This window comes from Bicyclus anynana, chromosome 6 (assembly GCF_947172395.1).
Source record: "Bicyclus anynana chromosome 6, ilBicAnyn1.1, whole genome shotgun sequence".
In the NCBI taxonomy this organism is placed as follows: domain Eukaryota; kingdom Metazoa; phylum Arthropoda; class Insecta; order Lepidoptera; family Nymphalidae; genus Bicyclus; species Bicyclus anynana.
The window spans coordinates 14,745,010-15,033,367 of record NC_069088.1 but is presented as its reverse complement, the minus strand read 5'-3'; the positions used below and the strand labels follow the sequence as shown (position 1 = coordinate 15,033,367).

Below are 288,358 nucleotides of genomic sequence, written 5' to 3'. Positions count from 1 at the left end.
TAGATATAGATTATTATGAACTATGTATTATGCTTATATGCAAATTTGGCAGGCTGCAACGGAAAACCAAGCTAAACAGAAACTTCTGCAAATGGCTGCGCAGCCAAACTCAATAATTAATGGCCATATCTGATATCCGTTCTATAAATTACCTGCAAGTCTATTCCAACCTATTATTACATGCCAAATATAACACGAATGTTTACCGGTTCATTAATTTTTACGTGTAAAGTATTTTTTACGTGTAAACCTTTTTAATCAGTTATTTTTATATACCACGTGTGTTTACTTTGGTCACATTCCCTTAGGAATACAGGGATAAAATATAGCCTGTGACACACAACTAACGTGCCTTCCTATTAGTAATATAATTTTCAAAAATAGTTCACTAGATCCAGAGATTACCTCCTTCAACCTCAGAAAATGATAAACTTTAAGTCTTTCGAAAATAGAATATCTGTACGGGTATGATGGAGTACAAATAATAATTATAACAATATAATGATTTATGAAGACACGTCCATTATAAAGAGACTAAAACTTTAAGTTAACAAAGGAGAAATTGAAGGAACCAAGTTACAGTGTAATCAAGTTTCTATCAAAGAACCAAAACAAATAACCGATAGAGCCGCAGTACTGTGAAACACGTAAAATTGTAAAAGTTAGCTTCGGGTCCTATGATATACTAAAATAAGTATAGGTAATTATATATTATATATAATATAATATATGATATCTGGCCTATATTTAGGTCAGAGAGTATTGCCATACAACGTGGCAATACTGCCAGCCTTTTGAGCACTTTACCAATGAACATCAATTCGGACAAATTCTACGACGAAATTATAAGTCTTTAGTATGTAGCATATATTTAGTATATAGTTTAAATTTAGTATATATTTCCTTTTTTATTTTTATAATATTATGTAGTTAATAACTGTAGGTAGTTAATATATAACAGCAGTTTTCAATTATTGTAAAATTATAATAAAAGTATAAGTAAATATTTATATCTATTTCAGTTACATAAAAATATGCGTTAAAATGCTTAAGTGAGCGAAACTTTTTCATGTTAATTTGTGTTAACATCTTCATTTTCACTTGTTAACTGAAATGTTTAATGTTTGAATAATTTTAATAATAAAAAAAAACTATATGGCTTAAGTAAAACATGCAAATGTTTTTCTTTATCTATTATAATATATATATAGAAGAAAAGAAATGTTATAAATATTGTTACATTTTGAAGATAATGTTTTGTGCGTAGTGTTTTTTTACTACAAATAGATACTTTTTGCACCAATAATTTTCTGTTTCCTTTTACTCTTTCCTCTGGAATTGCTTTAAATCATAAAATCTCATCTTTAAAAATAATATTACTATTGTAATATTATTTTTAAAGATGATTGTAACGTAACTTTGTATAAAGTCAAGAAAATAGCTACAGATACATACTAACAATACTTTCTATATAATTGGTTACAATGATGACAAAAAATATTGATTATCAACAATGAAGGTTTTTATAATAAGTGAATAATAATAATAGTATATAGTAAATTATTTTTACTACAAAAAAAAATATAAATACACGTTAACAGAATATTACAAAGCATTTATCTTTGACGTGTTATATCAATGATGAGGTTTTCGAAGAAGCTTAGTTGAATGTAGGTAAACATTTAAACATTTCAAAGTTTCTAATGAAACCCGTAAATCCTTTTGGAGGGAGTCAATATTGTTAGAATGAGCTAGACATTTAAATTATTTATAAGAACTTAAAATCCTGATGGCCTTCACAGTAAGGTCACGAATATAAATCTTGAGAAGTAAACACTTGAATACCTTAATACTAATTAATTAATTGATTTAAAGAATTTCTCTGTCTTAACGCTCTAAAAAATATCATCATATCATTACCACGAAAAATGATGGTGATCATTATAAAATCGGATACCATCACCCTAAACCTGCAAAAACCCCATTGAAACAGCATGATGAGTCTCCATAAGCTCCATACCTCTCGCCTGGGCCGCTATAGGGCTATAAACATAGGCTAATAGTGGTGATCTCGGAAACAGTACTTCTTTAGACAAAAAGTAACCCTTCATTTAACCTACCTAAAACATAAACAATGAACAAAAAAAACTTACATTCGTAAAATTGACAATGTCGCGAGCGTTATCATCATCATTATCAGCTGATGGACGTCCACTGCTGGACATAGGCCTCATGCATGGACTTCCAAACACAACGGTCTCGAGCCGCCAGCATCCAGCGGTTCCCTGCAACCCACTTGATGTCCTCGGTCCACCCAGTGAGGGGAGACCAACAATGCAGTTTCCGCGAGCGCTAGCTATACTATTATTATAAAAGAAGTAAATTGAGCATTAGGAGTAATCTCTGAATCTACTGAACCAATTTTGCAGATTCTTCATCTAGAAAGCAGCGTTATTTGTGACATAGGCTATTTCCGGGAACTACGCGACTGAAACCGCGGGCGTCTGCTGGTAGGCTATATTTTATTCCTTGCATATCTACGACGTGAAACCGCAGGGAGTGCTAGTTAAAAGTATTTTAAAGCAATTTCTAAATTTACAACTGGTTCTCTGCGGTCTCGATAAAAAATTTGGAAGCGTTTACGTTTGCTAAGCTCCTTTAAAGGGCGGTAAGGAAACTTCGGCAATTTTACGGGTTTGTATAGCTTTGCGGTGCTATTTATTTGTTTTGGTTTTGTTTGGTGGAAACTTGATTTGACTGTGTTTTTAGGGCCCCGTTTTTGGTTTTTGTAGAGCACGTTACACAATTTTCTAATACGTCATCATCACCATTACCTTATCAGCTGATGGACATCCACTACAGGACTTACCTAGGCCTCTTGTACCTAGCCTACGTACCTAGGACTTCTAAACATCACGATCGAGACGCCTACATCAGCCTGAATACCGGTAACTCGTTTGATAGTCCAGTCATCTGTGTAAAAATTCCTAGTAATCTGAATTTTTGTATACACCTTTAATACGATGTTATTATAAAGATATGAAAAATCGACATCGATAACGTGCCGGCTGAAAAAGTTACAAAGGTCACGTAAATCAGTTTTTTGCAAATATTTCGCGACCTATTTATTGCTCGTAGGTCAATAAAGGTCAATATAAAAATTATTCCTCATAAAATTGTCTACAAAAAATGTATATTACAGTTTTTCAGTAAAATTAGCGGTTTTCAGATTAAAGCCCCGAGAAAGCGACTATAATAAGACGATGTACTCGTTTCCTCCCCACCTTCGAGGTAGAATGTGAGGTGCGTTTTTACATGTTTTCTAGTGCGGGAACGTCATTCCAGCGCCTTGGGACCCCAACGTCCATTTTTTTTTATTCTTTACAAGTTAGCCCTTGACTACAATCTCACCTGATGGTAAGTGATGATGCAGTCTAAGATGGAAGCGGGCTAACTTGTTAGGAGGAGGATAAAATCCACATCCCTTTCGGTTTCTACACGGCATCGTTCCGGGCCGCTAAATCGCTTGGCGGTACGTCTTTGCCGGTAGGGTGGTAACTAGCCACGGCCGAAGCCTCCCACCAGCCAGACCTGGACAAATTAAGAAAATCTCAATCTGCCCAGCCGGGGATCGAACCCAGGACCTCCGTCTTGAAAATCCACCGCGCATACCACTGCGCCACGGAGGCCGTCAAAAGGTCGTCCATCGAGCTATATTTTCAGAGTTAAGGGGTTATTGATTGAAATGTTTTTTTAATAATGTCACACGTTTTGCGTCAGCTGATAATGCTTAAATCCTTTTATTTATTATATTAGCCAATCATTAAATTAGATATAAGCACTGATAAAGGCTATACAGATAGAAGTGATTCCCCCATGTATTTGCATATATTTATAAATAGGTATTAATGTTATTACATTTTAAGAAACTAAATATTACGTGTCTCAAACGGTGAAGGGTCAATATCGTAAGGAAACCTGCATACCTAAGAATTTTTAGATTCCCTGCGGGTCTGAAGTCTGCCAATCCGCATTGGGCCAGCGTGGTGGACTAAGCCCTAACCCCTCTCATCCTAAGAAGAGACTTGTGCTCAACAGTGAGCCAAATATGGGTAGTTTATAAAATAATGAAAATTAATATTACTTGTAAATATAAAAAAATAACTAGCGGACGTTCGAAATTTTATCCGCATAAAACTCATGGGCCATGACTTTTTTTCATTTTTTTTGTATTTTATTGTTCAAAAAACAAAAAGTGTTCCATAATTAGGTACATAAACAGTCATCCTCATAAACTTGAAGTTTTTGAGAGGACGGCGAGTACACCATTATTTTAAGCTATAATATAAAATAAAATTACCTATACACACACACACACACATTTAGGCACCATATGTTATATTGCCTCTAGCTTTCTCTCGAAATACACACACAGAACAACGTTTCCGTTCTTTATGAGATCTAATAATACAGACACGAGGAAGCGTCTTTGTTTTACAATACATTATCATAATTTGGTGAAAAGAATTAACACAATTTGAAAAAAAAAAGTAAGAAGACTAAATACAATTCTTAAATACAATTTCATAAAAAGTACAACGTGGCCTTAAAATTATTTAAAGCCTCAGATCTGAAAATACGCAGTAGTTCCGCCAACACAGAATAAGCAAAGCATGTCTGTTGCAAGGATGAGCCAATTTTATATTTGCAGCTTTAGAGCATTTTCTTGTGAAAGAAATCGCTCGCGGCAAAGAATAAAATAAATAACCCGCAATATCCTTGGAAGTTGAGAAATGCATTGTGCAGTGTTGTGCACAAACTACGTCACAATGGGACTGTATCCGGACTTATGAAGAGCAATATCGAGGGCTAGCTAAGTAAGCCGCTACCAACTTATTATTATAACTCTATGACCTCCCTCCCTGGATTCATACTTATGTCTACATTGTTTTTCTTTTTCAGTTTATTTTTTTTTTATTGAGAATGAATACAATAAGGAACTTAAGCTAACTTATCCTAATAACTATAGTTATTAGGATAAATTGTCCTAGTTTAAATTAAATTAGCTCTTGACTGCTATTTCACCTGATACAATAAGAGAGTATCTTACAATATGTACAACAAATGTGAGCTACAGTCCTTTTTAGGGTTCCGTAGTCTACAAAGAAACCCTTATAGTTTTATTCATCGTGTCTTTTTGATGAAACTTGACCTCCTCCTTTTTACGAATGCAGGAAGGTTTATGTTTCGTTTCTATAGTCTGGCAAGGTCGTTGATAACACTCCCATGATATGCAGGCGACAGGGGGAAAGACTGTGCAAGTGTGAAATCGTGCGTGCGGGGAAGTGCATCAGTCGTGGGTTTTTCATTCATCGCTACACGCCCCCCGACCCGCTCGTGAGTGTTACGAACGAAGTTGCCAAGCTATAGTATTTATGTATGTATGACCTAATATTCTTCATTACCTTATATCTTTCAAACCGCTGAAAGGATTTACGTAACTAATATACCGTTAGATTCCTCTTGATAACCCAAATCTTATTATTAGATAGTTAAAAAAAATATTATAGTAAAATGAAAAAAAAATCAACACGACTGTAAGACGCTTTAGACTCGAGGTGAAAATAATTGCAAAATAAGAGTACAAGTAATAGAGAAAACAGGTCTAATAGGAAACTAGTCTATACCGGCGTTCAGTTACAGCGCACCGCGGTTCGAGAGGTAGATAAATAGAGAATTGCTAAGTTATTTTAGACTCCGCATGTGATACTTGGAACTGATGGAATTTACTTTTTATGAATTCCCGATAAATTAAGTGTATCGATGTGTGTGGAGGTTTTTATTGAATAGCAACTAGACACATTTTTAATTAAATACATACAAATGTCCACTTCTCTTACTCAAAAAGTTAGTTAGTATTTCTGACCAAAACGGGGATGATATTGCGTTTAAAGCTCTAGGGTAAAGCATTTTTTTTTGCTTTATTATGTATTCTGTGCTATTACCAAAAAACAAATGAAACGAAAATAAAATTACTTTACTTCGACTTTTTAAAATTAAAATCTTCCCCACTCTGGAAAGCATGTTGGGATCGGACGAGGATCGAACCAGGACCTCTAGATCTTGATTCCGGTCCCTTAATCATGTAGTTATCGAGGTTTTTGTATCATCGGTTCTAACTTTCAGTCTTAGCTGTGGCCTTTATTAAGTTTATCCTGAAGTTGAGAGTAGTTTTAACTGCAGGTAATTTTTTTTTTTTATCAAATTTGTATCATCGCTTCTAACTTTTAGTCTTTATTATGGACTTTATTAAGAATATCCTAAAAATGAGAGTTGTTTTAACTGTAGGTAAAGGTTTTTTATCGAATTTGTATCATCGCTTCTAACTTTCAGTCTTAATTGTGGGCTTTATTAAGTTTAACCTGAAGATGAAAGTTGTTTTAACTGCAGGTAAAGGTTTTTTATCTTTGTATCATCGCTTTTAACTTTCAGTCTTAATTGTGGACTTTATTAAGTTTATCCTGAAGATGAGAGTTGTTTTAACTGCAGGTAAAGGTTTTTTTATCCTATTTGTATCATCGCTTCTAACTTTCAGTCTTAATTGAGGACTTTATTAAGTTTAACCTGAAGATGAGCGTTGATTTAACTGCAGGTAAAAGTTAATTAGGCCAGGAACGCGATGCGGGCCATAAATCACAATCCATCCCCGTCAGGCGGGCAATTTCGGCAGTGGGAGAGACAACACGGCTTATCTATTGCATTTATCGTAACTCGCTTTTTAAATTAAAGGGGCGATGCGTCAAACTTTAATGGTATTGCTTGGGTTTATTGCCATTTTGTTTAAACGTAAGCCCTGACGATAAAGTACCACAGTATTATTTCCTTAAGGGCAACCTATAGATATATTGTCGATAGTGACAATATGTTGTTAGGTTGCCAATAACTCAAGGTACATATTGGCCAATACGGTGGTCAATTCGTTGGTAAGAAATAGTAAAATTTGTTATCATTCCAAATCTCAGCCAAATCACTTCAGTAGTCGCAACGCCAAAGTCGGACAAATATACACACTTACACTAACTCACACAAACATTCGCCTATAAAATATTAGTGTGATTATAATTATAACTGCCTCGACGTTCTACTGGTTAGCCTATGTGGCTTTGGATCATTAGGTCCTGGGTTTCGAATCCTGGATCGAGTCATGGAATACGTACTGAGCTTTTTTTTGCTTCTGCCTTCGATTATGGAGTGTGTGTGTTCGAATCCGGTCCGGGGCATGTGCCAACTTTTCAGTTGTGTGCATTTTAAAAAACTAAATATCACGTGTCTCAAACGGTGAAGGAAAACATCGTGAGGAAACCTGCATACCATAGAATTTTCTTAATTCTCTGCATGTGTGAAGTCTACCAATCCGCATTGGGCCAGCGTGGTGGACTATTGGCCTAACCCCTCTCATTGTGAGAGGAGACTCGAGCTCAGCAGTGAGCCGAATATGGGTTGATAACGAGTATCTATAATACTCAACAACTTTTACGTTAGAAAGTTGTTATCTTAAAGAACGTGCAACTTTATCAATGGATTACAAATCAGTTTGCACGTAATAATCACAATTAGACACCTATGCAATAAACTCGGACAGTGAACCAAACCCCTTCATTCAATTACAACTGAACGTAAGTGGTATCTAATTTTGAAATTCCAATACCGATGGATTCGATGTGTGGAACAATATGGTAATTTCCCTGAAAGTGGTGAAATAGCGAGTAATATTCAAACAACAGTAAACTGATCTATCAACTTTGCATCAAGCTCAATATGCGCTAAATTATGGGAGAAATATCGGTCAGTTATGAGTAAATACAATTTTCATTTTCATGGTATACCAGTGATTACTGGCGACTTCGTCTGCGTTGATTTAGAGGATGGAACCCAAGGTGATATATTTATTGGCTTCGGATATAGGTAACAGGAAACAAAGAAGCTCACTTTCACATCTACGAGTATCATCAACATAGCATTTTCTAGTGCGATGTAGCCATTCCAGCACCTTGGGACCAAAACGGCCTCGACTCTTTGAGTTATGTGACTTTGGTTCTTCTTCGGATCTCCTAATTTCTGATTGGATCACAAGAGGTACTCCAATACACATAAAAAATGAAGATTTTTTGTTTTTTTGTAATTTTAACGATATATATTGAAAAAATGTCAAGTCAGAAGTCACGGACTAGTCTATAAATCGTATAGACTAGTCCGTGACTTCTGACTTGACTTCTGAATCGTACAATATTATTGCAAAAAACTTCGACCAACACCTTAAGTAAGTAGCTTTCGCTTGGCTTTTGGATCAAGGGTCGGATACGATAATCCATGATACGGCGCGTATTGTGAGGACCTCCTCGCTATAAAAGACTACTTACTATGTTTTTGTTATTTTTGAATGTTTAAGCGTGTGCTGTGCTTGTGTGCTTAAAACAATTTAAAAAAAAATTAAGTTAAATTCATAAAAGATTTAGTCTAATGAAATAATTGTGTATTAGTTTGCGTCCAATTTTATCAGCATCAAGATATCACGGAATATAGCGGAAATCAAATAGATAAACAAATACAAATACACACAATCTTCAACACAAAACAACAAAAATACAAATAAAATGCGCAAGGCGGTCTGTACTATTTTGCGGAAATGAAAATCTTCTAAGATAATCAAATTATTACTGTTCTACTTTTTCGTCAACCATTTCTATGCTAGAGATTTTTGTATTCCAAACTAGCATTGGAATTAATATTATTCGAATATTTTTTAGTAGTAGGTATACATGTAGATTGTAGTTGCTAAGAGAAAATCAAATCAAATCATTATTTTTGCTAGAATGTAGCGCATGTAAAGTATTGTATACTCTCCCAAAAAAAAAATTTGAAAAATTTGGCTTGTTTTTACTATGTGTAATATTAAAACAAGATTACCAATACCATAAACGTAATAATTATTAAGCCATGAATAAAATGAAAATTATTGAAACTCTGATCAGAAATTATAAATTCTCAAAGGACAATGGTCTGGTGTTTGTTGATAGAATTCATAAGCGTCTACTAATGTAAACTATTATAGTTTGTAGAAAATAATTTATATAATTTTTTGAAACAGAGAAAAAGGTCCAATTAAGTCCAAAAACTAAAATATATTCACATCAATTACATTTAAATAATTGAGTATGGCAACCATACTATTTATACGAATATTGCATATATCGGACAACTAAGGACGCGCACGATACCGAAAAGCCAGTATCGAATCGAATAAAATATCGTCATTAAACTACACGTATTCAATGACATCAGTTTACTTTCAGTATGTTCTACTGAAATTAAACTGATGTGAACATATAAACTATGTTTATGACGAATTAATATAATTATTTTGAAATATATATAATATATATTGATTTTCAAACAAGTAATAGTAATTAATTTAAATGCAATAGGTACACCTATTTAATTTAAATTACTTATTTCTAATCATGAGAAAATACTGCTAAAGTTCACTCTTACTTGGCGGCATTTTACATTTAAGTAATAAAATAAACAAAATATAATAGTCAAACATGTTAATAACAATTATTACAAACAGTAAGCCATATGATATATTTTAATAATCAAAGGAAAGGAACAAGTGTTTACAAACGTATTTATTGTTTAAGTATGTTCGACATGATTTTAAATAAAGGTAAAACGTAAGTAAAAATAGTAAGTAATTTCCTGAAGATTACTTATTGATTACAAAAATAACAGTATCGAAAGGAGATCGATAATCATTAATCGATACTCTAAAGTATCGATACTTTTACGTGTTCCTATGACAAGTCATGCACTAACAATTCAACTGTGAACTGTCAGTCAGTTGTCACATCGCGTCGTAATTTCGTTGTTTGCGTACTTAAGCGTCTTGTAAATCTTGTTGCATTTTTCCGATACTTATCAAATGATTTTCTGTACCTACATTCTTTTTTAACGACCGCTTATGTTTATGGACACCGATTCTCCCGCTAAACTACTGACTTAAAACACTATTGTAGTAAATTCCACGTTGGTTTTTAGATTTAATTAGGAAGGTTCATTTTTATAAAGTATGTATATTATCCATGTCTAAGAGAAAAATGGGGATCAAACCTACTTTTTATGTTCTTCGATCGAACCCAAATACCCGGCTTCATAATCATGGAATACTTAAGACTTCAATTTAAAAAGTAGGTCTCTATTCGTTGTTGACAAAACATAACCTCTAAAACTTCAAACATAAATATCTCGAATTCCAGACTTCACATAATATTAAGCCATAAGAATAAATTGTTAAGAAAATAATTATCTATCATTTTATATTTTTTTCATTCATAGACGCTTGAAAAAAATGTCAGCAAAAATTTGTTTGGAAATAGACCATTGTCCTTTATCTCTTTAAATCAACATTACTGGTAATAAAAATGTTTTTTTCAACAAAGATAACGGCGAAAGTATTATCATTAAAAAAGTACCTGTTATCTCGTACGATGTTTTTCTCTATTATTTTATGGTACTCTTATTCATTCATGTTATAAATTTTGATAATAACGATTTAAGCAATAACTGTATTTCCCCTGTCATAGTTGTCGCTTCGTAAGGAGGACTGATTAATGTTTTTGGTAAAAAAAAAACCTTACAAAAATATCAAGTCTTTGAATGAATACCAGCAATATCCAAATATTTTTATTTGTGCACGTAGTATTTTAATATCGAACGAATATTAAAATACTACGTACACAAATAAAAATATTCAGTCGCTTCAAAAAATATTCACTAGTGGTTTTTCATATAACTTTTTTAATTATTTTTTTAATAAATATCAAAAAAATCTCCCGAGCGTTTTCGTGGTCTTTCATATTTTTAACACATAATCGCAATTTTAAGACATCTTGATTTTATATTTGTTTTTCTAAAATCAATCACACCAATAAATCTTTTAGAATTTGACCAACCAATAGAATCATTCTGAAATGGCATCTGTATTGGAATTGAATTCATGTGATTCATTTTTGATAATATCTTGAGGTAAACATATTTTATTGGCGATTTAGTTATTACCGATTTTTCAGATTATCATAAAATCGATCTTATCATAAGTACCCATATCCGCAAATTAATAATGCAATTGCTTAGAAATAATGATATATTGTTCTTTACACATATTATGTTGATCGTAAAGGTGTTGATAAAAAATTTGTAAAATAAAAATAGTACCTTTTTCCTTATGAAATTAATAAATTCTAATAACAAATTACGTAGTTTGCAATGCGTACGTTGCACGATCAAGCTTATTATTGAAATTCTTTGATCCTAATATATTCAAACGAAATTTAATATTCACAGAAATATAGAAATTAAACCGTTGATATGTTTTATTGTAATGGCAACTACAATTATTTAAGTTTTTTTTCTTTTAATATATTTTCAATGCGGTAAAGTTAGGTTTCTGTAATCAATTACAAGCAAAATAGGCTATCAAGTGTTTGTAATTTTATTTGAATTTTGCATTAGGTACAACGTGCCAAGTTTAATGACGAAGAAATATTTAAGATCAGAGAGAAATGAAATAAAAAATTGTTACACCTTCTCACACTGATATATCAAATGTGATAAAGGTGAAAGTTTGTGTGTAAGTGTGTATGTTTGTTCCTCCTATATGCTGCGGCTAGTGAAGCGATTTGGCTGTAATTTAAAAAAGAGATAGATTTTGCTTTAGATTAATACATAGTTTACTTTCATCCCAAAAAAATCAATGATATCCGCGGGATTTGTGAAAACTGAATTCCACACAGACGTCCGCTGATTTCTACATATTTTTATGCATAATACTCCTAACGATTAATTGGAAAGTTAACAATAATTTCGGAGCAGACCGGGGAGGATGCATAACTCTTCTAGCATGCAAATAAAGAACAAAGGTTAAATATATAGGCGGAGCATTGAGCTTTCGCCGGGAATACTTGGAGCGTAAATAAATTAGTAGCCGCCGTTCGCAGCTACCTTACCTAATACACGATTACCTATGTAACTATTCACTATGCAGTAAATTTTCTCTTCTACGTGGTACATAAATAAAAAATACGTTTCTCTGTTTAATAGTAGTTCCAAGACTTATTTGTTAACTATGGGCCGCATATGGAGGCGTAGTAACTCAGCAGGCGATGGAACGAGATATGCTCGGCGTTCCTCTGCGTGATCGAATCTCTCTGCGTGTCGTGATCCTCATTACTGAGGGTCGTAATCTCACATTTAAGACTTTTTCCACACGATGTCGCGCCATGCGGCTCGGCTTTTCGCGACTTGTAGAGCTTCGTGTACTTTCCGAGAGTGGTACGGATTTGATCTAACTAACGCATCGGGCTACGACCTCAGAATACGACGTGATCGAGTATCAAGTCAAGAAAACCGCAGATGAACTTAATTGCTCAATGAGTCATTAAACTTGTGTGGGTTCGAAAAGCCGCTGGACGTTGGGTGTTGGTCGATTCCCCACCAGGTGGACTGACGACACCAAGCAACGAGTATTTTTAAGACCCTACAAACGGCCTATGTCCTGCAGTGGACGTCTATCGACTGATGTTACGTGACTATGGTGAAAGCTACTTGCTATCGAGGTAGTGCGGACAGTACAACTGCTATGCTTATTTCTGAAGCTAAGCAGCATTGCTGAATTCCCAAGTGAAGAGTAAGTTTGCCGGAATACGGGCACACGAGGCCCGGGCCTCGGCCTATACCTCAGGTTGGCTTAAGTGTTGGTAGTTAAGGCAGTCGAATGTGATTTCATAGATTCTGGTTTTTCCTTAATACTATTGTGCCAAATATAGAGCCGTGATAGCTCAGTGGATATGACCTCTTCCTTTGATTCGGGGGCGTAGGTTCGAATCCAGTCTGGAGCATGCACCACTAACTTTTCAGTTATGTCCATTATAAGAAATTAAATATCATATGTCTCAAATGGTAAAGGAAAAACATCGTGAAGAAACCTGCATACCTAAGAATTTTCTTAATTATCTAATGTTAATGATAATAATGATGATGATTGTACCAAAAAGATATAGGTGACAAAATTATAACTATAAGCCCCAAACTGAAATTCAGTTATTTACTAATCCTGCGGGAATTATTTATTTTTCCGGCTTAAAATTAGCTAATTTTTTAATCCATCAATCTCCATTCCAAATTTCAGTAATTTTTGGATAAAAAACATCCCTACAAACTTTCGCGTTTATAGTATTCGTAGGAAATTCTAGTAGCAGATAACGTTAACTCAAACAAGCATTATCTCCGGGATGTCCGGATAAAAAATTTATGACTCTATAAAATTGTAAATTTTTACAGCCCTTATCATAGTTAAGTTTCATATAAATACAATACAATTATATCGAAGGATCACAGTTGAGAAGTATCTCAAGCATCAAGCAAGTTTAACGAAAAGTTCAAACTCAAACCTAACCATGAACAGCAAATTGTTCGTTGTCTTCGCCACTCTTTTTGCAGTTCTGTTCATTCAACAGGCTGCTTGTGAAGAAGTTGAAGAAGTTCATCAACCTGGTGAGAAATATTTCTAGCATTCTTTATTGCCTTAAAAAACAGACTCTCCTATGCTGGAATTTGCTATAGACCTTTTGACATAATTATTATCTTTTAATATAAAGCTTTTATATAGAGCCGTGATAGCCTAGTGGATATGCCGCCAATTCCGGGGGGTGTGGGTTCGAATCCGGTCCCGGGCATGCACCTCCAACTTTTCAGTTGTGTGCATTTTAAGAAATTAAATATCACGTGTCTCAATCGGTGAAGGAAAACATCGTGAGGAATTATATACGGTCGAATTGAGAAACCTCCTCCTTTTTTTTGAAGTCGGTTAAAAATAAAGATCGTTCTTTCTTTTCAATATAATAACATAATACTATTGAAATTAAATTAATTTCTTCTTAGATTAACTTTACTGACAGTAATTATGAATGGAGACATAGCTGCGTATATTCTCTGTCTCGTTGATTCAGAGGAAGCCCTATACGGCTTCGTGTCGTGAGGTCCTGGGGTCAAATCCTGAGTCGAACTATATACATTGGGCTTCTCTTTCTTCCGAGAAGTATTCAGTAGGAGCTCCTGACATGTTCGGATAACATTATTATCATTAAATCATACATAGTTAAATAGAGTCAAACATTGTCAGTCAACGCTGTAGGTCCAAGCTCCAAATTTCCTCCCCTGTAAGAAAGCAGGCCTGGCCTGGCCTATAGATAAAATCATGCTTTGTTACTGAAAATGAGATGGAAACAAAATTAGCTTTATACTTAAGCTGCCTCATTGGATCTTCGGTTAGCCTATGTGACTTCGGATCAGGAGGTTGTGAGTGCAAGTCCAGGGTTGAGCTGTGAAAAGCTTTTCTTTCTTCTCAGAGATTTTCCACCTCAAAGTCAGGAAGCTATTGAAGGACCTCCGAGCCTCGGAACGAAACTTAATTCTTTTATTAATTCTCAGATGAGCTGTACATTGTGAACCCGGGCTCAGCGTTCCCCTACATCGTGACTGACCCAAACAGCCCCGTCCTCAGCCTGGATCGGCGCCAGGTCATCCTCATCTGCATCGCCAGCCAGTGCCAGTCCGTCTGCAGATCCTGGGGCTACAGGATCGGTCGCTGCAACGTTCAGGCCATATGCGTTTGCTCGCGTTAATCCCATAAGGAACATTGTCCTGCAAGATTTTTTACAGTATACGCCTACATACATTATAAGACGACAATACAGAAAACCCTTTAGGACCGATGATATGTTTAGATGTATACGTTAAAAAACGTGCAGAACAATGCCTTGTGAAAGGGGTCTTACACACGCGTTTCATTATGATGAAATTCATTTATGCATTTTTGAATAAACATTAATATTTACATTATTAATTTTGTTTTAATATCATCTTGTTATTATCCTGTTTCCTGATAAAACAAAGTGGTGACTGTCACTTTTTAAAAACATCCGTAATTTCAGAATAATTTTATCGGTTGGTCAAATTCTAAAATATTTATTACTGTGATCGATTGTAAAAAAACTAATAAATCAAGATGTCATAAAATTGCGCTAAATTCCTATAACGGTAAAATATTCTGAAATTGTCTTTTGACTATGAATACGCAAAATCTTTTTTACAGAGATTTATTAATAACATTAATCATAAGTTCACCCAGCAAAAGCATACATAGAATATAATTTCAGTAAAAATAAGTGAATTATGTACCTACTCATAAAGTTACACACTCAAAACAAATTTTTGAAGGAAGATGGAAAATACTACTTACAAAAATTACCCCTAAAGGAATAGTACCCCTAAAGGAAAATTACCCCTAAAGGAATAGTACCCTTAAAGGAATAGTAACCTTAAAATAAATAGTATTCCTAATGGAATAGTACCCCTAAAGGAATAGTAGCAGCGACACTTATTGTATATCGACGGCGTGTGTATCAGTATTATAGCTAGGGATAGCAATTGCAGACACGATTTTGATTGCAGCGACCAATCCTATAGTTAAGGAGTCTACATATCCTCTGACAGTTAGTATTTGTGCAGAATTTTTCATTCTCCATTGACGATGAACTTCGGTGTGCTACTCTATGGTGGTCGACTGCAAACAAATAATATTTTGTTTTCAAAAAAGGGCCTTAGGTAATCGGTCCGTATTATTTTTGTATGTCTGCGTTTTCATGGTTTCCTCAAATATTTTAAGTTTCAGAATCTCTTTATTTTTAAATATTTAAGAATAATTATAATGAGAGAAAGTAATTATTTAATACGAGACAATAATTATACTTAAAGAAAATTAAGTAGAAGTTTGAGTATAAAAAAAGTCAAAAGCATATATAGGTACTTTTAAAAAACTGCTGAAACGATTTCTTATTGACAGACAGTTCGAATTCCAAGATCATGTGGCGGAGTTTTCAATTTTGTAATTCTAATTTTTTTTTTATATATTATTGAAAGTATGCGGCAAAATGCTCAGTTGGGGCCTTTTTCTAGGTTATGCCACATATTACAGGGCATTCTTTAGTGCTCCACTGTGTGAGTGGACAGTTAAGTCATAATATGTTATAATTTAGATTTATTGTGATATGTGGCATTACTTAAAAATAAAGATCTTTTCTAATAATTACAATTATTTTTATTAGAGAACAATGTTTTCATTAAAAAATTGTGGTTAAAAATATTATTTATTATTTTGCTCCACACTAGGTAGATATATAGATTAACTTTTAAATAAATACTTAATATCAAAAAAATTAAGTTACTTAATTTTCAGTGGATATGACCTCTGCCTCCGATTCCGGAGGGTGTAGGTTCAAATCCAGTCCGGGGCATGCAACTTCAACTTTTCAGTGCATTTTAAGAAATTAATTATCAAGTGTCTTAAACGGTGAAGGAAACACATCGTGAGGAAACCTGCATACCAGAGAATTTTCTTAATTCTCTGCGTGTGTGAAGTCTGCTTATCCTCATTGGGCCAGCGTGGTGGACTAGGCCTAACCCCTCTGATTTTGAGAGGAGTCTTGAGCTCAGCAGTGAGCCGAATTTTGGTTGATAATTAATGAAGTAATGAAGTACACAATTTAATAACATCCAATATATAAAAAAACATTAACTGTGTGTCCGCGTGTTTTTGAAAGTGTTTAACAAATATGAAACTCACCAGAACCTTCTACTTCTGCACCTGATACATTTTGAATTAATAAAATAAATGCACAAAATATGGAAAACAGGAAAAGTATGTTCATATTCATATTTTATATATATGTAACCAGGTACAAACTTGACTCAGTAGCCAGCTCTTTACAGTTAAATAGGAAAGTAACGTAGGTATTTATTTATAACAGTGCATATTTTTAAGCTATTTTCCTACCGTGACGTTGTTTGTGTTGTATTTATTATTATTATTTTTTTTTTTTTTTATTAATTATAAGTTAGCTCTTGACTACAATCTCACCGGATGGTAAGTGATGATGCAATCTAAGATGGAAGTGGGCTAACTTGTTAGGAGGAGGATGAAAATCCACACTCCTTTCGGTTTCTACACGGCATCGTACCGGAACGCTAAATCGCTTGGCGGCACGTCTTTGCCGGTAGGGTGGTAACTAACCACGGCCGAAGCCTCCCACCAGACAGACCTGGACCAATTAAGAAAACCTCAATCGGCCCAGCCGGGGATCGAACCCAGGACCTCCGTCTTGTAAATCCACCGCGCATACCACTGCGCCACGGAGGCCGTTAAATAATTATTATTTTTTGTGAATTGTTTATTTATTGAAATTTCGTCCCACCTATAAGATTTTTAATATTTATTTAAAGACATTTCTAAGCTAAAAATCTTCTCCTTAAATACGATTGTCCCAATAGAAAATTATTATGATACTAAGATATAGAAATATTGAACTAGTTTTAAGCATAATATAGATTTATTTTTTACCCACAGTACCAACATTCTTACACGTATTACGAACGTAGAAAAAAATATACACACAGTCGAATATAAATCCATCTCTATTTTGGAATACATACAGCCGAATATAGACCCATCTCTATTTTGGAATGCATACATCCGAGTATTGACCCATCTCTATTTTGAAATACATACAGCCGAATATAGACCCATTTCTATTTTGGAATGCATACAACCGAGTATTGACCCATCTCTAGTTTGGAACACATACAGCCGAATATAGCCCTACATACCCATCTCTATTTTGGAAGTCGTTTAATATGTTATTTTACCTTTAGCACGTAGTGATGTCCTTTGATAAACATTCCGACGTCATATTAATCTTGTCAGCTTCACTGCACTAAATCTAAATCACTTTGATGTCGCGTTGCACAGGACCACTTTTGTAAAAGGGGACGACCCTATAGGTGCCATGGGGAGTCCGGACATTGGCAGTGAAAATAATTTCGGGAAAACGGAACTTATACTTATAACGGTAGGAATAACGGTAACGGTATAAACGGTAGAAACGGTACTTATAACAGAAGGAATTACCGTATTTTCTAGAAAAATCAATATAACTTGAAAACTCTAAATTTTCGGCTAACATACAATTCGTTATTTTGGTAGACCTTGATGTCAACTATTTTCCTGTAGAGTATGAGTATGTCGTGCTGTATAGGGGACATCCTGTATATTTAACATTCTCTACATTCAGGTATATATATACGAAATGGAACAGATATCATATTATGTATTATGGAATGGAATTATGGAATTACGGTTACTTTTTAGTTAATAATTATTCAATATTATTTTTAAAAATTTAAAGTGATATAATTAATTATTATTATTAATTCTATTTTCCTTGTTTCAATGGTAAAATTACCCTGTTTTTTTGAGCCACTTCAGATAAATGATCGATTTAGATATCAGCAACTAAACATCCATTTACCGTAATAGTTTATATGTATATAGTTCATACTTAATTGAGTTTATTTTATTGCATTGAAAATTAGACTCAGTGGATTTGATACACCGCTGTAATTATCAATATCGACCACCAGTATCAAGTAATACAGTTAATTAACTACTTAACTAATAAATAACAGAATATGATTTTAGTCGATCGTACTAACAGAAAATCGAAAATACAAGACTCAATTCATTTAACTGTCCGTGGATCCAATCTCAGACCAATTATTGTACATGCCTCGATAGACGTTACTTTTCTGTCAAAGTATATGATCAACGAACTAATGCGATTATAAAAACTGTCTCTATAGAATCGATGCTAAATAGTTGTAATCGTGTTAAGTTAATCGTGTGTCGTCGGTTAAAGAGTTCCACCTAAAAATACCCTTTTGTGTAATTGAATTGTGTAAAAAACGGGCAAAAACTTCTAGTTTAGTATAACATATATACAAAATCTAAGCTCGTTTTCCTCAGAAAATGACAATCAATTTTGTTCGTAACTATGAGTGCGATACCTGTCTTTCTATAATTGGTCTGAGGATCCAATGCACTCTGTAGGGTTTATTATTGCGTCGGTGTACAATTCAAATAATGAGTAACTACATCGTTTAACTTTTGGCCTTTCTATGAATTAGACAGTTCAGAGGAATTATAGAACAAATTACTTTGTGTATAAATTTTCATCCATCAAATTAAAAAAAAATTGACTGAAATTCACTCGTACGAAACCGAGTGCAAAATCTAGCTACATTTCCCAACGTCTATTATATCTGCTGTCTCGGACATGATGAGATTTTTTCATCTGGTTCCTTTTCTTCTGAGAAAGAAATGAAAAAATCGCTAATTTCTCAAGGGACGCACGAATCAAATTTTATTCCTTACACAGTGGATGCTCGTAAATTGCGTGCTCTCGGAGGGTGTGACAGCATTACTGTGGTAAACTGTGTAATACTACACCAAAATAAAATACGCTTTGGTAACACAAATGAATTACGTATTTTTTATTTATTTAATAACCAGAAAAATACAAGATTTACAATTCGATTTAAACACACTTCTACAATCAGTAGGTAATATAGTATAGATAGGCTAGTGAAGATTACTTTTTTTGAACAGAAATCTTTATTACAGGTCATTACAAGTAATTACAAAGCTTGGAGGTCTTTGAATCAGGTACAACTAAAGCTTAATTTTTAAGGCAGCTAATCCCTTTAGATTTAAAATATAAAGATAGATAAATGAGAAGAGAACTATGATACCAAAGTACAAAAAATATGGTTTATCACACTCGTAAAGAGGTACATCAAAAATTACTCTTTCGTGTTACAAAGTCCTAAAGATAGATAAAGTTAATATTAATATTAAACATTTCTCTTTGTACCAACTTAACGTGAGCAAACGCAAATGGCTTGTTTGTTGCAGACTCCAATCCTGAATCCCCGAGACCTGCAGAAGGCATGGCACTGCTTGTGGATACAAATACGGATGTTCTGACGGTTCTCCGCATTGAGGAGTGGGCTGTTCGGATCAGTCACGATCATGGGGAACGCTGAGCCAGGATTTAAGACGTACACCTCATCTGTAAACAATTATAAGAATGATTATTTTTATACAGCCCGGAATATAGAAGTTGGTAGTGTAACACACCCTCAGACCAATTATTGTATAGGACCTGCCTCGCTAGACGTTACTTTTCTGTCAAAGTATATGATCAACGATCTAATGCGATTATAAAAATTGTCTCTATAGAATCAGTGTTAAATAGTTGTAATCTTGTTCGTCGGTTAAAGAGCTCCGAAAAATACCTTTTTGTGTAATTGAATTGTGTAAAAAACGGGCAAAAACTTTTAGTTTAGTATAAGTTAAATACCAAATCTAAGCTCGTTTTTCTCAGAAAATGACAGACAATTTTGTTGGTGACTATGAGTGCGATACAGGTCCTTCTATAGTTGGTCTGAGAACACACCCGAATAGAACGTTAAACCGTCGGTACCGGTCAATTAACACCATTGATGATTGAAGAAGTTAACATCAACCGCCTTATGCAGAGTGCTCGGGAGTATTTTCTCATATCTCTAGAATTATATTCTTTATCAAAAATGTATTCAAGGAACATGTGTTCTAAAACTAATGTTTTCGGAGTAAATATTATTTATTTTGTTAATAGATCTTAAAATGTGGCCGCAACCTTATAATGATGACGTAACCAAACTTATTAATTGATTAAAATACAACCACATACAACGATAAAGGCATGTGTTACATGGATAGTCGAAATTATTTGAAATAATTTGTATGAAAACATAAAAACTTTTTTTTTTTTTGAGTTAATAACCTATTTTTATTTTGTTTCTCAATTTTGTGGTACTTATTTGTAGATTGTCAACTAGGGAATGCACTAGTAAGGAAATTAACCATAGTGGTAAAATCTGCATTCGATAAACATTTTCAAAACATTTATTACGGTATGTAGAATAAGTGCACGCCACTGCTGAGCTGCTACCTTTTTCAAGATTCTGTTAGCACAAAACACCACTACATCATGTTTTAACATGACATGGTGGTGTTCTGATCCCTTAACTACTTTTAGTTTTTAACTTGTGTAAGTGGTCGATGTTTCAAACACTACAAATAGTGATATGGTGAATTTTTGAAAATAAATGTTTTTTTTTCTTTGTAAGCAAACCCGCATTGAAGCATTAAGACCATAATACCCTCTTTCCTTTATGGATTGAGGTCTGGCCCTGTGAGCCGTTAAAATAGCCAAGCAATAATGAACCAGAAAAATGTTAAACTATTGTGTCTTCTTACCTGGTTGGACCTCTTCACAGAAAGCAGACTGTGTTGCAAGCAGGACTGCAAAAACTACGAACAATTTGCTGTCCATGATGATTTAGTCCTTCAACTGTGCTGTAAGGGTTTAACTTCCGATATATATACAGAAAAGGGTAACGTAATTTTATGCTTTAGTAATTAATCGTATAGAAAAAGTCCCTAAGATAAGATATATTTCTTTATTTTCTAGCAATAGATAAATGTATTAATACGCAATCTTTATATCCTTATTTTTCAAAGATTGCATTAGTCATTTATATTAGCTAAATACCTACTAGCAGACGCCCCCGGTTTCACCCGCGTACGCCCCGTTGCCTTGGGAATATGGAACTAAAATATATATACCGTTTGTATGTGTTAGTCAACGAAAATTGCATTATTTAATGGTGGCTGAACGATTTAAAGTTGAAAACTATAATTACCACCATTAAATCATTAAACCGAGAATAATCCACAACAAACTCAACAAAAGTATGTTTTTCTTGTTTACAAACTTATCCAGAACTAAGTACACAAACGTATAATTTATTTATTTATTTATTTATTCATTTAAGTTACATTTCCACATGTCATAAATAAAATTTCATAATTATTACAAATGGAACCCTGTGAGGGTGTTGTAACTACAAAGTAAAACTTAACTTAACTTAACATAACATAAGATAAGATAAGTAGAGAGGCGGATTTATCGTTTTTCGGTCAAAAAATCATTGATTTTATAATATACTTTTTCAAGCAAAAAGTTTTTTAATGTTAATAAAAACTCATTAATGTTTTCCTTTTTCTTAATGTTTTGCGGTAATTTATTATATATTTTTATGCACATTTTGTGCGGGCCGGTACTGTGCATCTTTAAATTTGATTTTGGCTGTACCAAGTTAAAATTACGCGCGCTCCGTAATTTATTTTTTCGTGGCAATTCATTTAATTTTTGAAAAAATTCTGGATTTTTCCTTACGAATTTGCATGTTTCTAAGATATATAGACTTGGTAGGGTAAGAACTTTTAATGATTTAAAGTGGGGTACACAACTTTCAGTTTTTTTAACGTTTTTTATAATGCGAATACATTTCTTTTGTAGGGTGAATAGTTGTTGTGCATCTGTGCTATTGCCCCATAGAATGACACCGTAAGTCAGGTAGGCATTTGCATACGCGAAGTAGGCTAATAATGTCGATTCCATGTCAGTCGATTCAGTTCAACACCAAGCTTATACATATTCCGAGCATCCGACATTTGAAATATGGCAGGGGGGTATTTAATAGTTAGTAGACGTCCTCTAAAGACGGATTAAAGGAGTCTTAAGTTCGGACAAAGACGCGGGCATCCGCTAGTTGTTTTATATATACACGTATTTTTTATATATTTTTACTTATCTACTTTCTATTTCTAAGCAACATGATTAATACTCGTAACATCACCAGAGAACGCCCAAGTTTTCAACCGCATGAATTTCAGTTTAGAAGTTCAGTTTTTCACTAATCCTGCGGGAACCATTGATTTTCCCGGCATAAAATTAGCTTATTTTTTAATTCATCAATCTCCATCATTGGATGAAGAAGAAACAAACATCTATACAAACTTCCGCGTTTATAATATTCGTAGGAAATTGTAGTAGCAGATAACGTAAACTCAAGCAAGCATTATCTCCAGGACATCCGGATAAAAAATTTATGACTCTAATAAAATTGCAAATTTTTACAGCCCTTATCATAGTTAAGTTTCATATAAATACAATACAATTATATCGAAGAATCACAGTTGAGAAGTATCTCAAGCATCAAGCAAGTTTAACGAAAAGTTCAAACTCAAACCTAACCATGAACAGCAAATTGTTCGTTGTCTTCGCCACTCTTTTTGCAGTTCTGTTCATTCAACAGGCTGCTTGTGAAGAAGTTGAAGAAGTTCATCAACCTGGTGAGAAATATTTCTAGAATTCTCTATCTAACATAACGGACAATGCCATGCTCAAATTTTAATGAACCCATTGGTTAATGTAAACATTTTCTTAATTTTCACAGCCTCTTTAAAAGTAATAGCAACAGGTATATTATTTTTGAAATTAAATTAATCTCTCATTAGATTAATTTCACTGACAATCAATTTTGAATGGGGAACATACTTAGTGCATCGCTATCAACCCATATTCGGCTTACTGCTGAGCTCGAGTATCCTCTCAGAATGAGAAGCCAACAGTCCACCACGCTGGCCAATACGGATTGGCAGACAATAATGTCTCAAAATGCACACAACTGAAAAGTTGGAGGTGCATGCCCCGGACCGGATTCGAACCCACACCCTCCGGAATCTGAAGCAAGGGTCATATCCACTGGGCTATCAAGGCTCTCAACATAGTGCATGCTACGTGTATATTTTCTGTCTCGTTGATTTAGAGAAAGCCCTATACGACTTCGAGTCATGAGGTCCTGGGGTCAAATCCGCATTGGACTTCTCTTTCTTCCGAGAAATTCTCAGTAGGAGCTGCCAGAGCTATTGGGAATTGTGGTGACGTGGTCGGAGAGCATTATTATCATAAAATCTTACACAGTTATGGAGTCACATTGTCAGTCAACGCTGTCGGTCTAAGCTCCAAACTCCCTCCCCTGTAAGGAGCAAGACCTGGCCATACCTTTTTTTTTTATTCTTGACTACAATCTCAGCTGATGGTACTGGTAAGTCATGATGCAATCTAAGATGGAAGCGAGCTAACTTCTTAAAAAGAGGATGAAAATCCACACTCCTTTAGGTTTCCACATCATCATCATCATCATCATATCAGCCGATGGACGTCCACTGCAGGACATAGGCCTTTTGTAGGGACTTCCAAACATCACGATACTGAGCCGCCTGCATCCAGCGAATCCCTGCGACTCGCTTGATGTCGTCAGTCCACCTGGTGGGGGGTCGGCCAACACTGCGCTTACTAGTGCGGGGTCGCCATTCCAGCACTTTGGGACCCCAACGTCCATCGGCTCTTCGAACTATGTGCCCCGCCCATTGCCACTTCAGCTTCGCAACTCGTTGAGCTATGTCGGTGACTTTGGTTCTTCTGCGGATCTCCTCATTTCTGATTCGATCACGCAGAGATACTCCTAACATAGCTCGTTCCATCGCCCGCTGTGTGACTCTAAGCCTTCTTATGAGGCCCATAGTTAGCGACCAAGTCTCGGAACCATAGGTCATCACTGGCAACACGCACTGTTCGAAGACTTTTGTCTTCAGGCACTGAGGAATTTCGGACGAAAAGATGTCGCGAAGCTTCCCGAATGCAGCCCAGCCGAGTTGGATTCGACGGTTCACCTCTTTCTCGAAATTGGACCTACCTAACTGGATCATATGTCCTAGGTATATGTATTCGTCTACAATTTCGAGTGCAGCGTTCTCAACTATAACTGGGTGGAGCGATACATGAGCATTACACATTATTTTTGTTTTGCCCATGTTCATTTTCAGGCCCACCTGTTGAGAAACGCTGCTGAGGTCATTGAGCATGGTACTAAGGTCATCCAGAGTCTGTGCCATGATGACTACATCATCCAACCGACGAATGACCGACGAATGGCGGTATATCCATTCCCACAGGCTAGATTACGAAATGCCTCAGGCCGGTGTCGGGCAGCAGCGACACCGGCGCGAGTGATCTAGCACTGCGCTGACCAACCCGCATGCCCAGCGTGGTCAGTACTGGGCAAAACTTTGTATGGACGGCAAAAACAAAACACAGCCCCTAGTCCCCGGCAGCCCCGCTATTCCTGGCTCTGGCAGCGGTTTTGGTAACGGCGGGGCAAGGGGTGTTAAGAATCTCCGGCAGAGATTCCGCTGCCAACCCCGACGACTAGACCTGGCAACATACAACGCACGCACTTTGAGGTCCGACGAAAAGGTCATCGAGCTGGAAGAAGTTATGAGCAAGTTGCACTGGGATATCATAGGATTGTCTGAAGTCCGAAGAGAGGGGGAGGGCTCGATAATCCTTGAATCCGGCAACATGCTCTACTACCGGGAGGGCGACCAACAGTCCCAGGGTGGTGTCGGATTTATCGTTCACAAGTCCCTCGTGAACAATGTTGTAAAAGTCGAGAGTGTGTCGAGCAGGGTAGCGTTCCTGGTCCTCCGAATTACCAAACGGTATTCGTTGAAGGTTATACAGGTTTACGCACCGACCTCGACACATCCCGACGAGGAGGTAGAGGTATTGTATGAGGATATTTCTAAAGCCATACATGCCTCAAACTCTTATTACAATGTTGTGATGGGGGATTTTAATGCAAAGCTGGGCGAACGTAGCGGTTCAGAGTTGAAAGTGGGACGATTTGGATATGGGCAACGGAACGATAGGGGCCAAATGTTGGCTGACTTCATGGAGAAGGAGGGCCTCTTTATGATGAACTCCTTCTTCAAGAAGCCACCACACAGGAAATGGACCTGGATGAGCCCCGATGGTTCCACGAAAAACGAGATCGACTTCATCTTGTCTACCAGACGGCAAATATTCAACGATGTTTCTGTGATCCATAGGGTGAAAACCGGTAGCGATCACCGAATGGTTAGAGGCACGTTGAATATCAACATTCAGCTGGAACGGTATCGACTGGTGAAGTCTACGCTCCGACCTACTCGTGCCCATATTCAAAACCCCGAGTCCTTTCAACTAGAACTGCAGAACCGCTTTGATTGCCTAGCAAATTGCGAAACTGTGGACGATCTGAACAACAGGTTCGTGGAAACTGTCCATTCCGTTGGGTCTAAGTTCTATAAGACCCACCGAGCGAAAAGAACCAAAAAGTTCTCGGACCAAACACTTAAACTCATGGAAGAGAGGCAAGAAATGAGATTACAGTCTTCAGCAGATGCGTCAAAATACCGACAAATCAGTAGACAGATCTCTAAGTCGCAAACCAGCGACTTGCGAAATTTCAATACCGAGCGTATTAAAAATGCGATTGAAAATAATCGAGGCTCGAAAGTTTTCGCTAGAGATCTGTCTATTGGACAGAGGCAGCTGACGCGTTTGAAGACCGAACACGGTAATCTAATTTCTTCCAAGCCCGAGTTATTAAGTGAGGTCGAGAAGTTCTATGGACAGCTATACACGACTACTCAGCAGCCTGTTGCCAATTTGGCTAAAGACCCCAGAGCCAAGTTGACCCGACACTATACCGAAGATATCCCGGACGTCAGCCTATACGAGATTAGTGTGGCTCTCAAACACCTGAAGAACAATAAGGCGCCAGGTGAGGACGGAATCACAGCAGAACTCCTGAAAGCGGGTGGAAAACCGATACTTAAAGTCCTTCAGCGATTGTTCAATTCCGTCATTCACGAGGGCACGACGCCTGAGGCGTGGCATAGGAGCGTGGTGGTTCTGTTCTTCAAAAAAGGTGACAACACCTTGCTGAAGAATTACAGACCCATCTCGCTGCTAAGCCATGTTTACAAATTGTTCTCGAGAGTCATCACGAATCGTCTCGCTAATAGGTTTGACGACTTCCAGCCTCCCGAACAAGCCGGTTTCCGAAAAGGCTTTAGTACCATAGACCACATCCATACGCTGCGGCAGGTTATACAGAAGACTCACGAGTATAACCAGCCACTTTGCTTAGCGTTTGTGGACTATGAGAAAGCCTTCGATTCGGTGGAAACTTGGGCTGTGCTAAGGTCATTGCAGAGATGCCGAATTGATTACAGGTATATCCAAGCGTTGAAGTGCTTGTACGAAAACGCCACTATGTCAGTCCGTATTCAGGATCAGACTACGAGGCCAATCCAGTTGCAGCGAGGAGTGCGTCAGGGAGATGTGATCTCTCCGAAGCTATTTACCGCCGCACTGGAAGACGTCTTTAAGCTTCTGGACTGGAGCGGACTTGGCATCAACATCAATGGCGAGTACATCACTCAACTGCGGTTCGCGGATGATGTAGGTTTCCACACGACATCTTATCTATCCACCTATCTATAGATAGAATATTTGTTACTGAAAAAGAGATAGAAACAAAATTAGCTATATACTTAAGCTGCCTCATTAGCTCTTCGGCCAAGTCCTGGATCGAGCTGTGAATAGCTTTTCTATCATGAGTTTTTCAGTAAACACTTTCAGCTTCAGAGTCAGGAAGCTATTGATGTTACACCTCCGAGCTTTGGAACGAAACCACGTTAATTCGTCGGTCCCAATATCATGAACATCTGACAGAGTTAGTAAAAATGTTTAACACTATCACTCTAAACCCATTTCCATTATCCTGTAAGGAGAGAGGCCTGGCCATGTTGATAGGCTGATAATGATGATCATATTTATAAGAACACTTAGAAATACAATATTTTTATTAATTCTCAGATGAGCTGTACATTGTGAACCCGGGCTCAGCGTTCCCCTACATCGTGAGTGACCCGGACAGCCCCGTCCTCAGCCTAGACCGGCGCCAGGTCATCCGCGTCTGCATCGCCAGCCAGTGCCAGTCCGTCTGCAGATCCTGGGGCTACAGGATCGGTCGCTGCAATGTTCAGGCCATTTGCGTTTGCTCGCGTTAATCCCACAAGGACCATTGTGCTGCAAGATTTTTTACAGTATACGTCTTTAATTTTTTTTTTAAGGATATTTTCCATATCTTTTAAATATGACCAATGTTTCCGTTCCCTCACACTAGTCCGGAAAAACTGTATTAGGAGTGGGTACGACAATAGACGAACGAGGCAGGGATTAAACCTTTCTTCGGTGATGAGTCCGACCACTTTTACCGTTGAGCTATGAGGCTCTACATAAATAATTTACAGCCGTTCACACGATGATTATTACAGAACATGAAATAAATAATCGGTCATATACGGGATATGACCGATTATTTGTTTAGACGTATATAACGTATACATTAAAAAACTTGCAGGACAATGCCATTAAAACGGAGGTTTACACAAGCGTTTTTTGATAATAAAGTTTTTCATTTATGTAATTTTTGTAAATAAACATTAATTATTCACATTAATCAATTCGTTTTAGATTCCTTATTATTTTTCCTAATATTTTACGATTTTAAATACTTAATCCTAGGAAATATTTATAAGAAGTAGGGTTTTCAATAAATTTTAGTTTGCTGAAATTTAATCAACAAAAACGTTTGCTCATTATACTAATAATTCTGATATACATTATAAAACAGGTAATTTTCTCAGAACATATAAGTATACCTTCAGTCCACAAATCATTATAGCATGAAATGTCAGGCGTTATTTCGATTTCCACGGTAACGAGAACTATGCAAGTGAAACCGCGGGGCGTCTGATTTTGTTTATGAAAAGTAAGAATGGCAGTAGATAAAAGGTGTGAAAAAGATATTATATGTGGATAACATAAATATCGTCGTTCGTTTCAAAACATACTGTACCAAAGTATTAAATTTTAAAAATTCAACCTTAAATACTAAAATCATATCTACCAACCTTAGTCTAGTCTGGGTTCCCTAAAGCCTTGAATGCAATAGACTGGTACTGGACAAAACATGTCCAACCAAATTATAATACAAAGAAAACTTAGTCATAAATTCAACGTTTCTCCATATAAAACCTGTGCCTGAGATAGAATTTCATTACTTTAGTTTAGATTAATATTACAATTGTAGTGGACGTAACATTTCCATACAAAGGGAATTATTTAAACGTGGCGGGCGACTAAAATAATGGACAAGTTCCTGCGGTAGCCAGACATACTTTTTTAATAAACAGACATTTTTTTATTCATGTGTACGTACAATGAGGCGACAGAGGGGGAACTAATCTTACTGCGTACCGGTCAAGGATGTTGTCTATGTTTCAGACTATTGAGCCAGCAGTGACCGTGACTGCGCAGCGGCTATCGAATCTATTACTGTTCCACATGACGATAATCTGGTTAAAGCTGAAAAGGAAAAAGTATCAAAATACTCGGACCTCGCTCACGAGATTACCTCCATGTGGAATTTTGAGTCAACTACTATTATTCCGATAGTTGTTTCAGTCAATGGTCTTATAGCGAAAAGCTTCAACCAACACCATAAGAAGCTTTCGCTTAAGTTCTGGATTGATTCTTGAGACTTCGCGTATTATGAGGTTCCTCACTCCTGACTACCGGTTGCTTGGGCACTCAAATGTCTCGCAGCAAAAGGGTTAAGTTTTTTTAATAAGTTTTTTATAGTGTTTTGTACACTTTGTATGCATAATATTGTTAAAAATTAAATGAGAGTATCTATCTATAACAATACTTGTAGGAGCACGGGCTGACAAACTACATAAAATGGGGTAAGTCAAGCTCTCGCAGGCACTGGTTCTATAAGTAGCTCAGCGCTAATGTCCTCGGGAAACACGTCTGGAAAATAACATTATTATGAATGTTTTCAGCTGTTTTACTTAAGCATTTTAGTGTCGCTTTATTTTACTCCCTCCGCTCACTTGAGTTATTAGAATTCCGTACAAAGGGTAGTAAAAACCCTTTGAGGCCAATCTTGTTACTTCAATACCTGAATTGTTCACAGTTTTGATAAAATCTGAGAGGTATAGGTAAAATTATATCAGGAAGACAGTTTGAATAAAATCAGCTCATCATTGACAACCCATATCCGGTTCACTGTTAAGCACGAGTCTCCTCACCTCCTCGTTCTCCTCTTACTCTTCCCCACACAGATATTTAAGAGATTTCTCAGGTATGCAGATTTGCTCACGATGTTTTTCCTTCACCGTTTGAGACACGTTAATTTATTAAAATGCACACAACTGAAAGCAGTGAACAGAATATGGGTTGATGATGATGATAATGATGAAAGTATTTTAAGTTAAATTTTCCAAAATAAACGCGAATGTCTGTATTCACGTCTGTAATCGGTTTACTATTAATCTCTGTTAAATCATTGCAATTTGCAAAACACTGCAAATGTCCGAATTAATTCGTTCATATAAACTTAATTAACAACTCACAAACCAGCCGCTTAACATTACCAGTGTTCGATTACTGATCTGTTTCGGCCTTCAAATTAAACTTCAAAGTTAAATTGAGTTCTACAAATACAAACAAATAAAAAAACAATTTAAAAAACTAAACCTACCAATTAACTTTATTATTTTTATTTAATTTTATTTGATGATCTCTTACACAACACTTGTCTCGACAGACAACTCTATTGCAGGAGCCTTAGCCATTTGGCATGTCGATTCTCTCTTTACAAACGCTAACGCTTCGAAAACCAACAAAATTTATGGGAATGACAGATCCGATCTATAACTTAATCTCGTGACATGCGGTGGCCAGGTGGCAGCACCTATTTAAAAAAAAACTACTCGTATCTAAAGTACTAAAAAGAAAAAAAACTACAGAACTAATTAAAACTAAATATATGAAGAACTGTGAGGTTTAAACTAAGAGCAATTTAAACTAACATAAGAATAGGAGGAACAGAAATAGGAGATTACGTCTTGTACTGTATCTTGCCACGGACGAGTGGGTGCTATATTTGAACAACAGATTTGAACATTAAATTCTCAGTTCAGTTGTCCCAGCGTTTAATAGAATTAGTGCATGGAATAAAAGCCTGAAAAGGCTACAACTTCTGCATTTTATACAAGCTCAAAGTTGGGTCACCTTGTACTCGTACTGTAGATAAGAACAGTATCAACATCATCTGTTTTTTCTTATCCTACTTATGTGGGGTCGGCGAAATATGTCAATCTTCTCCATTCGTCATTATTTTGTCATTTCAAGTAGAGTATGCAATTATGAATTTTGGACCATGACTTAATTTATTGATGGTTTTTACAGCATAATTATCACAAAAAATCATCTACCCTGCCGCCAAACACATCTCTTATATAATATCATTATATTATATCTTGTATAATTGACTATCGTACTTACCTATTAAAATCATGGGCTAACAAACTTTCAGTCTTTATAAATTGAAGAAGATGTGGCCATGACAGGCTCTCTTTCTAGCATAGTCTAAGCGCACTAACATGTCAAGTACGTCCGAGCGGAACAAACTGAGTCCATACAATCCTCTTAGTGGCCTCTAAAATGAAACTGTGATGGAAAAATCTCAGTTTAATAAATGGTAACTTGACTATATACGGATAAGCTACATCTTAGAACTCCATGAGTGAATCGTAGAGGCAGATCAAGATGGTGTCTGTTATATTTGTTACTTTTTAGTTTAATTGATTTAATTATCATTTACAGGACCGGACGAAACGTGGTCTAACACCACGTTTTGTAACTAAATATAGACTTTTTTTCGAGTAAGAAACTTTTAGGAAGGAAACTCATTTTATACATATACTTAGATGCGAGACTTAATTAATTAATTATATTAAAAACATTTGGTATTTCAAGTACCGCCATGGCATAGCATAAACTAACAATTCAACTCTGACAGTATAAAGGCGATGCCTCATTAGTGCATTCCGTTGCGTTGTCAAAACGGAACAACGCTATGTACGCCTCACCTACGGTGCGATGACGCGCGATGTCACAGCGCAGCGGAGAACAATCCATGTCAGTCAGTTTCAACAATAAACACAACAAAAATGTTCATGGACCCCGGGTCATTTGTTGATGGTCAGTCCCGGACCGGAGCTCCGATATCGCAGCACATCAACCATCAAACCATCAACAAATGACATAATGCTATATTGTGACATGTAACAAAAAAAAACCAATATTATGAAAAGTTATAATAATATTTTAAAGTTTGTGGTGTTGTAGGGGGTAATTTCTTGAAGTGAACCGATTTTATAAATTCTTTAACTACTAGATAGCCACCCATCTTGTGAGTGGTATCTAACAATCTGTTTTATACTCGTATTCTCACGGGATCGGGAACTATGTAAACGAAACCACGGCGCGTCGGCTAGTCAAAAATATATGAAAAACGACGCAGAGTCAACGCTGCGGAGACGCAAACGTAAGCAATGCACTGACGGGGCAGAAGCCTTACATGCATACGGGCCAAATTAATAATCTACTATTTTGAAGGCGGCTACAAACTGAAACATGCTAATCAGGAGTTCAAGTGCCAACAATAATACGATTTATTAAAATAGAACCTAGGCGTAATGCGAAACTGGTTCTCCGCCTTTCCACGCGGAATAATGCCCACAGCGAGTGGTGACAAATTACATCGCACGCGAATCCGACGGCTGATGTGTCAAAGGCACTTAAATTCTGCACGTTTGTAATTTTTGCTCGCAACGCTCACACAATTTATTATTTATTCATTCGCATTCATTTCTACAATTTTACAATATGAAATCAGATGAATAATAAATACAGTGAGTTATTACATTTTCAATTTATTTTTAAAATAGCTGTTGGGCGGAATGTTTTAAGCAGACTTTTTTGTAACAGTAAAGTGTTTTTTTTTTTATGTCATGAGAAGTACATCCTATTGACATTTAGGCCAATTTTCAGGCCTATATTCGACTAATCAGCTAAATTATTTGTTATAGGTGGGCAATAACTCGTATCCCTTTGACATATAATTCGTTGCATTAGCAATGTCAAACTGACAGGCGACAGTTTTAATAAAATCTATTAAAATATACAAGATTTTTAGTACATTTTGCAATTCTGTATAGTTCTGAAAAGTGGGCCCAATTTCGGATATCTCCTTTTGTAGCATTTGTCGATGTTTGCAGCGAAGCAGAAGAAGATAGAAGAAGAGTAGTATAAAAAATAATAGGAATTTGGTCAGCATGATATTCAAGTAACGGGTGTGAATTACCAGCTGAACATCTGAACTCCAGGACACTACTGAGATTTTTTTGAAAATTGAATTAACCCGACTTGAGCTCCGCACCACATGATCAATACAGACCGACTACTGAACAATCGATAGAGATTGCATATTAAAATGCCCTTATTTAATATCCCACGCGCTCGTTGTCATTAAGAGTAAAACAACAACAAAAAATGTAGGAAAAACCTCTTAAACACATTTTATACTGTGATTTTTCATGCGCAAATATTGCTCATAAAAGCTGGTTTATATTATGCAAATGATAAAAGTATCGTTTCAGGCCAAAGAAGTGGATTTTAAATGTGTAACGCGGTGGATGTCACTTTTGCATACAACGACAATGTTTTTATAACAAAGCGTAAATAATATAGTTAATTGTTGGAGTAACGTTACAAGAGTGCTTACGGCTCTAGTACAAGTGTTCCATAAGATGTTGTAACTACGAGTAATAGTGGCATTGTCAGGCCAGGACGAAGCGGGCCTCCGGTCACGGCCTCGGACTAAAAAGGCCTCCAGCCTCGCACGGCCTCGCAGTCTTGAAAATTGCCAAATTTAACAATAGCCACATTAAATTGAAGGTGACTGAATTCGCGCAATTTTCGTGACTTGATCCGAAAAAATTTCGGAAACAGTTATTTGTTGACAGCAAATAAATCGTACAAACGGGTAGATTTGGATTACATAGTCATTGAATTATTTCTGGGCTTCGCTGATTTCATTAACATCTTGATAAAGTCCGCGCTACGCCGCTGACAGAGTAAAGATATATATAGAGTATTCCAACTCGGCCGTATCTTTGAAATAAATACCTACTGCCGGGCGGTACGTAAACATGTGATACTCGTCATAATTAATACATCCAATACACCGTGCGTTCTTCACTGTGCCACAGTCTCGACTGTCTGCACCGCAAGCGCGCCGCGAGATCGAGTTACATAGGTATAACTCGCGTTTCATCCTCTAGTATGAAGTTGAACTACTGTATTTACTGTACCGCTGATGTGAGTACAAGGTTTTAAAAAACATAATATATACTTTTTATTGACATGACTAATATTTCATCCGAGCGAAAAGCCAGCATTTAATGTAACGTCACAATCATAGAACAGACTAAAATAGAACCTAGATCCTTTCTGAATACGACAGAACAAAGTTGCTGGTGCCCATAGATTAAATAAAGCCTAGAGCTTACTTATCCTATTGAAATTTTTTAACATACCATTGAATACTTAACAAAAGTCTAAAAGTATAAACAGCCCCTGTCAGGTCGGGTGATTTGATTTGCTGCTTCTTCCTCCGTCGGAGTTTCTACGCCAATCTTTTAAAACCTAAATCCGTTTCACTTAAGAGAACGAGATACTATAAGTGTCTCATAAAGTTCAGCGCACTCTGGTACGGTTTTTACTGTTACCCTACCCGTATCTTCGTGATATTAGTTGGTTTCAGAACTATTTTCCTTATTATGATATGACGTGCATTATAAATTTTCTATTGTTAATTTCATACAATTCATATATTATTTTTGGAATGACTATTAACAATGTAATCTATACTTCTATACTCTATGCTAATATATAAAGCTGAAGAGTTGTTTGTTTGTTTGATTGAACGAACGAATTGAAAAATTCTTTCAGTGTTAGATAGCCCATTTATCGAGGAAGGTTATAGGCTATATAATATCTCCGTTTTCCTACGGGAACGGGAACCACGCGAGTAAAACCGCGCGGCGTCAGCTAGTCCGAGATACAACGTAAGTCCCTTTACCCCTTGACTGATTTAACCTCAACATGGTTTTACAACAAATTATTAATATTCTGAGCTACATTTTTCATCCAAAGTGGTTATTTTTGCCTCTTCTATAATAATTGATTATTTTTTGACACAACCATGGGCAAGTGGCAAGTTGCTAATATTTTACCAATACATACGACAAATAGAAGGAAAAACTATTAAACAAATAACGCAAATTCATTAACATTATATTGTTTGTAAACATAAGTAAAGAAAGGATTCCCCGTTTCATAATATTGCAATCGTACATATAAAAGCAGAGTGAGTAATAGACAATTAATATATTATTGTATTCCTTTGATGTATAGATACTTAATCATGAGGTTATTTTTACTGTTCGTCCTCGCTCTCATCTGTGTGGTCGGTGCTAATGCATTTACTGTACCTGGTAAGTAATTTTCTCTTGTTTTTTGATTTTGAGTCAGACTTTTTATCAATTTATTTACATTATTTTGAAATATAGTAACTGCAACAAAGTGATAACCTGGATATCGTTGCATCATTATTTCAAGATAACTACGGGTAGTTGACCTTATAACATGAATAAATTGCGGTGAATGGGTGTGTAATCATTTTGTGTGTGTATTTAGAGCCGTAATAGCCCAGTGGATATGACCTCTGGCTCCGATTTCAGAGGGTGTGGGTTCGAATCCGGACCCCGGGGCATGCACCTCCAACTTTTCAGTTGTGTGCATTTTAAGAAATTAAATATCACGTGTCTCAAACGGTGAAGGAAAACATCGTGAGGAAACCTGCGTACCAGAGAATTTTCTTAATTCTCTGCGTGTGTGAAGTCTGCCAATCCGCATTGGGCCAGCGTGGTGGACTATTGGCCTAACCCCTCTCATTCTAAGAGGAGACTCGAGCTCAGCAATGAGCCGAATATGGGTTGATATGGTGGTGGTGTGTATGTGAACTCTTACAGATTTCATTCTGGGTTGTCATGTTTCTATTTCTTTCGCTACCAATTACAGCTATTGGTACTTTAACTGCAAGACATCTAAAAAATACGCAGATGTTTCGATTGAAATAAAATTTGTTTCAGATAAAGAAATCGTCGACCAACCTATAAAGGCTAAAGATGAACACATAGAAGTCAACTATAGAGTGAAACGGGACAGGCTTTTTTGCAAAACGCATAAGGAGTGTAACAGTTTCTGCAGAGACGTCGTTGGACATAGGAAGGGGACATGCCATCTCATTTGCTTTTGTTATTAACCAAATATAATCGATATTCAACAATAAAGGCAGAAAACGGAACGTTTGTAGTGACAACTGACAGCAAATGTCAGCTTTGACAACTTTATAAATATACCCGGCTTTTGCGGCTTTTTCCGATAACCGCAAAATAGACACTACGTTTTCACAATTAGCAGTTTTTAAAAAGTAAAACCTGTGTTTTTCATTGAGCCTGGCCTTTACAATGATACTCTTTTTACTACACTGTTGATTGGAATTTTCTGAATAAATGTATACTTAAACTAATTAGGTAGGTACTTTCAGTCTTTTCATGGCTTATCATTTAGGGATAAGATTATAGCTAATTCGTTTTGCTAGTAGTTCTGTCCATATCTGGGCAACTGATCGAAGTATAAAGTAAGTACAAATATAATCGACACCCCGTAGTTTCATCCGCGTAGTTCTGGTTTCCATGTAAATTTCTAGTAATAAAAAAAAAATCGGCGCAGTAGATCCAAATATTACACCCTATAATACCACAAACTTTACTGCTTTTAATATTAGTATAGATAAAAGCGAAAGGACAATCTCGAAAACCGCACAAAGTTGAAATTTGTCAGGGAAGTAGTTAGTATGCGTCCGCTATGAACAGATTTTGCCAGAGGGCCAGATTCAGGAAGTCTAAGGGCAGACAAAGTCACGGTTATCCACTAGTAAATAGATTAAGCATAGCCGTTTCATTTCCCGTTTACGGGTGTAACCTTAGTGAAAGTGATGTAAGCGAGTGAACAGGTGTAAGGTGATAATGACTAAACAGCGTTTGCATTAGTAATGAGGCTGAGTGGAGGGATGAAGGGGTGGTGACGTCACACGGCTTAACATATCCTTCTACTAGTGTTTCTCCGCGGCTTGGTTTGCGTCTATTGTCTTTGTGCCCCTTTGGAATGGTATTCTTATTATTTTTAGTACCATAGGTGCTTATGTTTATGTACCTAGACATTGTATTGTCGCTTCTATTTCGCTTCTATCACGTGTTATGGTCGTTTGTTTAAGAGCGAACATTTTACAACTGTATATAACACTTAATACACAATGACCAGTATATAATTCTAGTTTTATGTTATATCTAGCGGACGCCCGCGACTTCGTCCGCGTTGAATTTAGTTTTTCACAAATCCCTCGGGAACCATATAATGTATCTCAATACCAAATTTCAGCAAATTCAGTTCAATAGTCGAGGCGTGAGAGTAACAAACATTCATATCATCAAAATCATCGGTTTTCGCAAATCACGAGACACCATGGTCTTTTTCATGATAAAAAGTAGCCTATGTGTTAATCGAGAGTAAAATCTATCTCCATTTCCAATTTCAGCCAAATCGCTTCAATAGTAGCGACGTTAAAGAGTAACAAACATCCATACAAACATTAACGTCTATAATATTAGTAAATAAAAATGAAGCATCTTAAATTGATCCTATAGCTGAGAATTGGACCCAGAACCTCCTTTGAAAACTGCACCCGAAAAGTCGTCAAAAAAGGTTAGTTAATATCACTCAAATTATCGATATAAATCGTTAGAAGGGCCCCTCCATGCTGAAGAACCCACAATTTTATATCATTACCCAAAGACGCACATCTTATCTTAGTACGTAACAAGCGCATGCTGTGAGTGGACGTGGACTTAAAAAAATATTTACTGTTTTTTTTTTTATTTTAATCTCTTAATTATACCTTCGTGTTCATTTTGGAAGTGTAAAAACACAAGCCACAATATGAATAAAGAGAAATAGATAGATATACTTTATTTGCACACTACAAAGACAAATACAAGTGAAATAAAAACAAATTAGGAAGAGATCAGCATACAAAAGGCGACCTTATCGCTAAGTAGCGATTTCTTCCAGGCAACCTTCGGTTTAGAAATGTGTTACGAGTGATGACGTACTCAATGTGAGAAACCATTAACAAATCCGTGACGCTTTGAGGCCCATCTAACGATTTACGATCGATGACCCAAAAGCTATTTTTAAGAGATTTGAAGGCTTATTCTACCAGCGCTCTTTCAACCGATGTACATACAAAACTTTTTCCCATCCGCAGCAAATGCGTCTGGTAACGGCAGTTGGGAATGTCTGCGGCTGACTTTTTTCATATAACAACCCGCCTACAGCTGCCGTAATGCGGAAAACTGCCTCAAATATGGCATTAAAGAAAACATCATCAAAACTCGTATGAGAATCAAATTTTAGAGTGTTTTCCATTAGTGGTATATTAAATTTCCTTTCGGAATATGGTTGGGCTTTGGATGTACTCGTAGTAATCATTAGTGTGGTACTGGATAAGACGAATCCGGTCCGGGACATGTATCTCCAATATTTTTATTCATGTGCATTTTAAAAAAATATCTCAAACGGTAAAGGAAAAACATCGTGAGGAGACTTGCATACCTGAGAATTTCTTCAATTTTCTACGTGTTTGAAGTCTGCCAATCCGCATTAAGCCAACGTGGTAGACTATTAGCCTAACCGCTTTCATTCTGAGAGGAGACTTGTGCTTAACAGTGAGACGTATATTGTTATTTTTTTTTATTCTTTACAAGTTAGTCCTTGACTACAATCTCACCTGATAGTAAGTGATGATGCAATCTAAGATGGAAGCGGGCTAACTTGTTAGGAGGAGGATGAAAATCCACACTCCCTTCGGTTTCTACACGACATCGTACCGGAACGTTTAACCGCTTGGCGATACGTCTTTGCCGGTAGGGTGGTAACTAGCCACGGCCGAAGCCTCCCACCAGCCAGACCTGGACCAATTAAGAAAACCTCAATCGGCCCAGTCGGGGATCGAACCCAGGACCTTCGTCTTGTAAATCCACAGGCATTCCACTGCGCCACGAAGGCCGGCTTAGAGTGGAATTCATAGACATTGCAGGGGCACCCCCAGGGGACCATTCACCCGTTGAGTGTCGAATTCTCAAATGCATAGAGTTTAAATTCGACACTCAGCGGATGAACAATCCCCTGGGGTTGCCCCCACAACGTCTGTGACTGGGTTGCTGTATTAACACAGAAAAAGATTAACAAAGACTTGAAACTATGGCTCGTTAGATGAATAAAAAACCATTACAATATCAAGCTGCAGTTTCCCGACAGTTGTGCCGCGGGTGAGAATACTTTTACTCTGCACTAACAAGGGAGGCACTAAGAATGTGTTATAAAGGAAAACACTGTTTTAAAAGTCTATTTATATTTTAAAATATACGTTGAAGGATTTTTTTATAAAGCAAACACGGTACTGTGTACACGTTAGTGAATTATATAAAAACTTTTTATAAAATTTTGAAGTGTTTGGTTTTTAATTACAGTTAATTAGATATGAGATATTATGAATATTATTTAAACGGGTACATACCAGGATAAATCGACGAGATTTTTAATGTCGATATTTCGACCCAGTTGCATGGATCGTGGTCACGACGGGACTGAAGCTTACCTCATACTAACCAATTTTGAAAATTATTTTTTGTTTGAAAGAGTATACTCTATATTCGTACTTCCAGATTGGTCCAATTTCAATTTCATGAAAATCGGTTTAGTAATTTTGTGTTAAAATTAAAATAACTATAGCAAGAAGTCAAGCATTAATCTTTTATCTATTGACATATCTTACTTATGAATTGTTAATATACGTTTTTAAATCTATTTATTTATTTTAGTTTAGTTTTAAGAACAGAATTAATCATCATTATACGTCATGGTACCTACGTATATTGACATCACTACAGTTATAATAAAGTTGTTTGGAACATCTAATGTATATCCGTTAATAAAAATGCCTTCTTAATTAATTTTCTAACATAAGAAAGCGAAAGAAGAGATGTTGCGCCGACATTAAATGCATGGCATAAGGACAAAGAAATTATGAACTACAAAGTAAAAAAAGGATGCAAAGTCAACTAACAAGGTCTAAAGTTATCTAGAGAGCTTTCTGATGTTCATTACGTAGAATGGGATTATATTATTCAGAGGTTTGGAGCCGAGATAGTCCAATTTTAGTGCAAGAACTTATTCGTTACATAACTTTTCCTTATTCAATAAATTGTATCCTTAAAATAATATATTATTTCGTAAATAGACGTTTACTTTACTATTTTATACGGACGAATATTACATTATAAAGAGATGTTTTATTAATTATTTGACGCAGACGAATGCGAGATGGATTTACAAAATGGAGGTCCTGGGTTCGATCCTCGGCTGGGCCGATTGAGATTGTCTTAATTGATCCAGGTCTGGCTGGTGGCTTTAGCCGTGGCTAGTTACTACCCTACAGGCAAAGACGTACCGCCAATCGATTTAGCGTTCCGGTACGATATCGTGTAGAAACCGAAAGGTGTGTGGATTTTCATTCACTTCCTAACAAATTAGCCCGCTTTTATCTTAGACTGCATCATTACTTACCACCAGGTGAGATTCTACAATTAACAATGTCACCTGGTGGTAACAAATGATGAAGTCAAGTTGTAAATATTTAAATATATATATATATATAGGTTTTGTGTTAAACATATAAAATAATACATCATCATTAGAATACAAAAATGCAAAATTGTAATTAAAAAAATTTAACCGACTTCAGAAACATAAAACGTACCGACTAAACTAAAAAGCGAAAAAAAACACTGTATTATGTAATACAACCTACTAATCAGTTTGAAGGCAACATACATATAAAAAAACATACACCCGAATTAAGAACCTCCTCCTTTTTTGATGTCGGTTAAAAATTAGTTTGTATGTATCTTTCAAGCAGAAAACAATTATTTTAGAACATTAAACAAATGGATAGACTCGTCATACTAGCATACTAACTCCCTCTTCACTCATTAACTTGTCTATGTTACACCTGAAAACATCCTAGTGGGGGGGTTTTTGTAAGGATCATCCTTACTTTTTGTTATTTCACTAAAGCCGCTAAAATGAAGCAAGTTGCAATGAGAGAGTTCTCAAGCAGTGGGCAAATGAACTCTTTTCCGTATTTTCGCGGTAATAACGCCTTGAAACTTAGATATTAAAAATCTGGGATTAAGCTTCGTTTAAGGTATACTTTCGCTAGTTGGAGGATTTCCTTTTAATAAAAATAACATTTGTATTTATTAATTTGTCTTTTTTTTTTATTGAGAAAGAATACAATAAAGAACTTAAGCTAACTTATCCTAATAACTATACAAATCATGCCCACGTGGAATGGTGGCAAGAATACTGGCTGCATTTCCGCGCTGGACAGCCAAGCTGATCCTTTGCGCAAAAAATGAGCCAGCCCTTCTGTCACCAGTCGAGGCAACAAGCCGCGGTGAAATGATACGGAAAAATTTTTTGGCACTGCGACTCCATGGCCCAAGGGTCTCCACGGCAAAAGGTACAAATATGTAACTTTCTGTCAGAGAGGCATACTTGAGCCACTTACCGGTTTGAGTTTTTCTGCTGCGGCTCCCGGTCTTGATTCTGTCTCCCTGATATGACACGGTGCTAGCATGTAGCGTCCCACATTAGGACCCGCCCCATTTCCCAGGGAACCAGCGTCAATCCATCAGGTCTCTTACCATCAATCCGACTGATTCCTAACGGCTCGATTAGCGCAGGAATATTTATGGTGGCAAGAGCCCTTTTTATTATGTCATTAAGAGAGCCATGCCGAAATAGCCTACCGCCACTCCTTTGGCATGAAAGCCCGTGGATTCCAAATTTACTCACCTCTTTCCCACATGGACATTTGTGCTCTAAGCACAATGGTGTACCCAATCTGAGTCCTAGAGCCACACGAAAACTTTCATTGTCTAATAAAGTGCCAAGATTTTTCGATGGCAAGGCATGGAGCCAATACCCAGATTCCTTTTCGGATAATGCTAGAAGCCTGGCTCTATCTACAGCACTTGTAAGATTTTGAACTAAATGTTCATGTGTCAGCTGAACCAATGGAGCATCCCAAAGTTTTTGTGTAGTACGTTCCTTTGGGATGTCAACGTTGGGATATCTGACCTTCCAACTCTCTAGAGCCTCTGTGGCATAGGTTATGCAAACTGAATTGGAATTAAGAATACGAGAACTGAGCTCTTTTATACTATGCACAGAGGAAAGAAAAGCCGGAAGAGCAACACAACAAATTTTTCGCACGCCGATGCCACCGTATTTGACCGGTAAAGTAGCTTGGTTCCAAGACTGATCATCAAAATGCAAATTTAGAATTTTTTCAAGTGTGATTAATTTGTCTTGAAAATTGATAAAATTAAATTCAAAATTCATTTATTTTAACAATCCTAGTTACAAGCAATTTTAAAACGTCAAGTTTGATTATTTGTAAAAACTCTATCACCGGTTCGGAAGGCAGGTAATATAAATATTAAATACAACTAAACAAAATATAATAACAAGACCTAATATGCTAAATAAGTAAATAACAATACTACTCGTACATCACGAAAAATTGAACTACAGTATCCCCACGGTAAAGAAAATGAACATAATACGAAAAAGTCATGTGATCGATCCTTCTGGACTAATCGTAGGTAGGACTCACTCTTAACACAAACGTTTCATATAATTATTAAAGAGGAATGGCAATATTGGTCACATTTCAGACGTAGTCTCATATAAGACGTCATTAACTGGGGCGTTCAAATAAACTGACGACTTACATTGTCGGTACCGATTTTTTTTATTCTCTACAAGTTAGCCTTTGACTACAATCTCACCTGATGGTAAGTGATGATGCAATCTAAGAAGGAAGCGGGCTAGCTTGTTAGCAGTCCACACCCCCTTTTAGTTTCTACACGACATAGTATCGGAATCCCATGGCAGTAGAGTGGTAACTAGCCATGGCCGAAACCTCAATCGACCCAGCCGGGGATCGAACCTGTCTTGTAAATCCACTGCGGACACCACTGCGCTACAGAGGCCGTCAAACTGGTAGTCGTAATTGCTAACAAAGCCATACTGCAGCATCATCCAAAAAAAAGTGTATATAATTTAAGCTATGTTGTGATATACACGAACTTGTTTACAGCTTTAAATAGGTATCTCTCAAAATAGCTCACGCTCTCTCGCTCTCTTGAAATATAATATTTTGACTGAGATTTATTGCTACCCAACCTCGACCGCCGTATATCACGGATTACACCATAACTTATGCGCGATAGTTTGTTCCTTCCGGTATATTTTCCGAAAGTATTGATGCTCGGGCTGCGCGGTAGAAATGGGACCCACGGTGTCCGCAATTTATTTTACGGCTAACCGAGAGCAACTCCGATAAGTGGAAGGGTACGTGACGTGACTGGCCGATGTCGGAGATGTGACAAAGGATTGCTTTTGATTGTCTTGTTGCCAACTAAAGTTGATCGCCGACTGACAGCAGAACCGCTGGGCGGTACGGCCATACGAGAGTTCAACGCAAAACTATCATAAGTGTTTTATTGTTTACTAGCGGACCCACGTGGCTTTGTTCGCGTGCGTACGTAGTTATACTCGTAATACGTAGTTTCTCTGCGTGATCGAATGAGGAGATCCGCAGTCTGATGACGGACGAATGACGAACCAAAGTCACTGACATAGCTCAGCGAGTCGCGAAGCTGAAGTGACAATGGGCAGGCCACATACGAAGAGCCGATGGACGTTGGGGTCCCAAGGTTCTAGAGTGGCGACCCCGCATCGGAAAGCGCAGTGTTGGTTGACCCCCCACTAGGTTGACCGAGGACATCAAGCGGATCACAGGAAACCGCTGGATGTTGGCGGCTCGAGATCGTTATGCTTGGATGGCCATGCAAGAGGCCTATGTCCAGCAGTGGACGTTCATCGGCTGATAATGATGATGATGATGATGACTTGTACATCAGTGAAATCCCCAGCCAAAGCCTAGGCAGGTGAAGTCACGGCTGGAGAACAGTTTCGAGGGCCGAGCATATTATATAGGTACTTAGGTAAAATGCCCGGCCAAAGTCACGGGCAGAGGTCAGACTCCAAACCCACGCCGAAGGCCAAGACACAGCTGCGCGTGTAAGCCACGGCAGGAGAGCAGGTATACACGTCTTTCATATGTTTTAACAAAATGTTTTTAAAATCCGTGAGCCTAGCAATTGGCATAAAGTCTACATGGTCACTGTCAATTGCTTAGACATGGACTGTAGGTACAATAATAATATAAAAATAAAAAGGATTTATTGCTAAGTTTGTGTACAGTGTTTACAGTACATTTTAAAATGAGCCAAATTAGTTATTAAATATACAATTTTAAAATAAAATACCTTTGTTTTTTAAATAAAATAATAATAACATTTACTATCGGCAAACGGTCGTTAGTCTGCAGCTTGTCTTCCGACGAAGGCCTCCTCTAAAGATTTCCATTATATTCTATTTCTTGATATACGAGACCATATTGGCCGCGCTATGCTCCTAATATCATCTTCCCACCTTTTAGTCTGTCTGCCTATGTTTAAGGTACAATATATTATGTCATTATTTTGAACATCTAGTCATGAGTTAATTGTATTGCATGAACTATCTCATGACTGTATGGAGCGAAGTACTCGTAGTATCCACATTTCCATATAGACTGCATCGTCACTAACCATCAGGTGCGATCGCAGGGAAAGGCTTTAATGTCAATGCATAAAATAAACTAGTAAAAAACGAATGCGACGTTTCGCGTCGATAACGCGTGTCTGTAGTTTCATGAGCCACAAACTAAACGGATTTTATATCTACTCTTAGTTAGTGGCCTTAAAGTTTAAGATACCGACCGACTAGTTAAGCCTGCCTGTTTTATCGTGAGCCGTACCATCTCCTGTTAAACACCATGTAGAAACTGAATACCCAGTTATTCGTACCTGCGCTTGCAATCTTCACACACTAAAGACTTCGCTGATTTTATTCCTAATGTTATGCATTTCATCATTAACGGCCCACTGCTGGGCCAGACCTTCCTTCTTATAGGAGAGAGGATTTCGAATCCTGATCCACCACTTTATTTATTTATTTATTTATTTATATACATGACATGTGCCCAGAGAAACATTACAGTTTCCCAATTCGTTTCTCGAGCAATCAGGAATAATAATAACGACAATAAATCTTAAATTACAAAATGAATATTAAGCAAACAAAATAAATTAAAAATAATAAATTCAAAATCAAACAAATTAAAAATTAAAAATAATAAATTCAAATTCAATCAAATTAAAAATTAAGAATAAATTAATATTAACCAATTCAAATACATTAAAATTAAACAATTCAACAATTTATGATATGATGACTAAGAAAAATTAAATATCCCGTATCTCAAACGATCGTGAGGTAAACTGCATATCTTAACTCTCCACACGTGTGAAGTCTGCCAAACCGCATTGGTGTGAGAGTGGTGGGCTGATCTCGACGCCTAGTCTCTTTCATTCTGAGAGGAGATTCGTGCTCAAAATTGAGCCAAATATGGGTTGTTAATGATAATGATGATGATAACACTATGATAATATCCGGGATCGACGGCTTAACATGCTCTCCGAAGTAAGTGGCTGTAACACCACCAACTTCCTAACTCCCAGCTGAGATTGGTTGAATAATTAAATCTTAATATCAGATAGAACCATAGGCATGATTTCTATAGTTATTAGGATAAGTTAGCTTAAGTTCCTTAGAGTATTCTTTCTCAATAAAAAAAAAAGATAGAACCTACATTTGTACATTATGTGTACAAGATTTTCAATAACTAGCTCTTTTAACAAGGCGGAGAATATTAATTTATCCATCTCCATCTAAATGCTACAACGCACTCCAATTCGATTGTCAGATAAAAGTTTCAGAGTGTAAAATACGTTGTAAAAATACGACTCTCCTTCCCAGCCAACAAAGTTGCGAGCCGTCAATATACGAGTAATATAACTTAAGAAGGTAAAATGTTCACTCCGGGCTGCATATCAAATCTTTTCACGCGAGCGCGCCCTACACTTCACTGGCTCAACGTATAATAAACCGTTATAAATTTATCAAATCCTCCAGGATAAAGTGCTCTTGCGATGAAAAATTCCCGCTTGTTAGTTCGTAGCCATTTGTTTAGACACTAACGAGATAACTCCAGTAATGGCGTCGAACGTAGACTCTTGCTGTTTATGAGCTCCTGGTCCTGATACAGATTGCCGTTGAAATACTAAACAAGTGTGGTGGGCTTTATACACACGCGAGTATTAAAACCAAGTTATATGCAGATTTTCAACTCAACTTATTTAAATTTAATTTATTTAAAGTTATACAACTGTACTTTAAGATGTAGGTACGTTATGTAAACTCATGCTATATTTGGTATATTTATTATCGATAATGTAAAAGTCTAAAAACCATATAGGTTCCGTATCGTATTAATCTTTCACTTAAATCACTCATGAAATATAGCAAGAAATAGAAACTTCACTTAAAAACTGACCAATTATGCTTCTACAGTTTTAGAATTATTGGTAAAGAAAATTATACCTAAAGGCCTTTAAATATAGTCCAATATTAAATAAAATTCCGAATTCAGAGCATAGTAACCTTAAGGATTGAGTTTAAGGTTGAATTTGTAAATGCGACTACTTGAGTTGAATTGAGTGCCAAGAAATTGTGTTTGGCACTCATTGAGTGGGGACGTTTTTTGGTCGCTGATTGTGTATTCACTTTTTAATAGGAGATCAGTGTTTAAACAAGAAAAAGCTTTAGATAGGTAAGAACAGTTAAGGTTTGGATAGAAATTCCATCTTGCCCTCGTCTTTTATACATACCTATTATGTATAGTAGGTATAGGTATATCGAACTGTTTTGTTATGCAGTTTGACGCACGGCAGATAATACAGATCATCTCCCCACAAAGGGTGCAGAAGGAAAGTCAACTCAAAATATTCATACTTAAAATACAAAAAAAAAGCGAGAACAATGTCGTCTTTTCCATAACAGTAATATCAAACGCCCGCGCGATAGCAAACTGATATTGCTTATCTCAACGCGGCCCTTAGGAAATCAGTATTTCTTGCAAGTTGACGCTTTTAAAAAGGTCTACGCAATTTTATAGTGCTACGAAATATTCGAGAATCACCCTTTATAAAAACGTTTTCAGAAACAAAGCAAAATTACTCTCAGTTATTATCATGTTTTGTTATTTTCTTACTCGTATTATAGTAAATAGTAAACTACTTGTCTATTTGTTTGTACAGGCTAATCGTCGAAAGCACTAACTGAGTGTGTTACTTAAGGTTATATCATTATCCGGGTGGTAGAAGACGTTCTTAGGACAATTTATTTTATGAGGGAAGGTGTGACTTAAAATACTGAACTTTTCTTTAGGGTTTTTATTCAGACCTTTAATGACAAAGATTCATGACAGAAATAGTCTTCTGCACACAAGACAGGATAACGTGAACAGGGGCTTTAGCCATGTGGCACGTTGATTCTCTTTCTACAAACGATGCTTCGAAAACTTCAAACTCTTTCTACAAAATGTATGAATCAGATCCTATCGACAACTTGATCACGTGACCTTTCGATAGTGAATGTAACTCCGGATACGTTTTTTTAATTTTCAAAGCGATAACGTTTGTAGAAAGAGAATCGACGTGCAACAAGGCTACAGGCCCTGGTAAACATGTTGAAACATTTGTCCTAATAAGAGCACCAGCTTAGTTTCTTGCCGGTCTTCTTGGCAGATTCTGCTTTCCAAACCTTAACTTAACGTATCAGAAATACTCGTAACCCATATTAGGGGCTCACGGCTGAACTCGAGTTTCCTCTCTGAATTAAAGGGGTTAGGCCAATAGTCTAACACGCTGGCCCAATGCGAATTGACAGACTCCACACACGCAGAGAATTAAGAAAATTCTCTGGTATGCAGGTTTCCTCACGATGTTTTTCCTTCACCGTTTAAGACACCGTTTAAGTTGGAGGTATTATATGCCCTGGACCGAATTCGAGCCCACACCCTTCGGAATCGAAGGCAGATGTCATATAAACTGGGCTATCACGGCTGTTAAAAAAGTTTGATGAAACAAATTCAATGGCATTTAAAAAAAAAGTCGATTCCAGGATTTTTCGGTGACAAAGCAAATTCACAACTGCGCCATAAAGGTCGGCAATTTTCATTGCAACAATCCTTGCAGAGAGATCAGAGAATGTCTTACGTAGTAGTAAGTTTACGTAGCGTACTCTGTGTATGATCCAGCTTTGCTCTCTGAACCGGCGCGTCTTCCGTTTGAGAACTCGGAAAGGCTTGTTTGCTTTCATAAAGTATTAGCTACCTGTTTGTATTGAAAACTTTCATCCGTATATTATTTTCTGATAACATAATTATAACAGTATTTTATTTTTTTTATTCTCTACAAGTTAGACCTTGACTACAATCTCACCTGATATTAAATGATGATGCAATCCAAGATAGAAGCGGGCTAACTTGTTAGGAGTAAGATGAAATCCACACTCCTTTCGGTTTCTACACGACATCGTACCGGAAAGCTAAATTGCTTGGCGGTACGTCTTTGTCTGTAGGGTGGTAACGAGCCACGGTCGAAGTCTCCCAGCAGCCAGACCTGAATCAATTAAGAAAACCTCAATCGGCCCAGCCGTTGAATCAGACCCAGGACTTCCGTCTTGTAAATCCACCGCGCATACCACTGCGCCACGGAGGCCGTCAAAACCTACCAGTAACAATGTTGCGAGGACCTACGGATCCGAAACTTGGTCGCTAACTATGGGCCTTATTAGAAAATTGGCTCAAAGTCACTCAGCTGGCGATGGAGCGAGCTCTGCTTGAAGTTCCTCTGCGTGATCGAATCAGAAATGAGGAGATCCACAAGCGAACAAAGTATAGCTCAACTGACATAGCTCAACGAGTCGGGAACTTGAAGTGGCAATGGGCAGGCCACATAGTTCGAATAGCCGATGGACGTTAGGGTCCCAAGGTACTAGAATGGCACCGCACCGGTGGACCGAGGGTATCAAGCAGGTTGCAGGGAGCCGCTGGATGCTGGCGGCTCAAGACCTTTGTGCTTGGAGGTCCATGCAAGAGGCCGATGTCCAGCTGTGGACGTCTATCGGCTGATGATGATGATGTAACATTCTACGTAGTAAGTCTATTGTAAGAGATATATTATTATAGCTTTAAGTTAACACTACGTTAACTAGTTAATTAAAGTTTAGTTTATTTCAAGTAGAGTTTGTTTATGTACCTTTACTAAATAGTTTATTTAATCACTTTAGAATACTTTTTTTATAGCGGCTAGTAATGACTGAACTACCGGTTACATACGAGAGGCTGTAATCTGTCTTTACAATTACAAAACAGTAAAAACCTAGTGCCTGTGAGCTGCTAGAATTTGAGAAATAAAAAAGTGAGTAAAGAAAACATAAAATTACTTTTGTTTCTGTCTTTTCCTGTTAATCTCTACCCACAGTTCAACTAGCGTAAATATAGTATATGTACTTAATATTCTATATTATAATCTCGGAATAACTAACAGAGAATAGATTATAAGACTTACTCCAAAACTCCCCACGCTGGAGCTTTAACAGAATAACAAAAGATGCTTACTCCCGACAGTTAATCACTCCTGAACTAAATAATAGCGACTGAAAACTTCACCTAATACTTTTAACTTCTCTCCAGTGCTGGATAAAGCTTGTTTTTTACTCACACAATAAGCACACTTTTTTCCTTATCTCTAACTTGTAAAGTGAGTAAAGAAAACATAAAATTACTTTTGTTTCTGTCTTTTCCTGTTAATCTCTACCCACAGTTCAACTAGCGTAAATATAGTATATGTACTTAATATTCTATATTATAATCTCGGAATAACTAACAGAGAATAGATTATAAGACTTACTCCAAAACTCCCCACGCTGGAGCTTTAACAGAATAACAAAAGATGCTTACTCCCGACAGTTAATCACTCCTGAACTAAATAATAGCGACTGAAAACTTCACCTAATACTTTTAACTTCTCTCCAGTGCTGGATAAAGCTTATTTTTTACTCACACAATAAGCACACTTTTTTCCTTATCTGTAACTTGAGCAAAAACTTAAATTACGCCGGACGAGCAAACTTCTCGTAAAGAAATTCGGTAGTATAATTGAAGTAAACGGCGGTGATTCCGCAAATGGCGCCTATTCACAGCAACGTCTGCGCGGAAGTTCCGCGGAGATCTGCAGCTAACATCCACGCTACTGTAGGAAAACTAAAAACTCCGATTAACGCCATTAAAACTAAGGGCAATCGTACAGGGCTGTCATTCGCACGAGAGTTTTTTTTACCGGACGTTAAAAAAGCGTTCAAATATAGTATGAAGTTAAATGTAGGTACGCCCAAAATTGAAAATGCAACACTGCTCGAAAAAAAAGCATCGTGTTTTAAGAACGCTGTCGTATGAACATGTACTGGGGAATGCTTTTATTACGCTTTTTAACGTCCGCTAAAAAAAACTCTCGTGTGAATAAGGGCTAAATTTTTATGTAGATATGTAAACACAAAACAACCCAAAAGTCTACCCATATGACTTATAAACTACTGAACCGGGTTTTTTTAGTATAAGTACTTTAATGAAAACTACTAAGCGAGTCGTAGGGATTCGCTGGATGCAGGTGGCTCAGTATCGTGATGTTTGGAAGTACTTACAAAGGGCCTATGTCCTGCAGTGGACGTCCATCGGCTGATATGATAGTTTAATAAAAAACTGTGACTAGGTAAAATCTTTAAAATAAAAAACCTATACCGCTATAGATAAAAGGATTAATCCCTTGTACAATTGAGTTTAAATAATTAATAACTATACAAATCATGCCCACGTGGAATGGTGGCATGAATACTGGATGCATTTTCGCGCTGGACAGCCAGGCTGATCTTTTGCGCCAAAAATGAGCCAGCCCTTGTCACCAGTTGAGGCAACTAGTCGCGGTGAAATGATTTGAATAAATTTGGCACTGCGACTCCATGTCCAAAGAGTTTCTACGGCAAAAGGAACAAATATGTAACTCTCAGTCAGAGAGGCATACTTGTGCCACTTTTCTGTTTAAATTCATTTCTATCAATGTTTCAATATCTGTAATAAAAACTGGAGCATCGCTACCAATTAAGCAACTACACAAAGAGTACAATGTCCCTTTCAGTGTAATCGATTTCCTGCAGCGAACTAATCAGGCCGAGGTTGGTTCCGACGTGAGTAATTGACGGCTCTGATAGGCTAATAACGATTGCTGAGCCCGAGATAGATAGCATCTAGTCTGCAGACTAAGGACTTGCACGATGATTCTGGGAATCCTGCATGCACTGCAGTTGCAACTCGTGTAAAACCTACGCCGTCTTCTAGTCCATCAGTGGATAGCACATAGCGATACACATTTTTGTGTTAAGTCAATGCTAGTGAACTTTTGACTTAATAATAGTTATGGTGCAAACAAATTAATCCATTTATGATAAACAATATTTTGATCATCTAATTTTGTAAGTAAACCAAAGTCGGTTTGAGTTATAAATAGTGTAACTAACAATATTTATGACTCAAGAACTGTTGAAACGATTTTTTATGACCTTTGAATTGTTAGATTTTCTTCGTCCCGAATAGCAGAATGACTAATTAAAACATTGGGAAAATTGAAGTAAAAAAACATATGAAGAAAAATCATTTTCTCATGTATTTTTTACTAAAATACTTTTGACAACCTTCATCGCTACCATCAAGTCATTAGCTCCCATAGATATATTCTGTACCGACTCTTTATTTAATCTATGTTAGCTCCAACACAAAAAGCTCTAATAAGTGATTTTTTTTTTTCTTTATTCAGTTCCAACTTCCAAAATTCTCTGGTATGCAGTTTTCCTCACGATGTTTTTCCTTCACCGTTTGAGACACGTGATATTTAATTTCTTAAAATACACACAACTGAAAAGTTGGAGTTACACCCTCCTATATTGGAAGCAGAGGTCATATCCACTGCGCTATCACGGCTGTTAGTGACACTATGGGAACGAAAGTTTATTACTATTTTCTGGCGGACAAATTCATGGGCGTCTGGACAATTAGTAGTAGAAACTCGTCAGAAAATCTAATATATAGTTTAGAGTACTTTCAGTTAACCCCATATAACCCCGGTTGTAAATAAAGCAGAAGTCAATACTATCCCTCGAGGAACTGCATTCTTCACTACATAATATATCACAGCAGTCACCGTATCGTAAAATTCTAAAACGGTGCACTCCTTAGCACAGTTTGTACTCTACAGCGGAGAAACGTCGTTTAGCTTTTGTAAAAGATCCTCCAGTTTTAGCAGCGTTGATAAAATTTAGAAAAGCTAAGATACTACACTGAGAGAAGATAGGTGTACCTGTATTTTATTATAATTGAATTGTATTCTCTCTGCCTCGCGGCGCCTCTCTTTGTATGTTTGCGTCTCTCTTTGTAAGTAAAATGTTGTTAAAGAAGGTATGTGGATAACATTTTTAAGTAGTTCCTTACACAGTGCTTTGTTTTTAACAGACTTCTTTGTTATCACAGATATGAAACATATTTTCACGCTATTATTTTAAATGCGAATATTTAATTTGTTATTTTTCACGCCTTAACCACTAAACCGTAACCGTTTAGGCGCGTAACACTCACTGTTGACTTTTTTATGTTATTTAACCTATTAGAAAACCAACAGATTACAATTGTCATATTATATCCACAAGATCTAAAATCTACCTGTAGCATTTTATATTTTTTTTAAAGAATATTTGCCATATCTTTTTATAATATGACTACCCCTCCAACTAGTCAAGAAAAACTGTGCTAGGAGTGGGTACGACAATAGACCAACGGGGCGGGGATCGAACCACCAACCCTCGGTGATAAGTCCGACCGCTCTTACCGTTGAGCTATTGAGGCTTAGGCCCATAAAAGGCATTCCGTATTTATGCAATGCGTATCCATCTTTGTAATGAGAAACCAAACAATATGTGTAACACAAAGTCGTGTTACATGTAGACAATAGCAAGTGGTTGCTATTGTTAATTAGTGGTGGTATTAACATGCCCAGGGGATTCAGAATACAGAAATCTAATGACAGAACGCTTTACAAACACCCGCGAGTACCTAGTTACGAAAAAAACCTGTTTAAAAATTAATGTAATCCAATTTTTCTGGGACTCGAGGTCTCACAATTTGTACATTCAATATGAATCGCATGCATTCGCACGAGAGTTTTTTTAACGGACGCCTTTTTTCGAGCAGTTTTGCAATTTTGGACATTGGAAATAGATCTACATTTAACATCATACTATATTTTAACGCTTTTATAATGTCCATGAAAAAAACTCTCGTGCGAATGAGGGCTTAACTAAGCATTTTAAATTATGACGTCAAATGTTTAACCGAGCTAGATCAACTTCCATTAATAACTCAAACACTGAGCGAGCTGCACAGCACAGCACATTAAGCTTAGGAAATTGACGTGCAATATCCCGAAACTAACTAGCTCCCATCTCAGCCGTAACAGTCGTTATTAGACTATCGGGGACGGTTCAATTAACAGCCTCTTCGCACTGAGGACTTCGCTCAACCGAGGAGTTCGAAGAACGTATGACTCTAAGACAAAGTAATCTGACGACAGTAGGTAAGATCGCAGTTAAGGGCTGACTTGTCATTGATTAAAAAATACAATTAATTTCCAAAAATAAAACGGCGCTAAATTCGATCTTTTTTTTTAGAAGCTAGCCCTTTAATACAATCTTACCTGATGGTAAATGATGATGCAATCTAAGGTGGAAGCGGGCTAACTTGTTAGGAGGAGGATAATGCAGACCGCTTTCAGTTTCTTCAGGACATCTTACCGGGACGCTAATCAGACCAATTAAGAAAATCTCAATCGGCCCAGCCGAGGATCGAATCCTCGAAAAATCCATCGCGCACAGCACTACGCCGCGGAGGCCGTCTTTTGTATGTATTCTCCGATTTCTCCGTGATTATCAGCAATCACAAAAAGTGTTTTCTTTCATTTGAAAATGGGTTCAGACGTATTTTCTTATTGAAGTTACCCAAGCATACCTACACGAATTTCGAGCAGGTATTAACGTTATTAAAGGTAAAGATATTACAAACTAGCCGGTAACACGAAACTTATCAAAGCAAAGTTACATTAAAGACAACATAATATTATTAATTCAAAATCATACTCAATCCTGAACTCTTTGAAACTAGATCCGTCTCAAAGACGAACGTTCTCAAAGACGAGTCTTGTCAGTTTACCAATTCGAATAAATAAGAAAAGTAAATTAAAAATAGCCAAAAACATCTAACAACAAGAATTGAAAGAATTCATTGAAGTGTAACGAAGATTTATTTTCACGTTAATTAGCCAAATGGTTGACTTTCACGGTCTGTAAACAAGACATTGGCAGATATTTATTGCTAGATGTTTATAGCGAAAGCCTGACCTTCGTCATTTTATAAAAACTCTTAACAGGGCTGCGAACTTTTTTGTATGGAAGTCAAGTGTAATATGTCATAATTGCCCGCCGCCATGTTGATTTTTTTTTTCAAAATTGCGACACACGGTAAGTCTGTGTTATTCCAGAGTAAAATCTATTTCCATTCCCAATTTCAGCCAAATCGCTTCAGTAAAGTCAGTCCAGTAAAGTAAAAAGTTGCAGCGTAAATAATGAACAAACATACTTTTGACGGCCTCCGTGGCGCAGTGGTATGCGCGGTGGATTTACAAAACGGAGGTCCTGGGTTCGATCCCCAGCTGGGCAGATTGAGATTTTCTTAATTGGTCCAGGTCTGGCTGGTGGGAGGCTTCGGCCGTGGCTAGTTACCACCCTACCGGCAAAGACGTACCGCCAAGCGATTTAGCATTCCGGTACGATGTCGTGTAGAAATCGAAAGGAGTGTGGATTTTCATCCTCCTCCTAACAAGTTAGCCCGCTTCCATCTTAGACTGTATCATCACTTACCACCAGGTGAGATTGTAGTCAAGGGCTAACTTGTAAAGAATAAAAAAAAACACACACACATACACACACACAAAAACTTTCGGCTTTATAATTAAGGATCAAACGAACTTACCTGGAAGTGAAGTTCGATCATAATTATATGATCAGCTTCACTCGACCCGATTTTATATTAACATATTGTAGTATACTCCTATGCTACAGCCAATGACACAGTTTTTTAAAGTTAATAGGAATTTTTCAAAATATCACCATGGCAACCCAAACACCACCCCCGCGCGGCCATAGGTCGCCATCTTCATTCTGTGTTTCTGTGTTCAAAGCCTAGACACGCTAATTCAAATAAAAATAATTTTAATCGTGGAAATCTTAGAATTTATAAAATTTAAATAAAATTATTTAGTTAGTCATGCCAAAAGGCAAACGTAAACGTAAAAGTAATGAAAAATATGCAGATATTAGGAAAAAATTACGGAAAATCGAGGCAAGACTCGATAGGTCAACGCGGCGTCGAACCGTATCTTCAGGGCCGATGATGTTAGAAGAAAAACATCATTATTCAGGGAGTAAGTCGTCAGGTAACTTTCGGCTTTATAATATCAGTGTGATTAACCGGTACCGGCTTAACGTCCTCAACGGGGCACGGGGCACTACACCAACTTCTTCCTAACTCTGGGTAGAGATTTTCTCAGAAGAATGAAAAGCTCAGTAGAAATATCATTGCCCGATCCAGAACTCAAATCCAGGACGTGTCGATCCAAAATCCATAGACTAACAAATGAATCAATGAAGCAATTCGACCAAAGAAGTATTTAAGAACAATAACTACCACTAAATAAAACATATTTGCTAAACCTTATTGACTTGAAATTCTTTACGTTCAAAGGCTCTTACTGAAGTCAGAACATCGCTGTATCTTTATGCTGAGTGGGAAACATTTATTTGTGTAAGTTTTATAATTTACTTACAAGTATGTACGTCTTGTCTTTTAAATGTCCTTTCTATGTAACAACTTATAAAATAAAAATGTGTTTAGGTACTATATTCTTATATTGAAGGAATTTTGTTAATCTCTCAAGCGTAGTACAAAAGATGATAAAGGAACCCCAGATTTAGTTTATTTTCGCCCAAATAGTTCCTGAAGACGAATGTCTACGAACACTACATGTTGCCAATTTCGAGACTTGGTCATCTATGGGACTCATAATCGTGATATTTGGAAGTCCTTGCAAAGGCCTACTGCAGCGGAATTCCGTCGACTGGTGTATGTTGATGATTATGATGGTAGGAAAGAACAGTGTTGTTCGATCTCCAACTAGGTGGGCCGATGCTATAAAGCGAATTATCATGCATGCTGCTCAAGACTGTAGTTTTGGGAGTCCTTACAAGAGGCCTAAGTTCTGCAGTGGTCTTCAGTCGACTAAAAATTATTATGATGATAAACCTTATAATCATCATAATCATTTTTAATTCAAATAGTATCAAGAGCCGTGATAGCCCAGTGGATATGACCTCTGCCTCCGATTCCGGAGAGTGTGGGTTCGAATCCGGTCCGGGGCATGCCTCCAACTTTTCAGTTGTGTGCATTTTAAGAAATTAAATATCACGTGTCTCAATCGGTGAAGGAAAACATCGTGAGGAAACCTGCATACCAGATAATTATCTTAATTCTCTGCGTGTGTGAAGTCTGCTAATCCGCATTGGGCCAGCGTGGTGGACTATTGGCCTAACCCCTCTCATTCTGAGAGAAGACTCGAACTCAGCAGTGAGCCGAATATGGGTTGATGATGAATGAAAAATTTTTTTTACCCATATTCGGCTCACTGCTGAGCTCGAGTCTCCTCCCAGAATGAGATGAATTATTATATTATTTAATTTTGTATGAAAATTTTAGGTAGGTATAATTGGAGATTTCACTAATTATATACAGTCAGTTAACAAAATCACATGTAAATAAGTATGTACTCGTAGTTACAGATCCGTTAGTTGCAGTGGCATAGTGTAGTAAATTCGGCTAAGTAAACAACCCTCGTTTAGCAGAACTCTATCTAACCGAGTGCTGACGAAGTTAAATTGTATTTTACTAACAGTTTGTCTTGCACTTCAAGATTTCGTTTATTACATGATATTCATTAAAAGTTGTATGCGATATTGCAATTTGCTACTATACTAATGCAACGGCTTTATTTAATTGAAACTATTACTACATTCGATGTACCAAAAATAAAAACTAAATTTTTATAAACTATCAAGTATTTTTTGGAAAGAAAAGAAAAAAATAGTACTTTTTGCATGTAACGAATAAACTAAAAACTACTTGACCGATTTGAAATATTCTTATACCAATAGAAAGCTAAATTATTAAGGAGTAATATAGGCTTTAGTTTTTCCCAGTATGCCTACGCAAATGAGAGCTACATTACTGAAACTGCGGAGTTCTACTAGTCCAAGAATAAAATAGATCGGCTGGGTCTATTTTATTATCGGACTAGTACCATACATACAGACATAGTAAAGTACTTAAAAAAAACCTTGGCTGAGTTTATTGTGGGCTCTTCTCGGACCAAGGCACGTTTGGAACCCTCGTAACTTTAGTTTTAAGGTTTTTACTGTACCTACCCCCATTAATTTAAATTAAATTATTACATAACTTGACCTTTCAAAAATTCTTGTAAACTACGAGTAAGCCTAATTGAAATAAATGAATTTTGATTTTTGATTTTTACCAAAAAGGTTTGCAACTTGCAGCCACAAAGGGTAAAATACAATTAATATGTTAAGGGCTTTCTCTAAAAGCTTTATAACGACTTTATAGAACAGTAATAAAATTTTTATAAAAAAAATACAACCGACTTCAAAACCTAAAAACGTACCCACTAAACTAAACAGCGAATTATAACATCATAGTATTATTATGTTCTACCTGCTGATCACTTTGAAGACGGTGCTAAGCCGGTATGCATTAATTGCCAGAAGCCATGAATATTGAAATGTGGTTCTTTCAGAAACGGCTAAAATTAATACGATACCATACATATAATTTTTGAAAGTTTCCCTCAATTTCTCCAGGTTTCCATCATCAGATCCTGACTTGGTGAATATGGGACTACATGGGGGTATACAAATATACCTTTAAAACAAGAAAGAATTTTTCAAATCTGTTTAGGCGTCTACGAGTAATCGATGTACTTACATAAAAAAAAATACCGGTCAAATTGAGAACCTCCTCCTTTTCGAAGTAGGTTAAAAACTATTTCGTGCAAAATCAAGGATCAATCGCCTGGTGCCGGCTCGCAGATTGACTGCGCATAATAAACTAAATGAAGTGCACTTCCATGTCGGGCTCGTCGACTTGCGAACAAAAGTTTATTCTCTCTCCACTCTCCGTCATTAATATTGACCCATACAGCGAAATCTACTATAATATACCTAACCGTGATAATTTGGAATTAATGAACGCTCGAACTTCTGGTCTTGTTAGTTGATAATGATCCGATGAAGCCAAATTATTTTAACAGTCTTTGTACGTTCTACTATATATACGATAGCCCTGTAGTGTTTGTGTATACTAAATAGATACCTACAAAACTACATACACTATCTCATGTACATTGATAGTGGGGGCAATGAGTCAGTCTGTCATCGGCGTTCGACCTGAGTGGTCGTGCGCGATCTGCTTGCTTTACCAGTGTAGAGATGAGCCAGTGTTTAGCTTCTCTTATAGAAAAGACAAGGATCCTTACGGCCCCTAAATTACAGAGCTGGTTTTGAATAACAGCATATAACAATTTATTTTTACTATCAAGTATTATCACCTCGGAAAATTATTAAAAAAAATCACATAAAGGAATAAATCTATCTTCTTACATCTTACAGAGCGATCAATAGAATTCAACAACACAGTTTGTATAATGGGTACTGTAGTGTTTGTGTCTACTATACTAATAGATATCTACAATTCTACATACACTATCTCATGTACTTTGATAGTGGGGGGGCAATGGGACAGTCTGTCACCGGCGCTTGACCGGGGTGGTCGTGTGCGGTCTGCTTGTCATACCAGTGTAGGAATGAGCAGGTGATTTGCTTATAATAAGTACGAGGTCCTTACAGGTACAGTTGGTTAAGGTTACACCAATTTAATTTACTGGTAATCCTATTAACCTTCTCCATTGCAGACTGGACTAGAAGCAAAATATGATGATATCGTTAAAGTCTTTAGTGCTTTTTCTATCACTTTCAACTCACATAAATAAAATTGCAGTGATTCATAGTAAACACTTCATTAAACATCAAAAGGAAATGATTGTTAAAAAAAACAATGATTATTACACTGGACGATAAAACAATTAGGAGAATTTTTCCTTATTCCACGACGGGAACGCAAATTGTTAATTTAAAGAGGAAGTGAAATTAATTGTCTTCAAAAAGGAACGGAAAAGTAATAATTTGCTTTGAACTTCTCATCTTTAATTGGAGTACTTAATAAGATTCAACGGAAATTACAATATTTTTCAGACACGGATACTGGCAGTTGGCCTAATTTGTTATAACTTGTACACATATAAATCTAGCGGACGCCCGCGACTTCGTGCGGACACCTAATATGAGTGAAAATGATTATCATCATGATCACCCATTTTCGGCTCACTGTTGAGCACGAGTTTCCTCTCAGAATGAGAGTGTTTTTGCTAAAAGTCCACCACGCAGGCCCAATGCGGATTAGCATACTTTACACACGTAGAGAATTAAGAAAATTCTCATGTATGCAGGTTTCCTCACGATGTTTTTCCTTCACCGTTTGAGACACGTGATTTAATTTCTGAAAATGCACATAACTGAAAAGTTGGAAGTTCATGCCCCGGACCGAATTCGAACCTACGCCCTTCGAATTGAAGGCAGACGTCATAACCGCCCTGTGGATATGACCTTCGATTATTATCTTTAACGGCTCTGACAATGGTAATGATTTTAATATCTACTCCATTTAATCAAATAAATAACAACTCAACTCTCGTAAAGTCTCAACCAACTAGTTTCTGTATTCCAAGTGTTCTTAATCATAACTTGTTCTAGCAATGCGACAGCAAATTGCGAGGGGCCCGAGTGACACGTGGCATTGAGGAGACAGAACATTTCGTATAATCATTAGTTTCCGATTTGCAGTCTACATGCCATAAAATCTTGCTTCACCTTGCCTTACCTGCCTTGTCTAGATAACTGTCAATTTATGTAAACAAAAGCCTAAAGTCTAGTTTGCAGTTGTGGGCAAGTGTTTTCCTGGCACAGCACTAACCAGTAGTATCAACATGCGCGTCCAGACACATCTCGAGAAAGACATATCGACCTGTCATATTGACATATTGGCCTGTTGTGTATTGGTCAAGCCTCCTAGCTGCCTATATAGCAAAAAATCTTCTTGATTTTGATATTTTTGACTTGACTTAAGTCAAAAATATCACTGTCTCTTTTTTCGTTGGGGCGAAAGAGATGAAATAGGCTATTTTAATGCAATACTAAAACAAGAAGATTTTTTGCTATATAGGCAGCTAGGAGGCTTATAGAAAATCAATTTACATTTTCATTAATAAAAATAATCTCGTAATTGTTATATTTTAAAATGAAATTGTATTTTTATCACGTCACCGCAAACGCCCATCAAACTGTGACGTCATTTGCTTAAAGGCATCTTACAGACAACTCCCCGGCTATCGGTCGACAATAAAGTAACTCTGTTATATTAGGGTCAATAGATTTACATGTTCCCGACAAGTATGTAAGTTGCCAACGTCGCCAGTTGTTTGCGGTGCCGTGTGGCAGAACTAAAGTGAGCCAGCATGCGCCGCTGGCTCAAGCGCTGCGCCTGCTCAATCAATCTCACTAGTAGAAATTTAGAATTAGACATTTTTCACACACCTGTTTATCAGCTTGTAAATAAAATTAAATTGTTACTAGAATAGATTTTATGTTTAGGATATTTTTAATTTTGTTTTTTGACTAGTTAATTTTTATTTTTATTTTTTTTGTGTATTCTATTTCTTTATTATTGTTATTAATTTATTTGATTTGTTTATTTTAATTTATTTGACTTGGTTAATGTTAATTTATTCTTAATTTTTAATTTGAATTGAATTTATTATTTTTAAATTATTTTGATTGTTTAATATTCATTTTGTAATTATAGATTTATTGTTGTAATTATTATTTCTGATTGCTCGAGAAACGAATTGGGAAACTGTAATGTTTCTCTGGGCATATTTCATGTGTATAAATAAATAAATAAATAAATAAATAAAATATCTTTGTCTATCGCTATTGATATTAATCGCTACAAATCCAACATGACTTTCTTGCTTCCACGTAGCATGATGATTCCTACGCCTTAAGAAAAGGGAAAATGCTCTAGACCTTTTAATTTGTATCAAAAAATCTTCACCGTAAAAACATTGCTGTTTCAATTTTTGGCGTACGTAGTCCGCAGGGCTTTCGATTACTTGGGGAAGAAAGTGGAAAAACAAATTTTATAATCATACATTTTTTATGATCCTCGCCCTCTGTGTTTCCAAACCGGAATTACAGTGACAAATTACGGTGGGCTCGGAAACGACGTCTGATGTGTCAAAAGCACTTAAATTTTCATCGATTGTAATTTCCGTTCGCCCGCGCTTTGTTATTCATATACATTTATCTTTTACAAAGGCGCAATTTAAATTAGGCTTTCGCCTATTCAGACATTCTGTTGTGATGGACAGTATGCCATCACTGTTACAACTACGTACCGTATCTGGTATGATCTATGGCTCAGTTGGAATTCTCTTGCCACATTTTCCTGTACATTTGAATCATATCACTCTACTGTCTATAGACTAAAAGCCCTTGAACAAAAATTACCTGTGAAATGAACCAACGTAAATAACGCTTAGAAGGCTGTTACTATATAAGAAAATAACTCTGAGCACTATGCCGTCATTTCTGAGCGGTACAGTACAGTACGAACGTTATTTCCTAATATAGTAACAGCCTTCTAAGCGTTATTCATGTTGGTTCAGTTTACAATGTTATAGACAAGTTCTTATGTTAAGTTGTGATAATTATACAGTTTTTTTTATTGTGGCCACAATAATGAGATTGAAGGCTTTGTTTGGTTTGGTTAGAACTGTGTAGTCTTCTGGTTTATTTGTTCCATTGCTTTACAACCTGCAGGTAACGAGAACAATACTACTCAGTCTAACTCGATCAATTTAGAAGAAAAAGTATATTTTTATATCTCTAAATTCTAAATAAATTCTTTAAGGTCTGATGACTGGGGTCGTAATTATCCATCACTGTACAGACCACAGAACATAAAGCGTATAGACATAGTCGTACCGTCAAGCGATTTACCAAAATGGCGCGATGCATTGTTAAAACTGATCAGCTCCTGCATTCTGTAAAGTTACAGCGATGTATCATCGCTCATTTCCATGTCAACTTCGTTGTTAGTGACATTTTATTTTTGGTATCCCTTACAAATAAAGTTTGTATTCTAATAAAACTTATTAGAGGCGCATGATATCGACGAATATAAAATAGAGTAATCACACCCCAAGTATATACGAGTAGATTGAACAAGCTGCAAAAATCCAGTACGATACACGATACCCATATATTTTAGACGTAACTGTACCTATTTGACAGCATTTTAATCAGTCAAATTAAAGTGCTTTTTAGATAGCATGGCTACGGTGACTCCGAGTCCTACTCCGACTCCGAGAGTCCTCTGTATGACGTTCATAAAACGTACCTACTATTATCGTGAATCGCTGCAAACTTTCAAGAGAAAAACGAACTGTCTCCCGCACCATCCTACATGTAACGAACTGTAGTAAAGATTGACAGGCCAGCCAACCCACGACAATATAAAACTAAATAAAAATGACCTTGACAAAATGAACAAGGTTGTAATTTCCTTAGGGCGTTAATTATGTTTTGGTAAATGATCACCGGATCAGTGTGCACCATTTACCTCACATTGTTTCCGTTAACAAAGGACTGGTGTCGGACGTAATTGATCACGTAGCCTGCCACCCTCGGCCCTCGCCACTCGCCCTAATGGCGAAAACTTACAGACGGAGAGGCGATACTGAAAAAAGTCATTCTTTCAGGTAGATATACATTTTTTTTTATTCTTTACAAGTTGGCCCTTGACTACAATCTCACCTGATGGTAAGTGATGATGCAATCTAAAATGGAATCGGGCTAACTTGTTCGAACGAGGAAACACACCTTTCTACACGACGTCGTACGTCTTTGTCGGTAGGGTGGTAACTAGCCACGGCCAAAGCCTCCCACCAGCCAGACCTAGACCAATTAAGAAAACCTCAAACGGTCCAGCCGGGTATCGAACCCAGGACCTCCGTCTTGTAAGTCCACTGCGCCACGGAGGCCGTCAAAAATTCATACCAATTCACTTACCTATAAATTAGGGATAACATTAAGAAGTCGATTAGGTTCAGACAAACCTTGTTTATGACGTAACTATAGTATCTAGCACAAAGTGCATAAGGCAATAGTACCTACAAAGCCTAAGGAGACTGCTTCTAATGGACCAGGGAATTTCACCGGAAACTCAATTTGGGAACCTTAGCTGGTAGTCCTTGTTTGTAACGTTACATTTTCTAGATACCACAAACTAATTTTAATATCATAAATAACATTCGACGTATATATTTTGTCGTTAGTTCTAAGATTTTGTATGTTTATATATCATAAGTTTGTTGCAATAAAGTTATTTAAATAAAAAATAATAAATAAATAAATTTAAATTTAACAAATGGCTTAAGACTTTAATTTTGAGACATGTCCATATTTTTTATTCTACGCGCTACAAGTACTATGTTACTTACTTTGTTAAAAAAATTACATAATCCTTACGATTACAAATTCTTTAAAACATAAAGGTTAACTAACATAACTATTAGACATATATTTTGATTCTTATTTTAAATAACTGACAAATTATAAACATAAAAGCAACACTAATAAAAATAATAAAAGAAAATCATATAATTTTACCCAAAAACACGCTAAAAACATTCATTCCACCTTTCGCATCGTATTAATAAATCATAATACTGCATAGCTCTGTAAAAGCATTTGTTTCCCTTCCCTGATGTACCAACTGTAACTTTGACAGGGTTTATTTATGGCTCCACGAATGGAAACCGGACATTTGATTAATCCATAGGAATAAAGGAAGGCTTCAGCGTAATTGATAAACGATTTGTCAGTCTGATTTCGTTTTATTTTAAGTGGACGGGATTATAATTTCCTGATTTATGTGATAGCATAAGTATGACTTCCGTAGTTTATGCCATGGTTATTAATAATATTAATTGCTCTTCTAACTGAATTTTGGATTAGACGTTAAATTATAAATCAACTAACTACTAACTTCGGTTTGATTCACGCCGAACAAACTCATGCATTGTTTGATCTCTATTTTTACTGCCTTTATTTTTTTTAATTACGTAAAAAAAGCAAAAAAGGCTTTTTTAAAAAAAACATGATTTATTTATCCTGTCAACCAAACGCGCATTTACACTTCTATACTAATATTATAAAACTGAAGAGTTTGTTTGTTTGTTTGAAAGCGCTAACCTCAGGAATTACTAGTCCGATTTATTTAAAAAATTCTTTGAGTGTTTATCCTCGTATTCCTACGGGAAAGGGAACCACGCCGGTGAAATCACGTGGCGTCCACTAGTTTATAATATACTGTCGAAGATGGGTTGACGTCAAAAGCGAATAAGGTCTGACGATACCAACCAAGAATGTTACCAATAAACCCTCAAGTGGCAGAGAATACCTTAAGAGAAGTCGCGGACTTGTGGCCGATGGATGTGAGATGGTGGGAGGGTTGATTTTTTTATAAAAAAATATATAAAAATCAACCCTCCCACTGCGGGACAGTTGAGTGCCCAAGCAACTGGTGGTCAGGGCTCCTGAGTTAGGAACCTCCTCACAATACGCGCCGTCTCAATAATCACTGCCTTCTGTATCTGACTCTTGATCCAACAGTTAAGTGAAAGCTTCTTAAGATGTTGGTCGAAGCTTTTCGCTATAAGACCATTGACTGAAACAACTATCGGGACAATAATAGTTGACTCCACATTCCACATGACGGTAGTCTCGTGAGCAAGGTCCAAGTATTTTGATACTTTTTCTTTTTCGGCTTTAACCAGATTATCGTCATGTGGAATAGTAATATCAACAATTATTGCACGGCGTACTGACCGATCGACTACCATATCAGGTCAATTGGTAACAATATACCTGTCAGTGATAATCGTTCGGTCCCAGTAGAGCAATGCACTGCTATTTTCAAGAACTGACGCTGGGTCGTACCTACAGTAAGGCATCTCAGAATCAATAAGGCCATACTGAAGAGCATGCTGTTGGTGGATTATCTTGGCTACTTGATTATGTCTGTGCAAGTGTTCGCCGTTAGCAAAGTGAGAACACCCGGACACAATATGCCTGAGGGATTCCCCAAGACGATGACACGCTCGACAGATGTCTAGAGTTTAGGTAAATTATTGTTATCAACAAGCATTTGTTATACCTAATTATCGCTTTCATCGTTCCACAATAAACTGCGTACATAAAAAGCTCTGTTTAAATCACTAGTAATATTTGTTTAGTCTTCACAACGCTATCTGTCTTTGCAAATTACTCCACAGCTCTGACAAATTACATCTCATCCGAAAGCGACTGTTTCTAGATCAGAACCACTTAAACTCCCATTGTGCTCTCTTGATGCTCATGTATTATTACTAATAGCTTAGTTTGTAATTTTTTTTCCGTATTTTCATTCATTCTTAATGCTCGTAGTACCAATTCTTTTTCACTCAGCGCCTTTATAAAACACTCTGAAATTGTGCTTTATATTTTTATACCAACTTGAAAAAGACGAAGATTGTGATCGACTAATTGTATATAATTTTAATATATGTATAAATGCGAAAAATCATTAATCTCGATAACCGTACAAAGTTTAAATTTGACAGGGAGGTAGTTCGTAGGTAGTAGACGTCCGCTATGAAGGAATTTTGCGATAGGGCCGGATTAAAGAGGTCTAAGGGCGTCCGCTAGTACGAGTATATCCATAAATTATTGTGTCGGTTCCGCTTGGAGTTATACATTTTTTCGTAAGATGTAGTACAGACATGTTGCAATCCTTTCCGTTGGAGGACATGAGAAATGAGACCTTTCCTGACGCCCTGGCTCCGTATTTAATATCCATGTCCAGATTTGGTAAGAAATCATTATGAATGCAATAATATTATCCACTTCTAGGATTATCACACCTAGCAGTGGTTACTCGACCGATCATTATAAAATTTTGAGTACACCCTCTTCGTTTTCCTTACTACATGATGACTTTCCAAAGCAATACAACGAACGTTCTGCTTTTCAAAAACAACTTCTAATTCCAAGGACAGACATTGCCATTCCAAGTGCCAGGCCCTCCAGACTGCTCGCTGATCCATAGCCACGAGCAGAAAGTTTTTCTCCTTTAGATAATTAATTTTGATATTTTTTTTTATTTTTGCTGAAGTTTTTGTTGTGATATATGTATGTATGTACGGGTGTATATGTATACCTACCTAGTTATGGATTTGTCTGTTCTAATAAATAGATAGTGCTCGAGAAAAGTATGAAACCTTAAGAAAAAAGTTCTCAAGAGTTAGACAAAATAATTAAAGCCACAGAATGCATAGCACCACATAAATGTTTTCGATATAGCGCCGAACTCTATAGAAAAAATATTTCACGATATCAGATAGTAGTTTTTCAGTAACAACGCTGTTAGTTAGATACATAAGTCTCCGAAATTTACGATCTCTGTTCCAACATCCATTCTACATACTCCCATAACCAACGCGACGCGATAAATCATAATACATTTATCCCGAAAAACCATTTGTTATTGTTTCAACTCTATAATGGAATTTCGGAAGTATTTATTTACAGCTTATTTTATGTGTGTTCTTCTAATATAAGCTTCCGATTAACCGAAAAATCTACTAATAAGAAAGTACGATTGTGATAACTATTGTGTGATATATTTTCACGGCCTCCGTGGCGTGACTACAATCTCACCTGATGGTAAGTGATGATGTAATCTAAGATGGAAACGGGCTAACTTGTTAGGAGGAGGATGAAAATCCACACTCCTTTCGGTTTCTACACGACATCGTACCGAAACGCTAAATCGCTTGGCGGTACGTCTTTGTCGGTAGGGTGGTAACTAGCCACGGCCAAAGCCTCCCACCAGCTAGACCTGGCCCAATTAAGAAAACCTCAATCGGCCCAGCCGGGGATCGAACCCAGGACCTCCGTCGTTAAATCCACTGCGCCACGGAGGCCGTCAAAACGTCCGACTACAGTTGAGATTAGGTAGGTTCTCGTTGCATCTACTTGAATACGACGCAGAGGCGTGGTTGCCTGCCATAGTAGAAGATTGTAATAGTATTCCGAATTGAAGTGCAAATGAGAATTTGAGTCAACCATCACCGAAGTTGCCTGCGTGCACAGCAGTTTTGCCACCAAGTTCGTTGATATTTAAATAATATTTTGTGTATTTTTTTTAATTGCTTTCAGTGTGACATATCAAAATTAGTTAATTTAGTTACCCATAGCCATACCTTTTGAGCCTCATTAAGTTAAGAAATCAAACTTAAATCCATCCTGACTCTGACCGCCCTTTGGACGATTGCCATGTTGAAAGAAAAATATTGATTATTCTCAAGAAAATTGTTGTTTATTTATTGTTGTTTAAAAAATATAGCTAGTTTTGTTGTGCCTGAATAATTTTTTGGTAAGGAATTGTGTACATTATCACACATTTTTAATTTGTTACTATTTTTCTTAATTAGCAACTACGAGTAATAATACATGGAATACTTTCCATCAACCGACCTACTTTAAATATTTCTATTAAAATATGTTTTAAGTTAATACAGTTCTGAATCGAAAATACAATTTTCCTGTTGGAACTTGGCTACATTTTTAGTCTCGAGTTGCAGAATGTATGCTCGAGCGAGCGGCCTTGCGTAAATCTGATAGGCGCACTCGGGTAGATAAACCAACTACGTCTGAAAGCTGCACAGTTCCTTTGCTGTCTATCCATACTCGTGTGCTGACTAACGCCTCACCACACTGATGCGTCTATGAATAAATAAATGAATGAAGGAACGATTGAATTAACGGTTACTTTATAAAACGAATTGAATAGAATTTCACAAGTAATATTCGGTTTTATACATTTTACCGTTTATTGTGTATTATGTCTTGTTGTGTGCAATGATTTTATATTACAGTTTTAGCAGAATCATAGTGGATTACAAAAAATAAGAAAACCAATATCGTACAAAAGTTTTTTCACAATATTAGTCAGAACAACTTAATCAACAAATCATACTGTAACCAAAACAAACCCTAGAATAAAAGAGAATGACCTTGAGTGGAGTCACGAACTTGTGACCGTTGTATGTAGGGTTAAGCGATCCCTTGACAGCTAATTACTACTCCTCTTTACTACTCAAGTCACTCTCCCTCCTATCCCAAGTAAACCATAAAGAATTGCACAACAATAAATGTGGACGGCTCGAACGCCACGAGCATACTGAAGCCGACCGTAAGTAGTTCCCGCCAATCCTATCGCTACCACTCTCTAAGTCCCTACTCTTTACGGAAACAAGTCGCGCCAACTAGTGTCCCACGACCCATCACGAGTGATGTCATATCCGTCTCAGACTACTATATCCTACAATAGATATGTGTATGTAGTTCTATCGCGTCGTAACTTAGGTGAACAAAGTCACCCGATTGGCGTGTTTTCATTGAATCGCAAATATTATTAGGTTACCATTTTATTGTCATGAAAGGCTTTAAGCGCATCTTTCGAAAAACTTCTTTGATATAGCTGCTGGCACTCCAACCATCAAGTGAATCTTATACCTTGGCAAGTTCGATGATAACACGCCCATGATAAGCGGGCGACGGAGGGGTATTGCGTAGGAGTGAAGTCGTGCGTGCGGGGCAGAGGGAAGGATTGTGCGGGTATGAAGTCGTGTGCGCGGAGCATACATCCCAACGCTTTCGACAGAAAGATACTCCCGAAAATGTTCTTTACAAATCGATGGATGACATTACCACAGCAATGCCCTCTATCGCACAGACCAGCCGAGGTCGACTGTGTTGCCAAGTCAATATCTGGTATTCGTCGATTCCTCGCCAACAAAGACGAGGTCCCCGACTCCTCATGTCACCCTAAAGGAGCTTCCCACCACTGTCACGGAAACATCTGTACATATGTCACTTAGTTCACAAACCCTGTGAAATGTGAGCCCAGTGGATGCGACCTCTGCCTCCGATTCCGGAGGGCATTGGTTCAAATCCGAATCAGGACATGCACTTGGTTATGTGCATTTTAAGAAATTAAATATCACGTATCTCAAACGGTGAAGGAAAAACATTGAGGAAACATACCTGAGAATTTTCTTAATTGTGTGTGAAGTCTGCCAATCCGCATTGGGCCAGTATGGTGGACTATTGGCCTAACCCCTCTCATTCTGAGAGGAGACTCATGCTTAGCAATGAGCTGAATATGGGTTGATGTCTACTACAAACTAGTAACTCAAAGTAAGTAACTCTAAACCGACGTTCGAAGCTCAAAGCACTCAAAGGATTATAGAATTTTGTAATTTGAGAAAAAAAACTAACACACAGTCGAACATAGTACCACCTTTTTGTAAGTGGCGAAAAAAAGCAAGAAATAACTTCTTACCTATGTGCTACCTTCTGATCAGTTTGAAGGCGGTGCCAAGCCAGTGATGTTTTAATTCAAGCCGTTTAAATTACAAAATTTCTGTGGTTCTTTCAGAAACGGCTTTAATTAAAACATGACACTGGATTGGCGTCGCCTTCAAACTGATCAGAAGGTAGCACATAGGTAAGAAGTTATTTCTTGCTTTTTAGTTTAAGATAATTTTCGAGTTGGAAGTCGGTATAATTTTTTTATTAAAATTTTTATTTTTTCATTTTTAGTGTTAGCATAGAATATCCAGAAAAACGTAAGAGGTATCATAACTAGTGAGAAGTGGTCTTAACCCCTATGCAGTCACAATCCTTATGGATGGAAAGTTCTTATCAATACAAAATTATCAAGTCAAAACGCAAGGTAGCTACTGTGAACCGTCGAGGAGTTCCCTTAACTGTCCTTTGTCCTCATCACCAGACCCCTAATACAGTCACAACCCATCTAGGTGGAAAGTTCTCATCAATACAAATTTATCAAGTCCAAACACAAGGTATGTACTGTGAACCGTCGAGGAGTTCCCTTAACTGTCGTTCGTCTCCATCACCAGACCCTTAATACAGTCACAAACCATTTAGATGGTAAGTTCTCATCAATACAAATTAATCAAGCCCAAACAAAAGGTAACTGCTGTAAATCGTTGACGAGTTCCATCGTCTGTGTTTCGGCTGCATCATCAGACCAACTCCAGACCTTCATAAAATTGTAGTGGTTTAAAATACCTTATGGAAACACTAACAAACGCACTAGCCTTCACAAAAATTTTTGAAAGTTTCCCTCAATTTCTCCAGGATGCCATCATCAGACCCTGACGTGAAAAAAATGGGACCACCCTGGAATCACCCCTTCAAAACAAAAAAAGATTTTTTAAAATTGGTCTATAAATGACTGAATTATCGCTGGACATACATAAAAAAACAAAAAAAAAAAAACATACATACAGCCGAACGTAGAACCTCCTCCTTTTTGGAAGTCGGTTAAAAAGTAAAACGGGTAGTTTAAATCTTTAGTTCAGTAAACCCGGGGCATGTAAGTACAATTTACGTACAATTTGGTACATCCATTTTATATTACCCAACACAGCGATAAATCACACGTTTGCATACAGCGCCAGCCAGTTGTGCTCGCCCATACACTAGCACTTTGGATTTCGGAAGGATTTATTTGTTCACGACTGTTTAACATAATACAACGTTTGATAGACAGAAATGAGACACGAATCATAACAGTAGCACGCTATTCTGTATACGTACTGTACGGGAGCGTGAACCGCTTCGTAACGTAACGCGTTACGGCGCCTCTCTGTCTGGTTTCCCTTTCTCTCACGCATAGGTACGCCATACGGCAGCGGGTTTAAGCTATCTCTTATGTCGAGCGTTTCGAGACGCACACGATTATTTTGTTTTTATAACTCGACAATTTGAGTCTCGAGATCGCCTTTATCTCTCTCTATTTAACACGAGACAAGCATAGACAGAGAGATATAGACGCAATCGAAACTCACACTGTCGCGTCAAATATTTACTCATGAAATTAAATATCATTTGTCTCAAACGGCTTTTGAGAAAAACTCAGAATTATCTCTTTCTCTAGTATGCAGGTCGTGTGTGAAGTCTGTCAATTGGGCCAGCGTGGTGGACTATTGGCCTAACCCCTCTCATTCTGAGAGGCAACCCGAGCTCAGCAGTGAGCCGATTAAGGGTTGATAATGATGATGATGAAATAAAAGATTAATAAAAATATTGTTTAAAATTAAAAAAAAAAAATTTGCAAAGTCCCAACTAGTTCGCCACAAAACCTGGTAAAATTGCTGTCGCTCATTGGCTCATTGGCACGTGTGGTGGCTTTGCTAACACAATTTTGAGACTATTCGATCACTTTTGTATCTGTCTGTTAATTATGCCATTCTTAACTATAGGTATACGAGGTTTGTTTAAAAATTACAGTCTACGATGGAACGCGCTTTAGTTTGCACTTGACCAGCACCTTGTACACCACCAACTTCCCAAACGAGCCAAGAATATCAGCTAAGAATTTCTTGAAAGAAAAATTAGCTCAATATTTTTCATCACCAACCCTGAACTTGAACGCACGACCTCGTGATTCGAACCTGCTAAGGTGAACTGGACCAACGAAGTAGTTTCTATTAAAACAGAACACTAATATTTTCATAGCCCCTCACAGTATTCGAATCCAAGGTCTGCTTAGCTGAATATTTTAACCACTGTACCAACGAGTCTAGTAATAAGGATAATATACGATTAATGAACTAATCACTAATAAACAATTACTAGTAACTGGAACAACTTTATCGGTATAATGGAATGTGTACATTAACCAGTGATGCAAAAAATATGCTGATTTGAAAAGGGGATTCCCTGACTACATGTCGAATCGAAGTAGAACCGAATCGAATTAGCGATTAGAATTGCGAGAAAGGAAGGTAATGACCTCATTTTCTTAATAAATGACTTCTAAAAAAGAGGTGGTTCTTAATTTGACGTATATTGTCTTTTAATGTCCTCATAGTCATAACTTTGTCATTTATTAACCTATTTTGTTTGAATGGAGAAATTAAGCAAAAAAGAAAATTTTACTTCAAGAGCTATTTACTACCGCATTCAAACTTTGACGGCCTCCGTGGCGCAGTGGTAAGCGCAGTAGACTTACAAGTCGGAGGTCCTGGGTTCGATCCCCGGCTGGACCGATTGAGGTTTTCTTAATTAAGTACAGGTCTGGCTGGTGAGAGGCTTTGGCCGTGGCTAGTTACAATGTCGTGTAGAAACCGAAAGGGATGTGGATTTTCATCCTCCTCCTAACAAATCAGCCCGCTTCCATCTTAGATTGCATCATCACTTACCATCAGGTGAGATTGCAGTCAAGGGCTAACTTGTAAAGAATAAAAACTAAAAAAAAACTGATGAGTCGATAGGACATATGATGATATTTTATTATTTTTAATGTACCTAATGCATTATAATTATTTATTTTGTAGATTATTTTAAATTAATTGATTATTATTTATAAGATACTAGAGGACACCCGCAACTTCATTCGCGTAGAATCTTTTTTTTCTTTTTTTTTAATCCGTGGATTATTCAGGGGAAAAAGTAGCCTATACGTTCCACACAAAGGTTCACTTTATCTCTTTACCAAATTCCATTAAAATCGGTTTAGTGGTTCAACCGCATCGTACCATACCTACTATACATGTATACGCAATTGTAATGCATACGAAAATCCAATAAACTACTTTAGAAGATCACACAAGTAAACAGGAAAACTCTGCAAGTACCATAATAAATTCCAAGTAATTAATGCATTTCTAGTTTAAGAAAACATTACTCGAGTTTTCTGAAAACTGGAGCGTGAGTAAACATAAACACTCCATCAATACAATCTTATCATTGAGGTAATTCAAATACATAATATTTATAACAAATGAAAACGAGAACTAACGACTTGCAACTCTATACACGGAATAATATAAACTCAATTTATAAAACGTGGTATGAATTTATCACTTGCAATTCTGTTCCAGGGAAATTGACTCCGGTGATTCCCTGTGGGCACTGCACTTTTATTATGTTCGCTCGTACTTTACTAAGTTTTATGAAAGCGTTATCCATTGCTGCATGTCTTGCAACACATTTTATGCAATCTGACATAGTTGCAGCAATGAATTCGTAACAATACAATAGAGTTGGTTTGTTATCTTATTAATGCATGTTAAAGTCAGAGCGTCGAGACGATACGTACCAGTATGGAGAATATATAAATAACTTGCTCAGTTCTGCAATTTCACAGTTAAATCGTGTGATTCAATCATGAAGGCGTGTGTACTTCTGGCTTTCTTCTTGGTAGTGGCCTTTGTGGCCACCGCGCAATGTGAAGAGGTCGAGGAAAACAATTACTACAGTCAGTATACTTTATCTTTAGTATTTATTAGTCAGTTATTTTTGAATTAAAAATTAAAAAAATAAAATACAAAACACTATTAAAAAATTATAAAAAAAAGTAACCCTCCCACTGAGGGTTGACATTACTAAGTAACTAACATTTTAGTGCTCAAGCAACCGGTGGTCTATTTTTTTATGATATAATTAATTTATTATTTTGTATAATTATATTTATAAAAATATTATGCAAATAAATGTCATCTAATCCTAAGATCTATGATTAATCAGCAAAGTTAAAAGATAATAAATAGTTAAAATTTAATTACTTATTAAAAAATAGAGAGAGCCTTCTTAACTGTTTTAAAGTTACTTAACTACATTTCAAGATTATTTTTTAATGTTAAATAAAATACAATAAATTTATTTAACATAAAAATTATTATTAAAATTATATTATTTCGTCTATACGTACTGTTTAAAAATTAAATCGGTTCAGCAGATTTTGTAAAAATCAGACATACACTCGGGCTGTATAAAGAACGTTTTAGAGTCAGTTAATAAACAAATTTTGACATGACTAGATCCATCTGCTATAACCCGTGCGCATTACTTGACACCTGGCTACCAAACACATCCATACAAACACTCACAAACAGTACAAACATTATTAGAGTCAGGCGTCAATTTGATCCGTTTGAGCTATAGATATTATAAACTAACTTACCCAGCAAGCTAATTCACTAACTCTGACGTATGTTGTTTGACATATTATACGAAATAGAGATTCTATGTAACAAAATATGTCATCATCATCCAATGACAACCCTTCATAGATAATATAGGTAGACAAATGACATTTCTCAGTTAATATGATGTTTATTTTAATAGGTTGTAAATAAAGACCAAATTAGAGAATAGGCCAGCAGAGCAGAGTTTAGAAGTTTTTCTAATTAATGTAAAACAGTTCATTAATCAGTAAACAGTTAATAACTCGAATCATTTTCTTTGTGACAGTCTATCTCAATAATAAATCTCCTGGCGGCGAGTCTTTGCCGGCCTAAAGGCTTTCTGTGATAGATTACCGACAAGTAAAGCCAGGCTTGTATTGATACTGTTTGATACTTCTACTATTGCAGGGCGCGTTCTTTGTAGCGAGTATCTTATAAAGTGATATTCAGTTATTGTATTATGTAGTTAAATTACTTATGCTTCAAGTGTAGTGTCGTGTAAGTGACTAAATTGAAAAATGGTTTAATAAGACTTTATTCGTTTATTCATAGCATAGCAGCCTATTTTAACGGCATACTGCATGACCAGGATTCCATGTAGGAAAGATGAAATGACGACCTCCGTGGCGCAGTGGTATGCGCGGTGGATTTACAAGACGGACTTGGGTTCGATCCTCAGCTGGGCCGGTTAAGGTTTTCTTAATTAGTCTAGGTCTGGCTGGCGGGAGGTTTTGGCCGTGGCTAGTTACCACTCTGCCTACGTAAGACGTACCGCCAAGCGATTTAGCTTTCCGGTACGATGTCGTGTAGAAACCAAAGGGGAGTGGATTTTCATCCTCCTCCTATCAAGTTAGGCCGCTTCCATCTTTGATTTCATCATCACTTACCATCAGGTGAGATTGTAGTCAAGGGGTAAATTTTAAAGAATAAAAAAAAAGATCGTTGTAGGAGAGGGTATATGGTGTGGCGCTTTGCCCTGATTGTTTAACCCCATATAGTATAATCCTGAGAGCTATAGGGCCAGCGTCAATTAAATAAAAAAGAATTGATAGATATACAAGTTTGAGAACTCACATATTTTAGTAGATTGCCCAGCATGTAGGTGTGTCGAGGAACTATGATCTGCTCCGCATGAAACTTCTCTCCTAATCTAAGGTTCTATCACCACAGCTGGTTTCTGGAAAGTGAAATAAATCCGGGCAAACACAGCAACTCGATACTGTGTCTGCCGGCTGTAACACTGACCTTCGAGTTACTCTAGGCAACTAAGGTAGTGTTGAAGCCCTAGATATAGGTTGTCCTGACCGTAACTTGTTATCTACATATGATTCATGAATTTATACTTTGTTACAGGGGTTAGATCCTATAGTTTCCTACATGACCAATTTGGGGAATCGTTGAACGGAGCGCTCCTACTTCCTTGTCTGTCAATGTCTGTGGCCTTTAAGGCAGTGGGATTAAGAACGACTGTGGACTTATGAGTTCTGCCTTTGCTTTCCTCTGTACGGAAAGAACTGTGGTCTCACGGAACTGCCACGACTCTCTTCCTTGGTGGAGAGTAACTGTGTGGACTTATTTGGGGGACTAGGTTGCCGTGGTTCTTAATCCCTTTATATCTAGAAGAGATAATGTGGCCTGCGATACAACCTTTCTAACTTACCGACCCATTTGCTGTTTATGCAGCGGATGCGGGGCCCGTTCTCCCATTCAGCGTTTCTGCTCAATGAGAGAACGTCGTAAGTAGGGATCTGCATGGATCCCAGCCGTCCGCGACGGCGTTCGTGGGTCCACTTCTACCGGAGACAACGGCCGCCAATCTCGGTAGAAGAACCAACAAAGAAGCCCAACATGGCATACTACATTCTATTCTACCCTAATATAAAGACTTGGGGGCGGGACAATTTCACTCATCGGTATCTTTTCTTAGCGTGCACGGCCAACCTGGCTAGGCCCATTTCTCTATTGTGGGTCCCTTTGAACTGATTGTATATGTTTAAGGGACCCTTGGTTACCCCCCCAACGCGTGTATTATAATTAGATAAATTCAATCCCTTAAAATCACATAAATCTCTGGAAGTATTATGATTAACTTGATACACATTTAAACCTTTCATATATTTAAAGAATATTAAGGGAGTAGTTATAGGAAATATCACTTGTGAAAAATTATGAGAATCAATCTATAAACTAGGGACTCACATTATGATTGGAGTTCAAGCTGCTACCTGCTGCACTCCGGATCACCGACAAAGTGAGGAATCCAACCGCAACAGTTAATGTTATAGTTCAAACTGTTGTACACTTCCGACGATGCGTTTAGAAACTTACCTTTAATCAAGTACCTTTGACAAGTTACTAATCTAGAATACGTTCGGAAACTTACCTTCGAATCTCAGACTTCAGACTTGGCAACCCTGTTGACTTTGTCGGACACTCTGAGTGCTATCCTCTGAGCTCCTCTGGGCTTCCTCGATATTACTATTAATTTTCGTGACATCATTCACGACACTCCCCGCCAAAAACGAAGTAACTAAATTTTGCGTCCACTCTCTGATCCTTTGAAGGGCCCTAGCAGCAGCATCTCGCTTAGGTCTAATATTTGCAGACTGGTTAGTAGGTATGCTTTCTATAGCGGACTCTTCTATTTGTTGAGCCTGTGTAGGTAATTCCTCATTTTGTAGGATGACCTTATCAATACTTTCAGATGAGTTACTTTCTACTTCTTGGATGGTTTCTGTTACATCTTCAATGGTATCTCTTTCGAATGAAACTTGGAAACTCTTTTCTGGAGAAACCGTAGTATTATTATCAGATGTTGGTTCTTCTAATGTAATATATGTTTGTTCTTCATCTAACTCCAGTGGATATAAGTGAGAAATAGATCGGGTATAAACGGTTTCCCCTACTTTAACCTGAGCTACTCTAGAAAGATCATCTTTCCCTTTGATGAGGTTTATTATCTTTCCCACCTTCCAGCTTTCTCTGTTCTTGGAATCCCCTTTTATTTGAACTATTTGCCCTACTCGAGGGTCAAGCTTCGAGGTAATCCTTGGTTCCTTATGAGAATGTTGGTATCTTTCTCGTAGGCTTAAAAGATAACGATTTGAAAACATTTCTTTAAATTCTTCTCGAATCTTAAGTGCTCTTTTCCAACATTGTATAAGATCCTGTTTCCTTGAGGTACCTGGTATTGAAGAATCTGTCTCTGTAGCTTCTATTGATATACAGTTACCTGATGTTAGGAAATCTGCCGGTTTCAATATGTGTTCTATTTCACTATCTACGCAGGTGAGGGGCCGTGTATTTACTACAGCTTCAATCTCCCTTACTATGGTGTTAAATTCGTTATCCTTCAGAAGATGTTTTTGTAATGAACGCTTCAAGCAATGTTTCACAATTCCCACCAAACGTTCATAAAATCCTCCGAACCATGGTGTGAGAGCTGGTATAAATCTCCATTGTATTTTGTTCTCTATACAATATGGTTGTGTTAAAATTTCTGAAATTAGTTTAAATTGTACGGCATTGTCAGATGTAATAACCTTTGGTAAACCTCTGGAAGCTATCATTCTTCTTAAAGCTCTAAGGCCTTCTTCTGCTGTAAGGTCTTGTACTACTTCCAAATGTATAGCTCGTATTGCCAAACACGTAAAAAGACAAATCCATCTTTTCTCTGTACTCATACCGTTCTTAACTACAACTGGTCCAAGATAGTCTAAACCAGTGAAAGTGAATGGTGAACTGTAATTAACCCTTTCAGATGGTAAAGCTGGTGTTGGTGGTAACTTATAAGGTCCTCCACCGTGTTTAATACATATAGGGCATTTCCTTAATATTTTCTGAACCTGACGTTTACCCTGTGGAATCCAGTATGACTCTCTAATTATACTCAATGTGTGATTAGCACCTACATGGTAATTCTCATTATGAGTCTTTGTAATTAATGTATTTGTTAAATCCGAATCTTGTGGTAGTAGAATAGGATATCTTTTGTCAAAAGACCAATTGGTATTCTTCATTCTTCCTCTGCATCTTAGTATTCCATCAATATCAAGAAATAAACCCAAGTTCCGGCTTAAATTAGTTTCTTTCCCTTGAATCTCATTTTTAAAATGTAAATTTTGTATCTTTCTTATTTCCTCTAATTTACTTTGTTCCTTCTCATCTGTATCATTTATTTCTGTCTCCTCATTACATCTCATAGAACCCGCTTCTGTTGTTCCAATATCTTCTTCCATTGTCTCATTCGGAAGATCCTCCCCGAGCGAAAGAGAAGTGACCGTAGGTGCTAACTGCGGCCATACTTGTGGTACTTGTGTTAAAAATTCTGGGCCTTCTAACCATCTCCTTTTGTTCTCTAATATGTCCGATGGTTTTGTTGCTATATCTGCTGGATTTAATTCTGATGGTACATGTTTTATAATTAATTCCTTGTTACTTTTGATTTCTTGAATTCTTCTTGACACAAACGGTGTTAAAAGTTTAGATGATTTATACCATTCTATGACAATTTGACTATCAGTCCAAAGGAACTGTTGTGTTATTTTTATAGGAAGATTCTTAAGAATGAATTTAACAAGTCGGCTTCCAATCAGTACTCCTAATAGCTCTAACCGCGGTATCTTCAGATGATCTTGATCCTTTATAGGTACTAGTCGGGATTTACCCATTACATAATTTTTCTCTTTCCCGTTTACTATATATACTACTGCAGCATAGGCTTTAAGGGAAGCGTCTGTAAAACAGTGTAATTGATAATTGTGGTCTTTAGGGCTTGCTATGTAGCATCTGGGAATTGAAATCTTGCTTATTACCTCTAGTTGCTTCTGAACTCTTAACCATTCTTCTGCCATCTGACTTGTAAACTTAGTATCCCATTTAGTTTTAGTTTTCCAAAGTTCTTGAAAAAATAGTTTAGCAGATAAACTGTATGGCGCAGCGTAACCGCAGGGGTCGTAAATAGAAGCGATCACTTTAAGTACTTCTCTTTTGTTGTCAGCTGAAGTGTTAACGTCAAACTTCAATTGCAGTGAGTCTCTTTCTAAATCCCAATTTAAACCTAATATCTTGATTTGTTTCCCTGTAAATTTATCGTGAATACTTGACATAAATTCTTTAGAATTCGAGCTCCAGTCTCTCAGATTCATGGACATTTGTTCAAATGTTACTTTTAAATTCTTGTACAAATTTAAAGCTTTCGACGTTGATGACGTTCCAGTGACTAGATTATCAACATATATATTTTTAGCCATATCTTGAATTTCTGTATCTGTGCTTCTAGATAAATGATATCTTATCGTCGCGTTTAGCAAAAATGGGCTACTTATTATGCCAAATGGTACTCTGCAAAATCTCATACAAATTATATTATCTTCTGTGACAGGTTTCGTCAAGTCCTTAAGCCAGAGGAATCTAGTCACATCTCTGTCCTTTTTGTGCAATGCAACTTGTAAAAAAGCCTTCTCTACGTCTGCTGACAAAGCAACTGTGTGTACCCTAAACCGTATCAATAACCCGGTTAAGTCTTCTAACATAAGGGGTCCTCTATATAAACACTCATTCAAACTTTTGTTATCTTTTATCTTTGCTGATGCATCATAGACAATCCTTATAGGTTTCCCTTTCTGTTGAATACAATGATGTGGTAAATAATGTATTGGATGACATTCTTTACGAGTCGGGTGTGATAATATTTCTATTATACCTTTATTGGTCTGTTCTTTCAAAATATTGTCATATTCTCTTAAGTTCTCTAAATCTAAACGTTTTAATAATGAGGTTAGACGCCCTACTGCTAATCCGTAATTCTTGGGTAATAACGGTGGATACTCTATCCATGGCCACGAAACTGTATATCTTTTATCTATAACTTCCATATTCTCATTGAAATTCTTAATTGCTTCTTCTTCGCTGCTAGTTCTAGGTGAATCAGTAATCCCAAGGGATTCTAAATCCCACAACGCGTTCATATCTCCTTTGTCCAAAGGTGGATCTGGTCGGTGTAGTCTAGTATCGACACAGGCCTGAAGATAAGTGACTGCCGATAGCTCGTCTCGTGGACTGGAGTCCTCTTCTCCTGATACTATCCATCCTAGGTGGGAATCTACCAAAAATAAATTTGGTTTTATTTCTTCTTTGTCTTTGTTAATAATATTAAAATAATAGTTGTTTCCTATTAAAATATCTACACGTGTCGATAATGACCCATCGTCTGCTAGAATAAACTGATCTCTTCTTTGACCTAATTCTATGTTAGGACAAGGAATATTTTGTGTTATATATGGTATGACATTTGTATAAATAGTTAACATTTTATTAGTTCTCGTTTGAAGTTCTAATCTTACTAAAGGACTGTTTATTTCTTGTGGTGTTTTCTGTCCAAAGGTGAAAACCGAAAGTCTATTGGTCTCTTCAATTGGTAATTTTAGTTTATCTATAACAGATTTTCTCACATATGATCGTTGACTCCCTGAATCTAAGAGTACACGGCACTTTATGTCTCTACTGCTGGTTCCTCCCGTCTTGAGAAAGACTATGGCTGTTTGGAGAAAAACTGTGCCGGTCGAGTTTATCTGTGACATAACATTTGTGTTATCCGCGTTGTTTTGTGATGACTCATTCAACCTCTTTATTCTCGAGGGAAATTCCTTATGACAGAGAGCACGATTATGAAGATCCTCGGTCCGACAGTGCACACAATATCCTTTCTTTTTACACTCCTGTCTGGTATGTCCTTCCATGAGACATAAATAACATCTACCTTTTAATCTCCTCTGTCGATCCTCTGCAGTCGGATAAGCCGTACATTGATCATTAAAATGAGCTCCTTTGCAGAAGACACAGGGTGACCGTGGTTTCTTTCCATTTCTCTCCTTCTCAGAGGATTCGAGTTTCCGTTTATATCTCATTCTATTATTATTATAGTTGTTCCTATTCATTTCGTATACCCGTCTATTACTATCGCCTTGATTATCTCTAACCTCATTCCTATCTCTGTAATTGTAAGTTCTCTCTCTGCTTTGAAACTGATTTGCTACTAGCGTTTGGGTGGTGTAGCTTTCTTCTGAAGTGTTGTTGGATATCCTGAGAGCATCTTCTTTGGCCGAAATTATTTTCTCTAAACAATTTCTTATTTCACTGATGGAGTCGTTGGCTAGTTTCATCTTCATTTCATAGATTATCTCTTTAGGAAATTTTTCCATTAACAGGAACCGTAAATGATTGTGATCTATGTCTTCGCCTAGTGAATGGAGCACTCTTAGATGCCTTTCTATATTGTTGAATGTTTCCCGTATTCTAGTAATATTCACATCGTTCGAAGCCTTTATACGGTACAACGCAGCGTAGTGTGCATCAATGACATGATTCTCCTTCCCATACCTGTTTTTCAGAGTTGCTAAAGCTATATTATAATTTCTGTGAGTCGTTTCTAAACCCTCTACCAACTTACTCGCTTCATTCTTTAGGGACGCTTTCAGATATAGTAGTTTATCTACCTCTGGTATGTTTCTTTGATCTATATTTGAGCTAAATTGATCCCAAAAAGTAGCCCAGTTGAGGATATCACCATCAAATTCAGGTAATGATAATTTGGGTAATCTTGCGTTAGGATTAGCTTCTTTATTTATGTTTGTAGTTTGTTCCTTTTCCTTAATCTTTCCTTTAATCCTCACGTTAAGCTCGCACAACACATCTTCTGCCTCTAATTGTACGGTTGAAATTTCTGAGATATCATCGGTTGCTTGTTCGGTACTCAGTCTGAAGTATTCTATCAACTCAGCTGTTAGTCTTGTAAGTAACGTTTGTAATCTTGACGCAATAATCTCCGCTTCTTGGATTACCGCTGCTAGATTCTCAGTAGTAGTATGCTCAAATGTTACCATGAGAGTAGACGCATTCTCAATTAAAGTACGTAGTTTTTCCTTTCTTTGGTGTAGTATCGTCAATAACCCCTCCATTACTTGTCAACTTCCGGTCTGATTGTGTATATATTCTGTTCAAACAAATACCCAATCACTTACTCTCTTTACAGTACGACATTGGTGTTGGTATACCAATAAATCTCCCAAACAGAGAATATAAATAATTTATAGACAAATAAGTAACTAATATTGAAATAAATTCACCTAGACTCTACCTACATAAATAGTAAACTATCACGTGTAGCTCGGCTCGCCCCATGGTCTCAAAAAAAATCTTATTAAACAATGTTCGGATTCCTACTAGATGTGTTCAGTGTAACCTTACATTAGATTCATAAAATAAATTTAAATACAACTCTCTTCTACTGAGATAATGTCACTAGTTACTTTTGCAATTGTCACCGGCTGACATGAAATGGTTACTAAATGATGAAATTATCTGCTTCATATCTCCTTGGTCAAACCAACTAACGCTTGTTAACATAACTCCTCTTAAATTCTCATCAGAACCTTGAACACTGTTTATAACATATATATATATATGACATACCTACCATTGAAATCACAAGTCTTAAATAAACACTGATAAACACTCTTTAAACCGTTTAGTTGTCACTACGAATCTTTCGGATGCAAGATCAAACTAAGTTTTGAAGAACTTCCCTTGTATCTTACATCGGTAATAGACCGCGACTGTCTTCACTTTATTAATTATACGTGTTGTTATTACTTATTTTCCCTTATAATTATCACTTTCAATTATCCTTTAAAGTCGCTTGATGAAATTTACAATGTAAATAGTTTGTATCTGTCAGTGTCAGTTGTCAAATAAATCTATGGGCGCGATATGATATGTCATGATGACTTGTCGGTGTCAAACTCGAAAAAAAAAAAAAACCATAGATCGATAAAACTCCGTAAATATAATCTCTGTCGTTGACTCGGGGGGTGCAGGTTCGAATCCGATCTCGAGCCTGCACCTCTATCCTTCTTTTATGTGCAATTTAATTGTGTTACGAATTTTAATATCACGCTCCTCAAAAGGTTGAAAAATCCTGCACACTCAATGATACTTTTATGATCCGAATAATAGGCTACATATTTATCACACACACACATGCACAATTAGTTTTCCCCTACTTTACGCGCTCGAAACCCACCAGCCCATATTGGGTCAGAGTGGCGGGCTAAGACCTGATTTTCTCCACTGACCTCTCATTTTGAGAAGAGACTCGTGCTCAACCGTGAACTGAATATGGGCTGTTAATGATGAATGATGAACTATAGATCAAATTAGAAATTTATATACTTGCATGTGATTTAATAACAAATAATTTAGATTGTGATAAATGTAGGTTAATTTATATACATTATTTCTCATTATTCCTTAATATTTGTAAATGTTCACTAATAAACAAATAAATTATAATTAAACTTCGCGGTTTGAGACATAATCTTGAACCCCATAAACACTTGAGCCACACGGTCCAGTTTAATATTAAATAACATATTGCATAATAATAATTATTAATATTGTATAATATCCTATTCCTACTCAAGACATGATATATGGATACTGAATCCTACACTGTCTATGAATCTTTTCTCAGCTTTCATACCAATATTGTCTTCTTAAAATAAATGATTTACTCACTAATGCCTATATCATCCCTTTCTCACTTTATATATATATTTTTATTTTATTATTATTATTGTTTTGTTTTTTTTTTTTTCTTTTTTAATATATTTCTTAAGTCTTACACTAAACCATATCTATACTGTCAGCTTATTATGATGCCTCACACTTCTTGAATGTACCCCGTACCAACAACCTTAAGTTTGATTGGCAAAGGAAATTTTCTGTTCTAAATGAATCATACATTGCATATTCTAGTTCACAACCCTATGTCTGCCACTGTGTACTGTGATATATTCATAAATATAAATTTATTGATTCTTTCTACTTTATTAGTGTATAACTTGCTATCTAAAATCTATGAGTTCACAAACATTGTCAACTTTGTCAAACCTTATCTCTCTTTTACTTCAATAGTAAGTAATTAGTTACTGGTGTTCATAGAATAGTTATTATCTGTATCCCAGCACCTCCACCATGTGGCGCTTTGCCCTGATTGTTTAACCCCATATAGTATAATCCTGAGAGCTATAGGGCCAGCGTCAATTAAATAAAAAAGAATTGATAGATATACAAGTTTGAGAACTCACATATTTTAGTAGATTGCCCAGCATGTAGGTGTGTCGAGGAACTATGATCTGCTCCGCATGAAACTTCTCTCCTAATCTAAGGTTCTATCACCACAGCTGGTTTCTGGAAAGTGAAATAAATCCGGGCAAACACAGCAACTCGATACTGTGTCTGCCGGCTGTAACACTGACCTTCGAGTTACTCTAGGCAACTAAGGTAGTGTTGAAGCCCTAGATATAGGTTGTCCTGACCGTAACTTGTTATCTACATATGATTCATGAATTTATACTTTGTTACAGGGGTTAGATCCTATAGTTTCCTACATGACCAATTTGGGGAATCGTTGAACGGAGCGCTCCTACTTCCTTGTCTGTCAATGTCTGTGGCCTTTAAGGCAGTGGGATTAAGAACGACTGTGGACTTATGAGTTCTGCCTTTGCTTTCCTCTGTACGGAAAGAACTGTGGTCTCACGGAACTGCCACGACTCTCTTCCTTGGTGGAGAGTAACTGTGTGGACTTATTTGGGGGACTAGGTTGCCGTGGTTCTTAATCCCTTTATATCTAGAAGAGATAATGTGGCCTGCGATACAACCTTTCTAACTTACCGACCCATTTGCTGTTTATGCAGCGGATGCGGGGCCCGTTCTCCCATTCAGCGTTTCTGCTCAATGAGAGAACGTCGTAAGTAGGGATCTGCATGGATCCCAGCCGTCCGCGACGGCGTTCGTGGGTCCACTTCTACCGGAGACAACGGCCGCCAATCTCGGTAGAAGAACCAACAAAGAAGCCCAACATGGCATACTACATTCTATTCTACCCTAATATAAAGACTTGGGGGCGGGACAATTTCACTCATCGGTATCTTTTCTTAGCGTGCACGGCCAACCTGGCTAGGCCCATTTCTCTATTGTGGGTCCCTTTGAACTGATTGTATATGTTTAAGGGACCCTTGGTTACCCCCCCAACGCGTGTATTATAATTAGATAAATTCAATCCCTTAAAATCACATAAATCTCTGGAAGTATTATGATTAACTTGATACACATTTAAACCTTTCATATATTTAAAGAATATTAAGGGAGTAGTTATAGGAAATATCACTTGTGAAAAATTATGAGAATCAATCTATAAACTAGGGACTCACATTATGATTGGAGTTCAAGCTGCTACCTGCTGCACTCCGGATCACCGACAAAGTGAGGAATCCAACCGCAACAGTTAATGTTATAGTTCAAACTGTTGTACACTTCCGACGATGCGTTTAGAAACTTACCTTTAATCAAGTACCTTTGACAAGTTACTAATCTAGAATACGTTCGGAAACTTACCTTCGAATCTCAGACTTCAGACTTGGCAACCCTGTTGACTTTGTCGGACACTCTGAGTGCTATCCTCTGAGCTCCTCTGGGCTTCCTCGATATTACTATTAATTTTCGTGACATCATTCACGACATATGGAGCTTTGACCTACGCTGCTCCAATGCAGATTGGTGGGTTTAGAGTTATAATGTTTGGTTATGTAAGGATCACTATTTACGATAGTGACCGGAGTTGGTTTAACGTGCTCTCCGAAGCAATCACTTCCCAAATCCAACCTAACAATTAGTTGGTACTGTGTACCCAATAGCACCCGACACAGAAACCCAAAAAAAGATATTCTTAATATCCTGGATTCGAACTGAGAACATGGTGATCCGAATCCGGCTACATTGGCTAGCCACTGGGCTAACGAGTCATTAAATCATTCATAGACAATACTCACAAGATCAAATACTAAGTGGCTAGAAGAAAAGATCTTTAGATATAAATGTTTTACATATCCACATATAGGCTTAACAAAGTTCTTTCTCATTTCCAGGTCCCGTTCATGTTCTGCAGAAAAGACAACTTTACCCTAAACCCAACATTCCTCGCTGCACTTCGTGGGAATGCAACTCTAGTTGCCGACGCGCTGGCAGACATCTGGGTGGATACTGCACCCTCGTCGGATGCAACTGTCTTTGATAAACATGCAAAATCAAGTCTACCGACATTGTAAATAGTTACTACTTTTTTTTTATTAACGGCTCTGGGTTCTAGTCCTTTTCAACATGAATTTATAACAGAAATTATTTAACAAACATAACATTAATTACATGAAATTTAACTATATCAAAACTGACGTTAAAATTCTTATTAGGTGTAGTTTCAAAGTCGAGGAGTACTAAGTACTTAAAACATGGAATAATGTACCTACTTCAAGTCCAGGACTGAAAATAGTTTTAAAAAATTATGTATTTAAAAATATTTTATTATTGATATGTAAATTTAAATATATATGTATTTGAAAAATGGAAACTGGTTTTTAGTATTTATATTTTCTTTACCTTTAACGTTAATTTACCTTAACCTAAATAAACCTTAATTTGTATTAATGAAAAATCAATATTATAGATAATTAAATTATTAAAATTAATACAGTTTCTAAAATTAATACAATGTATTAGAATTACTATTGAATTGAAAAGTGAAAATTAAAAGTTAAAGTTATTATAAATCCACGCGGCGTTGTTTTCTTTCATGTCAACAACTTAACATTAAAATAATTAAAAAAAAACCATTGACTATTCAAAATTAACAAGTTGTTCATACAATAAACGGAGTACGAATTTGAAAAATTACAAATGAACACAATATGTACCCACAGCGGAAGCGGTTATTTTTATTTCAGCGCTATGATTAATAGCTGGGATTTATTCACGGTTTGTTTAACGAATAGACAATGGACAGGCGATTAATCTACCGAAATATCCACCGAAATTAGGCGCCGCATCAGCTGGAAGTGATTTACCGTTGTCATCGACATAAAGTACTAGCCAATCGTCCATAGCTGTTTTCAGTATTAGTAAAATGAGATCGAGCATTTCTAGCGTTGTCTAGATAACTGAGCGTTATCTTTTGTGAATTAAGCTAAGTTTGAAGGGAGCTTTGCTTATCATCACCATCATCATATCAGCCGATGGACGTCCACTGCAGGACATAGGCCTTTTGTAGGGACTTCCGAACATCACGATACTGAGCCACGTGCATCCAGCGTATCCCTGCGACTCGCTTGATGTCGTCAGTCCACCTGTTGGAGCTTTGCTTATATCTGTAGACAATTAGCATTGTTGTGCTCCGGTCTGAATTAATGTAGTTATAGAATTTTTTTTCTGAAGGCTATCGTTTCTGGTGAAATTACAGACGCAGATGGCTTAATACCTAGTCATCATGATATCTTGCGTATTTTGTGAAGTACTGCTTTGTTTATAAGCGACTAGAGGACGCCCGCGGCTTAGTCCGCGTGAAATTTAGTTTTTCACAAATCCCTCGGGAACCATGGATTTTCCGAGGTGAAAAATAGCCTAAGTTAATCCAAAGTAAAATCTATTTCCATTCCAAATTTCAGCTAAATCGGTTCAATAGTTTAGTATCAAACATCCATAAAAACGCGCGTTTATAATATTAGTACGATTAGCCGCAGTCCCACGGTTTCGCCCGCGTAGTTTCCGTTCCCGTAAGAATGCGGGGATAAAGGCACTACGACACTCACAAATAACATGACTTTCTATTGGTAAAAGAATTTTCAAAACTGGTTTAGTAGATTCAGACATTACCCCCTACAACACTACAAACTTTTTACCATTTACCAACATAAAAGCTGTGGAGATACCTTTGCACAACATTAATGTGTAAGATTATCGTTTCAGTGTGTGCCCATAATATCGTAGCCTTTCTCAGGTATCGTAATTAACCAGATCCTTGGCTCTGGTACAAGGCGCACTAAATTATATCTACTCGTAGATACATTATAGAGCAAGAGCCGGTGATATTATTTTTATTCCATACAAGTAAGCCCTTGACTACACTGTCACCAGATGGTAAGTGATGATGCAATCAAGATGGAAGCGGGCTAACTTGTTAAAAGTACTACAGGATATCGTATCGTATTGAACGCTAAATCGTTTGGCAGTTTGTCTTTGTCGGTAGGATGGTCATGGCCGAAGCCATCCACCTGCCTAACCTGGACCAATTAAGAAAACCTCAATCGGCCCAGCTGGGGAACCCTGGACCGCCGTTGGACCACTACGCATACCACTGCGCCAGGGACGGCTAGATAAATCTCATATTACGGTGGCTATGGAAGTTACAACTTTCAAGGGTTCTGAAATCATGTCACCAGTAGCCAGACCCTTGGCTTCGAGAAACCCTTCTCTAGACCCTTAGTTTGATCTTTAACGGTGTTGTTCTAAGGGTTGCTACGAAACTAAACGTGCCACTGGAAACATGATATTATGCCAAGTATCAGCAACAAAAAAACATTTTACTTTGTAAAATTACGAATATTGTATTAACTCATGCTCTCTCTCGTTATTAACATGAAAGCACAAATTTCAATATTCAACAACAATATTCTCCATTAAAGTCAAGTAAATGGAGCCAACCTGAGTCAGAATTTACCAAAAAAAATAATATTCCGTTATTTATACTTTCAAAAAAACATTTTTCAACTTTATTGACAGAAGGGCTGGCTCATTTTTGCCCAAAGGATCAGCCTGGCTGTCCAGCGCGGAAATGCAGCCAGTATTCTTGCCACCATTCCACGTGACATGATTTGTATAGTTATTAGGATAAGTTAGCTTAAGTTCCTTTTTGTATAGTTTATTTGAATAAACTACCCTAAATTTTCAAGAAATATTTACGGTTTAACCAACACCCTTTCATAGTGTTGAAATAATGGATTAGGGTCCATGGCGTTACCAATTACATCTTGGATCCGTACAAACATTGGACCCCTGATTATTTGTTTTCCATTACAAATTAATGTACCGAACGCCGACCCACGATTGATGAAGTGGGTACACTTGAAGTGATTTGCACGGAACTTAGGAAGCGAACCTGTTAACGCGTCGAGTTTACTAAGATAAATAAACGGGGGTATCCGGCGATTAAACGATTTCAAGTTTAATTTCGAATTTCGAATGTTTATTTGACTGGAAGTTGTGGAATTTGTAAATTGTGCCTACAGTGTCGATTGTGCGGAAATTATTCAAAAGATATTTTAATGTTGAAGTGATTAAACGATTAGTTAGGGCTAACGCGTGGTTTAATATTAATTACACAGTAAATAATTGTTTTTTTTTTTATTTACCGCCAAGAATAGTCGAATCCAAGCGGCAACGTCGCTCGAATTAATCAAGTAATGAAGGCTATGTTTTATTTTATGTTAAACCTCATGCACATTGTATTTGTATATTTGATTTAACAAATACGGCTACTTGGATCAAGCATGGCATACTTCCCCGGACTGTACATAAGCCCTACTAATGAATAGAATACTGACTAGACTGCATGTTGCAGACTTGGCTGGTGGGAGGCTTCGGCCGTGGCTAGTTACCACCCTACCGGCAAAGACGTACTGCCAAGCGATTTAGCGTTTCGGTACGATGTAGTGTAGAAACCGAAAAGGGGTGTGGATTTTCATACTCCTCCTAACAAGTTAGCTTGCTTCCATCTTAGACTGCATCATCATTTACCATCAGGTGAGATTGTAGTCAAAGGAAGGGCTAACTTGTAAAGAATAAAAAAAAATAAAGACTAGTGCACAAGTTTTAAACTAGGGTAGGCACTAGGCAGTTAGGCACTATGCTTAAGTACAAGTTAAAGCAAATGGAAAACCTCTCTTACAATGAATTCGTATAATCTGTCAGGGAAGGCACAGCAACTTTTTGTTCACCTCAATTTTGACGTGCTTGTGATATATCTCTATTATAAAATCCTTGCCTATCAATAAGTAATTTTCATTAAAATGTATATATGAATTGACAACATCGGATGGCCCATTAACGAACAAGATACAATGCTAGCAATTACCGTGATTTAATCGTCGTCGTCGTCGTCATCAACCCATATACGGCTCACTGCTGAGCTCGAGTCTCCTCTCAGAATGAGAGGAGTTAGGCCAATAGTCTACCACGCTGGCCCAATGCGGATTGGCAGACTTCACACACGCAGAGAATGAAGATAATTCTCTGGTATGCAGGTTTCCTCACGATGTTTTCCTTCACCGATTGAGACACGTGATATTTAATTTCTTAAAATGCACACAACTGAAAAGTTGGAGGTGCATGCCCCGGACCGGATTCGAACACACACCCTCCGGAATCGGAGGCCGAGGTCATATCCACTGGGCTATCACTGCTCTCTGCTTGTGATATATCTCTATTATAAAATCTTTGTCTATCAATAAGTAATTTTCATTAAAATAATATGAATTGACAACATCGGATGGCCCATTAACGAACAAGATACAATGCTAGCAATTACCGTGATTTAATATCTATATTAAATTTATACAGAACGCAGTAATTACATCTATACAATACACAAATAGGTACCTTAAACAATGATAGTAATAAGACAAAACACGGACTTTGTAAATCCTGTTAATTAATTTACTGAAAGTCCCTCAAGAAATTCCAACGGAATTAACGCCTCATTTGGTTTCATTAATTAAGAGAGTTTTGTTAGACTATTTCTAACAGAATTTATATTAAAAGGTACCTAATATCGATTACCCTTGTTTTTTAACTTTCTGATAGAGAAATTAAAAACTAATACACTTTGAATAGTAACATTTTTGTATGAAAAGCTGTATTTAAAAAACCGGTCAAGTGCGAATCCGAGTCGTTTACTGACGTTTCTTATAGGTACTAGAGTTGGTTTAATTTTTTTTATTAAAAAAAGTTTAAGGGTTGAAGTTTTTTTAATATAAATCGTTAGTGTTTTGAGGTATAGTTAAAATGATTATTAGACTATGTATTGTAGGTATTTATAACATGCAAAAATATCAATAGAAAGGGGTGAAATAGGGGTTGAAAGTTTCACGTGGACGAAGTCACGGGCGTCCGCTAGTGATTAGTAATACCTATTTTCTTAACTTTCATTGGGCTACCTAACTTTTGTTTTGATTCTCTTGCGCTTCTCAAAATAATTTTCCAAGTCTGATTATTTTTTACATCTTGTCTGCCTTGGTTCCGTATTTGCTTTTGAGGTACGTAACCTTAAATGACCTTTATGTTGGAACTAGAAACTTAAAGTGTAACGTGCAGAACGTTTGTTAATTATAATAATTCAGCGAAGTCTTGTTTGAGCGGCTTAGATTAGTACTTCAGAGTTAGTTAATTAAGCTAGTTGGTACATTTGATTTCGACCGGCCAATTTAAACTTTGCTGAAGTAATATGAGTTATGGTTAGCATTTATGCTCATTGTAAAGTGCGACGTGACGGGTAGCAGCTACAGTGATTGTACCGTTATTTTGTGGTAGAGGAAACACCTCGAGCAGGTCCCAGGACTTGTGACCTTGGGAGTAGGTTTAAGGGATCCCTTTAGAATGCATCACCACTCGCCCTCCCTGCGCGACATGTTTTCCATGCCCACACTAAACAATTTATGATAAACAATAATTACAAAAATAACACGACTGGCAGCGTGACGGTTTCTACGCTGCCTATCAAACAACTGAGGTCAAGTCATCAAATACCCTCTTATTTATACCAACACTGATACCTCCCCTCTACAATGACATAAATAATGAATGTTAATACCACCTGTAATCGAGTAACTTGTAACAAGATACTACTAGATACTACGCTTGTGAATCAGCCATATTTAACAGCGGGTCATGATACTCAACTATCAGACAGAGTAGAAGGCAAAGCAAGGTCCTATCATGACTAAGTAAAAGCTGAAAGTTTGACAGCAAGCTTCTACCACAGGCACGAGGAGATAAGTAGGATGGGCAATGGAGTTTGACTTTTGGGAGCTTTTTAATTTAGCGAGTTTTAAAAGTCCATTTCAACCATCCAAATATAACGCTTCCAAGTATTACGCATAGATTTCTCCGGGATAACAATATGTAACAGCGCACTTCGTTAGCGTGAAATTCAGTTAGAATTTTCCGAGATGAAAAGCCTATTGTTGCTCAAAAACCTCCTCTATCTAGTGTTTAAATCGGTTCAGCCGTTCTAAAGATTCGTCTGGACAAACAGACAGATAGACAAAAAAAGACTGTGTTTTAGTATCGTGTAAATAACTGGCACTTGAGAAAACACAGTTATCTTGACATTACACACAGAAACTTCGATTTAATTTATATGTATTGATGTATTAATGAGAAGTCATGTTACTATTCACCAAACACGTAGCTTCATCGTAATTCTTAGAGATTGTTTTCAACGCTTTTATGTAGTAGTATAGTATTAGTTTAATAGATTAGTATACTAAAAGACGCCCGCGACTTCGTCCACTTGAAATTCACATTTTCTTTCTTAAATCCCGTATGTGATTAGTCCGCAATCAAATTAGCAAAAAATTTTAATAAAAAAAATTCAACCGACTTCCAACTCAAAAATTAACCTAAACTAAAAAGCAAAAAATAACATCTTACCTATGTGCTACCTTCTGATCAGTTTGAAGGCGGTGCCAAGCCAGTGATGTTTTAATTTAAGCCGTTTAAATTACAAAATTTCTGTGGTTCTTTCAGAAACGGCTTTAATTAAAACATTACACTAGATTGGCACCGCCTTCAAACTGATCAGAAGGTAGCACATAGGTAAGATGTTATTTTTTGCTTTTTAGTTTAGGTTAATTTTTGAGTTGGAAGTCGGTTGAATTTTTTTTATTAAAATTTTTATTTTTTAATTTTTAGTGAAAGATGACTGTCCTCCGTCTTCATCACCAGACCCCCTATCCAGTCACAATCCATATGGTTGGAAAGTTCTCATCAATATAAAATTAAATCAAGTCCAAACACAAGGTAGCTACTGTGAACCGTCGAGGAGTTCCCTTAACTCTCCTTCATCTTCGTCACCAGACCCCTAATACAGTCACAACCTATCTAGGTGGAAAGTTCTCATCAATACAAAATTATCAAGTCAAAACACAAGGTAGCTACTGTGAACCGTCGAGGAGTTCCCTTAACTGTCCTTCGTCTTCATCATCAGACCCTTAATACAGTCACAACCCATCTAGGTGGTAAGTTCTCATCAATGCAAATAAATCAAGCCCAAACAAAAGGTACCTGCTGTAAATCGTTGACGAGTTCCATTGTCTGTGTTTTGGCTCCATCATCAGACCAACTCCAGACCTTCATAAAATTGTAGTGGTTTAAAATACCTTATGGAAACACTAACAAACGCACTAGCCGTCCCTACAATTTTCGAAAGTTCTTCTCGATTTCTCCAGGATGCCATCATCAGATCCTGGCATGAAAAAAATGGGACTACCCTGGAATCAAACCCTTCAAAATAAAAAAAGAATTTTCAAAATCGGTCCACAAATGACGGAATTATCGCTGGACATACATAAAAAAAAAAAAAAAAAAAAAAACATACATACAGTCGAACGTAGAACCTCCTCCTTTTTGGAAGTCGGTTAATAAATTATGTTGCTCTATAACTTCCTCAATTATCCAGAGTTATCCTAACTCGCATGTTTGCTTATAAAGTTTAACCGTCATAATATGTTGCATCTATATATAAAATACCACAGACAAAAGAAACATCTCAAATATTTTTAGCAAGATATTTTACCAGTATTTTATCGAAGATTGCTTCTGCTTATGAAACGCCACAGCTACAAAAAACATTTTTAAATATACTTATTTATAGCAACACTAGTAAATTACTTACTATTTCTTTGTCCGCTGGCGACGGCATGTTATCTTATCCGTTGAGCAGGAAAATATGTTGCATATTGTGTAAAAGAGGCAGCTTAGCTAAAGCCGTCTTTACATACGTCAGAGCAAACTTAATGCTTGTCGAGAAAGCAGACTTCAGTAGGTCTCCATCTCTGCTATTAGATATGTACTCGTAGTTATTGACTAGCTAACTACTTCGTATGTAAGAAAAATCCAAGTTTTATTTGTACACCACAACATAATATACCCATAAGAGGCCAATAATCTGCGGCCACCATCGCTAGCCTAATACGGATTGACAGACTTCACACACGGAGAGATTTAAGAAAATTCTCAGGTATATTTCTCAGGGTTTCCTCCCGATGATTTTCCTTCACCGTTTGAGACACGCGATATTTAATTTCTTAAAATGCACACAACTGAAAAGTTGGAGATGCATGCCTCGGACCTGATTTAAAACTACGCCCTCCGGAATTTGAGGCAGAGATCATATCCACTATATACATGTCGGAGTATAAGGGATTTCACATCAGAAGCGGTTGTCTGCAAAACACAATTATTGAACTAAAGCCTGTCAGGTCTAACGATTCCCACTAAGAATGTTACCAATAAACCCTGAGTGGCAGAGAATGACCTTGAGTGGAGTCACGCACTTGTGAACGATGTGTGTAGGGTTAAAGGCGCCTTTGACAGATATCTAACACTCCCCTTCTTCACTCAAGTCACTTTCCCCGCCTATCCCATAACAACCCAGGATTATTATCCAGGTGTAGACGTATCGAACGCCACGACAAGTATGAGCTACACCGCCCGAGCGGTCTCTTATATCACCAGCACTCGGTTTCCCACTACTTCTCACCTAGCTTCGTCCTATCTCGACTCATGACGACACAAGCCGACCGATCAAATAACTTACTCGCGCCGACATACACATACGGCTGTATATTATATTAAATAGGTACCTACTCATAATTGATAATTTATTATGTAGCAAATAACGCTGATAATATAATTTTAGACAGATTTCGGAGAGCAAACGTTGATCTCATTGTGAGATAAAGGCCTTTGAAACACGGACAAGTTCGACAATTTCGCGAGATCAATAAGGCGAAGTGAAATTTACTGAGAACCATCATTACTGACTCTAACAACTGCCAAACTGTCCAACTCTGTTGTGATTCTTTTATTAATTGAATCAGGTAACTTGACGGGAGTAATTGATTGGATTTTGATAAGTAGGTTATTCTGAGTGGACGGTAGCTGGTGGTACGTAGAACTCTAAAAAAACATCTCGTAAGACCTATAAACGTTCGGTGAACTTACAAGACGGAGGTCCTGGGTTCGATCCCCGGCTGTGCTGATTGTGGTTTTCCTAATTGGTCCATGTCTGGCTAGTTACCACACTACCGGCAAATACGTACCGCCAAGTTATTTAGCGTTCCGGTAAGATGTCGTGTAGAAACCAAAAGGGGTGGGGGCGGTATTTTCATCCTACTTCTAACAAGTTAGCCCGCTTCCATCTTAGATTGCATCAAAACTTACCATCAGGTGAGATTGTAGTCAAGGGCTAACTTGTAAAGAATAAAAAAAAAAAGGACCTTCTGATAAGAAACATTGTTAGTCTGCAATGTGTTGATGTGTTAATCTTTACTAATATTAGAGGTAAAGTTTTTTGAGGTTGTAGGGGATGCTGATTGGATATACTAAACCGATTTTTAAAATTCTTTCACCAATAGAAAGGCACGGTATTTGCAAGTGTCATAGGCTTTGTTTTATCTCCGTATTCCTACGGTAACGGAATCTACGCGGGTGAAACCACGGGGCGTCTGTTAGTCAACTATAAGACGCTTCATGTGTCCGTAATTATATCGACGTTAATTTATTTCTATTATAGGCTTAAAGCTTTACAAGTTCGTTGATGACACTACCGTGATATGCGGGCGACGTTGGGAAAGACTGCGCGTGTGTGAAATCAAGCGTGCGGGGGAAGTGAGCACCTCACTTTTCATCAGTTTCATGAGTCGTGGGTTTTTTATTTATCGCTACATGCCCCCCGGTCTGCGTAGATCATCGGGAGTGTTACAAACGAATTTGCCAAGCTATAGTTTACAAGCACTTTCGAAACGTCAGGTAATACTCGTATTATTAGATAATAGTGACACTAGAATGTTGTCGAAAACTTAAAATTACCATAGCAATATGTAGTGTAGTTCTAATACTAACAGGCCCCTAATACTAACAGGGTACTTGAACCCTTACTTAAAACAATGAAACACCAGACAAATAATAATCAAAATGATTGATCATAAGTTACATTTGATATTCAATTCAAGATATCCGGAGTAATGGAGTCACGTGCGGGAATGAAGGCTCTGAGGAAGGCGAGCAGGGTGAGGCGAGTTGGTGTAATTAAGGGCGATATAATATGAACTAGTGAGCGAATGCCGCGGCGTCGGCATTCCGATATTTCCCATCCCATTCGCGATCGTTCAACTGATATGGAATATTCTACATTGCTCTCGCGTCATTGCCTGCGCGAATTCTCATTGAAATTAGTAATAGGAGTGGTACATTCAACTTATACTGGCTTTCGGCAATTAACAAATAAGTAATGTTCCTTTATACTAGCTGACCCAAAAATTGTGGGGTGGATCATTATCATTAAGGGATATAAAAAAAATCAATCGACTTCCAACATTAAACTTAACTTAAGCTGTAAAGCAAAAAATAACATTGTATCCACTACCTGTATGTGCTATATTCTGATCAGTTTGAAGACAGTGCCAATCCAGTGTCGTATTTCAATTCAAGCCGTTCAAATTACAAAATTCAAAATTCTTTGAGTAAGTTCCCCTCGATTACTCCAGGATGGACCACCCTGGAAGTATACCCTTCCAAACAAAAAAATAATTTTCAAAATCGGTCCACAAATGACGGAAATATCGTTGGACAATTGGACATATATAAAAAAACAGACATACAGCCGAACGTAGAACCTCCTCTTTTTTGAAAGTTGGTTAAAAATAGATGTTTGCTTTGGAAACAGTCCATAGAAACATAAGGTGTAAATAATAAATATAAATCATAAGTAAACCAAGGTAACATTACAAGGTAAGTAAAAGGTAACGTTACATGTAATAGAAGTTGGTCTGCCCAAAGACCAATCGTAATATTTGCCGATTCCCAGACTTACACAATATTTCATAAAAATCGGTAGAGCCGTTTCAGAGGAGTTTGGTAACAAACACTGAGACACGAGAATGATATTAAATACTGAATATTGTTATGCTTAGTTTTTTTTGTAGTAATACTTGACGGAAGCAGAGTATATAGCACATTTTTTTTTTAATTTTCTCTGCTTAATATTGGAAATCGTGCCCCCAGACACCAGTTACTCAGCTTGGCAGGTACTCCTTGAAAAACACCGTTGAACCATTGACGCAAACACCATTGACCCATCGATCCCATGATTTTGGCCCCTATAGGTACCGTGGAGTTATTGAAACTACAAAGCTGACTTGAGACACTATTGTCTACTTCTATTTTTAGACTTTTTGATCATAACATACGACGAGTAATAAAACAATTACACAGAACACATATCTAAATGATAATAAATCATCTCCAACTCCTCAAGTTCCTCAACACAAGCAGGTTGCTTCTTAGTTAGTTAATTAACTTAGTTGTAGGTTTGAATTCAGGCCGCTAATTAAAACTTGCCAAACTCACTGCGGGTCACGTACCTACGCAGTACGCGCCTTCCGGCAAAACTGTTCTCATGGAACAAGTTCTTCCGCTTACAATTTTGGTCCATTTGCAAGTCTTTCGAATTAAACGGGGGATTAGAAATTCATCACCATTATCATGTCAACCGATAGACTTCCACTACAAGAAACAAGCCTTTTGTTAGGGATGCCTGAGCTGCCTGCATCCAGTGACTCCCTGCGAATCGCTTGATGTCGTCAGTCCACCTGGTGAGGAATCAACCAACATTGTGCTTTCTAGTGCAGGGTCCACTATTTTAGCACCGATTAGAAATTACTTCACGATTAATTCTAATTTAACGTCCTATTACCAGGGCGAGGCCTCCCTTCTTATAGAGGGAATATAGAGCTTATACCCACCACGCTTCTCTAATGCAGGTTAGCGGGCTTAGGGTTATTTGATTATTCAACAATGACCAGTGGCGTGAACTTCATACATGTGTAATCTAATAAATGTTTTGTTAATACTTATCCAATGCACATTTTCCTAGTTTGGTTAAATTGTCTTACTAGTGCATACCCTGATCAACAGACTTATGCACGCCATTGAAAATCACTATCAGTGATGTTAGTGATAATGATCGGGCTGTTCTCTAAAGCACGGGGGTGTAACAACATCAGTTTCCACTCCGGGCTGAAAACTTGAAAGAAAAGTCCAGTTCTACACAGGACTCGAACCCAGTACCTCGTGATCCGAAGTCACATAGGTAACCACTAAACCAACGCCGTAGATAAAAGTTACTAATAAATTATTCTGCCATATTGGTTCAGTGGTAAGTTTAGGTCATCGCTGTTTGCCCTATGTTTGCTGTGTTAGATCAATCAGAGCCTAACAGTTGAATTCATAGACGTTGTGCGGGTGCCCCCAGGGGATCGTTCACCCGCTGAGTGTTGAATTTAAACTCTATGTGTTTGTGAATTCGACACTCAATGAACGGTCCCCTGGGACTACCCCTGCTACGCCTTGAATTCCACTGTAAAGTGGATAGACCAGTTCTTCAACCAGTTCAAGACTTAGTCCTAGACTCTAAGTTCTCCTCCAAAATACTCCTGTAAGTAATCCAAGCCCAAAAAACATAGTTCTTGACATAAATAATGGCTCAGAATTCGTAAAACTATCTACAAACCATACCATATAACCATATAGCAAGTAATGTATGCGCAGCCAGTCTGTCTAGTATACACTTAGGTCTTACCCATTTACCTCTAAGGTTCGAGTTCACCGACATTCGTTTAAACATAATCAACCGTTTAAATAAGTTAAACGCCATTAAGTCCAAATTTCCTGTTCACCACAGCTCATATGCCGGTTAAGGACGTAAATCGGTCGTTTATCTTAACCGAGCGTGGATACCCCGGTTAAGACGTCTTTGACAGACATAAGTGCAGGTTATGTTTTTGTAACGCTCGCAAGTTTCGCGAAGATTACTTTCTCAACTACCAAAATGCAAAGGACCCATAAAATTATAAAAGAGTTTATTTTTCATTTCAGAAATAATTCATTTTCTCTCATAAATAAATCACTTCTTAGCTTTGAGGTTTTATGCCACTGAATGCAGGTAGCTTCGTTTTCGAAACAAAAAAATATAACAAAATGACAAACATTTGTCAATTTGACATGGTACATAATAAATCGGTGTTGCCAATACGTATTTTTCTAAATCCCTACAAATCGAATCAGAAACTCCCCAAATTGGGGAAAGAACATACCGCAATTTCCCATAAAATCCCCGCCATTTGGGGAATTCCTCGCAAGTTGGCAATGCTGTTATAGATAATAAATAAATTGTTCATAAATCGTTCACTCGTAGTTCTCCATCGCTCGGTTTACAAACCAGAGTCAAAAAGCGTCTGGTGAACAGGAAAAAAACGCTCCTTGTTCAAACTATGTTTAATATTTGACGGGCCGGTTCTGCAAACGCCGTTTATATGAAAGTCGGTGAACTCGGGTCTAAGGGGTGACAATGGCTGTCATTTAGCTTTTATAAGAAACTAAACATTTGAAAACGAAAATGAACCGTTAGGTATGAAATAAAATGCCAGATACATTTATAATATAAAAATTTGTTCTTTATTAAGAATCTAAAAATTATCGTATAAAGACAAAATTAAAGCAAACAAAAGCGGTAAAGTAAAGAATATAAAATTATTTGTCATACAATCACCGACAATGGCACTCAAACGACATCCACAGATTCGCAGTGTACGCATCGCATCAAACGGATTTTAGTATTCTTTGTATTGAAAGTCATACAATTGCGTCCACTGAACCGCATCGTATGGGTCGCATCGAACGGATTCTATCTACCGTAAAATTAAAAATCCGTTTGATGCGATGCGTCCGATACGTACGATGCGTATCTGTGGACGCCTACAGGAAGTCGACAATTTGTTCATAACGTCTATCGTGGATTGAGAACTTATCCGATAACCAGACTTACCTGATATCCCATTTTATGAAGGCAAGTTTGTTACTATTGAGTTTGGATCGTGGCTTTGGAAGGTAGCATTAGGTAGTATTCAAGAGCAGCTCATGTAGCCAAGTGGCACGTCGATTCTTTTTCTACGATCGCTAACGCTTCGAAAACTAGAAAAATGTATGAGAATGACAGATCTTGATCACGTCTATAGCATATATCATCCCCATACATTTTTCTACTTTTCGAAGTGTTCGCGATCGTAGAAAGAGAATTGACGTGCCAGTTGGCTTAGGGGCAGGTCTAAGCTACATATCCATAGCTAACGTACTCACCTATGGTAGGAGCATGGGCTGACGAACTTTTGACCTTCATAAAATGATGTATCTCTGGCTCAAATGGACAATAACTTGACATATTAATTGATTACGAAACACGGCTAAAACTCACGTGATATTAGGTCGTGTACAGTTGGATCGTGCCGCGATGCAAGAACCAGCTCATGACTAAGAGCCCCGTATGGGTTCGAAACTAGCGGGCATACTCCGACCTAATATCACATGAATTTTAGCCGTGTTTCATAATCAATTAATATGAATAACACTCACGATAGTTTAAATTCTAAAATAACTTGACATACCTATCAAAAAATAAAAGTACAAAAATGATCATGTTTTAAAAGAACCTTAATATTTAAGAAGTCTTCAAAGACATTACACACACAGACATCTTCCATCGAGGCAGCGGCCGCCGATGTAGCCCCAGCTCCGACACTTAAACACGCAATTGACATTGTTACATTCTTGCACTGATTCCAAATTTTCTTTTTTATCATCTGCAATAAAATATAGACATTTTATAGCCACAGTTTCATTTTATAGTTTAGAGAAAAGCTATTGAGCACGTGTAACTCTAGTCCCTCTGTTTATTATTAATATCAGATTTATTTGTTCCAACCTACTACAGGGATTTACACACTACGCTGCTATGGAAGGTTAAAGGCATTGACTGTAACTGTCACACTTCTATGCTTAATGTGATCGTGGCACAGGTGTATAACACTATCAATTTCCCAATTTCAGACTATTTCTTGCAATATCAATAGCTATTGAAGCTTTCCAGTTAGGTAGGTCCAATTTCGAGAAAGAGGTGAACCGTCGAATCCAACTCGGCTGGGCTGCATTCGGAAAACTTCGTGACATCTTTTCGTCCGAAATTCCTCAGTGCCTGAAGACAAAAGTCTTCGAACAGTGTTGCCAGTGATGACCTATGGTTCCGAGACTTGGTCGCTAACTATGGGCCTCATAAGAAGGCTCAGAGTCACACAGCGGGCGATGGAACGAGCTATGTTAGGAGTATCTCTGCGTGATCGAATCAGAAATGAGGAGATCCGCAGAAGAACCAAAGTCACCGACATAGCTCAACGAGTTGCGAAGCTGAAGTGGCAATGGGCGGGGCACATAGTGCGAAGAACCGATGGACGTTGGGGTCCCAAAGTGCTGGAATGGCGACCCCGCACTACTCCGATAGACTTTCAACTGTATCCTTGGTCCAGTAGTTAACCAAGAAGACAATTGATCGTTTATCTATTTCAATATACTGTAAAACACTCACTCAGTTTACGTTCTAAAAAGGCTTTGTACCCCTTTTAGAAACACTCGCATCGGCCAAATCGGCACCAACCGCCGCTATATTTTAGTCGGAGACACATCAAGTTACATGTGCTCGAGTTGCAGGTGGCTTGTACTTCTTGTTGGAAGAGATTGAAAAATCGTTGTAAAGCTCCAACGTCATTGCCTGTATTGAGAAATAATATCTGGGTGACCATAGCTTAGCTCAAATTATTACAGGGTTAGGTATCTCTTTTTTTTTTGGTAATAATGTTGCTAGCGCCATCTATGCGACACTCGTAAAATTTTTACACTCTCATATTTTTTTACATAATTTACAATACAGAATGGCTGAATATCAGAGTTATAATAATAAGTCTATAATAGCACATAGGCAAATTTATGTCCCGATATTTCTAGCAGATCTAGCGGTTAAAAACCGAGGGAAAATTGTTAGTAATTCTTCATTGGCTAATAACAAAACATCGAACAAGCTCGGTCTCCCAGACATTACTCGTATATAACGTGTTTATTTTGGGAATATATGAAAAATAACACGTTAAATTGTAATCAGCATGTTCAGTTCACAATATATCGACAGATTACAATATCGCGAGTGAGATTATAAACTAACGTATTTTACAATTTAATGGTGACATATACATAACACTTTGATTCGTCAGATATATATAATATGTGTATCAATAAAACAAAACCATGTTAATTCAATGTATAACTCTCGAACAAAACAGTTTTGATGAAATATGGCACAGACATAGAATGATAATTTAAAATATTCCACATTTAACTTATATTTACATAGTATAAAAGAATCAACGTAAGTGAAAAAGCAGAGTAAAGATATCTATGACATTTAGGGTTCATGATTTCTCGAGCTTTTCAATTTCTCGGGTCTCGAGAATTCTCAAGGCTAATTTCTCGGGTCTTCTCGGGTCTTCTCGGGTTGTCGAGAAATTTACATTAACGTACATTTTCTCATAATTATTCGGTTTCAATAATGTAATTAATCATTAAATTCAGCTACTTTCTCACAAATAAAAGTATCAAAACAATTATAAAACTTTAAAGTTAGTTTCACTTTGTTTTTCAATTTAATTCTAATATAAGTCAAGGTAACGATAACGTTGTCTTTCATATTGAGATTTTTGTTTACTTTTTGTTTTGTTTTATAAAAGCTGCCTACCTTTGTTTAAAAGTTTTAAGTAGATTTTTTTGTTTATATATAGATAGACTCCAATATGATTTCTCGAATTCTCGACTTTTCTCGAGCTTAATTTCCCGGGATCAAAGATTTCCCGGGAATTCTCGGCTCGAGAACTCCCGAGAATTAACCCTAATGACATTCTATGCAATATATCTATGAGTATCAAAAATATACCTTGGTAGTTGTCACAATGACATTTGTCCAAGAAGCAGGTTCCCCCAGGAAAGCCTATCTCTCGGCAACCCATTATACAAGCCAGTTGGTCGCAGTCGCGAACAGGTGTCGCGTCAAATGTATCCAAGTTGAACTCTATTGTGTTAGCAATGTCTTTGTTTTCTTCCAGGTCCGGTACAAATTCAAAAGCTATAAAAGAATACGTCATCATGATCATAGGCGTATATTTCCGTGCCCACCCTAGCATGGACTTTTGCCCACCCTAGCATGGACCTGTGCCCTCCCTAGCATGGACCTGTGCCCACCCTACAATTCTGGGCTATCGCTATGGAACTCTATTATGATACTATTAATGGACTTGCAGTCGAGGGTCAGGCCCATCCTAGGAAATAATCCTAGATACGCCAATGATCATAATCATCTTCAAACAGAATTGTTACAAAGACTCACTAAAGGGTCATTTACAAGAGATGGGATTCGTACATACAGGAGATAATATTATGACTTGTAAAATTAACTGACTAAAAATGGCTATGTGGTCAGTTTTTACGCCGTTGGTGTTGCATTTTTTGCAGTGAAATAGGATGTACCTACTGTTTGTAACACTAAATTGGATAAATGTATTTTCTTTCATTATGATTTTATGAAATACCAAATTGGTAGATACTGAGATAATAGATAAAACTGATTAGAGCGAAAAAAGGTTTAGAGCAGTATGGTCATGATTTCATTTCTATTTCATTGTTATGGTAGGTTCCAATAACTATAACTTACCTTCAGTTCGGGGCCAGGCACATTTACAAATGTTACCAAAGCAAATCCCCCAACGGTAGCCAAGGCGAATACATGTCTGATTACATTCATCACTATCACAATATGCTTCTTTCATTGAATTAACTACTGTTTCTGAAATACAAAAGGTGAAATTCTGAAATAACATAGCCTCTAAGTTATGGCTGGCCGTAACACGATTGTAATAATCCTTAAAAACAAAATATTTGTTCATGACCATACTGCTCAATATATGTGTATGTTCTTCATAAATGTACCTATAAACAGATTTATTCATTTCACAAAATACTAGCCGACGCCTTGCGGTTTCATCCACATAGTTCCCGTTGCCATATGCACATAGCCCATGACTCACAAATAACGTGACTTTCTAGTGGTAAAACAATTATCGATAGAACAAACATCGACGACGATAATGATGGTATTTGTTATCGGACGTATCGATATCTAAAAATGGAAGGCACCCTACCACCATGATTTGCTACGTATGTTGTCTGACTCATCATGAATATGACATACACAAAGTTTGAGAGTACGATAATTTTTCCTGTCTGAGTAGGTGCCGATAGCTCCCTGCGGAACCACTACGGCATCACCGGGGGGGGTTGGGCGAGCGCAGAGGCATCGCCTGATGTGTCCCGAAGGCTGAAAGAAAGATAGAGGACGGAACGGCTCTCTAAGGGCGTCTCCTGTGAGACTCGGACCTCGGCTTAGAAGGCCATTTTTTTTTACGGCCTCCGTGGCCCGCTTCCATCTTAGACTGCATCATCACTTACCATCAGGTGAGATTGTCGTCAAGGGCTAACTTGTAAAGAATAAAAAAAAAAAAAATCGGGAGGGAGGTGACTGTGACCTGAGTGAATCAGTCCGGACGCCCCCAAGATCGTGAGTTAGAAAACCCACGTCCGGGTGACGTTAGATATCTGTAGAGTACGATCATTAATAAATATTTTGTTCCTGGGCCTAAGGACTTACCTTCAGTTCGAGCGTAGCTACATCTGCACAAGCCACCGTCACACCACCCCCATTGGAAGCCGAGACGCTGACAAAAATGGTTACATTTTTCTTTATCGCAGTCTTTGATAGTATTTACCACTGCTTCTTCTGAAATTAAACATTCGTTTGTTGTTTTATTTCTTTCTAGCGGTTGTAACTTCGTTAGCGCGAAAATCAGTTTTTCATAAATCACACGGGAACTATGGATTTTTTCGGGATAAACAGTTTTATATACCAGTGAAGTCCCGTTTTAATTAGTTCAACTGTACTAGATATTAGCCCGGACAAACAGACAGACAGAAAAATATATTAAAAAGCTTGATTGTGTTCTAGTATCGTGTAAATAACTATTTAATATAAGCACTTGAGAAAACACAGTTATCTTGAAATCACAGAGAGACACATCAATTTTATTTATATGTATTATTGATAACGTATTTCTCTGTCTAAATGCATATAATCAGGGATCCGTTATCAAGTTAATATTTCATGAGTAGCTTCATCTCGATGAGACGATCAACTTCTTTATTTACGAAAATTCTTTATTCTGGTAGCTAACTGAGTTACCCGAAATACACACGTACACGCACTCCTATAGAAATATCGGAATAAATGTGTTATGCTTATGTAAAAAGCTTATGTGTTTCCCCAGACTATCATCCCTACGCAAAGTTTCGACCAGATAAGTTCCATCTAGACTAACGTAGACATCTAGACATCTACACTAACGTAGAAGTAGACTTAATTAATTTACAAATTTTCTTAATTTTTCATTCCTTTTATAGAAGGTTCCTAAACCTTCTACAATATATAAGAAAACCGTTTGTATAGCGTGTCAACGGAAATAAGGATTATTTTTTACATACATATTTATTTATATTATTTATTTATATATGAAATCAAATCAAAAATACTTTTATTACAAGCACTTTTGAAACTTTAAGGTATGTTGTGATTTAATGGTGATAATTAAAGTCGAAAACTTGAAATGTAATCCATTACCTACCATCACTCAAGGCGTTACTGCATCTGCACACATTGTCATTAACACACACTCCGTAGCGGTAGCCAAGGCGGTGACACATCGCGCTACACGCAGCGCCATTGCATTTGCTCACGTCGTTCATTGTATATTCAATGACTGCCTCTAAAATAAAACATTTTGTGTTATTTTTTATTTCTGTCTACATTTAGATGAGAACAATCAAACATACAAACTTTCACATCTATAATATTAAACGGCAGTTTCTGAAAGCAAGCAAGTGTTGTCATTATCTACTGCATCTAAACAGAAACGTAACAAATCTTACTAGTATTATAAACGCGAATGTTTGTATGGATGTTGTAACTCATTCACGCCGTAACTACTAAACCGATTTGGCTGAAATTTAAAGTGACGATAGTTAATGTCATGGATTACTACTACTATTTAACGCCGCGATTACTTAACCGATTTAGCTGTTTGTATTAAAAATAGGTTACATCCTAGATTAAGACATAATTTGTTCCAAAAGAAACCATGGTTCCTGCGAGGTTTGCGAAAAACTGATTGTTATGATAGTATGAACTCTTTGACGCAATAACTACTGACTGGATTTGTCTATTATTTGGAAAAAATGTGGACACCCTAATTTTAAGCGGACGACGCCGTATCAGTTACGAAGGCTATCAGCTAGTAAGACAAATTATAATAATATCGAAAAAATCTAAACTTGTAAATTCTAATTACTGTTATTCGCGGACTGTCTGAATTTTAATGTACCTACTCATTGTTATTTTGTGCCATTAATTGTCCTTCTCGAAATCAAAGCAAAAACCTCGCCACCATCGAGAGCTATCAAGAAATTGTTTTTAGGAACCCTGCTCCTCCTCGAGAAAAGTTGTTTTAAAATCACAGACAGACACTTAAGATTTATTTGTTTATATTAATATTAATTAATTGATGATGTATTGATACCTGTTTGCAACCGGAAGTTGTCGCATTTGCAGCGGCCGTTGACGCAAACACCACCCGGGAACTTCAAGCGACGACACAGCTGGTCGCAGCCCACGGGGTCGCAACCCCTCACACCTTCGCCGATATCATTCTCATCCACACTTGGCACTTCATTATGTTCAATTTGTTCTGTAAATTAACCGGAAAACAATATTTTTTAAATGATATAGCATTTAAATGCAATAATGCCTTATGGTAAACGATAGCAGCAGTGGAATACATTTGCATAAAAGACACCTTTCATGGATAACTTCAATCACCCTTGAAGAGCTGATGGACGTTAGGGTCCCAAGGTGACCTCGGAAAGCGCAGTGTTGATCGACCCCTCACTAGATGGACTGAGGACATCAAGCAGTTTGCTGGGAGCCACTGGATGCTGGCGACCTGAGAACGTGGTGTTTGGAAGCCACTACAGAAGTCTTATGTCTTGCAACGGACGTCCAGCTGTTTTTATAATGATAATGATGATGATGATGAATTCTTTACCTACCATCACTCAAGGCGTTACTGCATCTGCATACGTTGTCATTGACACACACGCCGTAGCGGTAGCCAAGGCGGTGACACATCGCGCTACACGCAGCGCCATTGCATTTGCTCACGTCGTTCATTGTATTTTCAATGACTGCCTCTAAAATAAAACATTTTGTTTTCTTTTTAACTTCTCTCTCTAATGGGGATGATGACTTGGTTTTAATATATTGATTTTTATGAGACATTCAGGTAAATTAGGTCAATATTAACTAATCACTACATAAACAACTTTACGCTGCGGCTACTGAAGCGATTTGGGTGAAATTTGGAATGGAAATATATTTTACTCTGAATTAACACATAGGCCTCTCTGTCAATTACTCTGGATTAGTTTCATCCCGGAAATATCCATGGGTCCCGCGGGATTCGTGAAAAACTGATTCCCGCACGGACGAGGTCGCGTTCGTCCGCTAGTCTCCTAATATTTTTTTAACCACACACAACGGACTTTCAATTTGTTTTATTTATATTGATACCTGTTTGCAACCGGAAGTTGTCGCATTTGCAGCGGCCGTTGACGCAAACACCACCCGGGAACTTCAAGCGACGACACAGTTGGTCGCAGCCCACGGGGTCACAACCCCTCACACCTTCGCCGATTTCATTCTCATCCACACTCGTCACTTCATTATGTTCAATTTGTTCTGTAAATTAACCAAAAACATCATGTCTTATGGTAAACGATAATGCAGCAGTGGAATAAATTTGCCTAAAAGATACGTATCATGCATAACTCCAATCACTTTTAACTTGAAGATTGTATTGTAGATTGGATGGAGGTGGAAAAACGGGAGTTTAAAGGGCATGCCAAATCTTAGGAGTACGTCACATAATTGAGAAGATACGCTTCTAAAGAACGTCGACTGCGCAGTGGAGCAAATCTCTGTAAAACTTGCAAGTCCTATGATAGAATGTTGTAGAAGGAACTATACTCGAAGTACACCTCGAAATATATCCTGTATCCACTTAATAATTATTGTATCTTGTTTTAGTGTTTAATACTGTATGACCAAATGTAAACTGTAATATATGTTGCACCGTTGGGCTTAATTTCATTATGTATTGTGTAAAATAATTATTAAAGTTAAGTATATAAGTTATATAAGTTTTACAAATATTTACCAGTTTTAACTTCGTCCAGACTGGGAATCGTATTTCGTTGAGTTTGTTCTAAAACAAAATGAGAAGTGTGAGTATTCTCCTACATTTTGAACTTAACTTCGTGATCGTTTCCAGCTATAATAAAAATGCACCGTCGTCCACGTGAAATAAAACCCGCGGGAAATATCAATGTATTAGGATAGCCTCTAAGTTGGTCATAACACAAAAGTCCCGTTAAAATCGGTTGACCCGTTCCAAAGATTAGCCCGGACAAACAGAAAGTCAGACATATAGACAAAAAGTAAATATAGCTCGTTTGTGGTTTAGCGTCGTGTTATCGCCGCATTGCAACGACTTGCGTTACGGACGGCTTCAGTGTGCTCGTGACGTTCGAACCATAGATGATACATTATATATTGAGATCGAACCGTCCACATCTCTTGTTATGTAATTATTTATGGGTTACTTGGGATAGGCGGGGAGAGTGACTTGAGTGGAAAAGGGGAGTGTTAGATATTTGTCAAAGGCGCCTTTAACCCTACACACATCGTTCACAAGTACGTGACTCCATTCAAGGTCATTCTCTGCCATTCTAGGGTCTTATTTTGGTTACAGTTTGATTTGTTAATTAAGTTGCCCTGACAAGTGTTGTGAACCTTTGTTCGACATTAGTTATCTTATATTTGTAATCACTTTTGAGACTGCTAAAATTATATGTATTGATATGTTAATTTGAAAGTAAGTAACCCGAATAATGCTTACCATCATTATTGTGCAGTTTACTACACTCGCAAGTATCGCCGTCGCACGTGCCCGTGTTGAAGCCCAGCATGCGACACACTACCTTACACGCAGCCTCGTTGCAGCTTTTTACTCCATGAACCTTCGTTTTAAACGTCTTCACGTCTATGAACAGAGAGCAAGCCGTTAAAGCTTGACCAGACAATAAAGATCCTAAAGCTTTTGCAATTTTGTTTTGAGCTTGCGCTTGACTATAATCATCCATGTGATGATCTTCTCACAACAGCCGCTGCATTCTATAAAGTTACCGCGATGAGACATCGCTCATTTCCATGGCAACTTCGTTATTAGTGACATTTTATGTTTGCTACCCCAAAGAATTTAGTTACAAATTCAAAAAAAATTTAAAGGCGAATATAAAATAGCGGCATCACACCCCTGATATTGTTTTCGAAACAAAATGCCTAAAAACTTTGCTTTCTTAAAAAAACTGTATGTTAACGCATGCTACAGACATGCAGTTTTAACTGATCAACCAAACTGTACAAATAAATCGTACGTGTGTAGTGTCCGTATGTTTTAATTTTACAGTTTTTTCTTAAAATTTCGATTAAATAAAACTGTACAGTCAAAACTGAAGGTCTATAGCGCATCTAGCTACAGACCTGCCGATTTAACTGTACAGTTTGACTGTTCAGTTAAATCTGTACAGTCGAACTGTTATGTTAATTCGTCCATGTGTAGTGTCTGTTACTTTTAACTGCTTAGTTTTTATAATGATTTTCATTGAAATTTTGATAAGACAAAACTGCACAGTTAGAACTACGCACTGAATATCTGTAGCCTGGGAAATGTATTTTTATCGCTTCAATAACGGTCAAACGAGCATGCAGGTCAACTGATGTCAATTGATTACTGTCGTCAATATAGATTCGCAAGTACTAAACGCATTGCCATCTTGATGAAAATTGTTTACCTATTTACCGAATAAATAACACCAAGTAATTTTTTATCTAAGTATTTGGAAACATCGCAGCAGTTTCCCAAAATTGAACACAAACGCGAGCGCATTTAATTTTTTTTTCTGATTGTGTTGTGTTTTCTGTTGTATATGCACACAAAACAGTAAAGGCTCTTTAAGGGACTTCAGCGTCGTCACCGGTATTTGTTCTATCAAACTCTATAATGTAAACAGTATTGCTGTGTTCTGATCTAATGGACGACCCACTTCAAGGCAAGGTCCTCCCACCACGCTGCCCCAATGCGATCTGGCAGGTTATAAGTTCACTTAAAACCTGCCCTTTAACTACCACTATCATATTGGTGGTGTCATTAGCAATCCAATTTCGGCTCACTACTGAGCAAGAGTCTCCTCTCAGAATGAGAGGGGTTAAGCCAATAGTCCACCACGCCGACCCAATGCGAATTGGCAGACTTCACACACATAGAGAAATAGCTGAGAAAATTCTCAGGTATGTAAGTTTCCTGACGCTGTTTTTCCTTCACCTTCCTTCATTGATGTTATTGGTGGTAAATGAGGCTTAATATATTAGTGTGTCTCTAGGTGAATTGAATTGAACGTAGTGCGTTAGTGTCTCTATCATATGCAAAATTGCAAAGTGTTAGACTGTTATAGGTAGGCGATAAACATCAGGTTGGTCCGTCAACCATTACTATAAAACATGCTAAACTATATATTAAACGAGTAAATAACTTACCGTCGTCATAAACATTGATAACCGCAGCGTTTACCGCAAATATCGCCGCAATAAAAACAATAACCTTCCAACGAAACATTGTTGTGATTCACAAGCTTGCGCCGCCACAGTGTATTGAGTAATACTAAATTTATTTTTGTTCCTGTCTTTTTTAAATGGAGCGATAAATCGACGGGACTTTACCGGGCGCGGTTAGCAAAGTGTGGCAAAGTTGAGCTTGTGAATAGTCAGCGATGGATGCCTATTGGGTAGTTATAGTTAGTTATTCAAACACGTCATGTGTTGTTACTATTTGCACAGATAACAATATACAGGATGTGGCTATTGCTTCAATTGGCGTGCACTTCGGAAATGCGAAAATGCACTGCCTACCCTGTGGACTTACGAACGTCTGTTAGAGGATTTTTTTGAAATGATGAAGTTTCATTCAATCACCAATAATTTATTTATTTATTGTGAGTGTGAGGAGTGAGTACAGCTTGTGCGAATTAACTTGACACCTTGCACGAATGACGTTTTTTTAAGGTTGCTTTGCTGAACGCAAAAACAAATGATTTTGATTTAGATTGATGATTGATTGATTTGATGCGAGTGTTAAATTTGGCTGTAGCTCTAAAAAAGTATACTTTAAAATAATATTAATAGTACCTACACTTATTAATATTATTTTACAGATTACTTTTAATCTGCGTCGATTGCTGCCAAACGCATAGAAATCGGTTGGTTTTTTCCAGAGTGATCAAGTTTTAAATGTAACTTCGTAACCATAACTCAGTTTCTTTCGTACGAAAAAAAGGGCTACATGAAGTTTCGGTTTCGGTATCGGTTTCGGCGGAAACTGAGACATAGACTGAAATTTGATTTTAGCTTCGGTTTCGGTCGCGCAATGGTGATCAAAGATTACAGTGTATTATGATGGTGATAACTGTGATGCTAACGCTATGTAGCGCTCTCGCGCGGGGAAGAGGGAGGGGGGTCGAGATTCGAGCCAGGTTTCAAGTTAATTCGCACGAGTTATACGTTACCATTTTTAGAACGGTAGTTAGATAATGGTTGTAACTTTGTGTATAATAAAAATCTGTCACTTTTAATTAAATAGAAATCTGTAACTTTATATACTAGAATATTTATAGGGTACTTACTGCGTATGAGAAATATAGTATGCTTGCAAGGGATATCTATATTGTACTAGGTATATAACGGTACTCTGCGATGTCCGGCAGTCTATGATAGAACGATGAATGCTAGACTATATTAAATCTCTGTTTCAAAATTCATCCTGTAGATAGTTATGTGTTATGTCTTCCTATGAACTTAGTATGCAGTCTGCAAAGAGATAAGATTGTATTTATAAGCACCTCCTTGAACTTGAAGATCATACCTAGGCGTATTGTAATTGATAGATATTTACACCCACTCACTGGGGTTCAACCAACGATATTCTATATTATAGATATGTTACGTCCCTACAAAATCACCGCAAAAAGCGCACATGCACAATTTTGTGTTTACTTCACTTCCTGAACACACAACTCGACATTGCAGACAATATATAGGTATTATTTTTTAAATAACTTTCGTTGTTTAACATGGGAGTAAATTAAATTATATAAATATATAAATAGCGACCCCGCACCGGAAAGCGCAGTGTTGGGCGACCCCCCACTAGGTGGACCGAGGATATCAAGCGGGTTGCAGGGAGCCGCTGGATGCTGGCGGCTCGAGATCATTGTGCTTGGAGGTCCATGCAATAGGCCTATGTCCAGCAGTGGACGTCTATCGGCTGTTAAGGTAAGGTAAGGTAAATAAAATTAAGATAATAAGTTTTTACGACATTTAGCATTTAAAGATAAAATATTGAAGGAAAGAACCAAGTATGATGATCTCTTAAAATTTTATAAAACGGCTTCACTATCTAACCGTAGAGATTTGATAGACCTTTGTTTTTTGCACAAAATTGTTAATTTTAAAATAGATAACTCGGAGTTGCTGAATAGGGTAAAACTTGCTGTGCCGAATAAAAATGCTAGATCTCACATTAAAAATAAACTATCTTTTAGGCCAAGAATCACAAAAACTAATCTGGGGAGAAATGCTCCTATTGAAAGAATAGTGAGATCGTATAATAATATTTTTAAAATGGCAAATCTGGATATTTTCAATAGCGGTTCTAATTCTTTTAAAAGTAAAGTTAAAAAACATAATATGTCGAAGAATAATGTACTTTAAATGCATTCTGTTTTTGGTTTTAAATGTAATTACTTATTGTTAATTCCCATTATTATTGTTGTAATTACATTTTTTTTTTCTTTCTTTCATTTAGTTTCTTTTTTTTTTATTTTTAGTGGTAGGTAGATTTAGTTTTTGTTTCTTTTGTTTTTAATGGTAAATTAAGAATTGTATTAAAATAAACGCATGTTGAGTTAGCCTATAAGTGGGGTGTACAATGTAGCATATTACATTTTAATGCATGTTATGTTTAATTAGTCATAAGTTTTTTTTTGTATACAACGTTGGCTTCCGAATAAATAAATAAATAAATAAATAAATAAATAAATAATCACTTTTAATAAGTCCCAAGTAAGCGAAGTATGAAATTTCATTTACTTTATCTGTTATCATTATTTGTATGTAACCGTTAAAAGTATTTAAGGCCTCCGTGGCGCAGTGGTATGCGGTAGGTTTACAAAACGGAGGTCCTAGGTTCAATCCCCGGCTGGGCCGATTGAGATTTTCTTAAGTGGTCCAGGTCCGGCTGGTGGGAGGCTTTTGCCGTGACCAATTACCACCCTTCCCACAAAGACGTACCGTATGTTAATTTGACCCACTTCCCGGCCTTCGATTAAGATTAAATTTTGCACACGCTCTGAGTTCTTATAACAATACATGACTAGCTGAGAAACGTCATTACGAATCTAATATGGTGGCCTACTCAAGATGGCGGACTGGTTGTTTGAAATCCACCCCCATGATATGGGTATAAAATGAAAAGGGTTTGTTGAATGGGATACGAAAAAAATTACCTAAATTCAATTGTAATTTTTATTGCGTGCCAAAAGCGTTTTTTTAGTTTTTTAAACTATTTTCAAGTTATTTATTAAATTATTTTTTATTTAATACTTTTCCGTTTCCCAATCAGTCACACTAACCGTGCAATATCTATAATTAGGTATATCATTGCATTCTGATAAGTAGGCACAGAATACATACTCGTATGTACAACGTACAGGTAATGAAACGACTGAACCGCGCGTACTGTACTACCATATTTTTAAGAAATATTTTGTCATAAACAACAATACATATTTGTAATATGCTCGTGCTCGTAAACACCTTTCTTTTGATGTGATGATTACTTCAGTTTATTTATTTCCAGGTTTCTAAGGGCTAAACTCCGTCATATCAATTGATATTTTTTTTAATCTATGTCATTGTTACGAATCTCTTGACACCTCAATCATTAAACGGTGAAACATAAACGCATACTTACATATATATAGACTCATTCACCTCTCCCTCTCCTCACCCTTCCTTTTCATTTCGCCGTAGTCAGGTAAAAGTTACCTTTAGTGTGCAGACAGACTAGAAAATTGCCTGATTTTTAGCCAAATTTTAACTCCCCTTCAACCCGTATGGGTTAATTTCTTTATCTCCATTACATTTCATATTCCAACGATAGTTAATTAAACATAAATTAATAGATGACAGACTATTTTAAAAAAAATTCAACCCCTATTTTAACTCCCTAGGGGTGAAATTTTTGAGATTATGGTCTTATATCAATGGTATTTAGTAAACATCACTTTAAAAATTGCCAATTTTCAATTTTAGACAAATTTTAACTCCTATCAACCCTATCGTGAACATAACACGAAATAAGGCAGACTTTCCAAAAAAAAAAACTTAACCCTATAGGGGTGAAATTTTCGGAATTCTCGTTTATATTTAACCAGTTGTTTATAAACCATTTTTCAAAAACATAATCTGAAATATGTATGATTTCTTAATTACAACCCTTTAGGGGTAAAATTATTTATCCCCATTATATTTCACATTCAATCTATAAAGACTTTACAATTTTCACAAATGACTGATTTATATTTTTAGACAGACAACCTCTTATTTCATTGCGACACGTGATGTTATACTCATATGGGGTTGAATTTGAAAAATTCTTGAATTACATTACATTTCGGATTTTTTATGACACTTTATTCTCTAACTATCTTTAAAAATGAAGGACATTTTCACCATCTTGCATTTTTATTTTAGGGACAAAAGTAGTCTATGTTCTGCTCCGAAGTCTTATTTATACCAATATTCATCTTGAGTTTAGCCGTTTAGCCGTGAATATGAACAGACAGACAGACTTACTTTATTTACTTTACTTACGCATTTATTTATTATGAAAGTATAAATAATATTAGTATGAATAACTGTTTTCTACCTGAATAAAACAGATTCCATATCAGTCAAGCGACTGTTGTTACTAAGTAAAGTTGTTTGCGATAACATTTAACTGGAATTGAAAAACACAAGCAAAATGAAATTTTATTTTTTTAACGTGCTTATCTTGTTTGCTATCGTTACATTCGTTGGATTAAAAGGTATTTTCGTGCTTTATTTTATGTGTTAATAGGTTATGCGGAAATACTTGTATCATTATCATTATCTAAAATAAAATTAAACAAAAAAAATAATTTAGCAAACAAACAGAATCAAAAACAAGAAGAATTTGGTCCACTGGTTTCGCATTACGATGTGAATCCTAAGGCATCTTTTAGGCAATCGCGTTCTACCTTAGGCCATATCTACACTTCCCATCAGGTGAAATCGTTTTTATCTCTTAGACGACCGAATTTTGAAAAAAAAGCCGTATAAAATAGTGAAATAAGGGACAAAGCGGGTATGGCTTAGCGTCATGGATACGCAAAAAAATTGTAATTCGAAATAAAATTAGCATCGCAAACTTATTCGCGAGTCCTGGCTCGAAATATTCTGGTGATATTCTTTATTTTAACTCTGTAAAGATTTTCTGTCCAGAAATGTCAGGTATAAACGGAAACATTTTAATTAAGCAAAAAAAATACGATTTTATTAATTTTACAAAACGAACAAAATTTATGAACGAAAGTTAAATTTGGAACCCTAGTACCTACAATAGAAAAAAAACACAAGGAAATCCTACCTGGTCTCTACGTTATAGGTCCATAGCGTGGAGACCACAGCCAATCAACTACTTGGCTCTGTAATCATTTTTGCAAATAAAGATATTTTTTATATAAAAGAGCGTAACAAATAAAGAGATACGAGTATGTTTCAAAGTAGATAAAGTATAGTACGTATCAAATTCTTTTAGAATTAATTGAAGATGATCCCAATTAACAATTAACAGGTACGCAGTCACGCGAGAATCTCTTTTTTATTTTCTATTAATATTGAACGTTAACGAGTCTACGTCTGTCGTCTACTCTTGACCGACGAGTTCTTGACCCCAGCGCAGACAATGCGTCACCGTATCAAAAGAAACTGTCGATGACCCCACCTCTAGCGATTACTTACGTGTTATTTCGAACTGGGTGGTAGGTTAGTGATCAGGAAGTTTAATTAAAAAAATGTTTGAAGTCTACTCGTGTATTGACTTCATCATTAACAACCTAACAACCCATATTTGGCCAGACTGTAGCTAATATGAACGCTGGCCTAATACGGATTGGCAAACTTCGCATACGTAGAGAATTAAGAAAATTCTCAGGTATGGTTTCTACACGATGTTTTTCTTCACCACACATAACTGAAAATTTGGAGGTGTATGCCCACACCCTCCATGTCTCAATCGATGGTAGAGGTCATATTCATTGGGCTACTACTTACTACGTACTTTTTGGCTTAGTTACTTCAAAATTAATCAACGGAACTTTCATTGGATCACTTGTCATCTCACCTGATGTTAAGTAACAATACACTGTAAGATGGTAACATGACATCAGGCCCCGACCAAGTGGGGGGGCAAGCCATTTGCCAAGAGCGGCAAAATGAAGTCTGGCAAAATTTAGTTCCCCAGATTTATTTTACCTCTGCGTTTGAGTTATAGGAATTGATAAGTGTATTACATTTCAACTTCAGATCCAGTAGATTCGGAGAAAATTGACTGTGTCTGTGTCTACAGACATACCTACATTCGGATGTGAGCGAGAGATCATATGAATTTTAAAATCGTTCCGTTTTTATCATTACGTACTTCTGGAACCGTATAAAAAGTTTTTTTGGTGTATAAAGAAGGCAAAATTTACCTTTGCCAGGGGCAGCTAAATTTCTGCATCGAGCCCTGCGTGACATAGAAGTTACAACTTTATTCTAGCTGTAATCCATACTAGTGGTAAGGGGCAGATCATATGTAAGCCAACTTAGAAAATATGAGCTCAGCTGGCATATTACAATCTCAGGACCCCCTGATTAAAATAAAAAGCCATGCGTTACGAACTTCGCCTGAAAGACCTTTGTGGTATTTTGTGGCTGAATCATGGCTAACGTTCTTATTTTTTTTTACGTGAGGAAATCCTGATTGATACCTTCTCACCACGGGGTTCTCACCAAGTATGTCAGACTTCAACCGGATAAAACCCCATGTTGTTCCAACTCATTGCCTGATTACTGCAGGGGCTATGGGAACGTTTCGTGAGCAACCCGATTAGATTGCTAGTTTTCTCCTGACGGTTATTACTAAGGAGTTAATGAACTGTAGGTATATCTTAGGTATACGCTACTACTGCATGTTGTCATCATGCGTACTGTGTCGTACGTATGATGACAACAGGCAGCAGGTAAGATCGCACACAAACGCTAACTAAAATAGTATCTACGCACCCATTGTATTGTAATTGTAACACTATATTGATAAATATAAAACCGGATTGTAATATATTTATGGATGTGTTTGTATTTCGAGCAGAGTATCAAAGGGCCGATGGCCGATGGCTGAGATCCTTCTCAAAACCGATAGGTTATGGATACAATCTTCGCCGTTGAATGATCGTCGCTACCACAATTAACACAGTCTTTAAGCTGTTAAAAAGTAATGTAATATTAATTACTTTTACAGGATCGTGATAGCCTAGTGGACATGACCTCTGCCTCTGATTCCGGAGGGTGTGGCTTCGAGTCCGGTCCGGGGCATGCACCTCCAACTTTTCAGTTGTGTGCATTTTAAGAAATTGAATATCACGTATCTCAAACGGTGAAGGAAAAACATCGTGAGGAAACCTGCATACCAGAGAATTGTCTTAATTCTCTGCGTGTGTGAAGTCTGGCAATCCGCATTGGTCCAGCGTGGTGGACTATTTGCTCTCTGTATCTCATTCTGAGAGGAGACTCGAGCTCAGCAGTGAGCCGAATATGGGTTGACAATAATGATGATGATGATGATGATGATGAATTACTTTCACTATTTCATACACATTATAATTTCTCTTTACAGAAACCAAAGCCGCACAAATAGAAAGAAATCCATGTCGGCTTGATTGCACTGAATACTGCCAATCCATGGGAAGTCCCTTCGGACAATGTCGTAGTGGGAGTTGCCACTGTAGCTCATCAGGTCGTGAATACGACTATTAATAGCTTATACTATACTTTGGAATGGGTCCTTGTAGTTGCTGAAGAAACATAAAATACCTACAAAAAATATAATAAACTTTTTAAAAATATTATGAATTTAAATAATTTTCCAATAAAAAATACTGACTACTAAATGCACTAAAACATTCGAGTTCCCTTGATTTCTCCAGTTCCAAAGTCTTTACAAATATTATAATTTGTAAGCCAATGATAGTGGGTTTGATCGAAATCAAATCAATTTGTAAATCATTAGTTTACAAAGATTATTGATTTTCAATCGTAATTTTATTTAAAACTGGTTTTAGCAGAGTCAAAAGTGATTACAAAAATAAGAAAAGTAATGTCGAACAAAGTTATGATTCACAACTGTGGGGGAGATTCCCCCGGGGAGTGATTTTAGTGGACTGTATTTTAAACGAATGTAAGGTGCTGGTGGAAGGAGTTTATTCGAAGGTTTCCTTCATTCTAATGGGCAGGCTTCTATCACCGAAATGACGGGTAATTCTAACAAACCACCTACCTTCGAGGATCTTCTTCTGCCCGGCTGCTGGAGTCCAGCTCCCACGCCGACACGTGTTGACGCGCACACGCACTTGGCCGCGGCCTTTTTACACCGTGTCTTTTTATCACGATATCCAACAAAGTCAAATAATAAATAAAAAGGATTATTGTCACCCGAATTGATCGCCCGTTCCGAATAAACGGGCAGCGAATACGAAGCGAAAAAATGTCCGACGAATAGGCGAAAGGTCCACAATACAATTCGCGAGCGACTGACGACAGGGCGCTCACAGCTCCGAGCGCGGTGAGGCAGTCTGTCGAATACCCTCAACATCGGCGACAAAAGTACCCACCCAAGTTGAGGAATTTTTGAACTTCGAATATATCGAATATTTACGAACACCGCCCACCGTTAAAATGGAATTTTAACCCAGCTTAATAATGAATGAAATTGGAGAAAGAGACAAAAAAAAATGAAAATGATTATATAAAAATAGAAACTGAGTTATATAAGAAAACGAAATAAGAATGACTATGAATTTAAAACTATGAAGCTAAATAAAGTAAACTAATGAAATTAATCTGAATCTGATATAGGTAACGGAGACAACCTATGAACTGGTCGTTTCAAGAAACCATATTCAGTTTTAACAGTGACGGAACGAATGACACCATCTTTAGAAAGGTTCACTTCATAAACCTGGCCTAGCTTCCATTGAAATGGAGGTACGTTTGGATAATTTATATGAACTAGTGTACCGATTTGAAGATTCTCAATGTTCTCAGTCCATTTACTTCGCTGCCGAAACGTATGCAAGTATTGGATGTGCCATTGCTTCCAGTGAATTTGAATTAAATTTTAAATTAACTGCCAACGCGACAACCTTTGTGGTCCGAACCACCACAGTTTGTAAATTTTAATTTCCGACGCGAAATCCGCTGGGTTATCAAATGAACGAACGTGTCTCCATTTATCTGGAGACACTATATTAAGAATCGAAACGACGCGATTTGCTACATAAGTAGACAAGTTATAGGGAGCAGCCCGTAACGAACATAAAACGAAGCTTGAATCGGTCCAAGCTACCTCCCGAGCGATTGGCACCTTGGACTTTATCGACTTACGAATAAATGTAAATAACGAAAGTAAGAAATTTGCAGCGCATAGTTCTAACCTCGGCAAAGACAATCTTTTCAAAGGAGCTACACGAGATTTGCCTGCTAAAATATGAACAGATACATTTTGATCTGGATGTACAACTCTAATATATATAACTGCTGCGTAAGCAGCTTCTGAGCTATCACATGTCCAACAAATCCATGAAGCTCAACACAACAATCAGTCGAGGATGGAACGAAACGAGGAATGTGGATGGTGGATAGTTTTGGAAATTCTGAAACTATACGAAGCCACTTACGTTGAATGTGAATTGGAACCTCTGCATCCCAGTCAACGCCTGCTAACCAAAGTTCTTGTATAAGAATCTTGGCAGCAACAATGACTGGACTTAGAAACCCGACAGGATCAAAAATGCGAGCAATTTCGGACAAAATTACACGTTTTGTTACTTTATCGTGCAGAGGCTCTACGTGATATACAAACACATCCTTCAGGGGCTGCCACGCTAGGACTAAAACTTTAATCGAACTGTCTTCATCAAGGGAAACTCTTGAAGACTCCACCTCCTTTACTTCATCAGAAAGACGTTGTAAAAACAAGGGGCAGTTCGAGCACCACTTACGAAGTTCAAATCCACCTCTTTTTAGAAGTTCAAAAAGTTGATTTTGGAGATGAATAGCGGATTCCACCGAATCAGAACCACTTAGAACATCATCCATATAAGTAGAGTAACGAATAACTTCAGCAGCTTCCGGAAATTCGGATTGATGATCGATAGCTAGTTGCTGAAGAACACGAATCGCTGAAAACGGTGACGACGAGAGCCCGTAAGTCACTGTTTTCAGTCTAAAAACTTGAGGCTCAACGGAAGGGTCTGTACGCCATAATATTAGCTGATAATTTTGATGTTTTTCATCTACTAGAATTTGTCTATACATTTGACGTATATCAGCAGTAAAGGCGACTTGATGAAAACGAAATCCACAAAGCAGTTTTCCAACATCGTTCTGCAACTTCGGACCTATAAGTTGAGTATCATTTAACGATCCTTGGTGAGTCGCAGCCGATGCATCGAAAACAACCCTCAGTTTAGTGGTTGAGCTAGAAGGCCTCACAACTCCATGGTGAGGTATGAAATAGTGGGGCTGTCGAATATCACTTAGGACAAGTTCCATATGACCAGATTTAAGATAATCTGCCATAAAATCGAAATATAAATTACGAAACTGATCATCTCGAGCAAAACGACGTTCCATCGAAAGTAAGCGTTTCATTGCTATCGAACGCGAATCACCAAGTGATGGTTCCCCTTCCCGAAATGGAAGTGATACGATGAACCTACCACATGTCAAGCGCTTGTGAGACTGAACGAATATTTCTTCACATCGCTGATCATCAGGCGATAGGACTACTTGTTTTGGAACAGACTCTATTTCCCAGAATTTACGAATTAAATTATCAAGACTGTTTTCTTGATCTGAGACGACGAAAGACGAAATCATTTTATGCGAATCATGATTACGAACGAATTTAAGGTCGACTTTTCCGATAAGAAGCCAACCAAGCGAACTAGAAATGGCTATTGGTGTACCAATAGGCCCACGAATAATTTCTCCGACGAAAATATCATCATAGACATCTCCTCCGAGCAAGATGTCTACAGATGAAGGCGAATTGAAATTTGGATCCGCTAAATGTAAATGTTTTATATGAGACCACGATTTTGTCTCAATAAAATTTGACGGTTTAGCGGATGTTATATTTTTTAGAATTAATCCGCGAAGAGTAAATTCTAATCCTAAAGCGGTGTGTGATTTAACTACGGTCGTTACGAACCCCTTTGAACAAGTAGTCAAATCACCGATTCCTTGAATAGGTGTACCTAACTTACGACGAGTTAAACCAAGACGAGTAACCAGATCTTCAGTAATAAAAGAAGCTTCAGAACCTGGATCGACAAGAGCTCGAGCACGAATAAATTTGCCTGATGAATCGCGAATTAAAATTACAGCAGTTGAAATTAAGACCATACTGTGATTTGAAGTGACATCTGTCGAATACAAAGAGACGACATTCGTTGACTCATTTGAGGGTAGTTCCGATTTCGATAGATCTTCGAATGTAGTTTTTGAATTATTTGCGAAATGTAACATGGAACAATGATGAGAAGCATCACACACTGAACAACGAATTTTTGCGCATGTGTCTGTAAAATCATGCATGGGCTTAAGACATTTCAAACAGAGACCATTTTCTTTTGCGAATCTAAAACGGTCGTAGGGTTTTTTCTGCTTGAACGAATTACACGAAAATAAAGAATGCGAACCACGTTTACACAGCACGCATGTCGAATTTGACTGGACCGAATTACCAGATTTTGATTTAAAATTATTTGAAGTATTAGATTCCGGAGAAGTGACAAATGAGGACTTAGCGCGAGTTGTATCTTGATTTGAAAAACGTGTTGAATCAAAACGTGATATTGAACGTAATGTTGACCTTGAACTTTCCCAAGCGATTATTTCGCGATTTAAAAATTCTTGGAGTTCACTAAAGCGAGGTACTTGATTTGTTGCAATAGATTTATCAAAATTAAGTCGCGTATCTTGATCCAACTTTCTATACAACATGTGAAATAACACGAAGTCCCACTCCTCAATAGGGAAACCCATAGAATCTAAGGCACCGATGTTTTCTAAGAACCCACTAAGAATAGTGCGTAGTCCGGAGGCGGACGGTGAATTTAAATTTGGAAGTTTATATAAAGCGTCCATATGCTGCATTGCTATTAATCGTTCATTTTTATAATTATATTCTAAAATGCCCCATGCTTTACTATAATTACTACTGGTAATCGACATTCCTTTTAACAATTTACTAGCATCACCACGACAATACGATAATAAATATTGAAATTTAGCTACATCTGAAAGATCTTTATTGCGATCGATTAATGATAAGAACAAATCACTAAAAGAATTCCACTCTTTATAATCACCGGAAAAAGGTGGTACCGATAAAGGCGGTAATTTTACTGCAGTATAATTTGAATTTAAATTTTGATTTACTTCCGGTTTTGGTTCGGAAGTAGATTCCTCTAAACCGAATTTAATACTCATAATTTCTCTAATTAAGTCATTAAAAGTCGAACGAATATTGCTATGTTCAGGTTTCAAAACCTTTGTACTTTCCAGTTCCAAAGTTTCAATAGACGATTGAATTTGTTCAAATTGGTCCTGTATACGGGCGAGTCCCATACAAGAAACCATAAATTTTCGATAAGAATTCACGTCTGAGTTTACCTCCATACCTAACTCAATTATAGTATTCAATTCGCGCTCGATGCAACCTCTGCGATGCATTAAAGCAGCGTGCTCTGTTGATTCCGTCATATTGTAAAATAATAAATAAACTATAAATAAAAATAAAAAAAAAAAATAATAAAAAAAGTTCAAGAATAAAAATATTTTTTATTTACCGAACTTGGCGTATTCACTGCCGTGCCCACTACAGAACGGCTTACTACACGAAAACATAAAAACTCAAATATAAAAAAAAAAAAAAACAAAATGAAAAAATTAAATATATTTTCGAACAATGTCGTGAGTCGTAATCGTATCGTATGGTATAAATGCTACATGAATCCGATCGAACTTACTTCACTCAACGTAATCTCAAACTAAAACGAACTAAAATGAACTAATTCAATACACCTCGAGTAGGTATAAAGAACAATTACAAACAATTACGATATATTTAAGATAAAATAATACGAACGGAACAGTATAATAACTGGCGAAACTAACGAAAATTAGTAAGGTAGGTAGGTACCTCACTTCGTAATAAAAATTACCTATCACTTTTACGAATACTTAGATTATTAGAATGAGTTAAGTATATTATTATTTATGAGTAACGAAATATACGCGGCACTAATTATTATTATTATTGTATTATGCAGTTTTTAACGAAATAAATGGATAATCTAGAATTTGACCTATATAATTTAACTTTGAATGCGAAGAACGAACAAAGAATGAAACAATAGGTATGGCGTCATTCGAATTCCGATTATTATGATTTTAGGTTATAAAATATAAGAAAATACGTGTATGGCGGGGTGTTTCGATTAAACAGAATAAAGAAAACTTAATATCCGGCTCGAAGGACCAATAAATGTGGGGGAGATTCCCCCGGGGAGTGATTTTAGTGGACTGTATTTTAAACGAATGTAAGGTGCTGGTGGAAGGAGTTTATTCGAAGGTTTCCTTCATTCTAATGGGCAGGCTTCTATCACCGAAATGACGGGTAATTCTAACAAACCTTACCTTAATACCTTCGAGGATCTTCTTCTGCCCGGCTGCTGGAGTCCAGCTCCCACGCCGACACGTGTTGACGCGCACACGCACTTGGCCGCGGCCTTTTTACACCGTGTCTTTTTATCACGATATCCAACAAAGTCAAATAATAAATAAAAAGGATTATTGTCACCCGAATTGATCGCCCGTTCCGAATAAACGGGCAGCGAATACGAAGCGAAAAAATGTCCGACGAATAGGCGAAAGGTCCACAATACAATTCGCGAGCGACTGACGACAGGGCGCTCACAGCTCCGAGCGCGGTGAGGCAGTCTGTCGAATACCCTCAACATCGGCGACAAAAGTACCCACCCAAGTTGAGGAATTTTTGAACTTCGAATATATCGAATATTTACGAACAACAACATTTGTCAGGACAACTTAATTAACAAATCAAACGGTAACAAAAATAAGTCCCTAGAATGGCAGAGAATGACCTTGAGTGAAGTCAGGCACTTGTGAACGTTGTGTGTAGGGTTAAAGGCGCCTTTGACTGTTAACAAACACTCCCCTTTTCCACTTAAGTCATTCTCCGGCTCGGCTCGAACGATACGACGGGACGAGACGGGACGGGACAGATAAAATAAGACGGTTAGAAAAACACGTGGACGAAGTAGCGGGCGTCTGCAAGACAGTAGTTAAATATTTTAAGTCAATAAATAAATGCCGCTTTATCTAATCAAGATATTTGCATAAACATACCTACTTTAATAAAATCATTGCATACTCATACAAATATGTGTCAAGTGAGGTACTCGGACGAACAGGGACAAATGATTCAGATGTCTTATCAATATAAACATCCCCTATAAACCGTCTGATTCTAAATCCGATATTCAGTTTGCATAAATAATATAAGGCTGGTGTTAATTTTGATGAGACATTCGTGAAGTATCCTTCAGCATGTTTGAAAATATTTTAACTAATATTTTATTTACGCTTTTGTTTACGAAGCAGATTGTTTGGTGTGATGATGAATTACAAACTAGTAAGTATTTTTTCTGTATACTTATCTAATAAGATTTATTGAAACAAAAGTTTTCTTACCGTTGTAATTGACGATCCCCATACTTCTACTAACAGTGCTGAGATAGCATAGCATTTTGTTTTATTTTATTTATAGATTTGAAATGCAGCACCTACCTACTTACAAAATAAGTATTAGACAGTGCTTAAACATTAATTTTACATTACATTTTAATTTTGATATTTTTTGACTTGAAAATTAGTAGAGAACGTCGAAACCACGAAGCAATTAGTGATGTGACTAAACTTGAAATATAAATATTATGTTAACTCGCAAATAATTTTAATTAATTGGAAGCAACAGATAGATTCCGTAATATGTAACTTTTGAAAAACCGTGCCAGTTTAAAGTGAAAAATTAATGAATATGTCGTAGGTAAAGCATATTTGAAACATGCAGGCTTTAATTAAACGCATCCATGATTGCAGGCGAAAATTTTTACCCATCAAACGAGACAACCCACAGGGCATACATGAGCGGCGTCGACCTGGGAATAATCAATACGGAAAAATATCCACTGCAAACATTCCAGAGGGACGAACGAAATATCTTTAGGAATATTTATACAGAATATATTGCGTTGAACGATACTCTGCCACTTAAATATGACGAATGGCTCATTATGAACAACTTCGGCCTACTACCGGATACCCAGGAATCTTTGTATCAAAGGAAAATGAGCAAGCGAAGCGTTGCGGATAACAAGCGCCGCTTCATCAATACAGTGAGGAAAGGTGATATTCTTATAACCGGTCGTGGTATAGGTGGATTGGTGGCACATGCAGCGATCATGACGACCGACAACTGGGTGTTAGAAATGAAAGGTGGGGATGGGTGGCAGAACGGGATAAAGGACAACAACCGACAAGTCAAGAAAGACAAGTGGTTCGACGAACACCGCTCTGATTGGACGACGGTGTACCGTTGCAAAAGTGGTGCCGCAGCGAGCGAAGCCGCGGTATGGGCCGACCACACTTACTACAACCCGAGCGGCGGTACATTAAAAACCAGGCACATCACGTACAAAATAACCACGGATATATGGTCTACCAATCCGAGCTACTGTTCCAAGCTCGTGGTACAAGCGTATTACTTTGGGACGGGAAAAAGGAAAGTTGTAAAAGATCTGTCGCTCATTGGTCGAATCATCGTACCCACTACTATATCAAATTATTTTCTTAGCCCATACACTTTGGTTAATAAAGGAAAATATTAAAAGTTTGTCTAGAATTAAGCTTGAAAATAAAATGTTACAAGTACCATCCTAGTGTACTTATAAACATCGTATAATTAAACAGCAGCGGCGAAGAGTTCATGCAAGCCGATTCCCGCCGGGATACCTTTAAAATCCATGCATATTCATATTGTTTCTCACATATCTACAGATGTATCTGTGGATATATGAGAACCGGAATACCGGAGTTAATACCACGCTGAATAAATTTCCTTTTCTTTGGGACGGTTTAGCTTCGTCTAAATTCCATCCATCATGATCATTAACTGCCGATGGACGACCACTGCTGGACATAGGCCTCTAGCATAAACTTCCAAATACCGCGGTCTCGAATCAACCAGCGGCTCCCTGCAACCACCAATCTTTGGTCCACCTATTAGGGGGTCAACCAACACTGCGCTTTCCTGTGTGGGGTCGCCATTCCAGCACCTTGGGACCCCAACGTCCATCTGCTCTTCGAACTATATGCCCTTACTATTGCCACTTTAGCTTCGCGACTCGCTGAGCGAAGTCAGTGACTTTGATTCTTCTACGGATCTCTGCATTTCTGAGTCGATCATCACAATAACTAGGAAGTATTTTTATTAAAATAAGATACCTAAGTATTTTTTTATAGAATAAAACTACTTTTTATAGAGGTTTTTTTTTTATTTTTCGCTAATTCTCTTCACAGCACTATCAAAGACATTGGCATCCATTAATCGTACAGTATCCACCTCTCCGAGAACCCCGCTGCCTGCAACTCGCAATGCACTCGTAAAACACGCAACCAGGCGGAGGCTTCACCATAATCGTCTGCGGCTTGACTATTTGTCTCTTTTCTACTTTGTGGGAACCTGAAACAGAATATACACCTACCAATTAGAACCTTAACATATACTGTACTACCCGATTAAGATGACATTTTATATGCATTTTATAGTAGACGACCCACACAGATAATGCAATATTTTTGACTTATTGCGCGATATTGACGATTGCACACAGTAGTTTAACACAAGATTGAGGAAACTTAATTTGACACAAACGCGAATGTTTGTATGGATGTTTGTTTGGTTACTCTTTAACGCCGCAACTACTAAACCGATTTGGCTGAAATTTGAAAAGGAAACATATTTGTCTCTAGATTAACACATAGACTGCTTTTCATCCCGGAAAACCCATGGTTCCCGAGGGATTTGTGAAAAACTAAATTACACGCGGACGAAGTTGCGGGCGTCCGCAAGATTAATGTAACTTATTTTTTATTACGCAATTATATTTTATGGTGTATAAATTTGCCATACACAATACAATATAGTATTCTAAGATTCTTCCTTACAAAATGTCACATAATAATGACTACCGAGTAACTACTACATAATATTCTCTGAACGTCGTAGCTGAGAACATCGACATCTTCTCTTGTACTCTGAGTGAACTCACAGGGATTGCTGAGTGGTGTATTTGTTATACTAAGTAGGTAGTATTCATTGTAATGTGTATATTTAGGTAAACAGAATTAAGTTTTAGATTTATAATATAGTGCTAAGCTAGCGAATTAGGTGATACCTGTAAGGCTAGTTTTAAGTTATGATGAAAATAAATAAATATTCCTAGATTTATACATCAATAGTTACAATAGCCAGAAAAAGACTTGAAGAAGAAGAAACTATACTAACCGTTTAACTCTTCGCTTCCAGCTAAGGTCAGGAGTAAAAAGAACGCGAACAACAAGCAGGCTTTCATGTTTGGAATTCAGAATAACACTACGACACATGTGTAGTTCGTAAAGCTATTTATAATACGCATGTCGCATCCTTCCTTTTATCATTCACATAAAATTTAAAGCTCACAGCTCATTGGAGCCACCCGGTGCATGATTAGCACCGCCTCGCCTAGATCGTAGTATAGTATTGTTAGTATCCATTTTTGTCATCATCATCTTATCAACTGATGGACATCCACTGCAAGACATGGGCCTTTTGTAGGGACTTCCAAACATCACGATCCTGAGCATCCAGGGAATCCCTGTGACTCGCTTGATGTCGTCAGCCCTCCTGGTGAGGGGTCGACGGACACTGTGCTTTCTAGAGGTCGCCATTCCAGCACCTTGGTAGTTGTGACCCCAACGTCCAATGGCTCTTCGAACTATGTGCCCGTAGCACAGAGTTCTATAATACTATTATGTTATTAGATTCCGGAGGGTGTGGGTTCGAATCCGGTCCGGGGCATGCACCTCCAACTTTTCAGTTGTGTACATTTTAAGAAATTAAAACATCGCGTATCTCAAACGGTGAAGGATAACATCGTGAGGAAACCTGCATACCAGAGAATTTTCTTAATCTCCGCATTGCACCAGCGTGGTGGACTATTGGCCTAACCCCTTTTACTCTGAGAGGAGACTCGAGCTCTGCCGTGAGCCGAATATGGGTTGATACCGATCAATCTACAATATTACTTAATCTGGTGGTGACCTGGGAAAAAATAAAAGCTCCAGACTTGACACAAGTAAAAAAAATTAAAGAGATTTTTCGGGATTTACCGTCCGTCTATTGGGCCCCCTAACTAATTTTTGATACAGGACCCCACTAAGACCACACACACGGCATACATAACACCTTTGTATGGAAAAAAATATATATTCGGTCGAATTGAGAAACCTCCTCCTTTTTTGAAGTCGGTTAAAAAATAATACAAACCAATTCCATACAAATTTCGAGTTTTTACAAGTGTTTAAAATCATTATGTTTAAAATAGTGTCGGAAGTAGATCAATGCTTTATTTGCCGCAGATATCACACGTAGTCGAGTGCAACAATGATACAAATTATACCGTATCATATCACATTTCCATTGCCGCGTTTATTGATTTAAACAAAAAGAAAGCCTACATTAAAACGCATTGTATTCAACATTCGCTTATCGTTTCGTATTCAGATCGTAAGTAGGTACCTGGGTACGTATGCAACGAAACAAGTTTGTAAAATCGGGGGATTAACCGAAGCGAAGTCAACAACCTGATGGACCTAGTCGTATCAACAAATATTAGCACAGATAATATGTTCAAGGATAACTGGAAGTTGTGAACAAATTGCTTCCAGGAATTCGTTTAGTCATTCATTTATTAAGGTAGAGAATTTACTAGTAGGTAATAAGACTTGTAAATTATTATTTACCTTTTAAAATAGCACAAATTTCGCTATGATAGAAAGCTACTTTTTATTTTTTTTTTATTTCTGACAAATGGATGAATTAGTTAAAACGGATTAGGTATATTATTGTTAATCGAAGTGTAATTTGTAGAAAACCCGTTTTTTTTATTCTCTACAATTTATCCCTTGACTACAATCTCACCTGGTAAGTGATGATGACGATGATGATGTAATCTAAGATAGAAGCGAGTCAACTTTTTAGGAGTAGGATGAAATCCACACCCCTTTCGGTTTCTACTTGGTGTTTTCTTATAAGTGTGTGCGTACCTCAATGTATAACTTTATGTTTATATAGGCTTAACGTCCTCTCGTCTGCCAATCCGCATTGTGCCAGCGTGGTGGACTATTAGTCGAACACCTCTCATTTTTATAGGAGAATAGTCCTATCCGGTATGGGGGTCACATAACTGACTATCGAACTCCGCGCTTTTAGGTACTAATAATTTCTGAAAAGAAAGAAATCCCTGACCCAGAACTTGAACCCAGGGCCTGTAGCCAAGTGGCACGACGATTCTCTTTCTACAAACGTTAACGCTTCGAAAACTAACAAAATCTATGGAAATGGCAGATCCGATCGACAACTTGATCATGTGATCTGTCGATAGCAAATGCCTTTCCCATACTTTTTTTAATTTTCGAAGCGTTAGCGTTTGTAGAAAGAGAATCGAAGTATAATATAGCTACAGGGCCAGGACATCTAATATGTAAACCTTAATCCATAGCATGGATTAATTTATCGGACCAAAAGAGGCAATTTTAAATGTAGTTAATTAATACAAATCAGGTATCTATTCATATTTATAGGATAGACTTTGTTATAAATGCCACCCTAAAGTTTATAACCTCATACATAGCTAGAAATTACTCTCAATTATAAAACATTCTCACAACGATATTTTATACTTATGATAGGGATAAGGGATAAGGATAGGATGATAACACTAGCGCCTCAAAACTGAGGCCGACAAATGTGCGTCTCAATTTCATTTAGTCACTTATTAAACAACGATCGTTAACTGTTTAAAGAAATAATAGGTACCTAAATATTGTCTACAATGTCACGTCGAGTTGTTTGTTCAGAGGTTCCTACCCGCTATGATATAATGGAATTAAAGACAAAATTGTGCATATGTGTGTAGTGTCTGTGTAGTAGTGTAGCTAAATTCGGATCACTTTTTGCGGTGATTTTGTAAGCTTAAGAACCTATCTATAGTATAAAATATCACTGAATTCCCACGTAGTACTGGACAAAATCATAACCCTCCTTAATCAAGTAAAAATCGTATGCAAAGCTAGTACGGAGTCCCGAATGTTCCCGAAGCTAAGCGCACCTAAGCACACAGCAGGACGAAGCGGGAGGTTGCGGCTGCTCTGCACATTTGCAATTCCAAAGCTCTTGAAGCTGATCCCACGTCAGCTGCGATCAAAGCATACAAAACGTGTTCAGAGTTTACCCTGAGACTAAGAACCTCGATGTTACCCTACCACTCTGCATTACTGGCATGATATCTAAAGATTAACCATTTTTGAAGCCGACGAGATTATTAAATAATTTCGGAGTCGACAGTATCTACCTAGATTTTTAATATGAAAAAAAAATTCAACCGACTCCAAAATTTCATAAAAGTTTCTACTCATTACTGGCTTGACACTGCCTTCAAACTGATCAGAAGGTAGCACATATTACAATGTTATTTTTCGTGTTTTAATTTAGTAGAAACTTTTTTAACCGACTTCCAAAAAGGAGGAGGTTCTGCGTTCGGCTGTATGTATGTTTTTTTTTTGTAATTTTGAAGTCGGTCAAATATTTTTTTTATTTTTTAAAAGGTACTTATTTCAGTATTACTTACTGATGACAGGTCCATTGTGGACCATTGTTGTAATAAAGACTTGTCACCAAGTATGTTGCAGTACAAAATCGCGTTGGCAAAAAGACCGAATACTACCTTCACGATTTTGTAAAAAAGGAGTTAAGTAAAATACAAGTTTAATAAAAAACCATGAAATGAAAATATGTATATATATAATAATTGATAGCTGAATAATTTTCACCAAACGTTCTATGAAAATTTCACAAATATAAAAAAAAACAATTATATTAGTAAGTCTCGATAAAAAACTCAAGAAGCTTGACTTGCTACATCTGTAGTTGTACAGTCTCACATCGACATACTCGTAATCAGGATCTATGATAATAATAAGTTATTATCACTGTATTCGTGAGCTTAAGATAAGAGTCATGGCAGTCAATATTCTTAGAGTCCATAATTATGTACTGTTTTATAGATTTTAGACATAACATCTATTTTTTTTTCTGACTTTGTAAAGCTTCCTAATAGGACCTCAGCAGCATCACCACGAGCGCAGAAGCATCGCCTGATGGGGCCCTGGAGCAGAAGTAGAAGATGTGAGCAGAACGAATCTCTAAGGGCGGCGGCGTCGGGCAAATCTCTCCCTTTTGAGACCCGGACCTCGGCTTAGAGGGGCAATCTAGTAAAAATCTATTACTGTTTCCATTCAGAATTCATTGCTCTTGTCATATGTCCCGAGTACTTTACGGAAATTTTACGTAAGTTTGACTACCAAAGCCAAACCATATCACGATCTGTAAGTATCATCAGTCACGTTGATAGCTGTGTTGATTAACGTTCAATGATTCTGCATCTTCGCTCTCATCTATTATGTAGAGCATTTACGAGTGCACAATCCATTGGTTCATATTCAAGAGATTCAGACAGTCGTAGTAGTTATGTCCTTCGCTCTTGCAGTACGTACATGTACCTAAGTATGACAGTCATGATGATACGGGAATTAGTTTTCCATGATTCCACGTCTACGGTTCTATCGATTGTCGACATACACAGGATCGATGGCCGCAGTGTCCGTCACTCTTGCCACGTGACTGGCAATAAGATGAACAGTCATAGCGACATATGTGACGGTCACTAATCCTTGACTCCACATCTGAAAAATGAAGACAGATAAGTAGTTAAATATCTAAATAATCGTTTTAACATAAATCGAACCGACTTCGAAGACGTATTTCATGAAAATTAAATGGGACCAATCTGGAAGTATACCCACTCATTCAAACAAAAAGAATTTTCAAAATTGGTTAATAAACGACGAAGCTATGAGGTAAGTACTTAACAAACATTTAAAAAAAATACGCGTCTAATTGAGAACCTTCCCCTTTTTTGAAATCGGTTAAAAACTGAATAATGAAATTAAATAAATAATAAACTTTGAAATAAATGGAATATATTACGTAGTTAACGTTGGACATCTAATTGTTTAGTAGTGAATCATAGGGTTTGGTTTTGACAATGAAAGTAATTCTTCTTAAAGTTGTTAAGATTTGGTGGTTTACAACCTCATGCCTCGAATAATATATAAAACGTTACATCTGATAAGGATCGTTAAAAAACAAAAACCCAACAGCCTGCATTGAAACAGCGTGACGGACCCATCAGAGTAAATAAACATTGGTAGGTATGTATGTCTATCCCTCTCTCTTATAAACTCTAAAAGGACTGAAGAATTTGTTAATAAAAAGAATTATAATCGTGATTATAATGACAACAAAAATTAATGCATAAATAAAAATAACATAATATCTGACTACAGCCAGAAATAATTTTCCCACGTCAAACAAATCACATCAACAAATTCATAATATTTTCCTTGTGCATATCTACAAATGGAATTTCCTTTAACCTTTACTATGCTCATATGCTATGCTATTGATAAGAATCACACATAACATTCATTGAGACAACATCAATACAGTTATTGAGATCTAACAATACCTAATTGTGTAGGAAAAAAAACTTTAACTGAATATAAAACTGAATTCACTGTGGACGATATTTATACGGGCTATATAAATAAATTCATTCATTAAGTACGCAATAATTACCTTTTATACCGACAATCGCGAAGACAACAAAAATCAAAAATATGTTTAATAAACAAAAATTCATTTTTTAAAGCACGCTTCAAACAACTCTATCACATGCGCCTTCACTTAGTAACGGCACAATACTGACGAATACGAAAACTATCGTCTATATTTATTTCACCTGTTTACCTGTACGTAAATTATTGCATGCGAAGAAGAAAGGAAAGTATTCTCTCAACGCGGGACTGTCCCTCTTAGGTATATGACTAAGATCGTGCGCTGACAACAAATGCAGAATTAGTTCCCGTTTTAGTCAGGGGAAACGCCTCGATAAGCGTTTGGGAATTCCCACGCAACATTTTTTTAAATACTCTAAAGATACCTATTTCGGCCCGCCTAGTAACATGACATGTTACTAGGCGGTTCGGTTCACTAGTGCGTAAATAAATATACGTAAAACATTGTTTTACGTATATTTACGTACTAGCGAACGCCCGCGACTTCGTCCGCCTTTAGACCTCTTTAATCCAGCCCTTACACTAGTACGAGTAACGCTGTAAATTTATTTATTTAAATAGGGTTAGTTTACAAGCTCTTTCAAAACGTCAGGTAATAATATTAAACTTAAGATAATGGTGATAATAATAATTCGAAAACTTAAAATTAAAGTTACGAGGGTTACAAACGCGCCTTGGTCCGAGACGAGCCTACATCAAACTCAGCCAGGTTTATGTATGTTAATGGAGTAACTTCTCCCGTTTTCCCAACATTTCCCTTCACTGCTCTGCTCCTGATCGTAACGTTGTGAAAAGTATACTATAACCTGCCCAGGAGTCTGAAAAATAATTGTACTAAGTTTCGTTAAAATCCGTCGAGTAGTTTTTGTTTCTATAACGAACATACAGACAGACAGACGAAAATTTTACTGATAGTATATTTGGCATCAGTATCGATCACTAATCATGATAATTATTTTGGAAATATATTTCATGTACAGATTGGACTTCTCTATAGATTTATTATACCTAAGTATAGATGACTATATACATAACTTTGATAAAATTGGTTTATCTTGTATAAAAGATGAAAAACCCTTATGGCTTGAAAATGATCCCTTTAAGCCGTACATTATGAGTTACAGAGAGCCAGGAGTGGGCACATAAAATCCAAAGGGCGGGGATCGAACCCATATCCTCTTGATGTTGAGTTCGACCCCTTAAGCGTGGAGCTGTTAAGGCTTAACTTAAGCTTATATCACGGACCTACATTTCGCTTGATACCCCAAGCTGTCCATCTGAGCATGCTCGAAAGATTAATGCAAACTTTTTTTAAAAGAATATTTGACAGGAGGTGGATGAAGTTTGAATGTTCAAAATCGTAATGTAAGTATTTTGGGCTGAGAGTGGGAAGTTCCGCTGAACTATGTAGAACATATAAAAACTTTCCTTTTAGGAATTTTTTTTATAGTTTCAGCCAACCACATCGGAAAACAAAATACATACATATAATAAATCAATAATGGTTTTATCAATTATTAAATTAATTAGTTGCCTCGTTTAGGAAAATGAAGTTTTATCTATTATACCTACCTACCTATCTATCTGAATTAACCTAACGGTCCCAATAATATTCTCTATATATCTACTATAAATAAAAGATACCTAAACATCATACATATAATGATGACACATTAGTATAAAACTAAACTCCTTCAAAAGTTAGACTTAAATAGTTTATACTAGAGGACGCCCGCGACTTCACAAATCCCTCGGGAACCATGGATTTTTCCGGGATAAAAGTAATAGCCTATGTGTTAATCCATGCTATAATATATATCAATACCAAATTTCAGCTAATTCGGTTCAGTCGAGGCGTGAAAGAGTAACAAACATGCATATCATGGATTTTTTCGGGATAAATAGTAGCCTATGTGTTAATCCAGAGTAAAATATATTTACATTCCAAATTTCAGCCAAATCGCTTTAGCAGTAGCGGCGGTAAAGAGTAACAAACATCCAAACATCCATACAAATTTTCGCGTTTATAATAGTAGGACAGGATTACTTTTTTTTTGTTGGAAATTCAAAAGAAGATAAAATATATAAATAAGTAAATATCCAGAAAAGCATTCAAACTAGGTAAAAAAAAGGCAAAAAAACGGCCGCAAAAACGTAAACTGCAAATATATTGCAATTTACAGGTGCACCCACGGGGGGAGGCGGTACTAATGGGGGACCCGCACATAAATAAAGCGATGCCTACGAATCGAACAAAGCCTCCACTTGTTTTACGGCAGACACTCCGAGGGTACACTGCGAGAATATGCAAATAGGTATTCATATTTTTCTTAAGCTCTCCGTTACGACTGTGCGAAAGCTTTTTAAAAATACTATTTTCACGCTACCTACAGTCGTTTAAAATTTGTTTATCTCTTCTTGTTTTCGACTACAAAACTCTTTTTTTAGTTTGGTTGGTTTTAACGACCTCTCTGACGCAGCGCAATTTGATCATTTAACTTGTTGATTGATGCTATTATGATAATAGATTACTAAGTGTAGAAACCGAAAGGGTATGGATTTTCATCACTCTTAAGAAGTTAGCCCGCTTCCATCTTAGATTGCATCATCACTTACCATCAGATGAGATTGTAGTCAAGGGCTAACTTAGCTAAGAATTAAAAAAAAAGTCACAAAACAATTATACAGAGAAAATGAAAAATAAGCTGCAAAAATGTGTAACTAGGTACATACATAAATTAAATAATGACTAAGTAAGTTTGATACATATTAAGCTGATAGACTTCCAAAATAGAATACGCCTTAGACTGATCGCCTTACGCCGATAGTATCACCGATCAATTAGTTATCAGTATAGAGTTTAGCCCAGTGGATATGACCTCTGCCTCCGATTCCGGAGGGTGTGGGTTCAAACCCGGTCTGGTGCATGCACCTCCAACTTTTCAGTTGTGTGCATTTTAAGTAATTAAGTATCACGTGTTTCAAACGGTGAAGGAAAACATCGTGAGGAAACCTGCATACAAGAGAATTTGCCCAATTTTCTGCGTGTGTGAAGTCTGCCAATCCGCATTGGGCCAGCGTGGTGGACTATTTTCCTAACCCCTCTCACTCTGAGAGGAGACTCGAGCTCAGCAGTGAGCCGAATATGGGTTGATAATGGTGGTAATAGAGTTTCACTACGATGTGAAGCCACAAAATTTGATTTCGAGTTCAATAAGTTTCCAAATTAGAGTTAAATACTCTTAAGTTGCCTTGAAAAGAAAATTTGAAACTGGAACATTAACTTATCAAAAGGTGCAATACTTGTACAAAATGTAGAGCAATGAAGCGACTAGAGGGTTCAGCTACATCGTTTTCATGATAATAAATCATAGTCCGGCAGTGTCCGAAGGAAGTGCCGACATGCCATCGGAAATTACACTTTTAATCTCCGAGCTTTCGACACATGTTATAAGCTCTTGGAAATTAGGCTTTACAAGGAATAAACATTTGTTTACTCTTTTATTTAGATACAGTTTTATACGACACTAGCTGACAACGCGCAGTTTCACCCGCGTGGTTCCCTTTCCCGTAGGAATACGGGGATAACATATCTATTTATTTTTGATTGATTGAACCGCGTGGTTCCCTTTCCCGTAGGAATACGTGAATAGGCATCTTCTAGGCAAGCGCGCTTCATCTTAGACCTCATCATTGCTTTCCATCAGGCTTGATTTTGGTCAAGCGTAAGCCTATACTACGTAAAAAAAAATATATATATATATATAGCCTTTCTCGATAAATAGGCTATCTAACTGAAAGAATTTTTCAAATCGGACCAGTAGTGCCTGAGATTAGCGCGTTCAATCAAACAAACTCGTCAGCTTTATAATATTAAGTATAGATAAACTAAATTCCTATTTTAAATGTAATTGAATTTTTTTCTACGGCCGCATTGAAACAGCGTCGTGATTTTACACTCCATATCCCCTTTTCCTAGAAGGAAAGAGACCAGGCCTTGTAATGGGCCGTTAAAATAGGCCACTATTGATCATTATGCGAGTTGGTTATGAAAAAACTTGTTCAGAGAAGTACTACCGCAATCATCATCATGATCATCATCATTAACAGCCGATGGACGTCCACTGCTTGACATAGGCCTCTTGCATGGACTGCCAAACACAATGGTATAGAGCCGCCAGCATCCAGCGGCTCCTTGCAACCCGCTTGATATCCTCGGTCCACCTAGTGTGGAGTCAACCAACAGTGCGCTTTCCAGTGAAATTTCGCCATGCCAGGACCTTGGGACCCCAACGTCTTTCAGCTCTTCGAACTATGTGGCCTGCCCATTACCGCTTCAGCTTCGCGATTCGCTAAGCTATGTTAGTGACTTTGGTTTTGCGGATTTCCTCATTTCTGATTCGATCACGCAGAGAAACTCCAAGCATAACTAGCTCTATTGCCCGCTGGGTTACATCGAGCCTTCTAATAAGGCTCATAATTTGCGACCAAAGCTCGAATTCGTAGGCTGGCAACACGCACATTTTAAAGACTATATTAAAGAATATTTATTTCTGCAGCCAAGCACCATTGCCGGCAACCATTGAAAAGAAATAAGGAGATGCCTGCGTAATCACACAAGCAAATGTGGTGACGGACTCAGGGCTAGGTATATAGGACTTGTCTCTAGCATACCTATATCAGATGCGAAGTATCAGATTAACAGATGGGCTACGAAAAGTGTTTATGCACTAAGTTTTTTTTTATATTAATTCATTATGAAACACGGCTAAAACTCACGTGATATTAGGTCAGAGTATGCCCAACTAGTTTCGAACCCATACGGGGCCCTTTTTCAGTCTGGAGCGTGCCGCGTTGCAAGAACCAGCTCATGCCTAAGGGCCCCATATGGGTTCGAAACTAGTCGGGTACGGGAATACTCCGACCTAATAGTAGGAGAGCTGGCAAGAATTTTTGGGTAGGTATTTGAGGCAAGCTGAAAACTTGTCCTGTACCTCTCCTATTATATCCCAATACGAAACTGCAGACCTGGCTGGTGAGTAGCGGGGCTAAATCAACCCCCAAATTTTTAAAAATATTTTTTTTTTTATCCAAAAATATACTTGGGCAATTTGCAATTTTTATATGTTGTAGTTTAATATTTATAGAATATAAAAAAAAATAAGCCAAACGATTCAGTCGGGGTTTTAACATTGCCAGGCGCGTTCAAAAATATTTTGCAAAAAAATATAAAAAATGTATTTGAGGCAACTTGAAATTTTAATAGAGTATTATTTATAACTAAAAAATAAGACTCTCAAAAAGACAGATCATTTCGGTGGGACTTTTTACCTGCCAGGTGATCTAACAAATTTTGTATGGGTGCGAGTGCGAAGCGCTATAGACAAACTGTAGAGTGAGATAGAGCGTTTATCGGCAGCTGTCTGCGTTCTTGCTAGCTGCGTTACTATTGGCTCTGGCGAGGTCACGTGACTTACTACAGCCATACTACCATGTGATTTTTAGTTGGAATTTCGGAGTTGTTATTCTCAGTCGTATTCTAATATTTGTGCTACACGATTTATAAGTTAAATTATTTTAAAATGTCTAGTGGAACATTAGTTTGTGTCATTTGCAAAAAAGACGATGATAAAGTGATTGCGTTTGTAGAGAAAACTTTAAAAAAAAGTCACGAAGTATTAGAGATCCGTAAACATCATGGATTAAAATATAATAATATTGTTTTGCCAGTGATTCCTAACCTTACAGACGGTTATCATACAAATTGTTATAAGAAGGTTATAAGAAGGTTTCAAAAATTTTGTGTAACTTACAAAGCTAACACTGAAGATGAACCTTTCAAAAAATCTTTAAAAAATTGTGATCCCTCTACTTTACCTCCGTGCAAAGCTGAATTACAACAACATCTTTTAAGAACGCAATATATAACGAGTATTTGGAGAAATGCATATTTGCGATTCCCCAGCAGTTTGACACCGAATAGAAACGGATGGACACTTCATGAGGATACGCTACATTTCCACTGGTTCGACGGAGATTGTATGCCGCAATCACTATTCGACGCTATTGTTCATGAAAACAATAAACAAAATAATATTGGAAATGATACTACAGGTGCGTATACATAGTTTTTTTTTTAACTGCTGTATTTTAATTACTATGATTTATTTAATCAATCCATATATATTACTTTTCGCAGATAATGCAGGGGTATCCGAATTAGACACAGATGAATCTGAAGTTGATTCTGATAGCTCTGATGAAGGAGCATCTACAGAAGAAGAATGACAATTTCTTTCTGATATGACAGGGAATTAATTACATTGATATTTGTATACTCATAATAATTCTGCAGCTGTATTATTAGTATATAATTTTTCTATTTCAATAAATCTGATTTTGTAATTTTATATTTTTGTAATCATTACTTTATAAGATCACCTGGCAGGTAAAAAGTCCCACCGAAATGATCTGTCTTTTTGAGAGTCTTATTTTTTAGTTATAAATAATACTCTATTAAAATTTCAAGTTGCCTCAAATACATTTTTTATATTTTTTTACAAAATATTTTTGAACGCGCCTGGCAATGTTAAAACCCCGACTGAATCGTCTGGCTTATTTTTTTTTATATTCTATAAATATTAAACTACAATATATAAAAATTGCAAATTGCCTCAAGTATATTTTTGGATAAAAAAAAAAAATATTTTTAAAAATTTGGGGGTTGATTTAGCCCCGCTACTCACCAGCCAGGTCTGCAGTTTCGTATTGGGATATAATTGGAGAGGTACAGGACAAGTTTTCAGCTTGCCTCAAATACCTACCCAACAATTCTTACCAGCTCTTGGACTATAATATCACGTGATTTTTGCCCTTGTTTCATAGTCAATTAATATGAATAACACTATAATATTAAGTATTATCTCATTGTAAATTATCTTTTTGTAAAGTTTTCACGTAAGTTAGTTTCAATAAACTACCACCCACCCTCTAATAAGTTCCTATGTTAAAATATTTCTGCTAATACATAATGCAGAGTTATTTGTATTTTAACACAAACACAGGGCATTAAAATAAATTATATTTACATCAAATAAATAACCTCAGTGCCCTTTGGTATTCTCAAAAAACGATTTTCACGACAAACTCGAGGCCCAGATGAGGAAAACAGTCTTCATCCAATATTAAAAGGGAGCGTCCGGCGAAAATGACTCGAGTCGACCGAGAGAGTAATTTTCTATTTACGACCAATAAAGGCTTTCATTCCTAGCCACTTGCCATTGGAAAAACGGTCCTACACGAGCACGCCGGTGCAATATATAGCTTTCAGAATGGACGTTAAATCGGCTTCAAATACTTATCTTAAAATTATCTAATTTTGTTTTTTATTTTCGTGAAAAATACATTTACGTATCCTTCTATTCTGCAATATGGATAAATTACTGTCTTCTTTCAACGGTGGTATGTAGAACCACCCTTGAAGGTAAAAAAACAAGAAATTGTAGTGTATCATTTTATTGTAACAAGCTCTACGAGTGTTATTTACACCTACAGAAGGACCTTATACTTATAGAAGACAAGTTTTGTCCCGTAGTTCCACTCGCGTATAACATAGATATATCTCGAACCTATTACTCGTATACTTAACTTTATGTGATACTAATACAGCCTAATTCATTAATTATCAACTCGGTTCACTGCTGATCTCGAGTCTCCTCTCAGAATAAGAGGAGTTAGGTCAATAGTCCACCAATAGGCAGACTTCACCCACGCAGAGAATTAAGAAAATTCTCCGGTATGCAGGTCTCCTCACGATTGTAACAAGTAATTTAACTGAATACCCAAATGCAGATTTCTTTAAAAATTGGCCTCATGAGAACTCCTTGATTGTCCTAATTTAATGCTAATGTTCACCTCTGTATCATTTGCATCATTCTGACTTGAGTTTGTATGGAGACTGGGTTTCTTCTTTAGAGGTAGAAAAAGAGGGTGCGATTACATTCTATTGAGGTTACATTAAATCAATCGGCTGTCATCAAATCATCTCGTATTCAAAGCAGAAACGTATCGTATCACCACGTATCACTAACGCAGCCGTTATGTTTCCATTCCACTCTGTCTTAATAATAATGGCGCTGGCGGTGGCTGGATCTCAGGTAGCGTAATTTACAGCATCCTCGGCTACCGGGAATATAAAGGCGCCGTAAAGCGTGCGTGAACTAACTAATGAGTAGGTAAATGTGAGATGTAGGGTGCGTACGTAGGTGGTATTTACACGTACGTAGGTACATTGTTTTCTGCATGTATGCAGTGGCGTAGCGAGTATCCAACGCTCAGGGCGGACTGGTAATGGGGATGATGACTAGGTTTGATTATATTGATTTTTAAGATACATTCGGGTATATAAGGTCAAAGTTAACTAATCTATACATAAAAAGCAAAGATTGTCTCGATATTTGCAAAATAAATGAGATAATAAATCTCAAAATTTATTAAAAATCTTTTATCGTAATTAGATGAAAATTCATACAGTTTTACACATTACCTTACATTAAATGTGACATTTTTTTAATATATGAACTGTAAACATAAACGCACAAATAACAGAGATATTAGTAATTTTGTTTGAACCCACATACAACTCTAACGATCACTACATTAATTACGACGTCATTAGTTCGTGCCATTTTGTATGGGGCGTTTTTCAGGGATCCGCGGCAGCGCCGCAAATCTGACTCTTCCAATCCCTGTAGCTCCGAAAGTAATGATTGCAGATACCCTGTTACTTTTACAAAGTTGCTTTACTAATAGCATACTCTTAATTTATATACAATTTAAAAAAAAACTGTCATCATCCCTGTCCTGCTGCTGGCCTATTTTTTATTTTGGTTTTTATTATCATCCCATTAAAGTAAAAAAACAAATCAATTGACAACATGTCATCCACTTAGTATGATACACATTACAAATGTCTTGTGTACTTACGGTGTATATCATTTAATATGTAGATGACACTTTGTTGTTCACTTCAATAAGTTGATAATAAAGACCAAAATAGTGTATTAGACCACTGGCCTATCCACTAATTTGATCTTTATTGAGAAAATCTAAGTGCCTATGCATGATATCCAACAAGAGTTGTCCGTAGGCGCGAATGACATTTGTTACACAAAATCTCAATTTCGTCTACAGCAACTAACACAGGTCAAAAATAGTAAGCCTGCAGTGGGCCTACTGAATTTTGGATCCTGGATTAATATTGTAACTACCACTGCTTCCGAGGAGAACGCATTAAGTGCGTCGTCTGCTAGTTTCTTCTCATAAATTTTATCAGAAGAAACTAGCAGACAAGCAACAATATCCACTGAAGAGATATAAACTTTAATTATTTGATTCTATTCAAAAATAATTACCAAGTATAAAATCAACGCTTAAGTAATCAGCACATGGTATGACTAAACTGCGCTGAAGGAAGGGATTTTTGTATTTTGCACAAAAATATAACTTAACAATCGTAAAATTTCGGCTGACCTACCTATTGACATATATAACGTTATTTTAGTAGGCCTTAATGCCTTGTACAGTACGTCGTAACTCATAATATTTACAGGACACACTGTATTACGTCACACGGGTATGTGAGGTAGCGAGTCGTACGAGACAAAAGACGCTCGCAGCAGTCCGCCTCTCCTCTGGCTGCAGGTGACAACATCATTAATCCGCCGTTGTCGAAGCTCCACTACAGAGTACAGTTTCTTGTTCCGATTCCGGCGAATGAGATACGATGTATTGTTAATACTAGTACCTAGTACGTACCTTTGTATTGAAGTATGTGCGCTATTTTATCTCGTGCCACCCTATAACCACAGATTAATCTATACTATTATTATAGAGCTGAAGAGTTTGTTTGTTTGAACGCGCTAATCACAGGAACTACTAGTCCGATTTGAAAAATTCTTTCAGTGTTAGATAGCCCATTTATCGAGGAAGGTTATAGGCTATAATTTATTTATTTATTCCTACAGGAACAGGAACTACGCGGGTAAAACTCCGCGGCGTCAGCTAGTCAATAATATACAGATGGAGCGTACGGAACACGACGGTGTCGTAGCCCCGCCAAATTCTGAAAGTAATACATTTTCAAGTCAGTACGACACGAACCGTCGCATCAGTAATTTTTAATATTATTCAAGAAAAATAGCGTCTTATGTTTTTAAATATTTTAAAAACTGTTCACAAAAGAAATAAGATTGAGTATTTTTTTATTGGTAATTATTCGAATTTTAAAGGCTTTACTTACTATTCGGAATACTTATAAACCCCTATATTCAATGTGTTCTATGAAACTAACCAACATTAAGTAATACTAGCGGACGCCCGCGACTTCATCCGCCCTTAGACCTCTTTAATCCTGTCCTTACAGTAGTATCGCTGTAAAAATAAAGTAACTTCTCCCGTTTTTCCAACATTTCCCTTCACTGCTCTGCTCCTATTAATCGTAGCATGATGAAAAGTATACTATACCTGCCCAGGAGTATAAAAAATAATTGTACCAAGTCTCGTTAAAATCCGTCGAGTAGTTTTTGTTTCTATAACGAACATACAGACAGAAACACAGACAGACATACAAAAATTTTACTGATTGCATTTTTGGTATCAGTCCCTATCGATCACAAATCATCCCCTGATAGTTATTTTGGAAATATATTTCATGTACAGAATTGACCTCTCTACAAATTTATTATAAGTATAGATATAGATAAATACTAGGTTAGATACCCATAATATAAAACCGTAAAAGTTACGTATTTACACATAACTTTGTTTTAATTGCTAGATAGGTACATTACGTTCGATTCTTCATTACGTTCAAAATTCGAATTCATTTTCCTGACAAGGCAGCAAAATGCACTTTTGCTTGCTGATTTCGCCGAGCAAAAGAAACTTTTACGAGCAAGCGAGATGAAAAATATTGTTACAGTATATACACGTGTTTCGCTTTCTAGTCCCGGCTTTGTTTGCAGTAACATAAAGCATTCCGGAATGTTGTATAGTCCCCTGGGGAGGCATTAAGAGAATTGCCAGCGCTAAAGTACGTAAAAGTTACCAATAATTATTGTAATAAATATTGTGTAGGTACCCACAGGTAAGTACGAGCCACCTAGCTAGTAAGTAGATAGGTTTCTATCTAGAAAACATTGATTAATTATTATTATTTAGTTATTTACTATGTTTAGGTATTTTAGGAAATAAAATATCACGTATTTCAAATGGTGAAGGAAAAACATGAGGAAACCTGCATAGCTGAATATTTTCTTAATTCTCTACTTATGTGAATTCTGCCAATCTGCCAGTCCGTATTGGGCCAGGGCTGTGGACTCTAATAGTCCTGGTGGACTATTAGAGTCCTTGTATCTCTTGACTAGAGTGGAGGCTTAGGTTAGGGACCACCCTAGCCTAACCACTCTTATTCAAATAGGAGATTCGTGCTCAACTTCGGTTGTTATTGTTAATGGGGTAGGTACCTAGGTAGACTTTTCTTTTTACTTTCAAATTACCTATGTACCGTGTACCTAAAGGTCCGAAGTTGTTGAAAATTTTACCTAAGTAGGTAAAATTTTCAAATAGAGGTAGATACGTAGAGGTAACTAGAGGTAGGTACTTAAATAAAATACTTAGTTATAGTTCGGACTACTTTAGTATTTTAGTCGAGTACGAACCATTTTTGGGCGGTAAATCCAAATATTGTTCGTACCTACTCTACATTTCTTCGTATACTACTACGTATAGGTATGTGATAAATAATGATTTATGTAATTGTAGCTAGGTATAATATATTTACATAGGTAGGTAGATATATACCTACTAATAGTATCGTACATAATTATGTTGTCGGTGCTATATTTACTACGGAATTTTCAATATAATACGGTTGGTATACACACACCTAGTTTATTTTATTAATCCCGCTAAATGCGCAAAAATTACAAAGAAAGTTTAATGAAAATAGATATCTACGTAGCCCGTAGGTACCACCATTTTACTCGCAGACAATAGCTAGATAGCACGAAGGGAAAGTATCTACGTAACCAGTAAATCCCGATTAATATAAAGCCATTGATTTATTATGCTCCCCGGAAAATGCAGTCGTTATCATGCGCGTCACACCGCCCCTGAGACTACGTCTTTCCAAATAAGTAGGTACTAGCTATCGCTGCTTGCTTTATGATTTATTTAATTTTTAACCGATTGAAAAGGTTATTAACCGACTTTAAAAAAGGAGGATGTTCTCAAATCGACGTGTATGCTTTTTTAACGTTTATTACCATGAGGTAACAAACGTTGATAGTTGAGAGCCGTGATAGCCCGAGTGCCGTGATAGTATAGTGGATATGACTACTGCCTCCGACTCTGGAGAGTGTGGGTTCGAGTCTGGTCTGGGGCATGCACCTCCAACTTTTCAGTTGTGTACATTCAAAAAAAAAATAATAAATATCACGTGTCTCAAACGGTGAAGGAAAACATCGTGAGGAAACCTGCATACCAGAGAATTTTCTTAATTCTGTGCGTGTATGAAGTCTTCAAATCCGCATTGGGCCAGCGTGGTGGACTATTGGCCTAACCCCTCTCATTCTGAGAGGAGACTCGAGCTCAGCAGTAAGCCGAATATGGGTTGATAACGTAACAAACGTTAAAAAAGCATACGAAGGAATAATTCTACGTTATTTATTAACCAAATATTTTTTTTGTTTGAATGAGATCGTCCCATTCCAGATTGGTCCCATTTAATTTTCACAAAAATCAGTTCAGTAATTTAGTGTTAAAATAAAAATTTGTGAACAAAATTGTGTAGTGGACACACTAAAACAGAAAAATAAAATCTTAAAAAAAAACCGACTTTAGTGATGCATTAAGTACTCTAAAAAAATAACTTAAATAAGTATCATAATAAATTAAAGCGAAAAATAACACCGTGCCTAAGCATTGAAGGCTTAGGCACGGTGTTATTATATTACCTATCAACATAAGTACATATAGCATAGCACCGCCTTCAAACCTATCAATAGGAAAGACATAGGTACGATGTTATTTTACGTTTTTTAGAGTAATGCATTTCTTCGTTCGTATTAAAGTCAGTTTACTTATTTTGTTAAAAAAATTATTAACTCTGCGCTTAGGTAGGTAGATAAAAATTAGCATTTTTTTATGTTCCTCGGTTCAGCTGTTCTAGAGCCGAGGTATAAGCCCGGTCAGACAAAAACACTTGACAAATCAATGAATTTTGAAATCACCGACAGACATTTAATTTTTTCAGGTACTTACGACTAGCTATTTACTTAGTTACCTAGAATCGTATTATGTACTTAAAGCCATTCAAGATATTAAAGATCGACTCAATTAAGGGATAAGTGTAATAAGTCGCTAACAGCGTCGTCTGCGAGTTCCAACTAACTTCGCAATTTCCAATCTAATTTAATTTCATATCAGAATTAATTATGAACAGACAATGGTACAATCGTTTAATAACTTACTCCATTGATTTGATTTTGACTAAAATCGAGGGTAGGTACAGTAAATTGTCTGCATCCTACCTATCCTGTAATACGGTAATTTTATGTCACTGTAATCGTAGGTCGTCGTCATCAACCCATTTTCGGCTCACTGCTGAGCTCGAGTCTCTTCTCAGAATGAGAGGGGTTAGGCCAATAGTCCACCACGCTGGCCCAATGCGGATTGGCAGACTACACACACGCAGAGAATCACGAAAATTCTCTGGTGTGCAGGTTTCCTCATGATGTTTTCCTTCACCGTTAGAGACACGTGATATTTAATTTCTTAAAATGCACACAACTGAAAAGTTGGAGGTGCAAGCCCCGGACCGGATTCGAACCCACACCCTCCGGAATCGGAGGCAGAGGTCATATCCACTGGGCTATCACGGCATAATAATCGTAGGTATTAGAGGCCAATTAAAATAATACTCGTATGTATCAGGTACAGTTATAGGTACATAATTATTTCGGACTTACCGACGTCCCGCAATTTCACCGACATTGTTCCCGTTCCCGTGAGAATAAGGGAATATATCCTATGACACTCACAAATACCGTGGCTTTCTAGTGGTAAAAGAATTTTCAAAATCGGTTCAGATCAGTAGACCAAGAAATTAGAAATTGTAGTATTGTCACAATGTTGGAATGACCCCCACCAGGTGGACTGACGACATCAAGCGAGTCGCAGGGATTCGCTGGATGCAGGTGGCTCAATATCGTGATGTTTGAAAGTCCCTACAAAAGGTCTATGTCCTACAGTGGACGTCCATCGGTTGATATGATGATGACGAATAATTTATTTCTCTAAAATGTTAAGCATAGACTACGGTAGGTAAATATAAATAGGTTTGATATTTTTATTAATGCCACTCTGTTAATCAAGTGTTATCTTTTGACGCCTCCGTGGCGCAGTGGTATGCGCGGTGGATTTACAAGACGGAGGTCCTGGGTTCGATCCCCGGCTGGGCAGACTGAGATTATCTTAATTTGTCCAGGTCTGGCTGGTGGGAGGCTTCGGCCGTGGCTAGTTACCACCCTACCGGCAAAGGCGTACCGCTAAGCGATTTAGCGTTCCGGTACGATGCCGTGTAGAAACCGAAAGGGGTGTGGATTTTTTCATCCTCCTCCTAACAAGTTAGCCCGCTTCCATCTTAGACTGCATCATCACTTACCATCAGGTGAGATTCTAGTCAAGCTCTAACTTGTAAAGAATAAAAAAAAAATCTATATTATAAAGCTGAAGAGCTTGTTTGTTTGATTGAACGCGCTAATCTGAGAAACTACTGGTCCGATTTGAAAAATTCTTTCAGTATTAGATAGCCCATTTAACGAGGAAGGCTATTTACTATCCCCGTATTCCTACGGGAACGGGAACTACGCGGGTGAATCCGCGAGGCGTCAGCTAGTTTTTTATACTTTTTATACTACTAGTGTCTGGCAAGTTCGTTGATAACACTCCCATGATATGCGGGCGACGGGCGGAAAGACTGCGCGAGTGTGATATCGTGCGGGGAAGTGACGTGCATCAGTCGTGGCTTTTTCATTCATCGCTACACGCCGACCGCCCCGCGCGCAACATCAGGAGTGTTACGTACAAAGTTGCCAAGCAATAGGTACTACTACTACCAAATACTGTTTTAATATAAAAAGAAAACAATAAGTTCCAATGTACTATCAATTCTTTATTTTTTTTCTGGATACACTAACGAGTGGTTCTGTCTCGTATTCGATCTCAACGCGAGGTTTCTTAGCCACCTTCGATGATATTTCCTGTAAATAAATATTCAATATATAAGCAAATTGATTAATCTTCATACACTTAGTAGTCACGTACTACAAACGGCAATGCCAAATCGATATTTCTTGCTTAGGTACAGTGGGATGCATTTTTTTGACGTCTCCGAAATTAGCCGCAGATGTCACTATGCGCGCGGCGTGATGTCTAGCCGCCGCGCCTCTACGTAACCGGTGATACCTAAAATCTTGTATTGCGCAGCTTAACGCACGATATTCTAAAACATCATAAAAATTGCATCCGACTATACCAAAAATTTTCCTCGTTGTATTGAGATGATAGAATTTGTGTTGCGCAAGGCAGCAAAATTGATTTACCTTCCTTGAACACCTAGCAGGAAAAATCAATTTTGCTGACTAGCATAACATAACAAATAACTCTTTCCCATATCCGATCTCATATCAATGTAACAACAAATTAACTACATACAAATTAACTAATATTATTATTGCTCCAAGTTAAATTAATCTGTCTGTCTGTCTGTGAAATCTGTTTGAAAAACTCATACAGAAATTCCGGAAATTAGCTCAGTAGATGGACGAAAATTATAAAAATAGATTTTCTGTGTTGCACTATCCTCTCAACTTGTACATTGGAATAAAATTAGCCAAGTGCGAATCGGACACGAAGGGTTCCGTACTCGTATCTATAAAAAGGAATAAATAATTGCGTTTGTATTAATATGTATTTACTCATATATGGGAGCGTCCTTAAATATGTATTTTCTTGTTTTTTTTTTAGTATTTGTTGTTGCAACAGAAACACATCAACTGTGAAAAATTTGAACTGTCTATCACAGTTCATGAAGTAGCTGTGTGCCTATTGGGAGTTTTCAATATTTTCATACTGTTACTATCACGTTGACTTAAACGCAAATTTATAGGGAATTGAAACAGTTGTGCAGTAGTGCCACTAGATGGCGCTGTTTCAATTCCTTAGAAATTCACGTTTAGGTTACGTGACAGTAACAGTATCAAACTGCCACTAGGCCCTCGGATAGGTATATTAGTTGTCCGTCTGTCACCAGCCTAGTGACACGCAGACTAACGGACAGACAGCAGCAGTAATGAGGTCCTGTACATATTGGATGCAGAACCCTAATAAACAAGATATTTTTTAAGCACAGGTACACTTAACAAATCAATATAAGTGTGACAACTAATCGTAGGATGTATTAATATTAATGCTTGGCAAGTTCGTTCGTAACACTCTCAATGGTCCGGGCGGGCCGGGGGCCGTGTAGCGATGAATGAAAATTCCACGACTGATGCACCTCACTTCCCCGCAGGCACGATTTTACAATCGCGCAGTCTTTCCCTCCGACGCCCGCATACCATGGGAGTGTCATCAACAAACTTGCCAAGCTATAACTACAAATATAACAATACCTCAATGTCAGAAGCGTCAGATTCAAAGTCGCTGCCCACGTCAGCTTCTTCTCTTTTACCAGATTCACTATCCTGTTGGGAATTGAAATAAATAATGTTTCATTTAAGGAATTGCTTTTGCATTTTAACTTTAAACTTTACCACTCCTAGCTTAACAAAAGCCATGCCCAGACACAATCCTACTAATATTATAAACGCGAAAGTTTGTATGGATGTTTGGATGTTTGTTACTCTTTAACTCCGCAACTACTGAACCGATTTGGCTGATTTTATTTGGAATGGAAATAGATTTTACTCTGGATTAACACATAGGCTACTTATTATCTCCAAAAAAATTCACGGATTTCCGAGATTTGCGAAAACCTGATTATTTTGATGGTATAAATGTTTGTTACTCTTTCACGCCTTGGCTACTAAACCGAATGACCTAAAATTTGAAGTAGAGATAGATTATAGCCTGGATTAACACATAGGCTACTTTTTATCTATGGTTCACGAGGGATTTGTAAAAAACTAAATTCCACTATTTATAGCTTTTGACTACCACCAGTACATAAAAAATTAATGAAATCTCCAGAAAATCTGTCTGTGGAGGAGATTTTTGGCAGTGACTCCTGTGCATCCTTATGAAGGATTCTAAACAGAAATATTACTGCAGTCTGTTCACAAAAACTGCCTATAACTTAAAAATATTATCATGTTTACCCTAACTAATATTTCAACCTCAATTTGCAGAGTGTATACAGTGTTATAATACTAATAATATAGCTTGTACTCACACATGATTAATTCTACCAATACAATTTATGACCATTGTTTATTATATTACAAAAAAAAAGAATTACCACATCACTCTCCATTTCACTGTCTGCTTCAACAAACTCATCAACTTCTTCAACATTTTTCTGCAACTCTCTTTCCAGCTCTGGCTCCATCTCCCTCTCTACTTCTTCTTCCTCTTCGTCTGACTTCTCACTTTCACTGGAAACTTCCTCAGCTTTGAGGGCAGCGTCGAAAGCCATTTGTGGGAAGTTATAAATGTCATTATACTGCAAAGGAATAAACAAAAGAAATTATATTTTATGACTTTGAGTATGTCTGCATACACAAATTAAATAAATAAATATAAATGAAGTTTCTTAATGGATTTCATTCTCAGCTTGGGTCATATTGTTTCTTTATATTGAGTTATAATAAAAAAAATTCAGTCTATATTTTTAAAATTCCTAATAACAACTGCCAAGATGTGGGATGCCCTTCCGGCATCTGTGTTTCCTTACACATACAAATTGAACACCTTCAAGGCAAGAGTGTATAGGCATCCTCTAAGCAAGCATGCTTTATCTATGACCTCATCACAAGCCTATACAACATTAAAAAAAAAATACAAATCTATCACCACACAGCTCAAACCACTGAACAGATTACTCTGAAATATGGCATGCAGATAAATTATGATATACAAGTAGGCATAGGTATGCATCACACAGTTTATAATATATTTTACTACTTACACTTCCTTTCTTCAATCTCTCCAGCAACTGTTTCTCTATGGCATTATCAATCCTGGCTGCCACTAATGCTTTTTCTTCCCTACGCCGTTCACGTCTCTCTATCTTGCGTTGTATGGGTACTAATTCTTTCCTAAACAATTTTATAGCATTGGATTACATACACAAGATTTTTATCTAGGCACAGTAGAGTAGTTAAAGTACATTAATAATTTAGGCTTTTTTAGAATTTAAACTATTGTATGTTATTCTACTATGAGAAAGCCTTCGATTTGGTGGAAACTTGGGCTGTGCTGAGGTGTAGCACCACCATGTCAGTCCGTATACAGGATCAGACTACTACGACAATCCAATTGCAGCAAGAAAGGCGGCAGGGAGATGTAATCTCCCCAAAGCTATTTACCGCTGCATTGGAAGATGTCTTTAAGCTTCTGGACTGGAATGGATTTGGCATCAACATCAATGGTGAGTACATCACTCAACTACGGTTTGCCGACGATGTAGTCATTATAGCAGAGACTCTGGATGACTTTAGTACCATGCTCAACGATCTCAGCAGGGTTTCTCAAAGTGTGGGCCTAAAAATGAACATGAGCAAGACAAAGATCATGACTTATTCTCTAGTACCGCTCCATGGGTTCAAATCTGGTCTGGGGCACGCACCTCCAACTTTTCAGTTGTGTGCATTTTAAGAAATTAAATATCATGTATCTTAAACAGTGAAGGAAAACAACATGATCCACCTGCATTCCAGAGAATCTTCTTAATTATCTGTGTGTGTGAAGTCTGCCAATCCGCTGAGTGGTGGACTATTGGCCTAACACCCTCATTCTTAGAGGAGATTTGACCTCAGCAGTGAGCTGATTATGGGTTGATAATGACGACCCATAACACTATTTCTATAATATCTTTTTACTGCACACATCCCTAGCCTCATTACAGACATGACGGTTTAAATGACTGTGTGTAGCTGTCATAATAAGTTTTGTCTTTTCTAAATGTTTTCATAATATGGTTATATACTTACACTCTTCTCAACTTTAACTTCCTCATCCTTATTAAATATTGTGTTATTTTCACAAATCTCTGCTTGCATTTTGCTTTAATAAATCCTGGCCAGTATAACAGATTTTCATTTATTTGATATATAGCTTTCTCAAAATTTCTTGACAACTTCACCTTTTCCCACTGTTGTGCAGGGAACATTACTCTAAAAAGCATAACTTTTAAGTACATAATTATTTTATAAGAAAAAACTTTCTCTTGCAACAGTACTAAACTAGATTATAACAGGCTAACTATGACTTAATGAAGTAATAAAATACATCTGGACCAAAGTCCCATATCCACTTGCCTTAAAGGTAGGCTTGACCCTGTAATGGTTATTAAACCCTTGACCCTGTAATGGTTTCTAGCAGACGCCTGTTACTATGTTTGCATACAAACCCTGAACTATGTCATTTCTAATAAACTACACTAACCTTCTCGAATCACGGTACCTATTAATTGTTGAAAACCGCATTAAAATCCGTTACATAATTTTAAATGACTTATGAACACAAACACGAGAAGCGACTTTGTATTATTCAATGTAGAGATTTGTTTGATCATAAAAGAATAGCATACCTTTCTGCCGTCTTCATAAACAAATAAATAATACCATTTTCTTCTCTGATTGTAGCGTACTTGCTGTTTGCAAGAGGACATGACGCTCGGCTACATAAACCTGTGAGGTTATATTCATTTCGACAGAAATGTTGAGTCTTGGTTCTGAAACATGTGGAACACTTTATAAAATCGTTAAATCTACAGAAAACATAACATGAATAACTTTACTTACGTTACTTTGTGAGAACAATGTGTTTTGTTGATTATCGCCCACACAACCTACAAACATAGGAATTTTATTAGTAATTGAAAGTGCTTGTGTAGGTAGTATGCAAAGAAATATACTTACATCGTCGTGTTGCATTTTGATTGAATTATTGAATATTAACTGAGTTTTAGGTACGTACAATATTAATTAAAAAAAAATAGTAAGAGGCACACAACACATGGACCGACAACGACATTGACATTGACATTGACGTTTGTTTCCTTTGTTTTGACTTTGACATATTGATCACCACAGACTGCTAAAAATAAAAAAATGACTGAAAGTTTCAAGTTCTGTGTCTAATTGGATGCTCAATGGACTCTGTGAGGTCTTACGCTAGCCACACACGTTAAAGTTTCCTATCCAATTTGCAGCTTGCTTAAATTTGAACTTGTAACTATGTAAACACTGTCATAGTCACTAATGGACCTAATAAATAAATGAAAAATAATAAAATAATCTTTTATCTCCTAAAAGGAAGCTTCTGTTATGCTCAAAAATTATTACCAAAACTTGGAACATTTTTAAGATTAAAACACCGCGTGGAATTCAGTTTTTCACAAATCCCGCGGGAACCATGATTTTTCCGGGATGAAAAGTACCCCAGTTGATTCAGTAGTTGGGGCGTTAAAGAGTAACAAACATCCATACAAACTTTCGCGTTTATAATATTAGTAGTTTGCCGGTTATAATATGTGCTTAGATGGGAATTAAATAAAGGTGTGTTCGCGTTATGTGGTTTACTGAAATTTATGGATCGACATTCGACAGCGACATGTGTCTGTTTAAGATTGTTTACATATGGTTACGTCATTTATTACATTCACTAAAATCTCTAACTTACACTTTTAAGTAATCCTACACTACAGTAATATTTATCTTACAGAAGGACTGACTTTCACATTTAGAGTAATGCTAGCTTTACCTTGCTGAGTTGTACGTGAAGAATTACCATGTACACGTAATTTACTTTTAATTATCGCCTTCAAAAAAGGATGGAAGGAAGAATCATTTTCCGGGCGAAAAGTACGAGTATTCCAAATATTATTTCAATTTAGCAAACGACCAAGGCTCTGTCAATGTGAAATTTTGTTTATCACAAATCCCACGGGAACCTTGAATGTTTTCGGAGTATGGCCTATACGTTAATCCAGGATATAATCTATCAATTTACGGTCAATATTCATCTGGACTTGTAGTCTATTCGGACATTTTACAATCAATGTTCATATAGGCTGGTAGTCTATATTCTCACTTTGACGGTAATTATAAATTAAAATAAAAAGAAAATTATGTTATTAGTATGGATTTGCCACAAACACATTTCTTCAAATTTGTTACTGAGCACTTTTCTATAGCGCAAAATTCAATTTTTGCTACAATCAAGTTTACATTACGCCGCTTCACTGTACTGCAGACTTGACAGTTGACAGCAAACTTGGTCGTGTATGACTAGCGTAAGTCTATGGTTTCAGCCCGCTTCAATATTTTACATCTGTAATTTTATTTATGTTGTCGATGTCATGTCAGTCATGAAAATTAAAAAATTGAAAATCCGTTGGTAAATGTGACTGTGGAGCGAATAGCAATTTTTCTATAAATATTTAATTTAAGCGTTGGAACAATGTTTACTAAGCATATTGTCGATATATTCTATTGAAAAAAGCTATTAGTTTTAAGAATCATGAGTGACAATATAAAAGTAGTTGTAAAAGTTCGGCCTTTGATTCGACGCGAAATAGAAGACAAGCTCTTACTTCAATGGCGCGTAAATAATAACGCTCTTATTCAGCTAGATCAGAATGGCAGGGACTGTGGGCCTATTTTTACTTTTGGTAAGTCTTAGTAGTTTGGTAAATATTTCGTTGCCGGCTTGTTCTAAACATGTAGCGTTATAAACAATGCCCCCGGCTTTCATAAAACGTCATTACCAAGGCCACACGAAACTTTTAAAAGTTAAAGGCACTGTGTATACCTTTTATAAGGTTTTTGTGTATTACTTATATAAATAGTACGCTTTAGGAGCAGTCTATAGAAGTTCAGCAGGTACCAGCATATAATGGGATGTTGTTTTCACCTGTAGAGTATGGCGTTTTAAAATAGCTATAAAATAGGCAACTACCTCCTAGTAACCTAACATAACAAAGCCTATAATTGCTATTCTCATACTCTGAGACTTGGCAATTTAAAATTAGTACCCAAAAAGCATATTGTACCTGCTTCATGTTATTAAGATGTTTTGGAACAGTATTCCACAGTATGTTCTGTAGGTTGTGGCACATTGATGTATAGTTATCATCAAACAAATGAAAGTTAACTTTACTGCACTTCAATGTGCAGGTATAGTAAGTAGGTATATTAGCTCCACTGAGGTATTGGTCATAAAGTCAGTTTTGGGGTAGATATTTGAGGCAAGCTGAGAACTTGTCCTGTACATTACCTATACTACCCTAACACAAAACTGGAGACCTAGCTTGAGAGTAAACTTATCTCCAAAGTGAGGATTTTTTTTGTAAAAAGTTGTTGAGAAACTCAGATATTTCATTTTTATGCTTGAAATGAAATATATGAATATATTAAATTGAATATATAAAGAGTAAAGTAAGCTAGATTATTTGGTCTGTTTTTAATTTTGTAAAGCAATTTGCAAAAAACAAATTAAAAACCAATCTAGTTTCAATTAGTTTGAGCATGTCTCAAAAACCTACTCTAAAATGTGCACAAATTCTCTATAGTTCTTTTTATGTATACTGCAGAGCAGATTTACTTTATGTGCAGAGATAATTTTGTTTGGCAAGAATTATATGGTGGTACTTATTTGAATAAATTGTGTTTTGTAAAGGCTATGAGATAATATTTTAATAGAATAATTTCAGTTTTTAGCAAATTTCACATTAAACACATTTTCATTCATAAATGAATCCATATATCCCTTGGTCACACCATCATGCGTGAACGGCTAGACCAATTTCACAATTTTTTTGTATATATTACTATATTTATCGTGAAATGTCGACCTCATTCATGACTATATGTAGACTAATATATCAAACAATTTTAAAGACAGTTTTGTTTACTTCTGTTTGAAGAGGCACTTAGGTAGGAACCTTCCCACAAGTATGATAATTTTAAAACAAGCATCTAGATTATACTCCTCTCCAATTGGTATTCTAGTTTTAAAAACATAATATCTGATAATATATGATATAATAAGTGTTTTTCAGATAACATGGGTATGGTGGACAGTGTCCTTATGACGTTCATAATACTTACTATTATTGTGAATCACAGCAAACCTGCATGAGTGAAATGAACTGTCACCATACTTATGCTATCTGAAAAATTATAGTTTTTAAAACATTATATCTGCACTCCAAATTTGCCAAATTTTCCTACAACAGCTCAGCTCATAGTCTGCTGACTGATTGCATGAGATATACCTATATTCTAAATAGGATTAAAGCATATTTCAATTCTATTTAAAATGTATATTGTATATATATAATTTTTTTTTATATAAAATATTTTGTTTCTTATTATATTTAATAAGAGTTTCTAGTTTTATTAACTTTACTTATTGGGCTTTCTTTTATAGATAAAGTGTATGATGAGAGCACAAAAACTGATGATGTGTACAATGATATTGCCAAACCAATTGTTAAGGCTGCAACTGACGGCTTCAATGGCACAATCTTTGCATACGGTCAAACTTCATCTGGAAAGACCTACACCATGACCGGAACAGATGACTCCCCTGGTATCATTCCGCTGGCTGTAGTAAATTTATTTGATATCATTAAAAGTGTACCTGACCGAGATTTTTTAGTAAGGTAGAGTATTTTTTAATTATTCAATTAATCAAGAATATACTAAAAATCTTTGTGGATACAATATTTTTACAATTAAACCAATAAATTTTGTTATTTGATGGATTTTTATGGCAGAAACATTAAAGCTAAAGTTTTTTTCGGATAGCATGGGTACGGTGACAGTCACTTGTATGACATTCATAATACGTACTATTATCGTGAATCGCGTCAAACATCATCATGATTGAAACAAACTGTCACCCGCATCAACCTACATGAAACGAACTGTACTTACAATTTGCTGTTTATAATGTTGAGATTTTTTTATGATATATCATTACTATTATAATCTGTAAATTTACAGTTGCATATTTGTTAATTCAAGTGTTGATATTTTCAGAGTATCATACGTCGAAATATACAATGAAAGACTTATAGACTTGTTAGACCTTAATAAAACATTAAAAATTCATGACACATTTAACCAAGGTGTAAAAGTTGATGCGACAGAAAGATTAGCCACCTCCCCTGAAGAAGTTCTTGAAGTAATGAAAGAGGTAAATAATTATGTAGTCATCATTATAAATTAAGTATAGAGGCTATTGCTTATTCAGCAACCTACTAAGTTTGGCTTGTGTAACAAACCTAATACTCATTGTAAATACTCAATACATATGAATAAAATTGAAGTGTCTTGTCTGTGATTTAAAAATAACTATGTTTTTTCCAGTGCTTATAGCTATAAAAATCCAAAACATAACAAAGCTTTTTTAAAATTCTCAACCGTCTATCTGTCTTTCCTTTTATGCAATTTAATCTCTGGAACAGCTGAACTAATTTAAATGGGATTTTTACTGGTAGAAAGAGGACATTATTGAGCAATACATAGACTACTTTTTATCCTGGATAATTCCGTGGTTCCTGTAGATTTTATGAGTAACTTCATGCTAACGAAATTGTGGGCGTCTGTTAGTAAATAAATAAATTCACTCTTTAATATGTTTATGTTTTAAACTATGTAGGTGATATTTTGCTCCAAAATATTCAAGGTCAACTGAGAATTCTTAAACTCTGTCATATTTTTTTACAGCTGACCTTTGTAATGTGATCGGATCCAATCACAAGTTGCTTTAAAAAACAGAACAACTTAAAATGCACATGCTTGTATTATGTTTCTGTATGACATCACAATATTTTATGAATTAGTTGTGAAATATTATATTCTTGATGCAAAGCTGAGCCATGCATAAAACTAATTCTGTTGTTTAAAAAGTGATATACAAAGACTTATAAATTATTATTCAAACTAGCTGACGCCGCGCGGTTTCACCCGCGTAGTTCTCGTTCCTGTAGGAATATGGGGATAAAATATAGCCTTCCCCGATAAATGGGCTATCTAACACTGAAAGAATTTTTCAAATCGGACCAGTAGTTCCTGAGATTAGCGCATTCAATCAAACAAACAAATTCTTCAGCTTTATAATATTAGTATAGATAAATCAATATTAAATTTTCATGCTTGATTTCAGGGTAAGGCAAACAGACAGACTGGCGCTACAAACATGAATGAAGAAAGCAGCAGGTCCCATTCTATATTTCAAATTGTAAGCAAGATTTCATACATTTATTATCTTTTATGTAAAAAAAAATGACTGTTTGTTTGCTATACTTTCTGTTCTGTTTAAGATAGTACTGAACTGTAATAAAATTGTTCTGTAACAATTCAACATTAAAATTTAATGATTTTAAGTATATTTCCTTTGGAAAGGGGTTAACAAGCTATCAGTACAGAAAGAAAATATAGAGTATGAGAAAATCAATTTATGAAAATTAATATAAGAATTTGTAAAAATTAACATCTGGTTCATTAACTACCCATGTTCGGCTCACTGTAAAGCACGAGTCTCCTCTCAGAATGAGAGGGGTCAGGCCTTGGTCCACCACACTGACCAATGTAGATGGAAATTGGCAGACACACACCTAGAGTATTAAGAATTTTCAGGTATGCAGGTTTCCTCACTAGGTTTGAGACGTTTTGAAAAGTTTGAGGTGAATGCTCCGGACCGGATTCGAACCTACGCCCTCCGAATCGAAGGCAGATGTCATATCCACTGGGCACATACTCGTATATCACGTCAACAATGTCTGGTTAATGGACAAAAACTCTAGTACTTTTGGACCCCAACTTCCATCGGCTCTTAGATTATCATGTTGCGTGTTATAGCTTGGCATCTCGATTAGCGTGTAGCGATGAATGAAAACCCACGACTAGTGAACCTCACTTTCCCGCACGCACAATTTCACACCCGCGCAGTCTTTCCCCGTCGCCCGCATATCATGGAGTGTCATAAACGAACTTGCCGGACTATAATTCGCGTTGTCGTAATAACTTGAACGTATTATCCATCAGCTTTCTACTGTAGCAGATGACTTTGCACAGCATAACACAATTCACCAATTTCCTTCACTTCCTTAAGAAGGTAATATGAAAATAGGTTAAATAAAAAAAAATCTCTTTCAGACCATTGAATCTCGAGAGCACATAGAAGGCGAAGAAGAAGTAGGTTCAGTGAATGTGTCACAACTGAATCTCGTGGACTTGGCAGGCTCGGAGCGATCAGGCCAAACGGGAGCTAAGGGCCTGCGTTTTAAGGAGGGCACCCACATCAACAAATCCTTGTCAGTCTTAGCACTAGTCATCAAGCAGCTCTCCGAAGATCCTAACAAGTAAGTTTTATGAAATTTGAAACTCCAGAGGCGTACATAGGCGATTTAGCGTTCCGGTACGATGTCGTGTAGAAACCGAAAGAGGTGTGGATTTTCATCCTCCTCCTTACAAATTATTCCATCTTCGATTGCATTATCACTTACCATCAGGTGAGATTGTAATCAAGGGCTATATTTCTGTTCGACCTCCTACTGTCTAGAGTAAAGGTAGGATCCCTTATAAATTACTAGCGGACTTTTCCGCGTTTCTGTGGGAATATGGTAATAAAAAATAGCCTATGATACTTACAAATAACGTGGCTATTCTAAGGCTCTGAAAATAATTTAAATTTTTTTTATGTGCAGTGGCGTGCACTTCATACATGCATTAAAGTACTGCATACCCTAAGAGTTGTCTTCTTAGTGCTTATTAATAACAGATTTTTCCAATTTGCTTCATTTTATTACTAGTGCATACCCTGACCGGCAACCTTATGCACGCCACTGTATATGTGATCATTGATATTCATGTTTTCTATAATCATCTTATTTGAGAAATAATAATAATTATTGATTTTACTATCATTTCAGTTGATCATAGCTTACTTGAGATATAAAAGCAATATTTCATACTTTTTATCTTGTCTATTTTTTTTTATCTAAATGACCTATTACAGATAAATTGTTAAAATTTTACAAAATTAGATTGGTATACACTGTCTTTGATTGGTTTAGAACACCTCTATATTACATAACAACTACTAGCACAACAATAACTGGTGTATTATGTGTATAAATTGAGTGCTCATTTTAAATAAAAATAATAATATTGAAAATATATAAATAACATAAAAGATCAGATTTAAGGTCAGATCAATTACTCTCTATAGGACCTGCCTCGCTATAGGTTACCCCTCCATCGAAACTATTTAATCATGATCTAACGTGTTCATAAAAACTGCTTCTATAGAATTTTAATTTTAACACATTGAAACATCAATGTGTTAATATTACACGTGTGTATAACAATTTAAAATTTATAGTTGTGTGTAGTGTAACAACATAGGATATATTTTTATGGGTGTTAAATATTGTCAATGTGCGAGTTTACCTCGTCCCCTACCAGAAACAACAGTCAACTTTGTTGGTGAATTTAAGTGCAATACAAGTCAAGCAATTCGTAAGTAAGGTAATTCGTCTGAGGATTTAAGGTATATGCAATAACCTTTTTTACATAAAATGGAACCGTACCATCACGATCGCCTCGCTCGCGAGGTGTCCACGCGCGAATTGCGAGTGGACGACTCGATGATTGCCGTCAACATGCTTGCCTCGCGTGAAATACTACTCGGAAATTCGTTGACCACGCGAGGTTCACTGGTGACAACGCTGCGTCCACCCGTGGTCAACCTGTCGACTACAAGTGGACGCCTAACGACGAGGCGGTGCGGGTCGAGTCCCGGGCGGCTCTAATGAGCTACAACCTTAAATAATCACTTATTTTTTTTCAGACATGCAAACTACCGCGACAGTAAATTGACGCGTATTCTGCAAAATTCCCTCGGAGGCAACGCCAAGACAAGTATCATATGTGCCGTGACTCCTGCCGCCATAGAGGAGACAATATCAACACTACAGTATGTACTTTAGTAATAATGAAAAAAACTTTGTGCCACTTAAAATTGTCGAATCCCAAATGTGTTGCAAATTAAAAGCCCATTTTCAATCTAACCTTCTTTAAATCAGATGAATAACATGGATAGACAGGCAGATTCAACAAGACAACAATTAAAAATAAAAAAAAAATATTCAGACTAGCCGACTCCAGTTCTTGTTCCTGTGGAAATATGGGGATAAAATATAGCCTGATACTCACAAATAACGTCACTATCAACTGGTAAAAGAATTTTCAAAATTGGTTCAGTGGGTCCCAGAGATTACCTCACTACCACCTCTGAAACATATGCGAGCTATGCTTGGAGTTTCTCTGTGATCGAATCAAAAATTAGGAGATCTGCAGACAAACCAAAGTCACTGACATAGATCAACGAGTCGCGAAGTTGAAGTGGCAATGGGCAGGCAACATAGTTTGAAAAGCTAATGGACGTTTTGGTCCCGAAGTGCAACCCCAGACCGGAAAGCACAGTGTTGGTCGACCCCCATTAAGTTGACCGAGGAAATCAAGCAAGTTAAGGGAGTCGCTGGATGCTGGCGGCTCAAGACTTGTGCTTGGAACTCTATGTAAGAGGCCTATGTTCAGCAGTGGACGTCCATCGGCTGATGATGATGACGATGACCTCTGAAACTCAAACTTTATGTCTTTATAAAAAAAATTATTTCAGATTTGCCAACAGAGCGAAGTCTATCAAAAACACTCCAGCAGTGAACGCTGTAGCGACCAACGCTACGATGATCCAATCGCTCACCAAACAGCTGTCGGCGCTCAAAACTCAGTTGGAGAGCAAGAAAAATGTTGAGGTGAATTTAATTAACATTTTAATACTAGAAATAATTATTATGATAACTTCAAGGCGTTGACGAAACCATTATCAAACTTTATAACCTTATAGGAACCGAACTGCATATGTAATATATTTATTTTAATTTAAAAAAAGCTTTTTATGTTTTCATACAAAGTAATTCAAATAATTCCGACTATCCATGTAACACACACCTTTATCTATCGTTGCATTTTTATATACGTAAAACAATAATTACGCTACTAAAACACAAGTATAGATTAAATTGGTTTAATTGCTCAGCTTGCTGCCTCGCTCTGCTTTGGTGGACTTATGGGAAGTACTCCCGAGCAGCCTTTATACTTTTGAATATTATGGTCATGTTAAGTGAGGTTCAAATCTTGGAAACTAACTTTGAACCAGTTCCCCTAAAGTAATTGTCCTTTGGCCTGGGACTTTTTTTTTAAAGTGTGTGTGTGTTGCCAGTGATGCCCTATGGTTCCGAGACTTCTAGGTCGAGGTCGCTAAGAAGGCTTAAAGTCACAGTGGACAATAGAACGAGCTGTGCTCTAAGTATCTCTGCGTGATCGAATCAGAATTGGGGAGATCCGCAACTACTACGAACCTGCACCGAATGCTCAGACTAATTAGATTTAGTCTGAGACCCTCAGACTAATTAGATAAAGACCTGCCTCGCAAGGCATTATTTTTCTGTCAACGTATATGATCAACAATCTTATGCGATTATAAACACTGTCTCTAAAGAATCGATGTTTCATAGTTTAAAATCGTGTCCGTCGGTAAAAAACCTCAGTAAAAATACCTTTTTATGTAGTTATATGGTGTAAAAAACGTACAAAAACTGCTAGTTTAGTTTAAAATATGTATGAAATCTAAGCTAGTTTTCCTTAGAAAATGGCAGAAAATTTTGTTCGTGAATTTGGGTGCGATACTAGTCCTTGTGTATTTAGTCTGAGACCGAATGTGATGTTTTGAAGTCCCTACAAAAGGCCTATGTCGTGCAGTGGTTTTGTATTATTTTTTTCCTATTACCAACAAGCTTAACAAACAAACAAACCAATTATAAGTCATCAAAAAATATCATAAAACTTAGACTGTATGATCAACGATCTTAGGTTGGCAAACTTTGTTTGATGAAGTAACATTATTAGGAAAAAGTTAAGATAGACCTGGGCACGGGACAGGCATTCCCTTTTGACAGGAGAGGTAGAACATGCAATTAATTTTGGTAATATTATTACAGAAAGACAACTTCAAACTGCAAAAGAAGATAGGGGGTCTCCAGAAACTGATACTGAACGGGTTCGGTACTAGCGACCCCGACGTGATCGGCGGCGCGCGACGCAAGCTGAAGAACCCGCGGCGGGTTACCATTTCCACGCTGCACGCCATACAGGAGGACGCGGGGCCGCCTGCGCCCAGGTTCTGCACGCCTAGTCTCAAATACAAGTGAGCACATAATTGTAATTTTTTTTCACTAAGATAACTATTAAAGCAGATAGGGGGCCTCCAGAAGCTGATACTGAACGGGTTCGGTACTTGCGACCCCACGGGATAGGGCACTCGACACAAGCTGAAAAACCTGCGACGAGAGACTATATCGACCCTGCACCCCTAGTCTCAAAGACAAGTAATCTATTTTTTCAGTGTAAAAATTTATGAAAATTTCATTTGAGTTGTTTTTCTTCCAAGAAATCACACTGATATAAAGGTGGTGTGTAAGTATGTTTGTTCATCATCATTATCTACCCATATTCGGCACACTGTTGATCACGAGCCTCCTTTCAGAATAAGAGGAGTTAGACTAATTAGTCCACCACAATGTCGATCGGCACACTTCACACTTGTAAAAAATTAAATAATTCTCAGGTATGCAGGTTAACTTAGAATGTTTTTCCTTCACAGTTTTCACTGCAGCGAAACATGGCCAATATGTGATGTTTGTTACTCCTTTTGCGCCGCAACTGCTAAACCGATTCATCTGAAATATGGAATAGAGATAGAGTATATACCCTTTTTATCACTAAAAAATGTATGGTTCTCTCGGGATTTGTAGAAACCCGAATTGTACGCGAACAGAGTCGCGGGCGTCGTCTAGTTCTCCATATAACTCTCAGCTTGGAGTTGGAAAGCGGATTACTACCCCATGCCTCAGAGAACAGTCGGTCTTGTAGACCTAACATGGAGACATGAGTTTTTTCATTATTGGATAAGAATGTGTAACAAACATACAAACAAGTTTACATTACTATTTATAAATAAATAGCGGACCCCCGCGACTTGGTCTGCGAATAGTGTAAGCTTTCATCATCTAACTATAAAAATGAAGGACTTCATACATACTTTCAACCATTTATTATACTACCTATTGCTCCTAGGTCCCATTTATTATACTACCAAAATTCATCTGTATTGGTTTAGCCACTTAGTCGTGAACAGGTAACAGACAGACAGACTTAATTACGCATTTATAATATTAGTATCGATTATTTGCAAATCAACAAAGGATTTGACTACTAAGTCGTTTATTAAAATCGATGCTGATGAAGATGGGTATAAAAGCTGCAAATTATATTTTAAGCAAATTAAATATTTATTGGTGAATAAGTTTTGAATAAAATAATGGTTTTTGTAAAACTACACTAAACTTTTTTATCTATTTTTTGGTTTATAAAAGAAGTAATCTTATGTCATAGAAAATGACAGTGACATAGATGATACATTATATATTGAGATAGATACGCAACTCTCATTTCAGTTAAAAAAGTTATGTACCGTGATCACTAGATGGCGCATTCTAATTAGATTTATTGGCTACCCATAGATGGCGTTCTCTCTACGAGTACAATCTATATTTTAGTTGTATGACTATTGCTGTTTGTTTTCCTTAATTCTTATATATTATTAATGAAAAAAATTTAACATAAACATAATATTTACAAAATCACCTATTTCACTATATAATACTAATGTACCCAAATATTTAAAATTGCCAAATTTTATAAATATATAGAAATAAGGAAAACAAACTGCAATAATCCTTCAAATAATAAAGGATTTTTAATCAAAGAAAGAAAAGAAGATTCTTATTATTCAACGATTTATTTTTTCTTTTGTGATTATGAAAATATCTTAACGCAATTCAGCAGCCTGATAACATTAGTGCACCAACTATGAATATTGACGTTTATGATTATAAATAACCACTGATAACATCTACACACTGGTCACCTTTAAGAACACGTAAATTTGCTGGCGACATTTTCGCCACGCCGTTTCGCGGCACACCGGGCCGCCTTCTGAGCATAATTCCGATGGTGGTCGAGCATGTTCCATGGTTAATTATTAACTATGCACACCAAATCCACAAGTAATACCCATTATAATCACTTATTTGTACCGATTATATCTTATTTTAATATTTTTCGTTCACCACTGTCACCAAGTTTTAAACAACATATCACTATAGCAACAACAGAAAAAAATCAAAGACAGCTAAACTGTCATATTTGAAACTATATTTTTTAAAATTTTCATAGTTTGAACAGGAGTGATTTTAATCAAATGATGTGCTTCATGCGCGCCATCTATATTGTGCCTGAGAAAACTTCGCTTAAGTTTTTGTACCGTGAGCGCTGGAAGGCAGCACTTCATACAAAATATTTTACGTCAGCGAACTGTGCGGAAGTTTCACCCCCATGGACAGTGAAATTAAAATTTTTCTCATGTTAAAGACGAAGAAGAGAATTTAAAATATTTTAATTTGGTAAGCACTACTTTTTAGGACAATGTAGCTATAATGTTATTATTTTGTGCCTGCAAATAATGCATAATCATGATTCAAATGAAAATTCCGTGTATTTTACATTTCGTTAGGTTTTGGATTTTTCCGACTTTTATTGCGTCTTATATTAAGAGGCAATGCTTACGTTTTCCATATTTACTCTCGTACAAACCAATCGTAATGTTTTTTAATTCATGGATTTATTAGTTTTGAATAAATTATGAGTATATTGCTTACTCAAAATTCACACGCTTTCTGGAATAGGGATGATGACAGTTTTTTAAATTGTATGTAAATTAAGAGTACGCTAATAGTAAAGCAATTTTGTAAAAGGAATAGGGTATCTGCGATCATTACTTTCGGATTTAAATGGTCAGATTTGCGGCGCTGCCACGGATCCCTGAAAAACGCCCCATACAAAATGGCACGAACTAATGACGTCTAGGCAATGTAATGATCGTTAGATTTGTATGTGCGTACAAACAAAATTACTAATATCTTTGTTATTTGTGCGTTTATGTTTATAGTTCAAATATTAAAAAATGTCACAAAATGTCACAAAATGTAAGGAAGCCAAAACTGTATGAACTTTCATCTAATTACGATAAAAGATTTTGAAATTTTATGATCTCATTTATTTTGCAAATATCCAGACAATCTTTGCTTTTTATATATAAATTAGTTAACATTGACCCTATTTACCCGAATGTATCATAAAAATCAATATATTCAAACCTAGTCATCATCCCCATTGCTCAGAGTAAGCAAACGAGACGACAAAATAAAGCGCGACTCGGTCTGCGTGCTATGTAGGGTTCCGTAGTTTTACGGCACAACAATTAGTACTTAATACATACTACTGAATGGTGGTTTTGTCTAAATCTTTATCTATACTAATATAATAAAGCTGAAGAGTTTGTTTGTTTGTTTGTTTGTTTGATTGAACGCACTAATCTCAGGAACTACTGGTCCGATTTGAAAAAATACTTCTGTGTTAGGTAGCCCACTTATTGAGGAAGGCTATAGGCTATATATTATCCCCATATTCCTACGGGAACGGAAACCACGCGGGTAAAACCGCGCGGCGTCAGCTAGTTAGGTATATCCTTGAAGTCAACATTTTGAAGGATATTGATGTTATCGGTCCTTCGGGTGGTGACGACGGTATTGGATCTAGCATAATCGACCTTCCGCCATTTTGGTTTTTTCAGTCCTCTGTCACTAAACATCTTGCCTGACTTCGCGCCGATACACGGCTCTACGATATTGCCGACTGTAGCCGAGGAGCGACTCGTCACTCCGCCGCCCTATAACAAGAAGGTCACAATCAGCGATGAAATCATTGAACTTGGTAACTATATCAATATCAACCCATATTTGGCTCACTGTTGAGCACGAGTCACCTCCCAGAATGAGTGGAGTTAGGCCAATAGTCCACCATGTTGGTCCAATGCGGATTGGCAGACATCACACATATAGAGAATTAAGAAAAAACTCTGGTATGCCGTTTTACGAAAGCTTATAAAATAATAAACAAAAAAAATAAACCTTGGCTGAGTATGTTGTGGGCTCTTCTCGGAACGAGGCGCATTTAGAACCCTCGTATATTTAATTTTTTTAGTTTTCGTTTTTAATTACCACCATTAAATCATGACATAACTTGATTTTTTAAAAGTGCTTGTAAATTAAGCCTAATTGAAATAAATGAAATTTGAATTTGTTGTTTTTTTCCTTCACTGTTTGAGACGCGTGATATTTAATTTCTTAAAATGCCACAACTGAAAAGTTGGAGATGCATGCCCCAGATTTGAAACTGCACCTTCTGGAATCAGAGGCAGAGGTCATATCTATTGGGCTATCACGGTTCTCAACTAACTAACTAAATTTTTTTTTTTTATTCTCTACAAGTTAGCCCTTGGCTAGAATCTCACCTGATGCTAAGTGATGATGCAATCTAAGATGCAAGCGGGCTAACTTGTTAAGAGTTGGATGAACATCCACACCCCTTTCGGTTTCTACACGACATCGTACTGGAACGCTAAATCGATTGGCAATACGTCTTTGCCGTCCACCAGCCAGATCTGGACCAATTAAGAAGACTTTTATCAGCCCAGCTAGGAATCGAACCCAGGACCAGTTTAACGATCTCTCTCAGCTATGATGTAATTATTTCGTGCATTTAGTATGGAGGGGTTTTTAGCGATCCCTAGCACCACCGCAAAATTGACCCTTTAAATCCTTGTAGCTCTGAAAGTAATGGTCGCAGATATCCTGTTACTTTTCCAAAATTACTATTAGCATTAGCTTAATTTATAAATTTGCCAAGCTATAGCGGACGCTCGCAATCTTCGTGCGCTTAAAATCAGTTTTTTTTTTAACTCCGTGGATTATTCTGGGAAAAAGTAGCCTATGTTTTGCTCCAAGGCTTACTTTGTTTCCATACCAAATTTCATTCAAATCGGTTCAGTAGTTTAGCAGTGAAAAGGAAACTAAAGAATAAAGAGCGTCAATATTACGTGTATAGACACTTTATCTCTGTTTATTTAATTTCAATTTGAATCTTTCACAGATAGCGATAGTGACTCGTCAATAGATGCACAAACGTGTTCGCCAATCCATCAGTGCCATGGTAAGCAGATATGTATATATACCCGACTGCGTCAGAAGGAGGGTAATATTTTTCGAGCGTATGTATGTATGTCCATTTCCTCGGCACGCCCTAACGGCTGGACGATTTTTGACATATGTAGTGTCATTTGTCAGAACTGTGGTAGTGATATAGGCTATATACATTTTCAAAATGGCGCCCGTAACTGAAAAAAGGTGGAGGATGTTTTAGTTTTTTTTTCTTAAACTAACAATATGGGTATCAAATGAAAGGCCGTAAAAAGACGACAAAAATATAAATATTATATCACGTTTACATTACTGTTTTAACACAAATTATCAAAAAGCGTAGCGATTATATTGAAACGATCGAAGTAACATATTTTAACTAAAATGTGTTCAAGTCAGGAATAACATTGTCTTTAAACCATCTTAATTATATTTAAAATAATAAAAGGTCAGTCTTGAAGAAACTAAGAAGTCCGAAAAAAAATATATTACAAAAACAAAAAATAAAGAACTGAAAAGAGAAAAACAAGTATCATAATATCTATATCAAATTGTAATTAAATTCCTTATAGTGCTACAGGCGGGGACAAACAATACTTTCTTACATACTTTTACTACGTTAGAATTTTATCTATACTAATATTATAAAGAGGAAAACTTTGTTTGTATGTTTGTTTGATTGTAATGAATAGGCTCAAAAACTACTGGACCTGTTTTAAAAATTCTTTCACCATTTGAAAGCTACATTATCCACAAGTAACATAGGCTAAATTTTATTTTGGAAAAAATAGGGTTTAGTAAGATATTTGGCTATAACTTTGGCTATTGGCTGACAAAGTTACTTGAATTAATAAAAAAAGGGATTTAACCCAGATTAGACAGAAAGTCCTCTACGTACAAATACTACACATAAGAGCTTTATGACACTCGCAAACACCGAGACTTTCTATTGCTAAAAGCATTTTCTAAATCGGTTTAGTAGAATTAATTTCTTAAAATGCACACAACTGAAAAGTTGTAGATGCATGCCCCGGATCGGATTCGAACTCACACAATCCGGAATCAGAGGCAGAGGTCATAACCATTGGGCTATCACGGCTCTCAAGTAATATTTGTGTAGATTTAATATTTTATAGTTTTCTGCAAAATGCATATTAATTTCATTACAGATTCAAAAACTCCGCCTTGTATATTAAGAAAGAACGCGAAATTAGCCGAGAGGAATTTGAAAGACATTGTAGAATTTACAGAGAGAGAGAAACTCTACGCACCGAATGTCGTAAGTTTATTTTAGTTCTAGGATTCTAACTTGTAAAGAATAGAAAAAAAAGTACTGGTTTTACTGCTGGTCTAGTCCTGTGTTTGAGTGTGTATACAATGAAATATTGAGCATTTCTTTCAAGAAATTCTTTACTTAAAAAAAAAAGAAAAAATCAAAAATCATTTATTTCAAGTAGGCTCAGTTTACAAGCACTTTTGACACGTCAGTTGACTATTTGTAAAGATTCTACCACCGGTTCGGAAGGCAGGTTCTGCTGATAAGATACCAGCAAGAAACTCAACAGTTGCTCTTTTGAGAACTTGTTGGGAAGTTGGTGCTGTTACACCCCCATATGGCAGAGAGCATGTTAAGCTGTCGGTCATAATATAAATAATTAATTTAATATTCTTAAACAATACACACATACAAATAAGTACAAAGTAAGCGTAGCTTGTGGTATGGATACTAAGATAGCTGATTTTATCATATAAATTATATACTACATATAAATACAGTAGAACCCGCTTAAGACGATCACGCTTGAAACGATTTATATCGTAATACGTCGTTTTACGCCAGTCCCTACACCTTGAGACGTCATGTTTTCATAAATTTCCTAATAGACTACAAGCCCTTGAACAAAAATTACCTGTGAAATGAACCAACGTGAATAACGCTTAGAAGGCTGTTACTATATCAGAAAATAACTATGAACACTATGCCGTCATTTCTCTACGTAATAAGCTTTCCCGTCTAAGACGCGTTTTTAGTTTGTTCATTGCGAAATCGTATTAAACGGGTTCTACTGTACTTATATGTATAATGTATAAATATATCCAGACACTGGAAAACACCCATGCTTATCACACAAATATTTTCCAGTCGAGGGAATCGAACCCACGGCCGTGGATGTAGAGTGCAGGGTCACTACCCACTGCGCCACGCGGCCGTCAAAGATGATAGTGATTGTTATATGATAATACATCACCGTAAGCCTGTCAACCCACATTTGAACAGTGTGGTGAGTCCAAACTATACTCCTACAAGGAGGCTTGGCTTAGTGGGGCGTTAAATTGGATTCATAATTATAATGATAATAAATGTAGCACCCCACGAAGTTACGTGGATATGTAAATTGACCTCCAAAGATTAATTTTAATTTGTAAATTAAACACTTAATTATTTTTAGGTTGAATTAATGGAAAAGTTGGAGAGGAAATCATTAAAAATTTCTAATTTGCAAGACAATATAAATGAACTCTCAAAAATTAGTCAAGAAAAGGATAAAGAAATGGAACAATTAAAAAAAAGAATAAGTGAAGCAGAGATAGAAATACAAAATATCGCCTCTGCCAAGGTAACTAACCTAAAATGTTTTTTTTTACTTTATTTAGGATATCTAAGAAATTGCTTTGCTACTTCTACCAAGAAAAATAATTATGTATTATTTTATGTTATAACAATAATTGTTATTTTATCAACGTACAGAGAGACGCGTTAAGTTTTATAATCAAAATAACTCAAAAATCGATCCTATGGCAAGTTTTATGGTGTTTATGGTCAATAAAATACAAATATCATATTTCTGGTTTCCTATTAATCATCTAATCATAAAGCTGAAATTTATGACCGGAGACTTCGTAATAACTATTTAGAGGCTTATTGGTAGTAAAGTTAAACTTCCACATATAAAATGTTTTATGAAAAAAATTCGGCTGACATCATAATGCATAAATAGGTAGGTAAAATACCAAAAGGTGATAAATAACATGTGGATTGTTTTCTATCCTTCAGAAAGGGAACATTTTCACTAAATAAATGGTATCCTATGTTCTTGAACTCCTACTATGGATTAACTGTCTTCCAATTTTCATCGTTGGATTAGCATAAAAGGTTATTTCCATGAAACTATATAAAATAAAAAATAATATAAAAATGGTAAAGATAGTCTTTACCATTTTTATAAAACACTATTTTAAATATGAGTGACCAATATACTCAATATCAGTTTAACATAATATTTAATTACTAATTAAACTTTATCACAAATTCTTTTTTACCATTTCGATTTTCTGATTTTAGTCTAGTTTAGAAACAGCGTGTGAAAACTATTCAACGAAACTAACGGACTGGGAAGTAAGTTACGAAACATTACAAAAAAAAGCCAAGAGTAGAGAAGAAGAACTACTTTCTCTCTTAAAAGAACATGAAGCTAAAAAGATACATGAAAAAATAGGTTTGTAATTCTTTCCTTTTGCATATCGCCACTTTGTATAACTTTATTTATTACCTGGTTATTTTAATTTTTCAGGTAAAATATCTTCAAAGGCCATAGGAAAAGATCTAGTACATCTGATGGATATGTCTAGAGACATATCTTTAGTCAATAGTGATAATGAAAACAGTATTATAAATGAGGAATCTGATGTAAATTCTATCATCAAAAATCAATCTGTTTTGCAATTAGAAGCTAATTTACATGCACAAAATATTAAAATAAATACTTTAGAAAATATTAATAAGAAATTACAGGATATGATTTCTGATTTTAAAGAAAAAGTTACATACCTGGAGAACCAAAATAAGTTAAACGAGTTGACCATAAACAATTTAAATAGGACCATTGAAAGTCAGAAATCAGTCACTGAAATGGCAAAAGCTGACATTGAATCGTACAATGATAGTATTAATAAAATAAATGAAAGTGACATAGAAACTATGATAGCAAATGAAGAGCTGTTTATTGCTAGCAATGAAAACATGAAAAATATTATACATAGTCTCAAGTCAGCCTTGGATCTACGTAACGAGGAGATAAAAAAATTAAAATCATCACTTTACGAGGAAACTATTCATAATAATAAATCTTTAGAAAAAGACATTGAAAGTAAGAAAACTGAAATTTCTATGCTAATTAAAGAAATTGAAACATTGAAAGAAGATAACATTACTGAAGTCAATAATTTTATAGTAACTAAAAATAATTTTTTGAATGTAGAACAACAACTTAAAACACAGCTAACGGAAGTTCAAAAGCTTAAAGATATAGAAATAGATAAACTTTCAAATAATGTAGCAAATTTAACAAGATGTAAAGAGGATTTAACTTCCGAATTGATGAAAAAACAACAAGATAAGGAAAATCTTGAAATTAAAGTAGACAATTTATCCCAAGAAATTCTTACTCTAAAAAAGCATAATAAAACTAAAGATAATATAATTACTGAAATGAAAAATGAAGAGAAAGCCGCACAAGAAAATTTTGCAAGAGTCTCTGTACAGTTACAAAATTTAATAAGATTACTCTCCGGAAAAATATTAGAAGTTCCGGAAATTATTGACAGTTTAGTATCCGCTTTTGGAACATTAACCGAAAATTTAACATCATTAGAAATTATTGCCTTGGATATAGTAAAAGAAAAAAACGATTTACGTGCTCTAGTTGATAACCATCAAACCATTATTATGAAATTAACATCTCAAATTGATGACCTTAACAATACCATAGATGTATTTTATAAGGATGGCGAATGCTTAAATAATATAATCGTTTCCAATCATAGTGAAACTAACAACGAGGATACACATCGAGATGTAAAATTAAATATGGATAATCTTGTGAATAAAATAAAAGTAACCCTAGAGTATCTTAATAACAATTTACAAAACAAAGCCTTGGAATTAAATAATCTAAAAATAGAATTTGAATCTAAGCTGACATCAACAAATACTAATAATTTACAACAAATTCATGAAATCACGAAAAACCGTAATTTAGTACTCACAACTGTAATAGAAAAAGTTACTGCTTTAGCTTCACAACTTGACATGGAAACTAGTTTATTAAGTGAGTTTAAAAACAATATTGAAAACGTGTCATGTGAACAAATAGCTTTGATTTTTGATTATATTGCTGATAATATACTATCATTAAATTCACAATATACCATGGAACGCGACAATATTCGGGAAATATTGACTGATGCAAAGAAAGAAATTCACAAACTCACCGAAGAAAACAGTAACTTGTTACTAGACATCTCTAATTTAGAAAAATGCAACTTTGATCTATCTGAGGAAATAAAGAATATTCAAAATGACGGTAAAGTATTGTCACAAAATTTAAACACAAGTAATACGATTTTGACCGAATTACGAAATGATTTAATATCAAAGACTAATGAAATTGAAATCATAGAAAACAAAGCTAAAGAATGGAAGGAAAAATTCAGAGAGAACGAACTAACCATGATAAATCAAATAAAAACTCTAGAACTAGAAAAATCGGAACTCAAAACAAAATGCTTAGAGTTACAGATGCAATCCATTCCAATCACACAAAGTAATTTTGTAAATAGGAATCAAATGAATATTTCAAAACGTCTATTAACTTCTCCTCCTAGCCTTTTAACAATTTGTTGCGATATTCTGTCGCAACAAATTATTGGTTATATTCAAGTTGAAAACGATAATTTAGAAAGTTCCTCGAGTACTAGTACAGATTTAAAATATATTTGTCAATGCACAAAGTTGTCGGCAGATTTAACTTTGTTACATGCAGAAAATAGTAATCTGAGAAGCCGAATTCAAGAGTTAGAAATTGCAAACAATTATCTTCTTAAAGATCAAAACGAGGTCCAAAAAGAGGTACAGTTACTTTTAGAAAATACACAAGAATTACAAAAAAAAGTAGTCAACCATCGCACTAACTTGTCCACATTAACCGCAACTACATACGCAGAGAATAAGTCTTTAACATCTCAAATAAAGTTCTTGCAACATCTCCACAATCGATTTCATAATGTATGTCAAAAAGATTTACCAGCCTTTAAAAATCAATTACAAAATTTGATGATATTACTGAAATCAGAAAATATACACAAACAAAACGAAAGTTTCAAACGATATTCCTTACCTAACACACTAGATATTACTTCTAAATTCAAAAACGAGTCTATTTTAGATGGTGATCTTTTAATGTTAGACACCAATATCACATTAACAACTTGTGATAACACTTTGGTTGGTAATGATCAAACATGCTTAGATGTTACTCAAATGTATGCTTGTAGTGAGGTAGCCTGTCAAACTAGCTTACTCGTAAATGACATAACCAAACACGATTTGTTACATTCTCAGATGGAAATGCAACCTTTTGAATATAAAAAAATATACGAATCATTAGAATCCCTTCAATATGAAAATAGTAAATTGCGTGACCTTGTGGATGAATATGCTTTAAATAAAAAATCTAATGTTCCTACGACTGATACAATTAGTAGTCCTTTTAAAATACAAAGTGAAGTAGTTTTTAACCAAAATGGTATTGATGTATGTTATAAATGTAACCATGAAGAAGACATTCGTACAATCTTAGAAAATCATAGAAAAGAAATTGATTTAAAGATGAGAATTATAAAAGAACTTGAATCTCAAAAACAAGATATTGAACAAAAATACCGTGATCTAGCTTTAGAATTACCGTCGACTGAAGTTCTTGTACAAAAATTAAGTATTTTAGAAAAGGAATCCTTTACTAAACAAAATGAAATAACGACGATTTCACAGACTTTAATAACCAAAAACAACGAATTAAAGCTTTTACAAGAGGAAAATGATTGTTTATCTAATCAGGTATTTGAAAGTATTTCTGAATTAGATGATCTTAAAAAAGATTATGATTCCCTTAAAGAAATTAATTCTAAACTTACCGAAAACTTATTATTATTAGAGACAAAAATAGCAGACTTTAATCATACTGAGAAAGAAATTACATGCACTCAGTGCAAATTAAAAAATGAAGTTATATTAAATTTAGAAAATAAGTTGGCATCAGAGTCGCATATAAAATTAAATCGCAGTTATAGCGATTCCGACAGTTCCTCACGATGTAACAAAATATGCAGTTTACAAAATGAATTGCATGCTGGTAAAGAAGATTGTATAGAATTAAAAGAAGAAGTTACTACTATAAAGAACCATTTAGATCGTAGCAACCTAACTATTGGTCATATGGACTTGGATGATAATATCGAAAATTCTCACATGTATTCCTATGATGATTTCGAAAGTATAAGTCCACAAGATATTAAATGCAATATGCCAGATATTACGGGCGAAGCTTTGGCAACGTTTACCATTGATAAAGAAAAGTGTCTTGTTTATTATGCTGAAATAACGGGAGCTGATAAAGAAAGTATTGCTTGTGATATAAAAGTAATAGATATCATGAAACTATTATATGATTATATAGAAATTAAACACGCTAATGAAGTCGAGAATTTAACGAATAAATTAAAAGACTTTGAAAATTCAAAGCATACTTTGCAAATTACTATTGATGAATTAAAAACGAAAAATTCAAGTATTGCAAAAGAATTACAAGAAAAAAATATCTACTTACAAACCATGGCCAATGTAGTTTCCCATGTGAGAAGTAATATTTCTGATTTGAGCGATGGAAACGAAATTGACATCCTTATTCAATTTAAAGACAATTTTTTGAAAGTAATTGATAGAGAATTCGGACTTTCTGGTACAACGGTTTTTGAAAATGCAGTACAACAACTGCATCAAAACCATGCTACTGAAATGGAAAAATTGAGAAATGATAACACTAAGTTAGACGATGACATTCAAGAAATTCTTAAAAACACGCAGACCGTCAACGAGAACTATGAAATATTAAAAACACAACTTGATGAAAAAGAAAAGGAATTTAATTTATTACAAAAGCAAAAAGAAAAAATACAAGATATTAACGCAGCTGTCACCCTAGATATTGTTAAAAGAGAAGAAGATCTTCGGAAGCAAATTGAAAAAGGTTTTCTTGAACTTGTTAATAGGAATATAATAAATGTAAAAATGAATTTCTCATTGCCAACGAATAAACTCATAGAACTATTATTTGAGCATGCGTTTAACAACACAAGCAATGAGTCGTTGCAAAAGGAACTCACTGCTGAAATAAATAAGTTGAAAACTATGTTAATCGAAAAAGAAAAAGATTTATGCAATATTACCAGAGATTGTACAGCAGTGAACGGACTAAATTACAAAATGCGGTTGGAACTATCAAAAAAAGAAGAAGATCTTAAAGTACAAATTTCTCAAGTAGAAAGTTTATCTACAAGCAATCTAAAGAAAGATGAAGTAATTGTTACCAATACCAAATTAATAAATGAATTAAGAGAGGAACTTACTGGATTAAAAGCAACCTTAATGACTAAAGAAACGGTAATATCGTCATTAGAAACTAAACTCGAAGATTACAATAAAAAAAATCTTGATGAAAATGAATCCAAGATTTCACAACTTCTCAAGTGTACGTCTGAATTACGAAATGAAATTGAGAAATTAAAATATATCAACGAAATTGTTGTAAAAGAAAAAGAAAAATATTCAATTGAATTGGATAAAGCGGGTGATGTAATCAAACAGAATAAGATTGATTTGGATAAGATGACAGAGGATATTTTGGTTTTAAAAGATACTATCAAGGAAAACTCAGCTACTACAGAAAAAATGAGAAGGGAATTTGAAACGTTGAGCCAGGCCAAAGAAAACTTGGCTGTGTTGATTAACCAGTTACAAGAGCAAATAAAAGAAAAATCTCAAAATTGTTCTCGTTTAGAAATGAATATAAAAACACACGAAAAAACTGCAGAAATTCAAAGCAGGATGATAATAAGGTAATATTTCTTAATACTGTTCTGCACGTTTGGACCATTTTACATAAAGATCACACTGTTAATACATTTATGGTCTCATTATTATTTTCGTATAAATTAATGAGGCTATTCCACCCAATTTTCGTCGCCTTCCTAGGTCTCTCGACAGTGTTTCCCTCAAACCTATCTATATTTTATGTATACCTAACAATATAGTGAATATTTTACGTATACCTAATAATATAGTGAAAAGTTCATAATATTAGTAGGAAAAGAATGTTATATTTTAACTCTGTACAGCTTAAAACGTTCGACGGATTTCAAATCATGGGGTATCATTCAGTAGCGTGCACAAGGTTTTTAACTAGGGTAGGCAGTACACGTACAAATTTTACAAAATGGAAAATTCGTCGTCCAATATAGGTTCGTAATGAATCCTCAGGGTATGCATTGCATTTATGCATCTATGAAGTGCACGCCATTGGTATCATTAGATTCGTCTTTAATCTGCGAGTGATTCACTGATGTTACTTCACTGTTTTTTCATTATTTTCACTCGGTTGTTTGGTTTTTTGATTCATTAATCAATTTTATGTTCTTGATTTTTAGACTACAAAAACAGAAAGAAATAGACGACAAAATGTCCTGTGAAAAGGACTTGAAACTGGAGGAAGTGATTCGCAAATGCAAATCGTTTGAGACTGAATGTGAAAAGTTGTCCAATGATTTGAAATCATCAACAGATGAAATTGTGAAATTGAAAAGTTCGAATTTGTTGTTAGAGGTAAACACTTATTTATTCACTTTTTCGTTCGTTTTCTTGTTTGTTAAACTTGTTGGTAACAGAAAAAATAATACATCTTCAAATGTTACTTCGCCGCTTTGATACTGCTGGTGTAGCAAGCAGAATGATTAAGCAAATATTTTTTTTTTAAGAAATATACTTTTATTAAGCCAACTATTTAATCAGATCCTTATTAATACCCCATATATACATATACTTTGGGGGTATACCTGGGTTCCCGGGGCCGACTTTGTATTGGCTATATCGATCTCCTATTAAAAAGTGAATGCACAATCAGCGACCAAAAAATGTCTCCACTTAATGACTGCCAAACACAACTTCTTTGCACTATTGAAGTAGTTTGCAAATTCAACCTTAAACTCAATCCCTAAGGTTGAATTTGCTCTGAATTTGGGATTTTATTGAATATTGGACTATATATAAAGGCCTTTAGGTTTAATTTTCTTTGCCAATAATTCTAAAACTGTCAAAGCAAAATAGGCCAGTTTTTAAGTGGAATTCTACATGATTGTGGAGTGGATGGTACTATTATACTATAATTGTACATGCGGCTTGCGTTTAATAAAAAATTTGAACTTATTGAGAGACATGCCTGTGGTTTCATGTGGCAGTTAACCACACTTACCTTGAGCTATTGAGGCTAATAGCCTCAATAGCTCAAGGTAAGTGTGGTTGGCCTCATCACCGAGGGGTGGTGGTTCGATCCCCGCCTCGTTGGTCTATTGTCGTATCCACTCCTAGCACAGTCTTTCCCGACTAGTTGGAGGGGAATGGCAATATTGGTCATATTATATAAAAAATAAAAATTTTAATAAAATAAATTCAACCGACTTTCAACTCGAAAAATAACCTAAACTGAAAAGAAAGAAATAACTTCTTACCTATGTGATACCTTCTGATCAGTTTGAAGGTGGTGCCAAGCCAGTGAAGTTTTAATTCAAGCCGTATAAATTACAAAATTTCTGTAGTTCTTTCAGAAACGGCTTTAATTAAAACATGACACTGGATTGGCACCGCCTTCAAACTGATATTGACGGAATTATCGCATAATAAAAAAAAAAAATAAAAAAAAACATACATACAGCCGAACGTAGAACCTCCTCCTTTTTGGAAGTCGGTTAAAAATGTGGCAAATATTCTATTAAAAAACGTATGCAATTGCCGTAGACTCGAGTAGCTGAATTAGAGGAGGAAGTTCAGATCGGCAAACGGCGCATTTCACTGGAAGCGACGGCGGAGACGGCCAGGCGCCGGCGACAGAGTATACACGACTCGAAGCGAATGATCGGTGACGACAGCGAAGGTGCGTATACGGTTATCATCATCATTATCAACCATATTCGGCTCACTGCTGAGCTCGAGTCTCCTCTCAAAGAACATGGATTAGGCGAATAGTCCACCACGCTGCCCCAATGCGGATTGACAGACTTCACACACGCATAGAATTAAGAAAATTCTCTGATATGTAGATTTCCTCATGATGTTTTTTCTTCACCATACACACCATATTTAATTTCTTAAAATGCCCACAACTGGCATACCCCGCATTCGGATCTACACCCTCCGGAATCGGAGGCAGAGGTCATATCTTTTATTTTCGGCTGGTGGGAGGCTTCGGTCGTGGCTAGTTACCACCCTACCGGCAAAGACGTACCGCCATGCCATTTAACATCCCGGTTGGATGTCGAATAGAAACCGAAAGGGGTGTGGGTTCATTCTCCTAACGAGTTAGCCCGCTTCTATCTTAGATTGTATCATGGACACATCGTGTGGGTTTGAATCCAGTCCAGGGCCCTCCAACTTTTCAGTTTTTTTTTTTTTTACAAAAAACAAAGTGTTATATAGTTAGGCACATAAATAGTCATCCTCATAAACTTGACGATAATCTTAATTCTCTGGGTGTGTGAGGTCTGCCAATCCGCATTGGGCCAGCGTGGTGGACTATTGGCCTAACCCCTCATTCTGAGAGGAGACTCGGGCTCAGTACTGAGCCGAATATGGGTTGATAAGGAGGGAGGTTTGGCCTTACGTTAAAACATGCTGATCTTACGTTATGGTACGATCATTATCGATAGCTAAATCTCTTGACACTGTATGTATAATATTGCAGATCACTCCTCATTGAAATCTCATCCGCTAACCCACGATTCGTTGATGGATGTGGACGGAGGCAGTTCCAACAGAAGTACTCCAGCTAAAACAGTTCAAGGGTGAGTGGTCGATTTTCTTTTTTTTTTTTAATAATATTTTCCATATAACTATCTTAATATATAAATGCGAAAAGTCATTCTTCTCGAAATCTGGGAAACTAGATAGATGAAATTTAGCAGGGAGGTAGTTTACAATTAATAGACGTCCGCTAAGAACGGATTTTGCAAGAGGGCCGGATTAAAGAGGTCTAAGGGTGGACAAAGTTGCAGGCGTCCGCTTGTTCTAAATAAAACAAATTTTTGGGGAAAAATTTATGTTTTATTTAGAACAAGCGGACGCTTTCAGTTTTATGTATGTACCTTTATTACAGTAATATTTTTCTAAAGGTTTCATTTAATTTTCAGTTTTGATGTGATCTAATTTATTATATATATTTTTTATTACAGACGCGACAGTTTCATTGCAAAGCATGATCAGGTGAGATTTTACACACTTTTTTCATTACCTACATTATATATATATAACACAACCTACCATTTGAATTCATTCAGTAGTTTCAGTGTAATGCCTGGTGAACAAACACGGACGGACAGACATAGAATGTATCCAATGTCTATTATCCATTAGTGTTTTTGTATAAAAAACAAGGTAGAATTCAAGAAGTTAAAATTGTAACAAACTTTCAAAAATTTAATTTTTTTTTAATTAGAAGTAATTTTGTTTCTCTAGTGCGTAATTTTGCTCGAGCTCATTTTTTTTTTTTATTTATTTGGACCACCAACAAAATTATATGAACACATACAAAATATTTTACAAATAAGGGTAGCATAACACATATAATTTTATTTATAGGTAGCCATAGCATGCAAAAAGTATAGGTCGTACGAATAATAGAAATTAAAATTGACAAATAGAAAGAAAAAAACAAAATATAAATTTGAATTTACACATTTTGACAAAAATCAAAAGAAAAAATTTAAAGGAGAACTTTAAAATTTTTAAATTATAAGTGGAGAGAGAATTACATATTTATGAGATGAAGAATGATTATGAGAGAATTACAATTATACATTTTACAAATTATGAATAAAAATTACAATTATTTATTACAATTTATAAGTAATGGTTTGTCCACAGGAGGAGGAGCTGTCCCGGTCTGGCAGCGTGACGGCAATCCGCCGCCGCCGCCAGAGCGTGCACGACTTGCACCGGAGCGTGCAGCTCGCGCCCGACCGCGGTAACCACTCGCATACTACCTCACTCATCATCATCATTAATAACCCATATTCGGCTCACTGTTGAGCACGAGTCTCCTGTCAGAACGAGAGGGGTTAGGCCAATAGTCCACCACTCTGGCTCAATGCGAATTGGCAGACTACACACACGCAGAGAATTAAGAAAATTCTCTGGTATGTCTAGTTTCCTCACAATGTTTTTCCTTCACTGTTTGTGACATGTGATATTTCATTTCTTAAGGGGTTATACTTGTAGTTAAATCTTAAAATCGTTCTCATATATGTATGTGTCGGTAATCTTACTTAACCACTAATGTTGTAGCAATCTTTATAAGGCAACCTAAGTCTTAAGAAAGTTGTTTCATATTTCAGTGAAGTCACTCAACTCAAAAAGCAGTTAGCGAGCTCTCAGAATGAGAGGGGTTAGGCCTTAGACAACCACGCTGGTCCAATGGAAATTGGCAGACTACTGACTGCGCCCATCAGTTCTGCCTCCCTAACCAAGTGACACGTCGACAATAGACCAAAGCGGCGGAATATTTGTCGTATCTTTTAAATACGGCCGGAAAAGACTGTATTAGTGCCTAATACAGTCTTTTTCCGGTCGTAAAACTCGAGAACGGCTGAACGGATTTATCTTATCTTGGTCTTGAAATGTTTGTGGTATAGGGAAAGTTTAAAAGGTGAGAACAATTTGATTAATTGCCGGGAAAACCATAAAAACGACCCTTTTCTATTTCCTATACAAACGTTTAAAAGTCAAGGGGTAGGATAGGGGTAGGGTAGGGTTAGGTTAGGGGTAGGGTAGGGGTAAGGAAGAATTGCACATAAGTCAAAGCGAAGCTTGACCGGGTCCGCTAGTTCTTTTATAAAAACAAATATATAATTATGTTATTTCTAGATTTCAAGTTTCCTGTTAAATTGGCTCCTACGTCAGCTCTACGTCGTCAGCGTCTACGTATGCATTGAATATGATAATAGCCTAGTGTAGAAGTTGAAAAGATCTTCAAAATTATACTCATTGAGTTTTTACACTTTTATAACAAGCGCTTCTAACTACAAACGCAACCAAACATGAAATATGGAGAATGACACGTCTTATTGACAGGTTGATCACGTGACCTATCGATGACGAATGTCATTCCCATACATTTTTTTTAGTTTTCGGAGCATAAGCGATTTTAGACAGAATTGATGTGTGACTAGGCTACAGGGCATATCTCCCAACAATCTTGGAGTAGTGTATAAGCATAAACAATGTGATTATTAAAATTTTAATTAGCTATTGATGAATTGAAGAAATAAATATATATATATATATCAATTAAGGATAAAAAAATATATCAATCATACATACTGAGGGACTACCTGAATAAATAAATAAATATGTAGTATTTATCGTCTTTATTGCAATTGAAATAGCTAATAGAGTGATTCGCAGTGTTATGTTCGCACAATACTTAGTTGCGATTTGAACAGTGTAAAGCACCATTTTCTGCTAAATGATCATCGTCATAATAGGTAGATTAAAATTCATTGAGTATCGACTTTATTTTTTTAGTATTTATTGTATTTAATTTCCTGTTGATTTGTAAAAAAGATCAATTTGTAAGTCAGTAGTAAGAAAATAGACTGAGCTTATTTGTTTGTAAAAACTAGAGGACCGTTGTTTTGTTGAATAATAAACATTCCATCAGTTTTATATACCAACGCGCAAAGATTTTATACTGTAGATATGTCACTAGCACATCGAATCTGAGTCAAAAGTGGCTAATTGTCTTAATTTCATTTAGTCGCATTGTAAACAATGAAATTTATTTAAACAAAACCTAAATATTGTCTACAATGTCGAGTTGTGTGTTCAAGAAGTGTAAAAACTATATACACATAAATATACTCATCATTATCAACCCATAATCGGGTCACTGCTGAGCTCGAGTCTCCTCTCAGAATGAGAGGGGTTAGGCCAATTATAGTCCACCACGCTGGCCCTATGCGAATTGGCAGACTTCACACGTAGATAATTTTCTTAATTTTCTGGTGTGCAGGTTTCCTCACGATGTTTTCCTTCACCGTTTGTGACACGTGATATTTAATTTCTTAAAATGCACACAACAGAAAAGTTGGAGGTGCATGCATCCGGATCGGATTCGAACCTACGCCCTCCGGAATCGGAGGCAGAGGTCACATCTACTAGGCTATCACGTATCCGTATCCGTACTAAATATACTCGTATAATCTAAATTAACACAAAATTATACATGTGTGTGCTCAGTGGGGTAATTAAATTCAGTTCACTTTTTGAGGTGATTTTGTAGACACTTAACATATCTAATAGTAGAAAATCTTTGCCAACACGCCTGTCAAACGCTGTCTGGTACATTTTACCACAATTATATTATTTTTTATAAGGGCAAAGGAACTTCCGAAAGTAGACAAACTATTAGAATTTTCTTTGGCCTAACTGTAGGTAAATAATATTTCTTTTATATACTTACACTTGTATGTTTTGTTTCAGATAACTCTCGTGAATCTTCACGAAATAATAGCTTTGAAAGGTCAGTAAAAAATGTATGAGTATGTTTAATATAGTAAGGGAGCCCAAGGCGATATTGGGATTTACTCGAGCGCGGCAAATGAACGTAAGAACCTAGCATGTTGTTGAGTATTTCCACCCTTGCATAAGGCGTTGTGTTTATGGTGTCTTAATATTGAAAATAATATATTAAACCGTGTGGTTGGGATAAAATATAGCCTATAGCAATCAGGGCATAGTGTAGCTTCCCAACAATGAAAGATTTTTCAAATTGGTTAAGTAGTTTCAGAGCCTATTCAATGAAGAAGGATTCTAAGGTTAAATAACATAGCGAGGGCCTATACTTGTGGTTAAATCTTGAAATCCTTTGCTTGTATGTCTGTACGATTATGTATCGATAATCTTATTTAATCACTAATGTTGTAGCAATCTTTGTCAGGCAACCTAAAGGTAGCTTTCGGTTCTTGGCGACCGCGACCTGCGACCTCGCACGACCTATGACCACTGTTTAGTATGAATTTATACGGAGCACTAAACAAATCCCGAGACCGCGTCGCGCAACCGCCTTTGTTTAGTGCTACATAAAAATTCATACTAAGCAGTTGGTCGCACCTGGTTGCGGTCGCCAAGCCTTAAGGTAGCAAACCGGTAGGTAGGTAACCTTAAGGCTTAGAAAGTTGTTTCATATTTCAGTGAAGTTACTCAACTGAAAAAGCAGTTAGCGTGCTGTCAGAAGGAACTGGAGGAGCTGAAGGAGAAGTATCAAGAATTGGACGAGGAGTGCGAGACTTGTGCACAGTACTTCCGCGAAAGGGACGAGCAGTGCTTGAAATTGAAGAAGGAGAAGAAAGAATTGGAGGTTGGCTTTTTTTTTAATTGAGTGAGATGACATGTGTACTTTGTTACACCAAAAATTTGTAGGGTTTTTTTATACCCCTTTATCATAACTGTTTATAAAGTATGTAGCTATTCTTTCTTCTAAGAAACTTTCAATAAAAATTCTCAACACGGAGTTAAGAAGTTACATCCTGTGCATCATCAGAAAGCAATTTTTAATACTAGACACCCAGATTGAGCTCTAAAAACACCATTGTGAGCTAGTGAGTTGAAAGCCTTTTTAAAGTAACACTTCTTTACGCTTGACTGGAAATGGAGAGTTCCACAGTTTTCCTGGGAGTGACCTTGGATTGTAAACTTCAGTTGGGTGCTCGTATAGAAAAACTGCCTGGTCTGGTTAATTTTGATTTTGATTTTTTGACTTGCAAGCAGCTGGAAGCAGGGTTACCGTTACGTTACTAAAAGTGTAATCTGGCGAGGCGAATGGAAGTTGATAGCGAGAGTTAAAGAAGTTTTGCTTTAGTTTTGTGAGCACACTCGTTTTATTTTTTGCAGACAAATTTAGCAGAATTGCAAGCCAAGCTCAGCAGTGGTGTCAGTGCAGTGGGCAACCACGTGAGCAAACCCAGTTTTGCGCACGCAGCAGTCAATACTGATGAAGGTTGGTCTGTTTTACATAATGATTTAAATCTGTACACGTATACAGGGTGCTCGGGAGAATTTTCCATAACTTCAAGGTATTAACGAGACCCCTTATAGGAACCGAACTGGTTAACTAAGGTTTTTTTTTAACTACAAAAATAAAAAAAAAATATGTTTCATACAAAGTAATTCAAATAATACCGACTATCCATGTCACACACGTCTTTAGGTAACAAAGTGACAACTTTGCATTTTAAAACATAAATACGTCATTATTATAAGGATACGTATAAGGGGCACATTTTAAGATCTATTTACAAAAGAAATATTATTTACACTGAAAATATTCATTTTAGAACACATGTTCCTTTAATATTTTAAATTAATTTATGATAAAGAATAAAACCCTGGAGGATCCTGCATAATAGAACCGAGATAGCCCAGTGAATTTGACCTCTGCCTCCGATTCTGGAGTGTGTGGGTTCGAATTCGGTCAAACAACAAATTTTCAGTTGTGTATCAATTTTCATTTTAAGATATTAAATATCACGTCTCAAACGGTGAAGAAAATCATTGTGAGGAAACCTGCATACCAGAGAATTTTCTTAATTCTCTACGTGTGTGAAGTCTGCCAATTAGTTAATATTAACCTTATTTACCCGAATGTCTCATAAAAATCAATTATTCAAACCAACGACGATCATTGACGGCCTCCGTGGCGCAGTGGTATGCGCGGTCGATTTACAAGACGGAGGTCCTGGATTCGATCCCCGGCTGGGCAGATTGAGATTTTCTTAATTTGTCCAGGTCTGGCTGGTGGGAGGCTTCGGCCGTGGCTAGTTACCACCCTACCGGCAAAGACGTACCGCCAAGCGATTTAGCGTCCCGGTACGATGCCGTGTAGAAACCGAAAGGGGTGTGGATTTTCATCCTCCTCCTAAACCTAACAAGTTAGCCCGCTTCCATCTTAGACTGCATCATCACTTACCATCAGGTGAGATTGTAGTCAAGGGCTAACTTAAAAAAAAAAACCAAGTCATCATCCCCATGATGTCTATTTGAGTGCATTAAATGCTTATTTGCTAATTGTGTAACTCTTATTGCCTCAGACTGGGCGAACCTGCACTCCGTCGTAGTGGACAGGATGTCCTACGACGTGGAGGTGGAGAAAAACAGGAAATTGATGAAAACCATCGAAGAGCTGCGCTTCAAGAAACAGGACCTTAAGTTGACTTTGGCCAAAATGCAGAAGGCTTTGGACAAACATTCCGGCAAAGACAGGTAACTTGTCAAGGTTGATTCATTATCATCATCATCATCAACCCATATTCGGCTCACTCCTGAGCTCAGCACTACAGTAAACCTCATACAAATAGAGCGTTTGAAAAATATTAGTTAACAATTAGTTCGACGTTTAGTACATCAAGGGTATTAGTTACGTCATAAAATGGACGACAGCGTTTTTGACGTTTGGAAAATTTGAAAAAATACGTGATATTTAAATTAAGTTAAAAGAAACCCTTAACTTTTATTTATTAATATCGATATATTTCGGATTAATATATAGAATATTAAACCGAAATATATCGATATCAATAAATAAAAGTTAAACGGTGAAGAAAAACATTGTGAGGAAACCTAAGCATACCAGAGAATTTTCTTAATTCTCTACGTGTGTGAAGTCTGTACTAAATATATTGAATTGATTGATAATGAGTCAAGTACCCTATTCGGCAGAGAGTTGGAGACGGCGCTGGCGTCGCTGGCGGCGTGCGAGCGCGAGCTGGCGCAGCTGCGGCAGCGCTGCCAGGAGCTGGACGAGGAGTGCGAGACGTGCGCCGCCTACCTGCGCGAGCGCGACGAGCAGTGCCGCGCGCTCAGAGAGGCCAAGGCTGCGCTCGAGGTACAGTCAGCGCCGCACGTAGGCGTATCTAGGATTGTTTGCTGAGACCTGGCCCCTGACATTCCGCTGAGGACAGTCGTCACTCAATATAGAAATTTCGTTTATGGGGACGCTGGCCTCTGGCTGTATTTTGGCGCCCATCTTATCATATATCTTATATCGGTAGACCCCCCCCCCCCCCCCCCCGCCCCCTATATACGCCTATGGAGCCGCATCGCAAAGATTTCACCGTATCAGCTTGCACACTATCGGGATAAAAAGCCAAAAATACCAAATTTCAACTAATTCGGTTCAGTAGTTGAGGCGTGAAAGAGTAACAAACATTCATATCATCAAAATCATCAGGTATCGCAAATCTCGGGAAACCATGGATTTTTTCGGGATAAAAAGTAGCTTATGTGTTAATCCAGAGTAAAATCCATTTTCATTCCAAATTTTAGCCAAATCGCTTAGTAGTAGCGGCGTTATAGAGTAACAAACATCCAAACATACATCCAAACATCCATACAAACTTTAAGGTTTATACAGGGTGATTCGGTCTTTAGTGCGAATATTTTTTTTCGTGGTTCTGTATCATTAATAGAACATAAATCTACAAACAGTTCGATACATTTTATGTAATTTTTTTTTATCAATTTATGTCTCAGAAATAACAAAATAATGGACACATTACCAAACAAACTGCGCAAATGCTGGCGGCACTTTGCAAGACGCCGACAAAGAAATACCGGCCGTAGGCATATCGCTTCGGCTTCGGCTGACGGGGGCGGCAGAGGTGAGGGGATCGAAAAATCCCTGAGGACGCCTACCGAATTGCCGATGGGCGACCAGTGACAGACAATCTGCCGTCGCGTGCGCATTTAAGTTACCTAATTAATAAATCGCATGTGCAAGCCACTATGTCGGGATTTTCAAATCGCGAATATTACGAAATGATGCGACTGTATTGTGTTCCTAGGCTACGAGCTCAAGGAATCCTGAACCCCGCAGTGCCTAATGACAGGAACAAGTGTTTTAAATAAACTAATTTATTAAAACGTGTTCGGTTGTGCCTTGAAAGGAATGGACTTCATTTCGAACAATTGTTAAAATACAGTGATTAACATTTTAAAATTAACAAAAACAAACTTAGTAAGTAGATATCATTGATTAATGTAAATAAGCTGATTACAATTTTTTAAATACGTCTTTAATGCAAAAGTTTGCGTAATAATAATCATCATTTGTATTTCATTATTTCAATCGAAAGTTCATAGTTTTTATTATTATTACGCATGCACTTCAGGCATTATTGATGGTCCTAAGCCCAATAAAGTATGAAGAGAATATCGGTACTCAGCTCAAAAGTGATGACCTTTAATTATTATAAAAAATAATAGGTATCAAACAAAAATAAAATAAACGCACAAAGGTCAACGGCCCTCGGCGCGGGTGCTCGCTAACGTAGTACCTACCAGCTGATTTTGTAGTTGCCTATTACCTAGTACAGCGATAGGGTGACCCTCAAATTCTGTTTAAACGTAAATAACTTTAGTTAACGATAACTTTGTTATTTTTGAGTAAAAAAAAAAAGAAAAAATACGTGTTCATTAAATTTTGTTTATGTACAAAATATAAAAATATATGTACTAAAAAAAAATTCTTCCTGTAATACTAGTAGGATTGCACAGACTAAAAAGTCTCGATCTATAGAGTATCAAGGGTTAATATGTAATGTCCCGCAGGCGAAGCTGCTGGAGCGCGGCGAGGCGGAGGGTGCGTCAACGGGGCTGCGGCGGCGGCGGCAGGTGCTGCACGACCAGCGCCGGACGTCGGCCGCCACCAGCGACGTCGCCACCGACACTAGCGACGGTAGCTTAGCTTTCATCAGCTTTATCCATCATCACCACCATCAACACCATCAACACCACCATCATCACCGTCATCACCACCATCACCGCCATCACCACCATCACTTTCATCACCACCATCATCATCATCATTATCAACCCATATTCGGCTCGCTGCAGAGGTTAGGCCGATAGACCACCACGCTGGCCCAACGCGGATTGGCAGACTTCACACACGCAGATAATAAAGAAAATTCTCTGGTATGCAGGTTTCCTCACGATGCTTTTCCTTCACTGTTTGAGACACGTGATATGTAATTTCTTAAATTGCACACAACTGAAAAGTTGGAGCCTCCGGAATCGGAGACAGAGGTCATATACACTGGGCTATCACGGCTCTTCCACCATCATCATCCATCATCACCATCATCATCCATCATCATCACCGACGGACGTCCACTGCAGGACATAGGCCTTTTGTAGGGACTTCCAAAAATCACAATACTGAGCCGCATCACAAGCGAATCCCTGCAACTCGCTTGATGTCGTCATGCCACCTGATTCCGGTTTTACACTGTTTATCTATACTAATATTATTAACAGGAAAGATTGGATTGTTTATTTGTTTGCACTAAATAGGCTCTGAAACTACTGAACCGATTTGAAAAATCATTTCACTGTTGGGAAGCTACACTATCCCTCGAGAGCTATATTTTATCCCATACGGGAACCACGCGGGTGTTTTTTTTTATATATATTTATAAAAATACTTTATAATTCTTGTTTCAGACTTACTAACATACCAAGTGGAAAGAGACACTTCCAAACACGTGGCAGTGGACCAACAAGCGCTAGAATTGAAACACCTCAAAATGGTAAACGCTACTTTATACCGGAGTATTTCCTATAACTCTGGGGTTATATTTGTACGTAAATTAATAAAAATGTTAAAGACACGTGTTCTAAAATTAATATATTGTTATATTAATATGTTTTGCAGGCTTTGCAGAAGCTGTCCCAGCAGAAGAGCGAGCTGGAGCAGCAACTGTCTGCCGCGCCGCACTACGTGGCCACCGGCAGCGCCATTGTGCAGGTATCCATCGTAACTCTGTCACAGAATGCATATATTATGTAGAAGCACAGAAGATTCACTTCACATAGTCATTTAAATAAACAGCGACTCTCGCTGCGACACAATACGGCACAATTCAGTTTGAACAAAATTGATAGCCTACAGTTTGGGTAAGACATAATAATAATAATAGACTTGTAGGTAAATCTACAACTCTTATTATTATTATTATTATGTCTTATTTATTTATTTGTCCTTTTTTTTAATTTTTAACAATGTTGATAAAATACAGAATGAAAAAACACTATTAAAAATTTTAAAAAAATCATTCAACCCCCCCGCTGCGGGACATTTGAGTGCCCAAGCAACCAGTGGTCAGGGCTCCAGAGTGAGGAACCTCCTCACAATACGCGCCGTCTCAACAATAACTGCCTTTTGTATCCGACCCTTGATCCAACAGTTTTTCAAGCTTCTTGAGATGTTGGTCGAAGCTTTTTGCTATAAGACCATTGAGTGAAACGATTATCAGAACAATAATAGTTGACTCAACATTCCACATGGCGGTAATCTCGAGAGCAAGGTCCAAGTATTTTGATACTTGGAACTTGCTCAGCTTTATTATATCTATTCTGACCACGTTAGGGCTGTCTTCAATGGGCTAGTTGACACTTTTTTAAAGGCTCTTAAATTGTTCATTAGCATTCTACTAGATCGAAAAAAAAGTATGAATGAAGACAATGACGTTATCAACTGTCATCATGTAATGATAAAAAAGTGACGTCTGTAGCTTTGTGTTGTAGTGCGTTCAGAAATACTACATTTTTGTTTTTATTCCTTTAGTAATAACTACAGTTGAAGCCTTAAATAAAATAAAATAAAATAGCCTATTAATGAAGATTTTGTACAATTAAATGATGTCCCTAATCTCATTGTGCCTCATGGCAAAGGCCTCCTCCATGTTGAAGCCTTAACTAAATAATAATTAATGTTCAAAATATATTTACTTTAATATTAATATATTTAACCCTGAGTAAAACACCTGTGTACTCGGGTAACTATATTTTAATGTATGAATTTCTGAACGCTAAGTAGACTGCTGTTCAGAGGCATATCAGAACACACAGACCAGTAATTTAGTGTAGTTGTCATTTTACAAATGGCCTGAGTGAATGATAAATGTAGTAAATGAATAATTTTCTGTGAAATTATTCAAAATACAAATTTAATTTGAATTTGTGATTTTTTGAAATACTGTACTAAGACCTGGCTAGAAATGAGAATCCCTTTGATATAGTCAACTACACCTATTGGTTGGAAATATGTAAATTACACATGCTAAGCCTGCTGGTAGTTGCTTGATTAAATTTACTTCATAGATACTTACTTACTTTATCTACAAGTAGTATATAAATATTTATGATAGTATTTAATTGTTTTTATTAATTATTGTGTCTACACTTTCAGAATCAACAAATCACTGACGTCATAAAGGAGAACCAGAAACTGAAGAAAATGAACGCAAAGTTGGTCACGATCTGCAAGAAGCGCGGCAAAGCTCTCTCGGACTCCAACAGGGAGAACGAACAGCCCACAGACAATATAACATAAAATATTTATATATATTTTTGTTAAGATGTCATAACCTGATATAAGGATTTCATTTAAGTTAATTTCAATTTCATAAACAATGACAGAAGCTGGACTTAGTGATTTGATTTTTTTTTTCTGATTATTTCTGAATATGTATTTTTTTTTTTTCAATATCTAAAGCTATTCTTTAATGTGTTTTGAAATGTACTTAATTTGTTTTTTTAGGCTCTTTTCTTCCGTTACTTGTTAAATTATACGAAACTGTTACAGAGGGAGTGCAAAAGATTTCTGTATAAGTATGCGTGATAATTTTGTTTGTGACAGACATTCCAAGCGCATTTAATCATTTCTAACGTTAAAACAATTGGTGGATAATAATTTGAATGACGGGTAATCGATTTTTTTTCTTTTTGGTTAATTATTTTATACGAAGACATGCAGCGCATGTTGAATTGAGAATTGATTTTAGAGTGCAGAGTGAAAGGAATCTCCTAATTTATATGTAGAATTAAACAAAAAAATCATTATTTTTACACATCTTACTTAATATCGCGACTTAATATCGCGTCTTTAACATAAATTAATAAATACCCACACTTCGCTACATAAAATTGTATAATTTTAATATTTACTAAAAAACTGGTAATCTGTTATAATATAATGTGATGTTTTCCTTTCACTCTGCATTAGAAACAAGCAATGTTTATATTTAATTACAATACTTATTAAAACTTATTGCACGCTTTCGCTAGCAACGCAATTTTCATATCGGAAAATGCGTATTACATCATATATGTAGCGTTACTAAACGCAATTATTCGGCGCTACATTATGGTGTTTACGCGTTTTCTCGCATGTCGATACTCTCTCTCAAGAGAGTATATTAAAAAAGGCAATGTTTTTAATAATTTGATAAATCTCACGCCATGTCAAGAGGTGCCTTTATTTATAATAATTAATTATAAGTATGTGCGGGTATTGTTTACATATTCATCTGAAAATTGCGTTGCCTTAAAGAGTTGTCGATCAAAACTAATTGAAGTTTACATAATTCCACTTAATAATCTCCTTATTTAATTTGACTATGAGAAAATTGAATAAACTGGTTTTGTATCGATCGATTTAATACAAAAAGAAATAAATATTAATGATTATATTGAACGAAAATTTGTTTGTTTTTGTTATCCCTAACCAATGACTAGCTACCCAGGGCTAGCCGGTGCATTGCCACGGGGCTCTCGATTCTTTATCAGAAAATCGCGATAGAACGGAACTTGGAAAATTTCGAAAACGAAACAGAGCTGATGATTAAGTAGCTTAGCATTTTTATGTATTTGTATATCTATACTTAAAATAAATCTGTAGAGTTCAATTCTGTACATGAAATCTATTTTCAAAACAACTATCAGGGGTGATTAGTCATTGATACTGATGCCAAATATGCAAAATCAGTAAAATTATTGTCTGTTTGTCTGTATGTTCGTTATAGAAATAAAAGCTACTCGACGGATGATTTCAACGAAACTTAGTACAATTATTCTCTATACTACTGGACAGGTTATAGTATACTTTTCATAACGCTACGATCAATAGGAGCAGAGCTGCAGTGAAGGGAAATGTTGGGAAAACGGGAGAAGTTACTCCATTTTTACGACACTACTGTAAGGGTTGGATTAAAGAGGTCTAAGGACGGACGAAATCGCAAGCGTCCGCTAGTATTTAATATTTTTACTAGATAAAAACTAGCCAACTACAGTATAATAGTGGGGCTGTATAGTAGTGGGGCCCCATTTTTTTCGTTTGCACCAGGGCCCTTTGTTACCTAGCTACGCCACTGTCTTTAACCAAAGATCTTAAAAGTTATACTAAACTGTTATGTTAGTATAAAATATGTCCATGACTTACGCGTAAACGGACTTATTTTAACAAGTCACAACAGTCAATAATAAACCCCAAAATTATCACAATTCAATTTTGTAAATGAAAATACTAGAGAAACAAAAATACGTTTATTAAATAAAAAACAAAATGCTTACACTAGTCTCATGACTAATAGACGGAAAATTTGTGGTAAAAGAACATGGCCAGAACAAAACTACAATTCATTTACGTTACATGTACATTGTCAAGATACTTTGAACCTCTCTGAACTTGGGTTTTTTGTTTATGGGTTTAACAGTAATAATTAATGCAACATGAAATTCGTCACTATAACGGTACACAGAGAAAGAAATATAATAGACTCCTCTCTTTGTATAAATACGACTTGGATTATGAAGATTTATTAATACATATTAATACATATAAATTGTCTTAATGATGCGAGACACTTTATGCATTCGATACAAACATCATTTCATTTATGTTTACTGTCAAACAATGACAAATCTTTGTTATAGTCTAATTGGTTTGATTTTATTTACAGAAATGCAAACTATGCCAATCATAGATTTATTCTATAGAAATAAATAAATATCTAAATTCAATCTATGATGTCTCGTATAGTCTCGCAAACTTAACTAATAGTCAGAACCCTTACATTTGTTTACAATAGTTTACATAATAGGCTAGTTGACACTTTTTTTAAGGATCTTAAATTGTTCTACTAGATGGAAAAAAGTATTATGTATTTTTTCGAGACTACTTTTTTGACAACACGAGCCAAAACGCTGTCAGCCATGATTATCTATATTTTATATTTCATGACGTCACGTAAACACTAAACCTTAACCGAACGGTTTAGTGTTTGACAAAATTATTTGTTACTTTAGTTTGATGCTTATTCCGTTAGTGACCTCAAGTAAAATAGTGAAAATTAAAAAATACATAGTTTTTTAATAAACAATACAATTTTTATAATTATTTTTTTTATGAAATCCCTAACTTTTAACCGTCTAACAAAAAGTAGGAGGTTCTACGTTCGACTGAATGGATGTTTTATTAATTAATATCGATATATTTCGGATCCTTATTCTATGTACCATACGAAATTAATATTGTTTATATTAAATTTGATAATTATGAGTCAACTAACCTATTGTAAACAGATGGCGCCACTGTGGTACTTACTGTAGCACCATATAAAATACAAATACCAAGGATTTTACATAAAGATAGTATAAAAAAGTCTTTGACAATATAATATAGACACATGTTAAACATCTAGTAATTGTAAACTTTCATTATAATGAAAAGTTTCTTATGATTTTCATTATAATGATAGTTTCTTATGATTTTCATTATAATGAAAAGTTTCTTATGATTATTATTTTTATTATTAAATACATTGAGAAATATAAAACACCAAGTCATAGGTCTAAGTAACATCGACGTGTAAAAACTTGCATACAGAAATAGGGAACGCATGTGTATTTTTTTTTTAATTTTTAATCGATTTCTGACATAAAACTATGATAAAAAGAAAATCTAGAGATTGTTTTGTGCAAAATAAAGTCATAATATAGCTGACAAATTTTAAGCAATTAAAAAGTTGAAACCACCATTTTAGCACGCTATGCGATCGTGGAATATGAAGTCACTAATGTAAAAAGACACTTTTTTGCTTTTTAAGGTGGAAAATTACGACATTGTCGATCACTATCATAGCGAACGTTTCACTATAATTGAATTTCCCAGGGATTATCACCATTTTAATAAAAAAAAATTACAATTTAAACTGACTAGATAAAGAAATATTGTTGTGAGTAACATACTACATTATACATACCAATCTATACTAATATTATAAAGCTGAAGAGTTTGTTTGATTGAACGCGCTAATCTCAGGAACTACTGGTCCGATTTGAAAAAAACTTTCAGTGATATATAGCCGATTTATAGAGGTAGGCTATAGGATAAATGTATCTCGGTATTCCTACGGGAACAGAAACCACGCGGGTGAAACCGCGCGGCGTCTACTAGTAAATAATACAAAGAAAAACATTCGCCCTCAAATCAAACCACACGCATTCCCTATTGACCATGTCCTTTCCCAATATACCAACTTATACAAAATCAGTCTTCACTTTCACTATCTTCTCCGTCTATTTCTATACTATGTTTCATCAGATCGATTTTTGAGGGCAACGGTTTCAAATCTTCATCAGGGTCCTGTTCTGGGGTCTCGCTGACTATCAGCGACTTCTTGTCTTCGATGTGTGTCGCGAAGGTGTCTTGGCCTAGGGCTTTGGCGAGCTCCGCGGCCACCGTGAGAAACTCCTGTTTGTTCGACTTGACCAATGTAGTTGCCGCCTTGTACAAGTTTCCCAATGCCAAATAACTGAAAATATTAATTAATAAAAATTAATTAAATAAGGCGAAATATAAGTTATATTATACAGGTGTTTCCCATAACTCTAGGGTTATATTCTTCAAGGAAAATTGAGTAAAAAATATTTCCTTTGTAAATAGATCTTAAATTGTGTCCCTTACATCGCATCCTTATATTATGACCTAACCAAACTTATTCATTGATAAATATCATGAAGTAGCTCACTAGTGAAGTATGGAGTGCCATTTGCAATATCTCATCGATATCGACAGTCTTACCACTACGACTAAGTATTTTAAAATGCAAGGATAGATAATGACGTGAGTTATATGGATAGTTGGAATTATTTTAATGACTTTGTATAAAAACATAAAAAGTATTTTATTAGTTTAAGAAAAAAAATATTATTAAATTGGGCTTGTCAACACCTTGAAGTTTCACTTTAGCCAGCTTAGGCTCAAAGTTCAATGACTTTTATATTATTCGAAAAAAAGTTCGATATTATTCGAAACAGACTTAGACAGGATCTTGAAATTTTATCATATATTTTTTTTCGCTAGCGTGTGAATTAGCTTGAGTTCATTTTTAATATTGTTAAGGGGTTTCTTGTATTGGACTAATAACTGTCGGGGTTGCTTACAGACGGTGAAACTAGCACGGTGTGTATTAGAGAGATTCTCACCACATAGCCAGCGCTTCAATCCGTCCGTTGCGAAAGCAATCAACTTTCCACGCGTGCAACACTTCCTCTGCCAAAGCGTCCACGTGTCTGAAATTGAATAAAAGATTTGAAAAAATGATCATCATTCATCACTATCATGGCCAGCTGACTATTTATAATCATTGTACTAATATAGCTTTCTGTAACAAAACAGAAATAGGAGAAGCAGTAGGAGAGGCAGAAATAGTAAGATATCACATTTATTTCTGCAACCATTCAAAATAGTATACTAGTATTAGTGTGTTTGTGTGATTTCGAAATTTGAATAGATATATTCGAAACAAGAGAACCTTTGGCTAGCACATATCGGCACATATTACGGTCAGCATTCACGTATGCTGGCAGCATACTGGTATACGTCGTGCAGGCTCAGCATCACACATGTAATGGTAGTTACCTGGCCTTGGCCAGCATGTAGGCCTCCGGGAACAGGTCCGCGTCCACGAGCACGGTGACGGCGCCGCGCAGGTCGTGCAGGCTCAGCATCAGCGCCGCGCGCCGGTACACGCTGCCGCCGTACGACTTGTTCTCTGCAACAAGTATAATAATTATGTTACATTACTGGCGATATAAGGCGCTCGCCGTACGGTCGGCTTCAGTATTCTCGTGGCGTTCGAGCCGTCCACATTTTTTGTTGTGTAATTCTTTATGGGTTACTTGGTATAGGCGGAACGAATAGCTTGAACAGTGAATGGTGAGTGTTGGCATGTTGGAACGGACCCCTAAAACCTGTATCACAAGCCTCTGGAACTGCTCACGGTGTTCTCTGCCATTCTAGGGTTTTTTTTGGTTACAGTTCAATAATAATATTTGTTCGACATTGCTTTTCTTATTTTTGTATTCCACTTCGGAGTCTGCTAAAAATAGTATATCTTAATATATAAATGCGAAAGGTCATTCATCACAAAAGCTCAAAAACCACTCGATGTACGAAATTGAAATTCGTCAGGGAGGTAGTTTATAGTTAGTAGGTATCCGCTAAAGATCGGATTTTGCGTTATGGCCATACAACCGCTTCTTATGTCAAACCCGTTTTCTCCGACAAATAATTATATTCAAACCTAGTCATCATCCCCATTGTGTTGGTATTTTTTTTTAATCTTTGAGGAAATTCTTTATTATTGAATTGACATTAAAGTTAAGAAAAAAGTACTCTAACTCACCTCCGATTCTATGCCTCTGCCCTGTAGCAACCATTCTTTCGATTTGAGCCAAATAGAGTTGAGTAACATCTTTCCAATATCTGAAACATAAAATAACAAAATAAACTTGCGATTATGATTTATTCAATAATAAAGTTGATTATGATTAAAATAATGAGTCACTTCATCGTTTTTTCGTGTTTAAATCATAACGAGATAACCTCGTGAAGAGAAATAGACAAAATAAAATTAAGTACAACCGGAAATACTCTTTCGTTGCGTTGGGACGAAATATATATATATAATATGGTACTTGGACAACTCTGTCGCCATTTGCCAACTTTATCTATTTCTTTTCACTTATAGTAGGGGAGCCCGGGATGCTAAATTTGCAGTTACTACAGCGTCATAGGGACCGATTACATTTGGTAGATTAAATGATAGGAAGAATGAATGGAAAATATTTACATTATACGATTTAAGCGGTGGAAAAAAACTACAGACTTTAAAAGCAATTTTTATTACTTTGAATAACTGAAATTTTCAGAAATTTTAGCGATTAATTAGAAAGTTATTTCCTTCAAAATAAGTAAAAACTAATCGCGCTCGTAACTTGAGAACTAAAATATAAGGGATTTATTTTGTAACTTTGAAACCCTCTCCCATTCCATTACGTTACGCTCAAATCATCAGATTTTCGAAATGTACATTTTTTAGCAATCCTCACCTACCTTAATCTGACGTGCTGGTTGAGTATTTCTGAAGTTAGTTTTTTTTTGGTTGCCCTAAACGTACCCATTAAGGGCTCATACTTGGTGGTGGTACTCAACATGGTTCAAGGTATAGTTATGTTCATCTGCCGCGCTCGAGTAACTGCAAAAATCCCCTCTTCGGCTCCCCTACTAAGGTATAGTCCCTTATGATCATCTGCCGCGCTCGATTAACTGCAAAAATCCCCTCTTCGGCTCCCCTACTAAGGTATAGTCCCTTATGATCATCTGCCGCGCTCGAGTAACTGCAAAAATCCCCTCTTCGGCTCCCCTACTAAGGTATAGTCCCTTATGATCATCTGCCGCGCTCGATTAACTGCAAAAATCCCCTCTTCGGCTCCCCTACTAAGGTATAGTCCCTTATGATCATCTGCCGCGCTAGAGTAACTGCAAAAATTCCCTCTTCGGCTCCCCTAGTCGTATGTCACCTCTGGTCTACTCATTTTTTTTTCAATGAAGCCTCGATACTCACTTGAAAGACACGCAGGGGGACAGGCTGACGAGGAAGGGGCACAGCGCGTTCCGCTGGCTCGCGAACTGGATCATGGCGTCGATGTGGCCGCGGAATATCGACAGCATGATGCACGAGTCGAGCCGGCCCTGCTCCACGTGACGCTGCACTGGGAACACCAAATACACATTAAAAAAAACTAGTTTATTTATTTATTTAGACAGGCATTTATGCATACAAAATAATTAACTTAATCACGCTAATATTATAAAGGCAAAAGTTTGTGTGTAAGTGTGTATGTTTGTTACTCCTTTACGCTGCGGCTACTGAAACGATTTGGCTGAATTTTGGCATAGGCTACTTTTCATTCTGGAAAAATCCATGGTTCTCACGCGATTTGTGAAAAACTGCATTCAACGCGAACCAAATCGCGACCGTCCGCTATTATGCTATATGATAGATATACAAAAAATACAGATTTAAAATATAAATATCACAGTAGACACGAAAACTTGAATATAAACAGAACGAAAAATATTTCAAAGAGAAAATCGTTGGAATAGGCTATTTGACACTTTTTTTAAATGTCTTAAATAGTTCACTATCGTTCTACTACATTGAAAAAAAAAACGCGTTTTATCAATGTAATAAAAAATAATGTGACTCACTTTCAAACTCGAACATCTCGTTCAAATCATTGGTGTTGCCGAAAACCTTCCAATATTCCACGTACACATCCTCGGTTTCTTTAACTTCATTGACTTCAAATTCTTCATCTTTGGCCTCGGGATCATCTGTATCACTTTTGATATCTTCAGGTTTAAGAACTTCAATTGTTTCAAATTCATCAGTAGTTTTGGTAGATGTTTTTTCAGAATTATTCGTTTGATTTTGTTGAAAATCTTCCGATTGGATCAATCTCTCGGCCATCTTTCTTAAACATAGAGCAGAACAGTTTGTTAAGCTTTTATGTAGAGTGGCCAAAAGGAACTGTTTGGGGGCCTTGAACTTCTTGTCGACCCTCGCAGCGACCTGCGCCGCCAGGGGGAGGTCGGTCTCCTTCGGTGCTTCTTCATTTTCTTCGTCTTTTTTAACTTTTTTCTTTTTCAGCTTCTTTGGGATTATTTCATGTTTGACTTCTGTAAAACGAGAATGTACTAGTTCAGTTTAATCAAAGTCAAATTTTCGCATTCTGTCGTGAACCATCGCTGTGATGCGGTCTGAATTAATGAAGGCATAAATATACACTAACTAGCGGACCCGGTCAAGCTTCGTTTTGACATAAGTGCACTTATTCTCTATCCCTACACTACCCTTCTATACCTCTACCCCTACCCTACCCCTACCGCTTGACTCTTAAACGTTTGTATGGGAAATAGAAAAGGGCAGTTTTTAGGGTTTTCCCGGAAATTATTTGATTTTTTCTCACCTTTTAAACCTTCCCTATACCTCCACGAACATTTCAAGACCAAGATAAGATAAATCCGTTAAGCCGTTCTCGAGTTTTAGCGAGACTAACGAACAGCAATTCATTTTTATATATATAGATGTCCATACGACGAGAGACGTACCTGTGTATGTCTCAGGCGGGTAGTCCTCCACCCTCCACACCCTCAGGCAGCAGTCCGCGCCGCCCGATAGCACGGTGGAGGACAGCTGAGGCAGCGCGCTCCACGTGGCGCCCAGTGACGACTGCACGTGGCGCCCGAATATGGCGATACACGTGCCGGCCAATACGTCCCACACCTGCACGCAATAACAATAGCCTTTGACACTTGTTGCCTGATTTTCATTATAGGAATAGGAATTATCTTCATCCATCAGTTCTATCGCCTGCTAATTGACTATTTGAAACACTCAGCAGGCGATAGAGATAATCCTTAAGAAAACTACAAAGAATTAATTTTAATATATTATGTAGGTACCACAGATAGAATAGATGTTTTTTAACTGTTGGGCACCCATTTCTCTTTCTTAGTTGTATCTGCTGCTCTCTTATAGGGGATGCCCTAAGCAATTGCTTATAAAGCTTATAGGCTAATACATGACTGCAGATCGCTTCGAGTCATTTGACTCGGCGCAAAAACCGACAACAAATCGAAAGTAGAGCAAAGTGAAGTATTAGTGGTGTGAGCATTGTCTTTTGGGGTTCTGCTTGCTATCAGCTTAATTATCAAAGAACAAAAAAAAACAAACCGATCAACTTGCGAACCTCCTCATTTTTAAAATCGGTTAAAAAGAAGAAAATCGTGAATTATTATTGATTTACCCTTATGCTACTGTCGTGTGATGTGGACAGCAGCAGTGCGTCCTTGTGCGGGTTCCAAACCAACTGCAGCACCGCGTTGGTGTGACCGTTCAGCGATTTCCATTTATGTAATTTTAGACCATCTAAAACCAAACAATTAGAATATCTAAAATACTACTCAAAAGTAGTACAAGGTTTAACTAGTATTTAAGTTAAATTTTGCAAATGACATGACATACCGCCTTTGTCAACATATTCCACGATGACTATGTCGAAAGACTTGTCCAGAGAGGAGACCGCAATCAGGTCCTTGTAAGGGGACTCTTCGCTGGAACCAGAAGTTTGCTGCGGGTGCCACTCCATGGAGTGTATCATTTTGCTGAAAAAACACACACACACTACCTTATAATAATAAAATGAAAAAAATAAAAATTTTGACTTCCAAAGGGGGTCATAGTAATGTTAGTAAACATTAAACATTAAAATGGTGTTAGTATACAATACATAAGCCTACTCAAATCTATGACAGGATCGACTTGTCAGTACATGAATCATAGAGCAATTATTTAAGAACAGTCAGCAAACGGCCCCACGACGTCCTATCCCGATTTAATTGCATAATTTCTTACCCCTAAGTTAGAAATCGTATGATAATCAATACACATAAATTAAAATGTTTGTCTGTGATTTCATCTGGGAAAAAACCAAGGTTCTCGCGGGATATGTTAATTAAGTTAAATTTTGCAATTCCCTTTGTTACAAAACATCTAGTAATCAATACAAATTATAAATATAAATATAAATTATAATGTTGTGTGTGATTTCATCCCAGAAACTTATTTTTATTTATTTATTTATTTATACTTTATTGCACAAAACAAAAACAATAACAAAGAAAACATAGTAGACAAGTATGTGCAAAGGCGGTCTTATTGCTTATAGCAATATGTACCAGACAACCTTTGGATAAAGGAATTAATGTAATTAAATGTGGGATAGTGCAACAAAAAAAAAAAAATTATATAATAATAAAAATAGTACATTTATATATACTACATGTATAAATATAAAATATACATAATAAATAATAAAATAACTAAATAAATATACAACCCTCCGTACGACTTCGTACGCCTGAAACCTCAATTTCACGCGTACGAAGTCGCGGTAGTCACACAGCGGGCGATGGAACGAGCTATGTAAGGAATATCTCTGCGTGATCGAATCAGAAATGAGGAAATCAGCAGAAGAACAAGTCACCGACATAGCTCAACGAGTTGCGAAGCTGAAGTGGCGATGGACGTTGGGGTCCCAAAGTGCTGGAATGGCGACCCCCACTAGTAAGCGCTGTGTTGGCCGACCCCCCACCAGGTGGACTGACGACATCAAGCGAGTCACAGGGATTCGCTGAATGCAGGTGGCTCAGTATCGTGATGTTTGGAAGTCCCTACAAAAAGCCTGTCCTGCAGTGGACGTCCATCCTGATATGATGATGATGATGAAGTCGCGGGCGTCCGCTAGTTATACAAAAAGAGCAGCTATGCTAACCTGAACACGAAAGCAGCAGTGACAAGTTCTCTCGAGTAAGGCTCCAGCAGCGCGACCCCCCCGCTGTCGCTGCCGCACAGCATTCCGCGGGAGTGCCAGCTGACGGCGCTCAGCGACCATTTCTGACCCTCAAACTCCACTGTCATTGTCACTGGATCTAACGAAACATAAATTAAGTATTTAAGAAAAATTTGTAATATTTGAATTTAAAGCAGGGCCTATAAGGACTTGTATCCAAGGCCGTAAAATAAATTTAAAAAATGAAAAAAAAATTAAATAGCAGGAAATTGATTGATCCCACTGCTGCCATTATGTAATTAAATGGCACTTGGTAGTTCAATAATGATTATTTAATTTAATACCCTCACATACATCTTAATATATAAATTCAGGTCATTCATCACAAAATCTCGAAATCTTGATGTACAAAGCTGTAATTTGGCAGGGGGGTAATTTATATTTAGTAGGTATATAGGCTTAATAACAGATTTTGCGATAAAGCTGGATTAAAGTGGTCTAAGGGCGGCCGAAGTCGCGGGCGTCCACTAGTATTTAATAACACTAGTTTACGAAATTCAAATCTTTGTCTGTTTTGAATTTTGTGGGTGATATTGACAATGAATAAATAAACAAAACTACCCTCATAATTTTTTGTAGAGCTCTAATGTTTTAGTAATTGACTTTCATCATTTATGTATGATGAAAGTCAATTATAATAGTTTTTTCCTTGATAATATTATAGGTATTTGCTGTGTGCTTTGCTGAGTGGTTATGGTAGAAGTTGTTTAAATAACCTTAACCATTTGCGTTACATTTGTAGCGAGTATGTACAAAAATAGTATAGAAAAGGTTTATCAGCGTCACAAAGTGGGTTAAAACACTTATTTACTGTAGGTACTTTAGCTGCCCGCCGCCCGACACGTCAGCGTCCGGCGCTGCGCTGCGGTCAGCGTGACTTTATAACCAGCATTACTGCCCGCGTCTACCAGCTCCACCTGGAGGGTACTGCCCGCGTCTACCAGCTCCACCTGGGGGGATATCTCTTAATACTTGTACCTTTGTCGGGTTTGTCGACGCAATATCTGACGAGCTGCCCGCCGCCCGCCACGTACAAGTCGAACTCGTGGCCCCAGCACATCGAGTAGATGCCCCCGCGCAGGGCCGTAGCCAGCGTCCGCGCCGGCCGCTCCGTCTTACCGCCCGCGTCTATCAACCCCACCTGGGGGAGGTTTCTTAATCATAAAGAGGCTTGAAAACAGTTGAATTCAACAATACATTAGAAGTAAAACAAATAGTTTAAATATTTTTTTGTTACGATGAAATACCTAGTTTACAATACCTACCTAGTATTCGCTATCAAAAAATTCGTGAATTTGGAATTCGTTTGCTTTGGCATTCGATATTTTTATCGATATCTTGAGAATCTTGTTGTTTTTTCGTCGTCATAAATATAGGCGAGAGAAACCAGCCAGCGATCAAGTGTAAATAATTCAGCTTTGTTGAATTAATAAATCATATATAATATTTTTATACACGTTTATATATAATCTGACTTAATTTACAAATTTTTGCTATACATATTTATATACAATTGTAAACACAATGATATACAAGTACCTACAATTTGATAAGCTATATAATAAAAAGCAATACCCTCGATTCTCCAGTAGCGAACGCCAGTAAGTTCTCTTTAGTGGGATGCCAGCATAGAGTCAACACTTTGCCCTGAACATTCTGCCAGAATGACGTCACTTGTCCCAAGGTCAACTTGGTGTCATCCTCAGACGTATCCGCCTCCCAGATTCTGACCGCTCCATCTCCAACACTCATTGCAACGCTGTATACAAATTAAATATATAAAACATTACAATATACTTTATGTATATGCTACGCTCAAGGATCGATAACGCAAAAAAATTAATTAAACCGATGTTTTAATGAACCCGCAGCACCCGAGCCGACAACGACAAGTTATAACCTGTGATGACGACACAGATTGTAACTTGTCGGTGTCGGCTAAAACAATGAATGAATGGTTAAAACAATGAATGAGTGGTGAATGCTCAGAACTGGTCATGGTTTTTCTTCATTGCCATAACGCGTTAAGGTCGAATAGCATGTCAGCCATGATACGAATTTCACTATTTGGTCTTTCTATGATAACCAAAATGCGTCGTGCGCGGTTTTATTAGAGCCATAACACGAATTTCGCAATGTGGGTATTTTACTGTGACGCACAACACGTTGTGAGCTATTTTTCCGCTCACTGATCGTTTTCGATCTTTGAGCGTAACATATATATAAAAATTAATTGCTGTTCGTTAGTTTCGCTAAAAGTCGAGAACGGCTGAACGGATTTTTCTTATATTGGTCTTGAAATGTTCGTGGAGGTATAGGGAAGGTTTAAATGTAGGGAAAAATTTGAATAATTGCCGGGAAAACCATGAAAACCACCCTTTTTATTTCCTATACAAACATTTAAGTCAATTATGGATCCAAAGGTGATTAGGTGAAAATACCGTGTCGCTGTCTTACCTTCTATTCTCTACTCACTCTATACATTAGAGGAGAACACAACAGGTAACAATCAATAAATTACTTACCTTTTAGCATCGTATGGACACGACTGTACAGTGTATATGAACCCTCCGCACGTATTGTAAACACCGACTTTCTTATTTGTCACCATATTATAGCAAATGAGATTACGGTCCTGCCCCGCCGTCCACACTCTCCACTGATCAGGCGGACAATCGCTCGACTCGTCGCCCGATTTGTCCGGAGACTGCAGGCGCGGGGCGTTCGTAGCTATAGCATACAAGCCACGCTTATGCAATGTGTGAACCACGCTCCATTGTATTTTCTTTTTCCTGAAAAAGACATACAGCAATATGTTACTTGCAACAAAAACACTCGCAACACATTTGTTTTAGGACTGATCGCAAATTGGCTGTACAAGAAAAAAAAATGTGTTAAATTCAGGAGGAAGGTTCTCACTACGCTTTGTGTTTAACTGACAAAACAAGGTTGTGCACAATGAAGTCAGGCTCAGATTACCATATTACCATAGGACCTACCTCGATAGACATTACCCCTGTGTCAAAAGTATATGATCATGATCTGTATTTATCGATATCTGCATTTACACAAACTGCGTCTATTGATCATATATGTCTAGATATCGATATATATTTACACAAACTGTTTGTATAGAATCAATGTTTCATTGTGTTAAAATTACACGTGTGCGTATTACAATTTAAATTCATAGTTGGGTGTGTAAGGACACAGGATATATTTAAATGTTAAATATGTTCAAAGACAATTTTGTTAATGAATTTGAGTGTGATACAATTCCAAAGGTAATTAATTCTAAGAAGTTTAGGTTTAGTTAAGATTAAAAAATACCTAAATAACAACATTTTTTAAACACTACTTTGTAACCTTTTAAAGATTTGTGAGAAAGTAATAAAAATTCATTTCTATTTCATTTTATATAACTTATGCCAAACAGAGAGTGTAAAATAACATTATAGTTAACTAGCTGACGCCGCGCAGTTTCTCACGCGTGGTTCTCGTTCCCGTAGGAATTCGGGGATAATATGTAGCCTATAGCCTTTCTCGATAAATGGGCTAACACTGAAAGAAATTTTCAAATCGGACCAGTAGTTCCTGAAATTAGTGTGTTATATCAAACAAACAAACTCTTCAGCTTTATAATATTAATATAGAGACGAGACGAATATCTTAGCATTCCATGGATTCACCGTGCGGGTGCCGGGTCCATCGCGTGGTAGTGAGAAAAACTCCGAGTAGAGTCCCGAACTTGTGACTACAGGATGTAGGGTTAAGGAATTCCTTGACGATCGATCAACACTCCCCGTTCTCTGCTAGTGTTGCTCTTCCTGCCTGGCCAAATTAGATAAGATCTTATTCGTATATTTTCCGTACCAGTTAATGATTAATGGATTACACTGCACCAGTTGGCTCTTTCCGTCAGCTATGAGAAGAACATTTGGTTTGTACCACAACAATGTGAAACAGTTGGGCCCTTTAGCTTTCTTGTTCACTATGTTGCTGGCAACCACACTGCAGGCTACCATTTTGCCTGATTTAGACCATATTTTAACAGACCTGGAAAAGGTAAAATATTGTTATTACAATCATCCATTTTATATAATAGGCCAGTGGACACTTTTTTAAAAAGGGTCTTAATTAGCGTTCTACTAAATTGAAAAAAATTAAATTACATGAATACATGAAAAATTTTTTTTAGCCAAAACGCTGTCGGCTATGATAGTCTATATTTTAACTGTTTCATAATGTTGACACTAAACCTTTATTCATCATCATAATTTGTGTTTATTCCTTCAGTGACATCAAGTAACATCGTGACGTCTCAAAACAGACGACAGCATTTATAATGTTTGGAAAAAGTAAAAAAAAAAAAAAATATCTGAGTTTTCTATGACCAACCGACTCTTATGTGAATCTACATGAAATTATTTTATATTTTGAATAGTTTCATATTCATGCATATTATATTTTGTAAATGAGCATTTTTTTTAATTAATACATTGTAATGAAATATTTTATTATATCAACATATCGACATCAGCTCTGCTAGTTTTATATTGAAAAAAAAAAAATTGTAGTACCACTGACCCGTATTTAGACCCAATTGTAGCTAAAAGATGCTTCTGGACATGGGCACTACTTTCACCATGCAAATCCTCATTATCCCATACTTTTGCCTTATTATACCGTGGTTTACCCTTATAATGCTGTGGTTTATCATTATCATCCTGTGACGTATCAGAACTGTCTTCATCACTGTCTACATGGGTTTTATCAAGCGCCTCAACAAGATTATCTACAGACTGTTCCGATTCATTTTTAATTTTCAATATGTCTTCTTTGAGCTTCATGCACTCTGCTAGAAAATCATTGGGCTCTTTTTCTTTAACAACTTTAACTAATATGTCTTGGGGTTTAAACTTTTTATGACCAAATTCATCTGGCTCATGATCTTTGTATATATCAAATGTGTCATCCTCTTGCACGATTGACTCATCAAAACTGTCATCTGGCAAATTTTTACCCACTCCAGAATCATTTGGATTTATTTCATCTTTGATTTTTAATTTTTCCACTTCATTGGATTTTTTAATAGATTCTTTGAAAGATCTTTTGAGGAGCACCTCATATTGTGGACACCACGACAGAGTTGCAATGTCATCGTCTTGCGCTCTGATTTTGTACACAACGTTACCTTGACCTGAAAAAAAATTTGTTTAAATAAAACATTTATAAATTGTAATTATATTGTTCGGATTGTTGTGTAATCATACTTGTCAAGCTGTCAAAATCATAAATTAAATATTTCAAAATTTGTCCACAATAAAGTTCCATTTCAACCATTGACTATTTAGACTATGAACCTGTTTCACACCCAAATTCACCAACAAAAAAGTCTGTCGTTTTTTGAGTGGGACGAGGTAAACTCACACATCGAAAATATTTAACACCATTAAAAATATTCTGTGTCCATACACTACACACAACTATAAATTTGACTCGCAATACACACACGCGTATTTTTTACACAGACTAACAAACACATCGCTTAGCCTTCCACAGAATATATACAAAGAATATTCGATTACTTGATCGATTTTTGCTGTTCCGCCAAAATAATCTATACTTTTTAGAAACTCACTCGCCGAAATATTGGATCTTGTAATAACGTGGAATTACTTACCACTTAGGTCTATAACAAACACAACACCTTGTTTGGTACCAACAGCAACTTGGAATGGTACATGGGGAGAGCATGCCATGCAACTTGGTTTAAATTTTCTGAGAAATTTGTTATTAGTTTTAGCCACATTTGATTTCAAATCCCACTTGACAATATTTCCAAATACTCCAACTGATATTACACATGATTCATTGCTGTATCCTATACCTGCCACTACCTGGAATTAAAATAGTATAAAAACATTAAACCCTTAAAGAATTTGATATTTTAATGAATATCACTTAATGGGCATGAGATGCAAACCTAGACAAGCAAAATAAGTTTGTTGACATGTTACTCTTTCATATGTCCTTATCGTGCCAACTAAGTTTTATTGAAAAACCTACCCCTATTCTACAAGGGTAGAATAGGGGTAGGTTTTTCAATAAAACTACCCCTACCCTACCCTATGTTGAAATTTTTCCTGAATTTTCTTTGCTATAGGTTTATAGCACGGAGCCCAAGACAATTCCAACAAATGCAAAACCGTGGAAATTGGTTCATGCATTATAGCTTCAGGAAGGAAAACCAAAGTTATTTTTATATAGTAGATAATATATTTTTTTTTAGATGACTGCAGTCAACGGGAGTCGACTGCAGTCGCCGACGTCTCGGGGGCAGTCAACGGGTCAACGACAGTCGACTGCAGTCGCCGACGTCTCGGCGGCAGTCGACGGCGGTCGCCGACTGTAGTCGACTGCAGTCGTCGGTAGTAGTTGGTAACATGCTGCTTGTGTAAATGAACCCTGAGAAGTAGTTGAGCGTTTGATCAAAGTTATATTACATTAAATCAAATCAAATCAAAATCAAAAATCATTTATTTCAAGTAGGCTCAGTTTACAAGCACTTTTGACATGTCAGTTGACTATTTGTAAAGATTCTACCACCGGTTCGGAAGGCAGGATCTGCTGAGAAGATACCGGCAAGAAACTCAACAGTTGCTCTTTTGAAAAGTCATACAGTATTATAATTTACAATTGATAACAATTACAATTTCTTATAGTTTTATTTCCTGTGTGAAGGTGGAAGCTGATCCAATGGCCTCCAAGCGCTTTTATCTTTAAGGAACTCATCAATGTTGTAGTAACCTCGACTAAGTAAATGTTTTTTAACACATTGCTTAAAGCTATGCATTGGCAGGTCCATCACAGTCTTGGGGATCTTGTTATAGAAGAGTACACCCAAACCTACAAAGGATTTTTTTACTCTTTGGAGACGATATGCAGAAATAACTAACTTATGCCCATGTCTAGTAAGACGTAGGTTTAAATCTCTTTTCGTTTGTACAAATTAATATTTTGTCTTACATAGACTATACTGTTATATATATATTGACAGACTACTGTTAGTATACCTATTTCTTTGAACTTTTGACGAAGGGACTCGCGTGATTTTAATTGATATATTGCTCGAATTGCTCTTTTTTGAAGTACAAATATAGATTGTATATCGGCAGCCTTGCCCCACAATAAAATACCGTAAGACATTACGCTGTGAAAGTACGCAAAATAAACAAGCCTAGCTGTATCAACATCAGTGAACTGTCTTATTTTTCTCACTGCAAATGCCGCTGAGCTAAGTTTACCAGACAGTTTTTCTAACATATTACATATTATTAACATATTACATAACATACAGTTTTTCTAACATATTATATGTTATTAACATATTACATAATATAATATACATATATATATATATATACATAACTGACAGTGATAAGTTTCAAATACTCAGCTGACACATCCTGCATTCAAAACAGTGTGGTAGGTTTATGCTCCAAATTTCAGGCAAATTTGTTACAAACATATATACATAACACACACTCAAACATTCACCTTTTTATATAAATGTAAATTGAATGACACCCAGTTCTGAGTTTTTATCTCCGACATACTATGGACCCACAGAGTCTGGGCACATAGTTGATGGACGTTGGGGTCCCAAACTGCTGGGATGGCGATCCCGCACTAGAAAGCGCAGTGTTGGTCAACCCCTCACCAGATGGACTGAAGACATCAAGGGAGTCGCAGGGATTCGCTGGATGCAGGTGGCTCAGTATCATGATATTTGAAAGTACCTACAAAAGGCTATATGATGATGATGATGAAGTAACCCATAATTGAGTAATAACAGTAAATAACACTCTTACCTCCTTTTCATTTTGATGGACATCAAGACTGTGAGTAGACTTTATGATTACATCATTCTGAGCATGTTCTACACTCTGCAAACTCCACTGTTTCACACTGCCGTCAACACTGCCAGTTATGAAAAATTTGTTCTTTGGCCAATCTGGACTTATGTCAACACAGGCTATCCTAAAATGGACACAAATTTGGTATGAAATATTATTTAAATTAAAATAAAAACAAAAGGCCCACTGCATAATTAACTTTTTAAGCTATTGCATAGCTCTGATCGCGGGCTTTGAGCGCGGCGGCTGAATCAAGAAATTCTGTAATGAAAATAAACGTAACACCCAAACCGTGCATCAAGTTAACACATATCAATGTTATCATTCAATCAACTGGACAAGTGGTGTGAAACTAAGGGGCAAAACTTATAAAACCAGAGTTTGATTCCATTGAGTATCTATTTCATGGCATCTTGTGATACTCTTGAGCCTTTTGAAAGTAGTACCTCGTTTTGTTCATCATTAGGTTCCTTGCTAGTTGATTTGGACTGTTTATGAGTTATAAATTGGTTTGGTTTGATACTTTTGGTATATTTTCATTGAGTATGCAACTTCTGTCTTTATAGTTTTAACTTTTAGTTTACAAAGCAAGCAATCATTTTGATGTACCAAGGAGCATTGGTATTTATTATTATCATTTTATAAATTAACATAGAAGAGAAAAACAAGTATTGCATTGCATACAGCTGAATCCCATAAAGCCAGATAGATTTCAAGACTGCACAGTAAATGAGCAATTTGACGTAGACATAGACGTTGTCATTGTAGACTGTCTGCCAAGTGACCAGAGCAGATATCTGAACCTTGTGTTGAGCTTTTTTCTTTTATTGTCAATATGATATTTCCAGGTCAAACATTGGTCCAGATGAAAGCCTAAGTACTTGACACATGTTGTTGGAGGCAGGTCTTTGTTTCCTAGCTTAACCTTTAACCAGGGACACACAGTCTCACAGTCACGGCGTGATTTGCACATTCCTAGAATTGGCCACTTCCCCGTTACAGCTACTCTGCTTCTCAGTAGCTCCTGTTTTAGTACTATAACAACCACAGTTGTGTCAAATTTTTAGTATTAGAAGAACATTTTTTTTTTGTTTTTAACAATATTGCTTTTATTTTAACTATTATTTTTAAAAAATATATAATGTATCATCTTATGTGTAAAGTCTATTAAAATGCTAAAAAAGAATAGCATGCCTATTAAGGCTAAAAGGTACATTGAATGTTAAGTATTGATGTTTTTAATTAATAATAAAAGGTGATTGAATGTTCTTATTTGTATTTTATTACGTACCAATGGTTAAATATAAACACAATTTTAAAACATTGAAAATTAATTTTATACCAAAAATGAAGTTTGAAAGTAGCCTGTGAGACATGTCCCAGATAGAGATTCCTTAGTGATTCAAAGAATTTTTAGGGTTGTTATTAAAATTGTTAGAAAAAAAAACCAACCCCCCATATTTTTTTTAGTCACCACTAAGAAAATTTATATATCCTATGGACACTACCACAATTCTGACAAACCCAATGACATCCCATAAAGCCAAAAACCATCCAGCTACACATACAGACACAATTACCTACATTACCCTCCTTCTGATGCAGTCGGGTAAAAAGGGCAGCTTCTAAAAATTTCTTAGTGCCTGAAGAAGAGTCTTTGTTACTATTGATTACTATTACGATTGATAATGTTTGATTTGGTTGCTATCTATGGGCCTCATGAGGCTCAGTGTCACACAGCGGGCAATGGAACAAGGTATACTTGAAGTATCTTCAGAGTGCAGCAATGGAAACACTGCACAGTGCTTACCAGGTAGACTGACATCAAGTGAGTTCCGGGTAGCTGAGATACAAGGCTGTAGTGTTTGAACTACTATTGCAGTGGACATCCATCAGCTGATATGGTGATGATGAAAAATGAAAAAGGCAAAATAAAGAAGAAAAAATTCATCGATAAAATTAGGAACCAGGGTGAAATCACAGGGTGACAGTGGGTAGTACTGTCACTCTGTACAAATTTGAATTAAAATTTTTAAAATTTACAAAAGCAATATTAATAACAAGATTAAGATAATTATAGTAACTGCACTCACTTCTCAGAGTGGCCTCTAGTCACAACGTGGGCTTGATAGCTCTGGTTTCCAGATCCATTGTTGCTTGAATTTAATGGTTGTAGAACACAAATGCTTTTGCTGGGTCCTCCGTAAATCAACCAACCATCACTTGATACTGCTATACCAGACACTTGGAACCAGTTAGGAGATGGAAATACTATAGTTTCGTTCATATTTATAAATGATTTAGAAACGGCGGTAAAGAATTTTTTGCCTCCTTTCGATATAATCTTAACCGCACAAATTATCAACACATTAATATATAAAAAATTGGTCTACGATTTATAAATGCGGAATGGCGCCACAATCACATGTCGTAAAATTTGGTGAGATTTGAAAATTTCAAATCAGCCATTACATTACCTCCGTTCCGTTGAAAAAAATATTTACCACAGACAGGGAGTATCACAGATTAATGGATACTACCACGGGGAGTATCAAGGAACATAATATTTCTCAGAAGGGGAGTATAAAAAAATATCTTAGACCATTTAAATAACAGGACCTGCCTCGCTAACCGTTATCCCTCTGGCAAAGATCTATGTTGTACGTTTATAAAAACTGTTGCTATAGAATCGATGTTTCATTGTTGTACTTGTAATCATTTTCGTCGTGTAAAGAGCTCCCTAAAATTGCCGGTTGTGTAGTTAAATGGCATAAAAAACGGGCAAAAACTTGTAGTTTAGTAAAAGATGGAGTAACGTTTCATTTGAAAGTATTTAAACCTTAATTTTATCAAATTTGTAATAAAAACAATTTATAAAAAGAATCGATTATTTTGGTGAAACAGCCAACCATCGATCAGTAATCGAATATTCTATGTATTCATTCTGTGGATAGTCTAAGCAATGTGTTTGTTAGCGTGTTATTGCGAGTCAAATTTATAGTTGTGTGTAGTGTATGGACATAGAATACTTTTAATAGTGTTAAATATTTTCGATGAGTGAGTTTATCCCGTCCCCCTCAAAAAACGGCAGACCTGAGATCATTTTGTTCGCGATGCCGGATGCATCTCCATTTTCTAATTCCTCTATGAGAATAATAATATATGAGATAAGACCAAAGAATATATTAGCATTGCACACTGCGTATGCGTAACTATTATTCGGACTTCCGAGACTCGGAGTATTATAATAGTGTTCTGTGATTATTCGACACAGACTACTTTGTACTTTTGCTTTTTTTTTGTGAAATTGTGAATTTGTGATTGTTGTTCATAAACTCTTTGTTCATTGTGAAATTGTGAATGTGATTATGATTTGTGATGTTGAAGCGATTGCCGATTGGATTGGTTTGATTATTTACAATTACAAGGGATTCTTTTTTTTCCTCTTGTGTCGGAGTTTCTGATCTGAAAACAAATTTAATAATATTTATCGCTTTGAAGAACATTTACAGATAAATAGTAATCATGGCTCACTACAAGGGTGCAGCGTCTGAAGCTGGCAGAGCGATGCATCTGATGAAGAAACGTGAGAAAGCCCAGCAGGAAATCGAACTCCGAAAGAAGAAAATCGAAGAAGACCTTAAGATTGATAACATCGAGAACAAATTCGCCACCCATTACGATGCTGTGGAACAACAACTGAAGAGCTCCACCATTGGTCTGGTGACTCTGGACGAAATGAAAGCTAAACAGGAGCATATAGTGCGAGAAAGGGAAAAAAAGTTGGCACAGAAAAAAGCGGAAAAAGAAAAAGAACGACAGAAAGAAATTGAAGCCAAACAGGCACAGAAAAATAAACAAAAGAGACAGGTATTTAATCTTTTTGATCATTCATTATAATCCATTATCATTACCAACCCATATTCGGCTCACTGCTGTGCTTGCGTCTCCTCTCAGAAGGGTCGGCCAATAGTCCACCACACTGGCCCAATGCGTATTGGCAGACTTCACACACGCAGAGAATTAAGAAAATTCTTTGGTATGCAGGTTTCCTCATGATGTTTTTCCTTCATTGTTCGAGTATATGATATTGAATTTCTTAAAATGCACATAATGGAAAACTTGGAGGTGCATGCCCCAGAACGGATTCGAACCCATACCCTCCGGAACCGAAGGTAGAGGTCATATCCACTGAGCTATCACAGCTACCATTTAACAGTCTATTTTTCATGGCCTACTGTGAAGTTAGGCCTTCTTTTGAAGTTAGCGATATCTAATCACTACTCTTTATAGTACGCGATGGTTAGGTTGTCGTTATCAACCCATATTCGCCTCGCTGCTGAGCTCGAGTCTCCTCTCAGAATGAGAGGGGTTAGGCCAATAGTTCACCACACTGGCCCAATGCGGTTTGGCAGACTTTACACACGCAGAGAATTAAGAAAGGCAGAGGTCATATCCACTGGGCTATCACGGCTATTGTCGCTGTCACAATATCAATACACTATCGTAATGGACAACGACAATGGTAGACAAAGACAATAGTTTTTAGTTATTTAGTTACATTTCACTATAGCTGTAATAAATGTGTATTCTAGTATTGCCTTTGTTCACATATTTTGGCCAGTGGTAGTTACTATACTATTTACAATAATGCAGTAATATTCATTGCTGAATGTGGATCAATATTGTTAGTTTATTTCAAAAAATTTTAGATCCAAGCTCTCTCATTTGACTTAAATGAAGATGAAGACGACAGTGAAGATGAAATAGAAGAGAAGACAGAAACGGCCTGGCAGGATCAGAGTGAAGTTGTAAGTATTGCTGATTAAGGCCAAACCAAGGCATTCAGCCCACATACAAAGACATAGACTTACCGCCAAATGATTTAGCTATTTGGTATGATGTAGTGTAGAAACAGGGAGTGAAACTCGATGTGAACTTTCAACTACCTCTACCCTACCCTTAGAGGTATAAAAAATAGATGTTGGCCTATTCTCATAGATACTGTATAAGCACATAAATTTCATCAAAATCGGTCAAGCTGTTTCGGAGGAGTATGGTAACGAAAACTGTGACACGAGAATTTTATATATTTGATTATGGTTTTCCTTTAAACTTTTTGAACAGTAATTGATGATTACAAAAAAAATGAGCCGCACTTTTAGTTGGGTTTGCCAAGTTAAAAAAAAATTTCAAAATAGCATCTGGGATTTTTTTGCATAATGAAAAATACTCAAGGAATTTTTTTTTTGTTAAATATAAATAATTTGTAAAAAGCTATAATACTCGTATGTTAAAACAAGGTACACCTACTACACTTTTACATAATATGGCAAATAAAGTCGAATAGTTTGTTTTCAGGTATGTAAAAAAATTAAGAAAAACCCAGATGTTGATACATCATTCCTACCAGACAGAGAAAGAGAAGAGGCAGACTTGAAGTTACGGGAAGAACTCAGGCTAGAGTGGGTCATGACTCAAGCTAGCCTCAAGGATGAGCCTATTACTGTTACATTCAGCTATTGGGATGGTTCTGGGCATAGGCGTAATGTTACACTGAAAAAAGGTGATTTTATAAGGTGTAGTTAGTTTAATCCACGATGATGTGCCCCACCCTTTGTCGCAAAGGGAAACTGCTGGGCACAGGGAGCACAAATTGAACTTACTATACTTACACTATATCTTTTCAACTATCTGTCATAGATACATGATATTACTAAACATTTTTCAGTTTTAAGGTTGTTTGTCAGTGATTCACATAATATCACTGACGAAATATTATATCCCTAAAACTGAACCAAACTGAAAGTCTATTTATAAAAAATGTATAACCTCAAGTTAACAGCATATTATATTGCCTACCTTCAAAATTGGTTACTTTGATAAAATTACTTACTTTGTAATCTGGTTGCTCTGTAAAATATGTAGTATAAAAAATATTCTAAATAAGGTGCTAAGATTAACTGGAAAAATGGTGGTTGAGCAGCAAAATACAAGCAAAGTTTTTTTTTGAAATTTCAGCAACCAATAATAATTTATTATTTACAGGAAATTCTATATATCAATTTCTTCAAAGATGCTTAGACACTTTGAGGCCAGAATTTAGTGAACTCAAAACTGTGTCGGCCGACCAACTTATGTATGTGAAAGAGGACTTGATATTGCCACATCACTACACTTTTTATGATTTCATTGTAACTAAGGTATGTAATAATAAATTTTAAAATCATGACGTCGAGTTATGAAAACATCTATGCAAAATGCTCTACAGATACTATAATATTTTATTATCTAATAAAAAATGTGTTTTTTTTAAGGCGAGGGGTAAAAGTGGCCCTCTATTCCAGTTCGATGCATCTGATGATATAAGATTAGTGAATGACGCCACACAAGAAAAGCAAGACTCACACGCGGGGAAAGTGCTTCTAAGGTTTGTTACCATAATAATTAGCAGGATTATGGTGAAATATTTTAAAATTTACATTCGCTTATTTTGTACTTCTTACTATAAAATATTTTTTTTCATTAGAAATTGTTGAAAACAGCTGGTTACGTAACATGTGTGAAAAGTGTCATATTTTAATTCTATACTAATATATAAAGCTGAACAGTTTGTTTGTTTGATTGAACGCGCTAATCTCAGGAACTACTGGTCCGATTTGAAAAATTCTTTCAGTCTTAGGTAGCACATTTACCGAGGAAGGCTACAGGCTTTATATTATTTCCGTATTCCTACGGGAACGAGAACCACGCGGGAGAAACCGCGCGGCGTCAGCTAGTATTAAATAAGACTAACTGTTACGCTTGTTACTTAACCCTTTTTGAAAAGATTTTTTGTCTATAGTATGCTGCACTTAATGAATGTATGTGAATAGTATTTTTTTTAGTAGTATGGTAGAGAGTAGCGGAAATTTTGCAAAGAGAAAAATAGATTATATTCTGGTATGGCTTTTCTTTTTCCAATATTTCCTCAGAGGGACAGGATCTATGCAGGTTGAAACCGCAGGGCAGAGCTAGTGTGAAAAAATAACAAATTGTTTTTGAATTCCAGATCTTGGTATGAGAGAAACAAGCATATATTCCCTGCATCAAGATGGGAGCCCTATGATCCAACAAAAACATACTCTAAGTACACTGTGAAAGGAAAATGATTTTGTACAGCATAAGTAGGATTGAAATGAATATGGAAAAGGTAGTATTATAATTACATTATTGTAGCATAGCCATATTAAGATTTAGTTTGTAGCGTATCCATAAGTTGATAACACAATAGGCTAGTTGACACTTTTTTTTAAATGGTCTTAAATTTGTTCATTAATGTTCTACTAGACTGAATTTTTTTTTTTATATATTTTTTTAAGCCGTGACTACATGAAAATTTTAGTTTTAAAATATGTTTTTGACAACACGCGCCAAAAATGTCGGCCATGACAGTCTATATTTGAACTGTTTCATGACGTCACTACAATAAATCCCATACAAATGGAGCGTTTGACAAAAATATTATATAACAATTAGATCGACATTTACATCAAGGGTGACGTCACAAAATGGACGACAGTTTTTTTGAGGTTTCGAAAATTTTAAAAAATACGTGATATTTAAATTAAGTTTTAAAAGAAATTCTTAACTTTTATTATTTGATATCAATATATTTTGGACCCTTATTTTACTAATATTGTACTACACTTTGAAATTAATACTGTCTATATTAAATATTAAATTTGATATAAGTCAACTACCCTATTGCGTATCAATCTATGGATAAGTGACAATCTAAATCTTAATGTGGCTATGCTACATTATAAATAGCACTAATATTGTAAAAGCTTATGTAAGTGTTTGACCTATTTGGCTGAAATATGGGATGGAGATTAACATAAGTTTACATTGTATCTGGGTAAATCCATGGTTCTCACTTGATCTGTGAAAAACATGGAGTCGCGGGCGCTATTATCTATGGAATGTATATCATTTTTAGTACAAATTGTGAGGCAAACTTTAACGCGCTTTAAACAAGGGAAACAGTTGTTTGTCTCTGAAAAATATCATCTAAATTATTTGTATACAACCTAGCAGTGGCGAAGCATGGAAAGATAAAGGCCAGCCGTCCCAAAGAAAAGGAAAGTCAGACCGCTTGATACAAACTCCGATTTTACATACATTTTTTTTTTTTTTTTCTTCTGGGTTTATCTGCGATCAGTATCATAACTATAAGCAGATGTGTTCTGTGATAACTTGGCTTTTCGAGTGTATTCCCCAGTGAGAATATCCCCTCATTGTTTTTATAGGTTAATAGGTTTAAATAATGTGCTTTCTTTTAAGCCTGCTCTGATATGTTCTGTGAATCAATTTTGAAGCCAGAACATTTAGATGACTCCTTGTCGTGTTTTGTATTTTTCCGTGACGCTGTCAATCTCTTCATTGACAGTTTTCACCTTTAGTTGCTCGTGAATCTCGTCATTCTTTATGAACCACGGAACACCACAGATCCTTCTCAGAATCAAGTTTTGGGTCCTTTGCAGGATGGATATGTTAGAGTTGCTGGAACTTCCCCATAGCTCGATGCCATACATCCAGACCGGCTTCAATAGTACCTTATATAGCAAGAGTTTGTTATCAATGGATAGTTTGCTATTCTGACCTGCTATCCAGTGTATGTTCATATATCTTATGTTAACCTCTTGTCTCTTTGTTTTGATATGGTGGTGCCAGGTCAAACGCCTATCAAGGTGCAATCCCAGGTATTTGACACTCTCTTTATGTGGAAGCTCAATTCCATCTAGGAATACAGGAGGGCAGTTTTCTTTGCGCAGCGTAAAAGTAACTTGCACAGACTTTGAAGTGCTGACATTGATTTTATTTGATTGAAGCCATTTGGATATTGCTTCTAAACCTTTTTGAAGAGACCTTGAAGCAACTGCAGGGTCTTTGTCGGTAGCTAGAACCGCAGTGTCGTCGGCAAATGTAGCAGTTGTAACCCCTTTTACCTCTGGAAGATCTGCGGTGTATAATGTATACAACACAGGCCCCAAAACTGAACCCTGCGGAACGCCAGCCTTTATTTCATAAAATTTAGATGTTACATCTATTTCCTTTACCTGAAACAATCGCTCTGAAAGGTAGGATTTCAGTAACAGATAATAGCTATGAGGGATGTGTGTTTTAATTTTATATAATAGACCATCATGCCAGACTCGATCAAAAGCCTGTTGAATATCGAGAAAGACTGATGAGCAATATTCTTTATTTTCCAATTTCTCTTACTTTATCACAAACCCTATGTACTTGTTCAACAGTGGAATGCTGCTGCCGAAATCCGAATTGGTGGCTGGGTAATGGGCTGGGATTTTACATACATATGTATTCATTCATCATCATCAGCATCCATATTCGGCTCACTGCTGAGCACGAGTCTCACGAGTGTGCAGGTTTCATCACAATTTCCTTCACTGTTTAAGACACGTGATATTTAATTTCTTTACATGCCCATAACCCTGGACCAAATTCGAACCCACACCCTCCGGAATTGCAGGCAGAGGTTATATCCACTGGGCTATCACAGCTCTTTCATATATTCAATACAAAAATGAATATGGATATGATGAATATGTAGGTAACCCGGTGGGAATCGGCCTGTACCTATGGACTCTTCGCCGCTGCAATCTAGTGCCTGCCTACAATGCCTTATAAATCTGTACAAACAATTTAGAATTATATATTCTTTAAAAATTGCTAGGATCTCATATAATTTCTAGGTGGTAAAGACAGTATCGCCAAACCGTACAGATAAGAACCCATACTCTCATAAGGTAACCAGCTAAAAATCTTAGAATGCATATACGTAAATCAAATGAACTTTTTTTTATATATTATAACATAACATTATTTTCTGCAAAATTAACTTTTAAAAGATTTTAAACACCACAGAGTTCACATAGCGCGCTTAAAGTCCGACCGCTCAGAAATTGCGTTTCTAATAGGTCGTGCGAATGGGACAGTCATACTCAATTATAATTTATTTGCCTAGTTTTTTTGTCTCTCTCTATCTCTCTCTCCCACCTCATGTTACATCGCCCACCTGCCATAAACGCAATCTCTGAGCGGCCGGACTTTATACGTCGTCGCTGACGTAACACATGTCAAGACACTATTGGTTGCCTGAACTTAGTAACATGGGAAATTACGTCATTTTTTGAATGGATTAGTAGCGAACTTTTCAGCTAGTCTGGCAAGTTCGTTGGTGACACTCCCATGATATGCGGGCGACGATGGGAAAGACTGCGCGGGTGTGAAATCGTGCGTGTCGGGAACTGAGGTGTATCAGTAGTTGGTTTTTCATTCATCGCTACACGGCCGCGCGGCCATCGGGAGTGTTACGAACGAAGTTGCCAAGCTATAATTTAATTTTCCGGTCATAATTTGAGTAAATTAAAAAAATACTGTGTGTTATACACACATTGTGTAATACATGCATTGGAATACAAAAGTATTGTGCCTTCATTCGAATCAAGGTATAATTCGGAATATAGGAATCTGGCAATATTATTACCTATTGGCAGAAAGGCGTACTGTTCCAACTGATATTGTTGGTATAATGTTAAAGTGATTCTTTTTCTATAATATACAGCGCTAATTTGCTTGTACTTTAAAAATTAAATTATTAGGTAAATTAAGCTTTATTAGGTAATTCATACATTACAAATATTCTTTATTGAATAAAAAAACCTCTGTATTTTAAAGTTCTTTGTGTATTTATTCTCTTTTAACATCAAATTAACACAGGACTGTAAAAGGATTTTTTACAGGTTTGAGTACAACCAAATTAGCAGTATTGTTGTGAATAAAGCAATAATTAGAGATAGTTTATTTTTAACTTTATTTCATAATAAAATAATGATATACAATTTTTGCTTTTTACATTTTATCCAATTCCATAATATACATTCAATTACCTTAATAATAATAAAAAAAGTAATATCTAATTTTATGAGGGCAATAATGAACTAAATAAATAATTGTTAATATTGCTATTTAGACTACCTATACAATAATGAGGCATAATCATCACTACATGTAATAAATTAAAGTTCTCTGCTGCATTAGTTTGACTCTGTTCAGGCTACTTGTAATCTATTATACAGTTTTATTCATCATAATATATCTAATATGAAAATTCTGGTAAAAGGATTGTTGCCCTTATTAAAATTATTACAAGTACAGTGCAACAAAAGAATATAAAATACATGAGGGCGCTGTAGTTACTTATTGCCGTTCTTATGGTAACCCTGTGTTCTGTCAAGCTATGACTGCAACTACATTATTACTTGATAATAATCGTTATTTTATTTTAAACATAGATAATATTATGTTCTTATTTCAAATGATCTGTTGAAAATAATATTACTATCTAATATAAATCAATTAATAAATATTATATATATATAATTGGAATATACTTACAAATCACTATCTAGCCCCGAGCATCATGTTATGGCAATAAGATAGCTGATTTCATGATGTACATTTATTAAATCTCATTTAAATAAATTATATTTATTGTAAATCGTAATCCGAATTTCCACTATGATTTTAATAATGTATCAATAATAATTGGTTGCTCTATAATGACAGATCTTTGTGATAATGACAGTATATGTGGTGTTGCCACACAGCTAATTTATTTGTTCCATTTTTATTAACATCTACTCTTTAATGTCGCACTATACATAAAAGATAGTGCAATCATTTATGAGCAGGCAACAATTTCCTCCAATTTCTGCCACTTCCTTGTCTCATATTTATCTAGAAACTCTTGTTGTGCCGGCGTGTTCGCTTTGTCTTGAAGAGCAGGCGGTGCGTGTCGTTGGAAGTGTATGATGCCTGCCAACAGGTTCCATATCGTGAACTCGGGCCACAAAACGTTGGAAAAATACAGGACTGTTCTGTCGACCTGGAAGAAAGTGTCGAAAATTTAACCATCTCGCTATTTAGTTAATAATGACACATCATTCAAATATAGATGAAGATATAAATAAATGTACTTAAACAATACACACATCACTATGTAACGCCAAATTAGAGAAGGACACTGGTACTAAAATAGCTGATTAAAGATACATATTACTAATGTTACAGAGAACCCTATTACTACAGATATAGGGTTCATAATCGCTTGACATCAACAATCGTACAAGACAATCATATCCATCTCAGACTTCTTATTCGTATTTTCTACAATATAATAATAATAATAATTAATTAATGAATTACTTACTTGCCACAGCATAAAATCTGATAGTCTAACTTCTCCTGATGTCCTAACCAGTAATTCTGGTTCTCCAAGATCCAAACTCTGCGATATAAGCTCCTCATCGATCTCCTCTGCTGTTAGCTCTTCATTTTTTACACCGTCTATAATGTGTGACGCAGCTCTGCTGATTTCGTCACGGCCTAAAAGGTTTTGAACACGTAACTAAAAAGTATTTTTCTACTCTGAGTTCGTAATCTACTCGCTATAAAACCTCAAACCATATTATGAACAAACAAACCATTATAACAACAAAGCTATTCATTTCTACAGGTCGTTTGGTAATGATCATTCATCATTACCACACGGGTAAACCGTGTTACAATGATTTCTTTTTTGTTTCTAAACTAGCGGACGCCCGCGACTTCGTCCGCGTGAAACTATGTAAACTACCCCAACCCTACCCCTTCAATTTTTTAATTTTTTTCTGTCACCTTCTCCTGACAATAACAATCACAAAAAAAATAATGAAATCGGTCCAGCCGTTCACGCGTGATGGCGTGACCAAGGGATATATGGATTAATTTTTATTTAAATAGATAGCAGTGGCGAAGGATGGCATTTTGACGAAGATAAGCTATCATACAGCTTGATACTAACTCCTATTTCTCATAATTTCATACATATTTGTGGATTAAATAAATATGTATGTATGGATTCTTAAAAGGTAACCCGGAGGAATCGGCCTGTATGAACTCTTCGCCGCTGATAGATAGTTCCATGTCATTGGCTACAAGCCACGCTGAGACCAAATCTAATTATAAATTGTATATGTATATTAAAATAAAATGACATATACCTGTATATCCGTAGGCAATATTAAGTTGGAGCTTATTGTTTTGTCTTGTGGCCAGCATTGCTTTCGATATGAGAGCTTGCAGGTCTATTGGCAGAATAGATAATCTCCCAGCCACATTTACACGAACACCCCACTCGTTTATTTGATCACTGCACACAAAATAACATAATGGTGACTGCAAATATAAGTGTACAAGAAAGACACTCATTGAATACTGGGTAGAAGCAGGCATTACTTTGCAGAAGTTCCTAACATAATGTAACAAAGTAACGTGAAATTGCATGTTGAAGAGTCAACATCTGAAGATGCTCCGGTTTCGGGGTGAAACATATTTTGTTGGACCTGGGTGACTTTGTTGCATGGGTTCGTCAGCTTTTCGCGGATGATAGCGAAATAAATAAATTATTATCTATTCATATTGAATACTATTAAACAGTTTGGGATGTTATCTAACAACCTTTTGGCAGTAGACATTAATAAGATTTTTATTTTACAGGTCATCCAAGAAGCATGTATTTCTAATTTTATAACTCAAGGTGGTTTATCTTACTTGCTGCAATCTGTATTATGCTAACAATATTTTTTTTATTTATTTTATTCTACTTACTTATAATATTTTATATTTTTAAAGTCCTGATTAATTTGAATTGATTGAACAATTTCGCATATAAGTAGGTATAAGTAGTATCAGGTCAATGGCACATTCAATTTCAAAGTGACTTATAACTTTACCAGAAATTGCTATGTATGTTTAGTATGTATGTCTAAATAAGGAAAATAACATCTTAAAAGTAATAATGCAATTATACATCCTTGTAGAGACTTTGGTAATATTTTAAACGTGCTAATTATTGTGACCTTCAAACAAACTTGCTTTTTTAACTTTTTGCTCATCACATCCTTTTTTGTAAGATTGTAACTTAATTACTTAGCAAAACTTATTATTTATGTAGGATGTTTGTGTGTTTTATGACTTTAACAAATTTTGCATAATTAATTAAAAAAATTAAATCCACATAACAGGCTGTAGATAAAAATGAATGATAATATTATTCATTTGTGCTTTGCTTACATTTTGTTGTAATTATAACTTACATTTCATCCAAGAGTCGCTTGAACTTGTCACTTGCCAGCTCCATTAGACCATCCACTTCCTCCTGGCTTCGCTTGAAGTTTTCAATGCTAAATGCATATACAGTCACTTCAGGAATACCAAGGTCTAGACACCACTGTAAACATAATGAATTAAAAATAAAGTAAAACTGAAATCAAGATTATTTTTTATAGATTAGTATAAGGTAATAGTTGAAAAAAACAGCAGATTGCTCCTCAAAATGTCAAGTGGATAATTTTTTTTTTATTCTTTACAAGTTAGCCCTTGACTACAATCTCACCTGATGGAAAGTGATAATGCAATCTAAGATGGAAGTGGCTTAACTTGTTAAGAAAAGAATGAAAATCAACACCTCTTTCGGATTCTACACAACATCATACCGGAACTCTAAATTGCTTGGTGGTATATCTTCGCTGGTAGGGTGGTAACTAGCCACGGCCGAAGCCTCCCACCAGCCAGACCTGGACAATTCAGAAAACCTAAATTGGCCCAGCCAGAGATTGAACCCAGGACCTCCGTTGTATGTTGTATGTAAATGTTAAGCCTCATCATCAGCCTGTATACGTTCACAGCTGGACATAGGCTTTTCCAAGAGAGCACCACCACACACAATTCTCTGCCTTCCTCATCCATTTTCTTCCCACTACCTTCTTGTTATGCCTCATGTTCCTTTAATTTTATAAGCATCGTCTTTCAGAAATATTGCTTAGCAGCAGAAATAAGCTTGGCAGTAATATTTTAATAATAGAACCAATACAAAACACACCTACACCTACTAGTACATCAAATTTTTATCTTTCCAGTTTTGTCAGCCTACAGACAATTAGATTTATACTCATTTAAATATTTTCCAGTTTAGCCACATTTTTTGGTAATCATAATAACCTGTTTGAATATGTTTTTTATTCTTTGTTTTAGTACCTTTAGTAATTTCAATTCAACTTTTGTTGTTTGCTAAGAAAAAATTCAAGGAGTAGTCAAAATACAAAAAAATATGAATTTCAAATTTGGAATGATAACTTTTTAGCTTAAAAATGTCATAGTTTATTAATAAGTAAATAATAGACACATCTATTAACTACAAAATAGATTTATTGAAAGCTTTTTTCATTCTTGATTGTATAAGTGCCCTAGGCTTCTGGGGTATAATATGGGACCTCAGCAGCGACACCAGGGGTTTTGGAAGAATTGCCTGATGGGGCCCAAACGCAAATTATGAACGAAAAGCTGATTTATACTAAACTAGCGGACGCCCGCGACTTCGTCCGCGTAAATTTCGATGTCAACTTTACTACTACCCCTACCCTACCCTACCCCTACCCTACCCTACCCCTACCGTACCACTACCCTAACCCTACCCTACCCAACCCCTACATCTACCCTACCCCTACCCTAACCTATCCTACCCCTACCCCCACCCTACTCTTACCCTACCCTGAACTTACCCCTACCCTACCCCTACCTTACCTACACCCTACCCCCATCCTACCCCTACCCTCCCCGTACCCTATCCCTTTCCTACCCCTATCGCACCCGTACCCCTATCTCACGCCTATCCTACCCGTACCTCTACCCCTACCCTACCACTACCCTAAACTCGGCCCTAAACCTACCCTACCCCTACACTACCCCTACGCTTCCCTACCCGTACCCTACCCTACCCTGTAACTTCTCTATCTTACTCCTACCCTTAGCAAAATCGGTCCAGTCCTTCGAGAGTAGTGGTATGACCAAGAGAAATAGAGACTTCTATGCTAATAATATAAAGAGGTAAAGTTTGTGTGGTTGTAGGAGGTAATCTCTGGTTCTACTGGACCGATTTGGAAAATTGTTTTACCAATAGAAAGCTACGTTATTTGCGACTGTCATAGGCTATGTTTGATCCCCATATTCACACGGGAACGGGAACTACGTAAATGAAAGAGCCGGGCGTCATATAGCGGAATTTCTGCGTCTTTTAGAAATTTTGTATTATCTCCGAAACTATTTAAGTAATTAACATACTGTACAGGGCAAATCTTATCTCCATAATATCCTTGTGATTATTAAATAATTTATTTTAATAAGGATTAAAGTTTAGTTGTATAAATAATGACGTAAACCTAAGTATATAAAATTAATAATTTTTAAAACACAAAAGGTACTATATCTGCTAATATATAGAAGATAGAGATATATATGGTGTCACGGACTTTTTTGTAGAACTTTTAAAGATACATAAAGTCTCCATACATTAATTTCAATTTTACACAATAGTTAAGGCAGCGCATGCGAATAAGTCTGTTTAAGAGGATTTTCAGTCCGACCTGTATGACAAAAACTCGGCTAGTATATATGATACCAATATAAAATATAGCCTATAGCACTCCCCGATAATGTAGCATTCTACTGGTGAAAGAATTTTTAAAATCGGACCAGTAGTTCCGAAGATTACCCCATTTAAAAAATGTGACAAACTTACAAACTTACAAACTTTACCTCTTTATAATATTAGTATAGATTAGTATAGATTGAACAAAATATTCATCTTTGAATAACTTCAAAAGCAATGTATAAACAGGCCTAATTGTATATATGAAATGTTATGTTGTCTTGAAAATTACTTGAATTGGTTATGTGATTTAAAATGATCTTATTTTTTATTGTTTACAAGTTAGCCCTTGACTAAAATCTCATCTGATGGTAATTGATGATGCAATCTTATCTTAAACTTGTTAGGAGAAGGATGGAAATCCACCCCCTTTCGGTCGTAATCTCAGCTAAATCAACCCCAAAAAACATTAAACTTTCAAAAAAATAAATAAATACTTAAAAAAATATTAAAAAACGACTGTGCTTTAGACCACACAACTGAAGTAAAACTTCTTTAACTCTCCCTTTCAATATCCTTTTGCCTCTCCTTATCACATTCATCAGCTTACTCCCCAAGTCGAGCTTGCTTATAGAAGAAAATAAATGTTTATACAAACCTTTAAAACTTCGGAAAGTTTATCGAAGCCCCTGCTATGTCCATCTTTACAAGCCATGCTAACTTTTCGAGCAAAACGGCGATTTCCGTCCATAATTAGAGCTAAATGTTGTGGTATTCTACCAGTCTTTAAAACTTTTATACAAAAAAGTTGAAAAAATGATAAACAATTCTCTTTTACCCACGACATTTCGGCCACTACTGATAAATTAATAATATATTACAAGGTAACACAAACTTCCTTAATGAATAAATTCGGCTTATAACTTTGTAGGGAGATTGCTTTATTAACTAATTGCTAATTGGATAAACAAGTATTTCAAAAATTAATTTACACAAAATATACATCATCGATTCACAGTCATAGATTTGAATTGACACTGACAGTTTGACACAACTTTTATGATGAATGTCATTGTCAGTGTCACTGTCAACTGTCAATGAAATAAATTGATTTTTTAAATTTATTTTACGGCTCCGGCTATTTATCAAAGATTTATGTAGGTACGGAGTAAACCGACACAACACTAACACAACTTACATTCGATACGCTCGTAGAACTCAAAACTAGAGTACGCGCAAGATAAGCCTGCGCGCGACTGGCGGCGTAACGCAGTATCTATTAATCTGTGGCGTAACGTAATTATGTTACCAGCATTAGTGATCTGTTTTACCCCTTTGACTATTTTGACTATGGACCTGTTTCGCACCCAATCAGCAACAAAAAAGTCTGTCGTTTTTTGAGGGGGACGAGGTAAACTCACATATCGAAAATATTTAACACAATTAAATATATTCTGTGTCCATACACTACACACAACTATAAATTTGACTCGTAATACACACACGCGTAATTTTTACATAGAGTAACAAACACATTGCTTAGACTATCCACAGAATATATACGTAGAATATTCGATTACTTGATCGATTTTTTGCTGTTCCGTCAAAAGAATCGATTCTTTTCAGAAATTGTTTTTATTACAAATTTGATAAAATCAAGATAAAAATACTTACAAATGAAACAATACTCCATTTTTTAATAAATTACCAGTTTTTGGCCGTTTTTTATGCCATTCAACCTCAGACCAATTATTGTATAGGACCTGCCTCGCTAGATGTTACTTTTCTGTCAAAGTATATGATCAACGATCTAATGCGAATATAAAAACTGTCTCTATATAATCGGTGTTAAATAGTTGTAATCGTGATCATCGGTTAAAGAGCTCCGTAAAATACCTTTTTGTGTAATAGAATTGTGTAAAAATCGGACAAAAACTTCTAGTTTAGTATAAGATATATACCAAATCTAAGCTCGTTTTCCTGAGAAAATGACAGACAATTTTGTTCGTGACTATGAGTGCGATACAGGTCCTTCTATAATTGGTCTCAGCATTCAACTATAGAAACCGGCATTTCTAGGGAGCTATTTACACGACGAAAACGATTACAACAATGATACATCGATTTTATAGCAACAGTTAGATCATTGATTTTTGATCTTTGCCAAAGGGGTCACGGTTAGCGAGGCAGGTCCTGTTATTAATGGTCGAAGGTTTTACCCGCCAAGAGATGGATAGAAATCAAAGAGTAAATTAATATAATGGGAATAGAAATACATGACAAGATGGCGGCACTTTTGATTAGTTCTGATTTTGGCTACGCACAACAGCTTATCCTGCGCGCACTCTATTTATTATTTCCTTTAACAACACAGCAGACAGGTCTTATCCTCCCGGACAAATATCCAGGTGAGGGTACGGAGTCACAAAGTTATAAGACTGTGGTCTTAATCTTGTTTATAGAAGCAATCATGAAGCAATACTGTGATGAGAATAGGATCTTCATATTAGGCTTTTATTCTGTGATCGTCTCTTAGATCTTTAGTCAGTGATGCTGAGTTTGAGTTGGTCTCATGGTCTGTGGCTTATAAAAAAAAAATATACAGAAAGAAAAACTAAGCGAGCAAGGACCGGTGTCGCTCAGTTTTTGTAATTTGTAATTGTATTTGTATTAAAATGAGCAATATATTTAAGCTAAAGCTAACTGCTCTTGGTCACCCTAACCCAGACGGCTTTAATTGTGAAGGTATGGAATATAACACGAAGAATAGCTTCAAATCTCTCTTTAGAATATAAGCAACCCTTGTGGTAACTGAACAGCTTTACTAGCAATTTTTAATGAATTTATACAACACACAAATGAAGGATTTGCACACTAATATTTTACCCCTTTGTTTCGATATTTACGCAATAAAAATATTCAATGTCTTCCTCCTAGATCTATTTCTATATACATATATCATTAAACGGTGTATCGGATTAAGCTTGAAAGACAATTATTTTCCCATTTATATTTAAGTAAAGAGAGACTATAAAATTTTTCGTGAAAAAACCTCTTCAATTAAATAATTAATCTCTGTTATTATTCATTTATGGCAGTTTATTATGTTATTATATATTTAGGCAGACTACCTTTTACTTTAGTCGTCGTCATCAACCCATATTCGGCTCACTGCTGAGCTCGAGTCTCCTCTCAGAATGAGAGGGGTTAGGCCAGTAGTCCACCACGCTGGCCCAAGGCGGATTGGCAGACTTCACACATGCAGAGAACTAAGATAATTCTCTGGTATGTAGGTTACCTCACGATGTTTTCCTTCACCGATTGAGACACATGATATTTAATTTCTTAAAATGCACACAACTGAAAAGTTGGAGGTGCATGCCCCGGACCGGATTCGAACCCACACCCTCCGGAATCGGAGGCAGAGGTCATATCCACTGGGCTATCACAGCTCTTTTATTTGCTAAACAAATACTTAATACAATATACAATATATAATAATAATAATATATAGTAATAATATTTTACTTTAGTAATCAATCAATATTTACTTTATTATTGTAGATGAGAAAGAGTACAGAAGTGTAGTACTTTGGCTGGAAGATCAAAAAATCAGACATTATAAAATAGAAGAGCGAGAGGGCTTGAGAAACATTGATAGCGAGCAGTGGAAGAAGGCATATAATACCTATCAAACTGATTTAGTAAGTCCTGTGGTACAAGGAACCCCCAATGAGCAACTAAATTGGCTTCTGTGCTATGCAGTCAGATTAGAGTATGCTGATAATGGTATGTTATTAACCCACTATACATAAATCCTTTCTTCCACTGTCTTGTCTGTGGAAAGGAGCTTTAACGAGAAGCTGTGGAGCTTCTCTGTATTAAGATATCAGAACTTAATAATTAACAGATTGATCCTAATCTTTCCATGTGTTAATCATTGATGTAGACTGGGTCTTGTGTGATTAAATAGGAAACATTAACTTTACAATATGCAATATCAGTAATTTGCAATATAATATGGTTACCTATAATATTATACTTTAAATCTTAGAGGAATATGCGTAATAACATGAAAAAAATGCATTTTTCATTTCAGTAACTAAATATAAGAATGCAAAAGTTGAAGAACCTAAAAAGGCTGCACCTAATGTTGTGTCCTCAAATCCTTTGGACAATCTAGATTGTAAGTATCAGTTGCCATTGCATGTTTTAAGTAGCTTAGGTTTTTCTTTTTTTTTTTAAATGTGATCAAAATTTCCCTACCTAGGAGTGGATATGATGATAGATTTTATTAAGGCAGTTATCTTCTGTGGTTGCAAAAATTTGTTTAGCAAATCTTTAAGATCCAATACTACTGAACCAGTTTTAAACTGCATATTCCTGTAGGATCAAAAATTTTGTGGGTGAAACTGCAGGATCCACTAGAATGTATCTATAATGAATGAATGTAGAATAATATTGTCTGTGCTAATTATGCATGTTTTTCAGTCAGCAGTCCAGCATTCAAAGCAGGAGTCGAAAGGATTTGTGCAATTGCAGGTGTGGGACCCCATGTAGACCCCAAATTTCAGCTGGCTGCTGTTGCTAAGATATTGAAATCAGCCCCACATCCTGATCATCCTAAAAGTGAAGTTAACATGGTCCACCAGCCAACAGATGTACAAAAACTGCTCTTTATACAAGATCTGAGAGACCTTCAAACAAAAATCAATGAAGCTTTAGTCGCTGTGCAATGTGTCACGGCAGATCCACGCACTGATACCACATTGGGCCGTGTTGGTAGATAAGTCGACCAACATTGGCCAGAAATGGCTTAAACCGATTATGTAATATGTTGTATGTACTAAACACAGAAATATCTACTGTTTAAATTTTATTGTTGTACACTAATAACAACAATGTGAAATAGATATTTTAATTGTATTTTGAATTCAACCCAATGAAAATTAAGTTCCCTGATATACTTTTGAAAATAATATGCATATATGCATCAGAAAAATATAATACTTTATCCACCTTTGCTTATTTTGATGATCAATTGATTTTGATTTGTGTACATACAACATTTTTTGTTTCACTTTATTTTATGATGGTTTGATTAATGATTCTTTTCTCTTGAAAATTTTCAATTAAAATGATATTGGTAACCAATATTTTCTAAACATTCTCTGTATTTATAGAATTATATTTCATAAACATTAATAAATAATTTATAACAATTGTGAACACTTTGTTTCATTTATTTCTTCTTTCTAAATACAACAAGAAATGCAGCATTACAAGGTTACAATTAATATGCATGTTATACATATTTATAATATATAAATATATTTGACACTTTCTAACCAATTAGTAACATAGTTAACAAATGTTAATCTTTATTACAATTTCAAAAAAGAAAAGAAAACAATAGTACCAGATAATTTAAAATAAAAACTAAATAAAATTAATTCTATAACTACTAAAACAGCCTAGTTACAGAGTACTGAAAAGTATTTAATTTTAGGTATTACCCAAAATTACATCTTTTGGGTCAATAATACTTGATTAAATTAGTTCACTTAGCACTTGCATCTAAAATATATATGCAGAATATTTTTATACTCTGCACATACTGAAGACAAAAGAATAAATCCAGATGATGGAATACTGATTTTTCATCCTTTATCTTTAATTGTGGAATAAATAGACTGGTTGTTATTGTCAAGACAATTACTAAATGATTCCAAAATATAATTTCAGTACATTGTATCTTACTGTATGTAAGGCTAATTTATAATTATGGTTGTAGGTTTATTGCATGCCACCACCCTTCTCTAGCATTTGGGCAAATCTATTTGTTATTAATAAAGAGACATCAATGAATCGCTCCACACAGTTGGAAATGCAGGTTTCAGTTCTAGAATCTAGCTTTGCACCAGGTTTGTCGACACATTTGTCCCAGCAGAAGTCATTGAACTCATGAATCTGAAATTATATAACTTTATTAATTAATGACAATATTTATAGATTACTAAAAAAAATATATAACATTATTGAGAAAGCTGTAGATCTATAGTTAAGACTAGACTACAAAAGAAATTTCATCATAATATGGGTAATAACAACATCTTTCATCATCATTCACTTCATGAAAAACATATTACAATAGTAATACTGTGATGCCCAATATACGTCAGTTGTATAAAAGGAAACCTATTTTTAATGTAAATATAATTACTTGAGCATGAAATTGTGCTTTTTGCTTTTCTACCAAGAGGAAATCCTGCAGTTCAGAATCCCCTGCCTTGCCACTTGTTGAAAAGTCCGGTAGGTCGGTCATCTTTTATATTCAATCAGAATTATTCAATAAGTCAAAATTTTCCAATATTACAAGTTTTAACTAAAAAACTTTGTTTCAAAATGTTACTTTTATTTTAGTTTTACTTTTAGGTTATAACACAGATCAAAGAATATAATAATTATCACAGACACAGACTACAAATGAAGATAAGTATTACTCCAAGGAGAGAAAGGTATCAATTATCATTCACTCATTATTCTAGGATTCATGGTTTCTTTTTTTTAAACGTCGTGTCGTCGCCTCATCTTACGATTACAATCTCTAGCCTTTTTGAGCTTGTAATTAATAATTTCTCGATCTCGAACTCTGATTCTCGAGTAACGCGTCTGCTTTATTAAAGGCTTTTTAATACTAAAGTAGTCCGAACAAGGCCATAAAGGCCGTACAAACTACTTTAGTATTTTGGGCGGTAAATCCAAAAATTGTTCGTACCCGTCTAAAATACTAAAGTAGTCCGAACTAGGCATAATCGCCGTCCGTGAGTTCGAATCACGAATCAGAGTTCAAACTTCAGGTTCAGGGGCGCTAATATGCGACCACGAGAAGAGAAACAGACAAAATATCTTCCAATAGCGGCGGCATTGTCCTAGTCCAGCTCTTTCATTCCAACGCAATGAAGGAGATAGAGGTTTCACCTGTTGGACCTCAATTGGTTTCTATATCTCTTCACTAGATTATCTCGTTGGTAGCATGTTAGCGCCTGTGGTGCTAACATGCGATCAAGTGGCGAGAAACAGACAAAATATAGTGCAATGGCGGCAGAATTGTCCTAGTCCATCTCTTTCGTTCCAACGCAATGGAGATAGCAGTTTTACCGGTTGGACCTTCATTGGTTGAAATTTGTCTATTTCTCTTCACGAGATAATCTCATTGGTCGCTGAAACTGTCTCTCGGAGATTATATTTATTTGACGTCCATGTTTATATTTTATATTCCAAATATAGTCTTTAGATAGGTAGTAGTTTAATCCAGACTAGATTACGTATACATTTATTATTATAAAAAAATGTGTAGGTATTTGTTCACATTATAATTCGTATTTATTTATAAAATTCAACATTGTATCGCTCAATATCTTCCGTTTGTCTTCAGCAAATATGTAATTACAAGCGCTAAGACTAAGTCTGGCGAGTTTTGATTGTTCAATTCCAAATGTTTCAGCACATATTCGATACTCCTGGGAAAGCGATGTCGCAAATACTCCTTTATCATCAGTCTGAAAATTTAATCAAATTAATACCTTTCCGACAAAACTATTTTCTTCGATTCATAAAAAAAGGAGGAATTATACACCCTCGGAAACCTGTGTCTTTTTTTCTATATTGTGTATAACTATATATTTTGTCATAAAAAAAAGAAACAGTCCGCAACCTGTTCAGGAGGACTGTTTCGATTTTTATCCGACTACAAAATTTTTTTTTTTAATGTTTGTTACCTCATAACTTCGTAATTTCTTAACCAATATTGAAATTTCTTTTTGTTTGAAAGAGTAAGTATACTTCCAGATTGATCCCATTTAATTTTTATGAAAATCGGTTCAGTAATATTGTGTTAAAATAAAAATAACGAATTTGCCCGTACTGTGGCGCTATGCTAGGACACAAAAACTGAAAAATAAAATCTTTTTAACAAAAAAATTTAACAGACTTAAAAATCACAAAAATAAACTAAAAATCGAAAAATAACATAGTTTTTGCTACTTTCTGATCACTTTAAAGGCGGTGCCAAAACAGTGATGCATTAACTAAAGCCTGATCATAAAGTTTTAGGATTCATAGACAGTTATTTCCCGTGGTTCTTTCAGAAACGGCTTTAATTAATACGTCACTGGGTTGGCACCGCCTTCAAAGTGATCAGAAGGTTGCACAAATTATGGTATTATTTTTCGCTCTTTAGTTTATTTTTGTGATTTGAAATCGGTTCAATTTTATTAGTTTAAAAAAATATTTTGATAGGAAGTGAGTATTTATGTACCTAGGTAAAATACTCACACATATTACAACAGGCACTTTTGCATTGTACAACTCCTTAAAGTGATGCGAATTATAGTCTTGTGTTGATTTTGTATTCACATTACTTGTTAAACATATTTCTGCAATAGAATAATAAAAAAATGCAACATAATCTTTTGTTTTCCCTATTATAATTATTTTTACCTAGCTGTGAAACCACATGTATAACTTTTATATGTCACATGAGAAAACTAGTGTGTTTTAGACCACACAACTGAAGTTAGTTTTTTACTTCTCTCTCTCTCAACATTTGTTTGCCTTGCCCGATCAAACTTTTCAGGTTACTCCCCAAGTCAAGCATGTGTAAAGAAGTTTAATTTAAAAAACAGATGCATATTAGCAGTTTAAAATAATAAATAATGTATGAGTAGATATATCCAATATAATATGAATTAAAGAATTTTAGCAGACTCAGGAGTGGATTACAAAAATAAGAAAACCAATGTTGAACAAAGGCTCTGATTTGTTAGGACAATAGACTAGAATACCCTAGAATGGCAGAGAATGACCTTGAGCGGAGTTACAAACGAACGTCACAAGCATACTGAATTCGTTCCCGCCAACTGATCGCTACCCCTCTCTAACTCCCGACTCTTTACGTAAACAAGTCGCGCCACCTAACGTCGGCACGAGCCAACACGCGATCGAGCGACGTCATATCCGTCTCAGACTACTATTTCCTACAGAATACATACCAACAGGTATTTGTGATTTGCATAGTAGTTCCCATGTAGCATCATTACCACCAAACAGTGGATGTATACAGACTCCATGGCCAATTCGATCAGGCTTAAAATTCAACATTTCAATTACTTCCTGTTGATTACATATTTCCCCACAATGTAATGTAACCTGAACAATATTAAAAAGTTAATACTTTTATTGTAAATAAAAATACATACTAATAGTAAAAAAGATTTTTAACCACTCTGTACTGTAATTTACATAATACTGTAATGTTAAAGATGGATTTTGAAAATGCAACTATGAAAGAGGATGAATGTTTGTATCATAAAATTCTTCATTGTTGATCATCATGTCATAAGCATCATTTAATTATTTGTTAACAAAAAAAAAATAAGAAAGTGCGACAGACTCAGTGTCAAACTGGTACAATACAGAGCAGTATATTGAAAAAAAGTTATACTTTCAATCCAGCTTTTCTTGCTCTATCTAATGCAGGCAAAAAATTTTGGAACTTTCCAACTGCAGGATTACCACTTAATTCAATGCCAACCACTGTATCTGGATATTTGGTGTGATATTCTATTGCGACATCTGCAATTATATTGGCATCTTCATGAGTGCTGCTTCTATTTATTGATATTATAAGACAGGATATGATTGTCATGTCTGCAGTTTCCTTCCTGTAATTTATACAATTTTCATATTTTTATGGTTTTTATTCATCAAAGGTTTATTTTGAATGATAGGTAGACTATAATTCATACTTGTATACTCAGAATTTAAATTATTGTTGAGTGTTATTCATATTAATTGATTATGAAACACAGCTAAAACTCACATGATATAAGGTTGGAGCATATTGCGGCACAATCCAAATGATAAGTTTTAGCCGTGTTTCATAATCAATTAACTTGTATACTCAGATTAAAGATTGTATATTATAGTAATTAATATGAAAGTTGCACAGATAGATGACAAAAGGCTCATTTTAAGGTAGCCATTAGCCTACTTCAAAATACTAATTGTAATTATTAATTATTCATAAATTAAGGCCTTGTCTTCAGGCAAGAAAGTAGTCAGTTACAAATGTCTTAATATTAAAAGAAAATATAACAAGTTTAATTTAATAATTGATATATTACCTCATAGTTTGAACAATGGTTTCCACATATTCACTCATTGTCATATGAGGTGTTGTTCGAGGAGTGCTGCGTAGTTCAATGTAACAACATCCATCATCCTCAAACTCTTTAATTGTTAATGCTGTAGCCATTGAGAGAGTTTTTTTAGTGCTTGTAAGTGCATGTGCTATATTAAAGACTTGGAAACAGCTGTGAAAATAGTTTTTTTAAAATTTTCATTGACTCAAATGCCCTAAAGAACATGGTGAGTCACCTTAAGCCAACCGCCAATTGGACCAGCTTAATGGATCTATTCTATCTTAATATCTATCTATCTTTTGAAAAATTAAAAAAATTAAATATCACATGTCTCAAAAGGTGAAGAAAAAACATTGTGAGGAAACCTGCATATCAGAGAATTTTCTTAATTCTCTGTGTGTGTAAAGTATGCCAATCCGTTTGCATTGGCATTAGGTTAGCGTGGTGGACTACTGGCCTAATCCCTCTCATTCTGAGAGGAAACTCGAGCTCAGCAGTGAACCGAATATGGGTTGATAATGATGATGATGATGATGAATGGGTCTAAGCTCCATATCCTTTCTTTCTACAATATAGGCTTGTAGTTAAATTAGGCTGATGATGATATGCCATTTTTTAAACAAAACTTTATATTATATTGCTCTATATTTTACATGACTCTTAAACATGCAATGAAACATTACAATGAACCAACGATCATAAAGGAAAAAACTCTAAAATTATCATACAGTTGTGTTTACTTTAAAACTTACTCTGACAAGTTTCTTGTATCACCTGCACCTATTTGGAATTCGTCCAAGAAAACATTGGATTTATCTGCCATCCCATTATCAGCTAGATATCGTTGTAGCTCGAGCATTGTGAAGCGACTTAATGAGCCATTTAAATGGGCATGAAGCTCCTGGCAGGAAGACTAGACTTTAAAATTACATGTTGTTTACATAGTTCATTATAGTTAATAATAGTTTTCTAAATTTTTCTTACCAATTTTGGCAGTTGACGGCAAAATGTATCGATATTCATTATAATTACTTCTGAATACGTTTAATACTGTAGGAAAAATGTATTTACAAAACAATTATGAAAATTTAAATTTAAATTAAAGGTTGTTTTGTTTACTGTTTACCTTCATTTAATCTGTGCCTTCATTTCCATTTGTCGTCCCCGCTGTGCACAGAATATATTTAGAACAACAAAAACAAACCAAAGAGTAAATTAATATTCCTGGCAACAAACACAGACGTTGTAGAAAATCCGGTCCATACGTAACAGCACGTAGTGAATTTTCTCTGCGTCACAGATTTATATCAAGGTGATGGTAAGCCATAGGCCAACTTTTTTTCTATGCATTGGCAAGTTATGCTTCTTGGCTACACGAAAAATTCTCAATGTGATGTGGTGGTTCTTGTCCACAGAGTGCAATAAATGACTGTCAAAAACCACCACGACCACGTCAATGTCAATGAATATAGCAAAGTTGTCACTTGTGGAACGATAACGATATCATTTGTTTTGCTTTTGTGATCATGGACCTATGTGTGATAAGTGATAACGATAAGTAAGTAAGAGCAAGTCAGAGTTTATGTGCCTACAGCCTAAAGTGGTTATCAACAAAATTCGACATAAAGTAGTTAATTTAATAACAAATAATGCACTACTAAACAATAAAATACTATTTATTTTTATGAATATGTAAGTGTCGGAAAGGTACATGGAAAACACACATGGTGACCTACGGACGGTCCACTATAAAACCTAGCAAGTGAGACTTTATTTAAAAAAGAGAAGTCTAGAAAATATAAAAATGGCAAAACTATATGTATTATTATCTCTTAGTTTATCTATATTAGCTATTAGCGAACAAAAAACTCCAATAGTCATAACAACCTGGAATTTCGTCAATTCCACAATTACCGGTAAGAATACTAAACTATTTTTGTATTGCAGTAGAACAAGTGATATCTTTTATTAGAAGCCGGTTCTTTTTTAATTACACAGATATGTTAATGCATTATGATTGATTACATATAAAATTTATTGTTCATACCTACCTATAGAATAATATTGTTAAAAACTGTATAATAAAACTTACTAAAGTATAGTAAAAATGCAAAAGTTGTAATGTTTTTTTTATGCAAAAAATACTGGATAGATTTTGATACTAGTTCAATTTGGTTAAGAAATATTTCATTATAGTTTTAATTGTGATCATAATAATCTTTCTGCATATTCATCATAGCCAGTACTGATGGTATTAGTCTCCTATATTGTGTAGCTGTGGGCTAGCGTAATTGCAATATATTTATTATTTATTATTACAGCTTGGAATGTCCTGAAGCAAGGAGGTTATTCTCTTGATGCAATTGAAAAAGGAACATCAATTTGTGAAGAGCAGCAGTGTGATGGAACTGTAGGTTATGGGGGAAGCCCTGATGAAGATGGCGAAACTACACTTGATGCCCTTATAATGGATGGGTGAGTTTGTTATTTCAGCTCAGTCAGACGTGGAGAACTGTTTTAGAATGCAGTAGCAATATTTAAACTTAAAATTAACACATTAGCACTGTGTCATATCAGGGAGATAATCATGACTGTCAGCTGCAGCAGAAAAAGCTAAAACTGGTAAGTGGCACAAGTATGCCTCTCTGACTGAGTTACATCACGTCATCAACCCATATTCGGCTCACTGCTGAGCTCGAGTCTCCTCTCAAAATGAGAGGGGTTAGGCCAATAGTCCACCACGCTGGCCCAATGCGGATTGGCAGACTTCACACACGCAGAGAATTGAGATAATTCTCTCGTATGCAGGTTTCCTCACGATGTTTTCCTTCACCGATTGAGACACGTGATATTTAATTTCTTAAAATGCACACAACTGAAAAGTTGGAGGTGCATGCCCCGGACCGGATTCGAACCCACACCCTCCAAAATCGGAAGCAGAGGTCATATCCACTGGGCTATCACAGCTCTTACATGGCTGCATGGGCTGAGTTACATACTTGTACCTTTTGCTGTGGAGACCCTTGTGCTAAAAATTTCATAGAATTATTTTACAGCGGCAAGTAGCCTCAACTAGTGACAGAAGGGTTGGCTCATTTTTTGTGCAAAGGATCAGCCTGGCCACCATTCCACGTGATTTGTATAGTTATAAGGATAAGTTCACTTAAGTGCCTTATTGTATTCTTTCTCAATAAGAAAAAAATAATAATAAAAAATACTTACAAGGTTGTAAAATATTTTTTTTATTACAGGAGAACAATGAATGTGGGTGCAGTTGCAGCGCTAAGACGAGTAAAAAGTGCCGCCTCAGTAGCCAGGCGCGTATTGGAACACACAAAGCATTCCATACTGGTTGGGGAGTTAGCTACCAAGTTTGCTGTGCAAATGGGATTCCATGAGGAGACCTTGACAACTTCGATTTCTAAAAGGATGTGGCTCAAATGGTACTATAAGGATCACTGTCAACCAAACTTTTGGATGGTTTGTAGTGAATCTTGTAATTAAAATTTTATCTGTCTCTCTATTTGTTTGTTTTTTTAGGCCAATTTTATGCAGTTTTCTTGGTCATTTATGCTAAGGTGATATTCTATAGTTACTGACTGTTTTATAACTAATAATTTGATAAAAAAGAAGCTATTTCGATGCCTATGGATATTAAATGGGAGTTACAGTTTAATTGCTTTATTTTAATGTCAGTCAAAATTTACATAAAAATTTGCAGTAGCTTTTTCTGTATCTTCTAGCAATCTTATGTGTTAATTAATGTATTGATTTTTAGATTTTTATGCAGATTTGATGAATTAACCAAAATTTTTTTGAAAAGAATCATGAAACATTTCAATAATGTTAAAAATAATTATAAAAACATTTGAAGTTACGGCTCCTATAATAAAAAGTGTAGAAACTAGCTGTCTAGAACTCTAGATGGTACTCTTATAAAATAGGGTAACAGCAAATATTTATTTTCATGTTAATAATGTTATATACTGCACAGTTGCAGTTGAAGATCATGTGAAGATTTCCTTGACACAATTGAAACCTTTATCTCTTGATATATGGTACTTGAACCATAAGTTAATGCTTGATTGTCTAAAATAATCGATACAGTATCTTATCTGAAAAACATCAAATGAATCTCTAAGTGTAAATCACTCATTACAGACAGCTCAAGATGGTTTTGTTAGGATGTTCAGAACGCTTATGTTTAGCAGTGGATAAATCAACCCATTGAAGGCATTAATAATGCCACATTATTCTTATGATTAACTCAAAGGCCCTTCGTCTGATGTCCCTCTAGTTGAAAAGCCTGTGAGGTGGGTCTTTTGCCTAAATTTTGGGATTCTATATTCTAATGTGCAATCCTGCTTGGGGCAGTGGTAAGTACCCGCGGTTGATGCCAACCAGCAGCCTAAATTGGAAAGATTTCGTAAATTGAAGCGAGTTATGGATCAAACCCAAACACTCGAGAGGCAATGGAACTCACACAATGGCATCTAGCGTGTCTAATTTATCATTATCTAAAGTTTTAAACCTCGTGAAGCCTAACTGAAACATAAAAAAATATTAATAATTAACATTCTGCGATTCTTATTTAAATTGATGATTTTATTTTGTTTATAGAATGTTTCACCTGATCCGAGCAAATTTTGTGGACCATACCGAACTACAGATGATTTTACTCACAAGAATTATGACTGGCTTCCTTTGACAAAGATTGATAGATTCAACCACGACACAATTGGCATGGTCGCCATTGATAATAAGGGTGACATAGCAGCAGGTACATCAACAAATGGTGCCAAATTTAAAATACCTGGGTGAGTATTGTAGCGAATAATCATAAAAATGATCTATTATCATTGGCTTCTTACAATAATTGAGACTTTTTCTATCTTTTTAGAAGGGTCGGAGATTCTCCCATCCCAGGCTCGGGTGCTTATGCAGACAACACTGTAGGTGGCGCCACTGCTACCGGCGATGGTGACGTCATGCTCAGATTTTTACCCAGGTGAATATCTTTTTTATGCCCACGACATAAGTACTTCTATGTAGTACGGAGAGGTACATATAGATAAGAGGTACTCATAGTACGCGGGAGTTTGAGATGTTTCTACAAAACAATATCTCCAAACTACTAGTCTGATTTTGATAGAGTTTTAAGTTTTAAATGGCGCAAGTTAGGTGTTACGGCGAAAACTCACCAGGGGGCGCAGCAATAAGAAGTTTGTTTAAAACCAAACCAATATAAAAGTAAATTTAAAAATTTTTTTTAATAAAAAATTAATTTAAAATTTTGAAAAAAACCCTAGACAGAACTTGTTAAATGTATCACACTATTATATTAAAACAAATCGAAACGTGTGTGTTAGTGTGAAATTGTGTAACTATGTATGTTTGTTACGCAACTACTGAACCGATTTTCCTGAAATTTATATGATTATTTATAGATTTCTTTATATGCTACTTTATATTTTTCCATGATTCGTGGTTTCCCGAATTTAATATTAACGTAAATAACTTTTAGTTTTCTAGCCGTGGAAGAAATGCGTCGCGGCGCATCGCCCACGGAAGCCGCAAGGACAGCCATAAACCGGATAGCCACCCACTATCCCAACTTCATGGGCGCTGTGATAGCGATGAACATGGACGGTGCTTACGGCGCCGCCTGTCACGGCCTTGGCGATGTGCCATTCCCCTTCGTAGTGCAAGACATCTCCATGGATCAATATAAAATAGAAACAGTCAATTGTTCCTGGCCCTTAAATTGATTATTTTTAAAAATATATTGATGTGAAAGTATACATATTTATTATTCATTGAACTGTGGAAGATTTGAAGAGGCATCTAGTCTAATACATATACATACCTACAATTCTTTAATCTTTGTCTTTAAAAACAATGATTTCAAAGAAGGAACTAATTGTTTATTTAAAAATGTTTCTTAGTTCTTACGACGTTTTAGCCGAAACAATTTTAGGGTTACGTACCTTGAAAGCAAAAAAACAGGACCCTTTTAATATAGAGATCACTTTGTTGTCTGTCCGTGTGTCAAAACCCTTCCTTTATACCGGGAATGCGTGGAGGTACCAAGTTGAAGTGTATTTTTCTGTATACGGTCCCATGAAGCTCTGTAAAAATCAAACTTCTAAGTTTACGTAAAAATTTTTATTCTGCAAAAAGTCAAAAACGCATATTTCGACATTCAAAGGTACTTTACCATTTCCCGACGTCAATTTTGAATTGAATAATTTCCTAAACTATTTAGTGGCGGATTTACAAATTTGTCGCCAGTAGGCTATTGAGTTTTTGCAGCCCCTACTGAACTCTGAAATTAAATAAAAAATTAAATAGGTATCCTAGTTCGTAATCAATACAATTACCTTAAATTGTATCATTAAAATGGTAAGCTGTATTATTTTAGTAACACTGTAGAGGATGAACAGGTAACAGGACTAACGTCATAACGTTTTTTAAATTTTCCGGGCAATTTCAGTCTCTACTTTTATTGGCCAAACTCGAACACCGATTATATATAAAAAAACTCTGTGAACCGATTCCACAGATTAAAATATCGCTGGACATACATATAAAAAAACATACCTACGTACAGCCAGACGTAGTACTTCGTCTGAGATACGATATTACCTACAGTATCTTGTCATAACTTAAAAGACTTGAGTCCAGGCCGTTACATAAATAAATAAAAACACTATGTGTCATTCAATCATTCATTCATCAATCGATTTGAGCGTCACCATCCGGCGATTTTCGGCTTCGGCCATTTTGAATTTGACCGTCTCCTTAAGCTCACGGTTCAACGTAAGTTAATTTATTTTATACTTTTAAATTTCATAATTTATTTAAATTAAATTAAACCTAAATATCATGATCTTTTAGAACTTTAAATTGATTAAAACGTTTCTGTACGATTACCATTAAAATTTAATAACAGAAGTTTCAAGTCGTATCACGAGCACGTGGCTTATATCTAGGCAAAAGAATTTAATGATGAGAATTAATAACTATTTCATTCGTGGTATCTACTATAGTGTTTACACGGTGATGGCCTTAACGCGTCTGATTGTTTTTATCCAGTTTTTTCTGTATGAATGTATGTTGTCTGATGTCTCACATTGCTAACATTATGTTTCAGGATGGCGGACGCAGCTCCAGCCGGTGGCCGTGGCGGTTTTCGCGGTGGCTTTGGATCTCGTGGTGGCGACAGAGGCCGTGGCGGGCCACGTGGACGCGGCCGAGGTCGTGGTCGTGGCCGCGGACGCGGAAAGGAAGACCAAAAGGAGTGGGTGCCAGTGACCAAACTGGGACGCCTGGTGCGTGAAGGAAAGATCGACAAACTCGAGAGTATATACTTGTTCTCCCTGCCCATAAAAGAGTTCGAAATCATCGACTTCTTCCTTGGTGCATCATTGAACGATGAAGTATTGAAAATTATGCCAGTACAGAAGCAAACCAGAGCCGGTCAGCGTACACGTTTCAAGGCGTTTGTGGCCATTGGAGACAACAATGGTCACATTGGTCTCGGCGTCAAGTGCAGCAAAGAAGTCGCGACTGCAATTAGAGGTGCCATCATATTGGCCAAATTATCAGTCCTGCCTGTCCGAAGAGGTTACTGGGGTAACAAGATCGGAAAGCCCCATACTGTACCATGCAAGGTAATTATTAGTTACATCATATTGTATATTAAGATATTTTTCTTATTATAGTCCTTGCCTAACAGTAGTCTCTGAACACAAGGTGCTATGGCTGGACAGTATGGTTATAGCTGTGTAGTTAAGCATTTTGCTGTCTTCAGAGACAAGACAACTGTTCAGTGAGAACATCCAGTACTTTAATGATGAGAATTTAACAATCAATTCATTCGTGGTATCCTCTTGAGGCTTGTCCAATGAAGCTCTGTTGCGTCTGATTTTATTTACCTATTGTCTTTAAGTGCTGATGTTTTAATAACCTATATTAATACTGAATACTTTGTTCCCAGGTCACTGGCAAGTGTGGTTCCGTAACTGTAAGGCTGATCCCAGCTCCCCGTGGTACTGGAATTGTGTCGGCCCCAGTTCCTAAGAAGTTGCTCCAGATGGCTGGAGTACAGGATTGCTATACATCAGCGCGTGGTTCCACTGGCACTCTTGGAAACTTCGCTAAGGCTACTTATGCGGCTATTGCCAAGACCTACGCCTACCTAACTCCAGACTTGTGGAGAGACATCCCACTAACCAAGTCTCCATACTCTGAATTCAAAGTCTAAACATTAAATAAATGTTTGAATACTATTTAATTTTTTATTTTCTTAGTTTTATTTGCATATTTATTTTAGATTTATAGCTTGTAAATATAAATGTAATATGCATTTGTATATAAATTTAAAAGAATAATATTTGCTTGGTAAAAATGAGTAGGTAGATAACTTTCAAATCAGACAGTCATTTTAGCAATAGCCTTTTCTTTTTGTAAAACCATGACTAGTGAGTGCTACATAGGTACAAGTATTTTTGTGCTTTACTAAACTTGTTACTGAATTGAACCTCCCAAACGTTGCAGACAAAACAAAATTGCTTTTATTTTTATAGTACCAATTCAATTAGCTTGAAATAGTATTTTAATAATTGCTGTCAACATAGTTTATGAACCCATGATGAACTTTCAAATAACTATTAGAACCTACTGAAATTGATTTGTACCTAAATCCTGTAGCTTGAACTTACTGTCCAATAAGTGATTGCAGTGAGAAATTTTGATATAAATGTATGTATGAAAGGATTAAGAATATGTTAAGCGACTAGAGGCGCCAACGGCTTTGCCTGTGTATAAATTTATAATTCACTAGCCTATGCCCCACAATATCACCCACGTTCTTGGGGATAAAAAATTAGCTCAAAGCCATGATACTCACAAATAACGCGGCTTTACAGTGTTGAATTTTCAAAACTGTTTTAGTAGATCCAGATATTTCCTCTTACAACACCATAAAGTTCACCTCTATAATATTAGTCTCATTTTAATATACAACTAGGTAGGTATGTCTACTAATGTAGTTTAATCAAAATCAGTTTAATAGATTTTTTATGAAAAAGTAACAGTTTATGATATACAATTACTTTTATATTAGAATTAAAAAATAGGATTAGGTAACCAATGATGTTAAATACTATAGATCGGTTACATCCCTACAAAATCACTGTTTAAAGTGATCTGAATAATAGGTTAAAAAACCGAGCGCACACCTGCACAATTTTGTCTTTAATTCCATTATTTATTTATGTCTATATAGTTTTTACACTTCCTGAACACAACTTGACATTGTAGACGGTATTTGTTTATATAAGGTTCATTGTTGGCCACAACAATGAACCTTATATAAACAAATACTAAGGGTGGCTGCTCACTGACAATTTTTAGTTGGCCGATAGTTGGACGACTTTTTAATTGTACGTGATTTAGTTGGACAGATGCGCGGGCTGTCATACATTGGTATATCTTCTATAATCCCACAATTTAGTCGGCTAACTAAAAGTTGTAAGTGAGCGGGGGCTCTAACATTGAGATGTGGAAATTTCCTCTTTTGAGCGCCTCATTTTTCATGACCTAGTAACACATCTGACAGTATTTAACATCATTGTTGTGAACTAAAAATAAAATACAGATTTTATATTTTATTAAACTCTTTAACTTCCTTTTCAAACAAATCTATTGTGTGATCACATACTTTCTGTAAATCTTTAAGTCCTCTTTTTAATACTTCTAGTGCTGGTGTTTCATAGGTCTGTATTCTGAAATGCATTTTAGCTTCTGCAGGGTGAGGCACTGTGTATCCACAAAACTGGACATCTTCACTGCAATGATAAGTTACATACTCAATATTATATTAATAATTTAATTATACTTAATCAGAAGTATTTTAATCACTGCATTCACCTCTGTAGTTCCATTCCAACATAATATAGTATAACTTAGTTTATTACATATACCTACAGTTAACCTGACTACTCAATACAACTTAAGACAAGATGAATAATATGCTCCCGAGTTGTTTTTGGTGGCAAATTTCATTTTGAGATTAACTGTGTATGCAGGAGATATTATACTGCACAAGTGTGTGCAGAAGCACTGGTGCACTTTCTATTTCCTCACTATCATAGTCTGACTGGACGGCAGACTGACAAAACCAGTGAAAGATCAGGCATAGGACTGATGGCTTACGTGCTCTGCATTCAAAGGATTTATTGTGTGGGTGCTAGGCCAAAAATCTGAGCGTTTTTTCCTGGTATCCATCTTGCATCCCCTCTTACTGCATATAAACTAATTCGTACATCTACTAATTAACAAGTACCTCCCTTAACCTTTCACTTGTATGATAGGTTCACAAAGGCTGCTGGTAGATTTGAGGATGGAACAATGTCAAGATATCAGTGTATTTATATCTCGTAACATGAGAATTAATTGAACAGTCTAATTTCAGCTGACATCCCTTCTATGAATAGGTACAAGAGTAGCAAGGTAGTCCATGTGTAGCACTAGGAATTTAAGCCTGGCCAGTGTATAGCATCTTGCAAGATGATGATTTGCAATAGGCATAGGTAGAAGTAGTAACTTTTATTCAGTTCCTACAATGTGGGCTCAGTGTTGTTTTATCTGCTGGTCTGGGTACATCAGCTGGTTCATTATTACTCATATATATGATGCTGAGGGCCAGAGTGGATTCAAAAGTGTTATGCTTATGCATGCATATATATAGACCTCTATAAATAATGCATATATATATATATGCATTATTTATAGACCTCCTTGAATGTACTCACTATCTATTTATGATACATTTTAATGCATTTCCTAAAGTATGACTTTCATTTTGGAAGACGTACGTCCGACAGGTCGCTCCCGAATCCTCATCACCAGGAAGCTGAAACATACAAACCTGTTATACGATTTTAGGAAACATTATTTATCACACAAAAGATGGTTTCATTTCATTACTTCAGAAATTTTCATTTTTAACAAAATTACTTAGAAAATGACTACTGCTTTTACTCTATAGATTGCAAAAAGACCACTCTGATTGTAACTAATAAATAACTGAAACAAAAAACGTTGAGAAAGAAAATAAATAATCAGATTTCAGAATTTAGCGGCATGGTTATGTTTTGATTTTTTTGCGGAATGCCGATTGCGATTATCTGTGGTTATTGGTTAAATTGCTACTCAGTTTGACATTGACAGATAACCACAGACACTTAACCATAATTACCATAGATAATTATACACAAGCATAGACAGAGAAATCCGTCCACGCCTCAGACGAATTATAGAGAAAACTCTCTGTCAATGTTTATGATCATCGTCATTTTTAAAATCTGTTTCTATAGAATCGATGTAACGATGTTTCATTGTTGCATTCGTTTTCGTCCTGTACTGTACCTACCAGAGTGTACCTGTAGTTGTCTAAAATAACGGTTTGTTTACTAAAAGTTGAAGTTAAGTTTAATTTGTGTATAAACTTCATTTGTTTTTAATACGAATTTGATTTATGATTGATATATTTAATTCAATCGATTGTCGGAAAGTAGGTACGAAAAACATTAGAAAAACTTCGAGCAATAAATTTGTAGGAGCATTCATTTCAGTACGCTTACTAAATTAGAGCAACGCTTCTTGTAGTAAATTATTTTGTTTAGAGCATGAATCTCAAACGAAACGAGGAGGTTAATATATAAGTTCGGTTTTGTGAGCAGATATTATTATAATTTAGTCATTCTAGATTATTTACACATGTCGGAGGTATTTGGTAGATGATCATGAATTGCACTAAGAAGAAGAACATGAGCATCATCATCATCATATCAGCCGATGGACGCCCACTCCATGACACAGGCCTTTTGTAGGGACTTCCCAACATCACGATACTGAGCCACCTGCATCCAGCGAATCCCTGCGACTAGCTTGATGTCGTCAGTCTACCTGGAGGGGGGTCGACCAACACTGCGCTTTCTAGTGCGGGGTCGCCATTCCAGCACTTTGGGACCCCAACGTCCATCGGCTCTTCGAATTGTGTGTCCCGCCCATTGCGCTTCGCAAATCGTTGAGCTATGTCGGTGACTTTGGTTCTTCTGCGGATCTCCTCATTTCTAATTCGAACACGCAGAGATACTCCTAACATAGCTCGTTCCATCGCCCGTTGTGTGACTTTGAGCCTTCTTATGAGGCCCATACTTAGCATCCTAGTCTCGGAACCATAGGTCATCACTGGCAATATGAGCATAAACGAGTCATACTGATAGGTACTTATCGCTCAATTTTGATGCCACTTCTAGATTGCGTACATTTGAATAATTTTTATGCAACGAGCATAATTCGGGACGCTGCACTGCACCCTGAATAATAGGAAATATTTTTTTACGATGGACCTCTAACCTCCTCCAGCCGTGGGTAAAGTGGGTGACCCCAAAGGGTGGGTTGGGCACATTAGGGACTGGTGTGTTGTGTTGTAGCAGGCAGGAGTTGATGGCTAACGGTTGTATAATAATTAGCATTGTAAGGTCGAGGGCGGTGGAGTGTCTATACACACGTACCTTTCCTTACTGAAAACTCGCTATTTTTGGTATGGTGGTCCAAGAATATTTCTCAGTATCAACGGGTGAAAGGCAAAAGGCTCTATAGGTAGGTGCTTCGGGTAAACATACGCTGGCGGAGTTAGTTAAGTCCACGTAACTAAATATCCTCCACGACAAAAACAGACTCATCTACACCTTTCCTAATACACCTATTGCATCATGGATGCTACGAGTGGAGATGTCACATGAAAAAAAAAAACAAATTGCTAAATTGTTTTAATTTTTGTCACATCAAGAATCTATTTTAAAATCGTTTAGTATTTCGTTACGCCTCAGCAGTTCAGTTCAGCATTACATTAACCCTCGTCAGGGTGACAGTACGGTCCAGTTTTATTATCCCCATATTGCTTTTAAAAATGATTTGGGGTTGAAAGGAAACATTATCAGCGACGTTTCAGGGTTCATCATAATTCATATGAAAAAGCTGAAACTAAACATCTACCTTATATTTTTAACGCAGAGGATTTGTTAATAATCATCTATCATATTTATTTATGTATCCTATAGTCGAATCAATAGAGCATTTACACAATAAACAATTTCAACCCTAAGGGTAGGAAAATAGATGATGATTGATTATTTTCCCATTAATCTATATATATATAAATGAATTGCTGTTCGTTAGTCTCGCTAAAACTCGAGAATGGCTTAACGGATTTATCTTATCTTGGTCTTGAAATGTTCGTGGAGGTATAGGGAAGGTTAAAAAGGTGAGAAAAAATCAAATAATTTCCGGGAAAACCCTAAAAACTGCCCTTTTCTATTTCCCATACAAACGTTTAAGAGTCAAGCGGTAGGGGTAGGGTAGGGTAGGGGTAGAGGTATAGAAGGGTAGAGTAGGGATAGAGAATAAGTGCACTTATGTCAAAACGAAGCTTGACCGGGTCCGCTAGTTGTAATATAAAACTATGCGTAACTTTTTACTGAGTGGACCGATTTTAATAATTCTTTCTTATAAAGGGTATACTTTGAAGCAGGTCCAATATAAATTTGGAAAAACAATTCCAATCCTGAAGGTAGAAAAACAGGGTACGATTGATTACAAAGTAATCAGTAGATAGAAAATATTATAACGTTTTCTTCTCCTTGTTAGTTTAATGCATAAGTTTGTGTTTTTGAAGTCGGTAGTATTTCGTAGAAAGGCAGAACTCTAATTCGAATTCCTTCCTTCTGATAGCGCCATCTCCTATCGGAGGTCAGTAATCATTAACGCTAATTTCACTTTGTTCACTGCTGCCCGAAAGAGTGACTGGTACTCATATTAAACCATTGGCGTAAGTTCTTGAGCCAAGATGTACGTCTACGACCAGGCCTTCGTTTCCCCTTCTTTCTAATTCGAATACCTAGCTGAAAAAGTTACCTACTTAATGGACTAACGATTAACGAATGATTAAAGATTTTATTTGGTGTAATAAAATAATTATCCATAAAACATACCCTATCGAAAGTCACCGCTGAGGTAGCTCCTGTATAATGTTAAAAAGTTTTCAACAATTCTCGAAATGCCAGCGGCAATTAAACTTGACAAAACTCTTCCATCTCGCGGCTTAATTTAAAAGCCTCTTGTCTCAGTGTTTAACCTTCATTTGAATATAATTCAAAACGGCAAAATGTGAAACGGTTTCGGATATGCCTACCGCAGTTCATCGGGGCCTTGAGCTTGTGATCCTTGAATATTTCATTGTCTGACTTTAATAAGCAGACAAGAATTGTTACCCGATGTTTTGTTTTATAAATGTTTATTGAATTATTATAGAATTGTCTCTTCGATCTACTTACTTGTTGCTCGATTGACCAAAAAGAAAATTCCTATAAGTTTTCGTTCCGAAATTCTTATTTGCTCATTGTAAAAAGTCTTGAAAAAGTAAACTTAAAATTCGTTCGAGCGTATTTACATAAAAATATTGTAATTTTACGTACTAACATAATTCTATTATTTAAATAATAAATAATCTATACTACTATTATAAAGCTGAAAAGTTTGTTTGATTGTACGCGCTAATCTCAGGTACTACTGGTCCGATTTGAAAAATTCTTTCTGTGTTAGATAGCCCATTTATTGAGAAAGGCTATAGGCTATATATTATCCCCGTATTCTTACGGCAACGGGAACCACGCGGGTGAAACCGCGTCAGCTAGTAAACCCAGTTAGTAAACCCAGTAGTTTCCCAATGTAATGTAAATTAACAGGAACAATTGAGTTTAAAATCCTTTGTAATGAATTATTTATCAGGTGTTAGCCCAAGTTTATTCAATTATTTAAATTCAGTAGCCCCAATTACTAACAATTGTGAGATTTCATTTGCATAAAGAAGAGTAGGGCTTTCATAAGTTTGTGATGTCCCATATCTTTTGTATGTAAAAAGTTTTACAAGGGAAGCTTTCACGTGAAAATCCTTGGATATATCAGATTTACATCAGCTTTATCGAAAAGCCAATTTATTTCTGAATACGTCTCGATAATAGTAATACTTCGCTAAGAAAATTGGATGGAAAAGTGCGAGCCTGAAGTCTATAGTCATCGACGTAACTTCGGCGCTTCCTACGTAAAACGCGCGTTGAAATTGTTAGTTTTTGCAGGATTTTGTATTGGGTTACAGACATTATATTGACGTTGTTTTCAGAAGTTCCTTTTAAAATAATAGCAGACGCCGCGCGGTTTTACCCGCGTTTCCGTAGGAATACGAGTATAAAATATAGGCTATATTCCTACGAGGATGGGAACCACGCGGGTAAAACCGCGCGGCGTCAGCTAGTATTTAATAAAGTGTACCTGCCTATGATATGATTAAGATTAGGTTGAGTATTTCTAAAATTTGTTAATGAGTCGTAAAGAAAAATGGAAAATATAGTAAATCTGATGTTTATCGAGGTCTATCAATTAGATATAATTATAGATTCATTTTCTGTACATCGCGAAAAACCGCGAATCAAACAAGACTTGTAATAGTACATTATGATATAAGTGCGGTAAATTCAAAATTACAACCGAGGCGATATTGCAGCTCAAGCCAAAGGCGAGAGCTGTAGTAAGGAATACAGATACTGTAATTATCAAAGCGCACGTATGTCATACGACGTTTTATAACACATTTGCGAGTAGGGAAACACACTTTCTGAAAATGAATTTGCATCTAGGCCTGATTTCCATTTGATGACATTTTGACACGGTTGTCATTTTTACAAAGATAGCGAAGTGTAAGCACCAGCGTTTTTTAGGCAAATGCACCAAAACAGCCAGTATTAATAAAGTAAGTTAATATTTTTGTGTTTCTGTTACAGAAAAATGCTTGTCATTTATTGTCAAAGTTATTCTTCTTACTTCTTCTTCTTATCAGCCGATAGACGTCCACAGCTGGACATAGGCCTCTTGCATGGACCTCCAAGCACAACGATCTCGAGCCGCCAGCATCCAGCGGCTCCCTGCAACCCGCTTAATATCCTCGGTCCACCTAGTGGGGGGTCGCCCAACACTGCGTTTTCCGGTGCGGGGTCGCCATTCCAGCACCTTGGGGCCCCAACGTCCATCGGCTCTTCGAACTATGTGGCCTGCCCATTGCCACTTCAGCTTCGCGACTCGCTGAGCTATGTCAGTGACTTTGGTTCGTCTGCGGATCTCCTCATTCCTAATTCGATCACGCAGAGAAATTCCAAGCATAGCTCGCTCCATCGCCCGCTGAGTGACTTTGAGCCTTCTAATAAGACCCATAGTCAGCGACCAAGTCTCGGATCCGTATGTCATCACTGGCAACACGCACTCGTCAAAGTTATTAAAGTGAAAGAATTAAATGTTTATTTGTTATATTCTATCTCACAAAATTAATTTTAATCATATAATGTTAAGCTCTTTTCTTGCATAAAGTCTTTTTGCTAAGGTGTAAAAAAGTACCGTTCGTTTTTAGACGGATGATAGAGATTTTATATAACATTACAGCACAAATGTGCATTTTACTTTACGTTACGGCACATGTACGTAATGAGATACATTACAATATTGAAATTGTTGAAATAACAGATACTTTACGAGCAAATGTGTTATAAAATATATTACATCACGGGAAAAGTCACCATCTATAGCAGGCACCTACACTCAACTTCAAGGTGAGTCAGACATATTGATATAATATCTTTAAAACATTTTGCTGAGTAACTTCTAAAAATTACATAGTAACGACCACTTTAAAGTTTGGAGAGTTTAAACTGCGCTTTGAAAAGTCGTTAAGTTTAAAATTGATGGCGCCTTAGCATAGCATGACGTGATGGACGGAGCTAGAATCTTAATTACGGGTGGGTTGAGGGTTTTGATTTTAAGTACGTAGTTATAATTATTGAAAACGAAACATATTAAAATGGAAAAGAGAGATTTTTGAATATATACGTAAGTAGCCTGTATTTAATTTTTTTACGCTCACATGTAATCTGTTATGATTAGCATAATAGTCAGTCTATTTTAAATGGTCTCCTCCTAAATATATTAGGAACTGAGTCTCATCTGCTCAAAAGCGGGTTGACGGGTCTGACTGGGCACTGGCACAAATACCATCAAAGTCAAGGGAAAAGTAAAAAGTTATTTATTTCAATTAGGCTTAGTTTGCAAGCACTTTTGAAACGTCAAGTTGCTATAAGATAATATGGTGGTGATAATTAAAGTCGAAAGATAAAACTATATAATATATAGTTAACTATAATAGAGTTAGTTAACTCCAGACTGATTGATCCTTTAAAGAAAAAACAATTTATTAAAAAATAAGACGTAGTAGGTATTCTAATTTACTAATATTTATTTCTAAAAAGTACACTGTGTAGCGAATACACTACACAGTGTAATTTATAATAATTTAGAAAAAAAGAAATTTCAGAAAAGCTTTTTCCGGTTTTAATACGGTTCTTTTAGCACGATTTTCTATCATAAAACGCTTTGAAAACTACAAACATGTATGAGAACGCCATATCCGATCAATAACTGACCTGATCACGAATCACTGAATCACGTGATCTGTCGAGAGGAAATGTCATTCCCATACATTTCTTAATTTTCGAAGCGTTTGCGATTGTAGAAAGAGAATCGACGCGCCACATGGTTACAGGCGTTGGTCATTAGTCGAACAATGACAGATTTACGAGAGAACTCGAGTACGATCCCCCCCTACACCACCCCACAGGGCCGGAGTCTATCTCCGCACTTTCTTATCCCAATTAATTTAAGATTTAAATAATCTGGCACCCCGGGTCTCATTATGTAAATACGTTTAATAAAATAATTTAAAGTTTAAAAGTAATTTAAACTTAAATACCCTCCCCAGGTGTTACTGGTAACATTGTTCCGGAATTGTGGCGTTCAGATAAATTATGTTAATTTCAAAGTTTATTACTGGTTAATTAATGTGTTAAATATTAATTAATGTAGGTATCAACTAACCACAGTGATGAAGAATTTACTTACGTTGTTGTTGTTGTTGTTTACAATTCTGTAGGAACTTCAGGAACTGTGAAATATGATTTCTTTATGAAATACATATACAAATGTAAATAAGAAATTTTAAAATTTCCGTTGAATTTGTTCGATAATTTGCTTCTATTTAGTTGATTATTTTGAATGGGTTTCCTCACTAAGTAGAGGGGATTCGAACCTCAGACCCACAACGCGGGCCCAAAGCGGTTTGTTTGTTTCTGTAATGAATTCTCAAGAACACACATTATTCATTTTTTTAAAGCTGCTAATGAGCGGGACATAATGTGCTCTTTGAGATACAAGGATGTAACATGACCAATTATTGTCTAACTACTAAGGATTTCTTGATAGAAATAAATCAGTTTTTCTTTCTATTTAAAGGTGAATGGCGAATGCCTATCGGCCCATACAACGTCGGCCCAGGGAACCCAGGTGTACCCCCGTATAAAAAAATAGCTGACGCCGCGCGGTTTTACCCGCGTGTTTCCCGTTCCTGAAGGAATACGGGGATAATATACAGCCTTCCTTGATTAATGGTCTATCTAACACAGAATTTTTCAAATCGGACCAGTAGTTCCTGAGATTATAAACAAATAAATATACTTAAACAATACACATCACTATTTAGCCCCAAAGTAAGCATACAGAGTAGCTTGTGTTATGGGTGCTAAGATAGTTGATATTATAATATTAATATACAATTATATACTACATATAAATACTTATATAATGTATAAATACACACAGACACTGGAAAACACTCATGTTCATCACACAAATATTTTCCAGTTGTGGGAATCGAACCCACGGCCGTGGATGCAGAAAGCAGGGTCACTACCCACTGCGCCACGAGATTAGCGCGTTCAATCAATCAAACAAACAAACAAACACTTCAGCTTTATAATATTAGTAGGTAAGTATAGATATGGAGAGAAAATATGATGTATAAATAAGGATCTGGTTAAATAATTGGCTTGATAAAAGTACGTTTCTTGAAGAAAAATACATTTGAAAAAATGTTCATTGGTGTACCAAAACGGCGAAGTTTACTCACACTGTTCTGCACTCGACACTCTAGATCTAGGTATCTGTCGGCAACACTGGTCTATAGATATCTTGGAGAGAACACGCCGTTCTTATTAACCATCAATCATTGACAACCTTCCTCAATATTGAAAGGGCTTATAAAGTTAAGAATAACAGTCAAGATGTCCAAGTTAATACACTATTGGTTCGTGAGTCTGTGGGCTGAACCCTGTCGGAGATCCAATTAAACTTTGTTCCAGCATCGGTGGAGCGCGTTATCGATAAATCTAACGAATACCATTGGGCCATGCACCGCAACGCTTAAACATTCGCTAATCGAAGCGTTAGCGACTAACTAAAAAACCCATCGGCAGGTTATTTTAAGGTTTTGACTTTACATAGATTTCCCTTTAATTTGTCTGTAAAAATTAGGTATTTCGTTCGCCCTTAGACCTCCTTAATTCGGCCCCCTCGCAAAATCCGTTCTCCGGCTTCTAATTATAAACTACCTCCCTGGCAAATTTCAGCGTTGTACGTCAAGAGGTTTTTGAGATATCGTGTGATCGATATTTATGAGTGACCTTTCACTTTTGTACTATATTTATTATTTCGATTTAGATTTACGGTTTTTTTCGTATATATGCAAATGCAACAAAATAATATTGTTTCTTACCAAAGTCTATGATTCTAGGTCTACTGGAAGTTGTACCGAAAGTTGTTGTAGTTGTTATTGTTTAATTCCCTGATAAATTTTTAGCTACAGAATTTTCGTTAGAATCAAGCGAATTTATTCCATGGCCCAGGTTTAATCGTCGTTTAATAAGTTTTGAAACTATAAAACAAAGTCACGTCTGTCTCTACTAGTCCTACGTAGTAACGTTCATTTGTAATCCGTGTTGAAATCTAAATGCAGAGTTGATTACTTTTTTAATAAATTATTCAGAGAATAAAGATTGATATGATTTTAAATGTAAGACTAATGATTGGTTGTTTGCCTGCGGATCTTCAAGCACCGTGGTCGAGTCCTGGTTTGACTATTTTTAAATTTTTTCTTTACTTATAATTTTGATTATACAACATAGGTTATACTGTGCTTGATTTACCAAAGCCAAGTAGACTCTGGTATGACCGCAGAGATCTTAAAAAGAGTATTTCTTTATATTTTACGAAGATACCTACAAAATAAGTAATTAAAGTAATTTGTATTGTAAACCATGTTGTTTTAGAAAGACTGTCTAAAACAGCCGGCAGAAAACTTATTCTTGCGGGCTGTTTTAAACAGTACCAATCTCCCAAACCAGTCGTAAAGTCTCTCAGTGAACATGATATTTCAAAAGAACTTGTAAAAAACTACCTTTTAAGTTTAACTTCAGATGAGAAGTAAATCCTTGACTGGTTTCTACGCAGCATCGCTAACGAACGCTAAACCGTTAAAGATGGTATATAAATATTTTCCAGTAGGATATTAACTAGCCACAGATGAAGAAATCAAACTCGTACCAAGGACCTCCTAAATTGTAAACCAAGGCATACCTAATTACACTACCAAGAATCATAAAAACATTAGGTAGGTATGAAGTATGAACGCTTCCTAAAGATGGTTTTTAATTAGAATTCGAATGTATGCCACTTCGCCGTGACGTAGACGTCTAGGAATCTCGAATATTCGGGACGCGGTGAAGGACGATAGTCTTATTGGAATAGGTACCTATGTACCTTTTACCTTACAGATCTCCCATTACAGCGTTTATGTGTAAATCGTAAAGTTTTACGATTGCATTCACCCTCTTTACGGGTTTAATAGGTGTTCTTTTACCCTTTGAAATCACTTCTGTCGGTGTAACAAATTGGTTACCTACTATAACTTTTTGGCTTATCTTTTATGACATTTTATATTATCTTAGGATGAAGAATAGCCCTCTATAGTACAGTTGTCTTTTATAAATCTAGTGGTTAGGCAAAAAAAAATATCTTCTAGCTGCATTGCTGCAATACCGAGCTGATCTCAATACGTAGATTGAGATTTCTTGAAAGATAGAAAAGCTCAATATCTCATAGTTCGAACTGTGTCTCGAACCCATATAGTCTAAGCACTAGTCTAATCGCAACGAGGCAGATTGCCTCATAATGGCTTTTAATATCTCTGCAAATAAATGCACTCGTTGAAATTATTAAGAATTTCGTCCTGAAAAATTTGTCAGCCGATGTTCTTGGCAAGGGTAAGGTACGCTTTATACTTGGGTGATTGAGGTTGAAAACTGCTACTATATCTTAAGTCGCCATGGTCCACACTCCAGCAGTTACCTATCACACTTAGCTGTCGTAGGAGCATGGGTTGACAACATTTCAGATGACGAAGATATGCTTAGTGCAGACTATTGCTCATACTTTATTGTTGCACAATATATGAAGTAACCCAAGTATATCACGAAGGCTGCGGAGACAGTTACATCAAACTAATGTTTTCATAAGGTTATCCACGTGATAGACACACGAGTATAACGACTTGCTCGCACGGTATCATCGTGGGTTTTAATTAAAAGGGGCTTGCGGCTGCGGGCCCCATATCCAAGATCATTATTCCGTCAGCGCGCGATAATGAGAACACCCGATCTGATAAACAGTGCTCTTAACACCTGCGCGGCTTATGTCACCTTACAATTAACGTTTGTCCAGGTTTAGACCACACGAACGTCATTTTGCTGACAGGACATATTTTTTAGAACTATCTTCTTGGTTTAGGGCCAGTATTCAATCCTTGACTGGTTTCTACGCAATAGCCTTCGGATGAAATATTGAGTTTTTCTTTCCTTCAAGACAATGCTCAGTAGGTACAGTATTGAAGGATCGTTAAGTTCAGTGAGAACTGTGACAAATGCGTCTCCATTGCCTATACCTGGATATATAAACCACATAATTGTTTTCACGGCAGACCAATATTTAGATTTATTTTATTTTTTGCTACTACTAGTGTTTGTGTTGAAATGCTGAAGTAGTTGAGGCTTCAAAAACCACAATAGTGGTAGTGGTTGGCAATGTAAAGTGTTCCATAATCTAAGGGTAAACATTTTTATTTCTTTTTGAGCTGATCCAGGAGAAAAAATAAATAATTCGTTACAGGGACTAAGCCCATATTGGGCAACGCATATAGAAGTGTTTTCCAAGACAAAAAGTTTCCAAACAAAAAGTCTTCAGTTAGATCTTACCCTATTTTATGAGTACGAGTAATATTTAGCCGCGCAGCGTCGGCTTTAATTAAAGGGTGTTGCGGCTATGCTCCGGAATGTTAAGATTTTAATTTCCAGATAATTATTTTCTCGTCGCTTGTTAATGAGGGCACTTCGGCTAATGAGATACATTAGGAGATCCGAGTAGAGCCTCCGAATTGCCGAATAATAATGCCTTTAAAGCCTTCTCGAGCCTGCGCCTAGACATCCACTCGATGTAATTGGGTATTTTATACAATTGAATACGCATAAATAAGAAATATAACATATTCATGATATTTTTTATCGAACTATACCAAATAATCCTTAATATTAATATTATCTACAAAATATACCTACGAATGTGAATTTGTTTCTTAGTGAAGCTGTAATTTAACCCGATTCTAAAAATTCTCTCTTCAATATAAAACTATAATTAATTTATATTGAAACACGGCTAAAACTCACGTGATGCAACGTGTGGATTATGCCCGACTAGTTTCGAACTCATATGGGACCCTTAGTCATGAGCTGGTTCTTTCGAGGCGCACGATCAAACTGTTTTAGCTGTGTTTCATAATAAATTAGTATGAATAACACTCACGATAGTTTAAATTCTAAATTAAAACTGCAATGTTGTAACAGTAAACTGTACGCTGAGCTAGGATCGATGCTTGGAGTTTTTCTGCCACCATTCTCTGTCCCAGAACGAAGAGTACAGTGACTCGAAGTTGAAGCAATGGGCGGGGCACATATTACGAAAATCCTATGGACATTGAGGTTCCAAGGAGCTGGATGGGTGATCCGCACCGGAAAGAGTTGGTCCATCCCCTCTGAGTGGACTGATAACATAGAGCGGGTTACAGGGAATCGCGAAATGCGGGTTATCAGGGGATTATTTACGCCATACAAGAGGCGTATTCAACTGTGGTGACATATTTAAGATGCTCTTTGGCTAATTACTGTAGAAGAATATCAGAAGTTCATAAAAAGCGAGACATTTAAATTAAACTGAGTAAAATCGTTGGCATTTTTAATTTCCTCCACATATAGCGATGCTCTTTATAAGTTGAGAACGATGACAGGTTATATTGAATTTTCCCATCTCCCATATTAAAATGGCGTGCAAATTAGGGTTCTACCACATCTCTGCAGCCGGGTTTAGTAATTAGGTAGAAGTAGTATTACAATCAAGTAACGGTTTAGTTTTACTGTATCTGTCGTATTTTCTGTGATTACGGTGTTACACCTCTGTATAAAAACCATATTTTTTTCATATCATTTGAATACAAGCGGACGCCCGCGAGTTCGTCCGCGTGTAATTACCGGGTGTACCGAGATGAAAAGCATGTGTTAATCCAGAGTGAAATCTATTTCTGTTCCAAATTTCAGCCAAATTGCTTCAGTAGCCGCAGCGTAAAAAAGGAACAAACATACACACACACAAACTTTCGCCTTTATAATATTAGTGTGATTCTTTTAAGTAAAATGTTTTTTTCGACGTTTATTGTTTTGTTATTTCGATTGAAATAAATCACAGAAATGGTTTAAATACAGCTATTTAACTTCAGAGACCACCTAGAGAACCTAACCGCTAAACCCCGACAGTGGCGTAGCATGCCTAGGCGGGGCCCTGTATCAAACTTAGCTTTGGGGCCCAAATGAAAGGTAAAAAAATCAGAAAAGATAAAAAATGCTCGCTTAAAATCAATATGACAGTGACTTAACCTAATATGTAGAATGTTACTAACTAGGCACACGGTTAACCAGGGAAAAAAGAGATATATTATTTGGCTTTCACAAGTAAGGGGTCTCTGCAGTGCCGTAAATAGCCTTTTCTGCGCCCTGTGCGAGCTTCTATAACTGCGCCCTATTTAAGTAGACCCTTTGCCTATCATACCACCCACTGTCTCGCTCACTAAAACGCAGGTTCACTGTTGCAAATGCGTTCCATTCTGATGCTAAATTCTGTCTATTCTTGCGCGCCCCAAAGTCTACGCCCTGTGCCTGGGCACCGGTGGCACCGCCCTATTTACGCCACTGGGCCCCTGTAAAATAAATTTATTCAAATCTAAAAGTTACAGACAGTCAGTACCCTATCCTTATGACAGCATGTCTGTCTGTAACCCTTAAAAAGAAAGGGTGTACAGCTCAGCATATGCCGTGCACTACGTACAAGTATAACACACGGCGCTGATTTACAGCTGAGACCCGTGTGACGTCACAGCTTATAATTGTACAAATAAATTGACATTAACTAAATTAAATTAAAATAAGCAGCAAATATGTGTTACATTTTAAAAATATATAATTACTAATTAAACTACAGATATAATACTAGTATGTAATGGAAAACGACAATGCAATTTATATATATACATTTATAATATTATGAAGTGTATATATTTATTAATGCATAATATATATATATAGTATATATATATTTTACAGTATATAAATATATATAGGTAAATAGAAAATCATTTTCAAATAAAAATAACTAAATTATTAACTACAATTTCAAAATTTCAAAAAAAGAGTATCCTATTTATCCTAATTATGTTGATTCTCTCTATAAAATTGATAATTCACTTTTACTAGTCCAGGGCCCCCTACGGCTGATACAGCGGTAGGGGGTACGCCCCTGCTGAGCGGTAAGATGTGGCCATGCCAGCGTATCCCCATCGTTGTATAATGTGAATACTTTCATAACGAATAACGTACGCTGAGGCGAGCTTCGGTCAATGATTAATGATATTACAGCGTCCACGTGAAATATTATAACACAAAAAATAAATGAACAAATATGAGGACGAATCGGTAAAGGCGAAAATGAGAGATAATTTTCGTTTCAGGTCATTGGCATTTAAAGAAATAAATATAATACTTTAGTCAAGTTTAGTTAAATAGTTTAGTAAGTTAGTTAGTTTAGTAATTTTATTTTAGTAAGTAACACCTAAATAAAGGATTTCTTTTGATTTTAGGTGTGTTAGTTTATCTGAGAATTTCACAATATAAAGTTATTGTAATGGGGATGATGACTAGGTTTGAATAAAAGGGTAATTAGATGAAAATTCATACAATTTCAGCGTCCTTACATTAAACATGACATTTTTGTGAACTATAAACATAAACGTTTGTGCGCCCATACAAATCTATCGATCATTATGCACCTACGACGACATTAAATCATACCATTTTGTATGGGGCGTTTTTCAGGGATCCGCGGCAGCGCCGCAAATCTGACCCTTTAGATCCCTGTAGCTCCGAAAATAATGATCGCAGATATCCTGTTATTTTTACAAAATTGCTTTACTATTAGCATACTCCTAATTTATATACAATTAAAAAAACAGTCATCATCCCTATGTATTATTAACGTTTTCATGCCTATACCTATTAAGTACTACAAGAAATAGACATTTTTAGCTCTAACGATATGAAACACGGTATGAAATTCGAGTATCACTTCTCCGAATATTTTATATCTATTTACTTTTGCTGTGTTCATTTAGTTGTAAATGATATTTCTTCTTTCTTTTAAAATATTATATTTTACTAGCTGACGCCGCGCAGTTTCACCCGCGTGATTTCCGTTCCCGTAGAAATACGGGGATAATATATAGCCTATAGCCTTCCTCGATGATGGGCTATCTAATACTGAAAGAGTTTTTCAAATCGGACCAGTAGTTCCTGAGATTAGCGCGTACAATCAACCAAAAAAACAAACAATAAAACAAACAAACAAACTCTTCAGCTTTATAATATTAGTATAGATTAAATTAATATGAAACAAATACAAAAGAAGCATTTATTGAGAAAGCTACGGTAGTTGGAAAAAGTTTCGGATTAAAGCAATTTCTTTTATTTTTATTACAAAGAACGTTATTTAAATAATTGTAATTATTCCAGCGACGTAGGTAATTGCAGCGGCAGGAGTTGTCCGACGAACAATTTGCATTGACTTTATGTTAATGTGCAGTGAACAAAGATTGCAGCTCATACATAAAAATTACTTCGTTCAGTGTTTTTCTACTTTCCTTTCTTGAATAAATTGTTCGCCCAGTATAGTTTTTAGTCTTATATGAGTTTGAATAACTAGTCTTTCTATATTAAAATCACAGAATAATGATCATACAGAATGAGTCTTTACAAGCAGCGTGGTGAAGCCGGAGAAACACATAAAATAGAAACGTCACGCGTCTCCTTGTCATCCAATAATTTGTATTTCAAAATTTAACACTAACAACAATTACGTAAATTAATATAATAATCTATAATGAAAAAAAATACTTCATCTTATTTCTTAACTTTTTGTGATCAGTTTTTAAAATATTTAAAAAACATAAGACGCAATTTTTATCGAATAATATTAAAAGTTACTGATGCGACGCTTCCTTTGGTACTGACTCGAGAATGTACCGTACCGTGTGTAGAACCGTCATGTTCCGCTCTATCTGCCTATTATTGATTAATCTGTGCTTAAAATAAAGCGAAAGCTCGTTTCGATCGTTTCGAAAGAGCTGAAACCCGTTGATACCATTAACAAAATTTTGGTTTTTTTAACAGTTCTAAGATACGCTATGCCAGTTTTTTTGAATCATAAGCGTAGAATATACGTATTACCCTGAAAATAAGCGAATTTGACTAAGAAGACTAAGATTTTGAATTTTATCAAAAAAACTTGCATCAATTTGCGATTTGGTTCTAGTAAGTAAGGTAAATATGAAGAATTTATAACAATATAAACAGATTCAGTAAATTCACAAGCTTCTGCGGTTAATGTTGGCTTACGGGGGTCTGTGGCTAGTAGACCTTTGGCTTGACCAGGCTTAGTCCACTTTGACCTGTTCGTTAGCTCGCGTACCATAATGTATCTTACCTTCAAAGGAATACAAGAAAATGAAAACAGCTTTATTTTAATGATTTTAGACTTATTTTGTAGTTGTTTGACATTTAAATACCTAATAGTTCATAGTTAAGGGCAATGATGTTAAATACTGTTAGATGTGTTACTTGTTCATGAAAAATGAGGCGCTCAAAAGAGGAAATTTCTACATCTCAATGTTACTAGTGGTCAACAAAGAACGTTATTTTCGGCTGGTGGCTTCGGCCGTGGCTAGTTACCACCCTACCGGCAAAGACGTACCGCCAAGCGATTTAGCGTTCCGGTACGATGCCGTGTAGAAACCGAAAGGGGTGTGGATTTTCATCTGCCTCCTAACAAGTTAGCCCGCTTTCATCTTAGACTGCATCATCACTTACCATCAGGTGAGATTGTAGTCAAGCGCTAACTTGTAAAAAATAAAAAAAAAATTAAACAAATAATACCTAAATATCGTCTACAATGTCGAGCTGTGTGTTCAGGAATTGTAAAATCTATATATACATAAATAAATAATGAATCAAAGACAAATATGTGCATGTGTGCGCTCAGTTTTGTAGCCTATTGTTCGGATCAGTTTTTGCGGTGATTTTGTAGGGACGTAACCGATCTATAATATAAAATTATCATTGGTTAAGGGTATGTTTTGTGCTTCAATTTATATAGTCATCACTTGTTCCGTATCAGTCACTTTTAACGTGCTTATTAGTTATTACTGCTGAAGTATACATGTTTTCATTTATTACTGTTAAATATAATAAAATATAGTTAAATCTAATAATTTACGTTTGATTTAAAAAGTAAATAATTTCCCCTTTGTTAAATATTGTTGATATATATTTTTTTAATATTGAACTAGCTTTTGCCCGCTTCTTCGCTCGCGCTAAATTAGGGTAACACTGATTATGGTTATATTGATTTATGATTGGATTTAATTTAATTTTTTAATATTGTTTTATGTTTTATTTAATTTGTTTAAGTACATTAAATTATTTTATTATTCGTTTGTATCATAGAACCTGCACCAATTTTGCGGAGAGTCTCACACAATTTTCCATCCCATATTTTAGTGGCTGAGGGGAATACCTATATCAGAAAAAAATAAAACAGGTATTTTTCGTTGGTAACAAACCTGGAATAATTGAAAATCACCCCCTTTTTTAAAGGGTTGAAGGCGGATTCAAAAGTGATGCACCGTTTTTTTAGTCACAAATAGTCTGTATTCCAATTTTTAGCTTTCTACCTTGAAAAATGCGGAATGTTCCATACAAACTTCTACCCCCCTCTTTGTGGGAAGTGGGGATTTAGAAAGAAACAAAAGTAGCCTATGTCACTCTCCATCCTTTCAACTATCTACACTTAAAAAAATCACGTAAATTCGTCGCTCCGTTTTGCCGTGAAAGACGGACAAACAAACAGACAGACAGACACACACACTTTCACATTTATTATAATAGTAGGGTTATATCTATATTGCCTTAGATATATATCCATACTTATATTATAAATGTTTTGAGCTTTATTGAATGAAAATAATTCGTTTAACCAAAGGAATCATCGCATCAGCTGATACTTAAACCTAATATATACTTCCGTTTATCGGTCTAAATTAACTGTATCCAATTTCCAAGATTGCGGAGAAGGTTAATCTCAATCTATTAAGCTGTCGGAAAAACCACGAGGAAAAGAATCTCTCCTTATTAAAAATACGGCGCGGCGCCTTTTAAATTCCGCGATATTTTTTACGCTTCGAATAAAAAAGAATTGATAAAAGTAAATCTCGAATGAAATTGCGAAGTTTAACGGAAAAAGCGATTTCCTTCCACTCATAATTAGGATTCATATGCTGCTATATTATTCATATTGACGTCTTACGGTGTTCGGAAAAAAAATTACGACCATCTGAAAGAAGTAAAAAAATTGTGAACCATTAGAACAACGCACTTCTGATGGGTTATTCCATCGATATAAATCGTTAGATGGGCCCCTACATATTAAAGAACGCACAATGTTATGTCATTACTCAAAAACGTGCACGCACATCTTATTTTAGTACGCAATGAGCGCCTGCTGTGAGTGGATGAGACTGAAAAAAAAAATTTACTGTTTTTACTTGTTTCATCCCTTAATTATGCCTTCGTGTTCATTTTGGAAATGTAAAACACAAGCCGCAACACTAATAAAGAGGAAAGGTGCTACTTTCCATGGGTTTCCATGTAATTTGTTTCGCAAATACTTTCCAAGTATTTGCGAAACAAATGACAATTCCGCGACGCTTCGGGGCCCATCTAACGAACGACGATCAATGGTATTTTCGCTTTCTTAAAATATAACATACTTTAGACAATGATTGAGGTCTGGACTGGTTCCTTTGAAACCTTTCAAAGACACCACGGTCCCAAATACGTAGTTGCCTGCGGTGCTTACCTATACTAATATTATAAAGCTGAAGAGTTTGTTCATTTGTTTGTTTGAACGCGCTAATCTCGGGAACTACTGATCCGATTTAAAAATTCTTTTAGTGTTAGATAGCCCATTTATCGAGGACGGCCATATATTACGTAAGATAACCTATGACACTTACAAATAACGTGGTTTTCTAGTAGTAAAAGATTTTTCAAAATCTAGACCCATCTAGGGTAATCTCTAGAGATTACTTCCTACAATATCACAAACTTTACCTCTGTAAAATATTAATTCAGATGAGGAAAGTCTGGCCACACAGGCTCTTACTCCATTAAAATTTGGTCGTTTACCCTGTGACATTTGAAGCAATTAAAATACCTAAATAAATAATTGTGTTGAAACGGCAGCTTTATATGAGCGTTCTCTAATTACTATACAATTCATGAAACATCAGTTCACGAAATTGCTTCCACAATATAATTGTAATGGAACTTTCAATGTCTTAAGCGCTGTGATTTCGCGTTTAAAGGTACTTTTGTATTTTCTTTAAAATTCATCCAAAACCACCACTATACAATAGAAAGAATTTTGTAAAATTTGTATTTTACAAAATTTTTTCTTCAATATAGTTTCGTGATGAGTCCGTAGGCAGTGCTTTTTGGCATCAACGAACTTTCACTTTCTTCATTGTTACATTAGAAAACGTATTTTTTATATTTTCTGTGGAAATCATGAGAAATCTTATACACACTTAGTGGTGATACTTGGTGGCCACACTTCGATAGGGAACCTTTGTTTGAAGTTTGTACAGTTTTTTTTTAAAGAATTTCCGCGATGCTAACTAGCAACTGGGGACAGACTGGGTGATATGATTTTTCCTCCTACCTTTCAAAGCCTACACTAAGGTACAACCTACCTACCCTAGTAGACAACTATGCTTCTATGCTATGATAGGCGTATAGTTTCAGCTTTTATAAATTCACGATGGTCTGGCTCTGGTTCTCAATCTAATCGCAAATTTGTTACATCCACATAAGGATTCGATCTATGAAAGGAGTAATAAAACACTTGCGAATACGGCCACTAAATGACTCCTAAAACGTTTACAATGTAATCCCACGCGCGGATGTCCTCTCGGGACTTAGCTCCTGTCTATAAGCACTCTTATATCCCATTATAAGTGTACTAGCGGACGACCGCGACTTCGTCTGCTTGGTAAACAATGTTGAACAATATTTACGTATAAACCTTCCTCTGGAATCACTTTATCTAATGATGAAAATCGCATTAAAATCTGTTGCTTAGCTTAAACTATCTAAGATAATTATTAACAGACGGCGGGAAGCGACTATGGGTTTTCTCTTTTTGCCACGTTATTTGTGATACATAACTAATACATACAGGAAACCTGCGCACCAGAGAATTTCTTAATTCTCTGCGTGTGTGAAGTCTGCCAATCTGCATTGGGCCAGCGTGGTGGATTATTGGCCTAACCCCTCTCATTCTGAGAGGAGACTCGAGCTCAGCAGTGAACCGTATATGGGTTGATAACATATCCACTTGCTACGATCTTTGCACATATCTTCCTCGCATATTCGATTCTCATTGTTTATTTCATAAGGCTCGTCGGCTTGGTTTACTCTGGACTTGGCCTTTATTGAGAATGTCAAGGCACATTCGCCTTAGCCTTCACTTTCCAACATTTCCACTCTCGCTTTATCGCTCCTTTCATTCGTCCTATCTCCCAAACCATTTTATTTCTAAACAAAATTAGTTCTAGTGTTTAAAAAAACGTGGCAGCGTGGTATTGGCAATTGCATTCCAATTAGCATTTATATCGCAGTCTTGTATTGTTTCCTTCACCATATTTGTTTTCCGATCGAAAAAGAAAATATTGTTAGAAAAAATTGAGTCTTGCGTATTGAGAGTGTTCAAACGTACTGCCTATATAATCATTTGGTTCCTCGTAAAAGTAAAAATACAACAGGACCTATATTTATTGTATATTGGACCTATATTTATATTGTTGTATATACTATTATTTTTTTGTGACAAATAATATTTGTCATATCTTTTAAATATCACCAATATCCCCGTTCCTCTTCAATTAATCGGAAAAAACTGTGTTAGGAGTGGATACGACAATAGTCCAGCGATGGGGGTTGAAACTGCTTCCCCGCATTGAGTCCGGCCCCTTTACCACTGAGCTATTGAGTCTTCTAAATTTTCGTTATATAATGGAAATTATTTCAAAGTGAAACTTCCGGTACAGTTATAATAGAGATGTGTAAATGTGTCGATTATTTCCAGTAATACGAAAAATGTAGTAAATTTGAATCTAATCGTGTAACGTTTTTGAAGTACAAACAAACAAACCATTCATAATCATCATCATATCAGCCGATGGACGTCCACTGCAGGACATAGGCCTTTTGTAGGGACTTTTAAACATCACGATACTGAGCCTGCATCCAGCGAATCCCTGCGACTTGCTTGATGTCGAAACACTGCGCTTTCTTGAGCTTTCAAACACACCTTTAGTTATGTCATTTTTGTAAGCTACAAGTTTATTCCGTTACTAGTGTTTGCCCCATGGCTTTGCTTACGTGGAACTCTATATAAATAAACTGCACAAAATATTTAAGTGATCTGATCACGTTTCTACAACATAAAATACCTATTACACGTTAGACGATAAAAGTTACATATTGTGAAAAACAGATGTAAGCTAAAAAATTTAATGATATAACTATGATTATCATAACAGTTTGTTGCTCCCACCGGAGCAATTTGGAAGGATACAGGGCAGACTCGCAGTCGTAAAGAGCGAGTGCAAAATCGTAAAAGTAGAGCTCTACACATTAATGCTGTAATAGAGGTGGGCGGGTTTTATTAAGTCGACCTGCCGTCGTATTTAACCTCGCTCGAACGGTTGGGATCCGGCGCTATAACACAGTGCGAGATGTCCCCATGTTAACTTTGTTAGGGTACACTGTGTTCCAAAGTCGCCTTAAGCCGCTATCCCACTGGTGTTTTGTGAATTGTAGCGTTTCTCGCACGTTTGACCAATGAAAAAGTTGCGCAAAACGTTAGGGTGATTTTCCACCACAGATGTGATGCTACGTTGCTATGGATGCGTTTCATATCCAATTATATTTGGTCATTGATGAAGAAGCGTTCAACTAAGCCTTTTTTTATATAGATGGATGCGTGCCGAGCACAGCTACCTATCTCGCGGTGTCACATGTTCGTAGCACATCTCACTCGCTACATATTCGTAGCTTAACATCAGATATTTAACGTAGCTTAGTAGTTCGCTAGTAGGAGACATCCTCACCTCATAGCTGCATCTCAGGAGAAAAAGCGCCTTTGTGATCTTTATTTATTTATACTCTTTACTTGTTTGTTTACAAACAAAGAAAAAATCGGTAAAGTAGAAACAGCACAGAGGAAATCGCACGAATAAATGGCGAACTATTCCAGGATATTTTAGGGATGAATGAAATTTTAAAATGCTGCAATGTTCAGTGACGAAGATTGTCTTTTAGCGTCAAACTTTTGTTACGCCGCATTTCTACGACATCAATATTGCAGTTGAAACGCAACGTTGACGTTAGGCAGATAAGAAAACGTTAACGCTCTAAACTGTCGGTGGGATAGCGGCCTTATAGGGAAGGTCAACAAGAATTAGGAACCCAAAATTCTTTGGAAGAAAAAGGATCAATGACAACTTTGATATTCTCACATAATTTTGTATCTCTACTGAAAAAGCTTTTTTGACAATAAAAGAAGTTTCTGTTATTATTTAGTATGGACAAGTTTAGTTAGTAATTTACTTCAATTCAAAATACAGAAAAATGTTTTGCATGGAAAGCCGTAAAGCCACAATCGCTTTACAGCACCAAGCGGCAAGTCGATTCTCTTTCTACGATCGCTAACGTTTCGAAAACTAGAAAGATGTAGATATGGGATGAAAATCATGTGATCAAGATCTGTCATTGTCGTAGAAAGAGAATTGACGTGCCACTTGGCACGGGGGCAGGTTTTCAATTGTGTTTTAGATGATGTATACCCTATTGCTAAACCCCGTGGTTTAGCAATAGGGTACTTTTCACTTTGCTAGTGTGCATAAACGGCAACGTAGAACCATAACTTATTTTTATTCAATGACAAGTAAGCGCTTGACTGCGATCTCACCTGATATTAATGAATGAAATATAAAAATATAAAGATATATAGAGATGAATTTTAATATGGAAACGGGGCACGGGCTTACTTGTAAGAGGCACAGGTTTATTCTCCCAATAACTCTAACTGTTTCTATGCGGCATCGTAACCTAACGCTAGATGGCAAAAAAAAAATATAAAATGGCGGTACGTCTTTCCACGACCAATACCTCCTGACTAAATTAGAAAATATAAAGTCCTAAACTGCCTGAGCTCAGAATTCAAACCAGAACCTCTCTCGCGCAGTAGGTTGTGGTTGTCAACTTAAAAACCGCAACCTACTTCGCTAGAGAGGCCGTCAAAAACCGTCACCACTTTTAAACTAAAAACATAAAGCGTTGTATTTGTTCTGCGGATTTAGGATTACGCCTACTCAACAGTTTCTCCTTTAATATAAACACAATTTATCAAACAACAAGATAATGCTGCCTTTACTTTTATTGTTCTTGTTATATTGTATTTCTTGTCGGGTAAACCAAAACCTACAAGATAAACAATACGAATTAACTTCTAACTTCGTTACATTATTTACACTGTTGTCTAGGTTCTAGACTGTACATTTTCTCATTTTTATTATTAAACAAAACGAGAATTTTTGACGTTGATTCATGACTACCTACGTTGTTCATATTCCAGAGTGAAAGTTTTCTCTTGATTTTTATGTAAGGCAATTGTTGTATCTTGATTAAAAATGTAATGCAAGAAAATAAAAGATAAGCGCGGGTAAAACCGCGAGGCGTCGTCTATAGTATGGCAAGTTCGTTGATGACACGGCACGGGTGTGAAATCGTGCGTGCGGGGAAGTGAGGTGCATCAGTCGTTTTCATTCATCGCTACACGGCCCCCGGTCCGCGCGGAACATCAGAAGTGTTGCGAACAAAGTTGCTAAGCTATGGTTCGAGATATTATTTTTATTAGTAGACATATACCTACTACTACAAAATATACATTTGCTGTATATTTTGTACAAGCTAACAAGTTTTTTTATTATTCTATATCTCACTAATTTATTTGTTATTCAAATTAAATAAAAATTAAGTAATTACATTTTTATAGCCATCGTTTGACTAGACGTAACCCTATTCGTAGCTCCGTTTTGCCGTGAAAGACGGACACAAACAGACAGACACACAGATTCACATTTATAATATTAGTATTGATTTTGGTAATATCTTATGTTAAAGAATTCTTTAACATCAAAATATTGCTCTTACTCTTACTAGGGTACAAAGCAATCAAGATTTATATTCCCGATATCGAAATTTTAGTAATATAACGTTGATTTGAAATCGTATATTCAGCTCTCGCTAACGCTTTGTCTTTTTTTCCAAATTGCTCAAAGCTTCATTATATTTTGGATGTTTTATATGCTCTATTCGAATTTCAAATTGATAAGAAATACAACAGAAACTCAGTATTGTACAAAACTAAAAGAAAGGACAAAAATAATGGAAGTCTTCATTTAGTTGTTTCAGTTGTTAGCTTATGAGGTTACATCATGAGGTAGCGACTCCTAAGTTTTAGGTTGGGTCAATTTTTTTTTCCAAGAAATTCTCAGTCATTAGAGTTATGATGACGCTGTGCGTCGGAAAGCACATTAGGTCATCCACGATAAAGGGTATGTAGCCATGTGGTACGTCCATTCTCTTCCTAACGCTAACGCTTCGAAAAGTAAAAAAAATGTATAGGAATGTCGATAACTTGATCCAAATGTTGACAAAAGACGACAAAATCCTGAAGATAACAAATGTCATTTTCATACATTTTTTCAAATTTTCGAAGCGTTTGCCATTGTATATAGAGAATCGACGTGCCACGTGGCTACAGGCCCTGCTCATATAAACATAATCGTAGTGATAAGACACAAACATTATCACTTCATCATCACATCAAGTCCACACATCCACAAATCACCAGGAAATCATCATCAGAAGAGATGACTTGTCCTGCGGCTATGTGATAAGAATATTTTACCTTATACAGATTTTTAGATTTTATACAATTAACAGAACTAACAAAAATAAATATTTATTAATACCTAGTATATCTATAAATAGCAGTGGCGAAGGATGGAATTTAGACGAAGGTAAGCTGTCCAAAAAAAAGGAAATTCATTCAGCGTGGTACTAACTCACGTTTCTCATATATCTACAGATGTATTTGTAGATGTACCTATGAGAAACAGTACAACTATGAATATGAATGGGTTTTAACCCGACGGGAATCGGCTTGCATTAACTCTACGCCGCTGATAAATAGATAGAAAATTAAACTTGATAGAAGAGGACGTGAATATAAAAAAACTTGAGAGATACATAAAAAATACGTAAACAATATTAACAAGTAAGTAACACAGTAATTGTCTTGACTTCGCAACATTAAAGAAATATTGTGTCATAAAAGTTTGTTACTTCGCGGAGGGTCATTTAGTTAAAGGGCGGGCTTAAAAGTAATGGTTTACACATAAACACGGTAATGGGAGGTAGGTGGGTTTTATTAAGTTGATCTGCCCCGGGCTTAGCGTTAACTTGAATAGGTCAGATTCCATCCCTCGGCGTGATGCCACGCAAACTTTCAAGTTTACGCTTTAATTGGAATTATTAATCGTATTCGTTGTATGGGTCATGCCATGTGATCTTCAAGAATGCTGTTATACATTTTGCTAAATTATGCATTTAAATTCAAAATTGAATATTAAAAAATTATTACAATAAAAGCGTATAAAAAACTGTCTTATTGTCGTAATTAACTTGATTGGTAGGCTTCACATACTTTGAGAATTAAGAAAGAAAAATCTCAGGTATGCAGGTTTCCTCACGATGTTTTTCCTTCACCATTTCAGACATTTGATATTTAATTTCTTAAAATACACATAACTGAAAAGTTAGAGGACAGAATTAATCGACTCTGCCTTCAGTTCGAAGGGCGTGGGTTCGAATTGCATGTACCAAAAATCTATATAAGTAAAAGCGAAAGATCACCCATTACGGAATATCGAAAACCGACAAACACACAAAAATTAAGACAAGGAGGTAGGTTATAGTTAGTAGACGTGCGCTAAAAACGGACTTTGTGATGGGATGAATTTATGGAGATCTAAAGGCGGACGAAGTCACTAGTATTTCACTAAAAGCAATATAATCAACATTTTATTTTTAAAATATGAATTGTAGGTAGTGCCTATTTAGGTAATATAATAAAGCTGAAGATTTTGTTTGTTTGGTTGAATGCGCTAATCTCAGGAACTACTGGTCCTAATCGAAAAATTCTTTCAGTGTTGGATAGCCCATTTATCGAGGAAGGCTAGATATAGGCTATATTATCTCCGTATTCCTACGAGAACGGGAACCGCACGGGTGAAACCGCGCGGCGTTAGCTAGTACTTTAATAATTTTGTAAAATAACATTTTGAATCGTTAATAAAGAAAAGTAAAAGCAATAAGGAAGTAGGTATATTTACGAATACAACGCTCCATAGTAAAGTGTATCGATATGGCTCCGAGCAAGAACAAACTTTAATTGGGTCTAGAGTTTAGGACGCGCGGGACTGCTCTGCTCTGAATTATTGAACTTCTACGTTTTCTATATAATTTAAAACTTTATAATAAGTAATGTTTATTATCAATATTTGGTAAAAATTACAATATTGTTGTCATGCTTTATATAGATACAATCATTTCTGTCTGAATTAATTTTGTGAATAGCTCGTATCAGGTCGTATATATGCATTACTCTAACTTCCTTATTTATTCATTTATATTTCTTTATTTATTATTGTGCAGAAAACAATTACTAAGAAAATAATAACTTTATAGGGTATTGCGTGATTCAGGAATTATCAAATCCCATATATCAAGTCACAAATCATTATCGGCCATATTTATACCTAATCATAGATTAAAGATTTAAACCACAATTTTATTCAGAGTTGAAAGAAATGCGTTTTAATCATAATCCATGTTTATAAATATGGCTGTAACATATATATTTAAGAGGTAAATAAATTAAATGGTTTCTTAAAAATGATAACAAACATATCTGTGTTTTTACACATAGATGGTTTTAGTATGCCTCCTTCTGGACTAAGAAACAACCTATAATGGCCTTATTTTCGTCAATTAATAAAAGTTTCAGCTCATGCTCTTACTATAGGTAGGCAACCACGGAATGGACCTAGCATGTTTTAAAAGTCCAGACCTTAAAAGGAAAATTTTTTTTTTATATTAAGGGCTTTAAATTTAGGTCTATTTATATTATTTATACATCTAGATAAAACCATATCGATGTACATAAATATGTAAAAATTTCAACACGATTTAAAAAGTGGCCCGTAGAGCTAAAACGGTAGTTTTAGTTAATTGCAAAAGTGTTCCGCTTAGCTCCGTTTAACCCAGAAATTATATTAGCATTTGCATTTTACAACCCCTGTTAGCTGGCGCCGAGCGTGATATTACACAGTTAATTAAAACACCTCAGATTTTATAAAGTATTCTTAAGTTCAATTGAGACTTTTGAGTAATTCTGTTGGTGATCTTACAACTTTATCAACAACAGCAAAATTAAGCTTGGAGAAACCAAAGGACATTTAAGATGATAAATAAATTAAAAAACTACTTAATTGCTAGATTGAAGTATATCGAAAGACACACAACAAGAAAAAAAGCTTGATTATGTTTTAGTATCGCCAGTTGCGAGCACTTCGTAGATGCAATAATGCATTGCCGACCCTGAGGACTCATTGCAACCCCGTGTTGTGGAAGGAATTTTCCATTTTGCACAATTTGTTTGTACAGTGCATAACCTAGTTATGTAACTTGTGCACGCCACCTAGTATCGCTAAACACTTGTACATTATATTGTACCTACATCGTTGACTTGAACAAACACAGATATTTTGAAATCACAGATAAGACACGTCAATTTTATTTAATGTATTGATTTATTACTAAGTTTTGTCTAAATTAATTATAATTTACCAATCTAAAATGTAGTATTTGTTGTGCCACAAAGGTCGTTGCTCTAAAATAAACAAGATCCCAAAGGACAGCGTGAAAGTCTCATTCAGACAGCGTCTGCTAGGAACAAATAGACAGATTATTTGAACTCCCACGAGACTGGGAAGGAGTTTCGCTAAAGTTGAATTTTAGACAATAATCCTTTAATACTTCTACCAAAATTATGGTCGCGTATTTAATAGAAACAATTTTTAAATTATTTATTACTAAAAATAGTTTTTTTCTATTATTCAAAATGTTAATTTTCACCTGACCTTTTGGTATCAGCCCATATTCGGCTCACTGCAGAGCTCGAGTCTCCTCTCAGAGAGAGAGGGGTTAGACCAATAGTCCACCACGCTGGACCAATGCGGATTGGCAGACTTCACACATGCAGAGAATTAAGAAAATCCTCTGGTATGCAGGTTTTCTCACGATATTTTCCTGCACCGTTTGAGACACGTGATATTTTAATTTCTAAAATTGTACACAACCGAAAAGTTTCATGCCCCGGAGGTCATATCCACTGCTCTTACCTGACCTTTAACGATATTAAATTGTAGAAAGTTAATTATAAACCATGTGATTTATTTAATCTCTGTCCAAAATGAGTTTTTAGACGACTCGACTAGGGAACTCAGGTATACCCCCGTAAAAAGTATATGGAGATGTTAATATGATGTTCATATAAGTATCTAGTTAAATAATTGGTTTAGTAAAAGCTAAGCTCTTCTAAGGCAAATTGTTCGCCGGTGTACCAAAGTGGCGAAATAACATTTGAAGCTGTATTATTTTTTTCTGTTACCAACAAGAAAAGTAATGTTTTACTTTTTTGATAATGTAATGATTTAATTATTAAAGTAGAATTATCAAGTTTTTTTTAGATATAAGTAAACTGCCGCTTCGCATGGGCAAAATATTCTCAAAGGTGGGTAGAAATAAGGTTGAGAATCTATGCTTTAGATAAAAGCTCGACGACTTTGTGTTGTTACATCGCTCGAGTGCGCACGTCTAAAGCATTTGCGACTCGTTACCAAAATGTGATAAATATAATAAAGTAGTTGTGGCCCGTCTTTGTCGAATTACTCACGAACTCTATAGCGGCTTAGTTTATGGACAGATCCTGGGTTCATGGATCAGGTCATAAACAATTATTGAAATTTTTAAATATTTGCCATATCTTTTAAATATGTATGACCAATATGATTGTGGAATGAATGGGTAAGACAATAGTTCAGCCATGACTTTTCAGTGTTAAATTCGGTCATTTTACCGTGAAAAATTAACTTGAGAAAAATTCGTGTTCTGCAGAAATCAAAGTCAAAGTCAAAATTCATTTATTTCAATTAGGCTTATCAGGTCATGTATTGATAATTAAAGTTGAATAATTAAAATTAACATGACGAGAGTTCCAGAGTTCGGCGTGGTCCGAGACGAGCTCACAACAAACTCAGCTAAGTTTTAAGTCATACAAAATCATCTTCTTCAAATTTAGTTTTGAACAAAAATCCAGATTTCAAGTTAGCAATTATTTTGCCATTCCTAAAGATCGGGACTGTAACAAAATGTATGAATAAAGAAAAACTTTTCAAATAAAATTGTCAATAAAACCTGTGAGGAGTGTTTCAGTGAAGGCTTTGCAACACGTGCAAAAAGTGGACGCAAGTTTCTATTGCTTTTGAGCTTTTATGTAATTTGCTATAGATTTGCATAATTTTTCGTTCAAAGGAAAACTTATAGAAGGATTATTATTATTTTCTCTTGTCTCTACTGATAGTTTTTGCTAGAAGAACGAAATAATTAATGTTTGTCTTACTTATTATTAAGCTTATGCATTGATATGGTAAATAGTATTAAATACTAATACTAACATGAAAAAGGTAACAATCCTTAATGCATAATTGGTTATATTGTCTCAACTTTAAATCACTTTGCGGTTTGTGACCCGATTTAAAAATCGAATCTAGGACTTTCAGTTTTTATACAACAAGGATACCTACAACTGGGTCAGTTATACGTACACATATCACACTAGCTGACGCCGCGCGGTTTCACTTGCGTGGTTACGGGGATAATATATAGCCTTTAGCCTTCCTCGATAAATGGGCTATCTAACACTGAAAGAATTTTTCTAATCGGACCAGTAGTTCTTGAGATTAGCGCGTTCAATAAAACAAACAAACTCTTCAGCTTTATAATATTAGTATAGATTGAGTACGAGATGAGATCCTCGCGAGAATCTAAGAGAACTGTTTACAATCCTTATCGTGATGGGAAAATATATTTAAAATTTGGATACGCTAATGTTATCCTCGATGTATCCAGGGATTTGCGAGACAGAAGCTAATACTTTTTGAGATTCAATTTACTCTAAGAAGTATAGAAGCTCGAAATGTGAAATGTAGGTACGTATTGGGTACCGCGCTTTGGGGGGGCAACTTTGAATAGATAATGTTATCCTCGATGTATCCAAGGATTTGTGGAATAGGAAATACTTTTCTGATTCAATTTACAATAAGAAAATACTTTACACCTATTCTTATTGTAAGCTAGCTACTGACCGTGGTTTCGTTTATGTTAAATGATGTGGAGAAAGTTCTACCTTTTTACTGTTTTTACGGGCTTTTGGTACCTAGAACGTAAAGCCCGGCAGGAACCTAGGACGTCGAATCTAGGATCACATGTTCCGAAACCACATGGGTTAATTACTGGAACAAGGCAGTTTGAGGTATAGAATTATCACATTTGACAACGTCAGTGACCGGTTTGTAGAAATTTAAATGTACCTATACACGTGTATAAATACGTGTACATGTATTTATACAAATATGTTCATTTCAATTTCATATAGAGATATGCATGTAAACTCTTTGTTGGTGCTAAGCGGGAACAGGGACCATCACTATTTAAATTCAAATAGCTTTCGTAGCGCAAATAAATATCCGTTTACTAGCCAGTGGACTGTATTTCTCGACCTAACTCTTTATCGCCTGCATTTTCAAGGAAAACGTTCGAGTATCAGTGATTGTTTTGCTGCTATTTGCTGCTAGGGTTTGTTTCCTGGAAACAATCTTACTATTCGCAACAATTAATTTGGAGAAAATAACAAATACCATAGTTTTCTTATGATGTACTTCTAGCTACTTTCATGTTATACAACCTAAAGAATGAATTTATAAATCAAATTTAATTTATTTCAAGCACTACTTTTATTTCAAGTTACTTTTGAAACGTCAAGTCAATAACATACTATTCACTTGCATCGATAATTTATAATTATCACAATTACTATGTATGTAACAAAATCTTGGAATCTTAATTTGACCCACTTTCCAGTCTTCGATTAGGATGAAATTTTGCATACGCTCTGAGTTCTGATGACAATTTATGACTAGCTAAGAAACGTCATTACAAAGTCCGCCATCTTGGGGCGGACTGGCTGTTTGAAATCCACCTCAATGTTAATCCATTTGATATCCAAATGATATCAAGTGGAAGGGTTTGCTGTCAGAAATACGAAAAAAATAGTCACGTGACTTAAATCCAATATGGCAGACGTCCAAGATGGCGGACAGGCTATTTGAAATGCACCCCCATGATATGGGTATCAAGCGTGTTTTTTAGTTTTTTAAACTATTCATGTTATTATTTTATTACACTAGTTAAATTTTATATATAAGAAAAATAAAATGAATTTATGCTTCCGTTATTAGTGTTATACTTAACTGGCTAGGCTACCAGGCTTATAGGGTGAAAAAGAAATAAGGTTTAACTCTGCAACAACTGCGATTGAGATGTTAATACTAATGATCGGGTCATACTCGCTTCATTTTCACCATCGATTTCTAGCTCCTGCTGATTTAGAAAACGTTGAAATAAAGCAAATAAACATTGGTTACAAATAGTCGTTACTAATTGCAGAAAAACTTTTATGTATCCTTTCTTAATCTCAATGCAAATGGTGGTTGCACAAAGCTTGTTTGTCAAGCGGTTGCTTCCTCCGCTGCCCGGCTATTTACAATTCAAATAGCACTGTCGCAGCTGGAGAAAACGAACGTTACAAAGTTCATTCGTGTCCGCTCCAAGACTTTGCACTTTATTCCGTTGATTTAAAGGCTACATTGGCGTCATTATTTAAATAAGGCCAAGCTGACTACTCGTATATTGTACCTACTGGGAGTTGAAGTAAAAATTCATTTTAATAGCACTAGTTGAATGTATTCTATCGTAAATAAAATATTATTTCGACGATATAGTTATATTATGGAACAACGGACGCTTCAGTGCATCGGTTTTTAACCGATTTCCAAAATGGAGGAGAATCTATGTTTAGCTGTATATACATTTTTTTAAAAAAATGTTTTCTAACTTCTGATTTGAATGAATTAAATCTATACTAATATTATAAAGAGGTAAAGATTTTGAAAAAACATATACCGCTAGAAAACCACGTTATTTGTGAGCGTCAAAGTCTGTATTTTATCACCGCATTATCACGAGAACGGGAACTAAACGATTAAAACTGTAAGGCGTCGGCTAGTCCTAAATAAAGCTTGCTTAAAGTAAAAGCTAAGTAAAGCTCAATTAAACATCAACTTAGTACTCTTTTCGAGATATTTCAAAATTAGTTACAGTAATTATATCGATATTTTTTAATTTGAGATAACAATATAAATCTTATTTTTATCAAGATATATATGGAGAGAACATCATCATCATCATTATCATCTCCTTTAGCTAAATCCCACTTAAGCAGGGTCGGTTCCATTCGCATCTATCATTCTTTAGTCTATATCATCTTCTATGAAGAAACATATTTTTGACGGCCTCCGTGTCGTGTATGCATGGTGGATTTACAAGACGTAGGTCCTGAGTTCGATCCCCGGCTGGGCCGTCTGAGGTTTTCTGAATTGGTTCAGGTCTGCCTGGTAGGAGGCTTCGGCCGTGGCTAGTTATCACCCTACTTACAAAGACGTACCTGCGTGCGTTCCGGTACGTTGTCGTGTAGAAACCGAAAGGAGTGTGGATTTCATCCTACTCCTGTCAAGATAGCCTGCTTCCATCTTAGATTGCATCAACAATTACCATTAGGTGAGATTGTAGTCAAGGGCTAACTTGTAGAGAATGAAAAAAAAAAAACCTACCTAACTCGTTTGAAGTGGGCAAACTGAAAAAATTGCGACGAAAAATATCTGAGCTCTGCAAAAGGCTCTAGTTAACAGTCACGTCTTTGTACTGTTTGCAATTTAGTCGCTACGGACGTGGGGTTTGTGCCAAAGAGTTATTTTGCCGACACCTTGCTTCATTACCCTATAAAAGTTCAAGCAAAGCAAACTTAGCTTTATGTTGAGGGATCGTGATTGAGCATTTTTTTTTAAAAAAGAATATTTTCCGTATTTTTTTAAATGTGACCAATATTTTCGTTCCCCTCCAACTAGTCGAAAAAGACTGATAGTGCGTACGACAATAGACCAACAGGGCGGGGATCGAACCATCATCCTTTGGTGACGAGTCCAGCCACTATTACCGTTGAGCTATTGAGGCTCTAAAGTTTCAAAGGTTTGTACAGATAACGGTTTTTACTATCTTGTAATTTTTGGTTATTTAATCTGGAAAACATAGAAATGCTAACGTCGTTTTTAGGTACTATACCAAATAGCCCATATTTTTTTAGTTAGTAGGTAAGACGTACAAATTAACTTCCGTCTTATCTTTGGGTTTATGTGAGTCAAGGTGGACGGGAAAAGGTCTATAAGTGATTTTCATTTATGTTTGTGAACAATTTCACTGTACCCACATCAGAATCACTTCATGTCTCGGGATATCAAAGAGACTTTTCACGAATCCTATTATACTGAAAGTTGGAGACATGTTTGTTTTTAATTTCTTGGAAAAGGATTTTTATAAAACCTCAAACAAGGTTTATCCCAAGAACGACACCGTCTCAGTGTGTTTAAGATTTATAGAAAGCTTTTCATTCTATAAGTCTTTATGAGATTTACCACGAAGGACTAGATGAAAATCTTGTTTTCAAGTTTAAAAGGTTATATAGGTTTAAATGTTATATAGGTACATATATTTTTTTCGTAACCCTTAGATTAAATATTGGTCTCACATGGTGCAGTGAAGCAATGTTACTGTAGCAACTTTTTACAATTTAGCCCTTAACTACAATCTCACCTGATGGTAAGTGATGATGCAATCTAAAATGGAAGCGGGCTAACTTGTTAGGAGGAGGGTGAAAATCCACACTCCTTTTGGTTTCTACACAACTTCGTACCGGAATGCTAATTTTATATTTCCTCTTTGTAGTGTGGTAAAATATTATGTTACTAGCAGAACCTTGCGGTTTCACCCGCGTGGTTCCCATTTACGTGGGAATATGAGGATATAGGCAAGTAAAACGTTGGGAAGATGATTTTAAGAAGGTCGCCGGTCCCGAATGAATGAGAATGGAACAGGGACAGAGAAAAGTGGAGATCGATAGGGGAGACCTATGTCGAAGGACAAGCTGCTAACTAATTAGGAACTATCTAAATAAATGTAAATGTAAATGACCAGCAGTAATAAAGGCCTAATTTATTTATTTTATTATGAAGATATAGGTTTAATGAGAAAGTATCGGTGGTTTTTGAGTTTATTTGTCTATTTATACATACAAACATATATTTCTTTTTCATAATATTAGTGTAGAAGTGTAGATGTAGATTATTTTCTCTAAACGACTACTAAAATAGAAGTATTTTTCAAAAATATAAGAAAAATACCGTATTCCATTATTTGATAGCGGAGAAATTACTTTAAAATCCATCGAGTGTTTTAATAAAGCGATGCGGGTTCCTTTTCTGCGGCGAGCTCGTCCGCGATTTAATAAATTGAGATTTACCTTGCCGGCAATCTCAGATATTGGATACGGTTAATTTAGGAAGTTAGAAGAATGTTCTCTTTTCGTCTCGTATTTGGAGGACTTAAAATAATTTGCCACAGAATACATTTTTTTCAATATTTAATTTAAATTGCATTCTTGTAAGTTTAGGTAAAATCCAACTACTGAATTTTAATCAACCGAGATTTGTATACACGTAGGTACTGGTATACCCGTGTTTTTTTTACCCAGCATTTTTTTTTTAATTTTTTACAAGTTAGCCCTTGACTGCAATCTCACCTGATGGTAAGTGATAATGCAATCAAAGATGGAAGCGGGCTAACTTGTTAAGAGGAGGATTAAATCCACACCCCTTTCGGTTTCTATACGACATTGTACCGGAACGCTAAATCGCTTGGAGGTACGTTTTTGTCAGCAGGGTGGTAACAAGCTACGGCGAAGCCTCCCACCAGCCAGACCTGGACCAATTAAGAAAACCTCAACCCAGCCGGGGATCAAACTCACGACCTCTTGTAAATTCACCGCGCGCCATGGAGGCCGTCAAAAATAATTCCGTTCGTAATTTACTTGAAACCATAATAGACCTGTTTTTTTGGAAATTACATATCTGATATCAGGAAAACATCCATTAGCCATCGCATGTGCCGTATGCGTATTAAAAACGAAACCCTTTTCTCTTTTTCTTTTACATCAAAGAAAACATCGGCCGCTCTATAGAGCCTTATTCAATTCACATTGTCCTTAATATTACATACCTATATAGGTACCTTGCAAAGGTAAAGCCTTTGCTTTTACATCGTTCGCCACTTAAATGTTCCGGAAGCGAATGTGTGAACAATGCATTTCTGCTAAGTTGCTTTCTTATAATTTCGAACATTCCATTTCTATCGTATTATTGAAAACGCCATTGTTCGAATCGCGCAGTAGCATCACGTCGACATTAGAAGTTAAAAAGATTTATTTTGATGAATCTGTAAATAGTTCTTTTGAATTGTAAATATAGATTTCACATTCAACACAATACATACAGGATGTACTGTAAATATTACGACCTATTCTACAGGCCGATAGCTGACATCAGGGCCTACTAAAATAACTCGATATATGTTAGCCGATTTAACGGTTTTTAAGTTATATTGATTTATTCTACAAAATACCTTCAGTGCTATTTAGCCGTACTATGTACTGAAAAATTACCAAGTTACACTGAAGGTTTGTATTTTTTTGTTTGTATTTTTGTATACTAAGGGCAAATGTTTGTATTTTGTACAAACGGACCACCCTTTATATTATCACCATTCATATCTATTATCCTTACAATGTAAAGTTGAACTAAAAATTTAAGAATGTCGAATGGCTGTTTTTATCATTCGTCTATTTTTTCATTTTATGTGCATAGAAGAATTGAATATTCATCTAATTTGTTGCCCACCATACTAGGTTACAGAATGTTAGTAATTCATTTAAGGGCAAGTTTACGTTTTTATAAATTTTAAGAAATTTATATTTCAAGTGCATTTTAGCTTTGAATTTTTAGCAAAATCACTGACTCGAGCTCTCATATGTAACAAACTCCAGGATATATTGGAAAGTGCTACAAATACAACCATCAATCCTTTACCTTCTGAGTTGCGGAAAATGTAGTAGTGTTTAATTGTGTTAGATTCCTATTTCATGAGATTAGATAAAGTAGATTATGGAACGTGCACAACTTGTGTCTCTATTATAAAACTCACTTCGTTCGTTTTATAAAATGCACCTCGTGCTTTAATGATCGTCATTATGCAACCATTACATAATTTACTATTAAATTATGAAATGGTTGCATAATTAATTAATTTACGCAAAGACGAGTGATAGTCATGTCGATATGGCAAATGTTCTTCAAAAAACCTCCCATGGTCGGATGAATAAACAAGCAAAGGTTTATGTTAGTGAAAGGGCAAGGTTATTCCTCAATATCAGTAGGTAATATCAGTAATGGGCTCGCGTGCGTCTACCACTTATTTGTACGCCGAGGTAAGGCCGCCCTTGACATCGGAAACGCCGTCAAAGTCAATATTAACCGGGTGATTTGTTCCGGCCCGTGTAATATTTCAACCTATCTTTCTCTATGTGAAATGATTTTCTTCTTTTTCAATAAAATATTTGGTCGACCGAACTTATCCCTAAACCTATCCTTTACTTGCGTTTCCCAATGTCATTTCGTTTTAGTTTATTAAATAGAGTTCCGCATATGTGAAGCTGAAATGAGCCGTACTCAACAATGAGCCAAAAATGGGTTGTTAATGATGAATGACAATGATGATGATCCCATAAGCATAGAAAAAATTATAACTGCTATCAGTATAAATACTGTACTAAATGAGTGGGGTACATCAAGAAACCATTCATGACGCATAATTTTTCAATCTTATTCTATCTGCAGTACTGAACACCGAATACGTAATATGTATCATTTGCCGTAATGAAGGCAATTTATTCGTATATTATTTTTCTAACTTGGTCCTCCATTATCTTAAAAGTTTTTTATTATAGCGTTTACTTTTTACATTGCTTGTTTATTATTTTTTCACAGCGTTTTTAAGGATTGTATTTTAGAAATGGTAAACGGTTTTTTTACTCCCATTTCGTATTATACTCAATATAAAACCTCTAACCATATCACAAAGGTATTAACTCCAACAAGACGTTTGCTAATGTTCATTACCATACGGGTAGGCTGTGCTACAATGATTTTTGTCAAGTCTTGCATGCCACTGCACGTAATTTGACATTGTAGCACTCATGCTGTCAATAAAATCACTTGTGCTACAATGGCTCATTATATGACAGTGGCATAAATAACTATGATTGATTATATTCTTATATTGTGTACTGTACGTGGTGCAGTTCAGAATCATCATTAGATAGAGCCTTTTTTTTTACAGAGCTAAACCTCCGTCTTTATAGGAGAGGGGATGCTGCGCTCACACCTACCGCGCTGTTACAAGTCGGGTTTACGGGCTTTGGGATATAGATTTGGGATTTTGTGACCACTACTATCAGGTTTTAATGATAATGGTTTTAATTATAATGGTCATATTATAAAAGATTTGGCAAATATTCTTTAAAAAAAATGACCGGGATCGACAGCTTAACGTGCTCTCTGAGGCACGGGGGTGTAACACCATAAACTTCCTAACTCTGACACTGAGAATTTTCACTGAAAATTTTTCATTAGAAAAAACAACTCAGAAAGAAAAAGAACCTCGTGGTTTGAAGCTACATAGGTAACCAGTGGTTACCT

The 288,358-nt window shown here is 36.1% G+C and overlaps 14 protein-coding genes and 2 long non-coding RNA genes across 28 annotated transcripts; 8 read left to right on the top strand and 8 right to left on the bottom strand.

Annotated features, from left to right (window-relative positions):
- Positions 1-35,182: 35,182 nt before the first annotated feature.
- On the top strand, positions 35,183-36,369 carry LOC112054715 (uncharacterized). Its single transcript, XR_002887465.2, has 2 exons — positions 35,183-35,269; positions 35,927-36,369. It is a non-coding gene; the product is annotated as an uncharacterized LOC112054715 (long non-coding RNA).
- Positions 36,370-100,198: 63,829 nt separating this feature from the next.
- On the bottom strand, positions 100,199-111,659 carry LOC112054350 (tenascin). 7 transcript variants are annotated; one of them, XM_052882229.1, is made up of 12 exons: positions 111,459-111,656; positions 109,762-109,905; positions 109,021-109,068; positions 108,375-108,542; positions 107,855-107,995; positions 107,326-107,493; positions 106,375-106,515; positions 105,348-105,476; positions 104,355-104,486; positions 103,581-103,769; positions 102,186-102,368; positions 100,199-101,406 (listed from the first exon to the last, which is right to left on the bottom strand). In XM_052882229.1, exons 1-11 carry the CDS (start codon positions 111,535-111,537, stop codon positions 102,220-102,222), a joined length of 1,488 nt encoding a protein of 495 aa, XP_052738189.1. In that variant the 5' UTR covers positions 111,538-111,656; the 3' UTR covers positions 100,199-101,406; positions 102,186-102,219. The 7 variants fall into 7 exon arrangements, with proteins under 7 accessions (XP_052738189.1, XP_052738190.1, XP_023949885.1 ...); XM_052882230.1 differs by lacking the exon at positions 109,021-109,068 and having other exon boundaries at positions 111,459-111,658; XM_024094117.2 differs by lacking the exon at positions 102,186-102,368 and having other exon boundaries at positions 111,459-111,657.
- A 14,856-nt stretch (positions 111,660-126,515) lies between these two features.
- LOC112054354 (uncharacterized 30.3 kDa protein-like) lies at positions 126,516-127,988 on the top strand. The gene has a single exon (XM_024094123.2). It carries the CDS (start codon positions 126,554-126,556, stop codon positions 127,295-127,297), a length of 744 nt encoding a protein of 247 aa, XP_023949891.2. The 5' UTR covers positions 126,516-126,553; the 3' UTR covers positions 127,298-127,988.
- A 4,526-nt stretch (positions 127,989-132,514) lies between these two features.
- LOC128198148 (uncharacterized) lies at positions 132,515-134,590 on the bottom strand. Its single transcript, XR_008250885.1, has 2 exons — positions 134,428-134,590; positions 132,515-133,472 (listed from the first exon to the last, which is right to left on the bottom strand). It is a non-coding gene; the product is annotated as an uncharacterized LOC128198148 (long non-coding RNA).
- A 5,279-nt stretch (positions 134,591-139,869) lies between these two features.
- Positions 139,870-140,979, top strand: LOC128198150 (uncharacterized). Its single transcript, XM_052881999.1, has 2 exons — positions 139,870-140,540; positions 140,626-140,979. Exons 1-2 carry the CDS (start codon positions 140,009-140,011, stop codon positions 140,712-140,714), a joined length of 621 nt encoding a protein of 206 aa, XP_052737959.1. The 5' UTR covers positions 139,870-140,008; the 3' UTR covers positions 140,715-140,979.
- An 8,661-nt stretch (positions 140,980-149,640) lies between these two features.
- On the bottom strand, positions 149,641-154,777 carry LOC112054355 (protein MAK16 homolog A). The gene is made up of 8 exons (XM_052882118.1): positions 154,631-154,777; positions 154,514-154,560; positions 154,300-154,443; positions 153,701-153,883; positions 152,677-152,806; positions 152,008-152,211; positions 151,163-151,234; positions 149,641-149,749 (listed from the first exon to the last, which is right to left on the bottom strand). The coding sequence occupies exons 1-8, from the start codon at positions 154,643-154,645 to the stop codon at positions 149,654-149,656; spliced, it is 891 nt and encodes a 296-aa protein (XP_052738078.1). The 5' UTR covers positions 154,646-154,777; the 3' UTR covers positions 149,641-149,653.
- Positions 154,778-156,078: 1,301 nt separating this feature from the next.
- Positions 156,079-194,642, top strand: LOC112054356 (kinesin-related protein 4). Of its 2 annotated transcripts, XM_024094125.2 has the most exons (28): positions 156,082-156,384; positions 158,145-158,379; positions 158,759-158,915; positions 159,888-159,962; positions 160,880-161,085; positions 162,576-162,701; positions 163,407-163,542; positions 164,788-164,993; positions 168,540-168,679; positions 169,898-169,957; positions 171,114-171,223; positions 172,395-172,562; positions 173,288-173,441; positions 173,517-178,896; positions 179,485-179,659; positions 180,848-180,983; positions 181,791-181,890; positions 182,278-182,308; positions 182,969-183,068; positions 185,585-185,624; positions 186,296-186,461; positions 186,995-187,100; positions 188,191-188,362; positions 188,819-188,984; positions 190,709-190,835; positions 191,603-191,688; positions 191,814-191,906; positions 193,350-194,642. In XM_024094125.2, the coding sequence occupies exons 1-28, from the start codon at positions 156,234-156,236 to the stop codon at positions 193,491-193,493; spliced, it is 8,946 nt and encodes a 2,981-aa protein (XP_023949893.2). In that variant the 5' UTR covers positions 156,082-156,233; the 3' UTR covers positions 193,494-194,642. The 2 variants fall into 2 exon arrangements, with proteins under 2 accessions (XP_052738112.1, XP_023949893.2); XM_052882152.1 differs by lacking the exons at positions 185,585-185,624; positions 186,296-186,461; positions 186,995-187,100; ... (4 more) ...; positions 191,814-191,906; positions 193,350-194,642 and adding an exon at positions 183,439-183,799 and having other exon boundaries at positions 156,079-156,384.
- Positions 194,643-195,469: 827 nt separating this feature from the next.
- LOC112054357 (gem-associated protein 5) lies at positions 195,470-215,140 on the bottom strand. Its single transcript, XM_052882153.1, has 18 exons — positions 214,716-215,140; positions 212,578-212,746; positions 210,387-210,603; positions 209,291-209,903; positions 208,577-208,759; positions 207,229-207,495; positions 206,279-206,462; positions 205,682-205,844; positions 204,626-204,782; positions 203,317-203,456; positions 203,099-203,220; positions 202,401-202,575; positions 201,498-201,968; positions 200,851-200,998; positions 199,630-199,709; positions 198,864-198,996; positions 198,428-198,514; positions 195,470-197,754 (listed from the first exon to the last, which is right to left on the bottom strand). The coding sequence occupies exons 1-18, from the start codon at positions 214,907-214,909 to the stop codon at positions 197,490-197,492; spliced, it is 3,768 nt and encodes a 1,255-aa protein (XP_052738113.1). The 5' UTR covers positions 214,910-215,140; the 3' UTR covers positions 195,470-197,489.
- A 422-nt stretch (positions 215,141-215,562) lies between these two features.
- On the top strand, positions 215,563-226,999 carry LOC112055281 (protein FAM50 homolog). Of its 3 annotated transcripts, XM_052882155.1 has the most exons (7): positions 215,563-216,492; positions 217,335-217,433; positions 217,984-218,188; positions 218,671-218,825; positions 218,940-219,052; positions 219,674-219,814; positions 226,228-226,999. In XM_052882155.1, the coding sequence occupies exons 1-6, from the start codon at positions 216,148-216,150 to the stop codon at positions 219,771-219,773; spliced, it is 1,017 nt and encodes a 338-aa protein (XP_052738115.1). In that variant the 5' UTR covers positions 215,563-216,147; the 3' UTR covers positions 219,774-219,814; positions 226,228-226,999. The 3 variants fall into 3 exon arrangements, with proteins under 3 accessions (XP_052738115.1, XP_023951075.1, XP_052738114.1); XM_024095307.2 differs by lacking the exon at positions 226,228-226,999 and having other exon boundaries at positions 219,674-223,529; XM_052882154.1 differs by lacking the exons at positions 219,674-219,814; positions 226,228-226,999 and having other exon boundaries at positions 218,940-219,176.
- LOC112055282 (dehydrodolichyl diphosphate synthase complex subunit DHDDS) lies at positions 223,478-230,203 on the bottom strand. Its single transcript, XM_024095309.2, has 5 exons — positions 229,815-230,203; positions 226,827-226,960; positions 225,732-225,880; positions 224,900-225,075; positions 223,478-224,575 (listed from the first exon to the last, which is right to left on the bottom strand). Exons 1-5 carry the CDS (start codon positions 230,001-230,003, stop codon positions 224,372-224,374), a joined length of 852 nt encoding a protein of 283 aa, XP_023951077.2. The 5' UTR covers positions 230,004-230,203; the 3' UTR covers positions 223,478-224,371.
- Positions 230,204-231,741: 1,538 nt separating this feature from the next.
- LOC112055286 (RNA transcription, translation and transport factor protein) lies at positions 231,742-234,043 on the top strand. The gene is made up of 4 exons (XM_024095314.2): positions 231,742-231,901; positions 232,721-232,945; positions 233,256-233,342; positions 233,648-234,043. The coding sequence occupies exons 1-4, from the start codon at positions 231,832-231,834 to the stop codon at positions 233,944-233,946; spliced, it is 681 nt and encodes a 226-aa protein (XP_023951082.1). The 5' UTR covers positions 231,742-231,831; the 3' UTR covers positions 233,947-234,043.
- Positions 234,044-234,378: 335 nt separating this feature from the next.
- LOC112055287 (mitochondrial import inner membrane translocase subunit Tim8) lies at positions 234,379-235,633 on the bottom strand. Its single transcript, XM_024095316.2, has 2 exons — positions 235,380-235,633; positions 234,379-235,126 (listed from the first exon to the last, which is right to left on the bottom strand). The coding sequence occupies exons 1-2, from the start codon at positions 235,479-235,481 to the stop codon at positions 234,953-234,955; spliced, it is 276 nt and encodes a 91-aa protein (XP_023951084.1). The 5' UTR covers positions 235,482-235,633; the 3' UTR covers positions 234,379-234,952.
- An 843-nt stretch (positions 235,634-236,476) lies between these two features.
- Positions 236,477-240,671, bottom strand: LOC112055278 (adenosine deaminase-like protein). Of its 4 annotated transcripts, none has more exons than XM_024095304.2 (8): positions 240,488-240,669; positions 240,346-240,411; positions 240,114-240,262; positions 239,344-239,532; positions 238,662-238,881; positions 238,210-238,366; positions 237,494-237,594; positions 236,477-236,718 (listed from the first exon to the last, which is right to left on the bottom strand). In XM_024095304.2, exons 2-8 carry the CDS (start codon positions 240,382-240,384, stop codon positions 236,530-236,532), a joined length of 1,044 nt encoding a protein of 347 aa, XP_023951072.2. In that variant the 5' UTR covers positions 240,385-240,411; positions 240,488-240,669; the 3' UTR covers positions 236,477-236,529. The 4 variants fall into 4 exon arrangements, with proteins under 4 accessions (XP_023951072.2, XP_052738110.1, XP_023951073.2 ...); XM_052882150.1 differs by having other exon boundaries at positions 240,505-240,669; XM_024095305.2 differs by having other exon boundaries at positions 240,114-240,274; positions 240,346-240,671.
- Positions 240,672-240,778: 107 nt separating this feature from the next.
- On the top strand, positions 240,779-245,162 carry LOC112055277 (N(4)-(Beta-N-acetylglucosaminyl)-L-asparaginase). Its single transcript, XM_024095303.2, has 6 exons — positions 240,779-241,277; positions 241,683-241,836; positions 242,613-242,841; positions 243,982-244,178; positions 244,262-244,369; positions 244,886-245,162. Exons 1-6 carry the CDS (start codon positions 241,166-241,168, stop codon positions 245,127-245,129), a joined length of 1,044 nt encoding a protein of 347 aa, XP_023951071.2. The 5' UTR covers positions 240,779-241,165; the 3' UTR covers positions 245,130-245,162.
- An 880-nt stretch (positions 245,163-246,042) lies between these two features.
- LOC112055280 (40S ribosomal protein S2) lies at positions 246,043-247,652 on the top strand. The gene is made up of 3 exons (XM_024095306.2): positions 246,043-246,180; positions 246,515-247,034; positions 247,361-247,652. Exons 2-3 carry the CDS (start codon positions 246,516-246,518, stop codon positions 247,625-247,627), a joined length of 786 nt encoding a protein of 261 aa, XP_023951074.1. The 5' UTR covers positions 246,043-246,180; position 246,515; the 3' UTR covers positions 247,628-247,652.
- Positions 247,653-249,019: 1,367 nt separating this feature from the next.
- Positions 249,020-250,554, bottom strand: LOC112055285 (probable DNA-directed RNA polymerases I and III subunit RPAC2). The gene is made up of 3 exons (XM_024095312.2): positions 250,354-250,554; positions 250,179-250,279; positions 249,020-249,212 (listed from the first exon to the last, which is right to left on the bottom strand). Exons 1-3 carry the CDS (start codon positions 250,366-250,368, stop codon positions 249,026-249,028), a joined length of 303 nt encoding a protein of 100 aa, XP_023951080.1. The 5' UTR covers positions 250,369-250,554; the 3' UTR covers positions 249,020-249,025.
- Positions 250,555-288,358: the final 37,804 nt, after the last annotated feature.

Excerpts from the sequence above, each read along its gene's own strand:
- LOC112054350 (XM_024094116.2), bottom strand. The coding sequence starts at position 111,537 with ATGTTTCGTTGGAAGGTTATTGTTTTTATTGCGGCGATATTTGCGGTA. Across the intron at positions 109,069-109,761 it reads TAAACTGCACAATAATGATG|AACAAACTCAACGAAATACG; the intron begins GTAAGCATTATT and ends ATTTTGTTTTAG. Across the intron at positions 107,494-107,854 it reads CAGTAACGCCTTGAGTGATG|AACAAATTGAACATAATGAA; the intron begins GTAGGTAAAGAA and ends GTTAATTTACAG.
- LOC112054354 (XM_024094123.2), top strand. The coding sequence starts at position 126,554 with ATGAGCGGCGTCGACCTGGGAATAATCAATACGGAAAAATATCCACTG.
- LOC128198150 (XM_052881999.1), top strand. The coding sequence starts at position 140,009 with ATGTCTAGTGGAACATTAGTTTGTGTCATTTGCAAAAAAGACGATGAT. Across the intron at positions 140,541-140,625 it reads TATTGGAAATGATACTACAG|ATAATGCAGGGGTATCCGAA; the intron begins GTGCGTATACAT and ends TACTTTTCGCAG.
- LOC112054355 (XM_052882118.1), bottom strand. Across the intron at positions 152,212-152,676 it reads AGAGATTGAAGAAAGGAAGT|TATAATGACATTTATAACTT; the intron begins GTAAGTAGTAAA and ends ATTCCTTTGCAG. Across the intron at positions 151,235-152,007 it reads GTGAAATGGAGAGTGATGTG|GATAGTGAATCTGGTAAAAG; the intron begins GTAATTCTTTTT and ends AATTCCCAACAG.
- LOC112054356 (XM_024094125.2), top strand. The coding sequence starts at position 156,234 with ATGAGTGACAATATAAAAGTAGTTGTAAAAGTTCGGCCTTTGATTCGA. Across the intron at positions 162,702-163,406 it reads GAGACAATATCAACACTACA|ATTTGCCAACAGAGCGAAGT; the intron begins GTATGTACTTTA and ends AAATTATTTCAG. Across the intron at positions 173,442-173,516 it reads AAAGATACATGAAAAAATAG|GTAAAATATCTTCAAAGGCC; the intron begins GTTTGTAATTCT and ends TTAATTTTTCAG.
- LOC112054357 (XM_052882153.1), bottom strand. The coding sequence starts at position 214,909 with ATGAACGAAACTATAGTATTTCCATCTCCTAACTGGTTCCAAGTGTCT. Across the intron at positions 212,747-214,715 it reads ACTAGAGGCCACTCTGAGAA|GATAGCCTGTGTTGACATAA; the intron begins GTGAGTGCAGTT and ends TGTCCATTTTAG. Across the intron at positions 203,221-203,316 it reads GGAATATGTTGACAAAGGCG|ATGGTCTAAAATTACATAAA; the intron begins GTATGTCATGTC and ends GTTTGGTTTTAG.
- LOC112055281 (XM_052882154.1), top strand. The coding sequence starts at position 216,148 with ATGGCTCACTACAAGGGTGCAGCGTCTGAAGCTGGCAGAGCGATGCAT. Across the intron at positions 218,189-218,670 it reads TAATGTTACACTGAAAAAAG|GAAATTCTATATATCAATTT; the intron begins GTGATTTTATAA and ends TATTATTTACAG. Across the intron at positions 218,826-218,939 it reads ATGATTTCATTGTAACTAAG|GCGAGGGGTAAAAGTGGCCC; the intron begins GTATGTAATAAT and ends GTTTTTTTTAAG.
- LOC112055282 (XM_024095309.2), bottom strand. The coding sequence starts at position 230,003 with ATGTCGTGGGTAAAAGAGAATTGTTTATCATTTTTTCAACTTTTTTGT. Across the intron at positions 225,881-226,826 it reads AAGCGACTCTTGGATGAAAT|TGATCAAATAAACGAGTGGG; the intron begins GTAAGTTATAAT and ends TTTTGTGTGCAG. Across the intron at positions 225,076-225,731 it reads TATTGCCTACGGATATACAG|GCCGTGACGAAATCAGCAGA; the intron begins GTATATGTCATT and ends AAAACCTTTTAG.
- LOC112055286 (XM_024095314.2), top strand. The coding sequence starts at position 231,832 with ATGAGCAATATATTTAAGCTAAAGCTAACTGCTCTTGGTCACCCTAAC. Across the intron at positions 231,902-232,720 it reads AGACGGCTTTAATTGTGAAG|ATGAGAAAGAGTACAGAAGT; the intron begins GTATGGAATATA and ends TTATTATTGTAG. Across the intron at positions 232,946-233,255 it reads ATTAGAGTATGCTGATAATG|TAACTAAATATAAGAATGCA; the intron begins GTATGTTATTAA and ends TTTTCATTTCAG.
- LOC112055287 (XM_024095316.2), bottom strand. The coding sequence starts at position 235,481 with ATGACCGACCTACCGGACTTTTCAACAAGTGGCAAGGCAGGGGATTCT. Across the intron at positions 235,127-235,379 it reads AAGCACAATTTCATGCTCAA|ATTCATGAGTTCAATGACTT; the intron begins GTAATTATATTT and ends ATATAATTTCAG.
- LOC112055278 (XM_024095305.2), bottom strand. The coding sequence starts at position 240,384 with ATGAATATCGATACATTTTGCCGTCAACTGCCAAAATTG. Across the intron at positions 238,367-238,661 it reads CAAGAAAAGCTGGATTGAAA|GTTACATTACATTGTGGGGA; the intron begins GTATAACTTTTT and ends AATATTGTTCAG. Across the intron at positions 237,595-238,209 it reads CAAATCACAAATACCTGTTG|AAATATGTTTAACAAGTAAT; the intron begins GTATGTATTCTG and ends ATTCTATTGCAG.
- LOC112055277 (XM_024095303.2), top strand. The coding sequence starts at position 241,166 with ATGGCAAAACTATATGTATTATTATCTCTTAGTTTATCTATATTAGCT. Across the intron at positions 241,837-242,612 it reads GATGCCCTTATAATGGATGG|GAGAACAATGAATGTGGGTG; the intron begins GTGAGTTTGTTA and ends TTTTTATTACAG. Across the intron at positions 244,370-244,885 it reads ATGCTCAGATTTTTACCCAG|TTTTCTAGCCGTGGAAGAAA; the intron begins GTGAATATCTTT and ends AATAACTTTTAG.
- LOC112055280 (XM_024095306.2), top strand. The coding sequence starts at position 246,516 with ATGGCGGACGCAGCTCCAGCCGGTGGCCGTGGCGGTTTTCGCGGTGGC. Across the intron at positions 247,035-247,360 it reads CCCATACTGTACCATGCAAG|GTCACTGGCAAGTGTGGTTC; the intron begins GTAATTATTAGT and ends CTTTGTTCCCAG.
- LOC112055285 (XM_024095312.2), bottom strand. Across the intron at positions 249,213-250,178 it reads AAATGTATCATAAATAGATA|TGAAGATGTCCAGTTTTGTG; the intron begins GTGAGTACATTC and ends TTATCATTGCAG.